The following is a 288,358-nucleotide window of genomic DNA, read 5'->3' on the forward strand; positions in this document are numbered from 1 at the left end:
TAGCTAGATGTCAGGACTGTTTAGAATAGATGTGGATTTTCTTTTCTTTTTTTAAACTGATGTCACATGAATGGAAGTTAAAACAAATACAATGATTTAAAAAAATAAACGATACTCGTGTTAAGTTTGACGCTTTATGAAACCATTGATAAATGATGAATACCTATTGTTAGACAATAATGATTAAAGTTATAGAAACATGGCTGATTTCTCCCATGATGTCACCCCTGGACAACTTCCAAGTCAGCGAAGATGACAAGATGCCTCTTATTAATTCTACTGGATGTAGTCCTAAAAGCGGAAATCCAAGGGATGGGGAGAATGCTCTAGTTCCAAGCATCCAAAGCATTCTCAAGGGTCTGCAGTTAATTTCCCTTGATGACTTCTTGCTATTACGTTTTTTAATCTAAAAGGTCATTTGATGCAAAAATCAAGAATGACTGAAGTAGCATGTCTCGGGAAAACAATATACAGTGGTGACGTTTTCACATACTCTGTGTCAGATATTTGCTGGATCCAGCACTGGAAACTAAATAGTTGGGTATTCCACAGTGGATTTGTTTTGAGGATACAGAACTAATCGATGCTGAGTGATTTTGTATTAACCTATATGTATATCTGAAATATTTTTCTGTCTTCATTGCTCGAGAATGGACGGGATCTAGCTCAGTCGGAATAGTAATCGCACGAGGTTCTTTAGTCATAGGATCACACACTCTCGATGGACCTATCCTTTGAATGGGTTTCCCCCGTCCCAGCCAATACCCCACAACGGATATATTAAAAGCTATGGTATGTGCTGTACTGTCTATGGGGACGTGGATATAAAATATCCTTTGTTACTAATGGGGAAAAAATATAGCAGGCTTCCACTAAGACTATATTTCAAAATTATCAAGGGTTTGACTTCCAATAGCCAATGGTGAATAAATCAGTACGCTCAAATGGTGTCACTAAAAAAACAACTTTATATTTTCGTTTCTTGAAAAATAGCATTAAAGGTTAGAGGACGATAGTCACAATATCTGCAAAACATTGTTGTCTTCTTTAAAAATATATTTCCATTTATTGTTGTCTTCCCTATAACAGATATTTCCATTTTAGTTATTCCAGCCAAGAAGGAGTCACCCTTAAACAATTATCCTTTACTGGTCTTCTTGAAATACTGACTTACATCTGTTTCACCATTTCTTAAAAAGGACCCATTATATGCATTTAAAACGTTAAAAAGTATAAGGACACCAGGGAATGTTTTGTTTTAAAATCGTTTTGATTAGCGACTGTGATCAGTTAAAATCGAGAAGCAACTACTGTGTATTAACATTTTATAATTGTATAATAATCTCTGAAAGTCCCTGGAAATATTGTATTAAAGTAAAAAACAAGTAGTTTGAGATTGCTTTCAATGGGTTTTTTTCAGTGGTTCTGGTGAAATTGTTCGGATAGTGTCACGTGTGTTACTTTCTGTCACGTTTGTTATCACCAATCAGACTCAGATTCCATGGAGACTATGAATAATTATCCTTTATTTTAGGCGGGTACAAGTAGACCATCTTTCCATATATGAACATACTTTGACATCAACTTGTTATCTGTGCACACTTCACAGAGTTTTTGAATGAAATATCATGTCTTACCGAACCTTTGGGGACTTTCCTGCCCAACCCGTCACCAATGTCTAATATGTTGGGGATATTTAACAAGGGTAGCTACTAGCCAATATGTTTTATCATAAAGCATACAAGAACACCTTGATGAATCGCAGTTTCTCAGTAGAGGCCGATAGACATGTCTGAATGTCACGTTTGTTACCGTGGAATTACCAAAATGCACCATCCCGCGGCCTTTGACATACCTGGCATGGTGCACTGGTTGAAAAGAAAAATAGCCGAATGGATCAACCGACGATGCAGCTGACAGCTCACAATTTTAACAATACTCTTTCGACTTTGTCTTGAGAGAAAATACGATTTTGCTCACGATAATGGTTTTGTCGTTCAGATTATGTGCATTTTCCCCAGACAAGACAGCATATACAATGGCCTGTAACATACCAGTCGTGTGGCACTAGTTGTGACGAAAAAATAAAACAGGTCCGCCAAGGGGATTAGTGGTTATAGTAACGGAAAGTAAACACCTTATGATATTGTTTTGCCTCATTTGATTTTGGAGTCATCGTTGTTGCTGCTACTAATGATGGTGATGATGACGGTGATGATTACGGTGATGAGGATGAGAATGATGTTTTACTGATATGTTTAGTATCTCAATAGATGCAATAGTTAATTGGACGTCACAGTGTTAAGCACAATGTTAAGCACGCCTACGTGTTAGTATAATAGAACATTATAACAAGCGTTAGAGTAGCCAAAACAGCGTCCTAGGAAGATTGTATATATTATTTATGATAATGTACAGTCAATACGTCAGTCAATGTATCAATCATGTTTTCTGGGTGTTTTATTTAAAGACATATTTGCTATTTTGATGCACATACTAGCTGTTGTTAATGTTATAAAGAGAAATAACGATTATTACAAACCTTTGCCACACCACCTCATTCCACTCCCAACCACTCATAAACACCAATAGTCTTAACAACTACAAACCTCGCATACAAACTCGGCATCAACCACTCCTAAACGCAAATAGTCTCAACAACTACAAAAATCGCATACAAACTCGGTATCAACCACTCCTAAACGCCAATAGTCTTAACAACTACAAAAATCGCAGACAAACTCGGCACCAAACACTCCTAAACATCAATGGTCTTTGCAACTATGAAATTCCCAAACAAACTCGGCACCAACCACTCCTAAAACCTAATGGTCTGTACAACTATAAAATTATCATACAAACTCGGCACCAATCACTCCTAAAAACCAATAGAAACTCAGCATCAACCACTCCTACCCACCAATAATTCTAACAGCTATATAAATCGAAGCTGGCCGAGTTGGAATCTTGTTACCATGCAAATGATGTTCGTTGTCCCAGGGCGTAACATAAAACACGATGAATCGCAGCGTGCCCGAAACCTGGCACGAGATATGCTGTTCATTTATCCAGCTAGTACAGACAGACAAAGCGTATGATTGCACGTACCCTATCAATAATTACACCATTACGGGTTAACTCCGTCTCACCATGAACCATTTCATCCTCCTGACGTGCATCGGCAGACAGGCTGTCATATCATTTATTTTACCGTTTGATGTATACTAGCTTGTACTCACGACCATGTGTATGATTATTTCCATAGCTGATGACCGTGAAGTACGGCAAGGTATGATTCGACAGCGGAAAGCCATCCATGTTAATGAATCACAGTGTGAAATATATTAAACATCATGCAGAAAACAGGCCCCACCAATTACCGTATCCCGTCATCTAGACGATATAACAGCGTGATCTCCGCTGACTTCGGCAGCTGTTAAAGAGATCCATACTCGAAGATTTGTAGTCTTAGTACATACTGGGTCACCTCCAAATATACACGTAGAACAGTGCCGGAGTACAGTAGGTCAAAACTTCCTGGGTAACTGGATCATTCCAAAGTGGAAGATGAGGAAAACAATTAAGACCAATGGCAAATGATTTGTATCCGATCTGAGAAGGAAAGTAACTGAGATATATTACAGAAACAAACAAAACGAAGAAAAAAGGAAGATTTACAGAGAAAAAAGGAAGATTTACAGAAAAAAAGCAAGATATACAAAAATAAAAAGAAGTATACAAGAATTCTGAGAGTACTGCTAAAGCAATACACGTTCTCTACCGGGTCCGACAAATTTTCATATCTCCTATGTTTAATTATGTCACAAATGGGTAAATCGCCATGAAAGTCAAACTTTATCTGTAACATTATATGATAAAGCTATACACATAATTTAGGCTCACTATTTCTCGGCATTGTGAAAAAAGACATCCGGAAAACTATATGTGGGACAGACGGTCGGACAGACAGACAGATAGAAGGATGGAGATGAAATCTATAGTCCTCTCCGCAGACATAGCCTATACCTTGGCTAGTTTTACTTTCCTGTCATAGGAAAAGAACAGCTCCTTGCCCAATAAAGATACTGTAGTCCTATTGTGGACGTGCACTTGTTGATTATGGTTCCCATTAAATCTGTAACAGGATGGAGACCACAGAACGTATTAGTCGCACACGATGTCCATCGCAGATCTGACGTAGACGACTGTGTTTCCACAAACATTTTATTTGGTCTGCATCAGTCTGCGTCCGTCTGCATCAGTCAGCATCGGTCTGCATCATTCGGCGTCGGTCTGCATCAGTCAGCGTCGGTCTGCATCAGTCAGCGTCGGTCTGCACCAGTCTGCGTTGATCTGCGTCAGTCTGCATCCGTCAGCGTCGGTCTCCATCAGTCAGCGTCGGTCTGCATCAGTCTGCGTCGGCCTGCATCAGTCTGCATCGGGTCTGCATCAGTCTGCGTCGGCCTGCATCAGTTTGTATCGGTCTGCATCAGTCTGCGTCGGTCTGCATCAGTCAGCATCGGTCTGCATCAGTCTGCGTCGATCTGCATCAGTCTGCTTTGATCTGCACCAGTCTGAGTCGGCCTGCATCAGTCTGCATCGGGTCTGCATCAGTCTGCGTCGGCCTGCATCAGTTTGTATCGGTCTGCATCAGTCTGCGTCGGTCTGCATCAGTCAGCATCGGTCTGCATCAGTTTGCGTCGGCCTGCATCAGTTTGTATCGGTCTACATCAGTCTGCATCGGGTCTGCATCAGTCTACGTCGGCCTGCATCAGTCTACGTCGGTTTGCATCCGTTTACGTCGGCCTGCATCAGTCTACGTCGGGTCTGCATGAGTCTACGTCGGTCTGCATTAGTTTACGTCGGCCTGCATCAGTCTACGTCGGGTCTGCATCAGTCTACGTCGGTCTGCATTAGTTTACGTCGGTCTGCATCAGTCTGCGTCGGGTCTGCACCAGTCTACGTCGGCCTGCATCAGTCTACGTCGGTCTGCATCAGTCTACGTCGGGTCTGCATCAGTCTATGTCTGTCTGCATCAGTCTATGTCGGTCTGCATCAGTCTACGTCGGGTCTGCATCAGTCTACGTCGGGTCTGCATCAGTCTGCGTCGGCCTGCATCAGTCTACGTCTGTCTGCATTAGTTTACGTCGGCCTGCATCAGTCTACGTCGGTATGTGTCGATTTGCGTCGGTCTGCATCAGTCTGCATCAGTCTACGTCGGTCGCTGATGTATTACAGCCTTTAGGGAAACCAAGGTTTACTTTGCAGATCATATGGAAATGCGTTTAAAACGATTTTATAATCACATTTCGGTAAAATTAAATATCCAACTTTGAAAGCAATATATTTTTGTTTCAACTTTGATGACAATATCTATGGGAAAAACGGAAAGGAATCTTTGTTTAACGACATGTCGGCACATTTTAAACTACTTGGCTATTTGATGTCTAGAATAAGTTTTTTTCGACTCTTGAGACAGACAGTAAACGAATATCGCTTGTTGACGCATATGTTACATCTATCGAAAAAACACTCATAGATAGAAGAGTGCATAATATATACGGCCTTTGATCTGCCAGTCGTGAGGCACTGGTTGGGATGGGGGGAATACAAGATCGACCATCTATCGCAACCCAGGTTAGCGATCTACCACTGAACTACATCCCTCAGAGAGAGAGAGAGAGAGAGAGAGAGAGAGAGAGAGAGAGAGAGAGAGAGAGAGAGAGAGAGAGAGAGAGAGAGAGAGAGAGAGAGAGGAGAGAGAGGAGAGAGAGAGATCCGGCGAGAGGGGGAGGGAGGGAGGGGAGGGAGGGAGAGAGAGAGAGAGAGAGAGAGAGAGAGAGAGAGAGAGAGAATCTCTCTCTCTCTCTCTCTCTCTCTCTCTCTCTCTCTCTCTGAGGGATGTAGTTCATTCCAAGGCGCGAGTAACTTTATTGACGTTATCAAGACGCTAATTATGAGGCGGCTTTTCCAGATGTGGAATAACACTAACGGAATCCAAAAATTAACATTCTACATAAAATGTCGATAGAGTAGCACTAAAATGCACATTAACTGTAAAAACATGTGGTTTTAGACAAAGAGCACAGAGCGAGCCAAAATTACACTTAAGAAAACTTGGTGATTATATAATGAGGTGAATTAAGTAATGTCAATGTGCCCTTTTTCGAATCTGTGATTGCAATTCATAATTTAGGGTTTTTTTTCTTCTGCTTCTTTATTTTTTTTTTTTAAAGTTTCTGATGGGGATTTTCTTTTTTGGGGGGGAGAAGAATTTGGGTGTTTTTTTCTGTTGTTGGGTTTTTTGTGGGGGGGGTAAATTATTTATTTATTTATTTATTTATTTTGTATCGTTTGTTTGTTGTGGGGGAGGGGTTAGGGTTTTATTCTGGGTGTGTGTTTTGTTGTATTTTTGTTTGCTTTTTAGCTTGCCCTTAATTACTATCCACCTCAGAATTCTGCCATTTTTTACTGAAGACAATCATTTGAAGTAAAGTTTTACCTCTTTTTAATTTTTCGTCCGATCAGCATAAGCTAGTAATCCTCCAGTCGGAAATAGCTTTTTAAACAGTGATTACCGTAACACACGTGCATCTCAGATGGTAGCTCTGTGGAATTCAGTATCATAAACTTTGAGTAATCTGTTGCAGAAGATGGAAGCCTGTGAGGTTTTAAACTTTCATATAAAGCCTTGTTTACATGCAGCATAGTTGCCCATGGGGGGGGGGGGGGGGGGGGGGGGGGGGGGGGGGGGTATTTTGCCCACAGGGGTAAATGTATACCTAGGGGCACAAGGCAACTAATACGCGAATTAACGCAAACTATTAGTTTGGGTGGGACTTTATTAGTAGTAGTGGACGGGACGTAGTTCAGTGGTACAACGCTCTCCTGATGCGCGATCCATCTAGGATCTCGTCGGTGGGCACATTGGGCTATTTCTCGTTCCAGCCAGTGCTCCACAACTGGTGCAACAAAGGCTATGGTATGTATTATCCTATCTGTTTGATGGTGCATATAAAAAGATCCCTTGCTGCTAATCAAAAAGAGTAGCCTGTGAAGAGGCGACAGCGGATTTCCTCACTCAATATTTATATGTTCGACGCCATATAACCGTAAATAAAATGAGTTGAGTGCGTCGTTAAATAAAACAGTGCCTTCATCATTAGTAGATAGAGTATTAGTCTATGGCAGAGGAAATGAAGCAGCGTCCACTGGAATTTACTCGTATCACAAGCGTTTGATGATGCATAATGGAGGAACTCTCGAATATCTAGACCAGAAACTTGACGCATAGTATCAGACAGAATCACGAGTTTGGGATACTTAACAACATGGAATTGGTTTAATAGTATGATTCATGGCTACGATGATAACGTGCTTACTCTGTAAAGTTGCTCACTGAATACTCAACCAAATAGTGTCCATAATTTCAAAAAGGATAAAACTTCTATAAATATATTATTTATATACTTTGGGTTTTATTTTGTCGCATTTTCGAAAAGTAGTTACAGTTAGTCACAGTTTTAATTTTTGTTTTCATTTTTTGGTACATAATAACACATATACATAGTTTGATGGGGTGTTTTTTTAAACAGTACCCAATCCGAATTCAGTAATGTATGTTATAAATGACAAATGAAGTTTATACGGTGTTAATTGAGAACTTGCAATCGAATACTTTTTTCCAAAAAAAGCTGAAATTATTTTGTCATCATCTGCAAATACAAATTTCGAAGGCGTCCCCGACGTTCCTGAGTCGTTTACTTTGAGTTTTTTCGAGCGTTGTCTTCTCCCATTCTTCAAGATGAATGTAGCTGTTATGGCTTGCTATTTCTGTAAACTATTAATCGTCCCAGAGAGAACGATGGCTGTGGCCACAAGTTGACTGAAACCAAAGGTCCACGCTTCACTGATGTTGGTTCTGGCACGATCATCAAGGGTAGCTTGGTGTATATATATATATATATATATATATATATATATATATATTCAGTTACGACGGATGGTACCGAGCGGGTTGTCACGAATTTCTATACATCCACCAAAGAGCAGATTGTGCCTGCCTGAACGTACCGTTTGTGTAGGTCACATCAATGTAACCCAGAAGGTCCCATCCATCCTACCAAATAATGAACATATACAGAATCGTTTTCTTCTGACTCCTTAGGGAAGCATTTGTCCAGTGAGCACGTATCCAGTCACCGATTTTGAGTTCGTACCCATGAATATTGGGAGTTTTAATGGTATACACATATCCTGTGTTAAAAAGTCTATTATTGCACGGGTTTGTCATCTGTCCAATGTAATACTGCATACCAGCGTTTACAAAACATATTTGCCTACGGGGGTAACAAGATTAGGTTCACCTCAAGACTTGGGGAAATTGCCACCCAGGTGCTAATTTTACCCCAGGAGTAATGACCACATTTGCTTCCAAGGGGTACTTTTGCTCCATAAGGTAAAGCTGTCCCAGGGGTAAGAAGGCGCATGTAAACAGGGCTTTAGCAATATATTTTTTTAAATACCTATTTAAGATAATAAAATTGTCTAAGACTGATGACTCAAATACATAGAATAGAATAGATGTTTAACAATATTCCATCATGAAAAATATTTCGGCTATTGGGTGTCAAAATATGGTAAATGCAAACATGAAGTGATCAACAACATCAATATAAAAATTCAACAGTTAAATAAAAACACAGTGCAAAGAACTGTGCAAAAATACAAATATCACAGATAGGTAATATTAAAATTTAGACTAACAGTCAGTGTCACGTAGAAATTGTAATAAACGTTTTGGATGGAATCGAAATTATTCCATCACATTTCTTTGACCAAGTATATATTTTCTGTTTCTTTCAGATGCTTACACTCCACAAAAATGTGGCGTACGGTCAGAGTACACTGACAGTGGATCCCTCTTCAAGATAAATGAATGGGTCAAATATGTATGACCGATGCGAGCACGACACAAGAGTGTTTCATCCTTCTTGTATTGCCTATAGGAGAACTGCCAATCTCCCACCGTGCCAATCATTTTGCTAAGTCGAAAAGATAAACTGGTTGATACTAGGTTTAAACTCAGTATAATGCACACCAACCCTGGCATGAGATAAATCCAAAGCAGACTTGGCAGCAGAATCTGCCTCCTCATTACCTCTGATGCCAACATGGCTGGGCACCCAACAAAATACAATATCTTTATTGGCAATAGAACCACTTTCGTATCGCAATCCCAATTAAGGGATGTTCCAGCTTCATATTTCGTAAAGCTTGTAGACAAGAAAGTGAATCTGTAAAAATAATAAATTTGGATTCAATAGAATCTTTTATTTCTTCCAATGCTTTAATGACTGCCCAAAAGCACTAAAGACTGATGCTGAGTCAGGCTATCTCAAGGAAATAATTTTATCTGATGGAAAAACTGTAGCACAAGCCATAGAATTCCCATCCCGTGATCCGTCTGTATAAACAGCAATGTAATCACGGTGCCTGTCAGATATGGGCTTATTGTTTGAATCAAGCTAAAGTGTGGGTTATACGTATATCTAATTTAGATAAAACTGCTGCTGTATTTGCGCAATCTTTATTAGTCAGTTAGTGAAAAAACAAAACAAAAAACAAATAATAACAGCATTTGATATTGCAAATAAAACATATATGTATACATACATGTATGTGTAGTATGATATATATATATATATATATAACGAATATAATCATTAAAGTGTATACCTTCAACGTGTGAAACCAAAGCTAAACCATATCCGTATTAGGAATCGACAGCTTTACTTCAGTCTCCCAACTGAAATATATGATATTTGTTTTTCTTGTTCGTTGTTCACGCTATTTGTTTGATGACGGCGATGAGGTGGGGTTAAGTTGACAAAGCAAAAGAGAATGAAATAACAACCTCAGAAACGGCAAATATAATGAAAACGTATCTTACAGATAAAAATGAACCTTGATTCTAATCCTACGACACTAAGAAAAAAAGAAAACAAGGAAATAGAAATAATAAACAATCCCGTTATATTTGTTGATATACTGTTGGTACTTATATGTCAATATGTATGGTTATTACAAAGTGTAAAGCTATTCTTTATGGCATATAAAATATACAAGATTAGATCCTTTACTACATTAGTAATATGGCACTAAGTAATCAATTAGTACTTGGTACAGCTTCAAACATATGAATCTCCTTACATACACGTTATCGGTGTCTATGTATATTAGTAAACGATGTGCAGAATTAACACACGGTGTTCTTGCTGACTAGGACACAACACAGCTGTCTGTTTTAGACTGTCCCGACACCAACTTCTCCAGCTCATCTCCTTGGCTGTACGCATTTCTCACTGATGACCTGGCCTTCGTCTCGCGCATGACAACTGCCTCTTGTGGCCCAGCTACAGACCCTTTACCGTCACGTGCAGAGATGTGCGGTGTTGTGTCAGCCCCGGGATTTGTTTTTGTACCATCATCTAAACCGGTTTCTGTTATAGGTTTAGTATCATCCTTTTTGTAGTCGTCTAGAAAACTCACCTTCTGCTGTAAAGATTCTGGACTCACCAAACCAGATTCCTTTGTCTTGCTCTCTTCTGCATTACTTTTCATTGTCGAAGAAATATTGTCATCCACGGAGTGTTCTGACTCTAAACATTCTGCTTCGCTGATGTCGGCATCAGAGTCTTCCTCCTGTGGTTCCTGGTCCGGAACAGCAGGCTTATAAGCATCTTCAGATGTGTCCGAACTCGACCCTTTCCTTGACTCTGCGCTGTCAAATTCTTCTGATGCATCCAAGTCATCACTGGTATTTGTTACTGAAACTGTAGAATTCTCATCGTTATCGATACCAACACTCTTGCTGTCTTTTTCTTCCTCCGTTTGTTTAAAACCACAGTTGTCATTAGTATTATCGGCGTCTGTGTCTGATGACCTCGGGTGACCTCTAAACCATTCTACTGATTCATCGTTGATGATTATCGCATCTCCAAGATTCTCAAACGCACCTTCAATGGGTGAACTGCTTACAGCCTTCGATTCGCTAGTCGTAGTGATCGAGTCATTCTGTCCTCCAACAGACTTAGTGGCGTCTCCGTCTGTTACAGATCCACTGTTAGTTGTCTGGGCAAATGCCGCATCCTCGATATATGAATTAACATCAATATCTTTTAATGCTGAATTCTCAGAAATGGTACAAGTATTTAACTGGGAAAGAGAAACCGAGAGCTTGTCGTCTTCAAGGTTACATGTATTTTGAGTTGCGTGACTTCCAGGTGCTAACACATCAATCTGTTTCTCAAAGCATCCTTCGGTTATTGCATTGTTTTCATAATAATCTGCACCGTCTAAGCATTCACCCGATGAAACAGGTTCATCTTGTCTTATAGTTTCTGCAGATGTATCTAACTGTGTTTCTTCGAACTTGGCCTCCGATTCATCATTCAGTTGAAAGCTGGGATTTCTTAGTTGAGAATGATCAGTTGGGTTGTCGCCAGCTACATTGGTTTTAGAAGTATCCGAATTTGATTTCTTCTCGAAATTACATTGACAAATTGACGTGATGCTATTATAGTTGTGTTCAGTGCCGTTTTCTTCACCTGAAATACAAACACATGATTACTCCTGGGAATGGGCAATTAATTAAAGTTCCTCTGTCAGCCATTATGTTACAGCACCTATTTTAAGGAGAGTTTAGTTGACTTTTACAACGTAATCTGGTTTATGGCTTTTCTCTTAAGTTGGGTAAAGTGAACATATACATTTTTTTGGTATTTATATGTTTTCATTGAGCCAACTATTTAAAGTATGTGATAGTTATGCCAATTACTATTTTAAAATTGAAGCCTGTGCAAGTCTGTTTACGATTCTGATAATATAACTATGCTGATGGAAGAATACGTCGAATTCCGGGTTCATTCACGACTCATTTAAAAAAGCACCTTTAGAAAGCTCACTTGCAATAAACTTCAGTGCAACACTTAACAAACAGACGACGGAAACGTTAGACTGCTATACAAAACAATTACACAGTGGGTTCTGTTTGGTTTGGGATTTTTGTTGTTTTGTTTTCTTACATTTCATTCCAACTTATTTTCGTGCTTAAAGAAATGAGAAGTTGCTGTTAAAATATGTTAAAATATAAATATCCTAGTCCAGTGGAAAAGTGTATTTAAAAGATTCCTTACTGATAAAGCAAAAATGTAGTTGGTTTCCTTTGATAGCTATGCCAGAATCTTTTCATTTCAACTTATTTTCTTGCTTATATCCAATCAAGGTTCAAGCACGCTGTCCTGTGCACACACCTCAATTATCTGGGTTGTCTGCCCAGAACAGTGGGTTAGTTGTTAGTGGTCAGTGAGAAAGAAGAGGGTGTAGTGGTCTTACACCTACCCATTGAGTCCTTAAAACTCGCTCTGGGTGGGAGCCGGTACTGGGCTGCGAACACAGTACCTACCAGTCTTATGTCCGATTGCTTAACCACGACACCACCGAGGCCGGTCACCCATTTGGAACCATACCAATCACATGAATGAGGTGGAGGGGAGCGCGAGTTGGATGGCCTAGTTGGAGGTCAGACGATCAACTCACCGTAAACTCGGCAGGCCCGTACGCACCCCAAACGTTATGTAAACTGGGGTATTATTTTTGCCATTGTTGGTCCCATCACGAGGAATTCGCCCCCCCCCCCCCCCTCCCCCATTATAAAGCCTGCGTACGGGCCTGCTCGGGTAGTTTGTTTATTCAAATAAACATTGAAGTATGCTTGTAAAGGACTACACAAAGGTTAACAATTCTAATTTTAAGTGCAGGTAGTTACGTTGTATCAGGTCAGCAATATCGAGTACTGTGAGGTTTTGATGATATAGGGTCCTTATTCAAATTACTGTATCAAAATAGGGCATTTTATCATTCGTTTTTCTTCTGGTGATGATAATCACACACACACACACACACACACACGCACACACACACACACATCGTTTATCCATCCGTTAAGCTGTATCCTAGCCAGCCGCGAGCGATTATTTGAGAAATCATTGATTTCAATGGCCGTATCCTAACCGCACGCGTACGGCGCCACATATAAATCGCTCGCGGACGGTTAGGGTATAGATTTAGTCATCTCCCAATAAAATGACAGTCGATTCTTTGAATAGCTTCCCTTCGCATGCGATGAAACACCAATTATTCCATACCAATATTTATTTGATATGTTTTATGTACGTCAGTTTTCTTCGTTCAGGTGTGACCATCCCATTAATTGGTCTTGTTTATTACAGACATGTTCAGCATGTTGTACAGCTCTAGTAGGACTGATTGATTTTGTTATTTGACCATATTAATATACAATCATTTAACAATGTATATTACCATAGTGCTGTGTTCATTCCTACACGAGTTATGGCCCGTTTAGAATCAGCTTACATTGCATAGCCAGTAGGCGCCATATTCCCTCCCTCCTCCTCCCATCACACCTTTTTTTTTTTCCCCACCATCTTTTCTATTCGCCTGTTACCCCGTAACACGACTCGTACAGTGTGGGTGCTCCTACCACTCCCCAAAATAAAATTCTGACTATGCATTAAAAACGTCTACTTAAGGCATTTACTACAGTAACTCAATTTTTTTTAATATATTATTAGATGTTTGCGTGCGTGTTTGGGAATAAACAGAATACAGCACTGCGTTACCATATTTAAATGATCCTTTGTTCCTATCGTCAGCTTGAATTATGTGCAACAATTTTGATTACAGAAGCACTATGCCAAACGTTATAAGATATATTATTTAGATCATATGATATATTACTTAGATCATATGATATATTACTTAGAGCATATAATATATTACTTACATCATATGATATATTACTTAGAGATCAGCGTGGAAGCATCTATCTGAAATCGTTCACTTTTATTTTTGTATACAAAAAGTTATAAAGTTTGTAGAGCAAACTCATTTGCGGGTAGAATGATGTAAGTACACGTTAAAAAGGCTTCTGGTTAGCACATTTTGCCCGAATATCTCCTTCGTTTTTGCACAAATTTGAGGATTTGCTACAGCACTAGGGGGGAGGGCAGTTGCCCCCTTCCTGCCCCCGTCTCGTACGCTTATGCACCCCAGACGAGAACGATACAGACTGTGCTAAATTCCATTCCTTTTATACATTAAGGCATGTGTGTCGAACTATAATTCACCACTAGCCAAGTAGACCTATAACTGCTAAGTGGACTATATCGTCTGGAGTTATTTAAATGTTGTTTTCATCAAATAACTCCAGTATTAGGTGACCAACACCGATTAAGCACAGATCAAAGACAAACATATGCTTGCATAATACTAGAGGTGGTGGTTGGCCCACTGAATTTAGACAGATACACTGCAGTAATTACACTTGCTAAAACATAAATGTATTAAGTTTCTTCATCAATGCATTTTCCAGAACAAGTTATCGGATTAAAATCACCACCACCACAATAATTAATCCATTCTGATTAACTTGAATGCTTTATTCTACTCTGTTGCAGTCCTAATAACCAAACACATAGCAAAACTTCATCTATTCATCTATCAATCCATCCAAACAACCATTCACTCATCCATCCATGATACATCCATCCATGCATCCCATTCACACATCCACACATTAAAACATCCTTGTGGTGAAACATGATACATGAACAACAAATATGAAAGTGTTATATATTGTATTCAACATGATAAAACATCATGTACTGATCATTACAATAGACAAATCAATGGTAAAACAAAGCAGGATGTTAGTTTAATGTACAAGGAATATATTAATAAATATAGGTCTATATTTGTACAGGGGGGTTTACACAAACAAAACGGTAGCATGTCAAACTATATCACTTGTTAACAAACTGACAGAGGCTGTAGGCACTATGAGTTGGGAAACTAACACTACTGAAATGGGCTACAGAACTGAAATGTGTTTAGAGACTGGAAAAGGGTGTGGAGGTAAAATTAAAAAAATTAAATCACACATTTGTTAAAACATTTCTTTGACTGCTTTGTACAGCGATACAATCTGAAATATGATTAGTTTTGTCATTTAAATGTGTGTTGAGAAAACCATGTTTTACTCTCCATATTGTTACCAGAAAATGTCTTGTAACCATGCCAACCAATTTTAAAAAATAAACATACTTTTAGAATATTTGAGAGACCCAAAAGATGTACATGTATGTAAGCTTTATTAAACATATAAATCATGTTTAAATATAATTGTTTGATTGTTTGAGGAGCTCATGCATTTCAAGACATTTGAGCACAATTTTACAATTCAAATCTCATAATGGTTAGAAGGAACGATGAAGAACTAGGCTCAATAACCAAATAGCAAACTTGATAACCACTGTAACAAATTATAATCAGTTGGCTGAAATTATTTTATATTATGTACTGGTATCTCCATTTGTTGTTTTGCATCTTCCATGTTATATAAAAAAAAAAAATTCAAGAAAAGGAAATATCTATACAAATTAGTTTATAATAATTTACGATAGTAAGTGGTATATTCAACACATTAACTGTAAAATCGTGCTTCACACTGCAATGTTTAAAATCTCTCACACTCCACAGTCCAGTCTCGTCACAGTTCCAGAGACCCTGCTAAAAACACTACATTTCTACAGCTAAAATACATGTGCGGACACCCATACATAAAAACTTTCCACCATTTCTTCGCAGATTATAAAAGATGCATAATGCATTTGCTAAAAGTCTAATGCATATCAATTTAACGATAATTTCTCAATAAATTCAACCATTTTTCACTGGGATAAATGGATGCATAGATATATAAAAGGTATGGGTTATTAATAATACTAGAAGTGATGGAAAATTCAAATTAATGATGATGATGATAAATGCAAACAGATTTTTATATATAATTATGTACATTCAGTTCATATGAATTCTTTGACAAGGAGAAAACCATTTATTTTCTACTCTATATCCAATAAATTAACCTGTGGAGAATAATGCACTTCATGGGTACACAGACATAATATACGGATACACAGCATACATAACATACTGCTTTGCACAACTCATACTAGTTTTTGTCCTGTGCAAGTTCTGTAAAAAATCTCATACATTTTATTTTTCATAAAATTTTACTGGAAGACTGATGCAGCATATTTAGACTATAATCTGTGCTCATTTTCATATCCCATAAGAACAGTTTAATTGGAATAAGCTTTTTTTTTATATAGTTCCACTTATCATAGCTTGATGACCAATGCCATTTGGCTATTGTCGAAGTTTTATCTATCTAAAATATTAATGTCTCCATATTTCAGAATGAGCTAATGTTATCTTGCAGTTTATATTGAATAATAATAATAATAATAACAATAATAATTTGGGGAAAGTGAAATTCTTCATTGCTCATAAAAAAAGAAGAGACAAATTACTTTCAAGTTGTGCATGAAAGCACTAAATTAGTTATTATTGTACATGTGGGTTAGATCAAAACATGTTGAATCTCTCATTTAAAAAAACTCAAAATGATACCAGGAAGAAAAAACACAGAGAAAATTGAATGCATATTATTTCCCTACAAACAGTACTCATAAAGAACATGCATATCTTACATATCAAAGATATGCACATTTAATCTCATTAAAAGAAGACCCTGTTTAAAATGAGCAAGACACTAAGACAAGCATATAAAAAGAGTTGGATCATGTTTGACTGTGGGATGATAACGTCACTCAAACAAGACTGTAACAAATTGTTTTAAATTCCAATCCTACCAATTTGCTGTAGCCAGGGTATTTTATCAAGGGAATGCAGTAAGTCATATCACAAGGAGGTCGAGTGAACAAGACTTGGTTAAGTTGTTAACTTTTCAGACACAAAGCTCACAAAGATGAAGATGTAAATGAGAAATGATTTGTGTTGGGTACATGTATAATTTGTGTTTGTCCAAAACTGTAGCACACCTTGAATACACTGAACGACTGGCAAGTGTATCAGTAGTTCAGAATGTTTCTAAAATCCTTCTCGACAGATCTACTTTTGCAAACAATGTTCATTACAATCTGTGTACAACAAAGCAGGGCAGTAAACAACAATACAGACAATTAGATCTTATTTGTCAGAACATACTTTCTAAATGTAAATTATAAAAAAAAAAAAAAAAAAATCATAATAATTGGCCTCTAATGCTGAAAGTTTGAATACCACCAAAGGGATTTTACTCATTTTACTAATGCCCATATTAATATTACTTTTACTAACAGAAATGAAAACAAAGTCAAACTTTTTATTCTGCAATTAACTAATTAGTATTTTGTAAGGTATCTGGACCAACAAATTAGAAAACCTATTAAGAGGTATTTATAATATATAGTTTGCAGGTTTTGACATAACTGCTTCTCATGTGGTTTACAAAGGATACACAATCTAAAAATGAGAAGTAACCCTGAGATATCGTGTTTAGGAGACCAGTAGTAATCACCACTAGACCACAGTTACTTTCCATCTGGAGTCAGTGTGGAGTTAAAAAAACCCACCCAAAAACCCATTAGAATTAAATGTCTCATCTACCATAAACTTATTCAATGTCACCAACAGATGCATCCATAGTCTTTTAATTTAATAATTTATAAAGTTATTTTTTTACATGCATTGTAATGAAAATCCATAGGAGCAACTATAAATCAAGTTCCATTGATTTACAACTTTTAGTTTGTGAGAGATGGAGCTAGACACAACACTAGTCTTGATGTTGTAGCCGACAGCACCACTGAAACGTAATACCTGTATCTTGATTAGTTTCTTCATAAAGGCAAGACAAAAAAACACATATCATTGCAATCTGTTCATTTAGCAATTTCTTCCTGAACACAACAGTCACCAACTTGACATGTTCATACCGTATTTGGCAGACAAACAGCTGACAAATGCTTTTAAAACTCAGTTATCACTGCAAACCATGGGACAGTTTAGTTTGACATGTGTATGGCCACCACTGCTACTTCTAACGAGCAAACAACAATCTTTGGCACTTGATCCTAACCAGGAACATCTTCGTAACTAAGAACATCGTAATTATCAACAATGATTCTTTTTCTCATTATGCTTATTTTTATAGCATTTACAAGTTTTGTTTTAGCAGGCAATTTATGCAACTATTTGTACCCATGATGTGAAAGATCAACATGTCTTCCACATGCAAGGACTACAATATAACATAATCCTTAAGCAAAAACAGGATATGAAAAATAAATGTGCTACTGGGCATTTTCAAGACGACAAATTAAAGCCAATTTTTTAAATTTCAAATACCTGTATTTTTGTCACTACTGTATGCAAGTATTTATTACCATTTATATTCCGATCAGATGATCATCAGCTACTTAATGCGAAGTCATTGGTGGCCATTTAACTGATAGTCGCTGACATTTAAAAAAAAAAAAAGTAACTATCCATATATCATTGTCAAGATAAACCCTCCAACTGCTAACTTTCCATGAACTGTTCATGCTCAGTCTTTCTCCAGGGTGCAATGACATTTTTACCCCTAAAAAACCAACACAGACTGCTTCAAGGCAACAGTTCCGCCAGTCTGAAAAGGGTTAACTGAGATTTAAGGAGTCGAGTTACACAAACTGGAATGATGCTTAGAGGCAAGTCAAATGGTTACATCCACGAAGCATGACGTAATGATATCAAGTGACCATCACCAGTCAAACAAGACATGCCGTGCATGAAAACATGGAATGAACAGCGAGATGGAACGGGATTGAGACATCACAGAGAGGCAGGACTTGCTTCAGAACGTTTGTTCATCGTCACACTCGTCAGTCCAGTGTCCAAACACTGCAAGACAGAAACAAAGCAAACCATGGATGCAGGTCAGTTGAATGAGGTTAGCATCAAGTCAAACAGAAACAGTAGGTTAATGTCATCTAGTATTCTGCCATTGTAATCAAAACAAAATTCCTGAAATATTTTAAGGAAACTTCATCACCCTTTTTAAATCATTTACTATTGAGTATCAAGCACGGATGTAATACCCATTTAAACATAACAGCTTAAATAATTTTTTAAAAGCTGAAACCTCTATACTGTATCTAAATAACAGTCATTTTTCAGCATTTCAGATCAAAGTTAAAGTTTACTTTTGCTTAACAATATCACTAGAGCACATTGATTTATTAATCATCGGTTATTGGATGTCAAAACACATGGTAATTTATACACAGTCTTAAAGAAATCCGCTACATTTTTCCATTACAAGCAAGGGATGCATTTCAGATCAAATCCAATCTACTTTCTGAAAAAATATTTTTTTAAAAGATGGGGAGGGAGGGGGAGAGAAGAGAGCTGAAATTAAAATTTAAAAACCCTAAACCACCACTGTCGCACAAACTAGAAATACTGGCAATTAGCAGCAAGAGATCTTTTACATGACTGACACAACACACCGACAGCCTTTGATACATACTAGTAGTGGAACATTGATGGAATGGGGTCCCCATTCTACAACCCACTGCACTCAAGGTTAACACTGTAACCACTGAGCCACCTGCACTAAGTCGATATGAACTTCAATTATGTGCTAACTTCAACATATATTCTTTTACTAAAAAAAGATGATAGAAAGATTACAACCTCTCTACTTTCAAGATTTATGGATGGCAGGATACACTATAGAACTAATACAACAGACCCATCTAGATTATTGTTCTGCTAAAAAGCTCATTTACACTTCTTCTTTTTTAAAAACATAAATAAGAATTGACGACAACACGAGAAGTTAATTTCTTTTGTATATGATTGTGATGGCAGAATAATGAGGTGGCAGTTGAATAAAATGTCTGATAGAATGTTATCCAAAAATATTGAGCCAAATTTACAAAGCCTGTTTATGTCTTATACCTACATTTACAATGCTTAAACACATGTTTATGTCTTACACGTAACTACATACATTTACAATGCTTAAACACATGTTTATGTCTTACACGTGTGTAACTACATACATTTACAATGCTTAAACACCTGCATTTAAGAAAAACAGGCTTCGTATATTCCGCCCTATGTTTTAATTACATGATTATTTAAAACAATTTTTATAGTATCATTTCAGCAAATCAATCCAAAATGTTTGATTAACATCTGTTTTATCAGACAAAGAGTTCAATGGCCATAATCAGAAGATGAAAACATACGATGCAAGGAAAATGACTGCATTCTGAAATGAAACATGTGTACCACATGCACTGTAATGCACAAGGACTTGGGAAATTTCCTTGCATACAAATAAAACTTGAGCCTAAATTCACGAAAAATTATTAATATAAAATATATATGTAATACAAATTCAGGCACCACTGACAAAGTATTATAGGAACAATGCAAGGGTTCCAAGTACAATGACTACATTAATAAATTCACTGAAGATATTAAATGTTGGTTAAACTTTTGTGATCTGGAAATTTAGTTTCTAATACTGATGAACATTAATTATGCAGGCACATTTTATGTGTGTGATTATTTAGTTTTAATGCTGGCTATGCAAGCAAACATGTCTTACTAATACGTGATTATTTATGGATTAGAGACTGAACAGTATATGAACGAACAAATAAATGTATACGTACATCCATGTGTATATGGATATGAATTAATTAATGATTATGTGAATAAATGAATGAAGGAATGAATAAATGAATGAATGAAGAACGAACAAATGAATGAATGAAAAATTAATTATCATGTTTAACATTCCAACACAACAACGTACATTGATATTGTCATTCTAGCTAAGACTTCATTCATTCTCTGATTCACCGACTGGGGAGACTGCAGAAGTTTTACAATAATATTACCTGCTATTTAATTTTGACTGTGTTAGAACATCTACTTAAATTATCTTGGTTACAGTACGAGTCCTCTGGTCACTTTATGTTTCCCTTGCATGATTATGTCAGTATGAATGGAAGAGTGTTTACCGAGTAGAGCGACTTACTTTCACAGATATCACAGTAGGGTCTGATGAATGTGACGGTGTTTACCGAGTAGAGCGACTTACTTTCACAGATATCACAGTAGGGTCTGATCAGTGTGACAGTGTTTACCGAGTACAGCGACTTACTTTCACAGATATCACAGTAGGGTCTGATCAGTGTGACAGTGTTTACTGAGTACAGCGACTTACTTTCACAGATATCACAGTAGGGTCTGATGAATGTGACAGTGTTTACCGAGTACAGCGACTTACTTTCACAGATATCACAGTAGGGTCTGATGAATGTGACAGTGTTTACCGAGTAGAGCGACTTACTTTCACAGATATCACAGTAGGGTCTGATGAATGTGACAGTGTTTACCGAGTACAGCGACTTACTTTCACAGATATCACAGTAGGGTCTGATGAATGTGACAGTGTTTACCGAGTAGAGCGACTTACTTTCACAGATATCACAGTAGGGTCTGATGAATGTGACAGTGTTTACCGAGTAGAGCGACTTACTTTCACAGATATCACAGTAGGGTCTGATGAATGTGAGTGTTTACCGAGTACAGCGACTTACTTTCACAGATATCACAGTAGGGTCTGATCAGTGTGACAGTGTTTACCGAGTAGAGCGACTTACTTTCACAGATATCACAGTAGGGTCTGATGAATGTGAGTGTTTACCGAGTACAGCGACTTACTTTCACAGATATCACAGTAGGGTCTGATGAATGTGACGGTGTTTACCGAGTAGAGCGACTTACTTTCACAGATATCACAGTAGGGTCTGATCAGTGTGACAGTGTTTACCGAGTAGAGCGACTTACTTTCACAGATATCACAGTAGGGTCTGATGAATGTGACGGTGTTTACTGAGTACAGCGACTTACTTTCACAGATATCACAGTAGGGTCTGATGAATGTGACGGTGTTTACCGAGTAGAGCGACTTACTTTCACAGATATCACAGTAGGGTCTGATGAATGTGACGGTGTTTACCGAGTAGAGCGACTTACTTTCACAGATATCACAGTAGGGTCTGATCAGCGTGACAGTGTTTACCAAGTAGAGTGACTTACTTTCACAGATATCACAGTAGGGTCTGATGAATGTGACGGTGTTTACCGAGTACAGCGACTTACTTTCACAGATATCACAGTAGGGTCTGATGAATGTGACGGTGTTTACCGAGTACAGCGACTTACTTTCACAGATATCACAGTAGGGTCTGATGAATGTGACGGTGTTTACCGAGTACAGCGACTTACTTTCACAGATATCACAGTAGGGTCTGATCAGCGTGACAGTGTTTACCGAGTAGAGCGACTTACTTTCACAGATATCACAGTAGGGTCTGATCAGTGTGACAGTGTTTACAGAGTAGAGCGACTTACTTTCACAGATATCACAGTAGGGTCTGATGAATGTGACAGTGTTTACCGAGTACAGCGACTTACTTTCACAGATATCACAGTAGGGTCTGATCAGCGTGACAGTGTTTACCGAGTAGAGCGACTTACTTTCACAGATATCACAGTAGGGTCTGATGAATGTGACGGTGTTTACCGAGTACAGCGACTTACTTTCACAGATATCACAGTAGGGTCTGATGAATGTGACAGTGTTTACCGAGTACAGCGACTTACTTTCACAGATATCACAGTAGGGTCTGATGAATGTGACGGTGTTTACCGAGTACAGTGACTTACTTTCACAGATATCACAGTAGGGTCTGATGAATGTGAGTGTTTACCGAGTAGAGCGACTTACTTTCACAGATATCACAGTAGGGTCTGATGAATGTGAGTGTTTACCGAGTACAGTGACTTACTTTCACAGATATCACAGTAGGGTCTGATCAGTGTGACAGTGTTTACCGAGTAGAGCGACTTACTTTCACAGATATCACAGTAGGGTCTGATGAATGTGAGTGTTTACCGAGTACAGCGACTTACTTTCACAGATATCACAGTAGGGTCTGATGAATGTGACGGTGTTTACCGAGTAGAGCGACTTACTTTCACAGATATCACAGTAGAGTCTGATGAATGTGACGGTGTTTACCGAGTACAGCGACTTACTTTCACAGATATCACAGTAGGGTCTGATGAATGTGACGGTGTTTACCGAGTACAGCGACTTACTTTCACAGATATCACAGTAGGGTCTGATCAGTGTGACAGTGTTTACAGAGTAGAGCGACTTACTTTCACAGATATCACAGTAGGGTCTGATGAATGTGACGGTGTTTACTGAGTACAGCGACTTACTTTCACAGATATCACAGTAGGGTCTGATGAATGTGACGGTGTTTACCGAGTAGAGCGACTTATTTTCACAGATATCACAGTAGGGTCTGATCAGTGTGACAGTGTTTACAGAGTAGAGCGACTTACTTTCACAGATATCACAGTAGGGTCTGATCAGTGTGACAGTGTTTACAGAGTAGAGCGACTTACTTTCACAGATATCACAGTAGGGTCTGATGAATGTGACGGTGTTTACCGAGTACAGCGACTTACTTTCACAGATATCACAGTAGGGTCTGATCAGCGTGACAGTGTTTACCGAGTAGAGCGACTTACTTTCACAGATATCACAGTAGGGTCTGATCAGTGTGACAGTGTTTACAGAGTAGAGCGACTTACTTTCACAGATATCACAGTAGGGTCTGATGAATGTGACAGTGTTTACCGAGTACAGCGACTTACTTTCACAGATATCACAGTAGGGTCTGATCAGCGTGACAGTGTTTACCGAGTAGAGCGACTTACTTTCACAGATATCACAGTAGGGTCTGATGAATGTGACGGTGTTTACCGAGTACAGCGACTTACTTTCACAGATATCACAGTAGGGTCTGATGAATGTGACAGTGTTTACCGAGTACAGCGACTTACTTTCACAGATATCACAGTAGGGTCTGATGAATGTGACGGTGTTTACCGAGTACAGCGACTTACTTTCACAGATATCACAGTAGGGTCTGATGAATGTGAGTGTTTACCGAGTAGAGCGACTTACTTTCACAGATATCACAGTAGGGTCTGATGAATGTGAGTGTTTACCGAGTACAGCGACTTACTTTCACAGATATCACAGTAGGGTCTGATCAGTGTGACAGTGTTTACAGAGTACAGCGACTTACTTTCACAGATATCACAGTAGGGTCTGATCAGTGTGACAGTGTTTACCGAGTACAGCGACTTACTTTCACAGATATCACAGTAGGGTCTGATGAATGTGAGTGTTTACCGAGTACAGCGACTTACTTTCACAGATATCACAGTAGGGTCTGATGAATGTGACAGTGTTTACCGAGTACAGCGACTTACTTTCACAGATATCACAGTAGGGTCTGATGAATGTGAGTGTTTACCGAGTACAGCGACTTACTTTCACAGATATCACAGTAGGGTCTGATCAGTGTGACAGTGTTTACCGAGTAGAGCGACTTACTTTCACAGATATCACAGTAGGGTCTGATGAATGTGAGTGTTTACCGAGTACAGCGACTTACTTTCACAGATATCACAGTAGGGTCTGATGAATGTGACGGTGTTTACCGAGTACAGCGACTTACTTTCACAGATATCACAGTAGGGTCTGATCAGCGTGACAGTGTTTACCGAGTAGAGCGACTTACTTTCACAGATATCACAGTAGGGTCTGATCAGTGTGACGGTGTTTACAGAGTAGAGCGACTTACTTTCACAGATATCACAGTAGGGTCTGATGAATGTGACGGTGTTTACCGAGTACAGCGACTTACTTTCACAGATATCACAGTAGGGTCTGATGAATGTGACGGTGTTTACCGAGTAGAGCGACTTATTTTCACAGATATCACAGTAGGGTCTGATCAGTGTGACAGTGTTTACAGAGTAGAGCGACTTACTTTCACAGATATCACAGTAGGGTCTGATCAGTGTGACAGTGTTTACAGAGTAGAGCGACTTACTTTCACAGATATCACAGTAGGATCTGATGAATGTGACAGTGTTTACTGAGTACAGCGACTTACTTTCACAGATATCACAGTAGGGTCTGATCAGTGTGACAGTGTTTACCGAGTACAGCGACTTACTTTCACAGATATCACAGTAGGGTCTGATGAATGTGAGTGTTTACCGAGTACAGCGACTTACTTTCACAGATATCACAGTAGGGTCTGATGAATGTGAGTGTTTACCGAGTAGAGCGACTTACTTTCACAGATATCACAGTAGGGTCTGATGAATGTGAGTGTTTACCGAGTACAGCAACTTACTTTCACAGATATCACAGTAGGGTCTGATCAGTGTGACAGTGTTTACCGAGTAGAGCGACTTACTTTCACAGATATCACAGTAGGGTCTGATGAATGTGACGGTGTTTACCGAGTACAGCGACTTACTTTCACAGATATCACAGTAGGGTCTGATGAATGTGACGGTGTTTACCGAGTAGAGCGACTTACTTTCACAGATATCACAGTAGGGTCTGATGAATGTGACGGTGTTTACCGAGTAGAGCGACTTACTTTCACAGATATCACAGTAGGGTCTGATGAATGTGACGGTGTTTACCGAGTACAGCGACTTACTTTCACAGATATCACAGTAGGGTCTGATGAATGTGACGGTGTTTACCGAGTACAGCGACTTACTTTCACAGATATCACAGTAGGGTCTGATGAATGTGACGGTGTTTACCGAGTACAGCGACTTACTTTCACAGATATCACAGTAGGGTCTGATCAGCGTGACGGTGTTTACCGAGTAGAGCGACTTACTTTCACAGATATCACAGTAGGGTCTGATCAGCATGACAGTGTTTACCGAGTAGAGCGACTTACTTTCACAGATATCACAGTAGGGTCTGATCAGCGTGACAGTGTTTACCGAGTACAGCGACTTACTTTCACAGATATCACAGTAGGGTCTGATGAATGTGACGGTGTTTACCGAGTAGAGCGACTTACTTTCACAGATATCACAGTAGGGTCTGATCAGTGTGACAGTGTTTACAGAGTAGAGCGACTTACTTTCACAGATATCACAGTAGGGTCTGATCAGTGTGACAGTGTTTACAGAGTAGAGCGACTTACTTTCACAGATATCACAGTAGGGTCTGATGAATGTGACAGTGTTTACCGAGTACAGCGACTTACTTTCACAGATATCACAGTAGAGTCTCATCAGTGTGACAGTGTTTACAGAGTAGAGCGACTTACTTTCACAGATATCACAGTAGGGTCTGATGAATGTGACAGTGTTTACCGAGTACAGCGACTTACTTTCACAGATATCACAGTAGGGTCTGATCAGTGTGACAGTGTTTACAGAGTAGAGCGACTTACTTTCACAGATATCACAGTAGGGTCTGATCAGTGTGACAGTGTTTACAGAGTAGAGCGACTTACTTTCACAGATATCACAGTAGGGTCTGATGAATGTGACGGTGTTTACAGAGTACAGTGACTTACTTTCACAGATATCACAGTAGGGTCTGATGAATGTGACAGTGTTTACCGAGTACAGCGACTTACTTTCACAGATATCACAGTAGAGTCTCATCAGTGTGACAGTGTTTACAGAGTAGAGCGACTTACTTTCACAGATATCACAGTAGGGTCTGATGAATGTGACAGTGTTTACCGAGTACAGCGACTTACTTTCACAGATATCACAGTAGGGTCTGATCAGTGTGACAGTGTTTACAGAGTAGAGCGACTTACTTTCACAGATATCACAGTAGGGTCTGATCAGTGTGACAGTGTTTACAGAGTAGAGCGACTTACTTTCACAGATATCACAGTAGGGTCTGATGAATGTGACGGTGTTTACAGAGTACAGTGACTTACTTTCACAGATATCACAGTAGGGTCTGATGAATGTGACAGTGTTTACCGAGTACAGCGACTTACTTTCACAGATATCACAGTAGAGTCTCATCAGTGTGACAGTGTTTACAGAGTAGAGCGACTTACTTTCACAGATATCACAGTAGGGTCTGATGAATGTGACGGTGTTTACCGAGTACAGCGACTTACTTTCACAGATATCACAGTAGGGTCTGATGAATGTGACGGTGTTTACCGAGTACAGCGACTTACTTTCACAGATATCACAGTAGGGTCTGATGAATGTGACAGTGTTTACCGAGTACAGCGACTTACTTTCACAGATATCACAGTAGGGTCTGATCAGCGTGACAGTGTTTACCGAGTAGAGCGACTTACTTTCACAGATATCACAGTAGGGTCTGATCAGTGTGACAGTGTTTACAGAGTAGAGCGACTTACTTTCACAGATATCACAGTAGGGTCTGATCAGTGTGACAGTGTTTACAGAGTAGAGCGACTTACTTTCACAGATATCACAGTAGGGTCTGATGAATGTGACAGTGTTTACCGAGTACAGCGACTTACTTCACAGATATCACAGTAGAGTCTCATCAGTGTGACAGTGTTTACAGAGTAGAGCGACTTACTTTCACAGATATCACAGTAGGGTCTGATGAATGTGACAGTGTTTACCGAGTACAGCGACTTACTTTCACAGATATCACAGTAGGGTCTGATCAGTGTGACAGTGTTTACAGAGTAGAGCGACTTACTTTCACAGATATCACAGTAGGGTCTGATCAGTGTGACAGTGTTTACAGAGTAGAGCGACTTACTTTCACAGATATCACAGTAGGGTCTGATGAATGTGACGGTGTTTACAGAGTACAGCGACTTACTTTCACAGATATCACAGTAGGGTCTGATGAATGTGACAGTGTTTACCGAGTACAGCGACTTACTTTCACAGATATCACAGTAGAGTCTCATCAGTGTGACAGTGTTTACAGAGTAGAGCGACTTACTTTCACAGATATCACAGTAGGGTCTCATCAGTGTGACAGTGTTTACAGAGTAGAGCGACTTACTTTCACAGGTATCACAGTAGGGTCTGATCTGGTTCTTGTCGCCGTGGTACTGGGTCGGTGGCACATCGTCCGACATGGCCTGTTTGGGACAGTCATCTGTGTCATGAAGATCAAACACGTCACAGATATCACAGAACAACCTTGGTGCTGCTCTCTGTCTCACCGGTCTAAAATAACAATTAAACCAGTAACATGCGTCTCTCTAATTATTTACTGTATACTAACATATGAAACATCCACCACCACCACTTTCACATTCTCCCCTACTTCAAGAGTTCTGATAACAGGATTAAAACATTTTATGTATTCTAATACTTTTAATAACAAGTTTGCATAATTAGATAATTATTAAAAAGTTTCATATTTATTATAACAAATGAGTTGATAAACAAAATATATTCCAAATTAAAATGTGCAGAAAACTAATTATGTCAGGCAGGGTTCACGCAAGGGGACGACGTGGGCGAAATAATTGCCCATTTGTACTAAACTTCGCCTTACTTTTAATCCATGGCAAAGTTCTAAGTCACCTTCTTTTTCAAAAAATAATTATCACAATGGTTTTGGGGGCTTTTTTCCCTTTGAAATATTGGTACATTTTGCCTCCATTTTGTCCAAAGATCATGTGACCACATTTTAAGATCGGCCAGTGGATTTCTATCAAATTATATTTATTAATAATACATTGAGGAATAACAAAATATTTTATTGCTATTCTTCATTTGTTACGTACAGTTTTATAAACACAAGGGACTGAATAAATAAATCGCAAACAAAAATAACTTGTTAAAAATAATGTTACCAATTTTTCAAGATTCGTCGCTTTCAAACGCAAAGGAACCAGTGTAAAGATCATTAATAGGCCTTCTTTGTTTCTCTACAAGCCTCATTTGAATTTTTTAATGACAATAAAGACAAATCTCCTTACGTCATTCAGTTAATGATACAGACTTTGTGCCTATGACAGAGTACTACAGAGATGGCTGCCTATCACTAGCTGGTCACGTGAAAGGAGATTATGTGACCCACTATGAATAGCTGCAAAAAAGACTTGTTTTACTGTTGTGATAAGAGAATGAGAATAAACAGTTCTTGTAAACTTGTACACAAATTAAATTAATTGACATGGACATGGTAAATGATATTTGGCATTTTCAACACATTTGGCTTTTTGTCTCATTTCTCCTTCACCAAAACTTCACTTCTCCCTAAAGTTCCTCACTTCTCCCTAAAGTGTCTTCTAGCTTGAACCCTGGTCAGGTATTAAATATATAATATTTATGTAAAACTACCTTATCCATAGCCTCAATCAAAATTACGTTCTCAGTATGAAAGTAAATTTGTTATGAGACTAGGATGAACAAGTGAAAAGCTATTTATAATTTGCAATATTTTGACCAAATTGTGGTAACTTATTTGAAGGTAATGTAGTAAGAAACAGTCTTAATTAAATTGTGTAAAATATCTGATGGTAATATAGTAAGAAACAGTCTTAATCAAATTGTGTAAAATATCTGATGGTAATATAGTAAGAAACAGTCTTAATTAAATTGTGTAAAATATCTGATGGTAATATAGTAAGAAACAGTCTTAATCAAATTGTGTAAAATATCTGATGTTAATATAGTAAGAAACAGTCTTAATTAAATTGTTATAAATTATTTCAAGATAATGTAGTAAGAAAGACTGTTCGAGTCTAAATCAAATTGTTATAAATTATTTCAAGATGTTACAGAAGAAATACTGAGTCTTACGATGTGTCCATCATGACATCACCGCCACCGTTGACCACACCCGTTTCCATGGCTTCAAGACGAATCTTCATCTCTTCGTGCTTTCTCTGCATGTCTCCTATCACCGAGTTGAGGAAGGCAATCTGGGGCAAACAAACCATATTGACTATATTAGATATTATATCACATGTCGTGACATGTTATATTATATCACATATTATAACATATAAATATTTTAAAGATTTATTTCTTTAAGACAGAAAGGAGAAAGCAGACATTTATGACTATAACAGAACTAGAACCTCACGTGGTGTATCTACATGTATGTCTAAATGCCAAAATAAGTCAACAAGGGAGAACATATATGTACAACAAAAGACTGTAAAATGTTGATATGTTATTTTAACTTTGTTTATTACTTGCCACTATTAAAAGCAGTTATTTCCCTTGACATCTGACTAACAATTTCACTCTTTACTTCATGTTTTAAAAGCTAAAAACACCAAACTTTCACTTCTTGTACCAGAATTAGTTTCCATAACCAGGTATATGATAATTATATGATATTAAATGAGCTTCTATTTCGTATCAAGTTTATGCCCAGAGTGAATTAATTTTCAATTGTCACAAGCATTAGCGAGTGACAATGAAAATTATTTCACAAGGGACATAAACATGATTCGAAATTGTAGCAAGTTTAATATCCTATTTATCACCCATAATCGATCTTAATTTATATCACTGAACTCGTTTGAAAGACATTCCTGTAACTTAGTGTAAGGTTGTAGTGCACCAATTGATGACGTCAACGTGTGACGTCAAAAGTGGGACGTCCCACATTGCATTCTAGTGGGACGTATCACTTTGATATGTACCAAGATATTTTTAACCATATGGGTAATAATGCTTTCTACCTTTAGTAAAAGGATAAAATTCTCAAAAATTCTAAGAAGCAACAGTAACTCACCTGCTGTTCCTTTTCTGACAATGACTTAGATAGGTCCGAATCACCTGAAAGTGTACGAATTATGAAATTACACGTCTTTTGGAAGAAATACATGGAAAATAAAGTGACATGGAAAATGAAGTGACACAAACTTTACCAAAACTGTAATTCAAAATTAGTTTTAGAAAAAAGACAGTTACAAAATACACATGTCTTGATGTGTAAACATTATATAGAGAATACTACATGAGTGGTCCTTGTAAGATAAAAGCAAAAGCGAGTGCAGTATTCTATTTTTTACAAATCTTCAACAGCCAGATTTAAAACAAATTTAAATGTCTTTTCCAGCTAACACTTATTTACAGCACTTACACTTACGTACCACAGAGTAATCAGTTTCAGACTGGTACATCAAAGAGCTATCAATTTCACTCATTCTACTGAGAGACAGCTATGAAGCTAGACGTGTTGATGTGTCCTCAGGACTTATGGCAAGCTTTGGAATGTTGGACACTGCCATGGCCCAGTCGCCGCCTAGATACACTTCCACTCCAGCGCCTCCGGTGAAGCGGTCGACTATACAGACCACTCCTGTTGAGAAGTGCCCTGCTGTTGTTGTTGAGGCGATGGCAGCCGTCAAGAGGAAAGCAACATCTCCTGCAAGCCAGCCTGTCCGACAGACGACACCCCCTGAGGAAGACGTAGATACCTGGCAACTAGCCTTGGGGAAACTTACGGTTCAGTACCAGGACTACGTCCAGGGCGACACGACTGATACGGCGAAGCTGAGAGGCCGGTTTTGCAACCAGCACTGGAGACCGCTGCCAGACGGGAGCCACTTCGAGCTCCACAACCTTCGGCTCCAGAGCTCAGCGACGGGACTCATCGTGACGCACCGGAGCCAGCAGACCAACCGACAAGCGATCCTCCTCTACGAGATGGACAGTTCAACAATCCACAGGAACATCAAGACGATCTGCAGCGCCAGTTACACCGTGGTCATCAGAGATCTGCTCTCTAAGAAGCAACTCATCCCATCACTGACTGCAACTCCGGACATCGGCTCGCCGTAGTGGCCAGCCTCTCCTCTAACGGCCCTAACGAAGCCACTCGTGTGGACATATAGATCGAACTTTAAACTTTTAGACCTTCGTTCAAAATTTTATGTCAAAATTACCTTCTTTTAATATATTAAGTAGTCCGATCCTCTCTTCTTTCTCTTATTTATTTTTGGACTGTCCTTCAAAAATGCTCCAAATTATATAAATATTCGGCCGAGCAGTCAATTCATTTTATTTTTTGCTTGTAAATTATTTTTTTCTAATTTTTTTTTCTAAATTATTTTAATCCTACTAAGTTCTTTTACTAATTGATATTTTGTAAATTCTGTCCATTTACCCCCCCCCCCCTCGTTAAACTAGTTATCTATCTATCAAATTTCTTTTTGACTGCCCAATCTAATCTAGCGACCAAATTTAATGAGTAGATTTGTTTTTAATTAATTATATTAATTAGAGATGTGCATCAAAATTTTAAAGGCCCACTATTTAATTTTTGGATGTAAATTTCAAAATTGTCCCCTTAATTTTTTCTGTCCCGGAGCAAGTCACTGGCTATCCAGAGACAGGCCCCGGGACAGACATGCTTCAAACTCAAGTGGTATATGAGCATGTAAAAATTATTCACACTCGCAACTCAATTTCACTTGTGTCTACTTAATTAGATGGTATGGCTGTGGTGACCAGGTCATCACCTGTGTTATTGTTGTGTATTATCACAACAAATGATGTTCTCACCAACTGGGGTGTAAGAATATAAGACTCCATCATGCAGTCATGTGGGATTGAAAAAGTACAGCCGAAGTGGTGGAAATTTTGACCTGGGATGAGGCTTGTTGTATATGTATAACAACATACCTGATGTATCTATGTTATTGGCATTATTTCTTATTTCAAGTGCCTCGGACTCCAGCTTGTGAATTCTGTCCGTTAATTCGTTCTTCTGACGTTCCTTTGCTTTCTCCAGCTCGGCAAGAGACAGTTTACATCCTGACAGAGATACGTTTTCATTCTCTAGATCATTGACCTGCAACAAAACAGTTAACTGATAACATGGTGGGGCGGCAGAAATGTTTAATATATATATGAACACTCATAAAATAAATTTTTTATTAAACCAAGTACCGGTACATGTATGTATAAAGGGGAAAAAGTGTGACAGACATATATTTGAAGAAAATTGGAATATTTTAGCCATTTCACTGGTTGTTGGTGTGTTCGGACCAGTCTATGTAAAAGGAGAAAAAGGTCAGAGGTCAAGATAATGTATGAAAATAATAATAACTGCTGTAACAGTACAACTCTTTCCCACCCACCCGCATGTGTTCAGTTCTGGAACAGTCTTTAGACATACGATTTCTTTTTGTCAAAAGACAAATGTGAGAAATGGGTTTCCTAAATAAATAAAATATAATATTATATACAGGCTAATGTTTCACAAAATATCATGTTTATGTCCCGAGTGAAATACTTTTCAGTTGTCATGAGCTTTAGCTTGTTTGGTTCATGTTCCTGTACAGTTGTAGTGCACCAATCAATGACGTCACGAAGTGTTATGTCCCACTTGGTGTTCTAGTGGGACGTATCACTTTGATATGTACCAAGATATTTTTAACCATATAGGTAATAAACTACTCTATTCAATGGATTAGCCTCATGGTCTGTGTAACAGAAATATAAAAGAAAATATACTGAAAAAGAAACGCTCATTACAAATATAAAAAATATGTACTTTGGAATGATTTTGAACAATAAACAAAATGTTTTTTTAAATACTGTTTGTTTTAGGGGTGGGTTTGAAAAATAGTTGTATCTTATTTTGTTTTTCTTTTTTTTCTGGAGTGGGTCTGAGATTAGCCAGAGTACTCTGCTGTTCGAGAGCTAGACATGTTTTCGCTATAGCGATATCTCTGGCTGAGAAAGTCATCATAACTGTCCAAATGTCCGTCTAGCTATTGAACAGAAGAGAACTCGGGCTAGTTTGAGATATATATATGTTTTGGCAACTGATATTTTTTATACTACTATCTATACCTTATGTTTGTATTCGGTTAACTGCTGCAGCTGTTGATTGAGCTCATGTTGGAAATTGTCCAGCGACATCTGCATAGATTTCTTGTCACCTTCTAACGACTTCACTTCATTACTGTGACTAAAAACACATAAATACTCAAATCAAAATATCTTCCTATAAAAATCAGCTCTACGTAATAACATTTTAGTAAACCATCACTTAAGTAAATAAAGACAGTTGGACAGTTGGAGGTAGATACATATATATATGTTTACAGTAAATGCTTAATTTCACTCACACTCTCTCTCTTACTCTCCTTCGATCTCTCAAAACTACAACACATGCATACATAACTGAATTTTAAAAAGATTTTGTGTTTAAGATTTCAGAAATGATGTGTGGTGGTTCAGAAACAAGAAACAGAATGGTGATACACTAAAAAGACGCAGATGAGCAAATTGGTCGATGAATGCGTGTTGAAATGGAGACTGGATAGTTAACATAACAATATTAAGTCAAATAGAATGGGCCATAACATGTAAACAGATGACAATGAAAATATAGGCCGTCCTTCGACAACTTAAGATTTGTATACTGTAATAATATACTGTAATAATATTCACAAAACCCATCAGATTTTGAAATAATCAAAGCATCATGCACAGTAAAACAAACTACATGACAAACTACAAATAGAAAAAGAAAAGTATTTAGCATGGCAAATTTGACATTAACACCAAATAATCATTTACTTGTCAGATAACAATTAAAATCATACATTTGTATCTCTACTTAGAAGAGGTTTCTACCGGGATGAAACAGCAACACTTAAGCAGTAATATAAAGAGATATGCAGAAAATGCTAGACTGTCCGACCACAAAGCTGTATCAGGTATTGTAGAGTTCTGGGTATGGCTATGACTATGGGATTTTATTTATTTATTTTGTAAAAAAATACTAATATATTTTTCGTGTGCTTCCCTGAGAAAACTGTTCAAGCAAGCCAGTCAAATATATTTGAAGAAAACAAGCAGAGAGTTCTGTCTCAGACAGATCTAGATTTTTGTTTTAAGCCTGCTTTATAATCCATGCTACAAGCTGCAGTATCTTATCTCAGGAAATACTGAGGTTGTTACACGACCATGCGTGTGCTACAACATTTGAGACACGCTGGAGAAGTGTCATGCATTCCAAGTGAGAGCAAGGACAATTATTCAGTTCATAACACAGTTCTCATAAATCTGTGTTCATCTATCTATCATCAGAATATTAATGTGTGTAAATTGTTTTGCAAAACATTTCATTAAAACTCACTTCGGCGAGTGTATGTATACAGTGATCTCAAAGCTGCTTGTAATTTTTACTTCTCTTTTGGTGTTAGGTGTCGTTTTGTCAATTCGGTCAGTTACAAAATAAACCATAACAATTAAGGAGGGTCAGGGTAAGAAAAAGGCTAAGATAAAGACTTAGGCTTATAAAAAAAAAATTACTAATGATCCCAGTAAAGGGTTTTAAAATGGGACAACTTACTTTAAAGCTACGTTGGATTTCAAAAAGCTAAGATAGTATTCTAAATATGCAGTGACAACATCATGGTGGTAGTCAACATTTCACTGCTCGATAGAAGATTTGTAATATTATTTATTATTCAATTTAAAAACATTCCTGAAATTAGAAATAACCTCTTTGGTAAGACAAATGTATTGTAGAGGCAACAGCTGTACCATAAGCAGATTTGTGTGTAAACAGTGTCAAAGCACACCTTAAATTTATCTCAGTGTCTGTGACAACATTAAGGCCCGATTTCTCATTGGTGATTTAAATAAGAAATGCTAAAACCATGCTCAAATAAATTTGATTTACACTGAACTGTCAATCATGTCAAAAACAATTTTGCTTCAAAAGACTTTGGATTAGAGATCAAAACTGAATTAATAACATGAATTGTGAAATTTGGTTGGTTCTCTCTCAAACCACATTTAACCCGTAAATGAGAAATTGTGTCTTAGTTCTCCAAGGCCTATAAACCCAGACGTTGCCCTCTACAGTGATCTATGATGCGAAGCAGAGTAACGGTTTACTACAGGTTTACATGCACTGTACCAGGTCTTACCATCGAGTTAGAACAGTTTACAAGTGGCAGCAGCACGGCATTCAGAAACAAAAGGGAATTTATTATATATATTTAACAACCCAATCTGGCAAAGGTATTTCAAAAACTGTGAACGTAACATGTACTAGATATAATAAATGAAAATTAATAGTCTTCAAATTACTTCTTGTTTGTCTCTAACTTTCCATACTATACAATTGAATTCCCAATTTTAATTCCCAAGCGTACCATCTGTTGCATTGAGTAGCATGCTTTTTCTTTCAATCCCCACAGCAATATGCAATCAATGTAAGAACTTAACACACCATAGGTGGAGAGCAAATTTTATCTTCATCTGCAGCTCTTTTAAACAAACATCTACAATATTACAGGTTTATAAAAATGCTTCTTTGCAGATGAATGAATGAATGAATGAATGAATGAATGTTTAACGACACCCCAGCACGAAAAATACATCGGCTATTGGGTGTCAAACTATGGTAATGCAAATAAATAAAGTGATGATCAACATCAATATAAAAATTCAAGGTTTAAAAAAGAACAGTGTAAAGAACTGTGCAAAAATACAAATACAAATATCACAGAAATTTACGGACACCGAATTTTACTCTAAACTACAATTTGTGCTGTATTGGCCATTCTCAAAGAGAATGTTACACCCCTGCACCACGGTGTCTTTGCAGATGAGTCACAAAACCGATTTTTTTTTTTGGTAGTTCAAGTAAATTTTACAGGTGTTTACTAAACAACATTGACCAGAAATTTAAATATATATCTATAAGGCTCTCTTCTAACTGGACTATATTTGGATGCTACAGGTAGTCAGGGAAGGTTAACAGTGGTGCTGTGTCCATGGCATATAAAAAAGTCTACCACATTAATTACAGCTTTCATCTTACAGCTTAAAATCTGAATATATTCTGCTAAATTCAAGGATGCACATAAAGACAAACACAAGTGTTTATCATTCTATCAATAAAGGTATGTAAGGCATGTCAATGTAAGCTAGGACGCACCTCTTGCGGAGCTGCTCCATCTGGTCAAGAAGCTTCTTGTTCTGCTCCTCAAACTGAAAGTGAAAGTAGAACAACACATCGGTCAGTATCACTTCATCACACTTGTAAGTTTTAATTTGTTTTAATATTTCTACCAAAATAATTATTTAAATAAAAACTTTGTTCAAAAATATATCAGAACTGAAGTGACATTTCAAACCTATTCAAGAATAATGTATTTATTTATCTATATTTAAATACTGAAATGTGGTGCATGAACCCCACAAAAGAAGCATGCTGTCCAGTATATTATTGTTCAACTCAGCATAGCATAGAACAGTAGAGCATCTTTACGTAAAAATGTAATTCACTTACATTCAACCGAAATTCAACTTAAGTTGTATATTATGGTATTTTTTTTAACACTCGGATGTCATCTGTCATTGTATTATTATAAATAAAAAATGTTTATCTCAGCACTGTGTGACGCCCACCCACCAAGCACTGTGTGACGCCCACCCATCCACCCAGCACTGCGTGACGCCCCCACCCACCTTCTTGCGGTCTTCGAGCACGAGTTTGGAGTACTCGAGTTCCGCCTTCATGGCGGCCCCGTCCGACTGACTCTGAGTGAGAGCCTTCTGTAGCTCAGTCACCATCAGCTTGGCCGCCTCTCTGTGACAAACACAAACAAGACACAATGTATCATAACAGTCATCATGCACCCACCGTTTCTATTCACAGAATATGACGACGGATAAAGCAAAGTCAAATCCGTATAGTAGCAGGATATGACTTTTGACGTCACTGTGACATCACATGCATGGCTACATTACAAAATCACTCGTTTGACCTCTAGGTAATCATACAATATATCTGAAATATCAGAAATAATAGCTTTTTCCCTTAATTTTTATGGTCTACAGGATAAAGATAACAACTAGATAATGACATAGGATATCTGCTTTTTTCTGTTCAGACCGAATGAGAAATTCCGCTCGGTTGAGCCTTGCAGAATTTCCCATTTTTATCTTAACAGGATAAAGCAGATATCCGACGTCATTAACTAGTTATTCTCTATTTATACCACAATGTAAACAACATCTTTGTAGTACTGAAAAGCTAAGCAGTGTAGAGAGGACATAAAAGCTCACAAATGAAGGAAACCATAATGACAAAATCTTTGTATTATTCGTCCTGAGTAACAATTACATGTATATGACAAACACAAAAAACAAAGTGTAAACACAATGTGGGATGAACATAAAGGGGTGCTATCAAAATTGCATGGATATTAATTTCAAACCTAAAGCATAAATAGCCAACCAATAAAAAAAATATTCATTTCTAAATACATTTCTTTACTAGAATAAAAACAATTTTTAAATTGGATTGAAATTTTGGTAGAGCTGAACAAACAGATTACATTAGTGATTTCCCTAGAAATTAGGCAAGGCATGGTAGACCAAACACTTTTGGGGCATTTTCACCATTTTCGGGGCACTTGTTTTTCATTAAAAATACACAAAAATTAATTGAAATAAACATTAATGTAATTTATGCGCTTGCTTTAATAAATGAATGGCAAAAGATATAAAAGGCATATTTTATTAATTAATAATACCTTTTTGGGTGTTTTATAAAGGCAATATTAGAATTAATTAGTGAAAAAGGCTTCTTTAATCTCAGGGCAGCATGGTGCTGATTAAGGCAAGATGGTGCTAGACTATTGAGGCATGGTGCTGCACCATGCTAAAACAAGCTAGGGAAAACACTATACATGTTGTGAACATAATATCTATCCATAATTACTTTTACGGCAAAGAACTGGTTGCTATTTTGACTGACAATTAATTTTAGTAATTCACGTGACTTTATGATGTGTGTTTAACATTTGGACACCATCCATAAACAAATGTTTGGATGATGTAGTGTTACTTAAACATTTGGTGACTATAGTAAATGGCTGGATGATGATGAACTGTTTACACTTCAACCCTTGCAATTGCTGTGGAGATTGCAATTAACTTTGTAATTCTCTATGGCCCTTTTTTTTTGCTGTAGATTGTAGTGATGTTCCAATGATCAATTATAATTGAAAATTGATCGGATTGGCTCTACCGATGTGATGATTGATTATAAAAATCCATAATCGATTGTGTGGGGAAAATGTTAACTGTATCTCTTCCTCCGGTTTAGATGATAAAACTGATGGACATATACAGTGGTTTGGGTTTCTTTTCATTTGTACATAAAGAAAAATTACATTAAATAGTTAATAAAGGTACAGTTAGCAATTTGCACAGTGCACACGACAATAGGTACATCATTCTTATGGTCATGGAATTCTAATCGATTGTGTAATCGAAAGTTGATCGGTTGGTGCCAACCGATTATAACTCATGATCGATGATGAAATCCCAACAGATTTTCATCACTAGTAGATTGTATTCAAAAACATTTTCCACAGCATGTTTTTTGTCCATAGACATTTTCTTAAAGGGACAGACCCTAGTTTCAGCCCATGAAAATACACACTAAGTTTAGTTAACCTACAAACCTGTAACACATTTGGTTAAAGTTACAACTGAGTGAAACATGAGTCTCTGACTTTGAAATGGTGAAATACTCTCTAAAAATAGATTAAAACTCGACTCCATAACAGTAACTTCTCACACACACATGCGTTTTTAAAAATATGACAAATCCATTTTGTGATATTAGAAACACCAGGATGACCAAAAACACTTTGAATGTACGGAAATGGATAATGTAAAGAATAAAATGTAAGTAAAGTATGATTTTAGTTATGAGAAACGGCTCTAATAGTAAAACACATGCCTTAGTGTTTAAACACTAGGGTATGTCCCTTTAAGAGCAGGCTAGCACTTACAGGTCCTTGCTGAGTGTGGAGTTATCCTCTTCCTTGATGGACTTCTTCATCAACACATCTTGTTGTTTGGACGTCTGGGAACGCAGTTTCTCCACCTGAACACGAAAATACAAACACATGCTGGTGTCATTACAGAAACCACCTATCAGTTCTAATGTTCTATCATCCAAAAACGTCAGGACATGGTCTCAGCAACATGATATAGGAATTATTTCATGGACAGACTGGTAGCATCTTATGGCATTGGGTGAATGACATTCCTTTTCCACAAGCTGACTTTGTTGAAGGCCCACGCCTGAATGCTCAGTCTGTGTCAGCTCTGGTTGCTCTATTTAAAGTGAAAACATTCTCAAAGCAAGATTTATGAAAAGTTAAAATATACAGGATGCAGAAAATGAGTATAAATGGATTTGCAATGAGTTATTTATCTTAAGACTTAACTGAACAGGGTGGTAGAGGTTTTGTTGGGTGAAGAGTGTTATTGATCAATCACACCAGGTGAATAAGTTATTTCCAATTCGAACCAGTGCTCCATAACCGATGCATCAAATGTTGTAGTACACACTATTCTATCAGTTGTAAAATGTATCAATAAAAGATCCTTTGTTGATTTTCAGAACAATTATCTAGTGGCAACTGGTTTCTTCTTTATTTTGCTAGATCAAGAATCACAAATACTTCATGTTAGTCTCCTAAAAACTGTCGATGAAACAATACATTAGAATTATTCAACTGATATTCAAGAGACAGAGAAAAAACACGAGTTAAGAAATAGAAGAATCAGCACCTCTTTTTTGAGCTGTTCTATTTGAATGTCTCTTTGCTGCAGCTCGGCCTTGTTAGTGAGCGCCTCCTGCTGCAGGTTGTCTCGCTCCTCTGCCATCTTCTCCTTGTCAGACCTCAACGCCTCGCACTGCTTCACAATCTACAACAGCACACAGATCAATCTCATGAAGTCATCTTACTTAATAACCAATATGTCAAACACATTACTAAAGGCACAGGTATATAATCTGTCTTCAGATTGCCATTCCTTGAAATTCACATGAAGGTCAAGTTATGGTCTATATTGTGGACTGTCAGATTTGAATGTCGAGCTCCCCTTAACCTTCTGGACACTGCTACCAAAATATCCCACCAGATGTCAACTACTCTAAAATTTCATAAAAATGAGAAAAACCCATGAAAATAATACTTGTCTTTTCACTTATGAACATTATTTTATTTCTTTATAAAATTTTAATGTGAAAATAAATGAGTAATAGCAAAAAACATGTTACCCCTAAATGTGCTTTTTGTTTCTTAAATGAGTCCAATAGTCACAAGGTTAAACAGTCAGGTCTGCTTTTACCACTAACCACACTCACCTCCTTGGCTGCGATGGCCTCTGACTCGAGTTTGTCGTGGGCGACGTTCAGTTTTTCCTCCATGGTGTCCCTGTGGATGTTGGCCTGCTGGACGTCGCCCTGCAGCTTGGTGAGATGGACACGCAACTGGATGAGTTCCGTGTTGATCGCGTCCTTCTCCGTCTCCACCCGCTTCAACGCCTTCTCCACCTTCTCCTTCTCAAACTGAAACAAACACAACACGGTCTCAACACCTTCTCTTTCTCAAACTGAAACAAACACAACACGGTCTCAACACCTTCTCTTTCTCAAACTGAAACAAACACAACACGGTCTTAATGCCTTCTCCACCTTCTCTTTCTCAAACTGAAACAAACACAACAAGGCCTTAACGCCTTCTCCTTCTCAAACTGAAACAAACATAACACGGTCTTAATGCCTTCTCCACCTTCTTCTTCTCAAACTGAAACAAACACAATAAGGTCTTAATGCCTTCTCCACCTTCTCCTTCTCAAACTGAAACAAATACAACAAGGCCTTAACACCTTCTCCTTCTCAAACTGAAACAAACACAACAAGGACTTAACGCCTTTTCCACCTTCTCAAACTGAAACAAACACAACAAGGTCTTAACGCCTTCTCCACCTTCTCCTCAAACTGAAACAAACACAACAAGGTCTTAACGCCGTCTCCACTTTCTCCTTCTCAAACTGAAACAAACACAACAAGGTCTTAACACCTTCTCCACCTCAAACTGAAACAAACATAACAAGGTCTTAACACCTTCTCCAGCTCAAACTGAAACAAATACAACAAGGTCTTAACGCCTTCTCCACCTTCTTCTCAAACTGAAACAAACACAACAAGGTCTTAACACCTTTTTCACCTTCTCAAACTGAAACAAACACAACAAGGTCTTAACGCCTTCTCCACCTTCTCCTCAAACTGAAACAAACACAACACGGTCTTAACACCTTCTCCACTTTCTCCTTCTCAAACTGAAACAAACACAACAAGGTCTTAACATCTTCTCCACCTCAAACTGAAACAAACATAACAAGGTCTTAACACCTTCTCAAACTGAAACAAACATAACAAGGTCTTAACACCTTCTCCACCTTCTCCTTCTCAAACTGAAACAAACACAACAAGGTCTTAACACCTTCTCCTTCTCAAACTGAAAGAAACACAACAAGGTCTTAACACCTTCTCCACCTCAAACTGAAACAAACATAACAAGGTCTTAACACCTTCTCCACCTTCTCCTTCTCAAACTGAAACAAATACAACACGGTCTTAACACCTTCTCCACTTTCTCCTTCTCAAACTGAAACAAACACAACAAGGTCTTAACACCTTCTCCACCTCAAACTGAAACAAACATAACAAGGTCTTAACACCTTCTCAAACTGAAACAAACATAACAAGGTCTTAACACCTTCTCCACCTTCTCCTTCTCAAACTGAAACAAACACAACAAGGTCTTAACACCTTCTCCTTCTCAAACTGAAACAAACACAACAAGGTCTTAACACCTTCTCCACCTCAAACTGAAACAAACATAACAAGGTCTTAACACCTTCTCCACCTTCTCCTTCTCAAACTGAAACAAATACAACAAGGTCTTAACACCTTCTCTACTTTCTCCTTCTCAAATTGAAACAAACACAACAAGGTCTTAACACCTTCTCCACCTTCTCCTTCTCAAACTGAAACAAACACAACAAGGTCTTAACACCTTCTCCACTTTCTCCTCTCAAACTGAAACAAACACAACAAGGTCTTAACACCTTCTCCACTTTCTCCTCTCAAACTGAAACAAACACAACAAGGTCTTAACACCTTCTCAACCTTCTCCTTCTCAAACTGAAACAAACACAACAAGGTCTTAACACCTCCACCTTCTTCTTCTCAAACTGAAACAAACACAACAAGGTCTTAACACCTTCTCCTTCTCAAACTGAAACAAACACAACACGGTCTTAACACCTTCTCCACCTTCTTCTTCTCAAACTGAAACAAATACAACAAAGTCTTAACACCTTCTCCACCTTCTTCTTCTCAAACTGAAACAAATACAACAAAGTCTTAACACCTTCTCAACCTTCTCCTTCTCAAACTGAAACAAATACAACAAAGTCTTAACACCTTCTCAACCTTCTCCTTCTCAAACTGAAACAAATACAACAAAGTCTTAACACCTTCTCCACCTTCTCCTTCTCAAACTGAAACAAATACAACAAAGTCTTAACACCTTCTCAACCTTCTCCTTCTCAAACTGAAACAAATACAACAAAGTCTTAACACCTTCTCCACCTTCTCCTTCTCAAACTGAAACAAATACAACAAAGTCTTAACACCTTCTCCACCTTCTCCTTCTCAAACTGAAACAAATACAACAAAGTCTTAACACCTTCTCCACCTTCTCCTTCTCAAACTGAAACAAATACAATAAAGTCTTAACACCTTCTCCACCTTCTTCTTCTCAAACTGAAACAAATACAACAAAGTCTTAACACCTTCTCAACCTTCTCCTTCTCAAACTGAAACAAATACAAGGTCTTAACACCTTCTTCTTAAACTGAACAAACACAACTGTGGTCAAGTCCCTACAAAAGATCCAATTTTGAACGAATTAAAGTCTGAACCAAATTGCTAACAACTACGATAAATTACATTCCTACTTTTAATTACCGTTAAATTTTCTCCACTTTTTGAAGAAACATAAATCATGAAGACACCATTATATTGACATGGATTCCACATATTAGACTGAATCTATATCACCTATATCGACTTTGTTAAGATGTCCTCGGACAAAACACATGCCATTTTTCACTGTGTACCATTTTGCTTTTTTGTGGAATACTCTTCAAGAGGGATGGAAGCCTCCTAAGTATGTGACGTAATTAATCTGACGTCATGATGAGTCTGTTATACTGTAGCGCATGTCATGACATTGTTAGATTACATCATATCGACCCACACCTCTTGAAGAGTATTCTATAAACCAGCAAACTGGCAGATGGCAGAAAACTGCATGTATTTTGCCCTATATGCAATCTAAGCGAAGTCGATATCGGTGACATTGTTACAGTCTCTTATGTGGAATCACTATAATGGATTTTTTTTTCACAATTTGTGTGTGGACAAAATTTGTGGGAAATCTAATGGTAATTAAAGGTAGGAGAGTAATTTATTGTAGTTGTTAACAATTTGGTTCGGATTTTAGCTTATGTTTTGTTTTTTCTTTCACAAATGTGACAAAATTCTAATTTGTTTACACCTAGTTGCCACTGTTTAAACAGCATGCCAAGATGCCATTAAAGAAACATCTCAATCTCTTCCTACTTTAATAACACATGTGAATAATTAGTAATGTCACTATTTTTACCCTAACTAGTAGCACATGATGATGATAGTACCTTGAGGTTCTCCTAGTTCAGAATGATTCGGTCCAGAACTTGTTTGTGTGTGGTTCTTAACATCATTATTTCTGTAATATACACTATGAACACCAACAAGGTGAGAACATACCTTGAGTGCCTCCTTGTCGAGGGTGATTTGGTCTAGAACCTGTTTGTGTGTGTCTTAACATCATTATTTCTGTAATATACACTATGAACACCAACAAGGTGAGAACATACCTTGAGTGCCTCCTTGTCGAGGGTGATTTGGTCTAGAACCTGTTTGTGTGTGTCTTAACATCATTATTTCTGTAATATACACTATGAACACCAACAAGGTGAGAACATACCTTGAGTGCCTCCTTGTCGAGGGTGATTTGGTCTAGAACCTGTTTGTGTGTGTCTTAACATCATTATTTCTGTAATATACACTATGAACACCAACAAGGTGAGAACATACCTTGAGTGCCTCCTTGTCGAGGGTGATTTGGTCTAGAACCTGTTTGTGTGTGTCTTAACATCATTATTTCTGTAATATACACTATGAACACCAACAAGGTGAGAACATACCTTGAGTGCCTCCTTGTCGAGGGTGATTTGGTCTAGAACCTGTTTGTGTGTGTCTTAACATCATTATTTCTGTAATATACACTATGAACACCAACAAGGTGAGAACATACCTTGAGTGCCTCCTTGTCGAGGGTGATTTGGTCTAGAACCTGTTTGTGTGTGTCTTAACATCATTATTTCTGTAATATACACTATGAACACCAACAAGGTGAGAACATACCTTGAGTGCCTCCTTGTCGAGGGTGATTTGGTCTAGAACCTGTTTGTGTGTGTCTTAACATCATTATTTCTGTAATATACACTATGAACACCATCAAGGTGAGAACATACCTTGAGTGCCTCCTTGTCGAGGGTGATTTGGTCTAGAACCTGTTTGTGTGTGTCTTAACATCATTATTTCTGTAATATACACTATGAACACCAACAAGGTGAGAACATACCTTGAGTGCCTCCTTGTCGAGGGTGATTTGGTCTAGAACCTGTTTGTGTGTGTCTTAACATCATTATTTCTGTAATATACACTATGAACACCAACAAGGTGAGAACATACCTTGAGTGCCTCCTTGTCGAGGGTGATTTGGTCTAGAACCTGTTTGTGTGTGTCTTAACATCATTATTTCTGTAATATACACTATGAACACCAACAAGGTGAGAACATACCTTGAGTGCCTCCTTGTCGAGGGTGATTTGGTCTAGAACCTGTTTGTGTGTGTCTTAACATCATTATTTCTGTAATATACACTATGAACACCAACAAGGTGAGAACATACCTTGAGTGCCTCCTTGTCGAGGGTGATTTGGTCTAGAACCTGTTTGTGTGTGTCTTAACATCATTATTTCTGTAATATACACTATGAACACCAACAAGGTGAGAACATACCTTGAGTGCCTCCTTGTCGGGGGTGATTTGGTCTAGAACCTGTTTGTGTGTGTCTTAACATCATTATTTCTGTAATATACACTATGAACACCAACAAGGTGAGAACATACCTTGAGTGCCTCCTTGTCGAGGGTGATTTGGTCTAGAACCTGTTTGTGTGCCTGTGTCTGTAACTCCTGCTTGTTCAACTCGGCCTCCTTGCTTGATAAATGTTTTTTTAACTCCTCTATTTCAGAGTCTTTTCTTTGTACAAAAATAGTTTTCTCCTTGTCAAAGTCTTCAGAAAGTTTAGAAATTTTGGACTTCGTCCGACTAAGTTCTGTTTGCTGCAAAAGAGGATATTATGTTGGTAAAACAACGATTCAACTACAGTGATAGAAACAATTAAGAAATCTTGTAATAATCCACAAAAATTGTAATTCACTACTAATGGAGTAATGTATGTATACTGTAAAAAATGTGATGGGGGACATAATGTCAGTCACCACCAGCCCTCCCCCCTCCCCAAAACTGACATGATCAACTTGCTGATAGCACCAGGAATGTTATGGATGAGGATTCTAGTGACTACATTGATGATAGTCTGCTATTCTTATTATAGATTCAAAAATAATATTTCTGGACTGTGAGTCACAGTTGATATCAGAACACATCCTACAGATCTTCTATTAGGTTGATGATGTCTGGACTTTTAAATCTATGGAAACATGGATACATCCACTGAAACTACTGGTCAAAACATGTTATCATGGTAATGGACCTCCATCGCCAGTTGTACAAGGCTGTTGGTATTTCTTGACAAACACTAAATATGATATGCATATACCTACAAATAGCTTTGAGAATTTATGTCCTATAAATGTGACCATTTGCTGAATATACAACAATAAAATGTTAACATATATGAATGCATGTATAGCCTCAAAGGTGATTCTAACCTTTTGTTACATGAAAACAACAAATAAAAAAGAACAGAAAAGTCCATTTAAGCCAATTCTGGACCTAGATGAAACATCACAATGATATTTAGTTTGAGTTTGTTGATTTGACAATAAACAATGGGTTAATTTAATGCGATAAAAAAGGTGTTAATGTTCTTACCCAAAAAATGTTTTTTAAATGTTCTTACCATATTATCATCTAACTTGATTTGACAAACAATGGCTTAACTTAACATGATAAAAAAGGTGTTAATGTTCTTACCATATTATCATCTAACTTGATTTGACAAACAATGGCTAAACTTAACGTCATAAAAAGGAGAAATGTTCTTACCATATCATCTAATTGTCCTTTGAGAACACTAACTTCACCATTATGTTTATTTACAATCTCCCCCACCTCTCTCTCCTTCTCCTGCTCCAACCTCTCTAGATCATTGTTAAGTTTTGCAATTTTTTGAGTAGAACTGGACAAGTCTTTTTGTAGTTCCTCGACTTTTCTGTAACACACAACAGCAACACGCTTATTGGGCATTAATTCACAAACAAGAAGATACTGGTGAAACCTTCTGAAAACAATGTACATTATGACAAGATAACACAGTAACAATGGGATAAAAAATAATAATTAGAAAAAGATATACATTAGTTATTCAATAAAACACAAAGTATAAACCTTACCATTACAGTTGTAAATTTAATAATAAAAACACAAAATGTATACTGGCAGGCTTCGAACCTAATGCACCAATAGACATGGTATTTAACCACACTGTTTTCTACTGAATAAAACTACATGTACACAAGGCTTTCACAGCTCACAGGATAACAGTAACAATTGGAGAAATGAAGCATGTCAATTATTCCATAAAACACATTTAAACATCCTACACTTAGCTATTCCCTGAGACAAAGTATAAGCATCACAGGCCACTGGCCACAATTTTAATAAATTATTCCATGCTGTTCTCTGCTGGATTACCTTACATGCGAGTTTCACAGCTATGTAACGAACACCTCCATGAAGAACACTGGTACAAATCAAACAATTAGAAAATCAGGAACCAATTTGCCCAAATATGGATTAAGTGTTGATACAGTGGATGCCTCATTTGCCAGTTTGTCCCAGCAGGCTTGCAGCTGCGCTCCCCAGATGCAAAACATTTTGTGACTGTCACTTCCTATTTATTCCAAACCTTTAGGTAATGGCAAGGGCATGCCAGCAAATGCGACGATGAATTTGACAAAAATCAATATGTGGTAATATTGCGGGATTATATCAGTTACCAACAAAAAGCCCAAGTACTGTTTTGAGCCAATACTACACGCACCAGTATTAGGAATTCACAAGCATTGTTTGAAGCCTTGAGCATGTTTTAATCCCTGACAGATGTCTCTTTAAGCAATACTTGGTTCCATTTCAGGTCAATACTTGACAATGTGCTGTTGCAAATTTCAAACACAACAGCTTAAAAACTTAGGAATTTTTTCAAATACTTAATAATAACATCTCTAAACAATACTCAGTTTCTAGAAGCATGTGTCAGATGGACTTGACACTGTACATACAAATATTGTTTTAGGTCAAAATACTGTACCACCACCTTTTATGATCCATTGCAAGAACTATACTGAAACACATACATACAGTTAGGACTTTTATCACTATACACATTTTTGTCAGTGCCTAACAATATAGTTACTAGCATGTACTCTGGCCTATACCACAAATATTGTATAACTACATGTATGTTTAGTCAGACACCAAACTATCGTAACTGTATAACTGTACTATCAGAAACCCAGTGTATATCTACTTCTTTAATATGTATTCAAAACTTTTACAAACTATGTGTATAAATACAAATTTATTTTTGCCAGTTTTCAAACAGATTGAATTGCAGTATTTAATAACAAAACAGACATAAATGGTGACCCTGAGATCGTTAATGTTCACACAACTATAGAAAGAGTTTGGAATATACATTAGTGTTCAAACTTGATGAACGTGGAGCTGAGACCAACGTCTGAAGTATTTTACCACTGACACCAACACAAAGCTCTCCATTGTGGTGTGTTACTTAATTACTTACACGTAACTTTGTAAGTAAGTCGCCGAGTCATTAGTGACACTGCCGGGCAATCAACAGATGTATCTCATCTACAGAGCTCAGCTCTCTCATACGAAGGACAAGATAGAATTCTGAGGTAATCAATGTGAAGATGCACAATCAATATTTCACACATCATAGTGCTTTGAGAGATTCTAAACTAATATGTTTAAAATCTTCTTTTTTTGCCCCCCCCCCCCCCCCCCCCCCTCTTTTTTTTTTTTGTCTTTAAGCATGAACAAACTGACTGGTACCATCACCTTCTATCACATCATATTAACCCCAAACTAGGTGAAAAAACCTGTCTACCAAGCAACTGCGATCACTTGCCCTCCTACACATGCCTCATTGAATACCACACGTCATGAAATAAACATTTTCTTTCTCCCAGTAAAGAAATATTCCTTCTTATATGAAAATGTATCCAATATACCCTACCCAAGTACTTGCAGAGCTAATATATCTTATCAAAATGAATGCATTAATGCATGCTTACCTGTGGAACAGAACAAATTTAACAAAATAAATTAGTCATTCTTCAAATTACATGCATGATTTTTAGGTTTAAATAACAGTAACTATTAATTATTATATGGTGTGCCAGACACAATCCATTATTTATATAGATATGTATATCAAGACACAATCATTTATTTAAGTAGTGCCATTAGTGTGACGAAGATACATAAATCATATATATACATGTATGTATAATCATGCATGTATGTCACCTTTACCAGTCATGGACAGTACTATTTTGGCTTATATTCCAGAAATAATATTACTTCTGCGGTATCCATGGCAACATGGAATGTAATTGAGTATTTGTGAGCTGTGGAGAATGGAAGGATTACTTGGCTCTTTGTTTTCATCACCTTTCCCTTGATGCCGGATCAGCTTAGCTCAGTGGTTACATTTCATGTCTAAGAAGTAGTTCAACTCACTGGGTTATTTCCCATCCCAACAGTAAGTGGTACACATGTATCAATGGCAATGGTATGTGCTGTCTGGTGTATGACAAAGTGCATGTAAAAGAGCCCTTGCTGCTGATTATACTGACAGGAGTAGCCCATACGTCTTTACATGATTATATATACCAGTAAAAAAACGTTAAAGTAAATCTTTTTTCAGAATTACATAATTTGTGTGTGTGTTGTACCGTATTAAAAACCTAAACAGTGTCCAGAAATGTTGTTAAACAACCATTTCTATTCCTTCAGTCCCTTAGCAATTCACTGTTTTTCACTTATTAAACACATAAATGTATACATTATTATATTATTATTTTTTTTTTTTAAATAGTTGAATCACTCTATAAACAAAATATTACTAAAACACTGTGTGCCTGCTACACCATGTTCTCAACTTCACACCATATTCCATAACGCACATGCCTAGAACTGCAAATCGAACTGATGGACATGATAATGCATTGGTCACATGTAGTTAACATGATAATGCATTGGTCACATGTAGTTAACATGATAATGTATTGGTCACATGTAGTTAACATGATAATGTATTGGTCACATGTAGTTAACATGATAATGCATTGGTCACATGTAGTTAACATAACATACTACTCAAATGTAGTTAACATGATAACATACTGCCCAAATGTAGTTAACATGATAACATACTGCCCAAATGTAGTTAACATGATAACATACTGCTCAAATGTAGTTAACATGATAACATACTGCCCAAATGTAGTTAACATTGTAACATACTGCCCAAATGTAGTTAACATGATAACATACTGCTCAAATGTAGTTAACATGATAACATACTGCTCAAATGTAGTTAACATTGTAACATATTGGTTGCCACACATTGAACTTGGGGATTTTTGTTTAGGATTTCCACCTGATGATGTAATACAGTAAAACCTCTCAAGATCTGACCATCTGTAAACTGGAATTCCCTCAAAAGCGGACGTTTTACAGTCCTTTTTAAAAACCAGGACAGAACTTAACCTCTCTAAACCAGATCTCTCTTAAAACTGGACATTTTTCTTGGTCCCAAGGGTGTCCGGTTTAGAGGGGTTTCACTGTATATACCGACATCCAAAAGAAACTTAAAGGCTTGAAATAGAGAATAATACATAAGTGGCCGTTAGATACCATTTATCTCACAACGAATTGTTTTAAAATGTATCTAACAAGCGAAAGCAAGTTTGATACGTTTTAAACAAGTTATGAGATAAATGGTATCTATTGGACAGGAATATATTATTCTATTTCTTACATATCCTAAAAAACCAGGTTTTAAGCAAATATTAACATCTTTTCTGACTAAAGGTGGAAATAAATTACATTGTGAAATTCAACATCTAAACATGACAATGCACTTTGTGATACATACAAAGTGTTTGTACGGTAGTTTCTAAATTGGTTCTTTTCGACTGGCAGCAATATTTATCAAATTATTCAAATTTGATGTATGTAAAATTTCTTTTGGACATCAGTATATATAATTTGGAATTTTGATTCATGATCTTACACTTCTGACCCAATATTTGGGATTCCCAATCTGGCTGCATGAAGTAAACGTGATATTGTATTGGCCTATATTTCATATGCTAAATGAATTTAAAAGAAAAAAAAATTTAAAGAAAAGATTATGGTGACCATTGTGTATTTTGAATTAACCCTGACAGTAATAAAACAACCCGACCACTGCCTGGAACATTAATTTTACAGTGACAATCTATTTAGTAATTATTGAAAATTTAAACAGTTGTCACCGTGGATATTGTTTAACATCAGAAAATGTCTCACAACACCCTTAATGCACCTAGCATAATCATACTGTGTACGAAATCAATATACAATCAAACTTGTCTAAGCCGGACCCTGAACAAACTGGAATCCTGTCAAAACCAGCCAACATTCATGGACATAAATTTTCTAAATTCTAAAACGAAAGCCTCTAAACATTGGATCTGTAACCAAATCAGATATAATTAGGTCCATGGCGTGATCTGGTTTAAGACAGGTTTCACTGTACAGTTAACATGTTTATATAAAAACATTTAGCTTCCATCTCACTTGGAAGTATCTAGTGTATTGCATTGGTTTGTTTGTATCCCTAATAGCACTGTTCGGAAATGATGTCACAGAAATTGAGTCCAGCCTAAACATAAGTTGTGAGTGGGTGCATGGAGGGTATATACCTTTTATTATTATATTATTGTCATATGTCATTTTTTCATCCACTCTTACATATTGTCATGAAGTAAGATAGGAAAGTCCTGTGTGGTGATAATTCTGTGTATAATCTGTGTAGAATTACTGGTATCAAAGGCTAAACCAGATCAGTAGTAACACAATAAGTAGTCGGTGGGAGGCATACACCTTTTATTGTCTTATTGTCAATATTAAGTACGACCATAAGTTTCTGTTTTGCTTTAACTACGTTTGCAGTCATACTTAAAGCTTCCTCCATAGTTTGAACACAATGATGTCCTCACATCTTGGGAATTAATCTATTTTGAGCATGTATTTTGTCCATTTCCGAAGAGTGCTATTAAAATAATATTATATAACATGATTTTCCAGTAATTGCAAGAAATCATTAATGACATAAGAATATCATCAGACAGATAGCTTTCAGTTGAGCATTACAGAGCCTTCACCAGTGTGTGTATTTTATAGTGTACAGCCAATCATCTGTTTTCTGTACTGTATTTACACGTATGACATAACCCACATACCACATTAGTACAATAAGAGATAATGACAGTCTGAGGACTGTTTCAGTGGTGACTTGTATATCTGAAAACATGGACATGAAAACAGCAAACCAAAGAGTGCTACAGTGCAAGAAACTCAATCCCAACACTCAACTCATGAAACAAACTTGACATTCAGTAAAACATTTTGAAACAATCATAATTATAACAAAGCTGCCATAGCAATAGAATGTTGCAATAATTTAAAATAAAAAATGAAATGGAAATTATTGATAAAATGTAACAATGAAGAAATTATCAGTAAATTGTAACTAAGAAATCAGTATTGAAATGTTCAAGAAAATCATTAAAAATATAAGCAAATTAATGATGTACGTACATTTTGCCACAAAGAAAGACTTTTAAATGCAGAAGTTTTTACTTCAAACATACCAACAGTAAACTTGTATTTATAGTTTTAAATATAAAACTACAGTAATGAATGTCATTGATGTTGTATTTTTGTACCATCTTTGACATCCACTCCTATACATGGTGGTGATATATATTTTTGCATACAATGTATTCCATACAAAGTAACTGCCAATAACACCAAGTTAAAAGCAGATGTATTTATTTAACTTTCTTTGGGATTTGTCACAATGACGTTAGAAGACAGTGCAAAGTAACAGGGTTATTTTCCTTTCCTTTCTTTTTTCTTTTTACTTTTTTGACTTTGTTTTTATCTTTGTGGCAAAAATAAAATATTGTTAAATGATTGTTAATGGTGATGAGTGCCATATGCAGAAAAACGAAAGGATGCAGTAATGAAAAGTAGCATGCAATAAAAACTAAAGCAACAAAGAGAAACTGACCTATTTTTTTCGAGAACTTGTTCGTTCATCATGGAAAGCTGATTAGAGCTATCGCCTGAGTTTTTCATCAGGTCGGCCATCTGTCGCTCCTTCGAGGTGAAAAGGAAAACAAATCAAACTTGCAGGAGCCCATGTACCCTTAACACTGACAGGTGACAATGATGAATGCAATGACATGTTCACTTTGATCATAAAGAAATTAATTTCATTAGCGACTGGTGTTACATACATGGGGCTGATATTAGGTAGCCTGATGACCCAATAATGGCCCTTTTAGGTCTATTGGGTTGGCAGGGAATATTTTGTTATCAAAATCTTGATTAGCAATATTTCTAATAATTTGAAAATTTATTAGAAACTACTGTTTAATGTCTTAAAATTGTGTAGCGATCTCTGAAACTTGCATAGCGAATCGCAACGCGATACAGAACAAAATATTCCCTGGTTAGGATGTGCAACTAAATGATGGCCTTTTGAGCCACCATGATCGTAAATAATTTTGATATTAATTTTCAATAACACAATTATATAAAAATCTTCATGTTGTTCCAAAGTTTGAGATGCTGCATTGAGAATGAATGCTGCATTGTCTGGATTTAGTTTTGATTACGAACAAATGATGTTGTCATTATCACAAATGTAAGTACATGTATGTTCTAACTAAATGTTGAGACCAAAAGTATTTTCAATGAGGAAGACTCTTAAATTCCAGGGCTTGAAACGGCCTGTGGCCAGGTTGCCAAATGCGACCAATGTCCTATTTGGGCGACTTAAATATTTTTAAAATAATGGCGTTAGTCGCCCAAATAATATTATCTTCTTTAGAGCTATAACATATGAGCGACTATTAATATTTGTATTCCACATTAAACTCTTGCTCATGGTTCGCTTACCATAATTTGTCAACATGCATTATTATTTTTTGGGTGACCATATTTTTTGGCAAGTTTCGAACCCTGAATTCTGGTCCAAAAGCTTTAACGTCAACCCATGTACGTGTTTGTGAGTACTGAGAGCACAGTTTATAGTATAGGTAATAACATTGTGGCTTGACTACATGTATTTAATGAATTTAAATGTAAAAAATGTCTAATGCATAACATTTGTTAAATGACAAAATTTGCTGAAGTATACAGCAAAGAACCCAACTCTAATGATAAATTGATGACCAATTATTTCACATCACTACCTTCTTAGTTAATAGAAGGTAAAGAAAAATAAATCCTGCAGAAATGTTAAAACTTTAATTCAGGACTGATCTATAATGTATTGTTTAATCAGTGTTCTGGAGGTTTTTTTGGAGGGGGGATTTAAGATTAGCTACTGCGTAATGTATGAAACTGTAATATAGGGATTGATTCTCATGACGAATTTCTACATTATTTTATTGGTTTTGTTTCTAATGGAAATGTTGTTGATGATGAACACATGAAAATTGTTAAATGGGCACATGGGCTCCAAAAAAACAACAAAAACCAAACATTAATCATTAATGGTAAAAAAATAAAAAGACACACAAAGCAGTTGAATTGACCAAGGAGTTACAACATAAACTGAATGTATCTTACAACACCACTTTCACAATAATCAGCCAAACCGACAAAATAACAAACTCAAAGAGGAAGCAGAGACACGTTCGAGACCGATTAGGCAGCACGTAGCCACTATAAGCAAACACTCATAGTTTTAATTACCATATTAATCAGATATTCTGAGAAACAAATATCAATAAACAGTTTAATACTGTGTATATGTGTACATGAAAAAGATATTGCAACAATCTAATATTTTAATCATCAGTTAAAATGTACTTCTAATTACCATTTATTCTGAGAAACAAATATTAATAAATAGCCAAATGTATTGCTAATTAGAAGATATTCCAATATATAAATATTAATATTAAACTATTAGTTTTAGTCTGTACATACTATAATCTGTTCATAACTACCAAGTAGTAATAAACTGTTCAAATCTATTAGCAATATATCAAATTACTGATTAGATATATTTTAAAAATAAATATTTATAAATAATTCAGTTTCTAGCCTGAGCTAAGTCTGAGAAATGAAGACAAATAAACTACATATCTACTAATATCTAGCCAAATAGCTAATAAATTGATGAACTACATAATCTGTAAACTGATCATAAACCTGACCAATGATGATTCAAGTGAAAGGTGGAACTGCCGACTTTTACAACACACTACATGTCTAACATTACAAACATTAACAGTGTCTGGTGAAATGAAACTACAATGTCTTGTGATGGTAACACACATTGATTAAACTAATGCACTGTGGCACAAATGGTCAACTGATATCAAGAAAACTCTACTAACATTTAGACGATTTCTTATAGAGAAAAAAGACGCCTAAATTTAATTTACATTTCTTTCGCCTTTAACAAAATAATTTTTAGTAACTGCATGTTTCACATTCGAAATAAGATGAAATGTTACATCTGCAAACAAACTAATAAATTTAAATGTAACATTTTTGTGCTTTGACCCGGAGACTAGACTTTAGCACCATTATTTTTACTAAAATTGTTCTCAAATCATTAATTCTTCAGTGCTTTAACTGGTCAACTCTTGAAATATGCATTCTCAATTTTACTTTTATTTTAGTGGCAATATACATGCATAATGCATCTTTGTTAACATATATTTGGTGGCCCCGAAAACCCTATTGAAAATATAATTATTTTAAAAGTATGAGGACTGTATATATTTTTATATTTCACACACATTACTCTATGAATATTTGCCACCTTTTGTGAAAATGTTAGGCTCATAGGTCAAATATTGTTAAAATAGCAACAGATTTAAAATTGTAAGTAAAAACAATGCAACACCAGACAGGATGGCAATAAGTATAATAAGTGATGCATTGTTTCCACTTACCATTTGAATCTGTTGCTATTTTAACAATATTTGACCTATTGACCTAAATGTTTCAAGTAACAAACATCCATATAGTAATGGGTGTGAAATACCAAAGTTACAGGCTACATACTTTGTTATACAATTTCAAATTCAATAGAGTCGTAATTTGTTCAGGCCCCTGATATATGTAGTATTTTTATGACATCGTGTAACCCAATAAAAAATATGCAAGTCAGTGACCTTTAGTGTTTGGCCGTTACCACGTAAATTAAATAATTTTGAATTAATTCTTGCAAAGACCTACCGAACCTTGAACACTGCTAACAGCAGATTCAAAAGAACATGTACGTATCAGTATGAAGAACTAAGAACCAATGTCTGGCAAGTTAACAGACTAATCAGCCAATAAATATGGTTGATCAACAACTAATAACCAATGACTGTCGAGTTTACAACAGACTGATTAGCCAATAAATAGTGAGCACACAGAAGTCAGATATATTCTAGAGTACAATGAAGTGGATTAAAGTGATAACGTGAGTGAAAGTGATGTGTGGTGTGGTCAGTAAAAGGTCAGTCTGCCCACTAGAAGCGACACACTCTACGCTGTCTAGAGGAGAAACCAGTACATGATAAGACAGAAGTTTTTAATATACACATACATTTACTGTCATGGGAACGACGATTAACCTGAAAAGAAAGACTTACCAGCTTTTCACGATCATCCGAGAGTTCGCGAACTTTCTGTTTACTTGTGTCCAGTTCATGTTGCAATTCTAAAAAAAGAAAGAAACCAAGCTCTTCAGACCAGATTAACACATATGCATTTATGTATTGGGTAAGAGCTTCACACGGTAAATTCCAACTTTATCAATATGACAATATTTCAAACTAAAACATGCCGACATTTTTGTGTTCACACAATATCATTTTTCAAGGGTCTGTAAAGTCACCCAGACAATTGTTATTTCAGGTACATGTATCGTAACTCCATAACGAGGTTTCATCCTGCAACTGCCCACAGCATTTTTGGAGTTTTTTCAATCTCAGCAGTACTTTTTTTGCTGTGGACTATATTAGATTTTTTTCACAGTATGTTTTTGTCGTGGACATTTTTTTAATTGCAGAGGATGTTGGTTACCAAACAATGAGTTAATTTCGATTACTGAGACAGTCCAGATAGTCACGGTGTGTGCATAGGACAACATGTTTGAATCTTATACGGCTATAAGCATGAAAATAACTAAGAATTGGGTGGAAAGTTTTAAAAACATTTCCACTAATTTAAAAGTAATCATCACCTGGAAATAAAAATCTTTAGTTGGTAGACCATACAAACCTGTTTTATTGGATTTTAGGCTTCTGAGTTCCTCGGCAATTTTATTATGTCCCGACTCATTGAGCTGTAGTTTCTGATTCAGTTCTGAAAGTTAGTTGCACAGCAAATAAAACACAAACACATTCAGCCATGCTTTAAATCCTACTGGTTTACTCAACTCCAGCCACTAGTTTCAACATGGGTCAGTCAGTAAGCATTTGGTTTCACGGTCATAAAATTATAACAAAATTAAAAAAATAATAATAAACACAGAAAAGCGTTTGGAGTCAGGACAAAGTTTATGGGTAGGTCACAATTAAGCATCACAAACAATAATTGTTTTGGGTTTAGGTAAACCCGTTTTCACACAATGCTAGTACATTCTATATCACACAATGTTCAGGTACAAAGGCCAGAGTCAAATGATCTATACTGGATAACACATGCTTTATGGTTGTCAGTTCTGATTTGGTGTCTCCAACAAGTGAGGTTATATCAAGTGGATAGAGATCACAACAGACATGGCTGTAGACTCTATATAAACACTGTATGATAGTTTCTAAGTACTGTAGATCATGAAATTAACACGTCACTAAATCAATGTGAGAAGTAATGCGACATACATGTTGAGTACCTTTTAATTAATGTCTTCAATGAAATTAAGTCGCTAACAACGACAACACATTACGTCCCAGTCAATGGTGATTTTAAAGTGTTAATGTAAGAACAATCCACAGAGTCACATGCAGTTAACATTGCAGCCAATGTAAACAATAAAAATCAACTTAAAAGCAAAGGTCAGTTTCCGGAAAACCATTCATGCATGTGTGGTGGATCGAGTCAGCTTGTGACAGGAGTGACGTAAGTGCTCAAATACTAATTCAATATTTAGACTTTATGACAAACCCTGAATTGTATTTTATAAAATATACTAGTATTTGAATAACCTGATACAGAAGAAAGTTAGAAATAAATGCATTAATTTATTAATGCAAATATCATCGACTCTTATTTTTCGCATATATACTATGATCACATTAATTTCAGGATCTACAGTATTTCTTTCAAATATCACCAAGTTTTACTGGAAGTGGGATGTAGCTCAGTGGCAGGGCACTAGTCCATTGTGCAATACATTGCAGGATTTATCACATTAAAGGGAATAAAGTTCTTCCTATCTCAACCAGTACCTCACGATTGGTACCTCAAACACTATGGTATGTACTGTCCTGTATATGGAAAAATTTACATAAAAGATATCTTCCTGCTTTTCAGAAGGAGAGCCTGTTTGGCAGCAGCAGATTTTACTCTCTCACTCGACAAAATGTTGAAATACCCACAGGCTTCATACAAAATATCTGTTGTTTAAAAATGTGCTGAAATGTGACTAAACATCTAGTCATTTAATGTTAATAGTAATATCAAACAAAAATTCAATGAGCAAAAACATCTCGAAGAAATAAAAAATAAAATTGATCAAGCAAAATCCAAAAGATTGTGTACCAAACACGTACTGAAATTGGCCCAACCTAAAGAGTTCTTTACTGAAAGAGGTAGTCAACATCTGTGGTCAACAAAACTGGAGAAAACTTGAGTGTTTTCTCTTTTATAAATACATCACCTGTCCTCAAAACTAGTGAGTATTTTTAACATGCCCATATACCACTAAGGTTTCAGGCATGATCAAAACTAGTGCATATTCGCTACGGTTAGTAGACTGGGCCGAACATCCCAACAGCTAATGGGATGGCCTGAATTCTTCTACTGCACATCCCTTCCTGTTCAGGTCACGTGACTGTAACTTCCATCTTTTTCCTTCGTGTCTTATGGTTCAGACATACTTTTTTATCTAACCGTAGGGCATATGCACTAGTTTTGAGGACAAGTGATGTTGAAAAGAAATAACATTTTAAACTTTTGCTGGTGTTATCTCTGAGAAATGCACATGCATTTATAGTAATAAACTAAACTAACAGTATTTACTATAAACCACACCAACCCTCAAAATTGTTCTGCAATTTCTGTTTCTTTGTTTCATTGTCTTTCAATTCTTGTTGCTGAAAAACAAAAGTAAACAATAAAAGTATCCCCGTCAGTTATTTAACATTCTGCTAAATATTCTACAATGTAGGACATATCTAGCTAACTTTACAAACATATATCAAATTGGGCCATTTCACACGAGTCTCCTATTGTCCTGTCCATAACATTAATTCAAGCCTGCATATTTTAGTAATTACATCACTTTGTTTCTAAAAGTTGTTCAAATCTTCATATATTTTTTCTTAAAGGTTGTGTTTAAGAAGTAACAAAAGGAGACCCTTATGAAAAAATGACCAATATGTCTCATTAACACAATGGTCCATTTATAACAAGAAAAATTAAATCAACTTTAAGACACTACCCGTTATCTCTGAAATGAGCAGCTTAACCACCATTTTTTTTCTGATTTACTTAAGAGTGAGGGTTGGTAATATTTATATCCGTGGTGTAAGAGTTTTAGCCACATGTTATTAATACTGTTGTCACCTATGGGGATTTTATTTGGTGGTATACACCCTTAAGGCTTGTACGCTTGCCCTGGACAAATAGTTTTGGGTGTCGGAGAAGTAATTGTTCTAACAACATATCCAATGGCACAAATCAACTTAAAGCTGTGATGTTTGACTCTTTCAATTTAGTTGATGTTCAACTACTTATCGAGAGACAACTTAAATACATCTCAACTCTTCCAACAGAATTCTTTGGAAAGTAAAAGTACATTTCACATGGTATAAGGGTCAAATTTCAATTTTTGAGGGGGACGGCAAGTGTTCTCTTTGGTTTAGTAACAAATATTAGGACACCAAGGCAACTTGGAGGGACACCAAGTCAACTTGGAGGGACACCAAGTCAACTTGGAGGGACACCAAGGCAAGTTGGTGGGACACCAAGGCAATTTTTTACTTAAAATGAGGCATGAAGGCAACTTACTTTCTATCAAGTTTTCTCAGACAAACATTTTATCAACCCGCTGCCTTGGGCTCTAGCTTATGCAATTTGTTGGATATGATTTTATCATATTACCCATGATGGTTTTACTATTTCTCACATATACACCATGGAATATGTGGGATGGACACAGTGACAAACCAGGTTGTGCACAACAGCATTTTTCTTGTCATCGACAATGACTGATTTTTGTGGCAACGTAGCAATTAAGGAAGGTAACCACGGCACTTCCCGTCACTGCCGTGTATAATTTGAACCCTGATGGGACTAGCAACAGTTGAGAGGCATTTGTTTTATAACACGAATAGGGCCAACAAAAAATCATTGCCCCACTAGATTGAAAGCAATGGTATAAGAGGAATTCATCAACCTTTGACCTGGATAGTTCATCTACGCAGTTTAGTTACATGCCCTAGCCCCGTCCTTATTAAACTTTTAAAGTCTGGATTCAAGTCTCTAGCAATGTCTTGAGACCGTAACGTCATGGCAACTCATACAAATTGCATGTGTGTGATTTGAGTCTAGTTTCATAAGCATAGGCCCAGGACAACATGCTTGAACCACAGTTGTTATAAGTATGACAATAAATCATTCCCATCATAAATGCATTTTGATAACCTTTTTGTTCACGGATGTTAAATGCTCTTATATCTATTGAATCTCAAATAAAAGTTGGCTGAAAGTGAAAATAACAGTACTCTGTAAAACAGCATCATGAATAATGTAACATTAATATGACAATCGACAACTGTCTTAATGTTAATAAGAGAGAAATGTGAAACACACAGAAATACAGATGAGTAATGTAGTACCTGGCATCATGGAGAAGTCGAAATTTAGTAAATAGTGGAATGTTGATTAGATGCGGCACTGAAAAAACACTTCACATGAAAACAGCATTTCACCAATGAAACAAACAACCAATGAAATCAGTCAAAGCCACTCGATTAAGATGCGTGAAAAAAACCTCCAACTTCATGTAAGCAAGTTTCAAGCAAAATGTGGTTAAATGAAAATATGTACATTTTGACAAATAGTTTTGTTTGATCATAAAATTAATTTCACACATCACTCTTCTTTTTTTTTTAAAGTCTTCTCTTTAATAATTATAGCAATGTTAAAATTTTACTTGAAATGTTAAAATTTTATTTGAAATGTTAAAATTTTACTTGGACAAAAACTCCTGAATGATTATAGAAATGTTAAATTTTACTTGAGACAAATATGATTTGTAACAGAAATTATTCACGATTCTTTCTGCAACATGCTCCAGTGCATGCATAATGAAGCCCTAAAGGAATTTCTAGCTCGTTCTATGAACTTAAACCCATTTAAAAACTGAAATAAATGTGTCCTATTGGAACGAACTTAAATATAGGTAAAAACGATGCAGATGAAACATTCAAATTGACATTATCTGTCTCATGACTAAGTCATGCATATTGTTTTACTAGTAACCAAAAGGAAGCTTATACAGATCAGGCAAAACCAGCATGAACTTACATACCAACAGTGAATTTTTGTTTTAAGGTCAGGTTTGACAAATGTTAACTATTATATCTTCCAAATGACGTACTTGAGAACTGTGTCCAGGGCAATTTGTCAGACATTGACAAAACAATTATCAAATTTGAAATCCTTCAGATAACAAGTACAATAAACAGAAATCTCTTTCTGTCTACAATTTCAACAATCCACTCATTCATATTTTTTCCACTTTTAAATTGGATGAAAAAAATGGCAGAATTTAAAAACACTGCATAGAAAACTTAGTTTGTTACTGGCCTAGCAAAAGATGTTTTTTATAACTTAACCACTGAGTTCACTTTTATATTTAAGTATGTTAAATGTACTAAATTATATTTTCCTCACAAGAATACCATTTTTCTGTTTAAGTTGTCTGCAATCTCCAATTCAGGACAAGGTTCAATATGACACAGAGACTTTCCGAAATGAAATTATACATCCATACTTTTCAACCATAATGCCAGCCATGCAGATTTTACAACAGTTCTGACAGGTAGTCTATTCTTATGACAAGCTAAAGACTTTTTTCTTTCACATTCACACAATCCAACACTAAATGATTCATTCTTGAGATGATGTGCAAAACACAAATGGTCTGATGAACAAATGAGAACTTAAAAACATGAACAGCCATCAAGCAAAAAAATGAACACCAGCGAGTTTAAATAAAAAGTAACCGAGTTGTGGACATAAAACCCAGGGGGAGTATAAAAATTACATTGTCCCCAGACGATGAATAACCATCAAAAAAGGAAGGATGATTGTTCAGTGACACCACCGCACATTCTACATGTATAAGGGCTTTAGGTGTAAAAACATACACAACTGTTGCCTATTCCATCAAAAAAAAGAAAGAAATGACACAAGTAAATGCTGTTTGTATGATCAAGACTTTATTAAGGCCGGGGGACCATGCTTATAAGTCTTTCAAAACGAGTCTCATTCAATCCCTAATGATGTCACATGTATGTAAATTTCTATGGCACTGCCATGGTGTTAAACGTCTAATTGACCGGCCTCGGTGGCGTCGTGGCAGGCCATCGGTCTACAGGCTGGTAGGTACTGGGTTCGGATCCCAGTCGAGGCATGGGATTTTTAATCCAGATACCGACTCCAAACCCTGAGTGAGTGCTCCGCAAGGCTCAATGGGTAGGTGTAAACCACTTGCACCGACCAGTGATCCATAACTGGTTCAACAAAGGCCATGGTTTGTGCTATCCTGCCTGTGGGAAGCGCAAATAAAGTGTAGACTCTGTGTTATAATGACCAGGCCTGGCCGGGTTAGTAAAGCGTGAAGCTGCACACAGCACACAGCCTACTCACCAGCTCGGCCAGCTTGTCCTCCAGCTGTCTCATCTGTGTGGCCTGTTTGGCAGTCAGCTCCTCCAGCTCAGACACTCGCCCCGACTTCTCCTCCAACTCCATGCTCACCTGGCTCGTCTGAAATGAGCAATAATCAGTGAGTTCTTAATGACACACCAGCAAAATATTTTTTACAAAATGAATCAGTTATTAAGTTATGTACATGAATTAACAGATGATTTACATATGCTACTTCCTGAAGTCTCCTTCAAATATCATAAGTTTACTCCCTCCTCAAGTCTGGTCATAACATACATTTGCTCATTTCTTGAGTCGGATCATATCATAATTTTACTCCCTCTTCAAGTCAAGTCATATCATACCTTTATTCCTTACTTGAGTCAAATCATATCCTACCTTTGCTCCCTCCTCGAGTCAAGTCATATCATACCTTTGCTCCCTCCTCGAGTCAAGTCATATCATACCTTTGTGCCTTCCTTCCTTGAATCAAGTCATATCATACCTTTGCTTCCTCCTCGAGTCATGTCATATCATACCTTTGCTCCCTCCTCGAGTCATGTCATATCATACCTTTGCTTCCTCCTCGAGTCATGTCATAGCATACCTTTGCTCCCTCCCCAAGTCAAATCATATCATACCTTCACTCCCTCCTCAAGTCCAGTCATATCATACTTTTGCGCCTTCCTTCCAAGTCATATTATATCCTTTGCTCCCTCCTTGAATCAAGTCATATTATACATTTGCTTCCTCCTCGAGTCATGTCATATCATACCTTTGCTCCCTCCTCGAGTCTGCTCATATCGTAGGTCTTGATCTTGTTCTCAGCGGTTGTCAGCTGGTAGGTGAGTTCTTCAATCTGGTCTAGGTAGCCCGTCTGGTCCTCATTAGATGTCTTCAGTCGCATCTGCAGCTTCTCAACAGTTTTCTAAACAAAACAACAAAACTCACTCTCTTAGCTATAGATATATTATCGATACAGTTATTACAAACAACTATAAGTACCATTTGAATACATGTGTAATACAGCTTTTGCACAGGATTCTAATGTTCAGGAGTTAGGCGGCTTTCATGCACAATGGGAAGTGTTTTTATTTAATGTTTTGTTTTGAGTGCTAGAGTTTGCCAATCACAGGACCATGCGATTTACTGATGGTTTGGCAATTAAAACAAAAATGTTAAACCCATATCCTAATCTCATTGTTCAATAAATAGTTATACATCAAATGAGCTGTACAACATTTATGAGACTTATTTTAGATTGCACATTTGTCATATCTCATACTTGTCTAATATTTCTGTATAAATATTTTATGCATGGTAATGTCAAGAATGATTTTCCCAACAATAATTAATCCATAAGACAGAAAGTTTCACTATATTGTATGTAACTGTTCTCCAACTATCCAGCTATGAACAGTGGACACGATTACAAAGAATAACAATCAGCTGAAGCTGTCTAAGACTGGCCACTAATGTGGAGGTGTGATGCCAGCTTTCTCACCTGCAGTGTTGACACCTCTTCTTCCAGTTTATCTGCTCTCTCCTTCTCTTTCTTCAGACTCCGTTCGAGCTCTCGGATCCGAGCGATGTCATCAGCTGTGCGACTCTAACAGGGTGAACAGAACATGTAACAAACATCATGAGATCTACTACATGGTAGTGGTAGGTTTCTAGTATCGCTTTAAAGTTTCAAAAAGACAAGAATTAATTTTTCTGAGTATGATGTACACATGTTCACAAATGTCTACAGACAAGAATTCATTTTTCTGAGAGTTTTAATCAGTAAACGTTTTTATTCTGTCAAATATTTACAATAACATGCATTCAGCATACTTAATCTACAGGCAAATGACATGCCTATGATGTACACATGTTTTCAACTGTCTACAGACACACACGCACACAAGATTAACATTGTGACATACCGGTTGTTGCTAAAATAAATAATAACACTGACAAAAAAGCACAAAACCAAAACAGCAATCAGTAATTACTTCAAGCAAACATAACAACCATTCATTAAACAGTATACAATGCAATATTCAATGGACTTAATTTTACAAAGATGGTAGATTAAAATTAATTTAAAATGTTAGCATATTCCAAAATCTTACTGTCAAAATAATCTAGTAATATTTCTATATACACTTACTACCAGTCCTTCACGTTTGAAAATATTAGGTGAGTGGTAAATTATTCTCCATATATGTGTAAGCTCCAGGCAAGTGATTAGCATTCAATAGAATATGTTTTTAGTAAAGCATATACATAATACCCAAATAATTAGCAATGAGGTGAACATTTAACCTACTCATTAGGCTATGCATCCACCATGACACAGGTTGCAGGATTTGTAACTGTTTGGGATGTTTACGACACAGATCATAATTGTAAATGATTCAAATCTTTAGTAATAATATATTATAATAAATCAAGGATGTGTCAAATACTGGGGCCGGCTGGAGCAGCTTCTTTTCAAACAACCAGCGAGAGGTGCGCTTTTACCATAGTTTTACATGGACGATAAAAAAAAACCCACTTCGGAGATGAAATGAAGGTGCATATGGGTGCACAAGTACTATCATGCGCTTCAAAGGTGAAGGACCGGAATACCCAATTCAGAAATCTACTCATATTCAGTTGTCTTGTGTGTTAACAGGCTCAAATAGGGCTATTCCCAAAAGCTACAATAGTGATGACAAGCTTATGCCTCTAATGTACACACATTCACCGTATGTGATCCTGTTCAAGCACAAGACAACTAACTATGGAAGTAAATTTCTGAATTTGGTGTTGTCACTTTTGGGGATAACAATGTTCACTCATATTTTATTCTTTTTTTAATCATGTAATGTCTGGTTAATATTAAAGCAGAAAAATGTTTTTAAATACATTTCTCACAGTGGCAATCATTTGTGCAATGGTACAAATACGTCTTCAAGAAAAAGAAAAAAAATTAAATAATGCCATTAGAATGAACTTTTAAAGTTGTATGGTAATGAAATATTTAAAGATAAAGTTATTAGGAATATATGAATCTGTTTATTAATAATATGTATGTGTTTTATGATGAAATAAATACTGTTACACTTATAAAAATAGTAAGTAAAAGACATAAAAGTAAAGTAGAAGATTCTCAGGACATGCCTAACAGAAAGAAAAATATATATATAAACAATGTTCAAACTGAAGGTAACACAACAAAGACAACTGAATAGAAAATTAAGGAGTTGTATCTTCAAGAACATGTGTTGAATAAAAAATAAAAAATAAAAATTAATAAGAACATTCATAGGGTAAATTTGTATTTCCTAAAAATTAACTTTGCATATAAAATATTTTAAAGATCACTTGCTGCATTAGGAAAAATGTAACTATGTTGTTAGAATGATCAAATGTTTGACATCCAATAGCTGATAATTAATTAATGTGCTCTAGTGGTGTCATTAAACAAAATACACTTTCCTGAAAATGTTTTGGAATAAACGAGAGAATGAAGTATAAAAACACAGATCTTTTGCATTCAAAGTATCACCACTGGGCAAAAGGTGGTGGTTATAAAGCCAATGTTCTAAGTTGAACACAATCAGGCTTTCTGCCAGAAAAAAATTGATAAAAACAAAACAGATTATAAGTGCTCCTAATAGGTGGTTATAGGTTTCAAATCTTTTGAAAATGGACACTGTATTTCATGAAACATTGACAAATTTTAAACAGCAGATACTCTGGCAATCTGTCTGGGGTTTTCCCCTAGGACCAATCTATAGGTAAAGAATTTGGTAACAACAACAGCCAAGAATAGCCGCGTACCACCAATTAGTAACTATACGTAGAATGAATGGAACAGGAAAACCAAACACAAATGAACAAAGTCAAGAAGAAATTTAAACTAGACAAGTCTCAAGATCTCTGAAAGCAAGAGCAGAAACAAAAACTTATATTATTTACTTATTCAAGAATTATAGAATTAACCAAAATTTATCTTGCAACCACTGTTTCTATTGACAGATTATGATGACCGATTAAAGTAAAGTCATAAACGTATACTAGCAGATTATGATTTTTGACGTCACTCATATGATGTCATACGCATAGCTAATTACAAAACTGCTCACTTGACCTCTAGGTCATCATACAATGTGGCTGAAATAACAGAAATAATAGCTTTTCCCCTTAATTTTTATGGTCTGCAGGATAAAGATAATAACTAGTTACTGACATCGGATATCTGCTTTATCCTGTTGAGGCAGAGTGAGAAATTCCACTCGGCAGAGCCTCGCAAACTTTTCTATTCTTACCTGCCCAGGATAAAGCAGATATCCGACATCATTAACTAGTTATTCTCTATAAATCAAGAGTCTGAAGATAATAACTAGTTACTGACATCGGATATCTGCTTTATCCTGTTGAGGCAGAGTGAGAAATTCCACTCGGCAGAGCCTCGCAAACTTTTCCATTCTTACCTGCCCAGGATAAAGCAGATATCCGACATCATTAACTAGTTATTCTCTATAAATCAAGAGTCTGAAGATAATAAATATAAAGAGGTTGTTAAATACATGACAGTTTAGCCGTTTGAGGACAGGCAGATCGCCTGAAGCGTCAGTGATGTGAAGTATTATGTGACGAAACTAAATGAATGTCACCATGAATATGATGTTATCTGTATGAGTGTTATCAATATGCAGACAAGCGTTGCGTGGAACAGCATATAAACACAAGCATTTTTACTGTAATTCAAGTCTACTGCTTACAAATGATCATGAAATGAAATGATAGAATACAAAAATATACTGAATAATCTACAGTCTAAGTAAGTGAAAATAACAATAAATCCAACACCTAAAGACTGGAACATTTCCCCTTGAGTGAAGACTTCTATGGTTGTCAACGACAGTCACTTTTCACACCCTTGTTTTGACTTCGGACACAATAATTGTAACATATCTAACAGTAATTTTTTTATACAATATATTTTACAAATGGTACTTTCCTCTTTTTTTCTTCATCTTTTAAAACTTAACTTAATATTTTGTCTAAAATTATGAGAAATAAAACATACCGACATGTAAATTGCATTGTCTGCTCTCGGAACTAGTTTCACAGGAGTCAAGGTAAGTAGACCAGTTTTTATTTTAATGTGGCAAAGCATTGCAATAATATAGTTAATTGTGAATTTGAATGATGTTAATAATTCAATGACATTATATGTTCACAAAAACAATAAATTCGGTGTATCACATTTTTGTTTTCAGAATGCAGGAACAATTCCAATACAATATTGCTACTGAAAAAACTAAAATTTAACATTACTACTGCACCTGATTGAGAAGAAAATCTTGTGGTTAATTTTTTTTACTATTTAGAAACATGGATTTTACATTAAGACATGTTATATTTATTGTGTACGAAGCCAAAACAAGGGTGCAAAAAGTGAATGCCATTGATCTTAAACTAGCTTAACTCAAAGATAGTTGACTTCCTTTACATTAAGCTTTGCTATTTCTATGTGTATGACCAACAAGGGACAATAATGTACTGACTCCTTTACTCAGTCATTACATTCAAGAATTTTTTAATATTTAATACCGAATTAAGATTCAACATATAAATAACAAAATAGCAAAATAAATGTTTATTCAAGTATTTTTTTAAAAATTATAATTACTATTTGATAGTATATTTTGTTTAACGTATTTGTTTCAAACAACTGAATATGTATTAATTTGTTTTAGATTAGAGTAGACAACTGAGAAATGTTCCAGCCCGATATATCATTTGTTGCTTTATTGCCATGCTTCATACCACATGATGATCTCACCGTTTCATGCTTGAAACAAAACAAAACAAGTCATTGGTCACAAATAAACAAAAGGCAATTTGCTGGAGTGCAAAAAAAACTAAATAACATTCTTCAACCTGTACACTTCAGACCCAAGTATGGGAAAATATTCAAATTGAAAAATGATAAGATTTTTAAATTAAAATTCTTAATTCCCTTTAATTCATCTACGAAAAAATATTTTTAAACTCTAGATAAAGTCTGAATCCAAATTAAAAAATTATAGATTTTAAAAATAAAATGCTTGATTCTCTTTAATTCATCTATCAACAATAAATTTAAACTCTTAACTATAGATATAAAGTTTGAATCCAATAAAAATTAATCGGATTAGTATAATGAGCTGCACCTATAAATGTTTATTTCAATTACATCTTAAAATTAAATTTATAAAAGATGTACTATAAAACCAAGTTTCACTGATCTTAACTCGTAGTTTGCGAGAAATGTAGCTAAATGCAAAATTGTAATGTTGAGCTAAATGGAAAAGCTTGTTTTATTGCCATCAGAAAAGTAACACCTCTCTACACAAACTGAACCAGGTGAAACAAAACCACTCTGTTTCCCTATGTTAGAAGAAGCATATTACTTAATGCTAGTCAGTTAGAATCTCAAATTAATATCAGCTGGCTAACATTTCACTTTTAATTGCAGGAGACATTAGAATATGTAAAGACTGTTCAAAGAGAAGATCATTAAAAAGTCAAGTAAGTACACTATGTGAATTTTGTCACTCGTTTAACACAATTAAAACTCAAAAACTGTTGATTAATCAGTGCAAAAAAAATAACAAGCAATTGTTTGATAACATTAATAGCATGTTCAGGAGAGCAAGTGCTTGTGACCATTTTGACTGGTTTCCATTGTATTCTATTCCATTCTGTCATGTTTTTTAACATTCGGCACAAAAACCCATCTAGCTAGCAACTACCAGCACTTCATTCTCCTGAACATGCCTTGTGTCTCGTTCCGCTGCTCCAGACAGCCGACTGGTGCAAAGCTCAACAAGGAAACTGAACGAAGCAAATGTAAGCACCACATGTTATGAACACAGAGTCTAACACGACAGAGTGAAATACCAACCTCCAAATCATCCTTAGTCATCTCCTCCTCCTCAACCTGGAACTGAAGATCTTCAATCTTCCTGGAAGAAAATAACACCCTAAACATTATTCACATGCTAATCTATAGTCCTTCCCACAGTGAACACCTTTTTTCATACTATGGAATTACAATTACTACCAACTTTCAAGAGAAGACCAGGTGATATTGGGACTGAGAACAGGCCACTATAGACTCAACTACCACATGTATACCAAATTCCGAGTGGGAAACAGTGGAACCTGCAATGGGGTACAGCATCCATGACTGTGGAACATTTCCTGCAACATTGTCCCACCTACCAGAACCAGAGAAAAGCAGTCTGGCCTTCAGATGAACTCCTGAAGGAGAAACTCTTTGGCTCCTTGGAGAACCTACGGAATACAGCAGCTTTTGTTCGAGCCATTGGGGTCCGTCTGAGCGTACGACGAAGAAGAATGAAGATACTTTGGAATTTACTTCTGAGCAAATTGTTTTCTAAACGTCACACAAAATGTTTGTTTTTTTGTCATTTCCAAAACACATTTACTTTTTTTCTTACATCATTCTTCTTGCGTCAAACCAAACAAAAATTATTTATATTTTTGTCGGAGGATGGTACGCACTATAACCAGAGAAATTACAGGGATTATCCAGTTGCTGCTATATAAAACATTTCAAGCAAAATTCAAATAAATTTTAAAAATTTAAAAAGTTTTGTTTAAAATATTAATTTCTAGTATACTCAATGTGTTTCTAATGTTTGAACCGGCCTCGGTGGCGTCGTGGCAGGCCATCGGTCTACAGGCTGGTAGGTACTGGGTTCGGATCCCAGTCGAGGCATGGGATTTTTAATCCAGATACCGACTCCAAACCCTGAGTGAGTGCTCCGCAAGGCTCAATGGGTAGGTGTAAACCACTTGCACCGACCAGTGATCCATAACTGGTTCAACAAAGGCCATGGTTTGTGCTATCCTGCCTGTGGGAAGCGCAAATAAAAGATCCCTTGCTGCCTGTCGTAAAGAAGAGTAGCCTATGTGGCGACAGCGGGTTTCCTCTAAAAACAGTGTCAGAATGACCATATGTTTGACGTCCAATAGCCGATGATAAGATTAAAAATCAATGTGCTCTAGTGGCGTCGTTAAATAAAACAAACTTTTTCTAATGTTTGTAGCAGCTTAAACTGCATTTCATTTCCTTAATATATTATTTTCTACTATGTATAAAATTACTGAATGACGTCCAAGTCAGAGATACAATAAACATCAGGATAACCAAAAAGACAACAAATAATCCCAATAGGCACTGCATAAGAATCATAATGTTAGTGACCACAAAGACTCTATTAACCAGAACACGTAACAACAGCCCTGAAGTCAAGATATTCCCTTTAATGAATGTTTAATGACACCATAGCAAGAATAAAAATTAAAAAGTTATTCAGAAGCCAATCTGGCCAATTTTCTGTTGTGCTAAAATATTGCTGATATCACCAAGTGATTAATTACAGTGAAAATTAAAAGCAGGAAAACACTCTTTTTATTTTTACATCACAAAGTTTTTATTTCTGCAATTCCTTCTCCAGGACTTACCCTGTGGATTGCCAAATTAGCCAATTGCTAATTTATGTACAACATTTAGTCTTTGCCTAACAAAAGTTTCCTTAAATTAATCACATTTTAATCATATTCAAGTAACTACTCTACGTATGCGAAAATTGGCTAAACTGATGTGTGTCAGTGTGAGCCCTGCTTCTGCACTCAACGTGCACAAACCTTCTGTGATCTTCGAGCTGCGTCTCCAGCTCCTTCTTGTCTCGCTCCAGGTCATGGATGTACTGCTGTAGCCGGACCAGCTGTTCCTCGGTGTCCGTCCGGTACCGCTCACTGTCGGATCGCGCCATCGCCAGCTGGCTCTCCGCCTGCACAAAGAACAAACTAACAGTCAGAATACGAAACAGAAGAGTCTGTAACTTTCAGAACTGCAGAAAGCGAGTATTGTGAAGTACTTTACTTTTATGGGCAGGGAATATTTTGTTCAGCATCGTGTCGCGATTCACTATGCATGTTCAGAGATCGCTCCAAATTTTAAAACATTAAACAGTAGTTGCTAATCAATTTTTATGTGACCAGAATATTGATAATCAAGATTTTAAAAACAAAAGGTTCCCTTGATGGGCATATTTTTTGTGCTTTGCATAAATGAACATTTTTTGTTGTTGCTGTTTTTATTAGACAGACCCCTTTCCTTTCGTTCTCTCATTCATTATGTGAATTCATTTGCTCTCTATGTGGTGGTTCCTCTTAATCTTTTAGCTTCTTGTTCCCCCCACATCCATCCTTGTCTCTCCAACTGCAACATGTGTTTCTCTTGTAGCATTCCATACCACACACCTACCATTTCCCATCAGCCTTTTCTGGGGGCTTACTCTCCGTCAATAGCTGTTACCCCATCTAAAGGATAACAGAATTATCCCTATATTTTTATTTTGACTACATTTCATTGATTTTTAACTTCAGAACTACTTTTGACCACAATATACACGAAAACCTTGTGAAAATAAAGAATTTCACCATAAAAGAATAATCTGATACTATGTTCTCAAGTTTCTTAAACTGTCAGGATTTATTAAGTGACACGACAGTTGTGGCACAACATACTGCAGACCTCGACATGAAAAACAAATTGAGAGGAGTCATTAACCATTCCCCTAGCTTAATGTTTGGGGAGCCATTTAAGATATTACCACATTGAGCTAAAAATTACTCTCCTCGGAGTTTCTAGAATTTTTATAAAATTCAAGTCATGGGATCAGTGATTTAAAAAATTTACTAGCCACAATTAAATTTCACTAGACCTACTTTACTTTAAGTTAATACAATTTGACTAAATAACAGTAATAATCAGATGTCACTTAAAGAGGGAGATAGAGCTTAAAAACACAAACATTGGGAGGTTGGGGTGGGGGTAGATATTCATATTTACAAAATAGACGTAACTGCAACATTTGACAAAAAAAATTCACTAGCCGTCAGGCATGGCAATAGTAGTTATTTACTAGCCCAACATTGAATATCACTAGCCATGGGAGTGGGGCTACCATAATCTAGAAGCCCTGTATTTATTAGCTCAACATTGAATATCACTAGCCATGGGAGTGGGGCTACCATAATCTAGAAGCCCTGTATTTACTAGCTCAACATTGAATATCACTAGCCATGGGAGTGGGGCTACCATAATCTAGAAGCCCTGCTCCTTTAAGTAGACTCAGGGAAGTGGTAGCTTCCCCTGAACGACGACGTCCGACATTGTAGGTATTAATATGTTTGAGAGATGTTTGCAAAAAAAGACCGTCACCTTGACAAAGCACTTCAATCATAGCAGCTACATCAGTTACATGCTTCACACAGCTCTGCCAAACACACACATGCAGATATTAATATACTGCTAAATATCTAGGTGGTTCTTGTAGTCAGTAGAGAGTCCATTCTAATCTAAATTACGTATATAGCGATATCATTAGATTAATGCACTGGGTTTTTTGGTTTTTACCAATTGAGGGGTACTTTGTAGGCAATATTTACTTTTTGGAATCAGTATTACATATTAAAGTTAAACACATCACAATTTTTTTTACATTTTCTCTTCTTTTGTTTTTGAAATATGGAGTTACTTTCAGTAATTACTTTTAATAAAACTACTACCACCAAAACCTGCTTATTGATTTTTTTTAATGATTACTTATTTAATTTTTTATAAATATAGATATATATGAAGTTACTTTCTGTTACCAGCATTAAATGAAACTTGTACTATTGCAGACTGTATTTTAGTCCTTCCCACAGCCTTTTTTCATACTATGGGATTTACTACAATTGTTTTCTAAATTGCACACAAAAATATAGTTGTTTTTTTTTGTTATTTGGAAAACCCTTTGTTTTGTTGTATGAGGATAGTCACCTCGTCCACCATTGCTGCTGCCCTGGCGACGTCTGCCCGCTCGAGGTCCCGCTCCTGCAGCAGCTGTTCTATGTGTTCCTCCTTTTCCTTGAGGGCTTTCTGTGGAGAGTCACACATTGCAGTCTCAGCTCACCACATCTCAATTAGTACACCACACAGCATTACACAAAGCATGGAGAACATATTTGATAGATCTGAATATTATTTTTAAAAAGCATAGAGAATAGCGAAAATATGTGTTATGCATCAGTATCACTTACTTCAATACAATCCCATATAAATTAACTTTAAATTAATAAAATAAAACTTTAATTTTATTGGATCTCAGCTTAAAGAAATGAAAAATCTATATACATATGATTTCAGTGTAAGTGTACTGCATGTGCTAAAAAAAAAAGTTAAAATCTATGTGTTATTCCTATTCAAAAGAACAATCAGTAAGTGTGCAAAATAAAATTTAAAATGACAGAGAAAAGCATCAAGAAGGACACCACGCCAGTGCTTATTAAAGTATTTACCATACCACCTGTAGAAGGTAGGATCTGTATTGTACATGCAGTGACACTCGTAACTTACCTGTCAACACAGCTTAGTACCAGATCATCAGCTTGTTATCAGGACATTAGCTCATTACCAGTACCTTAACTCATTAATAGGGCATTAGCTCATTACTAGGACCTTAACTTATTAATAGGGCATTAGCTCATTACTAGGACCGTAGCATATTACAAGAACATCATCTTTTGAACAGGACATTAGCTTATCACTACACATTGGCTTATTACTAGGACATTAGCTTATCACTACACATTGGCTTATTACTAGGCTATTAGCTAATTAGCAGGACATTGCTTATTACCATGACAGTACATGTAGTTTATTACCAAAACAATGCTTATCAGATGATCAGCTTGTGAACAAGACATGAGCTTATTACTAGGACATTAGCTATTGGCATATTAACAGGGGTGCTTAATTTTAGGACTTTATCGGGTAGCTTATTACCACAACATTAGCTTATTACTAGGACATTAGCTATTGGCATATTATCATAACAGCTTAATTCTAGAGCTTTATCGGATAGCTTATTACCAAGACATTAGCTTATTACTAGGACATTAACTTGTTATCAAGACATTAGCTTATTATTAGGACATTAACTTGTTATTAGAGTACCAGTTAAATACAGTGAACTTCTTACCAAAACACTAACTCGTTACACAAAATAACTCATTAACACCACATGTAGTCTAGTGCAGGGACACTAGACTAATAGTATTACCTCAATATATACATGTACCTACTGTATCACCAACATACAGGACAATGGGTGTAAAATCAGAAACAACTCTTTTTATTATGGCACACAGCTGGCATTACAAACAAATTACACTTTAAAAATTACACCACACAAAACAAGAGGTATTAAAAAATGCTCACCTTGAAGATTGCTACAGAACAGCTGAAGTTTGAAAACTACACTCTGCATGCTTTAGCCACCGGTAAACATGGATGAGTTCGAACATCATTTAATTACCTCCAGCACACCTCCACCAAAAAACATCATCTCTACATCAATTGAATTAACAAACGCATGCCCAACTGGACAAAAGATTTACCTTAACGATCGTGTTACGTACCTTCAGGTTACACAGAGTTAATGCCCACTCACCTGTATTGCTGAAGCTGTGGCATTCAAGTTATGTGTTACCGTTCTCGGACCAGTTTTCGAAGCCTGCGTGTTAGTGAAGAAAGTAGTCAAAGGGAGTTAGCATATAAAAAAGCTAATATATACAAACTCTAAATCACGAAATATTAGCAAATGATGTTTTATGTGAATCATACATGGTTAGTGGTTAGTGAGAGATAAGTCGGTGCAATGGCTTTTCTCTTACACACCAAGTGGTGTACTCAATCTGGGTTGGGGATTTCACCACCCCAACCAGTGACCAATGACTGGTATATCAAAGGCCTTGGTATGTGCTGCCCTGTCTATGACAAAGTGCATATAAAAGATTTGTTCCTGTGAAAACTCTATGTCAGAATTACCAAATGTTTGATATCCAATTTAGCAGATGATTAATTAATTAGTATGCTCTGGTGGTGTCATTGCACAAAACATACCAACATTCTAGGTTCATTTGAACCCAGTACAGCAGTTCAAAACTGTCACTGCTCAATGCATGTGCCAAGTGGAATTTCAATCTAGAACGTGTAATATGTTGACTGCATGGTATGTCCAATGGAAAGTCATATACCAACATGGACATGTACTGCCGATTTTAATTTCATCTTTCTTCTACAGTAAAATGTGCTAACTACCATTAATCTGCTTATTATTACCTTTTATAATGAGACTGAAAAGGTGGGACAGGTAGATAGGTGACTAGCATTTGTCCTGCAGCAAATGAATTGTTTTCAAAATATTGAACCCCTGAAGCATCCTTAACCCAGATGGCCAGCAACACTGCTCAGTTACAATGGCCAGTGTTCGAACTTGGGATTGTTAAATTCTCAGTTGCTAATATTTCATCATTTACAGTTATAATGCTGTATGTAATTAAAATGTTGGGCTTATATCATTGTGTATATATATATATATGTAGGGTTTGGTACATTTCAAAAATACTGTTTTTAAACTACATGCATACCATTACTTCACTCCTAATGCATATATATTTACAGGTAAAAACTGCTTGGGTGCTTTGGAAATAAATGGATAAAGACAACTGTGGAGTCGAAGTCTTGGTTAATCTACATTGTACAGCGATATTGTGAACAGCCCCAGACAGAGATCTTAGACAGGACAGACGTGAACAGCCCCAGACAGAGATCTTAGACAGGACAGACAGGTGTCTACATTGTACAGCGATATTGTGAACAGCCTCAGAGAGAGATCCTAGACAGGACAGACAGGTGTTTAGCAAGTGCCGGGTGCAGAAAACCATACAAGTACAGCAAGACAATTTATATAACAGTTTCATTCAAGCTCTAGTGCTTATCTCATGCAGTTCACATGTTGATTTTCATAAAGTAAAACTGCTTAGTCGTGAGTTATCTTGGTTGTGTTGTCAAGCCAGTAAGAGGCAGGGGGCTATGTCCCCAAGATGAGGACAAAACTGTACGTTACACCCACCTTCCCCTACACGTTAGATATCATTCACACAAGTCTGGTTATTGGTAAATGGACTGATTTTGTACATAATTATGTTGGGGTTTACCTACATACATGTATACAAAGTATCTATAGTAACATATATACAACATCATAAATGTATACAAGGTGTCTATAGTAATATACATGTATACGTATAACATCTTAAATGAAGGTCTTGTCATATTACAATAACAGCACTTACCGACACAGCACAATATCAAGTTTATGCAAACAGTTGATGAAAATAACAACACAACACAAATCATGCATGGCAGCACAGACACAGACAGCAGAAAGTTGGGAGACATTTTGAAGTTAAATCAAACTCCTTTTTCTTTCTCTACTACTTACTTGAACACACTAATTAATATATGCATACGGTAAACAAGCCAATTAAATGTGAGACATTGTATAATGTAACACATATTGAAAGAAAACTGAACACTACAATTTAAAGGTATGCAAATCTAGTTCATTATATTACAAGACGTTTAAGAGTTATTTCTCTTGACTAGTACTGCATATACTGTACCTCCAGTTTAGAATGTGCCAGTGCCTGTTTACTTTTCAAGACGTTAATGATATCAAATATGTATTATCAAGTTAATTTTCAATGCCAATGATTGACAGTTTAATATAAAAACATATAATTAGTATTAGTAATATTATAGAGAGGTTTTGTAACCATTTCAATATTTTTTTTAAATGATAAAATAGTATCACTTTCATAACATAATACAGTACAGATACACATAAATGAAGGATGAAATGGACTTAACAGTTATTTTGATCTCTCTAGCCACTGGAGGTATGACCATGTACAGCATACTCCCCTTTTGGGGGATTTTTTTTCTTGTATTAAAATAATCTTAAATGTGTGCCACAAGTAACAATATTAATGTTAATGTATATTATCAGTGTTTGATATATTGATAAGTGTCACAATAAATGTTAATTGTATCCACTGAATTTATGCAGACCACATTTGTATGAGAACAATTTACATTCTTTTCTGAATATTTCACCTGATCTCTGACCTTATGGCACTACAGATGGAGAAACTTTTTACACAAGTATAGAGCAGTTTAGTATGTACCCTAGACATTTTATCTGCAACTTTAAACAAACCACATAATGTAAGAATAAAACAAGATGTCATGCCTATCATTTATGTGCTGACTACCTATACATATTCAAGTGATTAGTAATTTCCTTTATCCATGGTAAAAGCATTAAGTTTGGGTGAGCTAGGATAAACAGTTTCTCGGGAACAGAACAATTGCATGGGTTTTTATTTAACATGCTGCAAGTTCGATCCCAGGCGAGATAAAAACACAATGACACAGAGGTTTGATGAATGATATGAATTCTGTCTGCAGACACTGGATTCAGTTTCACACTGTCTGTCACAGATGTTACTTGAATTCCTTACTTTCACAAAATGAGTCAGAGCCAGTCTTTTGTAAAAGTGTCTACTGTAACCCAAGGGACTTAAACTTGTCAAGATATACTTATTTTTTTTAATTTCCTATATTTATTTTATTATCAAGAATCAAATTTCAAAATGGTACATATAGCAATGGCAACCGACAACAAATGGTACATCACCTATAAATAATTTGTTCCTTTTATGATCAACAATGTGTTAAGTAGGTCATGGTGACCTAAATATGTAATTATAATATGCTATATCACACTGTTATCCCACAATATATTGCATTTGATGTTTATGTACCACAATGCATGGGCTGAAAACAAAAATCCATCTGATCCTTAACGATGTATAAAAAGTTGACAGAAACTGTTTTATTTTACATTAAATATAAAAATGGACAAAACCATTTATAAATCTCAGTGAATATCAACAACCCTGACAGACAATGTGTGAAAGTGATGGGTTTATCGGTGCTGGTGAATGTTGCATGCAGCTTACCAATGCGGAAACACTACAGAGTGACTTTAGTCGAACAAAATGTCCGGAAGCTCTAAAACACCCCTGCCACTCTGATCAATTTAACACTTGACATTACAATATCAACACACATATTAGCCAGGTTTCACCGACAGATACCCACAGGTTACAAATATATAAATAATACTGCCATTACAGATACTAGTATCTACAAGCAATACAAATGATAATATCAGCAAACTAAAAACAAATATGCAAATACTCCAAATAACAGGCGTATATTTAGTAAAAATTATAAAACGTTGAGGAGAAAACTAAATATGTTGTGTAATAAAATGTTAATAACAGATAGAAAATAAAGTTTTACAAATTAATGTAAGTAATGATTAAAAAAGAGGATATAAACTAGGCTTAGACATAAGAAAATAAAAAGGCCAACACAATAATATATGCAGTAGACTTCACATGCTGCAGACTACAAGTAAGGAAGACTTCTCAGCACATGACGTCTGGTAGATACAGTAAACATAATAATGACAAAGTATTACACTCAACCAGACCGGAACTGGAAAACAAGTGAGGGGAGTAATTAATTGCTCCCGTAAGTTAGATTATATTAAAAGATTACCATATTGAGCAATGATATTTGAACTTTTTTTACTACTTTATTTTTTAATTCACATGCTAAGGGAGCTAAAATTCCCTCTCCTAAAACTTAGTCTCAGGGGAGTGACGGGGAACCAGTGATAGCTCCCCTTTAATGAGCTCTGAAAAAAACCCAGATACTACTATATAAATCACCCTTCTTGGGGTTTTTTATTAGCGCGTCTTTTATAAACATTTTGCCAGAAACTTGACACTGTATACAGTCAAACCAACTCTAACGTCCACCTCTGTTAAAAGGCCACCTCTGCCCTTAAATTAATTGTATTTTCTTCACTGCACTTGTAACTTGGTGTAACAATACATCACAGTATGTTTGTTAGAAGAATTATGAAAGTACAAACACGTATATTATTATTATTTTTGAGAACAACTTTCCAAAACACAATTCGTGATACAGAAGTGATACACAAAATGTTTTAGTTAACTTACTGGAAAATAAACAGCTTTCCTCAATGGCAAAACTACACATTTTTGAGATGAGGACACTTTTGTTTTCTAAATAAAAACATTTTTACAGTAGTTTTTGGGGTTTAAACAAAATACCAACAAGAATGATGTACTAAAGCAGTGTTTTCGTTAGTAGGTGGCAGGTGGTGATTTGTGGTGGCTATTACTGCCACTACCGGCCCCTATCTTTCATACATACATTTGTAAACATATCACATTTAGTAAACATAGCCATCTGAGTTTCTCAAGCAGCCTCAGATATTCAAAGATAATGACCACCCTGAATTAATGTGCATGTATGTCTCTATAGACTAATTAACTGCACGACATGTGAAGTTTACTGCACAGAGAATATTGACACTATAACTACATGTATATATAAAAAGCAGATTAATTTGGGGGAATAATATAATGGAATTACTATTTGCAGGGTTTTTTTTAATAGCAAATCACTATAAATTGTTATTTCAGAAAAAAAAAGATTGTCAAATTAATCATTGGAACTCAGCTAATATTTTAAAACAGATTTAATTTTTTTTAAATTAACTGAATTTTTTTACCACATTAAGATTCATATAGAAACAAAGACAAGGAAAACAAACGAATTAAAAAAATATTTCACCTGTCCCATAACTTTATATTAACCAGTTTATTATTTTAAAATGCTTAAACAATGAAACTGGATCTTTTAAAAACAAATGTATTTATCATGCAAATAATCTGTTATAATGTTACAACAAAAACAGAAGTATATAAAACAAAACAAAACGAACTTACACATAGCACTCTTTTCAAAAAATATATAAAAATAATAACACAAAGAACTCGTTTCAAAAACAAAATAAAATATAAAATAATACAATCCGCCAAATCCAACTTATATGAGTATTAAACGGTTATAATTATAAAACTGTGTCAACCATCATGCACACAACCCATGATATCACCGGTGACTATGTCTCGGTGAAACCTGGCGAACTGTGTTTTGTCGTCACAATGCTGACACACGTGACTACGTAGCATCAGTAAGACTGCATGTACCTGGTTCGACAGGGACGTGATGCCCAATCTTACCCGGCTCCGCGAAGCCGTGGACGCCGTCGAACTCATAGAGCTGATAGAGTCCTGGCTCCCCGACCGCTCTCGCGACATCCGCAGGCTCGTGTTGCCCAGGTTACGCACCTGTGAGCTGGGTGCTGTACCCGCCAGTCGGGTCACTTTGTGGAGAGGAGCAAAGAGGCCGTAGTGTGCTGGACACTCAAAGTACCTGAATAACAGAACAGCTAATTGTAATGAGAAATGGCCACCAATTTAGTAAGAAGAATTTGGACCTGTGCTTGTGCATGCAATATGAAGTTTAAAAGTTCAAAACAATTCTGAGGTCAAAGTAAAATTCTTAATTAGTTTAACAGCACACATTTTCCATTACTTGTAACTTGGCCAAAACAAACAGTAAACAAATAATGCTGAACACTGTTCATTAAAGTATTTGAAATCACATAAATTGAAACCAGACAAAACACCATGTTACCTACATTATTAAAAAATAATTCTAAAATATATTACTTCCTACCACTAGGTTCTGATGCTATAGAGGACTACAACAATTTATTTTCAGTCTAGAATCCTAAATAAGGAATGCAGTAAAAACGTATATGAATTCACAAAGAATAGTAAACAGATCCGTACCTCTTTCCTGCCACAGCCCCATCGTTCTTTCCCTGAGCATCATCAAGTTCCACCCCTGCCCAGTCGCCCTTGGCAAAGTCTGCTGGTCCAATGAACCTCAACACCCCGGGCTTTGTCCCGCTCACCAAGACTCTGTCCCCAACCTTGAGGCTGTACTTGCTGGGCAGTCCTCCCTTCTGGAGAGTGGCAGGTGAAAGAGACTCCTTCACCAGACTGGAAGCAGACGTGGACTTGGACCTGGTCCCGGCCAGTCCGAGCTTCGGAGTCTGAGACCTGTTGGCTGTGGGCGTGTTCGTCTTCGAGGTTCCGTTGGAGGCACTCATGGGACTGAGGTTGGTTGTTACTGACGAGTTGAGGCTGTCTCCCATAGACGCATCCTCCGATTTGGGTGCGGGACGAGGTATCACGCCCGGAGAGCGAGTCAGTTTGGACAGGCGGGAGAACACACCCTTGTTGGGTTCACACTGAAAGTAGTGGATACCGGCCACACCGCCATCGTTCTTACCCACAGGTTCGTCGAGGGCGACACCAGCCCACTCCCCCGGAGCAAACTGAGTCTCTCCAATGAAGGCAATAACACCTGGTTTGGTGCCCCCCACCCATACCCGGTCTCCAATCTTGTAGTCATCTGTTCCAAGTGGTTCAGGACCTAAAGGTACAAAACAAATTAGAACCATTACAAAATTAGCGTAATTAAGCAGTCATAGTCCAGTCATACGTAACATTTTAACACAAATTTCTACAATGGACACTGTTTTGTGTTAAATAATCTACACAGTGTGTAGAGGGTTAAATGAATTACTACATCCAACGCATACACATACCACAGTGAAATCTCCCTAAACTGAACAACAAAGGGACCACATAAAAAGTGTGGTTTTAAGGAGTATCCAGTTTAGAGAGGTTCTGTTCTGTACTGATATTTAAAAATGAACTATGAAAAACATCCAGTTTTGTGGGAATTCTGGTTTACTGAGGGTCTAGTTTTGAGGGGTGGTAGTCCAGGTTAAATATCTGTGTGCATGTGATTACACTGGCAATTAATCAATGGCTATAGATACATGTACTATATGTAAGCCTGTTGTTTAAATGCATGTACCTTAAAAGATTAATAATTACTACATGCACATAATTAATATCTTTTATTAACATGAAAGACTTACAAACAAGACAGCCATTGAAATAGTAAATATAATTTTCTTTGTAGATAATCATGTCATATTCCATTTGACAATTTCAAATACAGATTGGCTATCTGTGATACTGGGAAATAAATAAGGTAACAAAATAAGAAAGAAATATTTACTTTTTCTAATTAAGGTGGAATGTTTGTCATCATACAGGGAACGAAATGTTCAATACTGAATAATGTTTCACTAGGTAAGTTTGAGAGATTGCTACACAGTTTTAAAAATAAATAATAGCTGGTAAACAATTTTCAATCAATTAATAACTGTTGCTAATGAAAATTTGGAAAACAAAATATTTCCTATCACATGTATATGTTGACACAAATACATCAAAGTGCTATTGTGGGCTGGGGGTCAGCAGTGGGTGGAGACAGTAAGCAAATCTGAAAGGTTATTAAGGAGCATCACTTATGTATCCTAAACCACAGATTTAATATCATTACAAGATGTATTAATCAGATCATGAAGGCTTCAAACAGCATGCAGAAGAAACAAAGTCAGATATTAGTCACATGAGTAAAATCAAAGAAAATTATTGCTTTCTAAAATCTACAAAACAGAAATTTACATCAGAAACTATTAACAGCAGCCAAAGAACTCATTTTAAATTGCCTGAAATGTTTATTGTGATCTGTAGTAAACATGTACCATATAAATCTTTTACCTCCAAAAATAAAACCAAATTACCTGCAATGTTTATTAATTGTCTCAGTTTTTATAACTTTTATTTTCTGTCTTTTTTTTAAATACTTTTTATCAAAATCAAATCACCTGCAATGGTTATTTAGTAAATCTGGGGTAGAAACTAAGAAATATTTCCACTAGCTTGGGGGACTAACAGTTTAGAAAAGTTAGTATACTCGAAGGAAAATCATTAACCCACCCCCCTCCCTCCCTCTTATAGGTTGGAATCATGTAACTGGCATATTTAACATTTGTGTCCTATCCTGTGAAGACAAAACTTAAGACTTTTGTTTTTAATCATATGAATTACATAACTGCTAAAACTTAAAAATCATGAAATGAAATTACACTGTACTTGTCCCCAGAGCTTTCTACTAGTATGGGACAAGGTGGGGTGGGGAACGTTTAGTTTCTACCCCTGATTCCCTGCAGTATTGTTTACCTCGTAAATGTACATGAGGAATAGAGTGTTCGGCAGCATACCGGTCAGCCTGGCCAGTCGTAATTGCATCAGCTCTGCTAGTTTTGCCTAATGCACCTAAACAAACAGCACATACATGCAGTCATGAGGCAAGGGAAGCAACTCTTCACACAAAGCAAAACACACATGCACTACACTCCTAGAGAAATCTATCAGCTTTACATGTAGTTAAATAAACTGATTACCCATTTTGTCAGTTGAAGACATTTTTTAATTGTTGTTTACATGTAGTAAAACGAAGAAATACAGTTATGTTTTAAGATAAGATAAAAATGATATTATGAGGTTTCACAACCTCCCATCCACCCCCAATTATGAATGTTAAAGACTATGAATTGTGTTTCAAAATCACCACATATTCATTCATATTGTTTAATTTTTACAAATTAAAATATATATTTTTAAGGAATCATTTATTTTATTTAAATTTGTTTAAACAAGACAAATATTGTTAAAAATATTCTTAAATACATGCATTTGAAAATGTGTCGACTTCAGTTTCAGTTATTCTTAGCTACATGTAACTAAAATACTACTATATAAACAGACAACATTAAATTATTTTTTGACAAATAATTTATTTTTAGTCATTTGTAACTTTTAAATAAAAAAAAAACTGTCTGTGAACAACTCTCCTTACAACATTCATTGTGTACATAATTGAGAAAAGAAGAAAACAAACTGCTGAGACAAACATGAGAAAGGGAGAAAACAAAGCTGTTAAAATATTTATTCACAAACTGTGGAATACAAATACTGGAGTTACTATGTCAGGGTTTAACCAGTTATTCACCAAATCATCAAATGTAAGTTGATGTCAAATTTGGCAAAAATATTACTAATTCGCCAAAAACATATTTGGTCGTTCGTATATGTACTTTTGCTGTTTTGCTAAATTATACAAAGTCTTGAATTTGGCTGCAGATTTTCTTACCAAGTTCACGAAATTGCTAATACGTTTTGGGGTTCAGCTTAAATCCTGCTACATGTAAAGATATGATATTTCATTCATGACATCAAGGCATACGTTTCTTATTAGACATAAACCTGAACCAATATCACAGTACTATTATTTGTATAGCCATAAACACCACACATTAATATTCAATCTGCTGCATATACACATACATTTCGTCGCTGAACTAAAAAATTTACATAAACTAAATGCTTGCAGACATTCACATATATACATGTATGTATATCTACTCACACTCTCTCTCTCTCTCTCACACACATACACACACACACACACACAGACACACACAGACACACACACACACACACGTGGCTGCCAGCATTTATAAAAGAAAAGAAAGGTTTTATTTAACAATGCACTCAACACATTTTATTTACGGTTATATAGCATCAGAGATATGGTTAAGGACCACACAGATTTTGAGAGGAAACCCCCTGTCACCACTACATGGGCTACTCTTTCCGATTAGCAGCAAGGGATCTTTTATTTGTGCTTCCCACAGGCTGGATAGCACAAACCATGGCCTTTGTTGAACCAGTTATGGATCACTGGTCGGTGCAAGTGGTTTACACCTACCCCTTGAGCCTTGCAGAGCGGTATCTGGATTAAAAATCTCATGTCTCAACTGGGATCTGAACTCAGTACCTACCAGCCTGTAGACCGATGGCCTAACCACTATGCCACCGAGGCCGGTCTCCAGCAGTTATAATGTCCAATTGGTATCAGTGCTTTGTAGATCTATACAAATTTGTTTTAGACATGACCTACTGGCAAGTGGTGGGTCAAAGCCATTTATTTCCCTCATCCCCCAGTGTGTTGCATTTACATACAAAATCATAAATCAAGCCTGATGATAAAACAAGTTCTGCCTTGGTATGTGGAAAAAACTAAATCGATTTCAACACAAAGACATAAATCCATAAATATATATGATGTATCTATTCATGTAGTCAATATTTATGATTTTTTAGATTACCAATAACTGTTCAGTGTTAAGTATTAACATGAGTTAAGTTAAAGATTGGAAATACAGAAAGATCACAACATTTACATGTACATGTATGTATACCTGGCAGCTGAGCCTGGTGTATACGGAAGTTCATTGAAAACGCACCAATCAGATTTGTAGTTATACAGGATACAAGAAAAAATATTAAGACATTTAACACATTTTCTACAATTGACTGTATTCTGGCAGGCAATAAATAACCCAAATTTGAATACAAGGGTTAGAGTTATTGTATGTTTTATAACAACTTCACATACGTGACACATAACAACTGAAATTTATGTGGTGCGTTTTCAATGGAGTTCACTGCATTTTAATGACAGAGAAACACTACACACAGGCACACTTTATGAACTCCGAAGAACAAACATGTTAGCAGTGAGAAATGTTCTAATTTAGTAACAGGAAAAACAATGTGAACTACAGCTCCTGAAAATAACCCACTCATGCTGAGATATCAAGTTCTCCTCTCAAACTAAAAACTCATGTGGACCACACAGAGCTAACTTCCTCCTATTTAAAGCATGACTCGGTACTGGATCAAATTACAGGTACAGACACAACACTATCATGACATTGTGCTTATAAAATACATTTATATTTTTAAAAAAATAATTAAATCACACAAAAAATATTTTTATTAAGTGCATTTTCATGTAGTTATACAAAACATTTTATCTAGCAATCAGTGTATACTTTGGCAAGATATGATGACTAGATAAATCTCTATATTTTCAGTCACTGACCAAAAATATAGTTCACTTGACATAAGCCCGATTCGACTAGAGTATTTCAGAGTAGATTTTCAATAAACATACTCTTTAAATCATTTGTTGAAGTACAGTAAATACAAATAACTTTTAGGTTTGTGTTTACAATACAAAATTGTATATTTATTTATGAATTAGAGTTTAGAAAGGCTTTTTTAACATGACAGAATGTAGTTAGCATTTTATAAATAATAAGCCTACATGTATCTTGTATGATGTCATACGACAAAAGCCTTGCTAGGTTGACCATACTCTATTTGCGTTACAAACTGGAATAAATAATGATGTTTCCAATATTCTGGTAGGATTGTAGGATAAAAGAAATAACTAGTTACTGTCTTAAGAAATCGGCTTTATCCTGCTCAGGTCGAATGGCAAATGCAGCTCGGCAGAGCCTCGCTGCATTCACCTTTCTAACCTTCGCAGGATAAAGCCAATATCTTAAGACAGTATCCAGTTATTCCCTATATATCCACTACTATATGAAGTTAATTTAGAATTTGCCAAACATATGCGCAAGATAGATGAATGTGCATGAACAGTCATAATGTGACAAGACTGGAAACAAAATAATTGGTTTTAACTGTTACTTTAGAATTCGCCAAATGTTACCCGGTAATTTACATTACTTTTTAAACACAGGGCTAGCTCTGGCACTCACCAAATGCACCAATTTTGAAAGCAGTTGGCAAATTTTATTTTAATTTGGCGAAATAATTTTAACTTAATAATTGACATTTTGTTAAAAACTAACTGTTGATTTCTACAATTTTTGGAGTTTAAAAGATAATTTAGAGAAATGTTCTGCTCACCCAGAGCTAGCCCTGGTGTGTGTATTTTACAAAAACACATGAACATGTAATTCTGGCATATTTTTCTTTATATTCTCAAAACATTTAGTCTTATTACATAAAATGTTTATACATGTACATGAATTCATATTATGAGATTTGTTTTTCAATCTGGCATATGTACATATAATGGACAAAAAAAATCAATTAAAATTGATCATTAAAAAAATCAATTTTGTTAAAAAAAAAGTTGTTCTTTTTTTTTAACTCTTTTTTTTTCTTTCACAGGTATTCTTTAAAATTAATGCAGCAACAAAACCCAGTCTGAAAATATATTGAAACAGTGTGCAGTTGTAGACTGTAACCATAGTAACCTAAAAGATGCATAGTAACAGAACAGAAATGTGGTCACAATTTAAGACGGTGACTCAATCCAAGGAGGAAAGTAAGTAACAGACACGCACATCACCATCCATCAGCAGGAGCACAGCTTGGCAATTCTTTTTGTGGCAGATGTTTTACTTGGGGGTTTTCTTCTGAATACCAGCTGTTAAATTCATTATCTGAGTTGGATCAGAACAAGCACTTTTTTAAAACCAAGCTTATTCTAAATATATCTACCCTAACAGTAACCAATAGGTAAACAAAAACAAATCTTCCTGTCATTAAATTTATTTAAAAAAAATTGTAAATCTACATAAATTTACAAATTTATGTAATTTTGAAGACATGGACAGCATGATATACGAGTGGTGGGTCAATAAATGTGACGAAGAAGAAAGAGATACAAGTACATTTAGTAGGTACACCAAGAACATCTAGTTGACACATTCTGATTGGGGTTTTCCCCCGTCCCAACGGTTATGTCAAATGCCATGGTATATATATGCTGTCTTATATGTGAGAAAGTGGAGATCCCCTGCTGTTAATGGAAAAATGTTGCACATTTTCTTTATGACTGAGTAACAAAATACCAAATCTTTGACATCTAATAGCCAATAATATAAAAATCAATGTAACTCTTGTGGTATCGATCATTAAAAAAAGAAAAAAAATTTTAAACAGGGACAAACAATTCTGATGATCCATCTCCTTTCAGTTGAATCACACACACACCCAACATCTCAATTTCTCCATTTCCCCTTCCCCCAAATGTACAAGACACGAATGAATGAATGAATATTTAATGACACCCCAGCACGAAAAATACTTTGGCTATTGCATGTCAAACAAAAGTAAATGCACAAATACGAAGGTATATGTACAATGTATGCAGAATATACAATTCACCAAGTCTAAGACTACTCACTACAGTCACAGTCTCTACTCACTACTTTACCGTCGCGACAACCGTGTACTCACTTGAGGGCCTGCTGTTCCCTGGGGTCGGAATGCCAGACTTGCTGGTTTGCAGGGCGGAGGGGCGCCCGATCTTTGACGGGGCTTTGAGCCCCGAGGGCCGTGGGAGACTCATTCGGTGCTGTCAACAGCTGCACTTATCTGTAAACAAAACAGGGTAAACGTTTTCAAATACATTAGCACCAGTATATTAACCATATATATAGTTACATTTAGCTCTGTCTAACAAGCTTTCTGAGAGTATTGCTAAAGCAATACATGTCCCTTACCAGACACAAAACATTTTCGTATCTCCTAAATTCAAGGGCCATAACTGTGAAAAGTGAATAAATCACCATGAAAGTCAAACTTGATTTGTAACAGTACATGATGAAGCTATACACAAAATGTCAGCTCAATATCTCACGGCATTCTAAAAAAAAAACATCCAGAAAACTATACGAGTGACAGACAGACAGACTGAAGGATGGAGATGAAAGCTATAATTCCCTTCGATTGGACCAATAAGCAATATTTATAACAAAGGCTTTCTTGTGTCCTCAAACTGCATTTTTTTTTATTAATCCATATTATTATTTACAATATTAATTTTATGCTTCATGTATAAACATGTATAAACAATGAATGTACCTATATAGTGTCATGGCAGTGCATGCAGACCTACACATAAGGCTATTTAACAAGTTTAACTGTACTTTATAAACCTCCTATATCAAATTAATTTATGATCTAGTTACCTACATGTAGAAATAGCCTGAGGCAAAAACAAAAGGTTCATCATAATATAAATTGGATCATAAAAAGTGTACTTGCGCTTCAAGCTTTATTTGTCAGTACTAACAGTTACATGTATCTCACACAGTAGATATTTATCACTGATCGGAGATCTCCTCCAAGGCAATGTTAAATAGTTAACTCTTGTTACAATAAGGCTTTATTTTTCAGTACTAACAGTTACATGTATCTCACACAGTAGATATTTATCACTGATCGCAGATCTCCTCCAAGGCAATGTTAAATAGTTAACTCTTGTTACAATAAGGCTTTTCACACCTTCACGGAATACACAAATGTACATGCACGCATTCTTCATTAAAATGTCTTTTGTCATGTAGTACAAAGTAATAAGTATATGTACAAAGTAATGAACCAAAAAATGCAGAACATTCTGTCGATATAATAGACATATTAGTGTAAGTATATCGTTTTCCCCAGCTTGTTTTAGCATGGTGCAGCACCATGCCTCAATAGTATAACACCATCTTGCCTTAATCAGTACCATGCTGCCCTGAGATTAAAGAAGCCTTTTTCAATAATTAATTCTAAAATTACCTTTATAAAACACTCAAAAAGGTATTATTAATTAATAAAATATGCCTTTTATATCTTTTGCCATTCATTTATTAAAGCAAACACATAAATTACATTAATGTTTATTTCAATTAATTTTTGTGTATTTTTAATGAAAAACATGTGCCCCAAAAATGGTGAAAATGCCCCAAAAGTGTTAGGGAAATCATTAAAGTATTGTGCAGAGTGTATACATGAATACACAGGTACATTCTACATGTAAGTGCTACACATATATGCATGGATATATGTAGATGCATAACAGTAAACCACCAAGATTTATTTCTCTTAGCATGCAGCTCACACTAGCATTACGATCACAGATTTATTTTTTCTGACAAACAGTAAAGTGTGGTCATGCTGTTTATAATCCAAACAACATGGCAAGAGCTCCAACATTCCTAGACACGTGTAACATCTGTTGCCAAGAGCGTCAATATTTCTTTTATCATACATGTTAGTATATATATGTAACTATTACACTGAACTATCCGATGAATCGTTTTAGAGGAGCCCATGGCTACAGTACAGACATATTGTGTATAGTGCTTGATCAAGTTAAGACGCTGAGAAAGGAACAGAAAACAAGCTTAATGATACCTCAGTACATTTTTAACTATAAATATTTGGTATCTATCATATTGTTTTTTCAACACGATCTATAGTTAGCAAGAACAACAACACTACTAGGTTACTATTAATTTGCAGCACGGAATTTGCTTTTATATTTCCCCATAGACAGGACAGCAAATATAGATGTACAGGTACCATGGCTACTGACATACCAATCATGGGTCATGGGTACTTGTTAGGATGGGGAGTGGGGTGGGGGGACTTAATAGAGATCTATCAGGGTTTTATTTCTAAAATTTGACTTGACACTCATGACTTTGCATTTGGGAATTTTAACATCGTTTTATAAAAAATTGGGATTTGAAAAACATCTTATTAAGCCAAATTAGAATTAAAAAGTAATGCTATATATAGAGGATATTTCATGTTTTTTGTCAAATATGATTTATATCTTATCGAGTGAAGTTTGCAATCATATCTCACAAGTTGCAATTGCGCGACGAGTGTGGTATCATTGAAAACTTCACTCAATGAGATATAAATCATATTTGACAAAAAACATGAAATTTTCTATTTATTATATAACAGTTGGCAATGTCTTGAATGTACCTTTATTTTTAAAATGCCAGCAGCAAAATACAATATAGTTCCGGCTTTCTTATAGTGAAGATAACACTTTCGTGATGATAACACATTTTAGAGTGAAATTTTCACTCTAAAATGTGTTATCACCAAGTGACTGATAACACTTTTATTTCACTGATATTTTAAGATATTTCACTAAATGTTATATAATAAATATGCATATACATGTACTTGTGTTTATTCAAATAAATATATCTATTGTGCATTACAAAATGTAATTGGGGAGGGAAGCTTTGTCAAGTGAATGAGATTTACATTTAGATTGGGAATTTTGTATTCCAAAATTGGGAGTAAAAAACAACATTGCCTTTGTAGAATAGTAGGGAATGGTGCCCATTACCGGAGTCTAGAAACATAGGTGATAAAACCCTGTCTACTCAGGGCGATTGATCTTATGACGCAAATTCCCATGGAAGTCAAACTTGATCTGAAACTCTATATGATAACGTTACACACAAAATTTCAGCTCAATAATATTTAGAGGATTGTGAAGAAAAAAAAAGTCTAAAAAACTATGTTTGACAACAAACAGAGACAATACTTATAGTCCCTTCCAATTCGATCAGTAGGGGACTAAATAAAATGAAAATCCTTCATATGTTGATTAATAAGAACACCACTAACAACTGTTCCCATGATCTATCACACCTCAGACAGATGCCGTCATGTGTACATCTCATTCCCAATTGATGATCATTATTTACTTTTATGATTATAATATTTAATTATATATATATATATATATATATATATATATATATATATATATATATATATATATATATATAAATTCAAATGAAGCTTGTTATCGGTGTGCCACTAGAGTGCTCTATACTGTTACAGCAGAGCGGTTTACACATATAATAATAACTTGGATATATTATACTTTGACTTCCATGGTTTATTTACATACAATACTGTTTCGTACAGGTCGCGATGTTTGTGCGAACCTGCACTCTTCAGTGCATAGACCAGAATGTCTGGTCTATGCACTGAAGAGTGCAGGTTCGCACAAACATCGCGACCTGTACGAAACAGTATTGTATGTAAATAAACCATGGAAGTCAAAGTATAATATATCCAAGTTATTATTATATGTATATATATATATATATATATATATATATATATATATAACTGAAGTGCTTGGCACCTTTATTTAACTCAGCTACCTGTAGTGTACATGTATATTGGTTCTATTCATGACAGGATGCATTGGCATCATAGGCGTCGATCCGGTTTTAAAAGTGGGGGAGGGGGGGACCGATACATATACATATAATTTTGTTTTTTTTGCAAGGGGGGAGGGGGGTCGAGGTGTCTGGCGAAGCCCGCCACCGCGAGCGTCGCAGGCGCGAAGCCCGTGGCAGGGGGTCTGGGGGCCCTCACCCCGAAAATTTTGGAAAATTGACCCCTTCTAGGGCTGTTCTGAGGTGTTTTCTGCTGGCTAGCCGAGCTGCTTTCTGACAAAATATTTTTCGCCTTAATTATTGTGACTAAACTGAACAAATGGTATATAGATACAATATAACTTTATTGGTCAAATTTCTTAATTCAAGTACAAATAATGAACATGAATAAAAACAATGGTGCCACCGATGGTATTCCAACAAGTCTTTAATGGTCTAAAATTTCCCAAAAACACTACGCCGTGTATCGCTCGATCCATCGACAAATTCAATTGCGATATCTCGTGCAGTGCACTCGGCAAGACGATTTCTGTGCACATGACAGACCATCACATCTGCTGTGCTGCTGCCAAATGTAGATGATGCCTCATTCAGTGCCTCCAGCACGTGTGCGTAGTTGCTAAGGACGGCTCTAATGGCAATCCCACGTGACAGCCAGCGTGTTGGACAAAGCGGCTTCAGGCGTGAAGGGGAAGGGCTATCATCCATAACTTGCAGATCGAGATACAAATTTTTAAATTTGCCTGATGAGTTGTAGAAGCCGCCCAGTTCCTGCACCACGTTAAGAGCATCGCGAAGGAACGGTGCACTCTCGATGGCCTTCGCACAGATGAGGTGCGTGATGTGTGCACCGCAATGCGTGTAGTTTGCCAGTGGTTGTACTTTCTTGATCAGTGCTTGGCAGCCTTGGTATTTGCCCGACATATTGCTGGCTCCGTCATACATTTGCGCTCTCAGATGCGTGATTGGGAGGTTGAGTCTGAGCAACGCGTCTTGCAGCATATTGCTGAGGCTGGCACCAGTCATCTCAGATACGCTGTACAGACCGATAAAGTCCTCGTGAACGTCGTAAGCGTCGTCTATATATCGCACGCATATTGCCTACTGTTCAACGCCTTGGATGTCTTGGGTTCAGTCGACAATGACTGCAAAAAGGCCCACGTTCTTGCAAATATTTCGCAGCACCATGTGTGCCATGATTTTTAACAGTTCGTTTTGCACGGCAACGCTTGTGTATGAAGTTGTGCGTGTCAACCACCTCTGTAACACGACGTCATCGTTGTTCCGCAGCTCTAACAACTTCATGAAGTTACCGTCGCTTGACTCTTTGCCGCGTATTGCCAGTCCCTGCTGCGCTAGATACTGGACGGTCGTCACAATCTTCAGCAGAGCGTTGCGCGCCTTCGTTTGTTCTTCAAGATGGTGCGTACTTAACTGTGCGTCAACGTCGTTGTTGGAAGACCGGAATTTCAGGTTGCTATGAGAAATCATATGTGCAGATGTCTTTTCGTGGATTTTGAATTTCTCAATTGCCTTCTTCCAGTTGCAAAATCCCTTGGAAACAAATGTGTCCTCTGAATACCGCGCCATGCCGGCCAAGTCCATGCATGCTGCTTTAGCACAAGTAAAGCAGAGTACTCCGCTAACGTTAGCGTCAAAGTGGAGCCATGGAAAGCTATCGAACCACGCGCGCTGAAAACATAGCGTTCGTTTAGCGAGCCGTTGCACCGGCATGCAACCGTGTCTGAGAAGTGACTCTTTTCTCTGTTTTTTCTTTAACATCTTCACCAACAACTTCGACATTTGAATCCGGTGTCGTCCCTACTCGCAACAGAGTCTGGGCATGGCGTGGTATGGCAGTGAAGAACTTTTTAATGTCCATGGTAGTTTTTCTACGGTATACTATCTCCGTTAGCGTTTCGTCCTGGACGATGCAGTTTGCCAAATAACCTGCGTGTAATTCATCAAATTCGAATTGTTGTATCAAATAGCATGTCAAAATAACCGGATATAAGCCTATGGGTACAATGATAATTGACGAATACATTGTATGCAAAATATTCGTTATTAGATTCCTGGAGACTGGAGTAGTTGTTTTTCCGACGATATAACCACGGCCGGTCTATAACAACTAAACTAGTGACCATCATCTACCTAGCGCGCATGCGCTATTGGTAGTTTGATCCGATGTCCTTGTTTCAAAATAAAATAAACGCATTTTTTTCAGAATAAATAAAAAATAATAATAATTAAACAATATTATTTACTTGACAAATTAACAAATATCGCTAGTAATTTATATAACTTTCGTTCCGTCTTTCCTTTACGTGTTTTATTTTATTATTAATTTCAAATGTCTTTTATTGGGGTTTTCAAATTATAAAAAAGTAGACGCCAGTACTGAACATTTCTGGTGTTACATTTTTATAGACTTTCTGCCCCAACACTTGGGTATAATTATTTCAAATTACACATCACTACCTAAGTTTATAGATTGATATTTCTATTGATGATGAAAGGAGAGAGAGAGAGAGAGAGAGAGAGAACATATATATTATTATTCAAAATAGCATATACACTTAGTGACATAATGCTAAGAGTAAATCAGCAATACCTGTTATTTATATGAAGTTCGAAACCAATTAGTCAATTTCAGTATAAAAGAAAGAACCATTAAGTTTTAATAGTTATTTTTACTTAACCAATAACGCATATTTAGATACCGTATAACCGGAAACATTTCGAGGTTTTTCATTTTCGAGGTTTGGTAAATTTGAAATGGGCGTGTTTTTATTTTCATGTTTTAGCAAATCTGGTTTGCGAAAATTTTGTTATTGTTGTTAATTAAAAGTTTAACATCGGCTTCGAGTTGCTTAAAATCGCCGGAGCATAACGTGAAACTCAATTGCAAGTGGATAAGGCGGTATCCTATTGGCGAGACAACTGATGACAAGACGTTTATTTAAAGCCAATTACGATTGGTGTGAGAAGTGTTCTAAGTCAGACAGTGTGGTGTTTGATGTTTAATCTGAGCTCGACATGTTCATTCATACTCGTATACAGTAAGCTGGCTCAGTCTACTCTCTTGTAGTTTCCTGTGGTCTGCGGTGCTCTGCGCATGGCAGGAAATATCAGGAAATAAAGTATTTCGGTAAATAGTTATTTTAATAATTTTATTATATAGTGGGCACAATGAATATTTGTGATTTATTTGGGGATATCTTCAACTATTTTCAAGGTTTAAAATAAAAACTACTACAAATAGATTGTAAAATAATTAGTATATTTACTACCAGTCTAGTGTAGGAACATAAGAGCCGGCACTCCAAGGCAAAATGCCAAATGGTGATCAGTTACGCTATATATACTAGAAAATATTTGTTTCGTCTGAAAAAAGTGGGGGGGACATTTCCTATGCTGTCCCCCCCAAGCTGAAAAGTGAGGGGGACGTGTCCCCCCTGTCCCCCACCGATTGACGCCCATGATTGGCATAATGTACATGCATACATGAAACTCAAGAGCAGCAAGTTGCATACGCTATGATCAGCACTCTTATCAAGATCTCGACCAATCCATACACTATTATATATTATATATTACAAGCATTTGTAAGCAGTGACCTCTCATTACAGATTAAAAGATAAGAAACTAACCGTCAAGATCTAGGTTAAAGGGATTGCTGTCCGATCAAAGAGACGGTGGTCACTTGCAAAACAATCTAGTTGCGTGGGCAATTTCACATACTAATGCTATTAAATAAATGCTTGCATGGTTGGGCTAATGTTAGTCATTCACCTAGCACTAGCCTATTTCAGGACAGACAGAAAAAAGTGTAACAGAAAAAATTTATATTTGTACAGACAGAATGGAAAACTGGCAAAATGCCAAGACGTTTTAGTTTTCTTCACCAAAAGACAGCAATGCAGGGTTAAATGTCTTGCTTAATTATCTAAAAGCTATTCTTCAGAAACAATCGACAGACAAATATAACTGCAAGCTTCATTGTAGAGGTTGTAACTTGCATGTGAAACAGTTTTTTAGGATCATACTAAGCTTGAGAAAGGTGCATGCATCAATACATGTTTAACATATTAAGTCAGTAGGTTGATAAATATTTCATGAAGCATGGTGTGGGCTTAATACCAAGCTGCAGGTCACGCTGAACTTAATTGTATTACATTTGTCATCGTTTTAGTGTCCAGTCCATGAACAGACTTTCTTGACAACGTTAATTAGAAAAGTATGCCGTAAATTGGGAGAAAAAGCTTCAAAACACTACAGAAGAACCGAGTAAATATCAACTCTCAGTGGGTATACATATACACACCTATATTTATCTATGCAGGTATACAAGGTGGTAAAGTTTTACCATAGAAACCAATGGAAATTGTATTCATAGGCTATACAACTACTGTAAAATACACACACACATAAGTGCAATTTGTTTTAAGCAGCTCAAAATGGAATTCAGTCTTTGCCATTTATGAGCACAATCAAGATGAACTGAGGATCACTGTCCTGAAATGATGCCAGGTGAACAATCAGATGAAGTTTCAAATGAACTGTGTTACAAATTGTATTGCAAGACGATCAAGTTGTCACTCTCCTAAAACATCACAGGTGAGCGTGGATGGGAGCGGGAGTGAGCACTCACCTCTCTGGTGAAGACTGCTAATTTGTATTTCAATAATTCCATAAGTATGACAAAAATACATAGTAGGAAATAAAAAAAGAAATAAAAAAGGTTTGTTTTCTTTAACGATACCACCAGAGCATATTGATTTATTAATCATCGTCTATTGGATGTCAAACATTTAATAATTTTGACATATAGTCTTAGACAGGAAACCCACTACATTTTTCATTAGTAGCAAGTGATCTTATATATGCACCATCCCAGACAGAATAACACATACCACAGCCTTTGATATAACAGTCATGATGCTATGGCTGGAACGAGAAACAGCACAATGGGCCACAGACGGGGATCAATCCTAGACTGACCGTGCATCAAGAAAGCACTTTACCACCGGGCTACGTCCCACCCCCAATTAGGAAATAACATAAGTTTAACCTAGAAAAGCAATTACAACATGAATAGTCATTCCAAAACTCTATATTAGTCGGCAACATTGTACCAATGGCAACAAACTCAGGATAGTCTCTTTAAGTTCATGGTCTGCTGGACAAAGTCATGTTGTGAGGGGGCACTAGTTGGACGAGGGGATTCAATCTTACGACCCAAGCTATTCATGCAGGCGCTCTAACAACTAGACGTTAGACGTTAATTGTTAGAAAGGAGTGAGGTCGTGTAGTTTCCTTACACACTTTCGACATGTTGGGCTTAGTGTGGGTTGGACTTGAGTTTGTATTTTAATGTGAACCCAGTATCATAGTCCTCATCATTAATTCAAATATGTATTAAGTTCATATATAAGCCATCACACGTGAAAACCTACAACTTGACGTCAGAAAGCGAGTAAACGTGGCTCGAAGTTTGACGCCACATGTAAACGCGGAAGCAAAAGTTGACATGCTGTTTGCGTTTTTTGTTTTCAAGAATTTAGAAGATGACATCTTCTTCTTACATGAAGATCAGTTTGAAGTAAACATATATCTGTATACGTGTACAATAGTGTTTGGTTACTATTTTGTATTTTGTATCTGAGAACATTGGTTGAAATCGTTAGCGATACCATCAGTACTTCGATTCTACACATTTACAAGCATAGGGAGAAGTCCTATATATCGATATGGTATGCAAGTATCACACGTTTTTATAACGTACATGATTATACATAACAAAGTTCAAAAAAATTTCCAGAAGTTATATACAATATTCATAAGTTAGACCAAACATCAAATTAGGATCATATCGGTTTGCATGGGCCTACCACTCGGTTAGGCCTACCTGTTCTGTGGACTACAATCAACACCACTATTTCTACTTCTAATCTAAATACTGAAAACTAAATCATTTCCTACAAAAACAAAAAACTAAATACTAATATATATATACATATATATATATATATATATATATATATATCTGTAACAATACTCTATTTCTAGTTATTTATTTTACCATCATTTGCAAACAAATTTACTGTTGTCTGCACACACACTGTGGTACGGTAACAGAAACGTTTCATTTATATACCTTTATTATACGCCATAATGTCATTGCATAAGCTGGTATAGAGATTAACATGCAGAGGTATAGTAGATCAATTCTCGAAAGGTTGTTTCTCCCAATTTTATTATTATTATTATTGCTATGTGTATGTGCGTGTGATAATTATTAAATTATTACAATATCTGTTCACTTAACTCACTTCACATCATTTGTGAGTTGGTTTTCTTTCCATACAGATTTATATTTTAAGTTTACAAGAGCCTGAAGTAGACCTACTCTTTGAGGCACATTGTGGAATTCAAAATAGAAGACCAAGACTAAGAATAGTGGAAACAGAAGAAACAATATCTGTATTAGATGATGAGCAGGACGTAGTCCTTTGATAAAGTGCCCGCCTGATGTGCGGCAGGTCTGGGATCGATCCCCATCAGTGGAGCCATTGGGCTATTTCTCGTCCCATCCAGTGCACAACCATGGTATGTGTTATCCTGTCTGTGGGATGGTGCATATAAAACATTCATTGCTACTAATAGAAAAATGTAGCGGATTTCCTCTCAAAGACTATAGGTCAATATTACCAAATGTTTGACATCCAATAGCCGATTATTAATAATTCAATGTTCTCTAACTTTAACTGTATTGGATGAATATGATAAATACAGTCGGAGTCCAGTAGATGTTGACAATAATACTTAACATAGAATCAAACACTTATTTGATGATAACACCAGTGAGCAGAATGACACTGAACCTCATCCAATTAGCACAACTTACAGAAAGGATGCAGTGGATTGTCTTTTAGAAAATAATCTGAAAATTACATTTATGACCATATTTTGAAGTTGAAGGAAATGGAAAAAGAGCAGAAGGAAATGTAGGCCTACATAATATTCTTGCTGGGTAAAAATTAAAGGAGGGCGGAAGTGAAAATAGTGTTAAATTGCATTATGGTAACTATCGTAAGGTGCTGAAGTTTTTCCACACGGCGGCTTGTTTTCTTTTATGTCGAGTATGCCGAATGATCGATTTTTTTTTCCAGTGTTTAAAAAAGTGTCCAGTATGAAATAACAGAGCTGGGTTCTGTAAAATATAGTAGGATGTGGGAAAATAAAGAGGGATGGAGAAAAATAAAGGGAGCGGCAAAATGCAATAGCGGGCCAGCCGCCCCACTTAAATGGAGCAGCGAGAACACTTGTCACAAGAGAAACAAAACTAAATATAAAACCATTCGACCTTTTGTCTGCCCCAAGTACCAGGTTACAACATGCCCACTACCAACCGAAGAATGAAATGATATCGTTCGACAGTACGACACCAACAAAATATGAAATTACTCCACAGTGGATACAGGAATCTGAATAAAGTTGGGTGGGGTGCAATATGTAACAGAAAATTGAAAAACATTGGTGCGAAATGTAGTTCACTAAATTTCTATCTCTCACTAATTAGTATTAGGCTACATTCATGTAGGCTTATTTTTAAAAATTAAATCGGAATATATCGCTTCCACATATTCTTAGTAATCTTACGTCATTTGAATATCTAGTAATGGCGGACTGGAATTAAAGTTGCGTGTATAGTTTACAAAAACACGTTGTATTAAGCTTGAGCTTATATGATAAAGAGATTATTACCCTCGTGTATTTCGGTATCGTCAATATCATATATTAGGAATAAAAATAATGTATTATGCTCGCCAGAGGCTCGCATAATACAATTTTTATTCCTAATATATGATATTGACGATACTGAAAAACACTCTGGTAATAACCTCTATATATATATATATATATATATATATATATAGGTAGCATACTATCCACTGTAATCGCAATATGTGATATATTTCACATCACATACTTTCAGAATTCAGTAAATTTGCAAATCAGATGCAAAATAGATGCAAATTAACCAGGTCATGGCACTGTTTATTGACATACATGTGTGTGTGTGCGTGTGTGTATATATATATATAAGCGAACGTACTACAGGGACACTCCATAATTGACATATGCATTAACAGTCTCCAAACAATAACATTTTAATAGCAACTTTACATTGAAAGTTGTCCAGCATTATGAAAACATACTGATGTTGATCATCACTTAATGTTTGACACCCAATAGCTGGGGTGTCGTTAAACATCTACTCTACTCTATTCTATTTAATTGTATCTATCTGTGATATTTGTACGTCATGCACTAGTTTGGTTCTATGTAAGGGTATCCATGCATAATGATGTCATTTCCATTTTTAAAAATCACATTAAACTTGAGATTATATAATACCCAAGTTATTACCCATGTGAGTTTTGGTATTGTCAATATCATATATTAGGAATAAAAATAATGTATTATTTGTATATGTCATACTTTTGGTATATCATTCACAAATTATATACAAGTTTTGGCAATCACTCATTCATTCTTATGTGCATACACGTACACATGCTTACATGTATTGTATATATAATGTGAAATTACAAACATGATATTATGAAATGAAAAACATTTCTTTAAGTAATATTTACCTGTATGTAAATAGAATATAGTTGTATTCTATCAATTGATAGAAATAGCGTGGAACTTACACATGAGCAGGTATTGAATGTAAAACATCCACAAAAGTACCACTACCACTAATATATTAAACATACAAGTAATTACACACAGAAGTAATCACCAGCACAATAGTAAGGAGAGAAAATAATCCTCGACCTTGCTGTACATCATTAGATGGGTTTAGCTACTTGTAGAAAATTATACACATAATGGATTTATGCACCAACAAACTCACAATGGTTCACCATAGCTGAATATTCCAATGGTTCATGATGACTCTGTGAGATACGGGGTTTTACTACAGGAAGAAAAAACTAACACAATGAATCTTGAGCACCAACAAACACACACTAGTTCACAGTTATAACTGAACACACCAGTGGTTCATGACGACTCTGTGAGATATGCCAGTAGCACTACACTGCCAACAACTGTGTGTATCTCCTGGAGCAGGAATGCAGACATGAAAGTGGCAGTACACAACAGTAGATCACTAAGATGAAGCAAATGAATGTGTGTCATCTCCACGTCTGTTCTCTCACGCTCAGCACTGTGTAAGAATCTTCACAGTGCAATAACAACTGTACTGCACATCTTTGTAAGTCTTTACTACTGACAGTTCGCCCATATCAAAAATATATTAATCCCACATCCATGTTACACTCTTCTAAGTACTACTGTAGACACAAACATTAAATATTGATCAGTAAACCGTACCACTTTAAATGACCAGGGCCCATTGGAACAATGATTGGCCTCGGTGGGTGGTCTCAGACATAAGGCTAGTAGGTACAGGGTTCACAGCCCTGAATCGGCTGCCACCCAGACTACATTGTCTTCTCTTTCACTAACCACTAACCAACTAACAACTAACCCACTGTCCTGGACAGACAGCCCAGAAAACTGAGGTGTGTTTGTCCAGGACAGTGTGCTTGAACCTTAACTGGATATAAGCACAAAAATAAGTTGTAATCATACAAAGTAACAATATTTGAAGTGGGGCCACAATATCTAATGAAGGAGTCAGCCTCTAGTGGTGGTGGTGGTGGTGGTGGTGGTGGGGGGGGGGGGGCGCACAAGCCATATTATTATCTTTATATATAGAGCAGGGCATAAAATTTGGCACGAACGATTTTGTCGTTCGTCTGTCGGTTATGCAAAACCAATATCGACACAAACGACGGATCGTTCGTGCAAAAACTATAATCGCTCGTCAGAAAATGATAACTATTTTTGGAATAAAATAATAAGAGAACGGGCCTAGCACTGCAGGTATGACAAAAAAACAATGTATTTTTTAAAGGTATGTAATAAATACAGAACATTTATTGTGAGCAAGAACATACCTCGTGGTAAATATTCTTGTGCACAATAAACTTGTGCAATAAATAGGAAGCGAATTCTGTATATTTATTTACTTTTTGACACCTGTGTGGTTACGTTGAAATATATGCATTAATTCTGAAACATGTATTTAATGAAAACAAGTACAACCATTGCTAAATCAATTTATTAAAATATGACATATACAGCGAAGAAAATAGTACGTTTAATAAGGGACTTTAAAACAACGAAGTGGAAATTAGAACATGATGAAACTGAGTTGCAGCATCGATTGGATCGATCGAGGATTCACAGAACTTCGGGTCTTTCCATTCAGACCCGGAAGCTCAGACTATTGTTTGGCGCCAACAAGTACTCCCCTGTAACAGAACCGATGGGGTAGTGTGCTGAAATGTAAATGGCAGCTTTCAAGTTAGTCCTAGCATACCAAATAATAATAATAATTTAGTATTTATGATAAGAATTTGGAGAAAAGCTACGAAAATTGCCCATCTTAGATATTCATTTGATTACTGTTGCCAGTTAACCTTTTCATTTGTATCTGAACCACTGAAGAAAATCATTCGTGCAAACACTAAAACCAAACGAACGACATATCGTTTGTCTGAAAAAAAATCAAATTTTATGTCCTGTAGAGTATGGGACCAAAAAAAAGCCCCCACCCCCAGTTCCTGCAGGTAATCAAAATAAAATGTTAATTTCTATACTTATTTTAATGTCATACTATTAGCTTGGGCCCCATGACATTTAACACTTTTAAAGTGTACTAAATACAGTGTATGTACCTGTTGGTATTGACTAAAAATTGTTTGAAACATGTATGTAGTGTACATCACACAAGAGTAAAGCTTCAAGTTGAGAATAAAGTTACTAACGATATTCACAAACAAACAAATTTAAACAAACAGAACAAACTTTCTACCAATGATGGCATTTTTGGAATCTTGAAAATCTTGTCAAGTTTGATCAAGTTACATACATTTGTATATATCAGTAGCATTCTTTACATTGTCAAGTCTAAGCAGATAATGATTTCAGATATATGCCTGGTAGCACTACATACACCAGACAGATAAAATAAAATATGCTGGGCAGATATTAAATGAGCCAGCTGATGTCTAACAGTATGTGGGAAGGCAGCCGTCTAAGTTCAGATCAATCAAACCCCCAAGATTAAATGTACACAAAGAACATCAAGACGGATGGAAACCAGCAATGCAGACTGTATAAAAACTGAGGTATATCATATCTGCATGGCCAATATGGCAGTTATCTCGCACGTGTAGACATTGGGGGGGGGGGGGGGGGGGGGGGGGGGGGGGGGGGGGCACTTTGTTAAAGACTTATAAATACAAGTTGTTTTGGATCTCTATCAGTGTGTGACCACCCCCCTGCTCCGGAGTTAGTCACTGGCGAAGTCAGAGGCTAAATCCGTAGTGGGCGTGCCTGAACCTTTTTGGATAGGGGCACGTTAATACAGTTCCCAGTTCCCAGTGTGTGACCAGTATGGGACCTCCACTACAGCGAAAATGACATTAAGCCCAGACAGAAGCAGTGAGGCTAAAGAGCCATTAAGCGGGTCCAGAGAGGCCAACTATCAGAGAAACCAGTGGCTCATACAGACTCTGTATATTTATATCTACAGATTCCTATGCAGCTTGCAGCATTCACATGTCTAAATCTGCTTGTATATATCATCCTGTACAACAGAACAGTTTTATAAACAGCTTACCTTAGCTAAAAATACAGATCACCCTTATCAGATGGCACAATTACACAAGAATAATTTTAAAAGATAAAACTTTTCTCAAAGCTTTATTAGTATGCCAATCCTACATGTTAGTTTTTGATACTCGTATATATATATATATATATATATATATATATATATATATATATATATATATATATATATATATATATACATGTAGATATTCAGAATTCAGATAATTTATTTTACATATGAATTATACAAGAATAACCATCACAATAAAGTATTAAACATGCAACTGGTGACTCACATTTTCTGTATATAAGTACAGGTACAATACACATGAATCACTGGATTAGCTGTATATCTCCGGGGTGTCAAAGGGAACGTACTCAGTATAAGAATTCAGCAGGAATAAATGACTCAACAGTCAACCATAAACAGTTTGGTATACTATTACTTGTAGTTGCACAGATACATGGAGATATTCTACCTTAATTGATGTACATTAAAAGAATTTAAAATTAACTAAATTAAATTATTAAATAATTAATTTTCTTTTTAAAAATTATAATGCATGTTAAAAGGATTTTAAATTAATTAAAGTAAATTATTAAATAATATTTTCTTTTTAAAAGTTATAATAATTTGTAATGTGACATTCATAATTAATCTGGTTATTTTTTATTTAAAAATCCCCACACAAAAAAAAAAACTTAATTTAAATACCGTAATACAGCTGAGTAATTGCCTTTTAATTTTTTTTTAAATGCATTGTAATGCACATGTACACTTAACATGACAACATAAAAACACATAAGTTGATGACATTAAACAAATAATATGGTTCTGTCAAGCAAAAATTTGTCCATGCTCTGATCTAAAAGAATAGAAAGAATTAAAAAAACAAATCTGTTAATATTTTGATTAAATGTAACAAATGAACAAATATTTGTATAAGACCTTAGAAACTAAAGCTCTTTATGTTTTAGTTGTCCATAGATACTGAGGCTCTTAATGTCTAAGATGCTCAGAAACAATTGATTTTGCATAATATTGCAAAGTATTTTACCCCAAAAGTATTACACTTATTGACCCAAACGAGTAAAGAGAGATCACATTTATCAACCTACGATGAACAATAATGTCTGGGATGGTGACAAGGCAGTCGGATGAAGAGAGGAGATCATAGAAAAACAAATTAACACCAGAGACAAAACCGAAGCAGAAATTTAATTTGCATCAGAGATCAGTGTAGGACCTTGGGAAGGACAGAAACGTTTATTAAGACAACAGATGTTGACAAGTATATTGTTTATTAAGACAATAGATGTTTGTATATTGTAATGGTAATGTGCACTCAATACATTTTTCAGAATGGGAATGAAAGCTTGCCCACTATCATTCCCCCAAATTAAATGGTTTTGGAACTTTATAATATGCACGTTCGGACAGCAATGTTTAAATATATAACATTATGCTATGTATATAAAAAGGAAAAATTTCTTTAATAAATTTTTAAACAACAGGGAATATTTTCTTTCAAAATTTTAATTAGCGATATCTCTAGTCAACTGAAACTTGATTAGCAACTACAGTAGTACTGTTTATATTTTTTTATATTGTGTATTGATCTCTGAAACATATGTAGTGAATTGCGATGTGATACTAAAGTAAATGTTCCCTGCACAACATATACTCTTCAAAAAAAGAAACGCAAAAGGGTACAAATGGGTTATAACTCCGATTTTATGTTTCCTACCGGTTCATGCTTTGTGAATATAAGGTCATTGCATGTCCCAAACACATTCCCACGGTTACATTCGATAAAACGCAGCTACTGTACAATAAAGTTCCAAAATGTGAATATTCGCAAAAACGCAGCCACGTGCAAACCATGTCACCACTGCACGTGCGTTGTCTGCACGTGCAGCATGAACACCGACAGTATAAAAGTGCAGGGTGTTCGCTTGCCTGGCCTCTGTATCTGGCCGACAGTTGACAATCCAGGACATGCCACGTCTCAGTGAACCGCAGAGAAACAATGCCATCGGCCGACTAGACGCAGGCGAATCCAGAACGGCCGTTGCCAGGGCATTCCATGTGTCCCCAAGCACCATCTCCAGACTGTGGGACCGTTACCAGCAACATGGATCAACACGTGACCTCCCTAGATCCGGTCGACCACGGGTCACTACCCCCGGGCAGGACCGCTACATACGGGTACGCCACCTTCGGGAACGATTGACTACTGCCACCTCCACAGCCGCAGCAATACCAGGTTTGCGCAGGATATCCGACCAGACCGTACGGAACCGCCTACGTGAGGTTGGAATTCGTGCCAGACGTCCAGTTCGAGGTGTCATCTTAACACCACAACACCGTCGACTCCGACTGCAGTGGTGCCAGATTCATCGACAATGGCCTCAACTACGATGGAGACAGGTGTGGTTCAGTGACGAGTCCCGATTTCTGCTCCGACGTCATGATGGAAGATGTCGCGTGTATAGGCGTCGTGGTGAACGTAAAGCAGCAAACTGCGTGCAGGAAGTGGACAGATTCGGCGGGGGTAGTGTCATGGTGTGGGCAGCCATCTCACACACTGGCAGAACTGACCTGGTCCACGTGCAGGGCAACCTGAATGCACAGGGCTACATTGACCAGATCCTCCGGCCACACATCGTTCCAGTTATGGCCAACGCCAACGCAGTGTTCCAACATGACAACGCCAGGCCTCACACAGCACGTCTCACAACGGCTTTCCTACAGAACAACAACATTAATGTCCTTCCTTGGCCATCGATATCACCGGATTTGATCCCAATTGAGCATCTATGGGACGAGTTGGACCGACGCCTCCGACAGCGACAACCACAGCCCCAGACCCTGCCCGAGCTGGCAGCAGCCTTGCAGGCCGAGTGGGCCACCATCCCCCGGGACGTCATCCGTACTCTGGTTGCTTCAATGGTCAGGCGGTGCCAGGCAGTTGTCAACACACGCGGAGGCCACACCCGGTATTGACTCCAGATGACCTTGACCTTGGTGGTGTGTCCTATCACTTACTCACAATGGACTAGAGTGAATTGTGAACAATCCTGCAACATTTGGTAATTATCAGACTCACCATTCAATAATTAAATCAATTCTCCAAATGTTACGACAATGTGGTTTTGCGTTTCTTCTTTTGAAGAGTATATATACATTTATTACCCATATGGGCTCAAATATACGGGGTAATATTTTTTCAATCTCTGCACAGTGTGCAGACTGCTTCTATAGCCACTGACTGGCTGGCTTAAAAATCACGATGTTTGGTTGGTTGCTTGTCATGGCCGGAACTTCACTTTCATTCATATAATGTTTCCATTCATGAGTCAGATTACACATACGTTATACGATATACAAAGATTTACAAAAACAAATGGACTCACTTGTTTCGTAAACATGAAATGGTATATTTTCATAAGTAGCGGCTTTAGTAATATATAAAAATAATTATTTTCAAATGCAAATACAGTCGTATTATTTTGTACTGTAAACATTTGGCTGTAAAAAGAACGCCGTTATGCTATGACGTCACTTACATTACGTCATGTAATGTGCGTAAGATTATATGACGTAATGGCTGATGGCTTTGTTGTAGACTGCAGAGGAATTTTTACATTAAAAATCAGTTAAAATTGACAATGGGTAATAAAGAGAATAACCAACTCGTTACGAGGAGTTACGAATTATCTGTCCCTCGTGAATGAATCGGGACAGATAATTCGTAATTCCTCGTAGCTCGTTAGTTATTCTCTAAATACTTTTAACAACAATATAAGGCTTATTTATACAGGACATACCCATTAATGGTATGGGCCGTTTTTTTAAACAGTTGAAGGGGCAGGAACTACATGTAGCTCAGTTTGTAGAGCGCTTGCCTGGGGTTCTTGCATTGTAAGATCGAATCACCTCAGTGGACCATTCTCCGATTGGGGGTTTTCCCCCCCCCCGTCCTTGCCAGTGCCTCATGACTGGTATATGCTGTCCTTTCTTTATAGGAACGTCAATATAAAAGATCCCAAGCTGTTAATTGAAAAATGTAGTGGGATTCCTCTGAAGACTACATATATCAGAATTACCAAATGGTTTCGATAAAGAAAACAAACTCTTTTTTTTTCTTTTTAACTGAAGTTAACCATAACTGAATACTGTTTACACTGGCCCTGATTCAGCAAGATACCCAGCTACCTGTACATACCGGTATGAATACATACATGTAGCAGAGAAAAGAAGTGGAACAAGTTTGTCAAAGTGTCAGCGATTCCATCTGTGTCACTTGACATACATGACCCACATGTTCAAGTATTTGTATAACTCAGTGCCACTTACACACACCAGTAACCCCAAACTGCTAGCTCATTCATCACACTTGCCGTTCTATACCAACAAATACAAAAGTCTAAACACTAAAGAACACCCTAAAATGTTATGTATGTATTCAGAGTACAATTATAAATGTAGCTCACCAAATAAATAGCTGTATACATGTACAAAGTACAAGTTAGCTGAAATTTGTTTAATTAATAGAGGACAAAAAATATATATATCGATAAAAAAAATCAAAATTGAGGTATTCTGCAAGTTTTTAATGAACAATCAAGAACAGGAACAGTTTTCTGGCATAACTGAAATCTGAAATTGTGAAAAACAATCTGACATCCTCTAGAGGTTTTTCATAACTGTTACATACATCGTACATGAAATATCTAAAATGTAACTTTTTACTGTTAAGATTAATGTACTATTATATTACAAACTATGAAATTTGTATCGTTTTAAAAAGTTAATGACAAAACAAGACCACATTGATGAATTATAATCATCTGCTATTGGATGTAAAATATTTGGTCATTTTTTACTCTCAGTCTTAGTGGAAACCTGTGGATTTTCCATCAGCAGCAAGGGATCTTTTATATATGCACTTTCCCACATACTGAACAGCACATACCACAGCCTTTCATATACCAGTCGTGGGACACTAATTCAGACAAAATAATTATAAAATATAATTTGAATTAATTCTAGAATTAAAGTTGCTTCACAAACCATACTGGTCAGTATCTCAATACCATTCTTGACCTGTCCAGACAGATCAAGACTCAAACACATATCTAGTACCTGAACTAAATACATGTATACATGTACATTTCTTAAACATAGTTTTAACCCTGCAGAGCAAAATCCCAGTAGTTACTGCAATACACATACAACTCCATCACCTCAATACACTGTCTGGAGTGAGGCTACGGAGTGGAGGAATTGGCTGCTGGTCAAGACAAGATAATTTGACATGTGTGAATTCTATTCATCGGAGTGGCTCAATCGCAGTGTGGTGAGGAGATGTCCGACAGACACGTCACACCTGTTTGTCTGCTTGCTAGATAAATTAAAGCAGTGACACAAGAAAATGTCAAACAATCCACACAGATTCTGTACAGGAGAGCCACAGGCTACCTTTCATATAAAACAACTTAATTCGGACTCTATGGAATCTGCAGCCATGCACCAATTACTTGTTACAAGAAAACAGAATCTTTATAAAACCATACTTTTTAATCATACATTCACACAACTAGAACTTGCTTCTTTTTTTAGTTACAAAGTTGTATGACAAACATCAGCATAGTTCTAGCAGGGGTTTTTTAAAACTGATTTGAGAGCAGCTAAATCCCCTTTTTAAAAATGTGTTTCATTTCAAAATGCATCTAACCAAATTAGATTTTCCTTTGTCAAATAAAACACAATAAGGCTGAAATAGGTTGTTTTTTTCTTCTCAAGAGTCAAATTAGCTCTTAGCCTAGGTGAACTCATTACATTCTTAATACATTGCTCAAACAATTTGCTTTTATCTGCTGACCTGAGCATGTCAAATGTTGTCAATAATATTAAGTCTTAGATAAGTACTATTATTCCGAGAGTATGTACCTCTACCTATGTGCTAGATGCCGTACCTGTACCAGTGTGACAAGGTTGATTAGAGGAAACAACTGGGAACAGATGTCTAACCATGAAACTTGATCATCAGCTCTCTTCGCCATCTGGTGATCGCAGAGTTAAAAGAAATCACCAAACAGTTTCATCCCAGATCATGGAAACACATAATACTGTCATATAGTATTAATAAAGTAGCAGAAATTATAGGATTTCCACGTCCCATTCACTTCATTAAATATAAATTATTTAAAAGTATAATTTGAACATCCAATCAAACATCAGAAAGTCCAGATTTACAACTCATTGGAACATATATATATATCTGATTATAATATACAGGGCTTCACCTTAGCAGTAACCCTGGGTGCTTTAGCTACCAATTTTTCACTCGGGCTACCAGATGTCTAAACCTGGTAGTCCGCCAGGCTACTAGATTTTTTTTGCACCTCCTGTTACTCTGCAATCAACAAGATCTTAAACACTTAAAACAACGTTTAAATAAAAATAAATTATTTTACTTTTTTCTCTCCTTTTTTAAGTTTATTAAAATTATGGGCTATCAGTTTTACTGAGGGCTACCAGATTTCATAGCCTGGGCTACCACCGAAAAAAGTTAAGATCAAGGCCTGATATATATCAAATATGAACAACTTACATGTAGTTATATACCTTCACTGGTAATATTAACATAAATTAAATATTTGCTGTGTACATCAATGGTAGTGGTAACAAATATACATGTACATGTACATGTATGTATATTATACATCCATTGTATACATGACATGTACAGTGAAATCCTTAAAAACCAAACACCCAGTAAGCTGGAAATTGCAGGACCTGGATGAAAACTATTTTTATACCTGCTTTTTTGTATGACTTCCTTAATAATAATAATGTGTTTCTGCCAGTTTACCCCTGTTGAAAATATCAATCACTGAATGTTCTTTTTACAAACTTTACACATGGCACTGTCTTTATTTCCAACCCATTCCAGCCATTCTTTAATTTAAAACAACCTATCATTAAACATACACTTTTGCAGTTTTACAGTCTTCTATTTTTAAAAAGAGTTCACCTATATTTGGCATATTGATTTGGCATTATCAACTAGATACCGCATTAAGCATGCAGAACCCGAAACTGCTAGTCTATTTCAAATCTGGAAATATGTGGTCGGTCACAGACAGTGTCCGGTACAAATTTGTCATTTGTTAAGCTTTAATAGCCACAAACATTAGCAGTATTCACTTAATGTGGGCCATGCACTACTGTTGAAGCAGTTTGATGCAATACATTTTAAAATGAATATTTAAAAAAAAAAATATTTACCATATTATGCAGCATGTTTATTTTGCCTGAAACTGGTGTTTTCCATTTATATTTATGAATAATTTAGTGCCCTTGTGTTTATTTAATGTAAGTTGTACCTCTGAAACTGCACGGTCCCATTGGTAGCGGTCATTATTTACAATTTACAATATAAACAGGTAGTGTGTTGTGTGCATGCTCCGGGTTAGCTGTCAGTCTATATAAATTTATTAACAGTATCTTAGCCCGACTTGTGGTTCTTATAAATGTCAATTAAGCAATAAAAATTAAATGGAAACATATAATATTTGTTACAAAATTTAACCTAATGTACACATTGTTCAATACGTTTATTAGGTACTTTGTTATTATAAAGTTATTTTCGATTCGAACGCGACTGGAATTTGTTGACATTTTGTTGACCTCATCACAGTCATGAAAAAAAAATTTGTGTGGTAATTTTTAAACTTATATTTAACCGAATGAATTTTTCAACTTGGTCTTCATGGAAACATATCAACTGTATTTCATTTCCAAATGAAATTGAAGCATGTCAGAAAAGTCCAACGAAACATCAACTTGTTTTCAATATATTCAATAGTGAATAGAATACAACACAAACTTTTACCTCAATTCAAACTCATGTAAGCTGAATACCCATCCACATAAGACTTTTTTTTTCTTCTGGTTTTTGCATATATGGCTCAATTTGGCCCATAGGTGTAATGTTTATAGTCCATCATATACTTCTACAATTTCAGAACGACCGCGTTAAAAGTAGTAGTAACAGGAATTCAATTCTAACTTTCATTTTGTTGTGGTAACCTATAGGTTACCAGGCTATATTTTGTGGTAACCTGTAAATGGGTTACCAGACACAATGCTTATTTCGATGCCTGCAAAACTGTTTTTAATAGGCCTAGTGCATCGACCTAAAATGCAACCCCGCCTTTAAAGGGACACACCCTAGTTACGTTTATTTGTTAACCATTACGGCGTTGTTTTTTGCTATTAAACCCCATTTTTCACAAATAAAATTGCACTTTACTTACATTTTATTATTTAGAATACACATTTCCATTCACCTGAAGTGCTTTTTGGTAATCCTGATGTTTGTAAAACCACAAAATGCATTTTTTCACAAGACGTGTTGTCGAGAAAAAAACGTTAAGCAAGCGAGGTCCAATCTATTTTTAGAGGGGATATTTCCATTTCAATGTCACAGACCGTTATCATTTTGGTTCGGTTTGTTTTCTCGTGCACAGTTCGTGCAATCAACATCCGATTTGTTGTTGTTCATTTGTGAGATTTTTCTTCACAGTTCGTGAACATTTTCAGTAACAATAAAGTTCAGACAAGTAAGTGTCTCAATACAAAACGTTACAAACCCTTAAAACCAATAATTTTGCTAAGTCTTACGATATCTGGAGAGGGGATACAACCAGGACATAACAGTTGAACATGTCCAGGAGAGGTGAAACGAACGCACCCCAAGTCTGTGAAATTTGTCGTGACGTAGGCATTGTTGTGCTTCGAGCAACATCTACCAGTGATATCAGAATACTATCTTTCAAAATTATTTCAAGCAACTGGGACAGAAAAATATCCGCCCGGTCCCCCCTTCCCCTAACCCTAACCTTAACTCCAACCCTAACCCCAACCCTAGCCCTAACCCCAACCCTCAAACCTCAACCCTAACTAAAAATAAAATAATAATGGAGGGGACCGGGCGGATATTATACCCTAAGTGTGTTACAGGTTTGTAGATTAACCAAATTATAATTTATTTTCGCTGGATGGAACTACTATTATTTCACTACTTAAAAGCAGTACAATTCGTAATTCTGACATTGTTGGGAAATATGCATATTTTACCGGCAAAGATCGGCAATTTCCGTGATGACGTCAGAGACGCTGTCCAACCGTGAACCGCTATTCAGTAGCCTATTGTTTGCCATTACAAAAGCGTGCTTTCTTCGAACAACACTGAGTTAAATTACGGAATTATCCTTTATAATATGGTTTATTGTGTGGCATGGGGATGTCAAAACCAATCAAAAAAGGGATCAGGAATCAGCTTTTTTAGGTTTCCGCCGGAAGGTGATTCTAGAAGGAACATTTGGATCCATCGGTGTCAGAGAGGTGAGAAGGGATGGACACCAAAATGTACAAGTCGGTTGTGTTCGGCACATTTCGAAAAGGATGCTTTTGCTCGGGACCCGGTTGAAATGGCTAAGATGGGATACAGCAATGCAAGAATCTCGTTAAAAGGCACTGCTGTCCCGACTGTATTTACCAACGGAGTTTGTTGAAAATTCGGTAGAGATGCCGATTCGCCGCCCTAGGTCCGCTTTTCAGAAAAGACGCAATGCCGAGGTAAAACATTCATTAGGCCCTAGCCAAATGACTTCCACCAAATAGTTTTACAACCAGCAAACGTATTTATAATATATATATATATATATATATATATATATATATGGGTACTTGTTTTTTGGCTAAAAACCCTCCCCTAAAATAAAACAAATAAAATCCCCATGTCCAAATAGCACGATCCTGTACCGTAAAACATATCGCCATACATTGTATTTTCGCAAAATGCATTCTAAGCGAAAATTTCTGACATCCCATTACAAGATTGTGGAAAAACGGTACATTTCTTTTTTTTATAGAAATACGATAATTTACTGCAACAAAATATACATGACCTTGTAGAAATAAGTAGTTAAAAAAAAATTAATAATAATTTCTACCAGTTTATGTTTCCAACACGGTTTTCCATACCGTCGTTGGTTTCGTGCTCGCTATCACTTTCATCTTCGCTCTCAACAGCTCGTTCGTGGGCCAAAGGCTCGAACTGGTACGGCTGTATGTCCAGGTAAAAGTTTTCTTCCCACCGTTTTGCCATTCAGAAATAATCGCGGAAATTAAAGTGAAACTAACACACGCGTACGAACTGGCTTCTCACTTCCTCTGGCTGGCAGTAGCGTCTCTGACGTCAGCAGACCACGTGACAGACCAGCTCATTAAAAGTCGGGAAGGATTTGGTACTGCCTTATTATTTTGTTGTTTTAAGCTATTTACACTAAATTAAGAGTTAAAAAAAAAAAAAAAATGTTTTTAGACTTATAGTATGGCAATGCAGAACAAAATGACAACGTTTTGTGGTCTGTTCACAAATCCTTTAAATACTACTTAAAATCTATACTACTAAACTGGCCTTCAACACAATGAAACCAATGGTGTGAAGGTGGATTTGACAAAGTTATTTCACAAGATTATAATTACCAAATGATCAGTTTATTGCTGACACTCAGTCATTGACACTGACAGTAACTTACTCGTGAGTAACAGTCTGACAGATCAATGTTAAAAAAACCCTTCCAACCTCGACATCCAAACACGATCAACAGCTGTCAATCAAATCTGTTAAAATGAAATAACCATGGAAATATGGTATTGTAAACGTAAAGCATACACTCACCGAGATCAAGATGCAACTAAATCCATAACCAGCGTAAAAAGTTTGATAAACTCTTTTCCAAAATTACGATGCCAAGTTGTCTTGGATCAGTAAGATTCATGAGTCAGATCACTTTTGAACTGCGCATGCGGAATCCCTTTTCTTTTTTCCCTTCGTTGGTGTATTTTCCACCACTATTGTCAAAACACCGACTACTCAGACCAGTTTTAAAGCACCATTGATAGCACCAAAACACAATGGTTATTAATTTTTTTTTTTTAAAGAACATGAAGATATGATAAATTGTCTTTAAAATATTGTGGATATGATATAGACAAAATGTTTGCTTATTTTAATTCATAAAAAAAGTTTTAATGTAAATTAGATCCTAAATAAAATGCTAATGTGCATAATCATCAATGGCATTATTATTGTCATCATCATCATCATCATCATCATCATCATCCACCAATAATACAATACTACGCCTGTATGATAAAAATGCATATCACCCGACGCTGTCTGATACGAGCATGTTAAATAGGTCATATTTAACTGATAAACAAATTTAGGATTTCGGGTGGATATATATTTGCACAAGCGTATATAAAACTTTCAAATGTGAGAATATTGTCGACAAACAGAAGAAACTTTAGTGTATTTATTTGTTTGTCTGAGTATATATATATTAAAACAAAATTAAAGTGTAACATTCGAAATCAAGCCTTGCCTTATCTTAATCACAGTCATCGTCTCTTATCCGGACCCCCCCCCCCCCCCTCCCCTCCCACATACACTGTAAATACACCAAGGCCGGACCTGGGTAACGTTATCAAACTACAGATGTGGCAAACTGAACTGGTGGCAGTTTAACATTCTCATAATGAAAGTGGTATTTGTGATCTGTTCTTTACTTCTTAGTCATGTGAAGGGGATGCAGTACAAGAAGAATGTGCTGCTTATTTTCGGTAGGTACCATTGCGATGTGCCTAGACTTGCCAGTAGGATTTGCTTTCAGCTAAGTCGTGGGACACACATGGGAGTGTAGCATACCTAGCGTTGACATGCCTGAACCTTAATTGCATATGGGTATGTTAAAAGAATATGCAGATCCAGACTTATGTTTATGCCAATCCAGGGACTCATTTTAAAGTGCTTAAGCGCATTTTTCTTCTATTTGTTCTCATCCCCCCCCCCCCCCCACACACACACACACACACACACACCCGTGCCTGTTATGACAGTGTTTTGCCACTTTATTCAGAACCGTAACTGGTGGTGTCTGGAGGGCTGTCACACCTGCGATTGGAAACTTTATCCATAACCGTAACTGATGGCGTTTTGAGGGCTGTCAAACCTTTGACTGGAATCATAGATGCCATTTTAAAGTAAAACACATAATATCTTAACGTACCTAAACATATAGGCCTATGGGGGGAGGGGGCTTTTGAAAAAAAAAAAATCAGGCACAGTAATTTAGGCTCTTCTAAAGCTAGACAAAAAGTGACATTTTAAACTAAAAGGACATTTATTTATTTTTGTATGAAAACTGCCCTTCTGTCACCCCATAGAACGGCCCTGCGACTAGTATGTATACATGTTGTTCGTTTACATCTATTACACGCCAAAAACTACATCATTACCGAAAGTAGAGCATTGTAAGGTAGAAAGAAAAGAAAATATGAACACTTGTATTGTTAGTGTGTAATACAAAATATACTTTAGTCGTAGATGTACGTTTACGTGCAAAATTAAGTGTACGATGCTTTGTAAACTTGGTGTCTGGACAAGTGGGATTCGGAAGGGGAGATATGTATAAAATGAATAATTCTGAAATTATATTACAAATACAGACAATTGCATAAGCGTACAAGATGGGTGGGTCGGGGAAGCGGTGTGTGTGTCAACAAATCTACGAATTTAGGCAAAACTGATGGGAAACATTTTAGCAAATTTGAGCTGTCTTGAAATCTTTTCACCATTTCTATAATTGTACGCGCATTATTAGTTGTAATCCATGTCAAAATGTGTAGTGATTCGTTTTCAACCCTATATAGCTGTTTGTTAGTTACGTTATTCAGATTAGGGCATTTTCGTTTAATTCTTGCAAAAAAAATCATCCTACCCGCTACGAAATGTTTTGGGAGTGTATACGCCTATGGGCAATCGTTTAAGACTGGATTATGTTAACGTTGAAGGCGATGACGCCGGGATCCAGATGGGCGCCTACAACAACTCGGCCTGCAAGACTCCCAACTTCGACAAGCTGGCGGCGCGGAGTGTCTTGTTCAAACACGGCTACACCTCCGTCAGTAGCTGCTCACCCAGCAGGTAGGTCGAAATCTCATCGCAATGTCCTCCCTGTCTTGGAGGTCTCCAAAGGTAAAGTTAGTTTTGCTTAAAGACATCATTAGAAAGAATTGATGTCAAACATTTGGTAATTCTGACGAAACCCGCTACATTGTTTTTCATTAGTAGAAAGGGATCTTATATATTCACTTTCCCAAAGACAGGACAACACATACCGTGGCCTTTGATATACCAGTAGTAGTGACGGGAGAAAAACAATCAAAGAGTGGGTGTAGTGAGGTGATTCGACATTACATCACAGTCAGAGAAAGAGGTGTGTGTGATGGCACTCACTCATGAATCACCATCAAAACAGCGATACAGTGATATCAGAAAGTTGATTCCCGAAAGTTGAGCATTCCTGTCCCACTGGTAGCACCTGTGTCATGAGCCAACAGCCTTCGACGTCGTCAGTGAATCCATCTTAATGCTCAAAGAGTTTCGCAAAAAGATGAAAAAGTTCAAAACATGGAACAGCATCAACCATCATAAACCACGGTTAATAGTGTTCGACTAAAACCACGTCGGTTAAAAGAAAGGATATTTTGTAATATTATGTATTTTCCCAATTAGGAAATCTACATGGCAGAATGTGAAGAATGGTTTGACGAGGACTGGCATTTCCAAGACTGGTATGACAAATGTCCACATATTCAAGACAAAGCTCAGTGGAAATCTGAATAACAAAAGTAACATTTTCATAATAGCATCTACGCACGAGAATGTGTAAAGAGGGTGTTGACAAGATTGTGACTTAAAATAGCATGACACTGTAGATCTTTACCACTTTTCATTACGATATTAAAACTGGCGACTAGAAATATTGTTCTTGTTGTCTGTTAATCCGTATCCATTGATCTAATATTTGCAGGTCAGTGTTGCTGACCGGTCTTCCTCAGCACCAGAATGGCATGTACGGGCTAGCGCATGGCGTCCACCATTTCTCATCCTTTGATAAAGTGCGGAGCCTTCCCCTCATCCTGAAGCAGGCTGGGATCCGAACAGGTAGGTGTCAATGACAACGTCTTTTAGTCTGAAGAGAACACAACAGAAAATAGACACAGAATGCGATTTTATTTTTATTTAAAAAAAACAACAAAAAAACCAAACAAAAATCTAAACACACAACAGAAGACGACACATGCACATGCATATGTACTTTAATTCAACATTTTGTCACCAATGCTTTAAAATAGCTAGATAATGTATATTTAACCACATGTATAAATTTATTGAATTTTAAGTTCCAAAATAAATAGTAAATAATCATGCAATTTTAAATTCCCAGTAGCTTGCATTAATAATGCAGCATCCCATTGCGACATAGTTATTTTACCATAGCCTACATGGAATCTGTCATAATACTATGGCCGTATGAAGATTGAAATCAGTGGAATATATGATCATTTAAATTCAACAGGTTGCAGTCAATATATGGGTCATATATCCAACTACAAACCTTGGTTGTAAAACAGAAAAAAAACGAGAAAATTTTGCACACAAAAATATACTTAAACTTGGTTTGTTTACTACAGGCATCATTGGTAAGAAGCACGTATCACCTGACACAGTGTACAAGTTTGACTACGAGCAGACTGAAGAAAACAACGACCTCAACCAAGTGGGCAGAAATATTACGTTCATGAAGTCCTACGTTAGGGAATTTCTTCAGAACGTCACAAGGTATAATTTCTATTCATTATTCTAAACCATATTTCGGGTTTGTGTTAACGACAGTGACAATATCAAGAAGATTTAATTTTAAAGAGTCAAAGAAGCATTAACGTCCACAATCTCCAGTAATAAAGACACATAGGTATCCAGTAAATAACAAGCCTAACGCATGCGTCATATTGGCATTATTTTCATATTGTACTAGATTACGTCATTTTGATAATCAAAATTGTTTCTCTGAACAACATACACATGTATACCCAAGTGCAACAAAGAGTATTCTTCCGTTGGGCTAATCCGAGTGATAATTTGACAAGGTAATAAAAACAGTATTTACGGTTAATGCAGCATTAAATAATATAAATATTTGCTGAAATACATCAAAATATCCAATATTATATGAAACGAATGCTTTATCTATGGAAAAAAAAGAAGAGTATTATCTCCCTCTTGGTTGGTCTCTCCTTCCCTCCCTCTAGGTTTGATTTAGAAAAGTAGTGAGTGGCAGTCCTCTGTGAATATGCAATAGGTGATGAAATCGTTACGGATTTTCTCGGGAGTGGCTGTTCTATAAACAATGCACTGGATAGATTCACGGAATCATCCACTATTTTGCCAAATTCCCATTCGACTCTGCAGTGTGAGGCCCTGATCATGTCTTAACGGTTTTGTCGTTCAGATTTCTGTCATTGTTTTTCAGTCCATTTTTCCTGTACATTGCATTTCACGATCCACACCGATGCGGAGACGTGGAGAAGCTGGGTCAATTCTGTGAGAGGTTTGGCAATGGGGTTGGCCACATCCCCGACTGGACCCCCGTGACGTACCGACAGGAGGACGTCGTGGTGCCGTACTACCTGCCGGACACGTTGACCACCAGGAGAGACCTCGCAAACATGTACACCACGTACAGCAGGATGGACCAAGGTGAAGACGGGGATATCACCATATGTAATATCCAGGGCCAAGTTGTTCAAAGCATGGTCAAACTTAGTTACTAGCATTGGGTTACCTTGATAATTTTCCTTTAAAAATGTTTGTAGAAATACCAAAGAAAAGGTTTCTATTTAATTATGAGTGGATACCTTATAGTCAAATCTTGTTTCAACATATCGTTTCAACTGTTATTTGTTGTCATTTAATATACGATTTTGATAATTTCTCTTCACCACTGGTTAAGCTATCTAACTTTTGAACAACTGGCCCCAGGATCGTAGGAACCAGGGGAAGGGGTTGCAGGATATACAATACGATTCAATGGATATGAATATATGAATTTGGGATTATAGGCCCGATTTAAAGGGGGTGGGAAACTAACCTAAGATAACAAAATTGCTTTAAAACAGAGCTATGCTAGTCTTTCCAAGATTTATGATAGAATCCCCTCAGACAAATCATGAAGGGGATTATGTCCAGAGGGGATTCTGTCCAGTTACCCAAATATTTTATTGTTTTAACATAATGCATTAATGGCTGCTGCATGCTATCAGATAGCTCTATCATGTTTTGTTTGTATTTGCTTAACACTCAAAGATTATTAAGACTTTGATATCTGTATTGTTATTTGTGCAAGACTAAAGGACATTTTGCTGGTATATTTTCTAATACTTGTTAATTCTAGGTATTGGTTTGTTCCTGAACGAGTTAAAGGCAGCAGGACACGATGAAGACACAATGATCTTGTATACATCAGACAATGGTATTCCCTTCCCTGGTGCAAAAACAAATCTCTACGATCCTGGTATGGGAGAACCCATGATGATCTCCTCTCCACTCCACAAAGAACATTGGGGAAAGGCAAGTCATCAGTCTATGTAACATTGGTTCTGCAATAATCTAAATGTACCACACACACAAAAAAAGGTTTCCAGCAAAACAAATGTAATACAAGAATAATGGTCAATCACTTCATGACCAATAATAATTAGTTGGAAAAATATATATTTTAATCATATTATAACGGACACTTCAAGATATAACTTGAAAATGGAATAGTAAACGTTTTTCAATTATATTTTAGTCAATGTCTTCTCCATCAGTTATCAAAAACTGGAACATAAACTTATTACTATTGAAATAACCTACCTTTTATTGTGAAGCTACTAGTTGGTTTTGATCCATATGTTTAAACAAACTGTCAGTTGCAGATAAAGAATGTGTCTAATAAACATCTTTATTTAAACCATTTCAGATGGACTTGGCAGCACAACGGACATTACAGTTCAGTTACAGATTACGATTGTGTCCAACAACATTGATCTTTATTTTAATCTCTTTCAGACAAGATGAACCTGGCAACAAAACGGACTTTGTTCTGTTATTTGCAGATTAAGAATGAGTCTAATTAAATTTATCTTTATTTTAATCTATTTCAGGTAACAGATGGACTTGGCAGCACAATGGACTTTGTTCCAACAATCCTCGATTGGTTCGACATCCAGTTCCAGCCCTATAAGATCATGAACAATAGTCCAAATGTAACTCTCACTGGCAAGTCTCTCCTGCCAATCCTGGCCAACCCTCACGCTCCAGGCTTTGATCAAGTCTTCTCCAGCCACAACCTGCATGAAGTCACCATGTATTACCCCATGAGAGTCCTCAGAACGGACCAGTTCAAGATCATCCACAACCTCAACCACAGGCGCCCATACCCCATTGCTACTGACATCTACCAATCACCATCATTTCTGGAAATCTTAAACAAGACAGAGAGTGGACAGCCCACCCAGTGGCTGAAATCGCTGAAGAAGTACTACTACAGAGACCAATGGGAGCTTTATGATCTCATTAGAGATCCGTTTGAGCTGAACAACTTGGCGTTTGATCCTCTGCATGGTCCTATTCTGAAGAGCATGCGGAACAAGTTGCTAGCTTGGCAGAGCGGTACAGATGATCCATGGCGGTGTGCTCCCAGTGGAAATCTCATGACGTCTGCCTCTGTACACTGTTTGCCACTACACAATGGTGAACAAATGTTTCCAAACAGCTTTCCTTAAAAGGACTAATGTTTGATATTGAAGACTTACAAGATAACACAAAAACCAGCAATATATTGCAAAAATAGTTACCAAAATTGTGCAAATCATTATAGCAATTACATAAATTATTGCTTATATTAATTAATAAAACAATATCTCTATGCAGAATGTAAATCAATTCTGAATATGAATAAACCACATAACTACCTCACATGTAATAAATGTTATTTGACTCTTTCTGTCATCAATTGTCATGTACATTTCTGGTATTCTTACAGAAATGTCTTTGGGAAAACAAAATTGTGCGTGGAGTTTGAAGCAATTGTATAGCAATGTCATGTAATTTTGTATTTGTTCATAATGAATTCACTACATAAATAAAAGTAAAAACACAAGAACACTAAATGTTCAACAGTTTTAATAATACTCAACATTTTAATAAATAAAATTTTGAAATTCAATGCATAAACTACAAGTATATGAACATAACAATATCTGCATGATTATTACAATTTCTGAATTAAAAACAAATGTTAAAACCATTGGCATTAAGGCTGGCAGATACTGGGTTCTCATCCCGGTACCGTCTCCATGCATAGATCCAAATGGTGTGCATTCCACCCACAACCCCCAGACACTATCCTGAACAGACAATATGTTTTACATGCCTATGATAATGGGCTTGATCTTTATTTGGTTATACACCCAAAACATAGTGAAAATGAAGATTCATGATTTTAATTACAGTAAGCTGTCACAGAAGTGTTCTTCCTATACAAAATACCTACCACCACCATCAAATTTTATATAACAAATTAAAAAAAAAAGAAAAGAAAACATATTCCAAACTTATGCCTGATTTCCATATAATTTATTGTATAAGAATTGTTTGTCATTTTGTTTGCAAATTTATTGATGTATAACTAACAAATTTGATAAAATTGTGTAGCATAGCAAAGCGATTTTATACTAAATTTGTGACTGTTATACATAGATAAATTTGCAAAAAATTATGAACAATTCTTATAATTACAAACTGCACAACTTATTTAGTTAAAACTATACATAATTCATAAATCAGTTTCTAACGTTCTTCCCATGATCTGCTTTAAGTAATGTCATCCCAATTGACATAATGACATCATTTTCTGAGGTGTTTAGTTTAAAATCCTTCACTACGCTTTGTGACAGTTATACATCACTAAATTCCTTAAAACAAGAGTACCGGTTAAGTACATGATACACCCATCAGGAGTTTGATGGAAAACCATATCTATATTAATGAATATGTTACGGATATGATTAAATTGTAATTATGTGAAATTGCAACGGGATGGATGAACAGTTTGTTTTGGACAAACCACCATCATCTTGCATGTGAGGTTTGATGGTCCTGTATGCATCTGTATGCAAGATATGATCTGGACAAGGATTTACTGTTATGTGCAGTAGACCATGAAAAGTAGGTCACAGTGACCTAGTAATAGTACGCGACACACCACCATCCCAAGTTATTCCTACAGGTTTGATGGTCCTGTGTGCATCTGTATGCAAGATATGGTCCGGACATGGAAAAGTTAACAGATGGACATACGGATGGACAGACAACGCCATACCATAATACATAGATGGGCGTATAAAAATGACAAACAGATTTTATATGATTACAAAGACAGAAGCTTGTGCAGAGGGTGGGTTATGGCAGTCAAAACCTCCCCTTGATAAAGCAAATTTTCTCTTTTTTTCAATACTTTTCCATGTAAGCATATCTTAACCATTCATAAATTTCACTAGCCACAGTTTAGCCCCTCACCCTCTTCTAAAATGTATGCACAAGCACCTGGACACACCATATTTAATTAAAATACAAATAAATCAGCTTTTAGCATCCTTTCCTGTTTTACACAATGACGTCCCAGCTAGTGTAATGATGTCATTTTCTGAGGTTTATCGAAGGATAACATTAAGTTTTCTTCGACGTCATCCAATCAGAATTGAGGAAATCGTATAAACACGGAAAGTTTGTAATTATACCATTACTCTCCTAGAACTAGTAACAAGTTTTAGTAAGATTCAAGTTCTTATTACTAAATTAAAAATACTGACAAAGAATATGAAAATTAAAATGTGCAGTACTGAAAACAACTAATCATTAAAACAAATTTAAAGGAAGGGACAATCAAGGCATTTGACCTGGTAGGCGTATTCAACGATATATAATGCACATTATTGCTTAATATCAACAAGTATAATTGTATAATTAATTAATAAAACGGTTAAATGTGACGGCTATTATATATAACGGGCACAGCCATTTTGTACCATCCCAGTGAATACGCCCTCTGGTGAGCTGGTGGTTACGTAATACCTAATGTGTCACGTCAGGAATTAGTCTTCGAACTGAAGAAACAAAACATACCTGATTTTTGCGGATGCATTGCAATATTCTGTAATAATAGTCATCCCAGTAAGCCAGCAACAATTATATATTATATTTAATACAAAATAAACCACCATTATGGTTTGTATATAAATTAACCCACATACTGAAATAATAATCGGAGTGTTTTTTTAGTTAATTGGTCTTTTCTTTCCGTGGCCTGTACCTGTGGTTCCTGATTAGTAGGTGTATATTTAGATGGTCCCCAGACACTGTGTCTAGACACGCTAAAAAAAGACATGCCTTTCATTAAGAACACAAGGTTTTGTGTGTTATCCGCACGGATACCCCTCTAATTGTAATCGATCAGCCGTCTTGCTTTATTACTGTAAGTAATTCTGTAAAACCCTTGATTAAGTAGACTTTCACATCTAAAATCACAAAAATGACCAATTACGTAGTCCCAAAGAAAAGAAAATTATCACGAGAGTGGTCCTTTTTACTCGAACGTAGCATACCAATAGGCTTAATAATATGCATTTTTTTCTTTGGATTTAAAAAAAAGAAAAAATACTATAACTCCATTTCGTTCTATTGATGCAAATTGAAATATATTTAGTTAAATAGTTTATTATACTATCAAGTCATTTATGTTATTTTACAAGTCAGGTTGATGAAAGCGAAGCGCCTTGTCGTAAATTAGACATTTGTTTACACTGTGCATAAAGCAGATGGACGGAGCTGACGTCACTTTGCCCCAAGCTATACCACCGGACGTCACAAAAACGAAACATAATGGCTGCCCCCAGTTAGCAGGAATAATCATGTTTTTTTTATCAACTCTAAAATTACGCATTTTTTATTTGTTAAAGTGTCAGTATGTGTTGGTGGCCCGGGTATGCAGCTTTCCAACACATAAATCTCTTGTTTGAGTTTACTCTACCTTTAAGAATTTAAATATTTGCTACAAATATGAAGAGACATTCTTAAAATAAAAAGCCAGTGATCCAAAACTAGTTGATTTTTGCAAAAATATAAAATAACAAAATAATGAAATAATTAATAACAAAAATGTACAGGCGAAGAATTATGATCCATTGTCTTTAACTATATATCAATAAAAAATTTAACTCATGATTTTAAAAATGTTTTGAACATGTCATATATAACGACAGACAATTAAATATATGAGACTTAAAAGCGAATAATTGGTACATTATTCAAGAGTTGGGGTAAACTGATTGGCTTATACAGATTTTGCTGTTTAAGGGGAGCTATCACTCTGCTCCCTAACATTCCCCTAAGACTAGTTCTTGGAGAGTAATTCTTAGCTCCCATTAGCATGTAAATTTATATGAACTTCCCTAGAAACTTGGGCATTTTGCATACTCCGTCAGTCTGCCCGAAAACCCCACCCAACTCCTCTAATGTTTATTTGCAATCACCATGACTGGTCATACAACTATGAGAAATGGAGTTAAATAACACTTACCATATATCGCTGTGTATTGGTAGACTGTTGATAAGCCGACCCCTTAGTTTGCCCCTCAATATCTGGTACAAAATGGTTGGTGTGATGTATAACTTTTACTTTGTTGAAACGGGCAAAAATATCAATATATCCAATTGAGATATGTCGGTCTCGTGCAACAGTCAATCACGGGAATTTGTGTTGGTGAACCGATCAAAATACAAAAACTATTTTAATAAAGATGTTAAGATAGCTAAAAAAAGAATAAAGGTTTATAAAAATCACCTAATGTTGGAAAATGTTGTTCTGTTCTTTTATTTCTCGAATGAATTACAGTGGTGTAAACATTATAATATTTAACACCCACGATGGATAATTGCAATGATGAACAATATCTCTTCCATTCTTTTTATAAGTAGTGAAATCTCTAATAAAACATAGTTTCTAATAATTTATTAGGAATTGTTGAATCAACAATGACGGTAAGTAAAAATCATTAGTTCTGACCAATTAAATCTGCAATTGGGGACAAAATATCAGCGTTCACGAAAAGACTTAATGACCATTCTAATCATGTGACACATTTGGCACCAAATACTGGTACTACTTGTTAGTGGCTTTCACCGGAAATTGTCGACACAATAAAAATAAAATAATCAAATGGACATTGGTATAGAGGCTGTTAAAAATACTGGTTAAATAATGCAATGGTAAGGTTTTCAAGCCTAGATTGACTGACGAGTTTTAGTCAGTATCGTCTTTCTGTACACGCCAATATTTTGTTTTATTTTCATACACATTTTTGGTGACTCCGTGTATTGGCCGATCCCTCTTCTCTTGGTGGTATTTAGAGGCTTAAAAACTTGGCTAATACACAGTGATATACGGATATATATTATATTTTGACCTAGTACAGGTTGCACATTGCAGGGAACATTTTGTTCAATATTGCATCGTGATTCACTATAGAAGTTTCAGAGAACACTACACAATTTTAAAACGTTAAAGAGTAGTGACCGGCCTCGGTGGTGAAGTGGTTAAAACATCAGACTACAGGCTGGTAGGTACAGGGTTTGCAGCCCAGTACCAGCTACAACCCAGAGCGAGTTCTTAAGGACTCAATGGGTGGGTGTAAGGCTACTGCACCCTCTTCTCTCTCACTAACCAACTAACAACTAACCCACTGTCCTGGACAGACAGCCCAGATAGTTGAGGTGTGTGGATATAAGCACGAAAATAAGTTGAAATGAATGAATGAAATAAACAGTAATTGCTAATAACTGACTTGAAATATCGCTAATCAAGATTTTTTAAACAAAATGTTCCCTGCAGTGGATGCTAGGACAAACAAATATAAATATGGAAAAATAACATTACAAAACCGTTCTGGAACCCTGTGCATAGTCTTAAAAATAGTAAGGTGTACTGCAACCTTTTCACAAAAATCAAAAACATGAACAGTTTTCTGATAGCACTAAAATATGGAATTCTGGAAGTTATTCCTATCTACAAAGTGACAAACAAAGGATCCATCATTGGATCATCATATCTGCAAAGTGACAAACAAAGGATCCATCATTGGATCATCATATCTGCAAAGTGACAAACAAAGGATCCATCATTGGATCATCGAAATCTTTAACGTGTTGGGAATAATAATCACCTCCAGCAGTCTACACTTGCCCACATGTCTTTAGACATCTTCACTTTGGCGAAGTCAGATGACCAGAAGCTTGGAGTCAGTTCGGGACAGTGGACGATCTCAGCATCATCGATCAGCTTCACCTTGCACTTGTCAAGGGTCTGTAACAGAGCGGTCATCACATTGTCCACACGGTTTGAGGGTGAGGGTACGTCAGACTGGTTTTCTTTTGATGAACTAGTCTTCACTGGCCTGAAATGAAAATAATAGTTTTTGTCTTTTGTCTCTTGTCGATGATAGAACATTGTGGAACCATCGATTTGCCTTCTTTCACACATTTAATCATAATTTGTAAGTTACATTTGGTACTCTATTTAGTTACATCTTTTTAAAAATTGACCTTATCATTTTCTTTACATATATAAGAAATAAAAATGTCAATTTCTCAGTGTGGAACTGACAGCTATTGTGATTGGAGTGAACACACCTTCAGGACTAACATAACATTGGTATTTGTACAGATACACACACAAATAACCATTTATTTCTAACTTTATTTAAGAGACAACATTTTTACTATTATTCAATACACATGTTTGCTTTGTGTGGTTTGGTATAAACAGAAAATGAGTACCAACCTGTCAGTAGCACACTGAGTTGATTTGGCTATCGGTGATGTAGAGTCCACCATTGTCTTCTTAGTCACAGCCAGCTCTGTAAATATATAACACTGTATTAACCCATGTAAAACTTCATACCTAACAACTTTTATCTCCTTTTGCAAGGGTGGGATGTAGCCCAGTGGTAAAGTGCTCGTTTGATGCGCGGTCGGTTTGAGATCGATCCCCATCGGTGGGCCCATTGGGCTATTTTTCGCTCCATCTAGTGCACCACGACTGGTATATCAAAGGTCATGGTATGTGCTATCCTGTCTATGGGATGGTGCATATAAAATATCTCTTGCTGCTAATCGAAAAGAGTAGCCTCTGAAGTGGCGACAGCGGGTTTCCTCTCTCAATATCTGTGTGGTCCTTAACCATATGTCCGACAACATATAACCATAAATAAAATGTGTTGAGTGCAGCGTTAAATAAAACATTTCCTTCCTTCCTCCTTTACCGGCCTTGGTGGCGTCGTGGTTAGGCCATCGGTCTACAGGCTGGTAGGTACTGGGTTCGGATCCCAGTCGAGGCATGGGATTTTTAATCCAGATACCGACTCCAAACCCTGAGTGAGTTCTGCGCAAGGCTCAATGAGCAGGTGTAAACCACTTACACTGACCAGTGATCCATAACTGGTTCAACAAAGGCCATGGCTTGTGCTATCCTGCCTGTGGGAAGCGCAAATAAAAGATCCCTTGCTGCTAATCGGAAAGAGTAGCCTATGTAGTGGCGACAGAGGGTTTCCTCTCAAAATCTTTGTGGTCCTTAACTATATGTCTGACGCCATATAACCGTAAATAAAATGTGTTGAGTGCGTCGTTAAATAAAACATTTCTTTCTTTCTTTCCTTCCTCCTTTTGCAAGCTTGGGGTGGTACAGGAGTTGATGAAATGGTGGTTACATGTTCAGCATTTTGTGAAAGCGGGAAGGGTCAGGATACTGTAAATCAGAAAATATTAGCGATCTTAAAATCAACGAAATCCAAATAAGTGACATATTAGCGACATAGAATTTTAGCGAGATTGACATATCCGAAACTGAAAAAAGAATAAGCATAAGTTGTAGGAGCAGCTGAAATAATGTTTTTGACGAATCTTGACGTTAAGCAGCATACAGACAAGTTAAATGTAGTAGAAAATTGCAGTAATGTGGATGCTAACTAAACTATTATTGTTGGGTATCCTTGTGGTCTAATCAATAATGTGTAACCATTGTTGTGAGTTCAGTTAATCACAGACAAAATAATCACACAAACGTTTTTCAGAACAGTCTGTTGTACGTCTCTTTAAATTTAGCGTTATGAAATATAACCGTCTTGTATGACCTCACTAACTTCGCTAACATTTTATGCTCGCTAACATTTCCTAATTTACAGTATGTGTCAAATATAATATTGGTATTAAAGATGTACAAGGGAAAATGTTGGTAATGTGCAGTTCGCTGCCAACAGGGTCATCATGCTGGTTTGGAGATATCTATTTACATACATTATTTAGATAAAACAAATGAGCGGGTCAGGGAAATGGTATCATACCATTAGTAACAGCTATTGTAAACCAGAGCTGGTTAATGTTAGGACGGTTGAAGCAATGACCATGTTATGCACTACAATCTTATATTAATATATTTCTGCCTGATGGTTCTCCAATTTTTTCTATAATATGCAAATTAAGTCGAATTAAATAATTTTATGAATGTGGGTGGTGGGTACTAAAAACAAAAATGAAAATGACATTTCACCCAAAATCTGGAAAATGTAGCAGGATACTGCAATGTAGAGGATTTTTATCTTTGTAGAATCCGATTGCCTTCCATCCCTTTGGTCGTAGGATCGAAGCCTGTTGGTGGACCCATCCTCTGATTGAGGTTTCTCCAAACCATGGTATATGTTACCCTGCCTATGGGAAAGTAAATCTAAAAGATCCATTGCTACTAATGATAAATGTCGAAGGTTTCCTCTTAAGTATGTCAGAATTACCATATGTTTGACATCTGATAACCAATGATTAATTATTCAAAAAGTTATAAAAATGTATTTACTATTCGTATTCTCTGGTAGAAACCTTGTTATAACTTATTGTTGTGTTATTAAGTAAATGATTATCTTCATTAAAGGAGACCGGACACCAAACCATATATACTGCGTAATGAATTTGTTTGCTGTCATAAACCACAACACGCAACTACCGTGCTCCCCTTATTGACCAAGTTGAGAATGCCAGTCTTGGTTGGGTTTTTTTTTCGCTGATCTCCAATGTTTGCCGGAAACTGTCGACAATTGATGAGCTAGACCCGTGACATCATCGATGAGAGGAAAACTGAAGAAACTACCAAGCAGCATGGACAAGCTTGGCGATTCGAGTGATGAAGAATTGTGTTCAGCTTGTGCTAATGGCATCAAACCGTATCAATTTGAACCACTTATCAGAGACTTTGTCCCTAATCCTGGAAATGTTGTCTTAGACGAAAATTCGGTTGAATCAACTGCCGACGAAGACGAGGAAGCCACACGGTCATAGACTAGCATACAAGCATTTTTTTAAACATAATTTTTTATGACATTTTTAATGTAAACTGAAGCAAATGGACCTAATTAGAAGCAAAGCACACAAAATGTAATAATATTTCATCATAAATCTTGTTCAACATAGATGTAAATATGACACGTCAGTGGATATTCCATAGGCCGATTTCCTCACCAAAGCAAGATAAAATAATGTAACAAAAAACTAAAATGAGCACACTTTTCTTTGTTCTCTTAACTAGTTATCCTCCAAGTTTTAATGTGTTTGATTAAACCGTTTATTTTTAATTATTAAGAAAATGTGTTGCCAGTCTGCCGAAACTGTCCACAGCCTGGTACAGAAAGACAGAAATGTTGGAAAATATTATACTGTTGCCACATACTGACAATCACTTTACAACTAATATGTTTTATCGACAATATTATTATGTAGTCTTTGCATTTATTAATATAAAATACAACAGGCCTGTAGGAACTGGGGAGGGGCGGGCCTAGGGACTTGTTCTCCATCACACACTCTAGGATGAAAATATGTTTTAAATTTTCACTACTCTGCGTAAATAAAGATGATATAAAGATAAAAATCTAGTTTGTATCCCTCAGTAGAGACTGTATCCCCCCCCCCCCCCCCCCACACACTTCAAATATCGTTCCTACAGGCCTGTACAAATGTAGATAATATGTAGAGGGTGAGGTTAGGAACCAGTTCCTTTTATCTTTAGGATTTTGTAATCATGATTTCAAACCAACTGTTTCAGGTAATTTGCTCTACATACTGACGTAAAACACATTTGTTATATATTGGAATAAAATACAAATAATTACAATATATCCAGTGTTATTTTCTTTAATCATTCATGGAGGAAGAAGGAAAGAAAGAAGTGTTTTATTTAACGACGCACTCAACACATTTTATTTACGGTTATATGGCGTCAGACATATGGTTAAGGACCACACAGATTTTGAGAGGAAACCCGCTGTCACCACTACATGGGCTACTCTTCCGATTGGCAGCAAGGGATCTTTTATTTGCGCTTCCCACAGGCAGGATAGCACAAACCATGGCCTTTGTTGAACCAGTTATGGATCACTGGTCGGTGCAAGTGGTTTACACCTACCCATTGAGCCTTGCGGAGCACTCACTCAGGGTTTGGAGTCGGTATCTGGATTAAAAATCCCATGCCTCGACTGGGATCCGAACCCAGTACCTACCAGCCTGTAGACCGATGGCCTGCCACGACGCCACCAAGGCCGGTAGGAGGAAGAAGGAAGTCCTGATGAAAATATACTACAGGTAAAATATATTACAGGTAAAACAAAATAATATATGATGCTTATTCCATGTGGTAACTATTGTTAATTTTGCTTTAAATTGCTAGATGCCAAAAGTGATTAATTATATTATTTTATGGTAACAGTCGAAAATTAGATGACCAATTGTTTCAACCTCTGCCAAAGGTACCAGGTTTTCTGCCAGAAAATAGAAAATAAGTTGAGGGTACGTAATAAAACAAGCCCATAGGAACAGGGAGGTGCCCCCCCCCCCCCCCCCCCCCCCCCCCCCCCCCCCCCCCCCCCCCACACGCACACACTCTTGTGAGCTTTTTTTTATCACATTAAATTTTGTCATTGTAACCAAATTCTGATGTAGAGTTCATACCCGGTCCGTCAGTGCCCCACTTCCCAAAGTCGTTCCTACAGGCCTGTAAAAACTAAATATATTCAAAGGAGTATATTGGGTGGTTATAGGTTTGAAATGGGTTTTTTTTTATTGAACATTTTATTTCACGCACTTTTACAAATTTTAAACAGCAATTATGTTACTATAATCTATCGAAAAAATTAAACATTATATATATATTCATTAATTTCTGAGATTTTTTAGTACATACATGTAAGTTTACCCTCCACACCCTCTGGCAGAAACCCAGGGTAGGTATTAAAACAATTATTTGGTGTAGAGTATTTTTAATATGACATACAGAAAGCATTGAAAAGTACAATTTTATTATGCTTTAATAATCGACATTAGCTTTAAAACTAATTAACCATCATTCCTTCTGGCCAGAGTACATTATGCTGTTCTTGCCAAAGTGTTAGCATTTTAATTTTAATGACAATATACTGAACTGACGATAAACATTGTTAACTAACGTAATAATTCACATTTTGAAGGTGTTTTGTTATGAGGTTAACAAACCAACTAGACAAGAGACGTTAGTATGGAGTCGTTATGGGCTGTCAGTAAAAATTAATTTGGTAATTATAGGTAAATAAATGTGAAGTTTAAATATGTGTATGTGAACAAATTGCAATACCTTTATTTAATGTATATCTTAAGTACATACTTGTTTTAATTTTCACATTGTAAATGTACCATAACCTGCTGTATTTAGCTGGTGTAAAGCTCATTCGACGACAATAATGCGTCCATGTTTTAAAACAACTTTCATTTTTTTTGAAATCGAAACCATGATGTTGGCAGTTTCTTGGGATGCATTCCTGTTACTGTTGCAGTTAACACTGCGCAGTTAACCATCATATAATTACATCGACAGTATATAATAACACTAATTATCTTGTAAATTAAATTTCCGATAAACCTGGAGACAAAAAAAAAGAAAAAAAATAAAACACGACTAAAAGGCACAACCAAAGAATCAACACATGTACCGGTATTGCTTGGTAACTCTCACCGATGACGTATTGCCTCGCTTTCGTTCAGATCTATGCATAATCCCGCCCACTTATGTTTTTACCCCAAACCTAAGACGCACAACTGACAGGTGCCTCGCAGCGAGCTGGGCGTTAGAGTAATGCGGTCTTTGATGCTAACTTAATCCATTACACACTACATGTCTTTTGGTGTCCGGTCTCCTTTAATAAAACTATAACTCACCTCTTATCAACTCAGATAAGGATTTATTCAAATAATGAATCTGAAATAACAAAACATATTAAAAAAACAAGACTACCATTGAAGTACATGATACATGTATGCCCATCAGGAGTTTGATGGAAAACTATAGATATTAATGGCAGACCTGTCAACCCTCCCGGATTCCGCGGGAGTCTCCCGGTATTAGATCAAATCTCCTTTCTCCTGTGCGGGAGACAGTTTCTCCTGTTATATGACATTTTTGTAAGCATAAAAAAAATCGATCCTCTTTTGTCAAAATAACAGAAGGGAAGTAACTCTGCCTTTTTTTCTCATTCGGAAAATGTCGACTACTTTCGGTTTCCGAGAATGTAACAGGCCGAATTGTCCCGACTGCTTAACCTTTGCCGAAGTGAGAATTGTGGGATAGCCTATTTATATTGTTAAAAAAGCACATGGAGTTTATAAAATGATGTGTTATTATAATGTTTGTTGTCATCGTAATGGCTATGAAGCGTATTGCCGCTAATTAAACAGGCTGTGTATTGACATTCAGTGTTGCCATATAAAAAAAAAAACTATCCAATTTAGTTCTAATAACACCTCTGAATTGTAAAATGTCTTCCCACTGGATTACATAATGCAACTATGACAAATCTGAACTGCCAGACTCCCGAGTTGACAGCGATACACACGATGCATGTTAAAATCACATGTCACAGCAAGACAACGAAAAGACCAATTAGCTGTATAAACATACTTGTGTCAGTTAATTTTGTATGTTTGTGCGGTAAAATGTTGGTTATAAGGGTACACTTCAAGAAATTATTTTTGTACAATTAAAAAATGTTGTGTTTGACATTGACATAAAGTTACTCACGGAAATGGGTATAATTCCGGTATATTTCACACGATGTCCGTAATGAGGTTTTACTTATGATTAATGAAAATACAATGTTTATTGCATCATTATAATGATTTTAAATCAGTACCACGCCACCGTTCCTCATTATAGTAAAAACTGAATATTAATTTATAAGATTTATATAAATTTGTCTTTGGTACTTAGGTACACTAACCACAAATGATAATGTAACGCAACCTGTAAGGCTGTAAGTGTAATACCGTAAATGTACTAATTAAATTTTTTATTTCTTGTTCATGTTCTTAACATTTTTGGATAAAATATTTTATTTTTTTTAAATATGTATTAAATCATAATAATATTTAAACTTAAAAAAAAAAAAATAATAATAATAATAATATTTTTTTTTTTTTTTTTTTAATGCCAAGATCTAAAGTTAAGAAGTATATATGACATTATAAAGTATTCATATAACTTATTGTAATAATGTTTTTTTAAAATCTTGCGATTTTGGGTTAAATTGTGTGAATTTAAAAAATCTCCTGCTTTTTGACCAAATCTCCTGCTTTTTCAACACACACCTCCTGCTTTCTCTTGACTAAAGGTTGACAGGTCTGATTAATGGATATGTTACGGGTATGATTCAATTCTAATTATATAAAATGTTTGCAATGGGATGGATAAACAGTTTGTTTTGGACCAACTACTGATGATACTGTATCCATTGGAGAAGGTACTTTCTGATTAATGAAGTTATTGTTCTTTATTAGAAACGTAAATTTTGGTTAGCATGGGTACTCTGGTGGCACAATTATATTGGCAGAGAAACAGTTTATGTATGTAATGTTAACAATTCAGAACCTCCAAGAAATTAGCATATGTACTAAACAAAATTTTCCTATGATGTTCAGAATATAGACAAATTATTTGATTTATTTGTATCACAGTGACCTTGAAATTGTATGTGACACATCACCATTTCGAATTGTTCCTACATGTGAGGTTTGATGGTCCTGTATGCAAGATATGATCAGGACAAGGATTTACTGTTATGTGCAGTAGACCATGAAAAGTAGATCATAATGACCTAGTAATAGTATGTGTCACACTGTCATCACAAGTTGTTCCTACATGTGAGGTTTCATGGTTCTCTATGCATCTGTATGCAAGATATGGTCCGGACAAGAACAACTTAACAGACGGACATATGGATGGACGGGCAACACCATACCGTAATACTACCCATCAGAGACGTGCATATAAAAACAATCACCATTCTTCAAATGAGAATGTTGATTAAGTGTTCAATAAGTGTCCAAGGTTTGCCTTATCGATTAAATACATCATGGAATAAATACTAGATTTTCTATCCATTTTTTTTTTTTAATGTTGGCTGGGGAAAAAAAACAAAAAAACATTTAACCCCTCAGGATCTGACAGTGTTATACAGAGAAATATGTTAGGAATAACTTTAGCTCTTAAATACTACTAGTTATACAATGAAATGTTTTATGGATATCTTTAGTTCTTCAATATTTATACAAAGAAGAATACTTTTAGAAAACACCAGATAATTAAGATTAACCTGTTGGTAAACTGGAGCTTTTTTCTTCACCACACAGCCTGTGATGGCCGACATCCACGCACACGGAGTTCGGAAGATCTTTCCTTCTCGTCCACGTATCAGGCCACCATTTGTGGCATCAGCCCAGATTTTCCCTTCCTGAAAATAAATTGGTCAAATGTGATCATCTCAAACTTAGCAAAATATAAAAGTACACTATAAAAAGTATCTAGTAAGTTATAATTTTTAAATTAAAAAAGAAATTTGAAATAAAGATTATATTTTTTATACCTCTCTCTTATGTATGATCAGACATCAAGATTGACAGAAGAAATCAGTGTACCTAGTAACTAAACCTGCAAGTACAGATGAGTATAATATGTTTTGTCTTTTACTGTATCTTTTGTATTGGAGGACACAGGAATCCCATGAACCCCTCCCCAAACCATTGGAGGTGCTCCGTTTAAAAAATTTATCATCCACAATATACAAATTTAAATTACCCTGAAAACGTAACTGAGCATCTTTATTGCAAAATCTTCCGGAACTCATGTCCTCAAACCATTCTACAAATCTCACCCCCTTTGGGAGCTTGGCTTATTTGCCTGCAACAAACTCAAATGTGCCCTTTTTTAATTTTGTGACCCTCTCCCTCCACACCTCCTTTACAAATTTCTTGATATTTATTTTATCACTTCTAACAACTGTCAGTAGTTTCAATAGCGTTACCTTTGTGTTGACATGGAGCACGTGGCGACCCGGTTTCACTAAACCAGCACAAACAAGATCTTTCAAACATGGAGACTTGGCCGAAAAGTTCACTGGATCAGGTGGCATTAACGACTACAAAAATTACAATGATTATACAATGGAAATTTATTATGTTTCTAATATTTTATAAATAACCATCTAGGCTGTGCTTGTAAAGGTTAATCTTTAATGACGTCACATGCATGCAATTTTGTATAGCATCTTCATAACATTATAGTCTCAGACTTTTAGAGACTCGAGTTTAGACTCTAAATATTTTACAAGCAAAAAGCTTGATCACAATTATGTTCCAATAACTCTTTCTATTTAAATAAGCTGCTTACTTAAAGCTGTTTTGTATAAAATGCATTAGTAAATACTATAAATACCATAATGACCTGAAAAAAAATGGATTTGCCAAAACTGATAATTTAAGCAAGAAGTTGAAAATATTTATACTGTCAGTGTCTCAAATGATGACTTATGATAATAAACATGGAAGACCAAGCAAGAGCTTAATTAACAGTCTCCTATTTTTTATCTGCGACAATTTATATAATATTATATGTTAAGTGGTAGCTGTACAAACTAACAACCTTTTCAGCTGGGGCAATGTGACTAGCCTTCAGAGTGCTTCTGTTTTGTGTCAGACATGGGGCGCGGCTTTGGTTTGTGGCTCTTGCTTTCATCCTCCGAGCAAGTTCTGTGCACGTCACAGGAAAAACGTCGCTGCTAACTGCCGTAGAACATGGGGAGACGGTCGTGGAGGCTTCAGAAGTCGGAACTATCTGCTCGGGAGATTTGAATACTGATGGTTTGTGACAAACAGGGGAGATAACCAGACTTGGGGAACAGTTTGATTGAGTGTTATTCTTAGAATACTGGTTTTGTTCTGCATCATGGCCGACAGTTTTATTGGAACTGATGTTCACAGAGTTTTTCAGTTTCACTTCAGAAAGTATACCATCTGTTGAGATTTCAGTTGTCTCCCTTGCATCAAAATCTGCTGCCTTTGTTTCCACATTTTCATTCTGTGACTTTGAAATATCAGGTTTAGCTTGCATCTCTACAGTTGTTGTGTTGCATGTACTGCTGCTCCGAGGATCCTGGATAACAAAGACATCCAGAATTGTCCCATTTTTGTCCTCTATTTTGGTTCTTTTCAGCTGAACAGAAATACTGGGCTGTTCAATCTGTCGTTTGCATGTCTGCTCAAGCTGCTCCGACACATCAACAATTACTTGATTCTGTGTTTTCGGCACACCCTGAGACTTGTTATTACTTGGTTCTGACTGGACATCTTTACAAGTCTGCTCAGCAGCTGCAACAAAATATTCAGCATTACAATCTGTACCAGCATTAACTTGCCTTGCCTGGGTCATGCTAGTTAGCTTGTTGACAATATTAACTTGGGTTCCAGGTTTTTCATTACAATCTGCTTTCACATTAACTTGCCTTCCATAGGTCATACTACTTAGTTTGTTGCCAGTATTGACTTCAGTTCCAGAACATGTTCCATTTAGTCTCTGCCCAGCTATAACCTGACTCCCAGCAAAGTTATCTTCCAGTTTGCTGCTCACTTTCACTTCAGTATTATCATGATGATGTGGTTCAGTTCTATTTGTAAAGAAAATGTCATCAAGAAGTTTCTGGCTGTTTTCATTCAAAGATACCTTAGAGGGCAATTCTTCTTGTTCTTTTACAGATTGTTTTGCAGCCATTTTTGACTGCAATTTCTCAGCATGGTCCTCAGGACTGCTTGTTTTCAGCGACTCTTCCACAAGCTTCTCCAATCCATCGCTGTTTGCAGTGGAATAAGTAAATGTCCTAGACACACAATCATCATGAACAGAAGAGGGAACAGAAGTGTGTGGTAGTTTGTTCAAAGTCGAAGACCATACAGCATCATCAATTAAATCAACAACATTCTTTCTAGGTGTTGTTGATTTCTTGGTAGCATTAGAATATGCCCTCAAGCTGCCAGTAGATGTAGAGTCATTCTTTTGTGCTGTTACTTCCAAAGTGTCTGTCTTTGAACTGTAGTCCACTTGTTTAAGATGTCTCATTAACTTCTCATCACTAGATGGTAAGTTGGTTTCACCAACCATTACTCCTACATCAGAAGTTCTCGTATTTTTATCTCCAGAAATATTCTTCACTTTAATCTGATCTTGAAGAATGCTGCTTTTGCTTGCCTGGCTAGATGTAGGTACTTGGTCTGATGAAAGAGTACTTCTTTTCTCCTGAGAAAAACTAGTGGAAGGTCCAGAGAGAGCTTCAACTGAGAGAGATTTCAGTTTGGTGTTTATGTCTTTGTGGTTTTTAACAATCTCAATGAGGTGTTTTTGACGTTCAGCGAGGTCCTGCATGACAGATTTTAGTTGAAGCTTTTCAAACTTTGACATAACACCTTTCTGAATTTTCACCATCATGTCTGCCCGTTCATGTTTATGACACTCACTAAGTTTTAAGATTTTCACTTGCAGTCCTTTAATTCTTTGTGTTATAGATTCTGAAAACATATTCAAGAATTAACTGTTATTTAGGGAACATTTAAAAACCATGTAACATTAACAGTTTTGAACTATTTTTCTATAAACATGTATTTATATCAGTAATTTTCTCTTCTGGTGTACTGTGTCACAAGATCCTCTTAAGTGTGCTGTAATATCAACCAATAGCAGTATTTTGTTTAAAAGAACTGTCCTGTATTTGTAGCCATTTTAAAAGGTTTTGGCAATAAAATATATTTTATTCTATTAAAATTACAATTTACTTACGTTTTCTTGCTTAAGTTTGAGCCCTGAAATACAATATTACTATTTACCGAATATTTTTTTGTCTGGGTTTCTGTTCTCCAACTGTTCAGCCATCTCGGTGTACTGAGCCGTCATCTCACTCAACAGTTTCTTTTCACTTTGATCAGGTAAAACAACGGATTTGTCACTGGTCATCCTGTTTAACTTAATACAAAACAAATATTACAATTATCATTAAAACAAAATCTCAACATGTTTACAGTAAAAAAACTAAACACACAAAAACCTCAAACCATATCAATATATTCCACCGATATGTCAAATAAACAAACATGTTCTAAAAATCTCAACATGTTCTAATGATGTACTTGACATGTTCTATTGATGGTCTGTACTAATCTCAAAGGTTCTATTGATGGTTGTACTAATCTCAACATGTTCTATTGATGGTCTGTACAAATCTCAACATGTTCTATACTAATCTCAACATGTTCTATTGATGGTTGTACTAATCTCAACATGTTCTATTGATGGTCTGTACACTCAACATGTTCTATTGATGGTCTGTACTAATCTCAACATGTTCTATTGATGGTCTACTAATCTCAACATGTTTTAATAATGTACTTATGATCTGTAAAATCTCGACATGTTCTATTGATGGTCTACAAATCTCAACATGTTCTATTGATGGTTGTACTAATCTCAACATGTTCTATTGATGGTCTGTACCAATCTCAACATGTTCTATTGATGGTTGTACTAATCTCAACATGTTCTAGTGGTGGTCTGTACAAATCTCAACATGTTCTATTGATGGTATGTATTAATCTCCACATGTTCTATTGCTAGTCTGTTCAAATCTCAACATGTTCTATTGATGATCATAAATATACACACATTATGTTGTAACGATTTCTAGCCATTAACTAGGTGTTTTTTACTAACCTTTTGTGACTGACATCTTGATTTATCACAAGCTTTATCTTCAGACTCAGCCTCTGCATAATATTTGTCCGTACCCTGTTCTGGTGGTCCACGTGCAGTTGTAAAACTGCTCATACACTTCTCTTCAGAAGCTCCTCTTTCATCAAGAGTGTGTATATTTTTCCTTCCATTAGATTTTTTCTTGGATTCTGTAACACTAGTCAAAGATCTCTTTGATTGTGGTGACTTGGTAATGGATGAACTGCTGCTAAAACATGTTTGAGATTGATCACCAATCCGTTCATGGGTAAGAAGAGTCTTCTTGATGCTAGTGCTACAAAATGGCTTCTCGGTTACAGATGATATACAGTTATTTTCATTGAAATCAAATGGTGATTCTGTAGTTGGCTCCATGAGATGTGAGACTTCTGCAGACAAGTTGCCTTGTGAACGAATGAGCAATGAAAATGGAACTTCACTTCTACCTTCAATACTACCTTTGAAGTTGGAGTCTTTTGTAGTAAATGGTGATCCCTTTAGCTTTGTACTCTTCACATCTATTGTTGGTTTGATATCAGGTCTAGCTCTATTGTAAAAGGTATCTATTGAGGACGAAGAATCACTGCATTTCTTTAATTTTTGTGGATCACTGACATCACTTGATTCTCCACTTGTATTCTTATTGTCACTGAAAGGTTGAGACATCTGGCCTAAATCAGTATTATCTGAAACAGAAACCATACAACCCTTCAGCTCATCGTTCTCCAGTTGTTCTGGTTTTCCATTCACAGCAGAACTTTGTGAAATGTCTGTGTATTTGTCTTTGGCCATTGTCTCATGTACTGACCAACACATCCGGTCATTACGGTCACCAAGCTCTAAATCACCTCTTTCAGAGGTCAGTGCTTTACCAGCATCAGTCACATGATCACACGGTTTGCTCGATTCAGATTCGGATGGTACACTGCTGCTAAAGAGAGATTTGGAAGACATGGTCGAAACTTGTGAATCATTTATATTGCTCAACATGGACGTCATCACTTGACTCACTTTATTCAAGTCATTATCAAATGTCTGACAGTTACTGCTGGGTTGGAAAGCAGTGGAATAGTCATTGTCCGATGGGACATTTTTATTTACGTCATCAGTGTTTAAACTTGAATTATTCCACATTCTGTGCTGCTGTTCTGGTAATTTCTGAGGGCAATCATTACTGACTTTCATGTCCTGTATCTTTTGGTTCGTAGATCGGCACATTTTCTTAAAGGGAGGAACAAATGACTTTGATGTAAATGATGAATCTCTGGCAATACATGTTTTTCTACAGTCAGCCGTCCTGTTGTTGATACTGTTATGTTCATCAAGCCCACTATGTAACTTATCCTGGTTACCTGATTTTCTCTTGGCATCGTCCTTAAATTGTTGATTTAACTCAAATTCAGGAAATGTAAATGTCATGGCAGACATCTGTGAGAAGCCTACATCTTGTGTATCATTACATTGAGCACTATGAGGAAAGTCTTCTCCTGCATGTCTGGTTGTTCCAGGAACGTAATTAACCTGTGTTCCGAACTCAGCATCTGGCCTACATGATTTACCGTTTGGACTAGGAGAAACTTCAAGATCAGTTTCCAGTCGAGTTGCGTCAGAATCTGTTAAACTGTCTTCAACCTCTCTGACAGACAAAGCAGACTTACAAACAGCAACCATATCAGTTTGATCACGAAGCAAAGGTAACAGACTGTGTGATGACAGGATTTCTCTTTCTGTTCTTTGATTGAAACCTGCTTGCTGGGGGTTTTCCTGAGATATTTGGCATCTCAGTTCTTTGGTTTCACTGCGTATCACTCGAGTCTGATTACTGTGGTTTGTTGTGTCTGTGATGAAAAGCGACTGCGAGCAGGTTGATTCCTCATCTGTGAGATCAGAGAATAGTGGCTCTGTCAACTGAAAATAGAAGTGAACATAATTAAGTACATACTGAAAATATATTATCCATCCATTTTCTATGCATGTGTGTGTGCATGTATGTATGTATGTATATATATACGAGTGTCGTGTGTGTGTCATGTGTCTGTGTGTGCACGCGCATGTATGTGTGTGTGTGTATATATATATATATATATATATATATATATATATATATATATATGTATTTGTGTTCATGTGTGTATGAGTGGTGTGTGCGTGTGTGTGTGCGTGCGTGTGTGCGTGCGTGTGTGTGTGTGTGCATGTGTGTATGAACAGAACAGATGTATGTAATGCATATTATATCAGCAAGCATTGAATTTGGATGGCTTTTTAGGATTCCACGGGAACTGTAAAATGATGTAGTATAGATATTTTGGGGATTCTATCTCACAATCTTATACTCGTAACTCCCAATTCACGATATAGAATTTCCTGAAACACTGAATTGTGTTTCACAGCCTGGTCACTAAACTGGTGACACCACTCATTATTATTTAAAACCCCAAATGATCAGTGAGAAAGGACACAAACTGAAATTTGTGTTTTAACATACCTGACTGGTAAGAATAGGAGCTGTAACAATTTGGCTGGGTATCACCGGAGAACAAGCTGAAACATACAAAACAATGATGCATTAACAAGCATTTACTTTGTGTGAATAACATTATTGTAAACATGTTTTATTGTTCAATAATTGTTTTCAATAGTGTTCTCTAAAAGAATCCAAGAATCCAATTTTACAAAAGGTGCACTTTGTGCATTTACTTTTTATTATGCTTTAAACAGACAAAATAAGACCTTTATGATTGTTGCTAGACATCTGCATTTATTAAACAAAAATTGTTGTTTGGAGAAGTTACATGTGACCACGTAACTTTAGAGGTCCTCTGATCAGGTGATTGACCGTCTCACACAGTACAACACCACAAAAATGTTCATGCAAAAAGTGTGCATGGTTCTTTTGATTCATATTTTTAAATTGGAAAAATACTTGCGGTCAATTCTTATAATTAATGTTAGCAGCATAATTTAACAAAATATGTATTTTAATAATTTTATTTAGCCTTGAATGTTTATATTGTTTCTGTAAACTTAATTGATGTGTCGTAGAAATTCAAAGTTTCATTGATAAATAGCTAAATGAAGTGACATCATTTTTCTGGTCTTCAATCTATGCATTTTCATGTTTCATATGGGAACTCATTTAGTATTCTCTATATACATAATAGGGGCGCATGTTTCACATGGGAACTCATTTAGTATTCTCTATATACATAATAGGGGCGCATGTTTCACATGGGAACTCATTTAGTATTCTCTATATACATAATAGGGGCGGGACGTAGCCCAGCAGTAAAGTGCTCGCTTGATGCACGGTCGGGGTTAGGATCGATCCTGTCGGTGGCCCAATGGGCTATTTCTTGTTCCAGCCAGTGCTCCACAACTGGTATAACAAAGGCCGTGGCATGTACTATCCTATCTGTGGGATGGTGCATATAAAGGATCCCTTGCTGCTAATTGAAAAGAAAGAAAGAAATGTTTAATTTAAAGACGCACTCAAAACATTTTATTTACGATTATATGGCGTCAGACATATGGTTAAGGACCACAGAGATATTGAGAGAGGAAACCCGCTGTCGCCACTTCATGGGCTACTCTTTCCGAGTGCGTCATTAAATAAAACATTTCCTTCTTCTTCCTTCTATATACATAATAGTTACAGTACTGTTAACTGGAAGTACGTACATCTTCCATCGGATATAAGGTTCTCCATCTCTTGAGTGTTAACACGCAGCCTGGAAGTCAAGAAGAAATCTCACATATATAAGATATCTTTTGGAGAATATTTTGTTATATTTCTTTTAGAAGTAAAAAGTACAAGGATGAAAATGACATTGAAAAAGAGAACCATGGAACTCTTGTTGGGCCTTCAAAAGTAAGGAAACACTGTTAAAGATAGCTCTTTCACACATACATAAGTTGGGTTTTATTAGATATGTTGGTGAAGAGGTCCTACATCTGGATCCTCACTGAACTGTTAAAATTTAAAATATTTAAGAGCTGTAATGATACAGGTCGCTATACGATATGTATCCCGACAGTTGGGTCGCGATATGATACTGAACTTTTCATATCAATCATCGATAATTATATAATTAAACTGCTTAGTTCAAGTGTATGAAACATGATAACCTAATGCTTGGGAATTACAGCAACTGAACGTCAGAATTAGTTTCATTGCTCTACTGTGCATGTACGTAAAATTCTGCTTCAACATTTTTACAAAAAATTGTTAAAACATGAATGTATCGAATTGTATCGCGATACATCTGTCCTGAATCGATGTATCGTATCCTGCGTATTGTGGTACAGCTGTCCTGAATCGATGTATCGTATCGTGGTCCTCGTATCGCGACACAGCTGTCCTGAATCCATGTATTGAATCGTGGCCCTCTTATCGCGATACAATACTGTATTGCCGTATTGTTACAGCTCTACATTTCTCGTGACTATTATCCATTTTTATAAACAATCATCTCATTTGTAGAACACAAACAGTCAATATTTAAATATAATCGATAACTGGAATATTACTAAGCTTGTAAACTTTGTAGTATAAAATATTTTTTTTAATTAAAAGCAAATACTGGCTTCTGCAGTAAATGACTGCATTCTTACATGTTTAATCCCTTGAAGAGTTGTCGTGGAGAGCAGCCAGCAGAATCGACAGTAGTGTTTGTGACCACCGACTCGTCATCACTTGAACGGTCATCCATCTTTCAAATAGATTTAACTGTGTGTCTTACATCCCACATCCGACTTCATTCATATTGTTGAACTAGACTTAAAAATATACTTTGTAACATATAGATACTCCCCAAGTGTCTTGTGTTATCATAATTTATCAGCACGAGTTATATACGAGTTTTAAACATTTATCAACGAGTGCTGATAAATTATGATATCACAAGACATGAGGAGGGTATACTTTTTATTATCCATTATCATTCTTTTCATTTGCGACAATTGTAAACAATGTCAGTAATGTGGGTTGAATGTCCTTTAAAGGCTTTTGTAGGAGATCTCGCTGGCACTATAATTTGCGATATCTTCTTATAATCTTGATTGGTCAAATTTTAATCACAGGACAATGTTTTGTTACGTCACTGATAAATTATGTTATCACAACTCTCAGGGAGTATCCTCTATATATTTGGCAGCGGTAGACTTGTTAACTAGCAGAACCACAGTGGCGTAACGTCAGTAATGATAGCTTTAGCGCTGAGACATACACAATGACGTAACAGAAGAAGCGATATCTCCTAGGATAATATCACAAATTATAGTGCCCACGATATATCCTACAAAAGTCTTTAATGGATGATAAAAATACATATAAGTTCACATCTACAAATGTAACATTGTCTATTAATGGATGCAGTTATGTTTCTCAATGCACACCTATTCTTTGTTTTATTTTTAAAGGAATCAGAACAGGCTAGCTGATCACTTCTGAATCTATAAACATAACTTTCAATGAAAATCAATGAATTATTAGAACACAAGAATTTCATGGAATTAAAGGTCTTGCTTACCATAAAAAGTAGTTGGTGCAGTGTTCTACATCATACACATAGGTGCAACTATAAACCAACTTTCACTGACCGTGGACTTATAGTTTGTGAGAAAGTTGATACCACATTGGATAAATAATTTTTCCAATATTACATTTTACGTCAAAGGGACATACCCTAGTTTTAACCCGTGAAAATTAATACTAAGTTTAGTTAATCTACAAACCTTTAACACATTTGGAATAAGTTACAATTGAGTGAAACATGAGTCTGTGACTTTGAAGGGTGTATACTACCAAATCAAATCCCATAGACGACAATAGTAACAGATGTGGCTAAAACTCCTACCTGCAACGTATCAACCAACATAAACGCCACAGATATAAATACTACCACCCCTTACACTAAAAGTGAATCAGAAAAAAATGGGGGTCAAGCTGCTCGTTTCTGAGATAACGGGTAGCATCTATGACTACCCTAGTTTCGCACAAAATTCGAGTACTTTTTTTTACAGGTACCCCATACATGTTTCAAGCACAAGGCTACTTGACACATTGGTACTAGAAGAAATAAAATTGCAATTTTTTTTTACCCAGATGAAACTATTATTTTTTACAACCAACACACTGACATTTATAACCAATCACAGGACTTGTGGTGTTCACTTCTCTATCAAAAGTGCACCTCGAACTTTGACCCAGCCGGAAGTTATTTGGTTTAGTACTACCTGAAATGGTGAAATACCCTCTAAAAATAGACTAAAGCTGGACTCCATAACTGTTACTTCTTAGATGCACGTGTTTTAAAAAGTATGAGAAATTCATTTTGTGATATTAAAAACACCAAGATGACCAAAAACACTTCAAATGTACAGAAATTGATAATCTAAACAATAAAATCTGAGTAAAGTATGATTTAAGTTATCATAAACGTTTATTAGTAAAAAATATATGTCAGTGTTTAAAAACTAGGGTATGTCCCTTTAATGGTATAGGGATGAAAGAAAGAAATGTTTTATTTCATGACGCACTCAACACATTTTATTTACGGTTATATGGTGTCAGACATGTGGTTAAGGACCACACAGATTTTGAGAGGAAACCCGCTGTCGCCACTTCATGGGCTACTCTATGAGCCTTGCGGAGCATTCACTCAGGGTTTGGAGTCGGTATCTGGATTAAAATTCCAATGCCTCGACTGGGATCCGAACCATGTACCTACCAGCCTGTTGACCAATGGCCTAACCACGACGCCAGTGGTACAGGGATGAATGCATGTTTCACATTTTAAGAAAGGACATGATAAACAGTTTAATGACAAACCAGCACCAATTATATGTTAAACTATATTACAGTAAAACCCCTCTAAAGGGTAAAAAGTCTGGTTTTAAAGGGTACTTGGTTTTCAGAAGCTGTTCTTTAGTAATATTTAAAAAGGGACTGTGATAAACATCCAGCTTTGAGTGAATTCCAGTTTGCACAGGTTTTGAGGGGTTTCACTGTAGTTAGCATCAAGCAGGGTTTCTGCCCGAGGGTAAAACGGGTATGGTGCCATACCCACATTTTGGGCAGATTTTTTTTTTTTTTAAGCTTTTGACAAAATTAATTAATTCCTATTATTACTGTATGCTTTTCTTAACCATAACCCTAAACATTACCCATTTTCATTCCGAGAGGCCCTCCATACCCATTGTTGACTGGTTGTATTCAATTTCATCACCATACCCAAAATGTTCTTTCTGGCAGAAACACTGTCATGGGGTGGGTTTTTTTTTATATAAACACTATTTCAGTCAGTTATGGGGTACTGTGTCTGTGGTTTGTAAAATAGGAAAACAGAGCACTTGTGAACAATTTGTATTGTATCGTATCAAATTAGTTTATGGTTAGGCAACTGTGCAGACTCAGCCTCCAGAACATGCCACTGGTTGGACTGAGAAAAGCACCACTGGTTCAGTCCACTAAGGGGTGGCACAGTGCAAAAAATAGTGGTACGGCTCGAGGTTGCCATTCTCCTTTCAAATTCACCTGTGAAGAACATTTTGACAGATACAACTAATATAAACAAAAAAATGATACAGCCGTGCCGTACCTCTTTAAAAAGTGGTATGGTCATAGCCGTACCGTCTGCGCCGCCCTTGCCACTAATAGAGATTGATTGCATGGTCAACAAAAGCTTTATATATCACTTAAGTAGGTTCCTCTTTCTGACATCAAATAACTTCAGATGTCTGACAAAGTACAAATGATACTGCTTTCCATGATAAACTTATATTGATTCATTTATTTTTAGATGGCCTTTGCAGGGTTTCTGCCAGAAAATAATTTGAGGGTACCAGTATGTAATAAAAACCAAACAGATCATAACTTCCCTTACTACTACTAGTCTGTCCCATCCTGTTTGTTGTAAATAATTTCAGTCTGGTTCGACGTAATAAGAAAGTAAAAGTGTTTTGGAAATAACAAAAAATACTATTTTTATATGCAATTTAGACAACAGTAGGCTCAGAAATAAATAACTTCTGGTAAATTTCATAGTATTAAAAAGGCATTCCCTGTGGGAAGGAAGTACAGGTGGTTGTGGGTTTATAATATTTTTAAACTGGACACTGTATTTTATGTACTTTGACAAATTATAAACATAAAAATATATTGATTAATTTCTAATGTGTTAGGGTAGTTAAGTTTTCCCTTCGTACCCTCTCACAGAAATCCTGACAGGGGCAGGATCTAGTTCAGTCGGTAGAGGGCTCGGCTGACTTGCTTGAGTCATACCCTCTCTGTGGACCTCTTCCCTGATTGTGTTTTTCTGTCCCAACCAGAGCCCCACAAATGGTGTATAAAAGGCTATGGTATGTGGTATGTGCTATGGGGGGGGGGAGAGAAATTGTATACAAAAGATCCTCTGCTGCTAATAAAAAAAAATATATCCGGTTTCCTCCAAGACCAAGACATCTAGTAACCTATGATTAACAAATAAGTGTACTCTAGTAGTGTCATTAAACAAACAAGATTTAGGTCTACAATTAGTTGGTCTATTTATGAATTACAAAATAATTTATTAAATATGCAAATATTCTAAGTAGATCAGGTCATTCATGGGCCTTTCCCAGGATGTAGATGTGTACTGTTCACAAGTGGTAAATTCTGAACCAAGCCTTTGATAACCACTGGTGTGAAAATTAGGTCACAGTGACCTAAATGTTGCAAACTATGGCAGTTCTGCAAAAAAATTATTATCATGACCATGTCTGATTTTTTTCTATCAAGTGGTTCCCAACACTAATCTTCTTAAATCTAAATAGTAAAACTATTAAAGGGACATACCCTAGTTTCAATACGTAAAAAAACAACACTAAGTTTATTTAATCTACAAACCTGTATCACATGTGGATAAAGTTACAACTGAGTGAAACACGAGTCTGTGACATTGAAATACCCTCTAAAAATAGACTAAAACTCGACTCCATAACTGTTACTTCTCAGACGCATGCGTGTTTTTAAAAATATGAGAAATGCAATTTGTAATATTAAAAAAACCCGGATGACCAAAAACACTTCGAATGTACGGAAACTGATAATCTAAACCATAAAATCTAAGTAAAGTACGATTTCAGTTATCAAAAACGGCATAATAGTAAAACAAATATGCCTTAGTGTTTAAAACTAGGGTACATCCCTTTAATAGATCTTTGTAATAGAAAAATCAACTTCCACTGAGGGGATTTGAACCATGGACTCTCGTGGAAATTTCCACTAGCTACTGCCAACACTACTACATACTCCCCCCTCAAGTGAAGCTACATCCCGGAGCTGTGGGCCACGGGCAGTTGACTGCTACGGGTTGTAACTGGGTTATAATTGTATTCTTGTGTTAAGAAAACACCCAGTCCCTACATCGGCTCCAAATGTAACAGAAAAATCAACTTCCACTGAGGGGATTCAAACCACAGACTCTCAGTACGAGTTCAGCACTCTACCAACTGAGCTAATGGGGAAATTCCCACTAGCTACTGCCAGTAGGAGCACTTTATACCAACACTACTACATCTTGATTTCCATTCATTTCAACTTATTTTCATGCTTATATCCATTTAAGGTTCAATCACGCTGTCCTGGGCACATACCTCAGGGCTGTCTGTGCAGGACAGTGAGTTAGTTGTGAGTGGTTAGTGAGAAAGAGGGTGTAGTGGTCTTAGGTTTGCCCATAAGTGTCGTTAAACCTCGCTCTGGCTGGAAGCCGGTACCGGGCTGTGATCCCAGTACCTACCAGCCTTATGTCCGATGGTTTTACCACAACACCGAAACCTGTATAGATGTTGAAGTTTAAGAACGGAAGTTTACAGAATCTGATGACAGCGCCATAGATTACCATTGATACCTTAACAACTATATCATAGCCAAATCGTTTATAAGACGATTGTTATATATATGCAAATGCACAACCGTTTGCAGATAATTTGTGAAACTCGCTTCATATATCACAATGTTAAGTATTTTGGGGGAACTAAAATTACATTCACATTTTCCCGCTTGTTTTTTTTTCTGAAAAGGTGGAAAGATAACTCTATTTGGGAGAGCTGGGTGCCTGGATGCACGATGCACCGTATGTAGGACAAAATGTCAACTACCAAAGTGGTGCCCATGTCAAAATGTCAACTTTCAGATTATAAATAATTTGTAAAAAAACAAAACCCCAAACAAACCCAGAAAACTTACTATTATATAACCTTTCATTTGACTAATCAAAACACTGTTTGCATACATTTGACAGTACTAAACGTGTATTATATTCTCAACAGAACATGGGTGATGGAATTTTTTTTTTAAAGCGGCATTATCCGGAATATTTTTATTATTTAAGCATATAGAACAGAAAATCCAATTACGTTTGGTGCATATATGACGCCACACTCCGCATTGGTTTCACTACGCTGGCTTATCCAGGTCAAAAACAAAGCCAGTATTTTGAAAGTGGGACACTTTTGACGGGCTCGTACCGATCTCGGTTTTCATTGGCTTATCACAAGTATAGAATTCATCAACAAGAGATCACGTGCGATTTAGCAATTTTAGAACAAATTTAACTGTCTTGACTGAGGGGTCGTCTCATATCTCCAAAACATATTTATATCCATAGAGGTATGGTACAACGCCTTTCCAGGGGTTGGTGGGTGGGGGATTTGCCTTGAAATTTTGACAGTGGCCAGTTGTTGGCATACGCGTTACATGTAAGGGGTGTTACTAATTACGTAACGCTCTAGGGGTAGAGGAAGAGGGTACTGTGTTCGATTTACGTAAGATTTTTTAAGACTATGTTATTTTTATTCATTACTTAGACCTAAAAGGGTGTTTTTTGGAAATGCGCGGTCAGTCTAGGATCGATCCCCATCGGCGGGTATATAAAAGACCATGGTATGTGATATCCTGTCTGTGGGATGGTACATATAAACAATCCCTTGCTAAAACAAAACCCCATGTAGCGGGTTTCCAAGGCGCGTGTGCAGGGTTATAGACTGTGTTGAGCGAAGTTTATATGGGGCCATGCTCCCCCCAAAAAATACATTTAATTTTTTTTTAAGCTTGGGCAAGTAAGGGTTTCGACCTCCGATAGACCACATGCACCCGATTCCTCTCTAAGATTATATGTCAAAATTACCAAATGTTAGACATCCAACAGCAGATGGAAGGAAGGATGGGATATGTTTTATTTAAGGATGCACTCAACACATATTATTTACGGTTGTATGGGGTCGGATGATTATTAAATCAATATGCTCTATCTTTGATGTCGTTAAACACACCCACCCCCTAACTTTACCCTTTCCAAACGAAATAATATTTATTTGAATTTGTCGATTTTAACACGTAAAATTAAGTGAAAACTTCATTGTCTACTTTAGTATATTTAATTTTTAAAATATATACAATATTAAATGATTAATGTGTTACTAGTATACAAACTAAACTTTGAAAGTTCTACTAACACTTTATAAAATATCAATTCTGAAATAGGAAGGTACAGCTGTCGATAATACGTTGTCAAGATCAAATCGGTTTTAACTACAGCTCAAGATTTCTCTTTTAATTTTTTGAGACGAACCCTACAATTTGAAATCGGCAAACGCACGTGTTAACTGAAACTGACAACAGGCTGTTGTTTGTGCTTTGCCGAGCTATTGCGGCACAGGCGACGAATCAAGCGTATACGTTTGACGATATCCGTTCATAGCGAACACACACGACTTTTTTAAAAGTGCATTTGAGCTTGTATTTCACATTTGTACATGATGTTATAATATGGTAACCAGATAATGTAACTTTAAATACCACTAACTCGATTATTTATCAAACAACAATGAAACATCCTCTAATTATTCAAAATTTTAAAATGAGCAAAGAACTCGATTTTCTCAACCTAACCCAATCTAATTAAAATTAGCTCCACTATTACATGTGGATCTAACAGCAACCCGTTGGAGCTCATGTCCAGTTGACCTTTCATTCGACCAATCAAAACCTTACTTGCAAAATCATGCCAGTGATTTGAAAAGAATTTGAGCGGATACGAAATGATTCGGGTGAATTACGAAGTATGCCGGAAACTAATTTCACTATAAAATTTTATATAAAATTTGTTTCAAGACGAAAAAAAAAAAAAACCGTGATGGTATAGCCATAAAATCTGTTTATGCTAGTATACAATCCAGAGTTTATTACTGCACTCCCCCCCCCCCCCCCCCCCGTTTTTTCAATGTTGAAATAGACCAACAAGTTCGCCTATTGCATAAATAGTCTCGACTGATATTTTTAGAGTTTGTACGCTCCCAAATAAAGTTATAAAAGGCGAAGTGTAATTGGTTGATATTTAAATTGTTATTTATAGATGAAATGTCACCTGGACAACCCTAATACATATCTCTCTGTCTCTCTCTCTCTCTCTCTCTCTCTCTCTCTCAAAATAAACCTCAAGAGGTTAATAGCCGATATGACATTGACAAATAAATATGCTTTAGATCGACACTAATATTTTGGTCAGTTGGTGAATATTACCGGTTTTATTGATAATTTTGGAATTTGGGTGGTCATGATTGGTGTTTAATTTACTCATCCATTAGGCTAATCGAGAACTAGTGGAGAACACTTGCTGGCTTCCCAACTGTGAAGATAATATACACAGCCATGGGTACGTCTTGGGTACCCCTCTCCCCCTAACTTGGTTATTTTTTTTAATACAATTTCAGGATGTTTTTATCTTATACACCCATTTAGATCAGTATCGTCTGCAACATATGTTGATCACTTTTGAAACGCGTTTTGGTTGCTCCACAGTGAGCCAGTAATGTAAGATCGAAAATGATTGTCCCGTGATTAGCTCAAGTACTCTGCCATTCATGAGCTGGATGTTAGACCATCCAAATGTCTGCAAGTTTGGTTTGACATAAGAAAACAAGTGTACTGGTGAGGTACATGATACGCCTGTCAGGAATTTGTTGGAAAACCATAGATATAAATGAATATGTTACAGGTATGATTCAATTCTAACTATGTGAATATAGACATATTATTTTATTTATTTGTATCACAGTGAACTCATAATTGTATGCGACACACCACCATCCCATCGGGACAAGGATTTACTGTTATATGCAGTATACCATGAAAGGTAGGTCACAGTGACCTAGTAATAGTATGCAACATGACTTGTGGTAAATTCCATAGTACATAAAAGGCGTTCCCTGTGGGATGGACTATAGCTCTCGAACTTACTCAAGAGTCTAACAGATAATGACTTTGTTCACATACCCATCACACACAAACCATATTTAAATCAAATATTCATGGAAAAACATGGACATTAACTCACCATGCATAAATGAATTATTACTATACATGTACTTCCTCTGCCGCTACTCCCACTCCCCCCCCCCCCCCCCCACACACACACACACCTGCCAGTGTGATAAATTCTGGAAATGTCCTTAAAACAAAAGTGAGGCACTGCCAAATGAATACTGGAATGTAAACAAGAACTCGTGTAATCTATGTTAATTTGTTTTTATTTTTTAAAACTCATAAACAAACAAAAACAACACAGAACTACAAATTTTACAGTTTATGTAAATATGATTAAATACTGAATTATAATGGCTAATAATACATTCTAGTGAAATATTGCAACAAAACAATACAAATCAAAATTTCCCGAAACAAAAATTATATTTGACATTAAAAATATGTATTCCTACTGAAATAAATCTAAATTAGTCGCAGGGAAGAGGTTGATACCATTAAATGGTTTGGCTACAATTTTAAAAATTAAAAATACCAATAATAACTAAAACTGGTTCAATACTTGTAACTATAACATAATAAATATCTGTTCAAATCGTATAATTCTGGAAATAACTATAAAATAACCACAACAAATATATAACTACTAGTATATATATATAACTACTAGTATATATATATATATAACTACTAGTATATATATATATATAACTACTAGTATATATATATATAACTACTAGTATATATATATAACTACTAGTATATATATATAACTACTAGTATATATATATATATTATGTATAAAACTAACACTGTTTTTGTTTTAACCATACATTTATATAAAAATATATATTGGAGAGTTATTTAAACATCACAGCATATAGTCTTATATATATATAAACAAATATACTAGGTATAAAAATATGTCATAAGCTATATGTGTATAGTTCTGCATGCTCTGCTTATTAAAGCATTCTTATGTACATGTGTATGTTCTTGCTGTGTTGTCATGAGCTCTAAATAGTTAACGGTAGACTAAACTAAAACATGAGCCGTATGTGATGGAAAGATGCATACCCGGACCACCAACACATACTGACACTTTAACAAATGAAAAATGCGTAATTTTAGTGTTGATAAAAAAAACATGATTATTCCTGCTAACTGGGGGCAGCCATTTTCTATTCTTTCCGTTCAAAATTGCGCTCAAATTCCTCAATCAAAACTGCGCACCTTTTCTCTTTGGCATAATTCTTGCTCCATTCAAAATTCCATAGCACCATTACCCCCCCCCCCATACCCCACCCCCTCCACCTGCTACTGACCACAGGCGGGCTGCTGGTCCCTCCCCCCCCCCCCACCTTTCCTGTCCTGGAACAAGGCCGGCTCTTGTGCCCAGGACAGGCGTGCGCTACAACAGCTTGTTCTGAATGTGCACGTAAAACCCTATAACCTGACCTGACCTGTAGGACTGACGAAATGTGCAGGTATACCATACTTGATCAGACAGATTTCACTGGATGGAACTTTGTTATTGCACTGGTTTACACACAAATCAGGATTATGTAGATACAGGGTTCACTCTACAAGCTTTATTTATCATTTTAAAAATAAATATTAGCACTAATAATGGTGAAGGCATCCTGTCTTTTGAGTTCTGGAAGTGGATAATTGTACATTGTTAACCAACTTACAGTAGTGACTGCCAGATGGTAATTGCATTAAAACAAATATCAAAGAATGTCAATTCATGGGAAGGAAATTAATGTAATGCTTCTAAAATTTATTAACTAATAAAAACATAATAAGGTAATAAAGGTAATACATCTTAAACAACATATGTCTTGGTATGCTTTTGTTCACTAGAAATCTTTAACTTTTTGTCATGTCTTTGGTGCCGATAGGCCTACTCAATGTTGTACAAATTATTTTAACAACTAATACCAAAACTCCTGAGAGTAAAACAACTAACTAATGTTCAACAACAAAATGTTACCAGTAATTAAAAACAATTCTCGAGTTAAAAAAAACAAAAACAAAAAAAGACATAAAAAGGTTTTTTTTAAATTGATATATGTGCAAAATGCAAAATGCTAAAATATTTTCATAGATGTAACATCTTTCTATATTGCTGCTGAGTATTTAATTGAGTATTTTCAATACTGTAGTGTAGAGAAAGAAAGAAATGTTTTATTTAACAATGCACTCAACACATTTTATTTACGGTTATATGGCGTCAGACATATGGTTAAGGACCACACAGATTTTGAGAGGAAACCCGCTGTCACCACTACATGGGCTACTCTTCCGATTAGCAGCAAGGGATCTTTTATTTGCACTTCCCGCAGGCAGGACAGCACAAACCATGGCCTTTGTTGAACCAGTTATGGATCTCTGGTCGGTGCAAGTGGTTTACACCTACCCATTGAGCCTTGCGGAGCATTCACTCAGGGTTTGGACCGATGGCCTGCCAAGATGCCACCGAGGCCGGTGTAGTGTAGAGATTCAAGAGACTGATGAAATGCACTGGTAATCCACGAATGCTCGTTTTTGACTATTTCACCCAAGCTACTGTCACTGAGATTGTGCTAGGGTCTCCACGAGTACTCGAGTACTCGAGCATGGGTCGAGTCTAGCAAGAGTCAAGTCCGTTCACAGGACTCTAGTACCCGTACAAGGTGGAATACAATGATCAACTATAATACAATAGTAGATAAACAACGATATAAGTTACACAATAATTATAAGAGCATATGCTATTTTCTCTTTTAATTTAGCCGTCTGTCAGAAAACTGAACATATCCACTGGTTTCTGAATGCAACACAATGGCATGATTTGGCATTCATGTTCAGCACTGGAATTAGGATGCATAATGCTATTTTACTTTATTCCTATGTCTCATTATTATCTAGTGTAAATGTCGGGTACTTGGGTCCGGGTTGAGTTTGACCCTCGAGTATGTGAGTCCAATATTTTGGACTCATGGAGACCCTAGATTGTGCTACTTTAAACAGAAATGGATTACACAGATGCCTATATGGACAGAGTCCACTGTATATACTTTAATACTATAAGTCACTAACAGACCATAAAGTAAGATTTTTTTTACACGGTCATATATTTCATATTTTACAATTGGCACATCAAAAAAGTGATTTATTAGAGAAAAATAATGTCTGTGTTGGTTTCTGTCGACAAGATATGAAACATTTTCATGCCATATTTTTGTTTCAGTTATATCGCAGTCCACACTATGAGTCCGTATACACTGTACACGGCTATGCTGGATTTAACAATGTAGCAGACGCAGCAAATGCTATGGGCCCTGCAGATCGACTTGTATCTTTTTTTTTGTCACTCTGTAAGCCAATAGCAGGCCCCAGCCCACCCACCCTTGAGAACATAAATGTACGTTGTTTTCTCCTACTCTAAAACAAATAAAGATAAAAATATGGCTTACCAAGTAGAAGCTGTGGACCCTCCACAAGAGATTGTGCCCGCACCCCACTCCAGTTATTCATCCTATGGGCCTGAATGGTAGGATGGGAGGGTGCATCTTAATATGGTAACATCTGCCTATGGGCTCTGCAGCTGTTCAATCTGGCAGACTGTGTACCAAAATGTGCTATTTCATGAAAACTGACAGTTATGACAGGTCAGCACTCCAAAAACACAATTTTCGCCAATTACAAGCCACATACATTGTACATGATGGCAAATGTAAATTAAATCTTAGTGTTCTTTAACGATTCTAGGTTCCTATCCACCAGGATTACCCACTATTAAAGTGATATTGGTGATTATTTACTGTCGGATCCCAGACATTAACAAGTTTTCTGCGGAAATAAAAATTATTAATAAAAACCACAAAAAAACCCACCACTATTTAATATAAGCCCACCTACCTATATTGTCCAAAGTTTAGAAAGATTTTAATATTAGCTAATCTGGAGTTCCTCATTTACCAAAAACTAACCATCTTGTGACTCAATCTTTCATTTGACAACATGTTTTTCAGTGCCAGACAGCCCATGAAAACTTGAGTCATTGGTGTGACTTTCTTCTTCTCTTTTTTTTTTTTTTTAGGGGGGGGGGGGGGGGGATACAATGTGAGATCAAATCATGATTTCATGATTTTCATTTCAATTTTACCTCTGAAAATATTTCCCTTCAAGATTTTAAACAATGTATAATAGAAGACATGATATGGTTTAGACATCTTTCAATGTACAGGTGAGCCATAGTATAACTTAGTACATAATTATAATAATAATAATCTTTATTTAAAGGCGACACACCGGCCTCGGTGGCGTCGTGGCAGGCCATCGGTCTACAGGCTGGTAGGTACTGGGTTCGGATCCCAGTCGAGGCATGGGATTTTTAATCCAGATACCGACTCCAAACCCTGAGTGAGTGCTCCGCAAGGCTCAATGGGTAGGTGTAAACCACTTGCACCGACCATTGATCCATAACTGGTTCAACAAAGGCCATGGTTTGTGCTATCCTGCCTGTGGGAAGCGCAAATAAAAGATCCCTTGCTGCCTGTCGTAAAAAGAGTAGCCTATGTGGCGACAGCGGGTTTCCTCTTAAAAAAACAGTGTCAGAATGACCATATGTTTGACGTCCAATAGCCGATGATAAGATAAAAAATCAATGTGCTCTAGCGGCGTCGTTAAATAAAACAAACTTTTAAAGGCGACACATTCAGAATAAAAATATATTAGTCTCCCATATGGCCTTCTCTAAGCTATAAAAAAAAATATATATTCATAACAAAATTCCTCCAAACCCAAACAACATACATAAAAGTTCTGAGTTATAACAGAACTGGTACCAAAATGTTACATTTAGGCTTCAAACTAACCTTGTAACTCTTATAGCTGGGCGGTATACCATATATACCATTTGGTATTGGTATCATGTCAATAATGATTTACCGTACTGAGCAAACCTCAAAATACTGAAATTTCGGAACTGAAAAATGTTTTACGCCATTTAGTAAAGCACTAACAATATATCTGACAAACATAAAATAGCTAAAAAGAAGAGAGAGATGAGGGCCTTGTGTATGGAATTTTATTTTATTCAGAAGGAATTAGCGAGGGAGACTTAACTTGGGCTTGCATTTAAAGCCGAGTATACCCAGGGCTCGAACATAAGAATTTGTCTCCCACAGCAATTTTAAAAAGAATTGCCATGGATGAAAGGGGCCACCGATTGCAATTTTGAGCCTGCATTAATATTTTATCGCAAATATATGTGACAGACTTCTTTAAATTTCATCAGTATTATTCAATATATTGATTTATTTTACAGTAATATCAGGGCTTTAGATCTCACTAATATGGGGACTTTTCTTGTGTGTTCTAAGCGCATGCAAGAACGTTTTAGTGCAGTAATTGTATTAGAAGCTATGGAAGGGTTGTAGATATTCAAAACTCCATTTAAAAGCTTAACATTTCAGTAGTTTTGAGGTGAAATCTTTTGAAGTCAGCATGTTTGTACTTAATTTGGGCATGATTATATGGAAATTTTGTACTTTCTGCACATTTAATGTCTTGTATTTGGTACAATCTAAAGCCCTGCACAGTTAATCTGATTTTTGGTGCATATTACTCAGTTTTTATTTTACTGAAAAAATACATGAACAATCTTAATTTTCATCAGTAATTTTTAGAAACTTAAATTATTTATTCTACAAATCATAGTTAATTTGATTATTTATGCATCTCTTACTTAAGTTACAATTTTATCACAAAAAAATACATGTATGTGACTGTCTTTAATATTTTGTCATGATTCTTCTACTGTTGATTTATTTTAGAAATAAAAGATCTCTTACAGGTACTTAGTTATTATTTTATGATAAAATACTTGACCATCTTATTTACTTTTCATTCATATTTTCAGTCATTAATGAATTATTCTAGGAATAATAGTTTATTGTGTTATTTCTTTATTTTTTAAATTTATTTAGAATGTCTTTGAGAGAGAGAAAGTACCCTTTTAACATGCCCCTATACCACTACGGTTTCGGGCATGTCCATCCCACGCCCGGCTTCTTGATAGCCAGTGGTCTGGTCTGGGACAGAAGTATCTTTGAAAGTTAAGTTACCAATAAAATGCTCAAGTCGCAAACAACTGCAGGAGGCACCAGGGCCAGCAGTTCAATTGAATGAACAGACATTGGATGAATCCAACCATAGGAACATTGATAATGCACGGCATATTCAGTCTTGGCGAGAATGACTGAAACAAGACCCAGTGAAATGGGCAGAATTTAGAAGTGCTGAAGCTGCTCGTGCAAAAGAGTACAGGAAAAATCGGACTGATTTAGGAAAAGTACTTGAGAGAGAGAAAAATCAGGAACGACCAAGAAGATTTCAAGCTAAAAACAAATTACTAGAGACTGAAGTGGATCTTCCTCATGATCATGTGCCACAACCGAAGAAAAATATTAAGATGTTAACAAGAAATGAAAGATCATCGAAATTCGCAGAAGCAGTTGTTGGCACAGCCATGTGTTACACCAGAACCTCCACGTAATGTCGAGCAGGCCATTTCTAGAATGTGGTCTAAAATTCCAAAGGATGCTGAAAAGTTTGCAGATATTGTTGTACATTTTGTACATGTGCATGTAAAACACCTAGGAAGCAGGCTGCACTTAAGACCCGAGGTTTGACATGACGAAAGGCACTAAATTTTGGGGATCCAATGCAATAAAAAATATGCCATCTAAAAATGAAGTGTGATTCTACATCATTGCTGCATAGACAACTAAGTTAGTAGTTTATTAGTGTCGAAAAAATAGAGGATGCAGAGCCTGCTAGTGCTAGCCAAAAGATTAGATCTCTGGCCAGGATTCAACGAAGTAGCCACTTTCTAGCAAAAGAAAGCACAGCGTTGATGCCACATGCATAGATGTCGTGAACAACATAGAGAGGTTTTTTAAAGATCTAAAAGTTTCTCAGGAGCTGCCATACATGCGAACAGTAGTAAAGAAGCAGCAATAGCAGAGATTTGTAATGGAAATCTCTATGCAGCAGGCATGCAGTATGTGGCAAACAGAGAATCTAGATAATAATGTTGTTTCCTTTGTTGTATTTGCAAAGCTCCGACCATCATATGTCCTTCTGCAACACAAAACCAAATTGAGTCAGTGTCTTTGTGAATATTGCACAGATATTCTTCTGAAGTGACCCTGCAAGCTTGTAATCGAAAAGATGTAAAAATCAAAGACAAGTATGAATTGGTAAGCATGACAATATGTGACAAAGGGGAGGACAAATACCACCAACCCAAATGTATTGATAGGACATGCACCAAATGTATTGATAGGATGTGCACCAAATGTATTGATAGGACGTGAACCAAATGTATTGATAGGATGTGCACGAAATGTGGGATTTGTATTCTGGAGAAGAAATCTGACATTTTTGGACTAGAACCAATAAATAATGGTCACTTGGCAGAAGTGGGAAAGCCAGACATACATACATGATGAAAAGCAGAAAAATAAGAAAGTTTAGGCTACGAGAAGAAGGACCTTCGCCTGCATGATTAGAGAATTCTTAGAAGAAACAGAACCATTGGCTAAGCACTTCTTTAATGCCTATTGGCAGCAAGACCAGTTTTCTCTGATTTGAAACAAACTACCAAGTAATTGGACTTTGTTCGTCTTGGACTTCACTGAAAATTATGCATATGCTTCTCTAGATGAGATCCAGTCAGCCCACTGGGCAATATAACAGGTTACAGTCCATCCACTGGTCTATTACTGTAACTGCAAGCACCAAGATTCTTCCCATGTGGTGCAGGAGGCTTTAGTTTTTCTGTTTCATGACAACTCACAATTGCCCTTCTGTACATCATTTTGAGACACTTGCATTGAGGCATTTGCGAGAGAGAAAAAAATAAACGACTGAATCTTAGCCATGTTGTTGAGTTCACTGATGGTTGTACTGGCCAGTACAAATCACAATCCCCATTTGCCGACATCAGTTTCTCAAAGTTGACTCATGGAATATCTTTTGAGCGAAGTTCTTCGGTTCAAGACATGGAAAGGGGCCAAGTCAGCAGTATGACATGCATGTGGAAAGGAGACATTGTAACTTTAAATGTTTTTTTATTTCTGCAATTTTATTTCCAGCTTCTTTTGTCAGTGCCGATAAATAATTTTTCATATACATGTACATGTTTTATTACAGCATTGCCGACACTGAAATTGAAAATGGTGAAGTGACAACTCTGTTAGAACTTTTAGAAGGTAAAACATATTCAGTTTTCTACTGATCTAAAAGCAGTCATATTATTTTTAATTTTAAAAAAAGGCTTAGACTTCAAAAATCTTTCCTTCAAAGTATTAATACTCGCTTGTAGTGTTATTGGATTACGGTTAAACATGAATATTTCATGAATCATGAATCATTTATCATCATAAAACATTCATTATGAAATAGTCACAACAGCCATATTATTTCTTATTGCAGTGCCTCCCACTGACTGTGACCAGATGACTGGAACTGGAAACCAGCAGTCATCCTATGAAGTTCAGCCTTAAGGTCAGCCTAAAATTAAGAAGAACCATGCTGTTTTCTATACCCATCCACCTAAATTGTACATTGGACAAGTGTTGGAGGTTACCAGTGATGGAGTCCAAATGAACTTCGTCAGACCGAAAGGTAGCAGCAACTCATTCTCATGGCTGAAGCCCACTGATATTGAGTGCATTGATCCAGGATTCATATTCCATGGACCTATCGAGTTGTTTGGACAACATGCATTCTCTTTGGTCACTTAGGAACTTAAACTGCTGAAAGACAAACACCACCAGTTGAAAAAAAATAAAGTCCACTAAGTGCTGATGTATTTGCTCCGTGTTTGACAACTATATACATGTCTTTAATGTCAACTGACTGAATGGAACTATAATTATTGTTTTTAGGTTATTTTTTCATTTTAATTCAATTAGCACTAACATTAGGTTATATCTTTATTTTGATGGCAAGTTATACTGTATAAATATGTATTCATGTGCTTTTATGCTCATTTGTCAAGAGTTATTGTACTAGTCAAGATATAAAAATGTTAGATGTGATTCACTGCAAGGACAAGTCCAGAGGGACATTTTCCCACTGCTCCAAAAACTGTTAATTTCTTGCTTTTTATAACACTTTTTATTATCTTTTAAAGATAGATGTTGAATCATTGTTAATAAACCACTTTCTAGGAAGGGTAAAAGGTAAAACATATAATTATTTTGTCTGTCAGATGTAATATGCGTAAGTGGAGTGAAAACCTCATCTGTGTGACAAAATGGCAGTCTAACTATGTTTTTTAGTCTTAATCTACTTTTCCATGAAAGTAACCTTCTATAATATCTTTGTTTAGTACAGAAATAAAGAGTTTCATAATAGGACATCTGTGTTACGTGTACGACATTAGCTCATGACTCATGTATATCCTTTGTTCTGTAGTTGTTCTTAGTCATGGTTTGTTTCAATAGGACAGCTCTATACACGTTTTCTAAAATTTGACCTTAGATGTTTTTATTTTGTAGTGTATTATTGGTTCTTTGACTTATGTAACTATACACCGACTGTCATTATAAGCTCTCATTAGTGTATTGTAAAACAAAACAAAAAGTTATGATAAAATTTAAATAAAATAATACACAATGAACAACTTGGTTTTAGACATTCATTCAACACCACAGCTTCATGCACTGTTTTGACAAAATGTTTGTACTGACATTTGTTGGTTCATTTACCTTTATTGGACAACCATTGGTCTATTTCTAGTTCTAGATAGTGCAACACAATTGGTATATCTAAGGCCATGGTATGTGCTATTCTGTCTGTGAGATGGTGCATATAAAAGATCCTTTGTTACTATTAATGGAAAAATGTAGTGGGTTTTCTCTCAAAAACTATATGTCAAAATTACCAAATGTTTGACATCCAATAGACAATGATTAATAAATGTGCTCTAGTATAATTGTTGAAAAAAATAACTTTACTTTATTGTAACCAAACTGACAATTTCCCTTTGTGCATGAATAAATGAATGAATGTTTAATGACAATGTTCATGCATTCATTCATTTTGCTTATTCATGTGTATTTTCCATCTAAGACATACCATACAAATACACACGCAGACTCTGGAATAACTATGAGGGTTTTTCTATGACTATCATTTCATCCACTGTCGAAGTTTGGTGCCTGTGTTTCTTCTTCAAGTAATACCAGATGTATGCTGGGTGGATAAAGGTTATCATCATCAGGATAATAAATAAAATATTTACCTGCAATAAAAGATCATAAACTAAGCTTATAATATAATGTCTTATGCTAACAAACAAACCTAAATAACAAGCCTAAAATAATTAATGGGCTGGGGTGGGGGGCAGGCAGTAAAAATTAATCAGGACAAATTATTATAGGGTCTTCTCCAGATGAACCAAAACAGCACTTTTAAAATCAAAATATATGTGTTCATTACACGTAACACTTAATTAAGCATCTTCTGATTTAAAAAGAACTCTGTAGAGGTGAAGGGAGTAAAAAAACTGAAAGACAGGAGAAACTGTCTGGGAAGGAAGAAACAAATGATATGAAATTTAAAGAATACAAACAAAAGGGAATAGTTCAAACCCTGAACATTTTTATAAAAAGATATTATAGCTAACTTTATACTAGAGATCCTGAAATTAATGCAATCATAATATTAATGTGAAAAGTGCAAGCCAATGTTATTCCTTTAATAAATTGACACATTTATTTCTAGGCCTAATGTTTTTCTGTATCAGGTTATTCAAATCCTAGTATTTTTATAAAATACAATTCATTGTATGTAATAATAAAGTATAATTATTGATCAGCCCAGAAGAGCTGCAACTACATGTGATGGTTTGAGTGTCATTCGCCACTTTTGTCATAAGCCATTTTGATCCACCATACATGCATGAATTGTTTTAAGTTCACTAATCCGATGGCCGACTGTTGCTTCATTTTTATTGCATAGATTGGCTGGTGTGAATGTAATATTTCTAAGGAGGCCACTCACATTAATTTCATGTAACATTTCAGTATGACTATCATCACTTGCATTAATTTCATGTCACATTTCAGTATAATTACTCACGGGCGCGTGAAGGTGCCAAAAGGTGGGGGAGGCACACACAGATATATAAATACATGTATAAATATATAAAAACTATCGCTACTGCTACAAAGCGCCCCCCACACACACACCGCTTCCTACACCAGTGCTACTGTCACTCGCATTAATTTTATGTCACATTTTACCATAATTTAGGCATATGTTAATTTTCATAGGAAGTGCTAATTATCATACAATCCAATCAAGCTAACCTATTTGATATTTAAAAAATACAGGATATTCATACATGTGAATGTACAGCTGTTATAACTGAGTGTTAGACCGTGACTCCTCATTATGTCAGCAAAACAAAGTTTGCTGTTAAAATTAATTCAGTATTATCAAATGTGTTGAAGTATTTATGAACCTGACTTACAACTAGTGGATCATTGTTCAGTGGTCCCTGAATAAGAAGGAACAAAGGATATTGCAACATCCCAAAACTGGCGGAAACAGTCAGTGAAATTCCGAACAGCTTGCCAAAATGCTCAGCTGGAAATCTGAAAAACAAAAGCCACCACAAAAACCTAATTGTATGTTACTGTTAGTGCTTCAACGATAAACCGGTATACCGGGATAATTGATCAGCTTGATACGAACCGCGGTACAGTTTTGCGTATCGCTATTTTTTGTCCTTGTATCTTATTTGACTTGAAATAGGTAAACAAACAAACAAACAAAAACCACATCATTTTATCAATTGGTGATGACAGGAAATGTAACAATCACGTCAAGCGTAGTTGGCTTACTTGTTGGCATACGAAGTGATAGGTCTGTTATACTTGGTTCTAACTTCTAAACAAAACGTGTTAAAAGTCCAATGAAAATAACCAGTTAACGATAATTACAAATAAATGTTTTGTTACTTACACATTATCAATCATTGTTCATTTACGTTGGAATACGGCTACGGCTATCATCTTCAAAGAAATAAACCAACAAATGAGAATCACACTTCGCTGTTTTTCACTGAACTCGGAATACTTCGGCCGATCGTTCAAAATACCTTGGCTAATAACCTCAGCTCTGGTTCGGCCGATCTGCCGAAACATTGCGACTCAATACGTACATTTCTGTGTCAAGCGAGCAGCAATGGAAAAGCCCGATAGTAAGGATTTCCGAATGTGACAATCTACAAATAGTTTAACACAGTGTGATTATGTTAAAAAATAAAAATATGGCCTAAAACATTTAGCCTGACAGCTGAAACTAATAAAGATCATTAAAAAATTATGCCATAAATATTAAATTTAAATAATATCAACTATATTGCAATACATATTGCAATACAGTTTCTTATATCGCAATATATCGCAATACGGTTTTGACCGTATCGTTGCACCCCAAGTTACTGTGTGATGACCATGCAAACACACATTTGTCAATCTGATAAAGGAATGTATATTTAACAACAGCCATGCACATTTTAAACTAGCTGATACAGGAATATATATTTAACAACAGCAAGGTTTGTCAGAGGGTAAAACAGGTATGGCACCATACCCAAAATGTTTTGCAGATTTTTTTCTTTAAGTTAATCTTTTGACAAAATTAATTACTCTTATTACTGTATGATTTTCTTAACCCTAAACTTAAGCCATTTTCTTTCTGGGGTAGGCCCCCCATACCCCCTGTTGACTGTCGTTGCATTCAATTCCATAGCGCCATACCCCAAAATATCTTTCTGGCAGAAAGACTGAATAGCCATGGACATTTTAAACTACAGTTATTAAGCGTCTGACATACAGTAATACTTGAGAGTGAGATAAAAATGACATATTGCCAGCACATGAAAATGGCACATGTACACCATAGCGTTTGACAGGTAGTCACTTAGTTTGGAACAGGAGGAATTCCCAATGAATACATCTACTGAAGTCGATCAATGCAACAACCCATCACAATTCAAATGAGACGCCCAACTAATTTTACCAGAAAGCCAAGATTTCTAAAACCATAACCTCATCAACCTACAGTACAGTGAAACCTTCAAGACCGGACCCTCTCTATACCAGAATTCTCTTAAAACCAGACATTTTCCATGGTCCTGTGATTTACTTATCTTTTAACACTAAAGTTTACCTCTCTAAATCGGAAACCTCTCTGAGCTGAACAATAGGTGAATAATTCAGTCCCAAACTCTTTGTTTAGAAACGTACATATTTAGGAAAATAAAGAGTAGCAAAAGTAGTCTAATTTTGGCTTTGCGGTGTCAAAAAGATGGCAGTAATATTTCATTACTATATCTATTTTCAACATGGAACATCCAGCTAAATGTCGTCTTATTGAACTATCACTCAATGATAAACTTATAATCATTAAAAGTATAAAAGCAAAAGTTAAAATATCTTAAATCAAAGTTTCTTTATTGGAACATTTCAATAAGGCCGCATATAATAGGACACCAACGGAAACAAACAACAGAATACAACAAAAGCTTTTATATCAACACAAACCCCTGAACAGCAGACAACTCTGAACACTAGACAAAAAAACGTGGTCTTGTGGATGTCCAGTTTAATTTTAGGTTCAATTCTTCCTGCCATCAAAATAGTTTATGGTGTTACAAAAACTAAATTTACATCTCTGTCGGTTAAGTCTGTAATCATATCACAAAATTCGCGCTGACATGACAAATGTGGTATGAAATTGCAGACTTCACTACACAAGTTGTTTTATAAATCACAATTAACATTTTACATAACTTTCATCATTTTACCTATATTATTTTATATTACACAATTTCCGCTGTTGTACTCTATTCTGATTGGGGCGAGATTTTGCTCAGTCGGCTGAGTGCTCGGCTGAGGTGCTTGCGTCACAGGATTGAACCACCTCGATAGATCCACTGATTGTTGTTTTTTTTCATTCCAACCAGTGCATAACAACTAGACAAAGGCCATGGTATGTGCTTTCCTGTCTATGGAAAAGTGCATATAAAAGATCCCTTGCTGCATTAGGAAAAATGTAGCAAGTTTTCTCTGATGACTATAACTAGTATAAGTCAGAATTACCAAATGTTTGACATCCAATAGTCGATGATTAATTAATCAAAGTGCTCTAGTGGTGTCATTAAACAAAACAAACTTTAACTATTCTGATTGGATGACATCGAAAAAAACCTGAATGTCATCCTTCGATAAACGTAGCCCAGTGGTAAAGCGCTCGCTTGATGCGCGGTCAGTTTGGGATCGATCCCCATTGGTGGGCTCATTGGGCTATTTCTCGCTCCAGCCAGTGCACCACGAATGGTACATCAAAGGCCGTGGTATGTGGTATTCTGTCTATGGGATGGTGTATATAAAACATCCCTTGCTGCTAATCGAAAAGAGTAGCCTATGAAGTGGCGACAGCTGGTTTCCTCCTTCAATATGTCCGATGCCATATAACCGTAAATAAAATGTGTTGAGTGTGTCATTAAATAAAACATTCCTTCCTTCCTTCGATAAACCTCAGAAAATGACGTCATTAGGCCAGCTGAAAATGTGTATTTTAACTAAATATAGTGTGTTCAGATGTTTGTGCATAAATTTTAGTAGAGGTAGGGGTCTAAACTGTGGGCAGTGCAATTTATGAGGGTTAAGACATGCTTCCTCGAAAAAAGTATTGAAGAGAGAGAAAAAAAGAAACCCACCCTCTGCACACACTCCTCTGTAACTATATAAGAACTGTTTGTCATTTAAAAATTATATTATCTATGTACAACTGTCACAAACTGCATAAAATTGCATAGCGTAGTGAAGGATTTTAAACTAAAAACCTCAGAAAATGACATCATTACGTCAAACGGGGACGTCATTATGTAAAACAGATCATGGGTAGAATATTAGAAAATGATTTATGAATTATGTGTAGTTTTAACAAAATAAGTTATGCTGTTTGTAATTATAAGAATTGTTTGTCATTTTGTAGCGAATTTATCGATGTATAACAGTCACAGATTCAGTATGAAATCGCTTCGCTATGCTACAGTATTTTATACAATTTGTGATTGTTATAGATTGATAAATTCACAACACAAAGACAAACAATTCTTATAAAACAGACAATTTACTGAGTAAAAAGTTAAAAAAGTTAGTTTTATTTAACGACACCACTAGAGCACATTGATTTTTTCTTATCATCGGCTATTGAACATGAAACATATGGTCATTCTGACACTGTTTTTTAAAGGAAATCCGCTGTCGCCACATAGGCTACTCTTTTACGACAGGCAGCAAAGGATCTTTTATTTGCACTTCCCACAGGCAGGATAGCACAAACCATGGCTTTTGTTGAACCAGTTATGGATCACTGGTCGGTGCAAGTGGTTTACACCTACCCATTGAGCCTTGCAGAGCACTCACTCAGGGTTTGGAGTCGGTATCTGGATTAAAAATCCCATACCTCGACTGGGATCCGAACCCAGTACCTACCAGCCTGTAGACCGATGGCCTAACCACGACACCACCGAGGCCAGTTTCACTGAGTAAGCAACATAACTGACCTATCATGTCATTATTGTACGAGTAACGTACACATTTTACAATGGGGAATAAAAACCTCCACTGAGGGGATTCGTACCAAGGACTCTCAGTACTAATTGTGAAATTCCCACTAGCTACTGCCAGCAGGAGCACTTTATACCCACACTACTGCATGTTTACAGTTGGAAAAACACTTTACAGTTGGAACTACACTTTTTCCAGTGGAAATAACTCTATAAATTACAATGGGATTAACACTTTTTACAATTGAATAACACTTTTTAAGAGGGAATTCTCACTTTTTACAATAGAAAAACACTTTTTACAATGGGAATAAAAAACTTTACACTGGGAATAAAATAAATTACAGTTTGAAAAACACATCTTACAGTAGGAATAAAACCAATTTCAGTGGGATTACATTAGAGCTCACCAATGACTGATAGCAGTCATTATTATTTCACTGATATTTGCAAACACTTCACTAAATGTTATATATATACACAGAACTTCACATACGTTATTTTCGCTTCCTGTTTATTGCACGAGTTTATTTTGCGCAAGAATATATACCACAAGACCGCAAAATAAACTTGTGCAATAAACAGGAAGCGAAAACAACGTATGTGAAGTTCTGTATTTATTACATACTTTCTTTTATGTTTTACAAAAACAGTTTTTAATTTAACGTCATAACAACACTTTGTTAAATCTCCTTTCATGAATTTGCTTAACGTTAAGAATGATACTCTGCGGCAGTCTTGTGTAATGTTTCAAATACGAGGTGACATGATTTGTAAATCATATATGACGTCAGTAAATAAAAGACTGCAGTAAAAATAAAAAGAGAATTCCCCCATTTAAAAGGTCTAGTCCAGATTGCACATACATGTATGTGTAATACAAAATAAATATATTACACGGTTTGAAAATGTCTTTATCACTATAGTAAGATTGAATAGGTATGTAATAAATAAATGTATCATCTTACGCGTTTGCCAGGAATGCGGAGTTTGGCCCATACAGGAATGACCTGTGAAGTGAGTGCAGGATACACGTCAGGTACTGGACCTCGATCACGGGAATCATCATGGTGATAGCTAAGAGCACCGACACCGTTATGTTCAGCAGAAACGAAGCTATTGATGCATGAAGCTTCTCTGAAAGTTTGCAGAAAAAACATTTCATAATTACACACACATATAAATTAGATTCTTTTAATCCCGCTATCACTGTATACATTGGTAAGATATGATGACTAGATAAATCTCTATATTTTTGGTCTGTGACCAAAAATATAAGTCACATGACACAAGCCCGACTCGACTCGAGAGTTTCAGACTAGATTTTCAATAAACACTGTCTTTAAATAATTTGTTTAAGTACCGGTACAGTAAATACAAATAACTTTTAGTTTTGCGATAACAATACAAAACTTGTATATTTATTATGAATTAGAATTTAAGTACGCTTTTTGAATGTGACAGAATGTAGCTAGCATCTTACAAAAAATTACATTATGTATCTTGTATGATGTCATACGACAAAAGCCTTGCTTGGTTGATGATTTTGCTTACACAAAAAATGGAATAAATAATGATTTTCCGATTATTCCCGTAGTATTGCAGGATAAAAGAAATAACTGGTTACTGTCTTAAGATATCGGCTTTATCCTGTGATAAACATTCGCCATTCTAACCTTCGCAGGATAAAGCCGATATCTTAAGACAGTAACCAGTTATTCCCTACACACACACACACACACACACACACACACACACACACACAGACATAGATAGGTGCAACTATACACCAAGTTTTATTGACAAAGGGCTTACAGTTTGTGAGAAACTATTTAAACACATATTAATCTCACTAATACAAGAAACTGAGGGACATCGCATAGTCAGGTAACTACAATTTTTAAAACGTGACATCAGACCCTATTATAAGTACAAAAATAACAGAGATCCTTGAGGTGTTTTAATTAATCATAAGTAACAGGTCATTATAATTTATCAATGAACCGGTGCACAATTGGGGAGAAAGTGTTAGTCATGGAGAGACTGCCATTTTAGAATTGTCGCTCATTTTGATTTCTTGGTTTGTTTAGCTTCAGTATTAGCCTAGGTATGACAGAATAAATGTATTAAAAAGTTTATGACCGAGAGAAGCTGAACCCGTAACATGTCTTCTATACAAAGTGCATGTAGAGCAGTGTTAGTAGAAATCTTTTAAAATTCATTACAATACACAACAATATTCTTAAGAAGTACTCATATGATATCGATTTTAAAATTATATATAACTATTATAAGTTTCTTAAACACCATTTTCAGGGAATTTAAGACAGAGTGTCTTAAGTTTGTTTGCCCCGTTTTGGCAGCTAGTAACTGGTAAATCCATGTAATACTATGCAAATAGGAGGTTTTTTCTTCTCAGTGTTTTGTTTTTTAAAATAAATTTCAAACCTGCGTACCACTGTAACCTCTCCTCACATACATGCATTGATCTTATGACTGAATACCCAAACCTACTGCTGGTCTACACAAACAGACTAATGTCTGCTGAGTTGGATAGATAGATAGATAACAATTTAACGTGTCCATATACCACTAGGGTTTCAAACACGCCCATCCAGAGTACGATCTCTGATAAGATCGGTGGCCTGACTCAGGAAGGGGGGGGGGGGGGTGTTTGAGTTGGGGTTGTGTGAAGTGAGGGAAAAAAAAGTATATATATATATATATATATATCATACATTAATAACCAACTAAACATTATTCATAAGATTTAATTACCATATTTAGGATTTGAATATTTATGAACAGACTTGATTTTTCGATCCATCAGTCTTCCACTCATTGGCGCAGTGAAAATTCCCAAAAACTGAACAACTGCAAAAAATGAGGTGTAGTGACTCACTGAAAAAGATAGAAGAAAAACCTGAAATTAACAACAACAAAACCATTTTATACTTCAGACTATTATATACAGGTTTAAATATATATTCAGATTTGTTTTCTTGTGAGTAGCACATGAATATCAAAATAGAGCTGGGATGGGATGTAGCTTAAACTAAGATCACGTTATATGATGCAACTATAGTGGACGGTCATGTCTTATCATGTTTAATTATGTCAAATGCAGTTGGGCCGACTGAAAATCAGTTGTGGATGACTACTACTACACTTACCCACTCACTCTGGGTGGGAGCCAGTACCAGGAGGCGAACCCAGTACCTACCAGTCCATTGGCTGAACCACTACACCACCAAGACCAGTGTAGTCCTGTCTATGGGAAAGTATTTATAAAAGATCCCTCACTCTTTTATCATTAGAAATAGCGAGTTTCCTTTCTTTCTCTTTATCAACCAAATGTTGAAATAACCAAATGTCAGACATCAAATAGCCATAGTTTAAAATGTGCAGAGATGCAGTTAAAGAAATATTCCTTTCCTTTCCTCTCAGTATCTAGAAATATCTATCTTAAAACACCAAACAGCCATTGTTTAAAATGTGCTGAGGTGTTGTTAGACAAATGTGCCTTTTCAACATTGGACTTACCCACAGACTTATCACCACATGCCAACCGAGTGATCCACGGGTTGAAGAATCCAACAAAAAACCAGTTTATTAGTCGCTGAATGCAAATCCACATGAGGTCGAAGAGGAACAAGGGAGATAAGGCAATCTTACTGAAGTCTTTCACCGGAGTTGTGTCCCCTGTCCGTAGGAAAGTTTCCTCTATCTTCTGGTCCTCCTCTACTTCTGTGTGAGTGGTGGACTTTTCTTTGTCTTTTTTTACCTCTCCCTTTGTGACGGGCAGGTCGACTGCCACAGATCCAGTCGGTTTATCCTTTGAACTGAGATTCACCATACTTCCATTGACATTCAATGTCCAGGTTTTGTCATCTGGTCCGTTTTCTTGCCTCGCATTTTTTTTCTGTCTGCAGCACGTGTTTAGCTCTAAGACATAGTCGGGAGGTATCGGCCATGGAAGGTGATGTTTCTTGTGGAGTAGAAATGTGCTGCTGATGATGATGAGACAGAAGAGGAGTCCTTGAATGACAAAGCTGAAGTTCACCCGGAGACCGTTTTCAAAAAGAACCTTTGAAACAAACAATAAGCATTGACAAACACAGGGCTCAAAATAGTGGTGTGTGAAAAGCGAAACCAGCTCATTTCTTAAACCTAGCAAGGGAACATTTTGTTCAGTATTACATCATGATCTGTCACCCAAGTTTTACAATTTAAACAGCAGTTTTCAATTGACTAGATATCGCTCATCAAGAGTTTGAAAACAAAATGTTCCCTGCTAGCAGGTGAAATAGAAATTCACCTGTTACAATCACCAAAACATTGCACGTCATTTTATCAAGAGAGATGTATGTACGATTATCTCATCTAAACATTGCACGTCATTTTATCAAGACAGATGTATGTACGATTATCTCATCTAAACATTGCACGTCATTTTATCAAGACAGATGTATGTACGATTATCTCATCTAAACATTGCACGTCATTTTATCAAGACAGATCTATGTACGATTATCTCATCTAAACATTTCACGTCATTTTATCAAGACAGATCTATGTACGATTATCTCATCTAAACATTGCACGTCACTTTATCAAGACAGATGTATGTACGATTATCTCATCTAAACATTGCACGTCAATTTATCAAGACAGATGTATGTACGATTATCTCATCTAAACATTGCACGTCATTTTATCAAGACAGATGTATGTACGATTATCTCATCTAAACATTGCACGTCATTTTATCAAGACAGATGTATGTACGATTATCTCATCTAAACATTGCACGTCATTTTATCAAGACAGATGTATGTACGATAATTTCATCTAAACATTGCACGTTTAATCCACTCCTATTTTTAGATAACGTACAGATATCGAAAGTTGAATCTCATAAGCATCTGGGCCTGACATTTCAACGATCAGGAGACTGGCATTATCACATAAACAGTCTTATCGATGAAACAACTAAAATGATAAACTGCCTCTGGTCTTTTAAATATCGGCTTTCTAATTCACCAACTGGGCAGGGATATCTCAGCTACCCAAAGCTTTTCTTGTTAATTGCCACTCAATAACACAAAGAACATTTACTGGGGACCATCAGTGGTCAACCGTGTGATATTTTCACCAATCACCAAATTAATTACAGCACCATGATTGATTTCTGATCACACTGTTGGTAGTATTATCGAGGGGATTATGACTAAAATGGATGGCAGATGGCGAGGGTGGCAGTAAATCGAGGGAATTAAACAGATACAAACGGTACTTAAAAAGAAGTTGGCAGTAGGCGGAGTCGGCGTTAAGTCCTGAACAATAAACAGTGTCTCACGGCCAAACTGGCAGTGCCTTATTTTGCATCATACTCGAACATGACTCCTGAAAAATGTTTTATTGCAAAAAACATTAAGCTGTGTCAGAGGTACCTATGCACTTTGTCTTTACTGACAAATTATCCGCAAGGTCATGTGGTTCTGTAAACCTGCATGGTCACGTGGATTTGATCAAAGTGACACACAGTTTGGTGTAAGTCTGTTGTTACGTAATCTCAGTTTGTTTGTTTTCTTTGTAACCTTGAATGGAAGTTTGTGGATAATAACAATAAATAAGTTACTTTTTCTGATATTTGCATTTTTAAATTTTCTGTATCTCATGTGCGTGTTCCACTGATAACATGTCTTATCAGATATACATGCAACATTGACGTCTCGCTGACAGCATGGTGAACATGTCCAAGTGTGTGTGTGTGAAATCGTCATTGCAAAGAGTTTAGCAAATGAAATATGGGTAATTTTGATTTTATTATTGCGGAAATGTAAAATGAAAGCCCGATCGCAAATTATTTTAGCCGCGAAAATATATGCATATAAGGTAGTCAACATTTTGACATATTACATCTGGCAATAACTTGTTTTGTGTGTACATGTTCACCGCACATTTAATAAACAATGAGTGAGTAAATACAAGGGAAACAAATGTTGTCAAGTGATTTACCACCCATCAGTGTTACCTTGAAGAGAAGAAACATGCCGGCGCTGATGTCGTAGGATCCAGAATACAGCGCCATCAGCATGGAGCGCAGGTGAGGTATCAGACCCGCCAGCTGCAGGTTTGTTATCAGAATCAGGTAACCACCATATGTCGTCAAGATAAACCCCGGAAACAGCAAGCTAGGTCGGTCTGCAATTACAGGCAGCTTTATGGTTAAACAAATCTGTGGTCACCCAACACACAGTAATATTTGTACAATGCCTAAGCGGGATCGCAGAAGAAGAAGAAGTACAATGCCTAAGACATTGTTTAATTGGCTGCTACCGTATTTAGGTACTAAACATTAAAAAAAAAGGTCAAATATGGTGATTCTGAAACTTGGTCTACAGTTGGAGCAGTTTACATGAGGGGGAGAGGCAAATATTTTAATATACAGTGGACTATGTCTAAACCGGATTCTGTGTAATCCGGATCTCTGCGTAAACCGCTCCATTTCTAAAGCCCCATCCAGCTACCATTTATTTCTTAGGTATAAATCTCTGCCTAATCCGTATTCTGTCTACTCTGGACTCCGGATCAAAAATCAAGAACAAAAGAACCGTTAATGCATTAATTACCTCTGTCTACATCGGATTCGGCTTTGACTGAACAACAGGCTGCTTAATTAGTTGAACAATGATCGTCAATTGCCAAGTAATCAGGACGCCGACGCAAGATCAAATACAAAATGTAATCGCACTCGTGTGAAGTTTACTCTTATTGCAGTAGGCCGTTAGATCAATCGGATTGATATTAGTGTGTGTGTTGATACCTGATTTCACTCTTATGAATTCGGTGAGTTATACGTGTCTCTGTTAGTCGATAACATCTTAAAAATTGCAGCAAACTCAGGAATGTCCCTTTAAGTATATTTTTTATGTGTGTGAAATAATCGATTGCAAGTCTGGCTTGTATGACTGTTTCCCAACCATCCATGGGTTCAAATGTCATTGTTGATCGTGAGTTGTCGATCATTCAAGAACCATAACTCTGGATGAACTCTGTCTAAACTGGTCCTCTACATAAACCAGACTATTTCGACGGTACGAAGTGAGTGCGGTTTAGACAGAGTCCACTGTACTCACATCCCATGAAATAAAATTATATTTAAACCAGTTATATCTAGTTATATATAGAGATATATACATACAGATGTGGCAAAACCACCAGACATAAAATAACAATTAGTGCCTCCACCCCCACCCCTAAGATAAACACTGGAACAGCCCCTCAGTTTGTGAATTTAAGGCAAGCTGACTGACATAAAAAATCAATGTTTGTTTTGTTTAATGACACCACTAGAGCACATTGATTTATTAATCACCGGCTATTGGATGTTAAACATTTGGCAATTTTTACATACAGTCTTAAGAGAGGAAGCCTGATACATTTTTCCATTAGTAGTAAGGGATCTTTTATATGCACCATCCCACACACAGGACATACTACGGCTTTTGATATACATGTTGTGATGCCCTGGTTGGAACAAAAAAGTTAGCCACAGACAGGGATCGATCCTAGAACTGCACATTTTAGTGATGAATTATATATTATGTATTTGAAAAAATAATCAATAATTGTTCTTTCCAACCACAAATTAAACGCTTATACAATTGCTCCAGCCTTATTAAAAAGAGCATACACACCACACCCTGAGTAAAAATGTTCTATTTGTAAAAATGTTCTATTTGTATGTGCTATTACCTGCAGAAGCTGCAATGTTGAATGAGAGTCCACTTAAGTAACACAGTCTGCAAGAGAAAGAGTTTGTGTACAATCAGCTGTAAAAGTTCAGTCATGCCTTAAACTCTAACACCAGTTGCAGATCCTTTACACCCATTGAGCTATTTCTTGTTCCAGCCAGTGCACCACGACTGGTGTATCAAAGGCTGTGGTATGTTCTATCCTGTCTTTGGGATGGTGCATATAAAATATCCACTGCTACTAATGGAAAAACATAGTAATTTCCTCTCTAAGACTATATGTCTAAAGTACCAAATGTTTGACATCCAATAGCCGATGATTAATAAATCAATGTGCTCTAGTGGTGTCGTTAAACACATTACGATGTCTTAAGTTCACAATTGTTATGTTTTGCTTGGGTGTATTATGGTAGCGGTGATTATTTACATTGGCTGATTAGACAGCTTGTGCGATATGCGCATGCTCCCAGTTGGCTGTCTACATTTATCCACAGTACCTTAGCTAATGTTGCGGTTCTTACGAAAGTCAATTAAGCAATCAAAATTAAATGGAAACATATAATGTTTGTTTTAAAATAACTAAAGTACACATTATTAAATACGTTTATTACATGCTTCTGGTCTCCAGGGGTGCAGAAATGGAAAATATTTTACTAGCCCTCCGGACCAGAACTAACTAAAATGTACTAGCCTGCCAGAATTTCTACTAGTCCACCAGCCCATAGATCAAAATTGAATTTATGACGCCATTTACATGGTCATGACAGGTTATGTAAAAACAAAATGGATAAGATGAATTTGTTTTTGTGTAACCCATAAATGGTTTAGGCCAATTTTCAATTCACAGAGGCCTGTGCTTTGTTATTATAAAGTTATTTCAGTTTTTTCAGTTTTTGAATAGGAATTCGTTGACACATTTGTTGGTTTCATCGCAGGGACTGGGCAGTTGGACTGTTGTAATTTTTTTTAACGTATATATTTAACTAAATTAATTGTTCAACTTGGCTTCATGAAAAAATATCAACTGTATTTCATTTCCAAATCAAACTGTAGCATGTCAGAAAGTCCAACGGAACATCAACTTGTTTGACTATGAACAAAACGCCCCACCCCCAATCCAAGTGCTTATAAATTGCAATATTTTATCACTGTCAGGCTGCTGGTGCTCTCTTCCACCTGCCAGTGCGGGCAGTCCCCTCTCCCACCCACCCCAACCCCATTCCTGTCCTGACAGGCGCGAGCTACAGCTTGCTGTGAATGTGAACGTAAAACCCTATGACCTGACCTGGTCCACAGTTGATTGTTGTCGTTATTTGCCAGTTTTCTGATCAAAATTATACTTTTTATATTGGGCTCAATTTGGCGCATGGCTGTAATATTTAGATAGGTTTTGCAAAATCATGAAAAGTAGTTCTATGAATATATAAGTATAGTACATGATTACTAAAACACAACAGTAAACATTATTGCAATATTTGATTGACGGGCACATTTTCATTTTTGACAGGCTCAAATTGACTGACACAGATCATTTTGACAGGCAAGGAACATTTTTGTTTACAAAATCTTGATTAGTGATATTTCTAGTCAGTTCAAAATTGATTAGCAACTACTGTTTAATGTTTCAAAATTGAGTAGTGATCTTTGAAACTTGTGTAGCAAATCGCGACGTAATACTAAACAAAATGTTCCCTGACAGGCAGCACAAATTATTTCCAGTGCAATGCTGGTTAGCTTTGTTCTTCTGTAGTTTGAGCTGCTATAAACATTATGACAACTAGTCACATATTGGCAGTGTTTCTGCCAGGAAGACAATTTTGGGTTTTGCACTATGGAATTGAATGCCACCACTGTGAACAGGGGGTATGGGGAGCCTCCCCCAGAAAAAATATGGGTTAAGTTTAGGATTAGCATTAAGAAAATCATACAGTAATAATAAGAGTAATTAATTTTGTCAAAAAGTTATCATAAAAAAAAAATCTGCAAACAAATTTGGGTGCACCATACCCATTTTACCCTCTGGCAGAAACCCCGATTGGATACACAAACACTGATACATTAATGTTATCTATTAGTCAGTAACATATTGCATACCAACTGTAAACTATAGACCTGATGTGACTAAAACATATAACAAATCAATACTGGGCCCTGTTCCACAAAGCGATCTTAGCCCTAAGATCACCTTAAGTGCATTATGAACTAAGGTGATCTTAGTGCTAAGATCGCTTCATGGAACGTGGCCCAGGACAATGTGTTCACTGAATATTACTAATTAAATTAGCATAACATACACATATATCTCAAGGTGGAATTTCATTTATGTAATTCTATCAGGGCTTTATCAAGGATTTTTCACAAAGGTCCCATGTTTCATGAGAGTGAGAACTTCAGCTCGATTTAGTCATAATTGGAATATTTTTTCAGGCCACTGACAATACTGACAAGGCATAAATAGATGTATTGCATACCTATTCAACCTTACTATAGTGATAATGACATTTTCAAACTGTGTGATAAATTAATCTTGTATCACACATGTGGAATCTGGACCGGAACTTGTAAATGGGGAATCCCCTTTTTATTTTTACTGGCGTTGGCACCTTTTTGTTACTGACGTCATGTCTGATTTACAAATTATGTCACATTGTATTTCAAACATGACACAAGATTGCCACAGAGTATGATTCTTAATGTTAAGAAAATCCATGAAAGGAGGATTGATTAATACATTTAAGAACTTAAGTTATTTTCATTTCTTATTTATTTGACTTATTTATTTTGTGCATGAACATACCACTTGATCGCTAAGCGATCTCGTGGTATATATTCTTGCATACAATAAACTTGTGCAATAAATAGGAAGTGAAAACAATGTCAACATATTTGAAGTTCTGTATTTATTACATACCTTCTTTTATTTTTTACACAAAAAGTTTTTAATAGACCTCTTTCACATTCCCCATTGCGGGGAATTTGAGGACGCAAACCGCGAACTCACGCGAGATCTCGCAAAAATAGACCTGTGGACAAGTTGGAGGGCATAGACAATGGGAAGCCATGCAATAGGAATGTGAATATCTCCATGACCATCGGTTCGGATTCGTACGCAATAAATATCGGATATAGGCTGAAATAATATTAATGTGTGCGCGTGTGTATGTATGCAGATATTTATTGTATGTAACATGATTTAAATATTTATAAAGCATTATACAGATAAATACATTCAGGATTCTTGTCGGGATTTCTTTTCACCAAGTTATTTAAAATTTTGTTCGGTATTTGGAATAAAATTAAATGATACATATGAAATTTGAGCTATGGTATATAAAAAATTAGAACAATATCTGGAGTTGGGGAGGGGGCACAATCTGTAGTGGAGGGACACACGTCTAGTTGGTGTCTTGCATATGTATTGCATTATATATATATACAGCTATTTAAATTCGAAGCAAGATTATTTAACCTAAGAAGATATAAGTTTTATTTAGCCTATAACATATTAGACTAGCCGACAGCTTGATAATATAGCTACAAACTCAGGATGGTCTCTTTATTATAAACTCATGGGGGTTTATTATGCGCAGTCATAAGGTACCAGTCATAAGATACTTCGTTTGAATGTTTGAAGCAAACATATTAAGTACCATGTCATGCCAAGTATCATTTATTATAAATACATTGGTACGACTGAAAACAAATGGTTTCTTGTCGTGGCTCTGTAACCAGGCCATTTTACATGCATACCACAACTTAATGTAACTTGTTAACGTATATTTCGCAACAAAAGTTTGTGTATTATTCTCGAGTGTAACCGGTGTCATCTCATTGTTTGGCAAGGGGTTTTATATATATATATATAGATATATAGATATATAAATCTGGGGAAACCCCCTTTCCCCCTTTCATCGTGTTTGATGAGTTCCGTTTACATAAAATTTCAATCCCCCCACCCCCTAATCATGCTGGCTACGGGCCTGAAGTTATATACAATATTCATAAGTTAGACCAAACATCAAATTAGGATCGTATCGGGTTGCATGGGTCTATCACTTTGGAAAAGTTGCTGAACTTTATGTTATGTATAATCATGTACGTTATTAAAACGACCGGTGGCGTCATGGCAGGCCATCGGTCTACAGGCTGGTAGGTACTGGGTTCGGATCCCAGTCGAGGCATGGGATTTTTAATCCAGATACCGACTCCAAACCCTGAGTGAGTGCTCTGCAAGGCTCAATGGGTAGGTGCAAACCACTTGCACCGACCAGTGATCCATAACTGGTTCAACAAAGGCCATGGTTGTGCTATCCTGCCTGTGGGAAGCGCAAATAAAAGATCCCTTGCTGCCAATCGGAAGAGTAACCCATGTAGTGGCGACAACGGGTTTCCTCTCAAAATCTGTGTGGTCCTTAACCATATGTCTGACGCCATATAACCGTAAATAAAATGTGTTGAATGCATAGTTAAATAAAACACTTCTTTCTTTTATTAAAACATGTAATACTTGCATACCATATCGATATATAGGACTTCTCCCTATGCTTGTAAATGTGTATCAAAGTACTGATGGTATCGCTAACGATCTCGACCAATGTTCACAGGTACAAAATACAAAATTGTAACCAAATACTGTTGTACATACAGATATATATGTTTACTGCAAACTGATCTTCATGTAATGAAGAAGATGTCATCTTCTAAATTCTTCAAAACAAACAACGCAAACAGCCGCGTTTACTCGGTTTTTGACGTCATGCTAATTTGTAGGTTTTCGCGTGTGACAGCTCATATATGTTTTAAAATTCGTAAATATCAGATATTATTTCAAGTGAAGTTGTATGTATCTGATATAAATGTCCATAACATGAAAGGTGGGGGGGGGGGGGGGGGACCGCCTGCACTGGCAGGTGCAAGGGAGCACCAGCAGCCCGATTGAATCGGTAGCAGGCGGGTGGGGGTGGTGGTTGTGCTATGGAATTTGAATGGAGCCGTTAATGCCAAAGAGAAAGTGGTGCACAATTTTGATGAGGAAAATTTTGAGCAATTTTGAACAGTCGGTCGAAAGGTAAATGGTTGAGCTAGTATAGGTTTTTGAATCGAGAGTAGCACGTTAGTGCATCGAGAGTAGCTCGTTAATTATAGACCTTCATGATGCTGGTTGTCTCCCTAGGTTGCCCATTGGGTCCTTATAAGGACCTGACCTCTTCTGGTCGTGGCATGACAACCCAGGGGGACAACTGTCGATCATGCCCCCCAATTTGTACATGTATATAGCCTCAATACGGTCCAATTCGGCAAGGGACGGTACTATTCGCGCACATGTGCAATGGGAATGTGAAAGAGCTTTATTGAACATCATAACTACACTTTTTTAAATCTATTAATCAATTCTCTTTTCATGGATTTACTTAACCGTAAGAATCATACTCGTACATTGGGAATTTTTGCATAAAAATTGGGACTTTTCCATGCCACTTTCTTTTGGGAAACGGCCTATGTTTTCGGATCCACATAATCCCGGTCTATATTATGGTTTTCACTAATGTGAAAAAAGATATTAACTTGAAGGATATGCAGTGTTCGAGGTTTGGGTGTCTGGGGTGTTACGACTAAAAGTTTCTGTCAGGCACGTATATAGGAGGGGAGTTGAGGGTCGAATACACCATTGCTCCATGTAATTCTTTTTTTTTTTTAAATATATTTTCCTGAGACGTATGACCTGAAATCCCATCCCTAGAAACTTTGCTCCCCAGGGTTCTGTGAATAATATTTTTAAAAATTGAATAAAAAACTGGTTTACGCTAACAGAGTCCCAAAGCTGGTAAGTGAGCTACTTTAATTCTTAGCCAGCAAACTGGATCCATACCATATGTCAAAAACATTGTCTTACAATGTTTTCACTAAAATTATTGTCCTACGAATTTTTGATTTTATTATTAACATGGGTGGACCACTTTCGGTGAGCATAAGCATTTGGTTCTAAAGCATATCAATATTTATAAACAAACAGTTATTATTCAAATACCTACCTTTTTATTAGTATTTCTACACTTCACATGAGCACTAAACTGGCCGCTAAGTAGCTAAGTTTACTACCCATGCGTCAAAAACTGTAGCATGCATCAGCAGTAAATATTGTTAACTATGTAACCTGTTTCGGTGGGCGATACGGTTAGTGATATATTTTAAAGCAAAAACTTTCAGTGTCTTATCAAAACAGGTATGTTGTTCAACAAAACATGCACTTATAATAACTTATAGAAAATATTTTAAGGCAAATTACAAAATGGAGCCCTTGAGAAACAACGTTAACAGACAACATTTTAGGAAAACAAGTATGATGTCATGCAATCGTGTTGTAAGTTGAGCAAATGAATGGTTATAATGGTAAAATTTGTTGGTTAAAAAATATAAGCTGCATTCTGAGTTTTAATAAATATATAAACAGATATCCAGAAAGATATTTATATTAAAACATATAAGGACCATATATTTTGGCAAGTATCTGTAAAGAGAGTTTTACCAGCAGACACTGTGACAATCATATGACTTCAATAACCAGATACCAGTACAGCTGAGAACAGACAGAAATAGTTTTTAAAATTAAGTTTTCTTTCAAATTACAGTCTTTGAAAATCATAGAAAAAAGCTATTAAGAAATGTGCAGTGTTTATGAGTGAGTAAAGTTCAATCTTGCTTTCTTTGCTCATTTAAAATTTATTTTTACAAACATTTCTTTGAATATGACAGACATTTGTTTACTTTCCCAATGCAAAACTCAAATTCGTAAAAAATATTCAAATGTACGTCCTGTTGCGCACAAACGACGCAACCACTAAAACAGGAACTGCACCAAAACAGGGCAACGGACTATACTATTTTTAATCCTAAGCTGTCTAATGACAGCTCCAATTCAAAAACTTGGTCATGAACATGTTCATGTTTTTAATTACCAATCACACAACAGTAAAGGAGGTGGGAGGGAGAAAAATATGAATGGATGGATGGACTGACTGACTGACTGACTGACAAAAAAACTTGGGAGATATAATTATGTTGCCAAGTCCCAGAAACATATACTTAACACACTTACATCAAAATGATGCGACAGAATCTGGTCCCAAACCGGTCATAGAGGTAACCGTTGACGACCGACAGAAGTCCATTGACGGCTGTGGCCAGCGTGAAGATGAGGTTGAACTTGTTGTCTGCTCAGAGCAGATGGTCTGTGAACTGTTCTGCTGTTTGCGACTCCTTTCTTCACAGCTTTCTTCAACAGAAACGGCAGCTGAAACAATTTTCTTTGTAAGTAAAACGGCCAGATTGTCCACCCTAGTGTCGGGAATCACACGGAATTTCATCAATGGCTATTGGTCACAATCAGTTTGCACCAACCAATCAACATTCAATTATACAGTCAAATTCTTCCTAAGTTCATATATTTTTTAAACCAAAGTTCTGTATTATCAAAAGTTGGTCAATTTGCATAAACTGATTTTAACTGATCATCAGTGATGGAATTCCAATTGATTACCAGTGCTGAATGTATATTTTGTAACATGCAAGGAGATGAATATTCATAGATGTAACTATAAACCAAGTTTCAATGATGTAGGACTTGTCGTTTGTGAGCTAAATGTAAAACTTTGAAGTTCAGCTAATGTAAAGGTTGACATCTTTGCTGTCTCCGCCGCTAAGGGGAGCTAAACATTACTCTCCCTGAACTAGTCTTCGGAGAGTGATGGAAAGCCGAGTGACAGCTCCCTTTAAACAGCAAAGTTTTATTAATTGGAAATACTGGTATCTTAGCAATGGTAGAAAACACTGGACAATCTCTTTAACAGTCTGGCCTCAGATTACAGTTATCTTCCCATTTGGTTGTCCAAAATCCAGAAGTTTCACCGCGCAAGTAGTCTGCTGTTTGACTGCGATTATTTCATGGCAGACAGCTATGAAGTGGCAACTGTTTGACTGAAGTGACAGGGGATAGCATGTAGTTTGTAAACATGTGTAACTTGCTGACATTGAAGACTTGTTTGTGGTAATTCCGGCCCATGCAAAAGTAGTGCTTTTTGTGTAAAATGGGTGTACTCCGGTCTGGTTTAGAGGGTGTGTCTGTTTAAACCAATATGCTGGGAGAAAGAGCTGGACAACAGGGGTTGTCCTTTTCAGGGTATGTGTCCCCCATGCAGGCAAAGGTACTTACAAAACCTCACGGGCCTGCTGATATTAATAAAAATGTTATAGCCACTAAGGCTATATAGAAACATATAGCGAAATTAATTGTGGTCTGAGGCCAGTCGGTGGCCAGGTGCATGTACAGAGGATGGTTAGGGTCAAAACCCACCCACTGTGATCCAAGCAAATTTGCTTTGTTCAAAAATAATTTCCAAGAAACATGACCATAAACTTTGCTCACCTGTGTCTAGACCCCTCCCTGCACAACTCACAACACAAACGTTTGATAACTGTATAATTGACATACCTGTTGTATACATGTAGGATGCATTTGTCTGCAGCTGCCCTGACAGAAGAGTGACATTTGAAGAAGAATGTGACAACTTAGGCTGCGTTTCATTTTGTCCAGCACAGGTATAAAAATACCCCTCCTCCTTGTAGATATAGACAATGGAATGCCAGCCAAATATAACACCTGAAACAATGAAAAATCTCTTACAAAATGTACATTATTTCTGGATGGAAGTTCATGGCTCGAAATTACATTCAACAATCCGAGGAAGACTCACTGTGCACCTAATAAAAAACAATTAGGCACTAAATATTTATTTTAGAAATACACTTTGATTAATAAAAATGCCTAACAGGTACAACAAAGGCTTTGGTACTATCCTGTTTATAGATGGCAAAGTGTGTATAAAAGATCCCTTGCCGTGTTATCAGTACTTCTGTCCTGGACGGAGGAATTGGCCAAGGCCGGCACCTGTGCCCAGGACAGGTGTGTGCTACAACAGCTTGCTCTGAATGTGCATGTTAAAACACTCTGACCAGGGGCCTATTTCACAAAGCTCTCTTTGGCTCTGCTAGACAACAAAGTATCCTCTTTGCAAGGCTTTTAGCATTGCACTGCGAGATCACAAAGTTGTGAGAGTTTAGTGAATTATAGGCCCTTGACCTGTTATCGGTATAGATGTAGAAGTGGGTTTCTTCTCTTTCTCTCTGTCAACCAAAAGTCGAAATTAGCAGACAATAGCCATAGATTAAAATGTCAAACAAATAGTCCTTTCCTTTCCTTTCCTTTCCTGGATTATATAAACTTTGCATTTCTCAGATTTTATTTATCCAACACGTACAAAATGGATCTCCAACCGTTTAGTGCGTTAATTTTTTAATTGGTGGGAGGCACTTTATTTTTAGGTGTGTGGGGGGGGGGGGGGGGGGGGGGCCTTTTATTTTTAGATGAATGTGTTTCAACATTGTAAAAAAGGTTTTTATAAAACTATGTGGGACAGACGGACACACAGGAAGACAAACATACAGCCAGGACATAGACGAAACCTATAGTCCCCTCCATTAACTATTGTTCCAGCCGGTGCACCACTACTCGGTTGTATATCAAAGGCTTTGGTATGTGCTATCCTGTCTGTGGGATGGTGCACATAAAAGATCTCTTCCCAGATAGTACAACTACATTGGCCCAACATCGCCATGGCCTATCACCTTCGCCGGCCTAACGTTGCCACGACTTTGGCAAATGGTTGATTGGGACCGATCTTGCCCCACCTTGCGACAGTGTGAGGAAAACTCTGACCTTCACCTTCAGCTGCCTACATTTACAATAAATAAAACATATCCAACTGTAATTGTTTGTTATGATATATTTGTCAAAAGGTACTTTTTATTTCTTTCATCTTTTAAAACTTAAAATGAATATTTTGTCCAGAATTATGAAAAAACCCCACCTGTAAACAGCCTTGTCTGCTTGTTATAGAAATTTGATAGGGGGTCATGGTTAGTAGACCAGTTTTTATTTTAATGTGGCGAACCATTGTAATAATATAGCTAATCTTAAATTTGAATGACGTCAGTATTCCAATGACGTCACTTTGAATACCCTTACAATAACCATACACTGGCATGGGTGTACACAGGATTTTGAAAAGGGGAGTTCCAATACATAGGATTTTGAAAACGGGGGTTCCAAAATAGATTGCAGAGATATTGGGCATATATTTCTATGTTGAGTAAATATAATAATGTCAGATATCAATGTCAGATATATTAAATTATAAAAAAAGCGATTTCAGGGGGGGTTCAGTCAAACCCATCGAACCCCCCCCCCCCCCCCCCCCCCCCCCCCCCCCCCCCCCCCCCCATGACTGGGTACATGACGTTTCCGTTTTAAGATTGATGGAGAATACCGGTATTGAAATTTTTTGTTTGAACATTACTATAATGCAGCACCTGAATGGGTTTGAAGAAAATCTTGTTTTTAAAAAAATGTACCTTTTTCGAAATATGGATTTCAAGTGAAATTACGGTAAGATATGCTATAGGCCTAGGCCTATTTATTGTGAACGAAGCCAAAACAAATTTGCGAAAAGTGACTGTCGTCGACTTTATCGAAAAAATGTATCAGGTTTCCTCTTTAAGACATCAAAATTACCAAATGTTTGACATCCAATAGCTGATAATTAATAAATTAATGTGCACTAGTGGTGTCGTTAAACAAAACAAACCTTAACTTTAATATTGATGAACTAAGATAACCACTACCGTGGTACAACTGTTCCGAGTCTTCGGCGCACACCTTTAAAAGTTCTATTTTAAACGTTCGCATCTACCAGTGACCTTACCGGCCTCGGTGACGGCGTGGTTAAGCCATCGGTCTACAGGCTGGTAGGTACTGGGTTCGGATCCCAGTCGAGGCATGGGATTTTTAATCCAGATACCGACTCCAAACCCTGAGTGAGTGCTCCGCAAGGCTCAATGGGTAGGTGTAAACCACTTGCACCAACCAGTGATCCATAACTGGTTCAATAAAGGCCATGGTTTGTGCTATCCTGCCTGTGGGAAGCACAAATAAAAGATCCCTTGCTGCTAATTGGAAAGAGTAGCCCATGTAGTGGCGACAGCGGGTTTCCTCTCAAGATCTCTGTGGTCCTTAACCATATGTCTGACGCCATATAACCGTAAATAAAATGTGTTGAGTGCGTCGTTAAATAAAATATTTCTTTCTTTTTTCTACCAGTGACCTTGTACATTGGTAGATGCGAACAAAAATCCCACAAAAAAGCCCTCACTTAAATATTTGATGGAACGGGGTATATTTGTTACGGGTCCGTGGGTAACTAACAATCTCACCTGCAAATAGCACGATCTCTAACGATCCAAGAATAACGGCAAACAAATGTAGGGGTCTCACGGCCATGTTACCATTATATAGCAGTACACTAACCACCTCGAGCTAATACTTCTAGTCACTGGCTCCAAATAACTGTGTCATTGATGCGCATTTGCAAACCATCGTAATCGACACTCTCACTGGTCGACGATTGAACATGTTCTAGGTGGTGTGTTCACGAACTGTGACGCCATCTGCGTTCACCGACTAACGTGAGCGCTCCGTAGTGCATTCTCGTCCGAAACGGTCCAATGTGATAATACTAGGCCTATAACAAATAAAATCCGACAATGTTAACGTAGAATGTGATTGAAAATTACATGTCGCGTACAAGCTCCAATTTTTGAAGGGAGAAAGCTGATTTTTGTCTAAATTTTAAAAAAATGCCCGAATACAACATTTATTCATATTAGTATAATGCCAATACACGGTGAAAAGGTTTCAGGCCATTTTGCTCGAATAGATCTAAACTTATCTTCATCGTTTTTGCTCGAATTTGAGGATTTTCTCCAGCACAGCCCCCCCCCCCCCCCCCGCCACACACACACACTTCCATCATATCATACGCTTTAATTATGTACTAGGCTGCATGGGCGTACATAGGATTTTGAAAAGGGGGGGGAGGGGGTTCCAATACATAGGATTTTGAAAAGGGGGGTTCCAAAATAGATTGCAGAGATATTGGGCATAGATTTCTATGTTGAGTAAATATAATAATGTCAAATATCAATGTCAGATATATTAAATTATAAAAAAAGCGATTTCAGGGGGGTTCGGTCGAACCCATCGAAACCCCCCCCCCCCCCCCTATGTACGCCCATGGGCTGTATGAAATATACCGAACTCCATTGCAAACGGACCACTCATGTTTTAGTTGTTATTGCTATAAAACACACAATATCCCTATAATGTTTATTGTCTACCAGAATACGTTCAGTTAAATGTATTGTTGTTTTTTCTACTAATATTCACTTTACCACCATAAATCTGACAGGTTCGTTTTAACTGGAGTCCAGTATACAGGGGCGTACGCAGAAGATTTTGCAGGGGGGTCGAGGTGTCTGGCGAAATTTTTGAAAAACTGACCCCTTCTAGGGCTATTCTGAGGTGTTTTCTGCTGGCTAGCCGAGCTGCTTTCACGGGAATGTAAAAAAATCGGGATATGAAAAAAAACAAATCGCCTTTAGCGGGGGGTTCGACCCCAACCCCCCCCCCCTGCGCACGCGCTTGGTATATATCAACCAAACTATGACCCATAAATATGAAAACTACAACTCCTACCCCATATTCCCCATATAATATTTACAAACACAAGCATCTTATCCACCCGGCTAAAGTGGTTTCTACAACAACAACAAAAAGAATTAACAACTTAACCAGTAGTTAAGAATATGTGCTGTCAAACACTCGGTACAAACATTTTGTGTGTGGTTTGTTTGCTTTGGTGGGTGGGTGGGGTTTTTTTGTGGTTTTTTTTGTTTTGTTATTTGTTTTTTGTTTTTTGAGGGGGTGTTGTTCTTTTACAACTAACACTGTCACATTCTCACCAATGGCAGAACTAATGGTATTAATTGCCTGTGCTAAAACTAGCAAAACGTCACTGCGAACTTTGACCCAGCCGGATGTTATTTGGTTTAGTGCTACCTATTATTTTGAACGCAACTCCGTTAAGGTTGCATAGTACCAAAGAAGAGAGTACCGTGTCAAAGTTCGACGTGCACCTTCAAATATTTACGGAGTAAAAGCAGCTGTGGGTGTGATTGGTAGTAATATGTGACATTGATTATTTGTGTAAATACTATTATCCATTGATAATAAATAAATACACTTTTATTTGTTATACAGTTGTTATGCAGTATATACCAGAGGTTGAAACTAATGCGGGGTACCCCAAAAATGGAACTGCAATTTTCAGCAAAAATGGCGGTTGCTATTAAAAACATAAATTAAATCTCTTAAATGATACGTGATACCCCCCCCCCCCCCCCCCCCCCCCCCCATTTTCTTGCAGCTAGATTAGATGTGAGGTGCCACACTTCCTGGGTGTGTTGAAACGCTGCTTATATCAGTTTTATTAGTAAACGTTAACATTGTCGGCAATAGGAATTGATTTGATCTAATGGAACATTAAAGCAAGCGCTGCATTCGGTTTACCTATCGTTCAGTTAAATTATGAGTCCGTTCAGCCAAATGGGATATTATTAGGTTAAACTACATATATATTTATCACAGACATAAATATACAATAATAAACAATAAACGCTCACATAACGTCACATGTAGTTATATTATTGGTCCGGTATGTACGGAAGCGTATTAAAGTTGATTTTTCCAAGATTAAAGTTGACTTTTCCAATATTATATGTAGGCAAATAGAATTATTTTATTGCGTTTGGTGGCACTAATACGCTTCCGTAGGTATGTATAGCCCGAATGCGTTAAAATTTTAACAAAGAAGGAAAGTAAAGTTTGTTTTATTTAACGATGTCACTAGAGCACATTGATTTTTTATCTTATCATGGCTATTGGACGTCAAACATATGGTTATTCTGACACTGTTTTTTTTTTTAGAGGAAACCCGCTGTCGCCACATAGACTACTCTTTTACAACAGGCAGCAAGGGATCTTTTATTTGCGCTTCCCACAGGCAGGATAGCACAGCCTATGGCCTTTGTTGAATCAGTTATGGATCACTGGTCGGTGCAAGCCTTGCGGAGCACTCGCTTAGGTTTTGGAGTCGGTATCTGGATTAAAAATCCCATGCCTCGACAGTGATCCGAACCCAGTACTTACCAGCCTGTAGACCGATGGCCTAACCACGACGCCACCGAAGCCGGTATAATAAGGAAGGAAGGAAAATGTTTTATTTAATGACGCGCTCAACACATTTTATTTACGGTTATATGGTTAAGGACCACAGAGATACTGAGGGAGGAAATCCGCTGTTGTCACTTCATGGGCTACTCTTTTCGATTAGCAGCAAAATATCTTTGATATGCACCATCCCATAGACAGGATAGCACATATCATGGCCTTTGATGTACCAGTCGTGGTGCACTGGCTTGAGCGAGAAATAGCGCAATGGGTAAAAAAATTAACAAAGGCTTCTAAAAAATAAAAAAAAATAAAAAAATACATGACATAATTGAAGTTTATTGTTTAAAACCAGAAATATACGAATCACTTCAGTGTACCAAAGCGTATTTAATGTCAGGCCCTACCTTTATTTTATTGTAACATCAATGAACAGTCGAATCTTGGAGATTAGGGTTTCCGATTGACAACGAACATGAACAAGGGTACCGGTGAAGTAGATGATACACCCATGAAAAGTAGGTATAGTACGCAATACACTACCATCCCAAGATGTACTTACTTGCATGCAATGTTTGATGATCCTATATAAATTAAGAAGGAAGATAAGGCCGGGACAACGATTTCCTGTAATGTGCAGTAATCTGTGAAGAGTATATCATGGTACACAACACACCACCAACCATTAAAATTGTTCTTGCATATAAGGTTTTATGATCCTGTACGAATTGAGAAAAAGATTATGCTTCGGAAACAAAAAGTTTACGGACGGACAAAATGTCATATAAAATTACTACCTGGGGGTCGCTTTTGACAGGAGACAGACCTGGAAACCACAAGTGAAGAAAGCTGAGGCCAAAGCTCGAAGAAAACTTGTCATAATGAAAAAACTAGCTGGCACCAAGTGGGGTGCTGTTCATAACATACTGAAAAGAGTCTACCAAGGAGCAATCTGACCACATCTTGAGTACGGATCCAGTGAATGGTCAACAGCAGCAAAGTCACATCAACAACAACTAGACAGGGTTCAAAACCAAGCACTCGGGATAATGACTGGAGCAATGAGGTCAACCCCCATTAAGAAAATGGAACAGCTCACTGGCATCGTACCCCTCAGCAAACGCCGGGACTCCAAGCTCATGATACAAGCCACTAAGTTCGTCTTTGTCACAACACCCAATGAACAAGATAATGAATGACTATCCCTGCAACACTCAAAAGACCTAGCTTTTATAAAGAGAGCAAATCACTCCTGAGGCACCATAAGGGACAACTCTCGGATAAAATCCATGAAGTTAGTACTGCCAGTTGCATCCCACCATAGGAACCACAACTGAACAATGTAAAGACCTACACAGTGGTTCAACACATCGCCTCTGGAGAGGAACAAAGTGAACTATACAAACGAGCCCTGACACTGGCCATGATTGATGAACAGTACCCAGAGAGATCATGACATCATGGACACGGATATATACTGATGGATCTGCAACAAGTGCACTGGAAAACGGAGGGGCTGGAATATACACTATGGACCCTTGTGGCTCTCATTCATGCTGCCCACATCATCAACACCAGAAAGGAGAACTGTTTTCACGTCTTCCTGACAGATGCCCTCTCTACCCTCCAGGCTCTTGAAACCAACAAGTTTGACACTTTCAGAAGCCCTACATCCTATCAGCAGTGTCAACAAAGTCGTGTTAAAATGGATCCCTGCTCCCCGTGGCATACCAGGAAATGAAAATGCAGACATACTGGCAAAAGTAGGTGCAGCTAAAGAACAGGAGGATAACTGGATGGCATACGAAGAGATGAAATCCCATATTAAATCTCTTTATAGAGCTCCCAAACAAACCAATGATTATTACCTGCGGTCCCATCAGGGACAGGTCATCATTTTCCGAATGAGGACAGGACACAACAGGCTGAACCAATATATGCATAAGAGGTTCTGGCTGGTACCTTCTTCCATGTGCTTCTGTGGAGAAGCAGAACAGACGACCGAACATATCATCCAAGACTGCATAAACCTACATCAGCTGATGGAGACCACTACAAGAACTCTCCAGAAGAAGCTGTGCGGTACAAGACGTGATCTACAGAGAACAGTATCGTTCAGTCACTGCTGGCCTCGACGTGTAGTCAACAAGCGAACGAAATGACGACTTTAAATTACGGAGTTTCGGTAAAAGTAGGACGTACATCGTATTATTTTACGCTTTCAATCATATTCCTTCCGAGAACTCTACACCCTCCCACCAATCTCGCCACTAGTGTCTCCAAGAGTACTCGGGCACGGGTCGAGTCTAACGTGACTCGAGTAAGTCCTATCCGTGCAAGGAAGACAACTTTCATTTAAACGTTTACGCCACTTTGCTATGTTTGCCGCCGGTTATAGCATAGAGCTATGAGACATGGAGAGAAAACAGAAGTCGAATGTGGAATGCAATGCAATGGCATTATTTGGCGTCCATGTTCAGCGCTGGAAAAGCTATTTTACTTTATTCCTCAGTCTCACTGTCATCTAGTGATGGGTACACGGGTCAGGGTCGAGTTTGATTCTCAAGTGCCAGAGTTGTCAGTTAAACTTAAGGAAATATTGTAACAAATAACAAAAACGTACAAAAACAAAACAATATATTTTATTTTTGCTACAATTTCATTCAAAATCTGTGAGTTAATGGTTTGCAAGTACAAGTAGTTCAGCTTTCTGATAAGACGGTTGTTTAAATACACGCATAACACTTATTTACATGATACTTAGAAAGGATGGTTTTGTTCAGGCTCACATTGTAGGTGAAGCATAATTTATCAGAAGTATTTACAACCATACACTTGTTTACAGGCCATATACAGATGCATTATATAACAAACTATTTGATGTCTGCCTTATTTCCTTCAAGATCAAGTGAGCAAGGTTATTTTCAAAAAACCCCACTAATATTTACCATCTTTGGTTTTTACTGAAACAGTTAAACAATATAAAGGGAACTTCTTAAACCTAACACTGAACAAGAATATATGACAATGTGTACAGCAATTCGGGACCAGAAATCAAACCGATTTACTCATTAACAAATGAGAATCCACAACTAAAAATGTTGGTGAAAGCAAATATTCTCTTCCTGTACTTTGGTGGAATTACAAAACTGATACTAAAATGTACTAAATGGAATTCACATTTGAAACAGTCAAAACTTGACTAATAAATATCAGACTTTTCGTTTTTGACGCGTGCGAATGCAATCGTCAATTCAATGTGAGGGATGCTAAACACTGTCTCTAGTTTGGACAAACCATACTTTCCGTTCCAACTCTGAATATTTTGAGGAGTATAATCATGTTCCTCCTCAACGTTTTCAAAAAACGAAAATCTTTGTTACAATCTTAACCGATATTCACCCCCCCCCCCCCCACACACAAAAAAAAAAACCCCCCAAAAAACCCCAACTGCTACTATAGCAGATGAAATATGCAGAAAAACAGGGTGAAAAAACCTAGAATAATAAAGCTGCAATATGTCTAATCGTTTTATTAAATGGGTAGGCAGCTTCAGGCTTATCTAGAACACCATTTCCAAGAATATTCTGTAATGCACCATAACCTCACTACCTGTAAAGCAGTTTACACAATTACAGCCACTAAACGGTATTTTTCACATTGTATCAAATGTCTACCTTTCTATATTAATCTGGACAGGATGGGGTTCTGGTACGGGAAACAGCAAAAAGATCTGACCTAAAAACTGATCATATCAAATACACTGAACCAAAATATAAACTTCACATTCACATAGAGGCTACCACATTAGTGTCCGTTACATACTACTGATTTTAAGTCATTTTAAAACCAACGATCGAAAGCGAGTTGAGATATGTTTTTAAACTACGAGTTGGAAGATGAATTGTATCAAACAAACATGAATATAGTATTCTATTTGTTACTAATCTTCAAAACCAGTTTTTAAAACATTTAAACGCCTCTCAGAGTCGTTAAAACTCGCTGTGGGTGGGATAAGGTACCAGACTGCGAATCCAGTACCTACCAGTCTTATGTCCTACGTCTTAACCACGACACCACACGTGTTATTATTATGTTTTATTATGGATAACGAAAGGTGTTCTCACCAACGGGCGAGTAAGAAAATAATATAAATTACAGGTATAGATCTGTATATTTGAATATTGTAATGACCATGTTTAAATTGCAACACACACCCTTTACCAATTAGAATGTATCAGTGAGTCGCAAGTTCAATGCTCAAAAGTTGTCTGGAATGTGCCATGGGTTACGCGAACAAATTTTTTTGCACACACAACGCGAACACGCTATTGGTACGCTACATGGAGGGTGTTCGTGATGGTTGCTGCATGGGTAAAGGCAATTAAAGACCTTAGGACACGTGTTCAGAGAACTGGTGCGACATCTGATTGTGCTCAGCCAAGTAGACCACGTCACATACTAGAGTTGTCAAATCCCCTTACGTTATCTACAATATGCTATCACTTCATGACGGCAAATTCACTGGCAATTAACTTTTTATAGGTTGGATATATTCCCCGAATCATTAGAAACTGCCTGCATGCTTGTCATATTCTTGCATGCAGGCCTTCACTCCGTCAGCCGTCTCATTTAGCTCACATATATCCAACTTTTTATATTGCTTGCTTTTATTGCAGTAAGCCCTACATGTCTAAACAAACAAAAATAAAAAACACCTTGTAAATAAAAAATTGACATAATCATTCGTTGTTTTTATACTTTACATTATTCATATGTGAAGTATTTACTTTGATTCAATATATAAAAACCATTCATCAAAAATATTCAGTCAAAAACAATTAGTTAACCAAATTCTCTATGACCTTGAACTTACACTGGGGTCACATTCGTTGGGGAAATTAAAGTCATCGACAGGAAGATGTATGAGCTTACGGCAAATAAAAAAAACTTTAACCAAACATGTAGCACACTAAGTTTAACGTTTCAATCTCATTTTCCCTTCATATATTTAACATTGATAAACTTGTATGTTTTGGCTTTTAATGGATATTAAAATAACACTACTTTCAAATGCATCATGAAATATAACATGCAGCATGTTTTTAAACATAGGAACAAGTACAAATGTTATAATAGGTTGATGTGGTTATTTTACGGTCATGTATTATGTGATTCATGTGAGCGAAAATGGACATTGTTTTTCATTCCTCTCCCCATTAACACTTTTAAACATTTATTCAGAAACAACTTTTCAAAAAGGTCATTTCTTTTAAAAACTAAATATTACTAAAAGTTTTTGTTTAACGACACCACTAGAGCAATTGATTAATTAGCCTAATCATCGGCTATTGGATGTAGTCATCATACGAAACCTGCTACATTTTTTCCTAATGCAGCAAGGGATCTTTTATATGCACTTCCCACAGACAGGAAAGTACATACCATGGCCTTTGTCCAGTTGTGATGAACTATTACTAAAAGGACATGTTACCAGAATACACCTGCCATAAGCAAATAATAAAAGCCACTTTCATTGTTTGCACATCTATGTAAACAGTACTGACTTTGTTTTACTTAAAGACACCACTAGAGCGCATTCACTTATTAATCATCGACTATTGGATGTCAAACATTTAGTAATTCTGACATATAATCTTAGAGGCAACCTGTTACATTTTTTTCATTAGTAACAAGGGATCTTTAATAAGCACCATATCACAAACAGGTTAGCACATAAAACGGCCTTTGATAGACATGTGGTGCGATGTCTGTAACGAGAAATAGCCCAACAGGCCAACAACAGGGATCAATCCTATACAGATTGCTGTAAGTCACTTGCAGCTATTGCAGTTGCAGTATCACTTGATGCCAAAGGAGAAAACTGCCATATTTACAATTATGTTCTAAATTGTGCTTTCCCAGACTAATAATAGCTAAGGGTTTTGTGTGTATTCTAGGAATACCTTGCTGTTACTGATTTGTGGCACATAGCTACTGTTACTATATGGATTTGTATCTGTCAAATAAAGGATCTTCTTTTTCATGGTTCCGTCTTGTGAAGTTTTAAGTAGCCCATCAAACAACAAAACTTAAAATATTGTGTAAAGTTACGAAGTTATAAACCAAATTTTTTTACTTCAACAATATTAGGCTCAGTTAATGATGTCTTGCTTCAAAATATTTTTATCGTCAAAACAGCAATAAAAGTATTTGTAAACATTCTGTGATATTTATGTAATGAAATCTAATATTTGAAGAAAATGAGTAATGACTAGGCTCTGTCAGTTTGTGACAGATAATCACAGGAATAACAGAGATTAAAATAAATATCTTCAAACATGAATCTAACAGAATGGTACCATATACAGCCAATGCATCATATATTTAGTAGCAAAACCAACCATATAAATATCAATCTAGAACAAAGTACTAACACTAAATATGGGACTAACAAATGAAAAAGAAAATAATGAAATATATTCCATTTAATGTCATGCACTTTCATAATATAAAATTGAATATTTCATAGTATCATTCTAGAGGAATCAACTGTTTGTATGAATTTCATTTACAGATTTCCAAAGAACTGTTTACATTGTGGCAACATAATATTTTAGCTTCAAGCAATATATTGAAATAATTCATACACAATGTAGTTAACAAATGGTGGATTTAACACAGGTTGTTTGTTTTCTAAAACAAAAACAAATGTCCTCTTTCATCATCCACTTCAGTGTTCGAAACAAGTTTACTTGCAAAAATGCATATTCATATTCCAAAACACAGGCACTGGTACTTCTTTTCATCAAACCACATTGTGGTAGTAAAATCTGGGGTAATCAAATGAACAAAACAATTTGTGGACAGTGGATAGTCCAGAGCCATTTCTGGAATAAGAGTGGAGTGACCAGAGACCATATTCATTTTGTGTCCAAGCTAAATTACATAATGATCATTTTGTACAGCAGAAATCTGTCCTAAAATAACATTTACAATTTATTTAACATTAGTGAATATTTCATCAAATTAAATACTACTGAGAGAAAAAAACCCCTACATGAGTGGCCGTTAAATACCATGGATCTAATCTAAAGAAAAATAGCAAGCTGGATTAATTTTTAAACAAAGTTTGTTTTATTTAACGACGCCGCTAGAGCACATTGATTTTTTTATCTTATCATCGGCTATTGGACGTCAAACATATGGTCATTCTGACACTTTTTAGAGGAAACCCGCTGTCGCCACATAGGCTACTCTTTTTACGACAGGCAGCAAGGGATCTTTTATTTGCGCTTCCCACAGGCAGGATAGCACAAACCATGGCCTTTGCTGAACCAGTTATGGATCACTGGTCGGTGCAAGTGGTTTACACCTGCCCATTGAGCCTTGCGGAGCACTCACTCAGGGTTTGGAGTCGGTATCTCGATTAAAAATCCCATGCCTCGACTGGGATCCGAACCCAGTACCTACCAGCCTGTAGACCGATGGCCTGCCACGACGCCACCGAGGCCGGTTAATTTTTAAACAAGATGCAAGATAAATAGTATCTAATGGACACACATGTAGTATTCTATTTTCACATGCTTCTTTCCAACTAAAACTTATGTCACAGAGTAATCAGTTTCAGGTCAACTTTATTGTCACAATTAATTCTGTTTGTTTCATTGGATGGTATGACAATTGTTACCAGGTCAACATCTAATAGCAGCCAATCATATGTCTTTAAATCAACAGCAGTGTGTTATTGCTGAGAGATCACAAAAAACCCACATGGTGTTCTTACCAACGGGTGTGTAACAAAGGTTATTCTTTATGTCACTTGCTGTGTGTGCTACTAATCACATTTATTTGATGACCCCAAGCAACTTCCACATTTGGTTTCAATGATAAGACTGCAGGTTGTCTTGTAGGTAGTTGAAATTAGTAGGTGCAGATTTTGCAAGTAGTTTCAAAACATTATTTCGAACACTGCATCTACAAAGGTCAGAACTTGATCAAATACATTTATAAATGCTAAAAGCCTTACATTATACTCTGGATCAATTTCATAACTCCCATGTTTATTGTTTCCTACTCAACTATTAGGTCAAATCATACAAACAAGGACTAACATGATAGTGTTAAAAACTTAATACTGAATACTTAGCCTGACATCTTAACTTAAAAAAGCTGCCACCAAATAGGCTACCCAATAAGCTGCATGGAAATGTTCAAGCAGCACATGCCACAGCCTTTGATATACAAGTCATTGATATACAAGTCATGGATTACTGGTTGGTACAGATCTATCTTCACCATGGGCAAAATCAAGGTGAGCTGAAGATCACTCTCCTGAAATGGCACCAGGCGAGTAATCACATGTGTTTCAAATAAAATGTATTAAAAAATTTAACTGCAAGGCATATCTTCATCTGGACCAATGGGATGACTTTATCTTGTTATGAATGTAATGGAAATTTAATTGTCCTTTTAAATCTACACTTTTCTCGTTTACATTACACCAATTTTGTGTTGCTGATGCTAGAAAATGTTATATGCTGACATACCTTTTCAAAAATTCCCTTGGAGAGATCCACTGATCTCTTGTCCATGCTCCTCACATTGGGCTACACATCAGCAATGCTTTTATGTCATCCTGTTCAGCCATTGCCCGAACACATACATAAATAAATATATCAGACAACGCTAAAATCCATAGGATAATTAATGGCAATAGATTATATTAAAATATTGTGAAATAAAAATAGGATCAGACCAAAAATATGTTCAAAGTAACAAAATTACAAAATTGATGTTTTAAATGATGACAGGAAGGACATCTGACATGACAAAATATTGTCGAAGCCAAGCTGCAAATGGACTTATTTGTAACATGTTCAAGATTACCGGCACAAACTGAAAATATATGGTCAATGCAGATTTATTACATGAAGATAATGCAACTAAATATACCAAATTTCATTGATCATTTCACCCAGGCATTTTACACGTATTATAATTTATTACCATCAGGTACTAAAAAATCATTATGCAGCTGACCCTAGCTTTCAGGCTGTGTAAAATATGATCGGCATTTACAGCTTTTTTACCATTAGTTTACACAATACTTAAAACACTGCTTTTATTATCAACTCTAGCAATAGAAGTTTCTAGTTGTTTTGGTGTTGCTCAAAATACATTTTATACAAACCAGAAAAGGTATCTACCTCTGAAACTAGGGTCAACAGTTTTAAAACAATGCCTAAACTGATTTCACACATTCACAAAATATGAATAATTAATTATGTTGTTAGGAAACACAAATTCAATATAATGAGTATGACATGGTGATACTGAAGCGGATACATCTTTCAAGCTGAAATTGCTGCCAGTTAAATAAGTTACAAAATATAATAACAAGCCGTATATATTTTCATCAATAAATCTGCACATATTTTAGGTAGGCCAATTAAAATGTTCTTGTTATAAAGAAAAAATGGACAATTCCACCAAAAACAAACATGTTGTTGATGCTAATATATGCAACGATAAATGCTGCCATTTGGTTACAATGGTGAAAGAATGCAGGGATTTATATAAATGACTACAGTTCACTACATGCACAGCGCTATTAACTTCATGCTCCATATTAAGTACAATGTCAATTCCGATACAGATAATCAAACCATTTTAGTAGCATATTTGTGATGTTTAACAAAATATTAACTGGTATAGTAAATAATTTATTACTTACATATTGATTAGTGAAGAAACCAAACCACAAACCAATCCAGGTAACTATTTTAAATATACATTGTTCAACACTTTTGTACAGTTAATGCAACAAACAAATATTTTAAAATAAAATATTTCAGATATGTGACAGCCATGTCAAAAAGTAGTAGACAAAATGGTAACCAATTCCAGAAACATATCTTTATCTCATAAATGCCATAGATCTGAATTTCAAATACAAAAAGCTTAAAATGATCAACTGATTGGGATGAATTAATGTGCAACCTTGATTAAGGGTTTACAATTTGCTGAATTTGCCAAGCATACATATGATTAAGTTCTTTCAAGGAATTTTTTTCTTAATTTGAAAGATTAAAAATCATTCCACCCCTGTAATATCTTCAAACCTTTTGGTCTCAACAGTAAAATAAGTTCACTGGGCACTGGAAATGTAACAGCCATTGTGTGGTTCAAAAACGTATTGCACAAAAAACCTCACTAATTACAGGCTACTGACCAAATTCTTCTCCCATTAATAATTTGTTAAATAAGCAATGTATTGGCCTTAAAAAACATTGAAGTCATTTTACAACTTCAATAGAGTAGGATGTATATCAGGGAACTTCACTTGAAATGATGTGTATTATAGAATTTATTACCCACCTTGTTAATGTCTGGGTGTGTCGTACAAATTTCATATGCACCACAACTTGCTTATTAGTTGCAAAATATCCTTAATTTGGTAAGCAACGTCATCTTCCCTGTTCTTAACTGTGTGCATTCCCATGTCTTGATGGGATATGTTGGAAGTAACCGTCAGAATTTATATTATTTAAAAGTGGGTTATAAATAAAATACAACGCTTGTTTGTTGCTAGATACCATTTTTATGAAACCTGTTAACTTCCCATGGTATCAGACTTCACTTTTGTATGGTCAGATACCATGGAAAGTTCCTGAGTTCCGTATATCTAGTGTAGCATTCTCAATTTCTCTCCATCAGTGGACCTACTGCAAAGTTATTAAACTTTCGGCATGACCACTATACTAGTATCAAAGTATAGGGCAAATGCTGTTCTGTGCAACAGATATAACAGACTTCATGCTGCTAGCTGAAAGGAGTAGCCTTTTGATAGAGCATGATTTCACATTTGAAACCTTCTACCAATAGATTCTATTCTTTTCTATTTTAAATTAAAAGGTTATTAAAGTTCTGCAAAATGTTGCATAAGACTGCCACGAGGTTTGCATATTGTAGTAAATGACAGAATATCAATATAGGAACAGTACTCGAAAAAAAAATTACCGTACAAAATGTAGACTAGTTCTGGTCTTTTATTCAATATACATGGAATTCAAGGGAAATTATTGAATGGGTAAAAAATGTCTTTAGATATATTGTAATAAAATGTTAAATGCCTTCACAGCCGCATTTTGGGATCAAACTCCCTCCCCACCTTCACAAGCAAAATTTCTAACTTTTCAATACATTTCCAGGAGAGCATGTCTAGGAACCCCCCTCCCCCCCCACACCCCCCCTGTACACGCACCTGATTCCAATAGTGTGAAGTTATTATATTCTTACAAGGCTCAATGAGTACATACCTATGAACAGACTGCAATAAAACAGAATTCAACAAATTTACAAACAAGTTAGTCAATCAATATATCACAGTCAAACTACAATCACAACATATTACTTCATTAGTTTAGTTCTAGATAATACCATTTTCTGTCATTTTAGTAATCAACTGGTGAACTCAAAACCACAACATTTCCAATCCAATATTAACAACAAATCAAACAATGAAAGTCTGTATGCATGCAGACACAGAAACATCAGAAATGTTTGGTCCCAGGTTTTTTTATTTAACACAACCACATTGTAGGTATGTTTAAACAAGACTTGACTGATCACCATTTAGTAGGACCACAACAGAAATATGTTGCAGTTTACTTTAGTGGCCTATGTGGAAAATACCCTATTTCTTTGACAAACATTTTCTCGGTGCTACATGCGTTTACTTCACGTATTTACAGTGGCATACCTAGAGTATGGTAGGTATGGCACGTGCCCTGGGCACTTGAAAGAGGCGCCACTGAGCAGTTTCTATTAAAGTCAGACGTTATCTAAAAGATGGGTGTCAGATGTTTGGATAGGGGCATAATTTCAGTGCTTGCCATAAGCACTATTTTCCGTAAATATGCCACTGTGTATTTATGTAAGATTTCAAAGTCTGACTGATGATATATATATATATAAATATATATCAAGCCAGTGGGAAAAACCCCCCACAACTGACAAATTGTGTTGATTTGATTAAAAATGGACAGACTGCCATAAAAAAAAAAACAATGAAAGTTTTGTAATTCAAAGTCAACAATATATTGGACAAAATTCCCAAAAATACAAGGCGAAAACATTAAGAAATTTTCGCATGATTTGTTAACTTTTTATGAATGATGCATTTGTAAAAAAAAAGGATTCAAATAATATGTAACACTGCATTTATGCTTATACTTATAAGTAGACTAATAGTTTACTTAACTAGAGACAATATATCCGCTAAAGTAACCTTAATTTCCATTCCTTGCTCCCCAAAGACAGTACACTACTTTCTAACAATAAATAGCATGAAATAAACTACATTGGCAAGGAGCATCACATAAAACCCCACAGTAAAACAAATTGCAACTGGTGGAGGAGGTGTGGCATTAAAATCTGCTGATAAAAAAATAACCAGGAACAAAAATATTTTCCTGAGTTTGATTATAATGACAGCAGTAGCAACATATTTTGTTCCGTTTATACTCGACTGTAGTACTAACCTGAATATAAAACATCACATGCATGACTACACCAATCAAATGACTCACAGATTCCAAATCAAGTTCCGCATTTTTTAAATACCAAACATCAGCTACATGAAAACCAAATGAGACATCACAGTGATTTCAACAGACAATGTGTACCACACTAACTGTGCCAATCGACAAGGTGATGCACAAATCTCACACAGACACCTCGTACGATGAATCATATATACTCTGGCTATTTTCGTTTCTCTGTTGCCGAGACTCTGCCAATCTCTGATTTTGAGCCCGTTTGTGTTGGTCGACAGTCTGACTAACTTCCAGAGCACGAACGAACGACAACGGCCGCCTTGGGGCGGAATAGTCCTCATCCTGTTTGATAGCACCAATTATGGAATTTGGCATTGGCTGGCTGGGGCCAGACATAGGTGGCCCAGCCTGTTCAGTCCTTGTTCTATGCTGGTACAACTGTGGACTGTTTTTTTCTACTCTCGACCGAGGATACTGACTTTCTGGATCTGGGTACTTGTGTTGGCCCTCGGACTCCCTCCTTGCCGGAGGGTGGTGAGAATTCAACTCTTCCCTTGAGCGGCTCTGCTGAGAGTAAACAGGACTAAACTCTTTTGGAGATTGATTTGAGAGACTGTTTTTGTACCCAAGTCTAGAGTCTGAAGGAGGGTAATTGTTTTCATTGTAATGCGCAACAGGCACAGAATCTCTAGAAGTTCTGGAATGATTATATGTGGGTGCATGTTTCATGGCTACATTCCGGCGGTCTATGTATTTCTGATATCCTTTTGGAATCCCTCGTTGTAAAACAGGACTGTTGATCTCACCGTAGCTTGGAATCACTGGCGTCATAGGGGTGACTGGTGAAGGCTTGCCGGAAAGATTTGAATCCTCAATTGTTGCTATAGGTGCCTGGTCAGGTTGAAGACTACTCTTGTGCTTGGGTGACCAATGTAAAGGTCTTTCGTACAAACTGCGATTTTTGGGACGTGGAGACTCGTGTGACACATGATTTGCTTGACTTGCATTAAATGTAGCACCCACTGCCATTGGCTGAGGCTGTGTATTATCAAAGAGATTAGTGTAGGAATCGCTCTGCTTTCTTGTCGGTGGAGAAGGTTCGCAATCCAGCGACTGGCTGCCCTTGTAGTCCTCTTCCCAGTCAACAGTGTAACGGTTCTGAAACAAACAATACAGTTTGTAAGCTGGCTCAAATATCAAACACTAACTTGAACATACAACACACTCACACACACACTGGCATGAAAACATTTATTGCTGTTACTAATGCACATCATGTACCCAGGCATATTGTTTGCGCATGTCTACATTTCAGTAACCCGTTTTTCATTCGTCCATCACCTGGATTTATATGATTGGATTATAATTGTGTGAAATTTGTGCAATGGGATCGATTAAGTTTCTTTTGGACAAACTAGATACTGTACCCAATTCAGAAGGCACTGTCAGATTAAGGAATTTATTGTTCTTTATTATAAAGAAAACCATTTTGTATTATGGGTACTATGGCAACCGAGTGGCATTGGCAGAGAAACAGTTTATGTACGTAATGTGACTTTCTTATGATATTAAGAATCTACACAAATAATATATTTAAACATATACAACAAAGTAAATAATTTTTACATAACCAACTCGCACCCAAATACTAACAGAATCACTAGAAAACATAGACAACTAGATGTGATCACAAAACTCGGTGAAAAAAACACAAAAAAACAAACAGAGAAAAGGAACTAGCATGGCAAACAAAAATAGGTTGCATGTTATGTATGGGCCCTAAACAAAACAAATTATAATTAAATATTGAAGATACTGAACTGAAAATGTTATTCTACTTAGCTTAGTAAATGGTTTAACATGTCCATATACCACTTGGGTTTTAAACACACATATCCTGAGTCCCGCCTCCGATAGGATCGGGGGTCTGACTTGGGATTTGGATAACCTAACAAATACGGTCAATTTTTAAATTTTGAATATTAACACCAAAAGTATAAAAAAGGGGAAAATTGGGGTTAATAAATTTTGGCTGCGCCCTTAAAGAAAAATATTAACATTCCTAACCTATATAAATTATTAATGTAATATAATTTCGGTGCAAATTTAGATGGGCTAGTCTAAAATTAATAATTATTATTGAACAGTATTCATTAAGCCCAAATTATGCATTGTGTGCAAGTCAAGAGTGGCTGGATTTCTACTATTCTTACCTACTCCACATGTTCAAGTAAAAATGGCACCAGTATGTTTTAATGCTGTGTTATAAACTCTATATAAAAGTTGGTACTCACTGCACTGCTTTTGCTGCCACTTCTCTGAATACCATTAGAGTTTGTCTCTCGATACAACTTCACGTCTTTATCCGCGGCCACGTACGTGACCTTTGATGAATCGATCTGTATTGTTCTCGTTTTTGGAATGTATGAAACTAACCTGTAATGGTCAAATAGAACATTATACACTGAAATGAAAACAAGAAGTGAAAACGGTTAGTCTACTTTCATTACAGGTATTTCGCCCTCAAACTAATCTGAGCAATAGTTCTGTAAAATGCTTTAAAGGTTTCTTACTTGAGCTATTATTATTATTCTATGTACATCTATGTGCACGTCCCATTTGCTTATTGAGTATGTAATAAGCTATGACGTTTAAAGTGCCTGTACTTGTGTGCGTATAAAGTGGCAGTCCGAGAGAGTTGGAACAACACATGGTCAAGATCAATTCTCCTTTGTTAAAAGTTTGTTTTATTAAGTATCGGCTATTGGATGTCAAACATTTGGTAATTGTGACATATAGTCTTAGAGGAAACCCACTACATTTTTCCATCAATAGCAAGGGATCTTTTATATACACCATCCCACAGACAGGATAGCACATACCATGACCTTTGATATACCATAATTCTTCTTTGTAGACAAAGCATCTAACACTGAATCTTGACTGCACATGATTTCTCTATCCTTTTATGTTAGCAAAAAAATATTTTGTTTTGTATAACATCACCATTAAAGCACATTTATTTATAAATCACTGGCTATTGGATGTCAAACCACATTTATTTATAAATCACTGGCTATTGGATGTCAAACCACATTCATTTATAAATCACTGGCTATTGGATGTCAAACCACATTTGGTAATTTTTTTAAACAAAGTCCTAGAAGAAACGCACTATTTTTTTCATAAGCAAAATGTTATCTTTTATATGCATAGTATATACCAGTTGTAGGGCACTGGTTGAGAAGGAATGATTGTTTTATTTAATAATGCACTCAACACATTTTAAATAAGGTAATATGGTGTTGGACAATATATGATAAAGGATCAAACCTGCTGTTACCATGCAATCAGCTAATTTTTCACACAAGAAAATAAAGATTGAACAACTTCACAGCAGTATTACAATAATCTAGATCAGACATAACAAAATGTATAGTTAAAAACTCTAATAACTTATGATGAAAATGAGACTAAACTCACTTTGGCCACTGAGGTCCACAGAGTGCATATGCACAGTTTGACTTGCACCCACGAGAAAACGGATTGTGACCACCTTTAAACTTCCCTGTGACCTGAAACAGAACTCTTCGAGTTAACAAGTTGTATAAACCATTCATTTTTGCCCAATGTTACAAACTAAAAACACTTTAAATGTGGCAAATAAAATTTGTAACACAATAAAACCCCTCTAAACTGAACATCCACAGGACCAAGTAAAAGTTTGGTTTTTAGGCCTATCAGGCTTGAGGTTTTTAATTCTGATTCATGGAACATTTTGTTCAGTATTGCTACACAGATTTAAAACTTTAAACAGTAGTTGCTAATCAATTTTCAATTGACTAGAACTATCACCAATCAAGATTTTGAAAACAAAATGTTCCCTGCTGATTAATACAATTCTGTTGTGTATTGATATTTTTAAAAAGTGACATAAGTTTCAGAAATGAAACCAATTGAATGTAGATAAAATAGAACATTCAAAATATTTTAACAGTGACTTTTGAAAATGGAAATGGAAATCAACATTAAATAAACTATTAAGTGGCAGTGCAAACAATGAACACAGTAAATGAAATATTGCTTGTCAGTCACCATCGTAAATGCTATGTGGGACTGCAAAACTCCACCTAATTCGACTTACATTAAAGCTCCAATACACAGTGCAATTATTTACTATAGTTAATTAAACATCAAAGCTACTTGTCAACAACTAGCTACCTGTAATAATGATCACGTTACACTGACAGCTACATTGTAATTATCTGACGACTCCTAATCAATGATATTTGGAGCAATTAGTGGTGCCATTATGATTTATATTAATCCAGTTGTCATGTTTTCATTTCATTTTAACTTATTTTCGTGTTGGAGCCGGTACCGGGCTGCGAACCCTGTACCTACCAGCCTGAAGTCCGATGGCTTAACCACTGCGCCACCAAAGCAGTTTTTCTGGGGCACAATTTACATTAAATAAACACACTGAGACTAGATTATGCATCTGGGGTTCAATTTAGAGAAGTAAGATGGACCATGAAAACTGCCATTTTGAAGACAATCCAATTTACCCAGGGTCGAGTTTTGAGGGGTTTCTCTGTACATTAACCAAAATGTAAATTTCGACAATTGGCATCTTTTAACAAGCTTTTATTCTGAACATATCTTGCTAGGTAAAGATAAAGTAGAGCACGTGGCAAAAACACCCAACCCAAAACAATCACTATATATATTATAAAATAATCAAAGTATCTTTGCATTCAAATGTGTTTCTCTCTCAAAAATCATTCATCAATGGGGTTTTCTTGTTAGCATTTTTAAAAAATAATTTAACTTATGATAATACAAAATCTAAAAAGGAGAATCAAGGTGTAGTAATTATATTTAAAACATTCAAAAGACCTGTTCATTTGTAGTCCTTCCTCTGGAGACGAGCACCACATGGAATCCCGAGAGACCGGCCACAGGTATCAACAACAGACCTATTATACACATGAGAACAATACTGCTGTTGTCAAGGAGATTTACAGTTGAGTTACCTACACACTGATACACTCAATTTACTGTCAACATTTGCATTCACATATTTTAGTTATTTTTAGTATTTCTACATCAAGTTTTGTTGGATTGATATCTGCTCTGCAAAACAAATAATAATACATTTTCATGAAAGATATTTTTCTATTGTCACTTATGGAAAACCAAACTTACTTATATATTACTGTGATATTCAAATATGAGGGGGTAAAAATGTAGAGAAAGCATGTCTGGAATGGGCTATTAATGCAGTACTTACCTAAAAGGAAATGTCAATAAAATACTGATAGCACAGTGTTATGTATTGCTATGATGGACAGTAATGTGAAGAATGGCCATTGCTAAGCACTGCTATGCCTAAATAATAAGCAAAATATTTCATGATACTACAACATCAGAGTATTTTTGTAAACAATATACTAAAAACTATTGGAGCAGACAGTGAAAGTCTGTTTTATTTAACGACACCACTAAAACATATTTATTAATCATCGGCTACTGGCGTCAAAAATATGATAATTCTAACATGTAGTCTTTGAAGAAACCCACTAAATGTGTTTCATTCTCATATCATATAAATTGTGATAAGATATTGATATATTGAAAAACATTTTATAATATTATTATTAATAATCCAAATACAAACTAAGAAAGAGACAAATATAAACATTTAAAAGATTGAAACCTATAATTGTGGGCAGTATAATTTTTTTTCCAATATATATTTTTTTTTGTTAAAACACTCACCCTGTACACTGTTAAATTAGCCCATTGCTTTAATTTGACTAATAAGTTTTTCTTTAAATTAACCACATTTAATAATTTTCAAGGAAATATTCCACATCTCTAAACTGGCGGAAACAAAATCTGTTCATGAAGGTTAGACAGAATCCTCTTACAGAACACACAAAATATTGTTTAATAATACAAAGGATACGAAACTGTGGTGCCGACATCTCCAATCATTTCTTTGTGGTCCAGCATATAGAGGACGCAGTGAGAAAATATACTAAGTTTATGCACTAACAGAGTACATAAAAAGAGAAAAAAGTAACGGTAGTTCCTCTTTCCTATGCAGTTGTTGAGCCAAGGACAATGATGATCAAATGTCTGTAGATAAAGAAAACCAGTACATGGTCAAATGTCTGTAGATAAAGAAAACCAGTACATGGTCAAATGTCTGTAGATAAAGAAAACCAGTACATGGTCAAATGTCTGTAGATAAAGAAAACCAGTACATGGTCAAATGTCTGTAGATAAAGAAAAGCAGTATATGGTCAAATGTCTGTAAATGTATGGTCTCACTACACAGATCACTTCCTGGTTGAGAGTTCATTCATCACGGTCCACTATAGTTCCTAACTGTGACACAAGTTATGGTTCACATATTCACTTCTAGGAAATGGTGAAGACTTAAAACAATATGTATGTTTAATGGTTAGCCTTCTGGCTGTATTTTGCCCATGCTAATTTGTAATATTGTGCATTGACCTTTTGGGACAGGGATGTATAGCGCAAGAGACAGCTGAAGTGAATCGGTTAATGAACCACCTGTTCGGACCGGTACTACAGCCAGATGAGGTCATATAGCAAAAAACTGAGACAGAAATGTTCTCAATTTTGGAGTGAAAATAAACGCTTATATAATATATGTTTGCAATGGTGTATGTTGTTAGTGCCAACGAGAACCCGTTCTATTGGCAATCTTCATTTAAAGTTGGGTAATTTAACATGGGTTTCAATGGCAGATGACATCTGTGTAGTGAAACCTAAGAAAAGCAGTATATGGTCAAATGTCTGTAGGTCAAGAAAAGCAGTATATAATCTAAAATATGAAAGTAATCAAACATTCAGTGGAATCTTATGCTAGGTTCAGACTGTCAACTGACATGACGAAGTTGGCCAACTTGACAGTTGTGTTGTAATTTTCTCAACTGCCAACTTACGATGGGTGTGCTCAGATTAACAACTAATAATCAGTCGTATAAGTCGTGTACAACAAAAATCGAGTTGCTTAGACTAGCATCTGGAGTCGTAGAAGTCTTGAAAGCAGAAAGTTGACCAACTGTGTGGTGGCAGTTGGTAGTCTGAACCTTGCATAAGATTATATACATAACCGATGTAATATTAAAACTGCATTGTGTAAGATTAAATGAAGCAAATGGTGTCAAACATACTGAGGTTACATTTTGGGGGGGGGGGGGGGGGGGGGGTTAATTGATCATCAGTTTGCAGCAACTAAATAAATAAACCAATAAAAGTCTTTGAATAAAGTGTAAACAAACTGAAGTAAAAACAAAATTAATCAACCTCAGACCACAGGACAAAATGCTAATGTTTCAATTTTACATGCACACAATCATAAAACCTGAACATAATTATTAGCAATGCATAAAACAGGTCCACTAAACCAATTAATCAAAACATTACCACTTCCAACATACGCAACAAACAAGTTTAGTTTTTTACCCTAAAGAGTGATAACTGCCCATTTGTATCAAATGGCCAGGTATTTAAAGCACTGGCTGGGAAATAAGTATCTTGATGTAGCATATCATTTAGTCTGTCCTATCCTCCTACAGAAGAGTTTTTTTGTAAATAATTTCAGTTTGGTTTGTCACCAGAAAAAAAAGAGTCAGTGGTTTAGAAATTATATTTCTATGTGCAATTTAGAAAACAATCAGCTCATAAATAAATAACTTCTAGTAAATTTCATAGTATGAAAAATGGTGTTCCCTGTGAGAGGACTTTATATGCTAGGGTTTAAAAAAAGAAAAATTAAACAAGAAACAGCATTATGTACCTCAATACAAGTATTACAGACACTGCAATGTGAACACCGTGGCGGTCTGTAGAACTGACAAGTGGTACACCATTTCATCCGCACAGTGATGCCTTTTATCTCAACATTTTTGTACAGTGGTGCTCGAAAATCATCATCTTTTGATTCATCTTCATGAGCTGAAAAAACCAGCATATTGTTACTAATATGTCATATATCGAAGACATAAAACTAATGTAAAAACAGCTTATTCTTTACAATGACTGTAAAAACTACCTGTAAATGTAGATGGACACAAAGCACAATAAGATCTTGATACAATGACTGTCATTACTACAACTAAACATTGTCGCAAACTAACGTACCTGTAAATGTAGATTGACGCAAAGCACAATAAGATCTTGATACAATGACTGTCATTACTACAACCAAACATTGTCGCAAACTAACGTACCTGTAAATGTAGATTGTCACAAAGCACAATAAGATCTTGATACAATGACTGTCATTACTAGTTACAACCAAACATTGTCGCAAACTAACGTACCTGTAAATGTAGATTGTCACAAAGCACAATAAGATCTTGATACAACGACTGTCATTACTAGTTACAACCAAACATTGTCGCAAACTAACGTACCTGTAAATGTAGATTGTCACAAAGCACAATAAGATCTTGATACAACGACTGTCATTACTAGTTACAACCAAACATTGTCGCAAACTAACGTACCTGTAAATGTAGATTGTCACAAAGCACAATAAGATCTTGATACAACGACTGTCATTACTAGTTACAACCAAACATTGTCGCAAACTAACGTACCTGTAAATGTAGATTGTCACAAAGCACAATAAGATCTTGATACAATGACTGTCATTACTACAAGTTCAACCAAACATTGTCGCAAACTAACGTACCTGTAAATGTAGATTGACACAAAGCACAATAAGATCTTGATACAATGACTGTCCTTACTACAACCAAACATTGTCGCAAACTAACGTACCTGTACAACAGCGTGAAACAAAGAGTATGTAATGCTGAAACAGGGAAATATCCTTTAAAATGACTAAAACTCGACTCTTATAACAGTTACTTCTCAGACGCACGTGCGTCTTTAAAAATATTTTTTAAAAGCATTTTGTGGTACTAGAAACACCACGATAAACAGAAACACTTAGAGTGTACGGAAATGGATAATCTAAACAATAAAATATAAGGAATGTTTGATTCCAGTGATCATAAATGGTTCTAATAGTTAAAAATATGCCTTAGTGTAAAAAAATATAGGACATGTCCCTTTAATGTTATTCTGCCCATTACACGAGAATTCACATCTTCAGACAAGAAGGGAGATAACTTTTGACAAAATTCACTACAATGTCAAAGTGACCCAAGGACGAATGTGGTTGTTGTACTTTGAATGTATTGCCTATCCGGAATGTGCTATGAGTCACAATCAGCTGCCAATGCGTTCTTAATGTATCAGTGTTCACTAGTAATAGGAATGTGATACACTTGTGTAAAAATAAAAGATGAAATGACACTTAAAAAATTGTAAACTTTATACCACACTAAAAGAAAGGTTATTTTTCAGCTTTTCAGATGAAATCCAGTGTCTTCATTTTAAAGTCAATCATTTTACACTAAAAAACCCTGAAATATGGATCATAGCACTACGATCACCGTATGTTATGCATCTAAATATGGATCATAGCACTACGATCACCGTATGTTATGCATCTAAATATGGATCATAGCACTACGATCACCGTATGTTATGCATCTAAATATGGATCATAGCACTACGATCACCGTATGTTATGCATCTAAATATGGATCATAGCACTACGATCACCGTATGTTATGCATCTAAGTTTAAAGTTTGTTTTTGTTAAATAACACCACTGGAACACATTCATTTATTAATCATCGGATATTGGATGTCAAATATTTGGTAATTCTGACAAAGTTTTAAGAGAGGAAACACGCTACATTTTTTCATTAGTAGTAAGGGAATTTTTATATGCAATATCCCACAGACAGGATAACACATACCACAGCCTTTGATATACCAGTCTTGGTACACTGGCTAGAAGGAGAAATAGTCCAATGGGCCGACTGCAGATCAGACAAGCTCTGAATTTATGGTGATCTTACATCACTCTTTGTGGAATAGGTCCCAGATTAAAAAAGCAGAAAAATTACATCCCTGAAGTAGGCCAGTGGCAACGTTGCTTACTGCTGCTGCCAAAGTAAACAACTTTATATGCTTAAAATCATATATATACAGAGATCACTTGATATATTACATCTATTCCTCTAAAACATAGAAAACTTGGGATAGTTTTATCAATTTGTGAATACTTAGTCTGACCACTGACCAACTGACCCCTGTTAACTTAGACTGGTCCAAACATAACAAGAGTCAATCAGTGGTTGAGGATTGTTATATCGTAACTTTCAACAATCAGGAAGAAAAAACATTTTCTATTTCTGAAAATGTCTTCATTTATAAACGTATGAGACTGTGGGCACCTGGAGAAAATCCTCAAATTCGTGCAAGAAAGATAAAGAGATATTTGGGCAAACAAAGCTTGCCTGAAACGTTTTCACCATGTATTTCCATCATTCTAATCACATTATGGAACATTTTGTTTTCAAAATCTTGGTTAGTAATATTTCTAATCATAGCAATCTCTGAAACTTGTGTAGCGAGTTGTAATCCAGGGTTCGATCTTAACGGTAGTCCGGTAGTCTGAGACTACCTGAAAATTAACAGGACTACCTGAAGCTGCAAACACGTAGTCCGTCCGACCACCTGGAAATTTTAAAATTTATTTGCCACAAATGAAACATTTTGTGGATCTATGCTAACCTATTTCAAAAAGCAGAAACAGAGGCTTGTTCAGAAAACAGTTGTATCGCAATTAACTTCACTAGTTCCCCATCACATCACATTCATTTACAGTATGCGATGCGGTTTTGTTTTTAAATGTTACCGCATCCGGACTAAACTGAACATGCGCGAGTTACACATTTTGTAGTTTATGCAGTCTTCTGCCAAAATACAATCATCTTGAATTTGGAAAATAACGTGATACCTCACACATTTTCATAGAATAGTAGTTTAATTGAAAATTTTAGGATATGGCCAGTCCTAAGTTATATAACATTAAAGAATGTTTTGATTGAACCAATTATAATTGGTCTACACATAATTACACTATATTTCAGCCATAGTACTGTCAGTGTATCAATAACAGATCACAATGAATAACAGATCGTTCGAGTTAAAACAAAAAGTTTCAAATATTTCTTTATAATAATAGTTAAGAACTATTTTATTATAGTATTATTGTAAAGAAATATTTTAAATTATAATTTTGTCTGTTATCTGTTATTCACTGTGTTGCAATATTCATAACCCAACTGGAGTAGGTAGTTGAATGTTTCAGTTTCGCATGACATAACAGTAAGCAATTTGCAGAGCCTGTGGGGGATGGGGGGCGTGTAAAGATTTTATATCAAATATATATACAGGCTCAGATCTAGGTGTCATGATCGGGGGAGAAGAAACGTCCCATATAATACCAAAGCCACTGAGCAATGCAGTAGTGTACTAATAATTTTAGTTCATATTTAACAGGTCAAGCAACATAATTTGATACAATACACTTGAAACTTCAAAGGACTATCTGAAATGAAAGCCAAGTAGTCCTGAAAAAATTACCGGCCTCGGTGGTGTCGTGGTTAGGCCATCGGTCTATAGACTGATAGGTACTGGGTTCGGATCCCAGTTGAGGCATGGCATTTTTAATCCAGATACCGACTCCTAACCCTGAGTGAGTGCTCCGCAAGGCTCAATGGGTAGGTGTAAAACCACTTGCACCGACTAGTGATCCATAACTGGTTCAACAAAGGCCATGGTTTGTGCTATCCTGCCTGTGGGAAGTGCAAATAAAAGATCCCTTGCTGCTAATCGGAAAGAGTAGCCCATATAGTGGCGACAGCAGGTTTCCTCTCAAAATCTGTGTGGTCCTTAACCATATGTCTGACGCCATATAACCGTAAATAAAATGTGTTGAGTGCGTCGTTAAATAAAACATTTCTTTCTTTCTTTCCTGAAAAAATGGTGAAGATCTAACCCTGTAATCCATGTCAATGTGCATTGATTCATCTGCAATCCTATATAGTTGTTTAGCAGTAATGCTAATATGAATAAACGTTATCCAGATTCAAGCATTTCCATGTAATTTGGGCAATAATCAGGTGATCCCCCACCCCAAATGGAAGTCTGTACGCCTATGATGGTATATTATGGTTCTAACCTACATCACCTAATATTAATATGACCTACAATATAATTTAAATTGCTCGAACCTTTAGGATATATCCCTGGATCCATGAAAGTATATTTTGGTTACATCACCTAATACTAATATGACCTACAATAGACTTAAAATGCTCAAACCTTTAGGATATATCCCTGGATCCATGAACGTTGCCAGAAACAGGTTGGCCAACATAAATATGGTGATAACTCCCTGGTAGACAGGAATTGCAATACTGTATGCAAGCAGCAGATACCTCGATCTGTGAAAATAAAACAAGGCTAAATTATACTGGGACAAATGTCCATGTGACATGAAAATAAATGCATGCAGACTATGAAGGGTCGAAATGCTATTCTATGAGTAGTGATTTTTCAGTGTAGTAATTTAAAACAAGTATTCCAGTTATGAACAGTTACAATATAACACTAACAAACATCTACATGTACAACACCGACTAGGGTTTTTTTCTGCGAAATTCAAGATGTACCTTTTCTGGGATTCTCAGATGAAATAGCGCATTTTAGTCCTAGTTCATGCAGTGCTAACTTTGGGTGATCAAAACTTTCCACCAAATTATTTTAAAAAAATGCAAAACATATACTATAATATAGTTAACACAATACTAACATTAAACAATTTTATTCACCAAATTGAAATAAAATTCATCAACTATTCTTAAAATTTGCAATTGGTAGAGCTAGCCATGTGGTGTGAAAACAACGAACACACATACCAGCCATTTTCTGTCAGCAGTACACTGTATGATGAACAAGGAGATGTGGTGTTCAAAAGTTAAATAATTAAACATTTTATATAACACAGTCAATCAACAAATTTTAATTACAGTTGTATGATGTCAGACATTTAATTAACTTAAGGAACACACTTAGGTCTAGGATTACATTAGAGGGTGATCGCAGGCATTGAAATAAGCATTGTCTAGTAACCCATATACAGGTTACCATAAAATATAGCCTGGTAACTTATAGGTTACCACAACTATAAGTTAACCCTACTAAAATGCGGACGTTCTGAAATTGTATCAGTGCACGAGAACATCGGTACGAAAAACGAAATCCGGAAGTAAATTTATTTAGTGGGTGCTGCTTAAACGCGGAATGACTATAACAGGCCGTCAAGTGAGGTGGTGGGTAAAAAAAATAAGAAAATAGGAATTTTTGTTGCCTGAAAATAGGGTTAAAATAGGAATTTTGTCCACAAAATAGGAAGAAAATAGGAATTTTGTATAAAAGTAAATGTCCCAAAATAGAGAATATTGCAAGGGCCAAGTGAGTGAGCCATCTCAAAAAACTAAATATGGAAATAGAAAACCATTGAAAACATAATAATACAGGAAAATAAGACAATGTGTATATCCTAGGAATAAATTAGGCACTTATTTTGTTTTAAGATGACCTCCCAACACCCCTTTATAGCCATCCCGATCAACCACTTTTTATTCAGACAATGCAGTGGTTGGATTTGGTTCTTTGGAGTAAGACTTTTAAAAAGCAACACAATGCAGTACACATTCCTTTTATGCTATTGAATAATAAAAGTTACAAGGTCAAATTTTAACTCTGAAATGACAGGGGTGTCGACTGAAAACCCCCCCACAAGGCATTGCTGATCCAGTGACACCATCAAAAACAGCAGCAATGGCAGTGTGTTTCTGTATGTGATTGAATGTGGGTATGGACACTATTTTTTATATTAGTTTTCTCTTGGTAGATCAACTGGATAATATAGCTGGATTTAGTAGCTGTGTGCTAACTGAATACTGAATTTTTAGAAATATGTCAAATAATTATGATACTGCAGGTGTGCACATTTAATAGAATACTTGTTACGGAAAGCAAAGCACAACCTGCAAATGAGCACTGAAGTCCTACTTCCTTAAGACACTATGCACCAGTATATCAGAGGTAATCCTAACAGCTTCAGCCTGACTTCGTACAATATAGATGTGATGAGCATTCAACAAGATCAGATATTACCAAAAAACAGAAACATATCCATAAATTCAGAAATTATAAATAAGATGACTTTATATTGCATTGTGAAAATTAATAACTGGAAGCCTGTAACCATGCATTTCATCTGCATATTCAGATTTCAATGACTATGCCACAGATGTCACAATATGCCTCATAGCAAGTCATCTGGAGCAAATGGTGTGAAGAGTAAAAAAACTGGTCAAAAGTGCCAAAAATGGGGGGGAAATTGGAATTTCATCAAAAAGAGGGATAAATAGGGGCTCATAAAAAAAAAAAAAGGGAATAAATAGGAAAAAGTAGGATACTTAACGGCCTGCTATAATTGCTTGCATTTGCAGAAATGCGTGCAAACATCGATGCAATTCCTCACAAGAAAATGAAACGTGGAACCCTGGAATGCACTGCCTGGTTTACGTTTGGAAACTACCATTCGTTCAATTATTTTTCAAAATATATAATGTCACATCCTGGCTGATTGGACTTAAAAATTTGTTATATTTAAAAAACTATTTTTCAGAAATAAAAATCCTTTTTAATTCTCCTTCTTCTCAATGTTCCAAGTATAAATAAAAGGTATAATGATGACTGGTTGTATTAAATGATTAAAATAACCACCTCGAACTTGAGCCAGGACATGACATTCAAAATGGCAGGTTAAATTGAGTAAAGATTAAAAGTATATTAAATCTCTCTATATAGAGCCAGGGCTAGCTCTGGGTAAGCATTCAATTTCGACACATTATCTATCAAACTTTAAAAATAGCATAAACTGAGTTATATTTTAACGAAATATCAATTATTACATGTAATTTTTTCGCCAAATTATAATAAAATTCGCCAATTGTTTTTATAATTCGCAAAACTGATTAGATAATGCACATGTAGGCCTACCTAAACTAAATTACTTTTATTTTCAATATTTTTGCCCTCACCATCAAGAATCAGAAACCGCGATACTGGATGTCTGGGGAAGCATGTTCGAATATTTAACATGGATTTATGTACAAACAAAAATACTATTATCAATTAATTCTATCAATAATAAACCAATTTAAAGAATATTGTATTTATACCAAATATTCCATTCTTTCTGTGGTGCGTGTATTAGTGATTAATATGTGATTTTTTAAATCATGTAACTTGAAAATGATCGATGTAAAGGTATTTGACGTCGAACAGCATTGAAAATATTTTTTAAATACATACTTTTTAGCTCAAACAAAGTTAAAACAAAATACAAATGAAAATATTTTACAAAAAAGAACTGAATATCAGCCCCAGTACTGAAAAAAATACAGGGGCGTAGCCAAAAAGTTTTTTAGCATTACGCACATCAAAGGCGTGCCTGGGCGGGGAGATTCAGGGGGACAACCTATAAAACACTCTTTGAAAGAATGTTTTAATTTAAAAATAATGCTTTGAAAGTTCACTTGGAAGGTAACCAGTCAATTCGTACCATAGTCATTTGGTACCCAATTTTACCATTTCGTACCCTGGTCATTTTGTCAATTCGTACCATGTCTGTTTGGTCATTTCGTACCTTAGTCATCTCATACCTTGGTCATTTCATACCTCAATCATTTATTGTGCAGCTTAGTTGACTGATAGTAAAATATCGAATTACTGATTTTAAAAATAAACATTAGGCTAATGCAGCTATATTGAATCCCCACCCTTAAGAAAGAAACAAACAAACAAATAACAAGAAAAAGATGATATATTACTTTTATCTTCAAACGTTTCCGCCCATCATTATATTAATTACCAACTTGCACCTTGTGTTCGAATAACATATCAAGATCTTCTAAGACAAGCTGATCTCAGAAAAATCTTAATTACCCACGAAAAGGAAGGGTGCCAGAATCACACAAAAGGTGCTCTTCGAAAATTGGGCACTTTATAGTGATGGGAAAATCAGCGTCGGCCGCCTGCTGAAAATCTGTTCCAGATTGGTGCATGTCACTGATGACTGACACCGCAACGCTAGTGATTTCAAAAGTGTTTTAACTGTAGCTTGAGTATAGTGCTGTGTTTTGTTATGAAATAAAGTTACAATGATTTCAAGATAGTATATATTTTGCTATACTTAATCATAGACTAGACCACACAGTGATATTCTACATCGATACTGACATGACTGTTGATTATAACGATTGTTTATCCAACAGCAATAAGGCAAGCATAGGCAGAGAATCTGTCGACAGTGGGTTAAGGACGTAAGCCTATATAACGGGGGGGGGGGGGGGGCAAGTCTCGAATCATATGAAATGATCATCAGTGGCAACAGTGGTTCATTTCAACCGGTGCTCACTTTACAAGGTATATTTACCATGACAAAAATAAGATACCGAGTACGAAACCACCATGGTACGAAATGGCCAAACTTTATGGTACGAGATGGTAAAAAGTAGGTGTGAAATGACCAAAACACTATGGTACGAAATGGCCATAAACTATGGTATGAAATGACTAGTAACCGTTTACATGTCAACGTTTATTCGTCAACTATAAAAATAAGATACAGAGTATGAAACCACTATGGTACGAAATGACGAAACATTATGGTACGAAATGACTATGGTACGAAATGACCATAAACTATGGTACGAAATGACTAGTAACCACTTGGAAATCGAGTACTAATTAAAATGTCATTCACTAATACTCTCTCAATATCCCCACAACTTCTTTATACTTATCTACTGCTGTTGCACCCTCTCTCTCTTTCCATCTTATAAATATCATAGAAAGCATTAACATATTTAAATAGCATATTTTGTTTAGATACTATTGTTTAAATATGTACTTTGTAAGGCAGTGACCATGGCTCCCCAACCTGTTCACTGCCTATGTTCTGGGGGCAATAAATCTTGAGAATTTTTTTTTTATGTCTACATATATTCCTTTAGAGATAAAATAGCAGCAGATAATTTAGCCTTCCCCAGCGGTCTGAGCACATTTCTTTAAAACTTTTGGCTCGACTCTATACTGAACATTTACAGAGTATGACAAATATTTTGAAAAGTCACTAGCCACAGGGCTAGTGGGTTTGTGAAAACCACTAGCCCACCAAGATAAAGCACTAGCCCAAATTCCTGATCAATTATAATTGGATTTTTATACAATTTTTTCTAACATTACACATTTACGAGTATAACAGTAAAATAAAACAAACACTTAAATCATGTTGTAACTTTCAGTTTTTTGTCGTGTTGTACGTTTCTTTTTTTTGTCAAGTGTGATCCATCGTCATTCGCGTTTTCGCTCCCCCAGGGGAAAAATAACTGAGCAAACTCATGGTTGATATCTAAACCCACTATCAAAATAATTAAATTTATTTGAGGGTAGGACAGTGTGACACACGGTAATAGATGGTTCAGTGTATTCGGTAGTGGGTTATACATTTAGGGCCCTACTATTTATGTCGCCAGGAACGGTGATGCCAATTGCTCAAATACAGGGCATTATCCCGTGTCAGACCGATATCAAAAGAATTTAACGGCGACATCTAATCCGTTGTTAATTGATGAACAAAAAAGGTATCATCTTGTATCGGCAGCTGTGACGCATTATCCAGACCGATACACAAATAGGTCAAGCAGAGTCATTGCATGTGCGTTACCATTAAAGTAAATTGTTTTCCTGATTGCCGATAACCACATGTCAGCGAAGTGTAAAATTAGAAAACAACAGGTAAATAAAACAAACACTGAAATTCAAAGCATGACCGGGCTTTACTTGATTGATATTAACCTGTCGTCGCAATTGGTGATTTCCAAGTTCTTAAGTGCGAGATTAACTACCACGTGACGTGTCCAACCAATCAAAACACGCATGTCATTAACTTGAAAGGGAAAAGCAAACAATGCATGCTGTAACTGTGGCGATGTAGAGATAGCATGTTACTGCAGTTTGCAGACCTAGTTCAAGTGGATTATCATTATATACTGATTGCGTTGTTGATATTATTCGATGACAAACGTCACAATCAAATTTATTAAACGAAATTTCAGCCGAGAGAAAAACAAAAAAACCCACCATCGAGCGATAAGGAGGGGGGTGGAAACCACTAGCCCTGCGGGCTAGTGGTTTTGCGGTTCTCACTAGCCCAAACTTAAAAACCACTAGCCACGGGTGTCGGGCTAGCAGATTTGTCGAACTCTGATTTACTTTTCTAATCTAGACTGGTTGCAAATTTAATACAAATGTTGCAATATAATGTTGTTTACTCATTTGCTGTGCATCAAGTATCTAAAATTCAGCCTAAAACATTTGTCGAAATACTAGTAGTATGTCTGCGTGAGTTTGCAAGTTTTAATTTCTGAACGTTTACAGGTCATGACGTAAACCAGTTTGCGTAAATTTAACTTTGCTTAACCAACACGCGAACAGAACGGCGGTTCGCGTGAAATATTGTTCCCTGTATTATTATAAAACGTTTATAGAAAAAATGTATGCATTTTTAAATAGAAAGGTAGGCTAGGTAGAAATGGTAGACTCAAAGAGTTCTGAATTTCCACCAGGTTTAACTTTAATCATAATCCTGAGCGTGTACCTAATTCTAACCCTAATCCTGATACATGTTGTATAGAACTGGGGAAAAGTCATAACACTTATTGAAAATGAAGCAGGGTTGCAAAACATGAAAGAGGGGTGCAGCTACCCCCCTAAAATTATTTTAAAAGCACTAGCCAGAACACTACATTCACAAGCTGGATTAAGCTACATACAGAATGCAAAATGCAATGTGCACATCATTAAATTAGGTATACACCATAAAATCACAAACAACAGATAATCACGTTCGGGTTTCACCTAAATTCCTACACTACAGAATCGTCATGCTCAAAGACTAAAAAGTAGACAGTAGTCGGGAGTAGACCGATTTAAATTTTCTTACAAAACTGCAATGGCAAACTTACATAAACACGAAGTACAATGAGGTACAGATAATTATTAGACCCCAAGCACACGTGGCGGGTATAATGCGGGTTGAACACTCGCACCGAGACATAACTAATACATATAATTAAATCATAATATACAAATCAACCCCAAAAACAAGGAAAGATGGCATTTCTTCTCCCCTAAGTTCCGACGAATAACTCCATTGTATACAATTAATGCGCGCCGACATATATTCCATTTAAACACTAACTGTTATTTCAATGAATATTAAAATTCATCCCATAAAAGTATAGAACTAGTAATAAATATTTTAAAACTACTTTATGAATAGGGTAAAAGTACGCAAAGCAGACTAGTATATAGGTGTATATATAATTAGGATGTGCGCAAGAATACAAACAGGTACCCTCAATGAATTTTGGGATAGAGTTGCTATCTAAATAACGTATTGTAAGTAACGATTTAGAACCTTCTGCTGCTACCTCCACATTGAACCAAAATACAAACTTCATATTCTTAAAGTTTAATAATATAAATTATTGATGTACCACTCGTATCCAGGATTTTGAATGGTTGTAGTTCAAAATTTATTAAAAGGGCAACTTTGAATTTGCCAAAGGCAAAGGAAAACGACAAGAGCGAGATATCATGGGGGTACCTTGATCAGTTGATGCCTACATGCGTGTTTTCAAGGCAATATAGTGTTGTTTTCCTACTGTTCTGTTTGAAACATTTTGTGTGATAATTTGATAATTTAAACGCAATAAGTTAGAAAACACACTTTAATTGGTTCTGACACCGCCACTGGGGTTGCCAGGGATGGGATTGGGGACGGTGTGGTCATATTTGCAGTTATAAACAAGAAAAATAAAATGCAACCCTAACCTGATTGCAGTTATAAAACATAAACGGGTGGCTGGAACGAGAAATAGCCCACTAATGGTCAGGCGAGCGCTTTACCACTGAGCTACGTTCCGCCCCAATAAAATCAACACAGTAGGTGTGGGACAGATTATATAAAAGTTTCTTCACAACTGAAGAAAGAAATAACTAGGTTTAGCCAACACTGGAATGAAATGATAATAATGACTATATAGTATGTTATCGTCATGCTAAATGATAATGTTAGGTAATTAATATTACATTGTTACTATACAAGATAACTAACACTATAAAATTTCTGATTATTTATTTCAATATTTACAAATTTCATCTTAATTTGGTGACAGGTACATTTTCAGCCCAGACAGACACAAACAGGTACGACGGTAGTCAGAGTACCCTTGACTGTAAGAGAGCTAGACGGACATTTGGAAGATTGTAAGAACGTATAACCTTCCAAATGTCCGTCTAGCTCTCTTACAATCAGAATACTCGGGCTAGCACGACGGAAGCAAGTAGACATTGGGGTTGTCTAACTGAGATCGAGGGCGCAAAGCAAAGTTTCTAGAGTTTCTAGAGCCCACAGCTAGCCCACCCCCACCCCCCACCCCCCACCCACCCCTGCTTCGGCGTGCCTGACGAAGTTTGACCAGCATGGCCCACATAATTATTTCCGGGCTTATACTACGTACAAGATACGATTTTGTATTGTATTCCATATGTATACAAGTTTATGTTGGCTATTGTTTAGAACGAAACGTGTTTATTTTTTTCCCACACACTCGTTGGTGAAAACATCATTTGTTATTTTTGATAACACATATAGTTTTAACACACATACATGCGATAACATTTTAAAGACATACGACTGGCTGCTCCTAGGTGATAACCAGGTCACCAATGCCTTGCCATCCAATGAAAACACCAAAAAATCACGAATCGATCACTCACTAGGGCCGTACATAGGTTTTAGCTGGAAAATGCATTTAAATTTATTTTAAAACTGTTTTCTGAAGATACGTAAAAACAGAATACTACATTCGGGTCCATTAGTTACCATTTATCTTACAACTCGTTGTTTAAAAACGTATTCAACGAGCGAAAGCAAGGTTCACGCTCCGATCCACGTGTACCCCACCCATCCCGATTTAGAGCTATAGTCATGAACACATTATATACGTTCTACCACTAATTTACGTTAAAACGTCTTCAGACCTTTCATATGCCGAGTGGCGCCAAGTTTTCGTGCAAGAAAATTAAATGTAAATACACTGCTGATCAGTTCAATGAGAATGGTAACCTTATCATCAATGGCAATTGATTTGGTGTGAGGCAACCAAATATAAATAGTTTTGTTGGCCAAGGGAAGTAACTCTACAATTCCAGCTTAGAAAAATAACTCCTGACAATAACAAAGAATTAGCAAAATGACAAAACCTAGAGATATCACGTTTTTTCAAACTTTATATAAATGTTATGCTCAACCGTTAACTAAAAAATATAATCGAACATTATGCACAATAGCCGGAGCTACTGACAGTGAAACTACTGATTATAGTGTGGCAAAACCATTTTCTGAGATTCCTGGGCCAAAGGGTTTACCCTATTTTGGCACTTTATTCCAATATAGATTAGGTCGGTAGTACAAAAATGTTCTCATCATCTTTAAAATATTACAGTAGTCTGTATTTTATTCTACCGACAAGGGTTGGAATAAAGCCCAGTTGATAGAGGTCTTGCCTGAGGTGCCGGGACCATAGGATCGAACCTCCTCGACGGATCCATTCTCTGAGTTGACTTTACTACCCCCCCACCCATCTTAACCAGTATATCAAAGGCCATCGTATGTGCTGTCCTGTCTGGGAAAGTGCATGTAAAAAACCGCTTGCTGCTAGCATTTTTCCCCAACACTCTCATTGTCTATCATAACTTATTTTCAGATTATTCCTCACCCCCCCAAAAAAAAGTAAAAGTGTAATGTCCAATTCACAATACTAAACCTTTTTTTTAATTCTTTTTTTTCCCACCAAAAATTACTTTATTTAGATTTTTCCCCCAAATATTTGAAGCCCTTTAATTCTGCTTTCATTTTTGTATTATTAACAAGTTACCCAGTACACTGCGTATAAGACACTGCATACAAATATTTCATAATTTGGTACCTTAGATTTAAGTTAAGACATACTAATTTCTTAATGCCCTCCAAAATCACACATATAACCTAATTTCAGTGGGGTTTTTCGTCGCCCCAACCAGTATAATCCTAATGTTCAATTGACAAGAAAAAAACTTCCGCTTCAAAACTGATTCTAAAGTCATTCCTCATTCCTAACAACATAGTGCAAATATAGCACATAATTATGTTGAGGTTTTTGGCAATGCTGAATTCGAAATTGCGTTTTTGGATAATGTAAAATATTGTTAGATAACAGCTAGGAGACCATTAGATTGCTGCTAGCTGCTTTAATTATTATTATTATTATTATATATCTAATATAACCATTATATGTACTTATTACATTGTCTGTTGTCTAATGTAGGTCACTTTGTATGATTCATAGAAGAAATAAATGATTTGAACTTCATACAAATTGGAATTTTGTTTCAGGTCGATACAGAAATATTGATAGACTCCAGGATGCGTTGATGGAACAGCACAGAACATATGGTAAAATAATGAAAGAAACTCTACTTGGGGAAACAAGTATTCATCTGTTTGATCCAGACTACATCAAATTGGTGTACCAGAATGAGGGGAAGAATCCGTACCTGAAGCCGCTGCTAGAGACGGCGCAGATCTACCGCAAGATGAGACACATGTCTCCTGGCTTGGGAAATATGTCAGTATTAATCACAGAATATTTTAAAGTTAAGATTTTAACAAAATCATAATTATATACGGGCCATTCCACAATAATGTAATGCTTTGGGGAGGGGTCATGGGATGTGTTATGGAATGTTATATGGGTGGGAGGAGTTTGTTTTTCCAGGAGTTAATTTTTTTTTCACATACAATCTCTACATCGACTCCAAATGTAACAGAAAAATCAACCTCCACTAACGGGATTAGAACCAAAGACTAAGTATGAAAGTCCAGCGCTGTACCAAATGAGTTAATAGGGAAATTCCCACCAGCTACTGCCAGTAGGAGTACTTTATTCCAACACTACAACAGAATTACAAAACATTAAATTGGGGAGAGGATGTCAAAAAAATATTACATTCTTCAATGGTCCCTTACTGGTATTTTTGTTTGCCTGTTCATGTGGAGCAATATTCATCTCTCCCTCCTTCCCTCCCTCCCTCCCTCCCTCCCTCCCTCCCTCCCTCCCTCTCTCTCTCTCTCTCAACACCTCCTCTCTCTCTCCTCTCTCGCTCCCTCCCTCCCTCCCCCTCTCCTCTCTCTCTCCTTCCTCTCTCCTCTCTCTCTCTCTCTCTCTCTCTCTCTCTCTCTCTCTCTCTCTCTCTCTCTCTCTCTCTCTCTCTCTGTGTGTCTCTGTCTCTGTCTCTGTCTCTCTCTCTCTCTCTCTCTCTCTCTCTCTCTCTCTCTCTCTCTCTCTCTCTCTCTCTCTCTCTCTCTCTCTCTCTCTCTCTCTCTCTCTCTCTCGCTGTCATTCCCCTGACCCACCCTCCTCTTCCCATCCTTCTCTGTCTCTCTAGCTGTAATTTTTCAGCCTATCCTTCCCTCCCTCCCTTCCTCCAAAACCCACCGACCCATATCCTGACTCACTCATTGTCTGTCTGTCTCTCTCTCTCTCTCTCTCTCTCTCTCTCTCTCTCTCTCTCTCTCTCTCTCTCTCTCTCTCTCTCTCTCTCTCTCTCTCTCTCTTACTCTTACTCTCTCTGTGTCATACTCACTCACTCTCTCTCTGTATTTTTGCCTCGCATGTTTTAATTTTGTTGCCCACAGGAATGGAGAAGAATGGTATCGGCTTAGGAGTGCTGTTCAGAAGATGATGTTACGACCAAAGGAGGTCACAGTTTATCTCCCATTGGTTTTGGAAGTTGCTGATGATTTTCTTGCCAGGATAAAGAGTCTACGTGATGAAAATGGAGAAGTCAAAGAGTTTGCAAATGAAGCAGCCAAATGGTCATTGGAATGTAAATAATCATTCAAGATTTTTACCTTAAGATATTACTAAGACAGTGTACATGTGAGCCATTTTTATACAAAAATTAAATATCAGTTCTACATTTAAAAAAAGAAAAAAAACCTTTCATTTCCATTTCAATTTACTATTTACTATATTTTTAAAGATATTGTATATTTCAGTGTTGTTTTTCTTTTAACAAAAAATGCCAATCTTGTTCAAATGGACAAAATTAATTGCCAAGCTCAGAATTCCATGACTTTCCAAGATTTGTATGAACTCGATAATGTATCTCAGCATATTATGATAAAATATTTTCAGCGTCTGCCATGACATGTTTTGAGAAGCGTCTTGGCTATTTACATGGAAGGGAAGACAACTCTGACGAAGGTCAGAAGATGGTGGATTCCAACACAACTCTTTTCTGTCAGTCAGCCAAACTCAAATACTCGCTACCATTGTACAGGATTTTTCCAACACCTAAGTGGAAAAAGCTTACAGAGGCTGAAGACTATTTCTTTGGGCAAGTAAACTGACCCAGGGATTAGAAATAGGTCGGTGGCTGCCCTTGGAAGTTTATTGTTTATGGCCATAATGGTAAAGAGATTGGTTTGCATTATATACATATCCCAGTGTGAGGTACATCCCATGTGTGGACAGCTCACTACACCAATATCTCTATAAATATCTCTGTAACTTAATAGACTGGCCTCAGTGGTGTCATGGTTAAGCCATCGGACCAATCTCTCTCAATGTTGTCTTTTTCTTCCATCCCAACCAGATGTTGTTAAATAAATATTGTTACAGGAAAGGTAAAAGGGGTGGGTATCTAGGGTACTAGGGTATCGACGAGTATTCAGGCATGGGCTGAGTCTGGGAAAACTCGGGCCCGTTTACAGGACTTGAGTACCCATTAGAGGGAGGTTTTTTTTTTCTCTCTTTCTTTATTGACCAAGTATTGAATTAACCATATATTAGACACCAAATAAGCTGCAGTTTTTACTAGGGTTCTGCAAAAAAGGTCGGATGATAGGTCTCTCTTTTGTCTTTCTTAATTAATTAAGAACTGAAATAACCATATGTTAGACCAGTTAAGCTGTAGTTTGTGCCGCTTAATAAATATGCCTTTCCTTGCTACAGGAGAGGCCAGAGGTTAATCAGTGAGTGTGTGTCTGAGATAAAGACTCTGTCAGACAAAGGGCAACTGGAGGACGGCCAGTACAAGTTCATGTCCTACTTGATGTCCAGGCCGGAACTCGATCTCAAGGATGTCAGCATCATCTGCCTGTCTTTATTTGCTGATGGTCTCAGAACGGTGAGTTTACAAAATCTAGTAAATAATTCTCTTTTCTTTTACAATGCACTGATCTCTAACATTTTAAGGAGAGCATGTTTTGCTGCCCTGCTAACATGTTTTGCTACCCTACAGCCTTGCTGCCTTGCTATCTTCATTGAAATCCCTGGAATTTCCTAAAATTTTATGATGTTTTTAATAGTCCCTTTTAAATATCAGTAAAGAACAGAAACTCTCTAAATCAGATATCCCTTAAAACCAGACTTTTTATTTGATCACATGGGTGTCCAATTTATGAGGGTGGTTTAACTGTATTTGGAAATTTGCATGCATTGAAAGTAATATTTAAAAAGTTACAGGCTTTAACATTGTCAACAGTGTATGCAAATTAACTGATATTGTCTAAATCAAATTCCACACCAGTGTAATTGTCCTCCAGCATACAGATCAGAATGGTTGTATCATCCTGGGCAATGACAGTTACTATAGACAAAACACATAACTGTTTTGTCAAAACATCCCTTTCACTCTGTGTACTGCAGAGATATGAGTTTTGATTGTGGTAATTGTTTTGTTGTTAGATATATTTCCAATACATCAATAAATAAAAAATAAAATAAAATATTTGCACAATGAAATTTTACTTTGTCTTTAAAAACAAATAAATTTCATCTGCAAAATGTTTTAAGTCTACAAGTGAGTTAAGGTTGCTTGGGTTACCATAAAACACACTATTATGTCTTTTTGATCTTCTTTGATTTGCAGACTGTTCCAGCCCTGCTGTTTAATTTGTATACTCTAGCCACTAACCCAGAGGTTCAGGAGAAGGTTTTGGAGGAAATCAGAACTGTGCTACCAGTCGATGGAGTCATGATTACCCCTGAGATCATCAATCAGATGACTTATCTCAAGGCCTGTGTCAAGGAAACATTCAGGTTACCATTGTTTTAATGCATACCATGCAACAAAATAAAGTTTGTTTAACAACACCACTTTTGCACATTGATTAATCATCGGCTATAGGATGTCACATTTAGATACATTTGACACATAGTCTTCCTGAAACACCAGTGACATTTTTCTATGAGCATTGAGGTATCTTTTATATGCACCTTCTTAAGGACAGGACAAGACAGCACATACCAACTATCTTGATATAACAAACGTGGGGAACTGGTCAGGAAAGGTAAAACAACCAGTGGATACACTGAAGGAGTTCAGTCCTATGACCCAGCATGCAGATAGAGACACTAGTGAAAGGGAAAGCCCATACCAATATTATTGGTTTGTATGTTTTTTTATGTGTGTCAGCTGCTTAGATGACATGCAGTTCTATCCAGAGATGCAAGTTCACCATTACAAGACCAAAGACGGCCAAAGCTTTCATTGATTCATTTATTCATTCCAACTAATTTTCGTGCTTATATCCAATTAAGGTTCAATCATGCTATCCTGGGCACATACCACAGCTATCTGGGCTGTCTGCCCAGGACAGTGTTAGTTGTTTGTGGTTAGTGAGAGAGAAGAGGATGTAGTGGTCTGAACCTACTCATTGAGTCGTTAAAACTCGATCTGGGTAGGGGCCGGTACCAGGCAAACCCAGTACCTACCAGCATTATGTCCGATGTCTTAACCATGATACCATTGAGACCAGTGGCCAAAGCTGATGTGGTTTATTTAATATATTTTTTGCAGGTTATTCCCAGTTGGGTTAGATGTGTCCAGAATCCTACAGAAAAACATTGTGATTGGTGGTTACCAGCTGCCTACTGGAGTAAGTGTGTTATTCATTTTGCATAGTTATATTATAAACACATGTAGTATCATGTTTATGACCCATCACATTTAAAAACCTACACTTGACATAATGTCGGAAACCAACCAATGCAGCAGTATGATTAACATCATGTAAACCTAGTAGTAAACGTTAACAGGTGAGATTTGTTTTTATCAAACTAATATTACAATTACAGGGCACATTATTATTATTATTGTTTTTTTATGGAAAGTCCCCAGTACTGTTTTTATTTGATTTGCCCTAAATAAAATGTATCATTAACAAAATAATTATATTATTATATATCAGAGTACAAGCTAGACTGACAAAATTGGGAGAAGTTACTTTTCCATTCAAATAATTTAGGAAGAAGTGATGAGATTTAGGTAGAAGTGGTGTTGGAATGTCCATTTAATTAAAAACATTTTATATAGGAACAATACATAATTTTATGTAATTAAATATATCATTATTTTATTTTTTACAATTAATTTAATGCATGTACAAATTATTATTATTAATTCAAATTATTCATGTTTATTTGACACCAATTGTAAAAGTCTATATCGATTTGAAAATATATGTAATTATCCACCAATTTGTTTTTCCAGACACAAGTGGTACTGAACAATTTTGTGCTGTTCAAGAACCCCAAGCATTTTGTTGACCCTGAAGACTTCCATCCAGAAAGGTGGCTGCGTGACGGATCAGCGTGCAATGTCCATCCGTACATTCTTACTCCATTCGGCCATGGTGTGAGAATGTGTGCAGGTCAGTTCACGTTACTGTTGAGGGCTTTTATAGGTAGTACTAAACTAAGCAGGCTTAAAGTTTGAGGTGCCACAAACTTTTGATAGACAAGTTAACACCACAAGTCCTGTGATTGTTGATAAATCTGAGTGTTGGTCGTAAAAAATAATAGTTTCATATGGGCAAAAAATGTATGCAATTTTATTTCATCTAGTACCACTGTGTCAAGTAGCCTTGTGCTTGAAACATGTATACCTGTAAAAAAAAGTACTCAAATTTTGTGCAAAACTAGGGGTGTTGTAAAAACATCTGATTATACCGAAAATGAGCCGTAAAAGGTACCATTTTTTCAGTTAATACTTTGAGGTAGGGGTTGTAGTACTGATATTTATGGGTCATAGTTTGGTTGATATATTTAAACACAAATGTTAACATGGTCGCCTGTGGGATTTCATTTGGAATAGTACAACCTATAGTTCATAGCAATCAGTATTAAATAGCTAAATGTATTTATTTTTCTTCTTTTTAAATCTTATTGTCCAAGTACATTGTTTTCTGATTTATAAATATGTAGTTGTATTTTGGTTACATACAAAAATATTAGGCTCATATAAATTGGTGGAGACCGGAGGGAGGGAGACAAAAATGTAAAGTTTTTTTTGGTCCTCTATATAATTTAATAGATAAAAATAGGCTTGTGTACCACCCCCACCCCCACTAGAGGGCTGTGCCCTCTCTTCCCACTTTAGAAATCATTCCTGAATATTGATAGTAAGTGTGATTTGATGACCAAATAACTGGTTGAATAAAATACACTTTAAACGACAAATTAAATGTAAATAATTTTAGGCAGTATTTAGTCATTACAATAAATTAACTGATGTATAACATTGACTTTAATACATTTTCCGGGCTTATACTTGTAGCATTCTTTGTTATTTAAGAACTGAAAATTATAATTTTTTACTTTCATGGAAGTATGATCTACAGAATCCAGTGACACACTATGATTAGGGTAGCACATTTGTATAGCACAAAGCAGTTATGAACTTCTGTTTTTAAAGTTATATGATGTCATTTGCATAATCCAAGCATTTATAACAAAAGACCACCTTAGGCCCAAAACACTCTTGGTCTGGGTCTGGCAAGTGTGGCAAAGATGCCATGTCTGGTGTATTTTGACATCTAGGTCTGTAACTGTTATGTGTTTTCAATATAATATGTTCATATCTTTCAATAAATTTACTTCTATAAACATAACAATAAGTATGAGAAAGCCACATTGATTAATATACACCTTTCCTGTTGGTTATTAACAAAAATTAATGAGCTAAGATCAAACATTGTGTAAAAATACAGCGCATGTTCTTTGACGTCTGTTGCAAGATCTGTAGTTGATGTCATCATATTTGTAGTTGATGTCATCATATTCGATTCAAAGCTTTTCATTTTGAACTGGCACCATACTCACCAGATCCAGATCCAGACCTGGTGTATGTTGGGCCTTAGTCATGCAGATTGGAATTATTGTACTTCATTCTCTTTCAGGTCGGCGATTTGCAGAACAAGAACTCTATGTTTTATTGACAAAGATTTTACTGAAGTACCAGATTCAGTGGCATCATGGGAAGATGGGCCAGAAATACGAAATTCTCATGGTTCCGGACTGTCCTGCTCAGTTTTCGTTTGTGAAACGATAATCACATTTATCTTACTCAAATGACTGCCAGATTTCTTGCATTATGTTATCAAACTTTGAAAGCTTTGAACATGCAAATTCTCACAAATAATCATGACTCATTTATTCTAATGCAGGGCTTCAAGTCCCAAAACAAGACTCACAGACATGTTATATAGCACTATAAATAGCAATTTGCAATATACATTTAATAAAAAAGTATATAGGTTGCTTTACACAACGTTACGAATGTTCATATTTTCGTCTGTGTTACATTTGTTTTTCTTTGTTTTTGAAACTCTCTAATCTGCTTCTATTTTATCTTATTTTATCTTCTATTTTCTCATTGCCTCATATTTTGAATAATTATATTGGATTAGGTTTTATGTTATTGTTACCGGTACATTTATCTAGTAATCAAGTTCTTTTCTTTGTTGCTAATTTGCTTCTCTTGAATTTTATTTGATCTTTCTTTTATTTTTTTCTCATTGCCTCAGTTATTATAAAATTATGTGGAATTACATTTTATATCAGTCACTTACTGAAATAGAATTTTTTTTTTTTGTGGAATTCACTGGAAATCATTCATTGCATTAAACTCATACTTTTACCATAGAAACAGGTAGAAACTTCTATACTTACATACAGTTACGGTTCAGATATTTTGTTGTGGGTACAAACTCTAACAGCCAGAGTTTGTACCCAAAATTTGAAGAGAGGGAAGGGGCATTAATGGTGTAATATGGATAATTTGAAATAACACATGAAAAAGCCTGAATAAAGTGTTAATACCTAGGTCAAAAAGAAAAAGAAAAAAAGAATTGACTGCTTGGCCAAAAAGTTATACAATATGGAGCGTTTTAGAAGGATTCTATTATAGAACGTGACCACCATGCAAAGAGAATGCATATAGGATTACCTTTGAGGTCACCTTTTCGAGTACACAGATTTAATCCATTGAAAATTGCATTCGTGAGTGGCTGAGAATCTCTTCTTGTCACACCACTATGTGAGGTAGTGTGGTGTTGAGAATGGGAACATGTTAACTAACAGGTTCTCGTGTCTTTGAAACGTTTAGGAACATGTTCCCTGCACCACATCTGAGTTTTAAATACATACTGATTAAGACCCTGATATGTATATATCAGAGTGAACTCTTTCGGAAATGACTATTTTTCAAAAGTATGTCTCTAAACATTTTCATTTAACTGGATGAGGACAGGTATAATGTTCCTAAAAGATGTTTGTAAAGGAAAGGAATGTTTGTTTTACAACACCTTGACACATTTTACACTCTGGCTGTTTTGTGTCTAACATGATTATTTTGACACTTGAGAGATCAGAGAGGAAGGGGGGGGGGGGGGGGAGATTGATTGATATACTTGTACATACATAGTAATTTTTCACCAGTGCGATAGGGGTTGAAGTCAGACTACAAGTAAAAGGTCAGACTATAAATGTCCATAATGACATGGAAACTTTCCTACGTTCTTATTTTTCTTCTTTTTAAAAAAATATATTTTATTGCCCCAGAAACCATTCGATAATACTTATAGCTCTTCTTGTATAACCCAGTTGAAGACTAACATTTTTTACGCTTTTATTCAATATACAATGTAGGACGTAATACCCAGTTTCCATTAGTAATTATTGCCATACTATATTATTTTGGTGATCCAAATGTTAGTGTTGACGAAAATTTAAATCTGTTGAAAACTTCTTTATAAATAGCAAGCGTTTCAAGAATAATTAACGATTCATTATCTAAACTGTTTGCTCCTCGTTCATTACTTCATTCTTTCTGTTCTTCATCTTTACTTTTCTATCGTTCTGTCTAGCCTTCTAGATAAGCATAGTGGTGGAAATATTTTTATATCTTGATGTACTAAATGTGTATGTATTAAATGTAGGGAATTAACTGTTCGTCAATCCAAACCCTGCATTTGTTTGAGGAATAAATATTATTTAAACTAAACAGCCTGTTGCAATCTGTTTTTGTCTATCACAGTGTCAGTATGAAACCTTTCACATTTTGGACTTCTTCTCCATAACTACTTGACCAATTCCAACCAAATTTTGAGGGAAGCTTCTTGGGCTATTCCCCCCCAAATAAAATTAATCCAATTTTAAATAAAACCTCTATTTTCAATTTGTTTTAATAACCGAATAGTCTTCATATATTGAACAGTCAATAGATGGTTTATCTAATTTGCTTCTTATGTCATTAATGTTGGATCTCCCATTATATCCTGAGGAATGTGTGATGTTTACTATAGTTAATTAAAAATACATTTAAATTGTTATTTCTTTTACGACTTCTTCAAAACTTAGTTGCATTTTATGGAAAGCTTCCTTGGTACATCAAGAAGAAAAAATTTGAATTTGGTCATTCTGACGTCTTAGGGACCCAAGGAGCTTTATACTCAAAAAAGGAAAATCAAGCCAAATAACTCAAACGCTTGACCATTTTCAATCAAATTCTGTTGGAAGCTTCCTTGGCACATTGTTCTTTGCGGGTGGTGCCCAAATGGGGACAATTAAACCAGTTTTGAAAAGTCTTCTTGTCTGCTTCCAGAAATGCTAATACAAATAGACTTGATATATATGAAGGTTGATAGATGGTTTATCTGTAAATTACATTAATGTTAGTCTTCCCCCCATTGATCCCTCAGGAAGGGGATGATGTTTACTATAGTTATATAGAGAAATGTGTTTAAATTGTAATGTCTTCAAATTTGGTGGAAAGCTTCGTTAACCCATGAAGAAACAAAATTATGAAATTAGTGATTTTGACCCACCCCAGAACCCAGAGGCCTTACTAAGCCAATTTTAAAAACTCCTCTCTTCTATAAATGCCAAATTAAGTCTTAGCACATGGAGAAATAAATTTGTAAATTTGATCATTCTGAAGGAAATGTTTTATTTCATGCAGCACTCAACACATTTTATTTACGGTTATATAGCGTCAGACATGTGGTTAAGGACCACACAGATATTGAGAGAGAAAATCTGCTATCGCCACTTAATGGGCTACTCTTTTTGATTAGCAGCAAAGGATCTTTTATATGCACCAACCCACAGACAGGATAGTACATATCACGGCCTTTGTTAAACCCCATGAGACCAAAAAGGAGAAAATTTAGCCATTAAAAAAAAAACCTTCTCTACTTGTGTTCATATACAATGTAAAGGCCATTAGATCATTTATCAAAGTTGTGAATTTCATAATGTTATGTCCCCTGTTTCTACCTATGGAAGGTTGAATTTAAGGTTGAGTTGTATAATTAAAGTGAAAGTTTATTTAGTTTAACGACACCACTGGAGCCCATTGATTTATTAATCATCGCCTATTGGATGTCAAACATTTCATAATTTTGACATATAGTCTTAGCGAGGAAATCTGCTACATTTTTCCATTAGTAGCAAGACATTTTTATATGCACCATCACACAACATACAAATTACCACAGCCTTTGATATACCAGTCTTGGTAAGAGTTGTATAAAGAAATAAATTTGGACTGTAATTTCTTCACAAGTTCTTCTAGACCATTTCCAGCAAAATTTGGTGAGAAGCTTCCTTACCCAAGGACAGAATCATGAATTTGGTCATTCTTACCCCCAGGAAAAATCTGGCAGTCAACAATTTACTTAGGCCCCATGACCTCTTTTTTATTAATTAAAACTAAATTATTTAGAACAAACAGGATATGAAATGTGTATGCATATAAAAGATCCTTGCTACTAATGGAAAAATTAAGCAGGTTTCCTCTGTAAGACTATATGTCAGAATTACCAAATGTTTGATACCCGGTATCTAATAACCAATGATTAATAAATCAATGTGCTTTAGTGATGTCATTAAACAAAACAAACGTTAATATAACCAGGGTAAAATTGTGTTTCCTAAAATGTTGGCAATAAATGGATATATTGAACAGTAGTTTTTAGACAGATCCTATAGTAGGTGAACTGCTGTTCAAATTGTTTCGAGTGTTTGAAATACATATTCCAATTCCAAAACATTTCAAACCCAGATCACCTAGCAAGGACACTTTTGGTCTGTTTTATTTTTATTATGTACCCTCAAATTATTTTCATGCAGATAGCCTGATTACAGTTCTATTTTTACTTGGAATAGCTCAGAAACAAATGTAAGTATCACAAATGACATTTTATAATAATATATAAGATAAAGTAAAGTTTGTTTTATTTAACGACGTCACTAGAGCACATTGATTTTTTATCTTATCATCGGCTATTGGACGTCAAACATATGGTCATTCTGACACTATTTTCAGAGGAAACCTGCTGTCGCCACATAGGCTACTCTTTTTACGACAGGCAGCAAGGGATCTTTTATTTGCGCTTCCCACAGGCAGGATAGCACAAACCATGGCCTTTGTTGAACCAGTTATGGATCACTGGTCGGTGCAAGTGTTTTACACCTACCCATTGAGCCTTGCGGAGCACTCACTCAGGGTTTGGAGTCGGTATCTGGATTAAAAATCCCATGCCTCGACTGGGATCCGAACCCAGTACCTACCAGCCTGTAGACCGACGGCCTGCCACGACGCCACCGAGGCCGGTCAATATATAAGATAAAGGCCTACTTTCAAATATAATTGATACAAAATAAATCTAAATTGTAATTACAATTGATTGTGTATTTTATTTTATTTTATTTTATTTTATTTGAAAACTGTATTCATTGTTCAATAATATCATCTGATGTTGAATTTTTCATTTGAAAAGAATCTCTAATCAGTGGATGCACTTACTAATGGAAGCTAGTTACTTAGAAAGTAATATTCTATATAAACTCTAAGTAAATATTTTACTTCCGGTTTATGATCAGATTGGTCACAGAAGTGAACATGGTGAACTGTAATCGAGGCAAATGACAAAGTTAAGATTAAATTAAAGCTTTTACCTTATAGATAGTGAGAAATGAACGATTTTTTCAAATTTGCCGACTTATAAATACCGTGGTTTCATAAAATGGGAAACCAACACGGCAGTTCTACTGGAAATGGCAATTCGGACCAGAGAAGGAGCAGTGCGTTCGATAAGTCGAAACAAAGTTCCATGTCATCGAAAGCTTACACTGGCTCTTTGATAAAACTTTTTGAGGTAAGCTTTGGTTTACATATTAAACTAACATCTAAGTTGTCGGCGCAATTTCGACGAACATATCGCGACATCATATCAAATGAAATCTCCTGAATAAAATATTTCACCGTTTTAAATTTTAATTAAAAAAATCAAATCAAATCTATCACTCGTGACAGGCCTGGGACAATGGGACTTTATTTATCATCTGTTACCATTGTGATAATTTTTTTTTAAATTTTTTTATTTAAATGAAAAGCACAGTGAATGAGAGTAAGAATGGAACATATGTGTTATGGTAATCAAATGGAACTGAAATTAACTATAATCTAAATCATAAATTAAAGTGATCATACATAGTAACATACACAAATAAAAATTAGGCAAAATTGGTAACATTAGATAACAAGAATGACAACAACACCAACAAATAAACAAACACAAACAAACAAACTGTACAAAACAAAAAACAAATAGCAACAACAAAAAATACCACCCACAAAATAGATAAAAGAAAACTAAATTTTTATTGTAATAATTTATCATTAATATTTATATAAGATGCCTTAGTCATTATAATTTGTTACCTATGTCTATAGCAATTTTGAAAGTTTTTTGCCATAGGCATGGTCACGTATAGTAGTTTTGAGCCTGCTTATAGAACTTTTAAACCATTATCTTTTGCAACAAAATTAAAAACCAAAAAATATTTTTTTTAACTGATGGCAGTAATTTTCATCTAATGGCAAAACAAATTGCCATTGGTATTTGTAAAGTTCCTGACCTAGGGCAATTTGTTTAGAGCCATACATCAGTGTTAAGTTTGAGCCCTGTATAACACTTTTTTTCTTCTTTTTTTAATAGTGTTTATTAAATGTAAATTTTATGAAAGTTAAAATAATACTATAGGGCTGAAAATAGGAAGTAAATTATGTCCTGCTCAGTGTTTCTGCCAGAAAGAAATATTTTGGTTAAGGCACTGGAATTTAATGCAACCATAGTCTCATATAATAATACGACAAGTGCCAGACAGTCACCAAAAAAAGTTTGTTTTGTGTAACAACACAACTAGAGCACATTGATTCATTAATCATCGGCTATTGGATGTCAAATATTTGGTAATTTTATCATAGTGTTAGAGAGGAAACCCGCAACATTTTATCATTAGTAGCAAGTGATCTTTTATAGGCCTATGCACTATCCCACAGACAGGATAGCACATACCACGGCCTGTATTATTTACAGATTGATCTGCAAAATGTAATGTTTATAAGGCATTACCTTTTTTCATGAATACATAATATACATTATACCCTATGATAAAAATAGTTAAATCAATTTTGTGTTAATTTATCTTAAATTTATTTGATGAAGGATAAAGTCGAGTCATGTAATTGAGTGTTCTGTTTTCAACTTGCAAGATCCATGCGTTTACCAATAATCTTTATTTTATAACAGCCGGTTTTTCTAAGCATGGCTGAAAACCTATAGATCTGCAAGAAAAGGTCGCAACTTTCGCTGGAGCATGTGAATATTATGATTTTTTAAAAAGAACAAGAAGCTCTACCTTTAACTTGAAAGGAAACTTTATTTTCAGATAAAAAATAAAAGTGACAATTTTACTTGTATTCTTATCTTGTGCATGTATTAGATACCTTGAGTAACAATACGCTTCATTGGTGTCAATAAGGAAACAAACTTACATATTTTTAACCTTGAGTAAAAAAAGGTTTAAAATGTTGTCAACCGATTATAACCGATGATTGGTTGTTCAACTAACCAATCATCAAACATGAAAATCCAACCAATTCCTACCACTTAGTGTCAGGGTATAGTTATAGAGTAGAGTATAGTACAGAAACTGTTGGCTTGTTGATTTTTGCCTGCTTCTTCTCACCCCCCACCCCCCACCCACCCCGTCCCCTTATATCTACATTATCCTGTTTGGTTATTGAGAGAATGCATTATTATGATTATAGGAAGTAGGCTGTTGATGTTCAGTTGAACTTAATGACATCGTTGTTCACCACGTGTGGACTCTCGGTGTTTGCTGTGTACTAAAGTGTTACTTCCGGGGATAAGTAAATAAACAACTTCACATCAGCTCCTCAGGCAGCCCCCTGTGTTAGCTGGACTCAACATAGATGATTACAAATTACTCTCATTTACACTGGTGTGCATGGTGGCCATTTACAGTGGTGTGCCTGGTGGCCGTTTACAGTGGTGTGCATGGTGGCCGTTTACAGTGGTGTGCATGGTGACCGTTTACAGTGGTGTGCCTGGTGGCCGTTTACAGTGGTGTGCATGGTGGCCAATTGTAAACAGTGGTGTGCGTGGTGGCCATTTACAGTAGTGTGCATGGTGTCCACATGCTTGTCATGTTTATAGATCATGTGTACACAATACATGCATACTTGTACTAGCAGCAGCAGGGTGTGTATGAGAGAAAGGTTCCTGTGCATGTATAAGGTATATATGTATATATGTTTATTATCCACTTAGTTCAAGATATTCAGGGAAATATAACCAGTATGACACATGTTTCATAATGATTTTACATGCACACCGAATGATGTCATAACTTAATGCGGCTTCCCCAGTTTTAGCTCGGTGTAATTGGTTACGAATACCAAAATGATGTTATTTTGTCATTTCCTTCTGGTTACGTTCAAAACGTTTTGGCATGGTCTTTTTTATTCATTAAAAAAAATTATTATATATAATGTGGATAATAAAGAAATTATTACACTCAATCATACTGATTTTATAAAACTTGTGTCAGGATTCATGTAAAATGTTACAAGAATCCTGACACTCATTTCATAAACTCAGTATGGCACACAAGCTCACAAGTGTAATAATCTTTATATACACTATGAATTATGATATTGCAATATATATTTTATGATACTGAAGGAAAAAATCTAATTGTTTAAAAAAAAATTAATTTCTTCATTAGTCATTCATTTATGAGACAATAAAATTGTACGTGTAATAAAGTTGTAGGCCTATCCCAAATAAGTGAAACATTTCAGCTTTACAGATGGTTTGCAAACAAGTTTTTTTGGTGCACACGGATTTTTTTCTACCAGTACATATACAAACATACATCATTTACATACATGTATCTGAATAGCCATATTGTACTCTGTTTCCATTTAAATAATGTAGTCAAAATAAATGTTGCTTCAAGATACATGCACTTGTGTGTACATAACCTGTCAAATTGTCTAGACAAATAATTTGGTTATATAATTAATTACTTATACATGTGTGTACAGGTACTTTATTATAAGGCCAATGATTCATTGCTTGCTAAATATATATGTAGATGTATGCAGTTACAAGGTCATGCAGTGCAAATTACAACTGCAGACCGTTTCTTGTATATATTGTTTTATATGATAAGTTCAGATGACAGATATACTACATAATTTACATTGTACAGGTATGGACGGGACATAGCCCAATGGTAAAGCACTCACTTGATGTGCGGTCCGTTTTGAAGCAATCTGTCGGTGGGCCCACTGGGCTATTTCTCGTTCTGGTCAATGCATCATGACTGGTATATCAAAGGCTGTGGTATGTACTATCCTGTCTGGGATGGTACATATAAAAGATTGTTTACTACTAATGAAAAAATGTACCAGAATTTTTTCTCTCAAAGACTATATCAGTATATTTAAAAATTACTAAATGTTTGACATCCAGTAGCCAATGATTAATAAATCAATGTGCTCTAGTGGTGTTTTTAAACAAAACGAACTTTAACTTATGTAGGTTACATTGTACAGAATGTTAGTACCGGTATGTACCAGTTCTCCTTTACAGTCAAGATGAATGGACTTGACAAAAATAAAGACAGAGTAATCTTTTACTTAACCATGACTACATATAGATGAGTGGCATATAAAAAAGGATAATTATGTAAATAGTGTGTACATGTAGTTTGTCACATTTTTACAATGTTTATGAACTTGTATTTAAATTAATAACATTAAAACTCATATAAAAACATATTATGCAGTTTTAAACCTATATTATATAATTATATTTTACACTTATATTCAGGGTTTCTAGAATATGGTAGCCCGACACCCGTGGTGAGTGTTTTGCATGTTAGGTCTATAAAAATATTTTTCCAACTTCCCGCAGCGAGTGAAAAAGAAAAAATAACGAAAGAAAGAAAAGAAAAAAACACGGTCAAAAGAAAAATAAATATCCCCAATCCCCTAGTAGTTTTGGTATAAATTTACAGAACATACAGAAATAGGGCTAGTAGATTTTTAACCATGGCTATCTCACTGATCGTGTGGCTAGTGTATTTTAAGAAAATTCTTGAAGCCGAACTATAATATACTTATAGGTACGACATTTTTGCAAACGATATTAATGAAAACAAAATATTTTCATTAATTACATCAGGTGCATAATATTATCCTAATGTAAATATTTTTCAAGTTATTAATCAGTAAGAAGGGGCCAAACAATATATATTTAGATTATAAACAAGTTACCTGGTATTGTCAAGTTTAAATCCTGAGTTGAATAAAAATTTCACTTGTCATTATAAGCTTAAGTGATACATCTATCTAAGTAAATTATTTCTTGAGGGATGTACATTTATGTGCAGGGTTTTAGATTGCATCAAAGTTGAGGCGATAAACATTGTACCCAAAAATTGGCAAAATATGTATGCCCAAAATAATCCAGCCCAAATTAATTACAAACATGCTGACCTCAAAATATTTCATCTCAAAGCCACTGACAAGTTAAGTTTAATTAAAATAACTTAAAATGCATATCTGAATATTGACATTATACTCTTCAGCAGCTGTTAATGACTACTCAACTAAAACGACTTTCCTGCAATCAGAAAAGACTAATGTCTCCGCTGTGCTCAAATTAGTCAATATTGGTACCAAGTTTTATTAAATTTCATTCATTACCCAGCTATTTTTGTCTCTAAAAATAAAATTGTTTTATTCATGGTATACATAGAGAATCTTTATTAGAGATATTTGTGAATAGAGACAGTTATGTAAAGTGGGATCATACTACTGTTATTATAAATGTATTAGTAGTATTACTTTGTCTAAATATTTTACTCACTTTCACAAATATTGTTTGAAAACAAAAGTTCTGTTCTGTTGAATTAAAAAAACAAATTATGAAATATATTCAAAACAGCTTTCATTACAAATTTAACAATGGAAGTAGATGTAACCAACATCTTGTTTAAATTAAGTACTGTATAAGACATCATTTGTATGTTTACCAAATTATAATGATGTTAAATTTAGTACGGACACTAAATAACTCAATAATACAATATGGTAGTAAGGACTGCAATAAGTGATCTTTTTTTCAGTGAGAAAATATGCAAGATATTTTCAGGGCTCTACGTTAACTTTTCCATCTAGGAGCCGGATGCTGGATGGCGTCTACTTGTATTTTTATATAGATAGTATGAAATGTTTTAGTCGCCAAATGAAATGTTTTTTATTGAGCTGTATTTTCCTAAATATTAGGAGTGACCACTGGGGTAATAAGTTTGCCTATAACTTAGTAGATACTTGCTATAATAGTTTTGAATTTGTATTTCAGAAAATTGAGATTACTTCAGATGCAGGAAATTCGCACCCTGGAGAGATTTCACAAAGCACGTTTGAGGTATGTACATGTAGTACATATATGTAGATATGAAATTCGTGAAATAAATGCATATATACCGCAGGGGTGATGAAAAGACCAGTCTGATCTACTCTGAACAGTAAAAAATTAAGCATTAAATATAAAATATGATAAAAAATCCAAGCCAGTGGTGCACTTTTATTTTCCATGCCATGTCTTTATTCAACTGGTCGGTCTTGGATCGATTCCCGTTGGTGGGCCTATTGGGCTATTTCTCGTTCTAGCCAGTGCACCACGACTGGTACATCAAAGGCTGTGGTGTGTGCTATCCTGTCTATGGAGTGGTGCATATTAAAGATCCCTTGCTTCTAATCGAAGAGAGTAGCCCATGAAGAGGCGACAGCGGGTTTACTCCCTCAATATCTGTGTGGTCCTTAACCATATGTCCGACGACATATAACTGTAAATAAAATGTGTTGAGTGCATCGTTACATAAACCATTTCCTTCCTATTCAGCTGTTGAACATCAAGTGACAGAGCGTGACTACATGTAGTAAATATTCTGGTGAAATAATAGGGCTAAATTTATGATGCCTGTTTTTCTTAAAGCTTGTTTTGTTTAAAGACACTACTAGAGCATATTGATACATTAATCATCATCTATTGGATATCAAACATTTTGGTAATTTTGGCTTAGTCTCAGAGAGAAAACCCGCTACATTGTTCCATTAACTAAACTAGTAGCAAGGGATCTTTTATATATGCCATCCCATAGACAGGATACCACAGCTTTTGATATACTGGTCATGGTGCTCTGGCTGGAGAGAGAAATAGCCCAATGAGTCCACCATCAATCCCAGACTAACCGCTCATCAAGCAAACACTTTACCACTGGACTGCGTCCATCCCCTGTTTTTCTTAAATGCAGCTGTTTAATTAAATTGTAACATGCATTAACACAAAAACAGACTGTAAATTTCAGCTAATTATTTTAAAATCATAAATACAAGTACAGTCGAACTTAGTCAGCCACCTCTATATAATGGCCACCTGCCCATAACGGCCACCCTGAAATTCCCCCCAACACATTTCTTTCTTTATTTGACCTCTATAGAACGGCCACCTGTCCAACGCGGCCAGCGGCCACTATTTGTTAGCAAAAATAAGGTCAGAACCTGCATTAGCGGCCAAAATATTATTTAAAAAAAAATCTAATTCTTCCCACATTTAATCGTACAGCAATTTAGTTCCCAGTAAATCCCATTGTTTTCTGCAATGCCACCATTGTTGTGTCATGTGACCGGAAAGTTTACCGATTTGATTGACTCGACAAAAAAACTACTTATTGTGATGTTATCATTTGATGTTATTGTCGTAAACAAATATACGTTTACTAATACTAAGCATTATTTTAATCCTTTTGTTAATTTGGTAAATGTCAACAGCTATTCTGTTCCAGCAGTTGTTTAATTTGCATTCGATAGTTCAGCTCGAATCGTTACTCAATAACAAGGCGCCTATGAAAGCAGAATGTATTATGGTATCTGATTGTTGCGGTATTATCAAAGGCAATTATAACCCAGGTGCCTGAGTAGGCCCCACTGTCAATCATCATGATTGTTGTTCACAAGCAGTTTGCACCAAGCAGCAAACATTAATGAATATAGCGAAGCCAGTATCATGGTATGCTTGGGTAAATCGCGACCTTTGTTTACCAAAATTGTTTTATTTGCAGTTCGCAACGTAGTCCCAATGCAAGTACCATACCAATAGATTAGCGGCAACATAAAACAAATAATGAATTAAACATGTCACCTGAGTAATAAATCCCAATTAAACAAATGTAAATTTCAGTTTTGTGTTATTTATTTACTGTCAAACAAAATGCCACTGACAAATTGTAGAGTAGAAGTTATCAGGAAGTCAAAGAAAGATCGTTTAGGTGCTAGAAAGTATTGGGGTATTGGAATTAACAAAGGAAATCAAACTGTTAAAACAGTTAATAATGAGATTTTATAGTGAAATATGTTAGGGTCTTGATTGAATATTTTGGGATCTCTATATAAAGGCCACCTGTCCATAATGGCCACTTTCTTTTGGTCCCTGTAAGTGGTTGTTATATACAAGTACGACTGTACATAGTCTGTGTGAAATATTAAGATATTATTATACAATATTGAATTTTATTGTACGAGTTCATGTGTGAAATCTCTGAATGAAAGAAAGAAATGTTTTATTTAACGACACACTCAACACATTTTATTTACGGTTATATGGCGTCAGACATATGGTTATGGACCACACAGATTTTGAGAGGAAACCCGCTGTCGCCACTACATGGACTACTCTTCCGATTAGCAGCAAGGGATCTTTTATTTGCACTTCCCACAGGCAGGATAGCACAAACCATGGCCTTTGTTGAACCAGTTATGGATCACTGGTCGGTGCAAGTGGTTTACACCTACCCATTGAGCCTTGTGGAGCACTCACTCAGGGTTTGGAGTCGGTATCTGGATTAAAAATCCCATGCCTCGACTGGCCGGTATCTCTGAATGAGTAGAAATCTCAAGTAATGTTTTGCACAGCTGATAGACGAATAGTAAATAAAAAAATAGTGACACAGCAATTGACAAAATATATAGGTTGATAATAGCACGGGGCTTCTAGAAATTTTTATAAAATCCACTAGCCATGGGATCAATAATTTAAAACATTTACTTACGAATACAATTTTACTAATTTAGTAATAATTGGATATGTTACCTAAAGAAGAAGATGGAGCTTAAAAACATTAAGGTTGGGAGTGGGGAAGGATATTCATATTTACAAAATATACTTAAATGGGGGGGGGGGGGGATTTGTTTTTCAATAACTGTTGGGCATGGTATGTGTATAGCGATGTTCTTAAATATGTACATGTATCTAATGTATTTCGAGTTTTTGTTATATATACATTGTTCTAAATGTTATAAATAATATTGTATATGTATATATTCCTCCTATACCGGTGTGCAATGGCCCGAGTGTAAATAAATTCTTATCTTCTTCTTGTCTTGTAATAGTAGTTACATTGTATTTACTAGCCCAACATTGAATATCACTAATCACAGGAGTGGGGCTACTATAATCTAAGCTTTGTTAAAGCTGTATGTATACAAAATTATGTAATTTTATGTTGAACTTTGTTATTTGCATATGAGACCAAAAAAATACATTAATTAATGATGGAGAGCCAAGAATGTGGCTTTAACTTGTGTTGTGAAAACCTTTCTTTAGATGTTTGTGCTGCCATGCAAAGAGAATATGTATTTTATAGTAAACAGTACTGTAGATTAACTAGAAGAGGACCGTGATGGTATTATGGATGTTTCTGTGTTGACTTCTATGTAGATAACACTTTTAACAGTTCAGGGATTTAGATCTTAACTAATTTGGTCACAGTGGGCGAGACGTAGCCCAGTGGTAAAGCGACTGCTCGATGCACTGTCGGCCTGGGATCGATCCCTGTCGGTGAGCCCATTGGGCTGTTTCTCGTTTCAGCCAGTGCACCACCAAAGGCCGTGGTATTTACTACCCTGTCTGTGGAATGGTACATATAAAAGATCCCTTGCTGCTAATCGAAAAGGGTAGCCCAAGAAGTGGCGACAGCGGGTTTCCTCTCTCAATATCTGTGTGGTCCTTAACCATATGTCTGATGCCATATAACTGTAAATACAATGTGTTGAGTGCATCTTTAAATAAAATACTTCCTTCTTCTAATTTGGACACAAGTAGGACTTTCTAAGTGCAGGAATGTTGTTTTAGTTCAGTACTGTCATTAACAGCTGCTGGAGAGTTGTTAATATTCACAAACATATTTCAAGTTATTTAACATTTCAGTGGTTTTGAGGTGAAATAATTTGAGATCAGCATATTTGGGCATGATTATTTTGGGCATATATATATGTATTTTGGGCACAACGTTTATCTAATGCCTTTCAATTAACACCCAAAGATGCAGAGACACTTCTGACATATATATGTCTATCTATTAAACTCAGAAATGAAAATAATTTCTATGTAAACCAGCATGATCTCAAGTGCTGTCCAGTGACATTAGATTGGGTAAAATCAGTCTAAACCAGCATAATCAATATCAGAGCCTTGTCCAGTGATGATAGCTTGGGGAAAATCTGTCTAATCTGGAACTCTGTGCATACCAACACCTGATCAGTGATTGTATTTTATCTAAATATTACTGTATACTGAGAAAGAGAATGAAGAAATTGTGGCTAAGAAAAGTATGTCATGATAGGTGCTATGAGCTGATCCCATAGGGAACACATTACGTGGTTTTACAGTTGACCCGATTTCATTTTGGCACACATGACATTACGTATTATGTATACCGGTTGCTCCAGTTTAACATTTGAACAGACAATGACTTGTAAGTCATGCTGCGATTGAAGATTGCTTAATGACATACACTATTTAAAGAGTGCATGTGTGTAAATATCTCAACCCACTTTGTTAATAATAAAAGGTATTAGGTATACTAATTATAGAAAGAGATGAGGGAACACATGAATAGTAACAGTATCAAGGTGTTAACCGCTTTACTGACACACATCTCTATATTTTATACAGACATTTCACTACCGGTATTCTAGTAAATGGATTAAATTTGGTATTTTTGTTTTTTCTTTTTGCCTGTAATATAATTCTTAGTTTATTTTAAAAGTAGATGATATCAGTGTACATACATGTACATGTAGCTATGTACTTTGACAAATAAGTTTTAATTATATACTCGTGAATATCATTTGTTATTCTTATTAAAAAAACTTTTTTAAAACCTTTCATACTTATATTCAATTATGGTCCAAGCATGCTGTGCTGGGCAGACACCTAAGTTGCATGTATCTGGGGTATTTGTCCAGAATAGGGATTAATGGTTAGCTCATGTGAGTTAGTGAGAAAAAGGCTTGTGTAGTGTCTAGCTGAGCCATTAAAACATACTCTATCAGGGTTTCTGCCATATAGTATGGACGGTAAAATTACTTACACTAAAATATTGGAAATTAACTGACAATTTTTTAATAATATTTATATATATTATAGTACATGTAATAGAACTGCTGTTTAAATATTGTTAATGAATACAGTGTCCATTTGACAGTGTCCAACTCATAACCACCTAATAGGTGAACTTAAGTGTTTTATTTTTAATACGGATCCTCCAGTATGGACCGTCCAGTTATTTTTTGGTAGAATTAGGTCTGTGTGTATATAGAAGCCAGTATTGGGGATGCAAACCCAGTACTTGAGGTGGATGGTTTATCTGAGGTTGGTAGCTTGGTGCACAGAAGTATTTTCTTTAAAGCTGTGTAGTTTCACAAGTGCAGGTGTTTAAATCAGTATCTTTGGCAACAAAAGAAATATAAAAATGATCCCCTCAACTGATGGCTATAATATTTACACAGCAGAAAAACTGCCATCAGTTTAGTCTTCAACCTTCAGCGATTCATATCGCAGCTGCAGCATTGCCACCTATTTATGGGAAAGTGCATATAAAAGATCCCTTGTTGCATTAGGAAAAATGTAACAGGTTTCTCTGATGACTACGTGCCAGAATTACCAAATGTTTGACATCCAATAGCCGATGATTAATTAATCAATGTGCTCTAGTGGTGGAGTTAAACAAAACACTTTTTTTTTCCTTCTCCAAAAAATCTTGGAGCATTCTACCGGTACATTATGATATACACATACATGTATCAGGCTTCCTTGCTGAAAACAATGTAATAATGTACTTATCTTAATAATAACAAAACAGGTCACAAGTGCCTCTACTATAGTCCGTCCATCCTCCTACAAAAAACGTTTTGTAAATAATTTCAGTTTTGTTTGATGTAAGAAAAAAAGTATGAGTTTTTTTGAATAACAAAGTTTTTACTATTTTTGTGTGCAATTTAGAAAACAATCTGCTCAGAAATAAATAACTTGTAGTAAATTCCATATAGTATGAAAAAAGTCATTCCCTGTGGGACACGCTATAGGTTTTTATTGGTTTAAAACTGAACACTGCACATTTCATTTACTTTGACAAATTTTAAACAGCAGTTCTCTTATTATAATATTATTTTTTATATAAAAATGCATAGAGCTATTAATATTCAAGATTCTAGAGTATGTAATTTTACCCTCTGGTAGAAAATGTGCATGTACACGTATCAGTATAACAAGAACAGTGAATCTGATGTGAATAAATAACATTATCGGTATGTTTGTGAAGGCTTTTTATAGTAAATAAAGGTAACTGTAATCTTGGTGTGTCGTAACGGCAGTAACCTGTGCATGTAGGTTATCAAGTGTGTATTTTGTGGTGTAGCCTCTACAGTACATGGGTTACGTGACACCGCATGCTTATTTCAATGTTTATTTTATATTAAATCTGGTCTCCAGGTATACAATGTATTGTGGTATTGTCACACTGAATGTTTACGAAGCCTGCAATATTAACAACATTGATTTTCTTGCATTACGTATATTATGACTAATATAACGTGTAAAGTCATGAAGTTGATTACATCTATTGATGTATGTAGAACATGTTACAGTGTGTTCGTGATTCAGCATACATATTAATATTATTTTTGCAGTGGGTCACATCAGTAATGTCAGTCAGGGCAGCTCTTTCTTGCTAACTCGGTTTTATTATTTACCTGGGAAGTTAGCAGTCTGGTGAACATGTGCATTTTTGCTACAGGCAGTGGTGCATACCACCCAATCATATTTCATAGATAACACAGTAACAGAAGGTTGTCAATCAGTTAGGTATACAGGTGCGATAAATGTTGTGCCTAAAATATGTATTACTAAAAATAATCATGCCCAAATCAAGGACAAACATCAGCGTTCATAATATGTATTACTAAAAATAATCATGCCCAAATCAAGGACAAACATCAGCGTTCAAAATATGTATTACTAAAAATAATCATGCCCAAATCAAGGACAAACATCAGCGTTCAAAATATGTATTACTAAAAATAATCATGCCCAAATCAAGGACAAACATCAGCATTCAAAATATGTATTACTAAAAATAATCATGCCCAAATCAAGGACAAACATCAGCATTCAAAATATGTATTACTAAAAATAATCAAATAAAAATGTTCAGTGCACTTTCATTTTGAGCAATCAAGAATATTATCCTTGCACTTGAATAAAACAAAATCATTTATTTGGACAAATAAAATTATAGGTGGACAAGTAGATTTCTAGATGTATTTGTCCAGTGGACATGTGGAATTTTCTGCTTATTTCCATCACTGAACATACAAATCTGAAAACAATTGACATCAAAACCAGTGAAATGTAAGGCTTTAATTATATTAAAATAACTTGAAATGCATTTCTGAGTATACACAACTCTTCAGCAGCTGTTAAGAACATCACTGCACTAAAAAGACATTGCTGTGCTCAGATGAGACAAAGAAAACAGAAACCTGTCGTGCCCAAATTAGTGAGATCTAGAGTCCTGCTAGGCAAATATTAAAGCCTCTTAAGTTAATTAATCTCAAAACTGGTAGTTTCAAATAAAACAGGTAATTGTTTTTATATTTCTTAATTTGACAGTGCATTACATTTAGTGTAACATTTTGCAACTAGTAGAAGTGGGGATTAAAATTAAACATAAATAATGAATGTATTTTGATGTTATACATACTACTGGGTTGTGTTCAGCCAGACCGAGCAGAAAAACATCCGCTAGACTGGTTTAGTTGCCTTACGTTAAACCAAATCCCACGTCGGGAACCAATCAAATAGTTTGCGAAGGTTAGCGAAACATTTGCTGGCTGAACTTAGGGCAGGTGCCACAAATTCTGTTAGAGCATTGACAAAAGTGCCAATATGATATGTACAAAAAGAATATTCTACATGAAATCATATATATTGCAAACAGTTCACGTCAAAAGAAATTGTTACCTCATCAAGTAAATAATAAATTGTCTTACACTTACATGTAAACCTCCTATAGCACATACTGGTACTGTAGGGTAAGTATTTTTTGGCACAGTTTAACATTTCCAAATTTTAATGTCACTAAATTAAAACACTGTGTTTCTGACATATGTACAGTAGACATAAAGCAATGACATTTGAATTAACAACAGTAATTTCACCACTTTATTTATCATGACCACAAACAACACTTGATGACAATACAGATCTGTACAGTAGGTGCAAGTAAAAACTGTAAAATATCAGTTTTATAATTAACTACCTCATAAAAATTATTTAGAATTCTTCTATATTAGAGGCATAAAAATGCATCATATTTTAGGCTGCAAAACAAATATAACTGAAGAAAAAATCCTACATCAGGAGTGTGAAAAAGATAAAAATTTAATAGATTTGGCCTTAATGATCTGTCATGTACAAGGTCATTTGAAATGCATTGAACATCCTCCTTTTTAAAGGTATTCACATGATAATTGCATTTTTAAAGATGATTAAACAAGAAGGAGCGAGTGACATTAAGGTTTTTAAAGTACTTGTTTGATTGATGAAAATACTTTTAAAAAAATTGTGAAGAAAAATCTTACAAATTTATTAATGACAAGCAGACAACAACAAATCCGATGTTGATTGTGCTAAAAGTGCATGAGAAATCAAGCATCATGGAGTTTCAAGCATAACATAATTATATGTACATGCATGTAAGGACACTGACGATACTGATGAGTTACATGGGTGTAACAGTTGCAGGGCTTCGAGAATTTTTTATAACATTCACTAGTCATGGGATCAGACTCAGTGATTTATAAAATTAACTAGCCACAATTACATTTCACTAGCTCTACTTTACTTTAAGTTAATACAATTTTACTAAATAATAGTAATAATCAGACATGTCACCTAAAGAGGGAGATAGAGCTTAAAAACACTAACATTAGTGGGTTGGGGTGCAGGAAGAATATTCATATTTATAAAATATCGGGCATGGCAATAGTAATTATTTACTAGCCCAACATTGAATATTACTAGCCATGGGAGTGAGGCTACCATAATCTAGAAGCCCTGAGTTGTGGTTAAAATGAGAAAATGTCACACTTAAAGAATTATTTAAAAAAAAAAAATATATATATGACCACGGATTTGTCGAGGTGTTCTGTGGGTTTGAACATAGATCCCTTCCCTGATTGGTAGTAGTATGTGACTGTTTATTAGTCTTCCACCAGTCCAGGGGCGGGACGTAGCCCAGTGGTAAAGCGTTCGCTTGATGCGCGGTCAGTCTGGGATCGATTTCCGTCGGTGGGCCCATTGGACTATTTCTCATTCAAGCCAGTGCACCATGACTGGTATATCAAAGGCCGTGGTATGTACTACCCTGTCTGTGGGATGGTACATATAAAAGATCCCTTGCTGCTAATCGAAAAGAGTAGCCCATGAAGTGATGACAGCAGGTTTCCTCTCTATGTGTGTGGTCCTTAACCATATGTCTGACGCCATATAACCATAAATAAAAAGTATTGTGTGCGTCGTTAAATAAAACATTTCTTTATTCTTTTTTTTTCCACCGGTCCAACTGGAGGGGACTAGGTTTCATCTCTGTCCTTCTGTCTGTCTGTCTGTCCATCACTCTGTGCTATGTACAGTTTTATGGATTTTTTTGTTTTTTTAAACGATACCTTGAGATATTGAGCTGAAATTGTTTAGCTTTTCCCTGTACTATTATAGATCAAGTTTGACTTTCATGTCAATGTACCCATATTTGACAGTTTTGGCCCTTGAACTTAGGAGATACAATTTTTTTTTTTATACCTGGTACTCTTAAAGGGACATGCCCTAGTTACGGCTAGTTGTTAACCATTACGGCGTTGTTTTTCGCTATTAAACCCATTTTTTCACAAATAAAATTGCACTTTACTTACATTTTATTATTTAGAATATACATGTCCATTCACCTGAAGTGCTTTTTGGTAATCCTGGTAATCCTGATGTTTGTAAAACCACTAAATGCATTTTTGTGTATTTCTTAAAAAGCCGCATGCACTCGAGAAAAAACCGTTAAGCAAGCGAGGTCCAATCTATTTTTAGAGGGAATCTTCCTGTGTAAACGTCACAGACGTTGGTATAGACAGAAAATCGTTTTCACCCTCAGCAGTTCGTGAGTGGAAAAGTATTGATGAAAATATAAGACAAATAGAATTTTTAAAACAATTTAAAAAATGTATATTCCCGCAGATAAATGGGTTAAATAAGACATTTTTAGAATTCGGATCACGCTTAAATCAAATAATTCATTGTAGACTTTGTTTAGAATGCATTTTTTGTATTTCTTAAAAAGCCGCGCGCGCTCGAGAAAAACCCGTTAAGCAAGCGAGGTCCAATCTATTTTTAGAGGGAATCTTCCTGTGTAAACGTCACAGACGTTGGTATACGACGTGACCGTTATCATTTTGGTTCGGTTTGTTTTCTTGTGCACGGTTCGCGCAATTAACATCCGATTTGTTGTTGTTTGCTGGTTGTTCATTTGTGAGATTTTTCTTCACAGTTCGGGAACATTTTCAGTAACAATAAAGTTCAGACAAGTAAGTGTCTCAATACAAAACGTTACAAACCCTTAAAACCAATAATTTTGCAGTCTTACGATATCTGGAGAGGGGATACAACCAGGACAGAACAGTTGGAACATGTCCAGGAGAGGTAACAGTGGAAGTTGGATAGGTGTATCGAAACCTTTCAGTTACAGGATTTAAAATTTTATGTAAAATACTTTCTTCCATGTCTTGTGATCATTGGAATCTATTGTTTTAAGTAACTAATGGTAGATTATGTAGTACATAATAATGGGTAATGGACTTTGGGTTATGTAATTTTGCCACTGATTGTTTCCATGAAATCTGGAGGCTGGAGAACTATTTTCAAGGTTTAAACTGAATCCAAAATCATATTTAGTAGTTTGGAAATTTTTGTCAGAAATATTTTTTGCCAGATTCAAATTTCAGTTAGTTTTGAAACAAAATAAAACAAATTAACTTTTTAATTAGCTTCTTGGTATTTAAATAAAGTATATTACTACTAATATTAGCTAATAGCCTATTAAAGTATAGCCTACAATTGCTACATTCAGCATAATTCTCGTATTACCATGGTATTAGGACCATTACATGTATACATCAATCAGGATGAAGTTAAGGCGTGATTAAATCATGGCAGGCCTATTATATGTATACACTAATCAAATTTATCACAATGAAATATCACTGATATGAAGTTAATCTGATACCTTGACATTTGACCGTAACAGATTAATACCAGAAAGCATAAACCTGTAAACAAGACATACTGCCCTTGTATACATTACAAACTAATGCTCACTGTAGTAGTATTAGAACAGTGAAACTACTCAAAACCGGACCTCTGTAAACCAGAATTCCCTGAAAACTGATATTAAAAATATTGGTACAGAAAATAACCAAGGGCTATAAACTGGATTCATCTTAAAATCAGACTTTTTAATGGTCCTGTGGGTGTCTTGTTCAAAGGGATTTCTCGCTCCAGCCAGTGCACCACGACTGGTACATCAAAGGCCGTGGTATGTGCTATCCTATGGGATGGTGCATATAAAAGATCCATTTCTGCTAATCGAAAAGAATAGCCCATGAAGTGGCGACAGCAAGTTTCCTCCCTCAATATCTGTGTGGTCCTTAACCATATGTCTGACGCCATATAACCATAAATAAAATGTGTTGAGTGCATTGTTAAATAAAACATTTTCTTCTTCTTGTTCAGAGGAGTTTCACTGTACAAACTTCATCATACCTTGGTAACGAATTCTGTATGGCTTTAAATTTTAAAGGGGCAGGGGTAAAATTGCCCACAAACCCCGCACCCCCAACTACAGAAATGATAGTTGTTTGTTTTTCTTTTGTTTTGTTCTCTTTTTTTTTTTCCTTAAATTTTGAAGAGCCCGTTTTGTCTAGCTGTAGAAAACTGTCATTATTATGACTGTGACCTGATCATTTTTGTTTTAGGTTAGATGTGCTCCAGTTCTGGTATAACATGAATATCAATTTGACTTTACCAAGAATAACAGTTACGGTTCAATTTTACAACTTACTTTATGCTTTGAATTCTACAGAATGTCTTTCATGGACCTCTGCATAAGTTCGGCAAACTGATGTATCGACAGATGCTCAATGGCCATTCAAATCGGGATCGCATTACTAAGGAACAGTTTGTGAAAGCAGGGAAAGAAATCCTCAAAACGTTTAACGAAAGTGATCAGCAGAAATACTACTTCAAACTATTTGCCGCAGGAAAAGATGTATTAACACAAGAAGGTAACATCAGTAACTGTACATACTTACGATAATTAAATTTAACACTATTAATATATGTATTATATATGTTTGATAGTGAGAAATAAAACTTCTGTTCCTTTTTAATTGCTTTTTTGGGAGGGGATAAATGGCTCACAGATGCATTTACAGGGCTGCACAATTGAAAGTTTGTGTAATTCATTTTCAAATAATATAAAATACTACATAATTTATTGATGTAAATTTTCATATAATGAAAAAAACTTGTGCATGTTTAAATTATTACTATTATTAATTTAGTTGTTTTCCAGTCTGCTTTTTAATTACCATCAGTAAACTACTGTTTATCATTGTATAAATTTTGTGTGAATGGCAAATAGGTTACACTATCACAGTTCCACATGACTCGCATTCACAATTAATCTGTGCGGCCTTGATTCGATAAGATGATAATCAAATGTCGAGAACAGCCACTTTTGTTTAATTTTTTACTAGTTGAACTACAGTTACCTTGAGCTCTGGTTCAGGTCCGTTCAACATCAAAATAATGACTGCACATGTATGTCATACATGTATGTGTATCTAAATTAGATGCATGTTCAGAGAGCCTGTAATGTAGTCTACACATGTATATTGTATGTCTATACCATATAGTACATTGTGTATATGTAGACGTCATTAAAAGTGATTTTTATCAGTAATGTCAGTTTTGCTTCACAGAAAATGAAAAAAGAAAACACTTGTAAATAACTTTTTTCTTCTTTTCATGTGCACTTTGTAAAAATATTTTTCAAAAGATAAATAAACAGTTTTTTTAATCACACATACAAACTGGATCTCCATGTACTAAAGTCAGATTAACAAAAGAGGTAATCATTTAAATATAAAGTTCAGTATTTTAAAACAATCATTAAAATATACTTTCAACGTCCATTGGGCAAGCGTTATTCTACAGTATCGGAAAGTATTGCTGTTTTGTTTACAATGTCTTTACAAATTGCACATAAAGATAAAAAAAAGAGTATATTTCTAAAACATCTTTTCTTTTTGTGCCAAACCTAAATGAAATTATTGACCAAAAACCCACTTTTAGTGGAGTCTGGTACTGGATACAGCAGGACTCATCCTGTTCAGTGGATACAACATTTAGTCTTTGGCTACTAAAAATTTCTTTAAGTTAGCCACTTTTGGATAATTTTCAAGGAAATACTCTACATATCTGAAAATCGTCTCAAACGAAATGTGTCCCAGTGTGAGTGCTGATACAATTGCATGATTGGTTTGTTTTGTTTCAGATGCACTGCTGATGATTCAGATGTGTCCCAGTGTGAGCGCTGATACAATTGCATGATTGGTTTGTTTTGTTTCAGATGCACTGCTGATGATTCAGATGTGTCCCAGTGTGAGCGCTGATACAATTGCATGATTGGTTTGTTTTGTTTCAGATGCACTGCTGATGATTCAGATGTGTCCCAGTGTGAGCGCTGATACAATTGCATGATTGGTTTGTTTTGTTTCAGATGCACTGCTGATGATTCAGATGTGTCCCAGTGTGAGCGCTGATACAATTGCATGATTGTTTTTGTTTTTTTCAGATGCACTGCTGATGATTCAGATGTGTCCCAGTGTGAGCTCTGATACAATTGCATGATTGGTTTGTTTTGTTTCAGATGCACTGCTGATGATTCAGGTATCCTATGCCCTGACTCTGTCTGCATCCAAGTTCCCGTACACAAAATCAGACCGAGATGATCGAGTGTTTACGGCCATGGTCACAAGCATGGTATGTTTTTTAGAGGATAAATAGACAAGTTATCAATTATTAGCAAATTTATATCTCTGGTGAAATTGTTTTTACTTGTGACGAGCTTTAGCAGAATCAGAATATGGAAAAGTGTTTTACCAGGGCCCTTGCAAATAACATTTTGTCCTGCAAGTCCTTACCCTATACCTCACAATGATATGTGGGTTTAAGTTTTTTTTAACAGACTTTGTGATTTGTAAACTAATGTAAACCTGTTTATTTTTTACTCATTTGTAAACACTTTCTCTGCAAGCTCCTTTAATCACACACAAATATATAGCCCATATTCTGTAGTGAATTTTTTTGTTAAACTTTTAAAATATAAACTTGAATAGGTTTATTTGCTAATATATTGGAAAAACAACGATTCAACATGAAATGTCAACTTGACAAATAACTAATTCATTAAAATTCTGAAAAACATGAGTTATGACGTCAGTTGTCTGAAAACATGAGTTAGGTCGTTAGTCACCCATACCTGCCGTATTTAGAAGCAGTCTAGCCTGAGGGCCCAGTGAGTGATTTACTGGCTCAGTGGGGAGGTGTAACAGACCAAGACAGCTATACAGACTTCTCTAACTAACCACTATCAACTACTGGTGACCAGTAACTCACTGTCCCAGACAGACATCCCATATAACAGCTACACAGACTTCTCTGACTAACCACTATCAACTACTGGTGACCAGTAACTCACTGTCCCAGACAGACATCCCATATAACAGCTACACAGACTTCTCTAACCACTATCAACTACTGGTGACCAGTAACTCACTGTCCCAGGCAGACATCCCATATAACAGCTACACAGACTTCTCTAACCACTATCAACTACTGGTGACAAGTAACTCACTGTCACAGGCAGACATCCCATATAACAGCTACACAGACTTCTCTGACTAACCACTATCAACTACTGGTGACCAGTAACTCACTGTCCCAGACAGACATCCCATATAACAGCTACACAGACTTCTCTGACTAACCACTATCAACTACTGGTGACCAGTAACTCACTGTCCCAGACAGACATCCCATATAACAGCTACACAGACTTCTCTAACCACTATCAACTACTGGTGACCAGTAACTCACTGTCCCAGGCAGACATCCCATATAACAGCTACACAGACTTCTCTAACTAACCACTATCAACTACTGGTGACCAGTAACTCGCTGTCCCAGACAGACATCCCATATAACAGCTACACAGACTTCTCTAACTAACCACTATCAACTACAGGTGACCAGTAACTCGCTGTCCCAGACAGACATCCCATATAACAGCTACACAGACTTCTCTAACTAACCACTATCAACTACCGGTGACCAGTAACTCGCTGTCCCAGACAGACATCCCATATAACAGCTACACAGACTTCTCTGACTAACCACTATCAACTACCGGTGACCAGTAACTCACTGTCCCAGACAGACATCCCATATAACAGCTACACAGACTTCTCTGACTAACCACTATCAACTACCGGTGACCAGTAACTCACTGTCCCAGACAGACATCCCATATAACAGCTACACAGACTTCTCTGACTAACCACTATCAACTACTGGTGACCAGTAACTCACTGTCCCAGACAGACATCCCATATAACAGCTACACAGACTTCTCTGACTAACCACTATCAACTACTGGTGACCAGTAACTCACTGTCCCAGACAGACATCCCATATAACAGCTACACAGACTTCTCTAACCACTATCAACTACCGGTGACCAGTAACTCACTGTCCCAGGCAGCCATCCCATATAACAGCTACACAGACTTCTCTAACCACTATCAACTACTGGTGACAAGTAACTCACTGTCACAGGCAGACATCCCATATAACAGCTACACAGACTTCTCTGACTAACCACTATCAACTACTGGTGACCAGTAACTCGCTGTCCCAGACAGACATCCCATATAACAGCTACACAGACTTCTCTCACTAACCACTATCAACTACTGGTGACCAGTAACTCGCTGTCCCAGACAGACATCCCATATAACAGCTACACAGACTTCTCTAACTAACCACTATCAACTACTGGTGACCAGTAACTCACTGTCCCAGACAGACATCCCATATAACAGCTACACAGACTTCTCTAACTAACCACTATCAACTACTGGTGACCAGTAACTCACTGTCCCAGACAGACATCCCATATAACAGCTACACAGACTTCTCTGACTAACCACTATCAACTACTGGTGACCAGTAACTCACTGTCCCAGACAGACATCCCATATAACAGCTACACAGACTTCTCTAACCACTATCAACTACTGGTGACAAGTAACTCACTGTCACAGGCAGACATCCCATATAACAGCTACACAGACTTCTCTGACTAACCACTATCAACTACTGGTGACCAGTAACTCACTGTCCCAGACAGACATCCCATATAACAGCTACACAGACTTCTCTAACCACTATCAACTACTGGTGACAAGTAACTCACTGTCACAGGCAGACATCCCATATAACAGCTACACAGACTTCTCTAACTAACCACTATCGACTACCGGTAACCAGTAACTAGCTGTCCCAGGCAGACATCCCATATAACAGCTACACAGACTTCTCTGACTAACCACTATCGACTACCAGTAACCAGTAACTAGCTGTCCCAGGCAGACATCCCATAATTATAACAGCTACACAGACCTCTCTGACTAACCACTAGCAATTAACCAGTAACTCAAGTTAAACTCACTGCTACTATTTTGCCAATCATCTATTTTACATGAATGTGTTCTAAATTTGTGGGGAAAGGTCCTAATATAGGCTTATACATGTTGACCAATCTCTACTGCCATGTAAATATTGTTTAAAACACCTGACTGTCTCAGCTCTTGATATAGTTGGCTATACATGCCATGAAAATGCAGTTGAAATAAGTGAATGTTGGTGGTTTTTCAGTTTGGGATTGCGGAGGAGTTGAACTATGAGAGTTTCGTGTCGTGGCTCAAGTGGAACTGTCCTCACATGTTCTGTGGTGTTCACAACTGGGTCTACCTGATCCTCACCGGGTCAACGCTGCCTTCTGAACTTGTAAGATCGGCTTCATTTTGCTAGTAAAATGTTTATTATATTGACCTCTATATTTGATCACTTGTGTATTTGTGTTTATGTGCATGTACGGGGCAGGGGGGGGATGTAGTTTGTTTTTGTATATTCACAACCCACAAAACAAAATGCATAGAGAAACATTTGCAGATCCACCAGGCATAAAATAGTTTTTATTTTCCAAGGTACAGTAAAACCCCTCTTAACCGAAACCAGAATTCCCTTTGTAAACTGGAATTCCCTCTAAAACGAACCCTCTGTAAACCAGAATGACAAATTACAGTAAAACCCTCTTAACTGGACCCTGTGTAAACCAGAATTCCCTTGTTAAACAGGAATTCCCTCTAAACCAGATCTCTGTAAACCAGAATTCCCTGGAAACTGGAATTCCCTTTAAACCAGACCCGTCTGGTAACTGGAATTTCTTCAAAACTGAGCATTTTTCGAGGTCCCCTTTTTAAATATATCAATGTAGAAAATAACCTTTCTAAACCCCTTACAACCAGACTTTTTACTTGGTGCCTTGGGTGTCCGGTTTAGAGGTGTTTCACTGTATACTGTAGATCCTGAAATTAACACGTCCCTAAATTAATGCGAGTGACGATGGGCAGACTAAAATGTGACATGAAATTAATGCAAGTGGCCTCCCTTTCAAATATTACTTTCCTAGCAACAGACGTCTGTGTACTTTTTCGTTAAATCTGAGTTACAGTTGTCTTCAATTAACAGTTGTCTTCAGTTCACTTAACCTACAGGTTTATTCCATGTGTGTTTGGTGATATCAACTCAAAGCATATTTTTGCAGCATTCAATTACGTAACGTGTATAGTTACATAAATCTGGTTAAACATTGCAAATTGCATACACCTTTAAATTTGCATACAATTATTACACAGGTTAATATACTAAATTATCACAAGGATTTATGACATGGATATCATGAGCAAGTTATAGGATAAATAATTTTATGAAACCTTTAAAACACTGATGAAAATACTGATTGGAGAAGAAACACTGTATTACAATGTCATATTACTTTTTCTTCAGGAAACAGCTCCTGTTCCTCAACTAGAAGGCTTCGTTGATGGCCGATATTGCCTTTCTATGGGCATGTTGTGGGCAATGTCGGCTACACTGCCAGCGGCGTACACACACGGCCAGACTTCAGAAACACCCGCCAATAACCCACTCATCACCTCCTACCACTTGATCATGAAACTGGTACATACATGTTTATATGTAGTGATTTTCTTATACATACAAAGGCAAACTACAGAAACTCTCCAATAACCTCATCAGCTCCCTCCAATAATCTCATTAACACCCACCAATAACCCACTCATCAACTCCAACCACCTGATCATGAAACTGGTACATACATTTTTATATGTAGTGATTTTCTTATACATACACAGGCAAACTACAGAAACTGTCTCCAATAACCTCCTCATCACCTCCAATAACCTCCTCATTAACACCCACCAATAACCACCTCATCAACTCCAACCACCTGATCATGAAACTGGTACATACATGTTTATATGTAGTGATTTTCTTATACATACACAGGCAAACTACAGAAACTCTCTCCAATAACCTCATCAACTCCAATAACCTCATTAACACCCACCAATAACCCACTCATCAACTCCAACCACCTGATCATGAAACTGGTACATACATGTTTATATGTAGTGATTTTCTTATACATACACAGGCAAACTACAGAAACTCTCTCCAATAACCTCATCAACTCCAATAACCTCATTAACACCCACCAATAACCCACTCATCAACTCCAACCACCTGATCATGAAACTGGTACATACATGTTTATATGTAGTGATTTTCTTATACATACACAGGCAAACTACAGAAACTCTCTCCAATAACCTCCTCATCAACTTCCTCCAATAACCTCCTCATTAACACCCACCAATAACCCACTCATCAACTCCAACCACCTGATCATGAAACTGGTACATGTTTATATGTAGTGATTTTCTTATACATACACAGGCAAACTACAGAAACTCTCCAATAACCTCATCAACTCCCTCCAATAACCTGATTAACACCCACCAATAACCCACTCATCAACTCCAACCACCTGATCATGAAACTGGTACATACATGTTTATATGTAGTGATTTTCTTATACATACACAGGCAAACTACAGAAACTGTCTCCAATAACCTCCTCATCACCTCCAATAACCTCCTCATTAACACCCACCAATAACCACCTCATCAACTCCCTCCAATAAACTCCTCATTAACACCCACCAATAACCCACTCATCAACTCCAACCACCTGATCATGAAACTGGTACATACATGTTTATACGTAGTGATTTTCTTATACATACACAGGCAAACTGTTAAATTCTCTCCAATAACCTCCTCATCACCTCCAACCACTTGATCTTGAAACTGTGATTATCACCCCCTCCCCCACCTACATTCACACTATGGAATATGTCGTCCCACTTCACCAGTCCTAGAATTTATATCATCTTTGTAACTGCAATTTAGTACAAAGTAAATAGCCCGTAATGATAAAAATGCCATTGTAAATCAGTTATGCAGTATATTTTTGCAATAGCACTGCTGATAGGTGTACCAAATTTCAAGGGCTATTTCACATTCCATTCCTACATATCTGAATAGCAGATTAATTACGAATTGAAGGTAATCAGATTGTGGCACTACATTCGAAACATTTGCTTTTTGTAATCATGTAAATTGTAAAACTATTTTTTCTTCATTTTTTTTGCAATCCAGCTAAATTGTAAAAACTTTGGCAATCTTGTTTTCCTGCTATGATCTTTTGCTTTTCGTTTTGAGTACAACACAGTCTTTTTTCTTTTGAAAATACAGGCCAGGTTATCTCGGTGTCAGAGCTGGACCATGTTGTACAATAGCAGTGATCATGGATTATCTATGAACAGGTAGAGTTTACGGGGTTTTTAATCCACTGGTAACAGGTACATCAAATGCCATGGTATGTACTGTCCTGTCTAAGAGAAAGTGTATATAAAAGATCCCTTGCTGCTTTATTGATAGTAGTAGCCTGTTTGATGGTAGCATATTCGATCTCTCTTTCTCTTCACAAAGGGCTGAAATAACCATATGTTAGACACACAATGGTTATAATTTAAAATGTGCTGTTATCAAATACATGCCTTTCTTTTGCTCTGCTAATGGTGTAAGGAATATTTCAGTCAGTTTCTATGTGATAAAAATTTGATTCAATGCGTAATTTTGATTTTATTCTTTGTTTGTTTCAGGTTTACCCACCATGTCACTTCATACCATGGCCCGTCCATTATGCTGGTTTCGTTTGAAGGCAGAAACCTTTATTGTGTGGCTAATGATACAGGTTGGAGGTGTGTACTACTCGTTAAAGATCAGAATATGTTTTTTTGCTTGTGTATTTCTTTTTAAGTCATTGAAAAAGGTGGAAAAAATCATAGACCAGTATTACAAACATCTGTTAGAAAATGTGTAAACCATTGTTAATGAAATTGAAATAAACTGTAGACAAAGAATAGATGACATTTGTCATCTGCTGATAAGTTGTACAGTGAAAACTTTCTAAACCGAGCTACACTGGAGACCTAAAATTTATCAATTTAGACAGGATCCTGTGTTTAGAGGGTCCCATTTTTTTAATTTACAAGATTTGGGACCTTGAAACTTGAGTGGTTTTGACAGGATTCCGGTTTTCTTCAGGGTCTGGTTCAGACTGGTTTCACTGTATCTGTAATGTAATTTTATATCATTTGTGACTGTAAAAGATCAATCAATTATTCATTAAAAAAAATTAAAAATTGTAATATTAAGTATTAACGGCATAGGGCAAGATGTTTGTGTACAAAATGTGTGCTAAAATACTTTGCAGGGACGGGCCAGATAAATACGGTGGAGAGGAGTGTATGCTTCTACAGATCTCTCCAGTATACAGGGTAATTCAGTGTAGGTATAATTAGAATAGAATAATATAATTTCTTTTCAACATTACCTGTCCTTAACAAGTTCACCTCTTCCCCCCCCCTACGCAAGTGGTGTGGTCCGAACATCCCAACAGCCAATGTGATGGCCTAAAATTCTTTTACTGTATGCTCCCTGTAGTTCCGGTCATTTGACTATAACATCCTTCATGTTGTACAGATATCGCCTGTATACAGGGTAATTCAGTGTAGGTATAATTAGAATAATATCACTTTTTAACCCTTCATGTTAGAGGGGACACATGAGACATTCTTTAACCACGGTTGTAGTACATTTGCCTTGTATGTGATCCCACAATAAAGTGGGAACATCCACATTTCTTACCAATCGGTCAAAATGAAGATGTATTGTCCCAGTGTTCTTTTTTTCTGAAAATCTTCATCAGTCCCCAATTTTTTTTTCTTAAAATTATTTCTCCGAGAATAATCTTTGTCATCCTTTCCACATTTTAATTATACTTTTAGATGGTTAACAATATTATCAAACAGGCTTTTTTTGTGTACTGGAGTGTCATTAATCATTTATTCATTTGTTCGTTCATTCGTCTGACCATAGCATTTATTTTTGTCTTTTTGAAGATTTTACTTTTCTGGTATATAATGTTAATATACTTCATTGTCTTTTTCAGAAAAATGTGACTCTTTCATTGATGTCTACACTACGTTTGTTAGTAATTGTAGAATTTTACATTGGTGTGGATCACCATACAACTTAGTTTGACATCCAATAGCCGATTTTTGAAAAAAACATTGCTGGGGTGTCGTTAAACATTTATTCATCCTTAATTAACTCATTCTTTCAGCTGGCGAAAAGATGATGCTTTGGAATGTGCACACTCGAGGTCTACCAATGGGCATTCAGATTGGCAAAATGTCTTCGTCCATTGTTTTGTCGATTCCCCATGAGTTTGACTCAGTGTCTCACTACGGCGTAGCGTGTACACTGAATAAAGTCGAGGTACTTTATTACTTCATACACATCACAAAACTTGCATTCACAAGGGGGGTGGTGTATATCAACGGCAGTGGTATGTGCTATCCTGTCTGTGGGATGGTGCATATAAAAGATCCCTTGCTACTAATATAAAAGAGTAGCCCATGAAGTGGAAACAGCAGGTTTCCCCTCTCAATATGTTGAGTGTGTTGTTAAATAAAACATTTCCTTCCTTCCTTCCACTACAGTGGTATGAAGTAATAAAGTGTTATAGTGTCTGTGAAGGGATTTTATAGTAATAAAGAAAAATATAAATGTGGTGTAACCTATGGGTTACCAGGTCTGTATTTTGTGGTTGCTCGTACATGGGTTACCAGACACATTTAATATTAATATATTAATACAGACCTCGCTGTGTAAGGGAAGCTATCGCTGTAAACTCCTAATCACTCTTCCCGAGACTGGTTCAACAACATTAATTTTTCGCCTTGGTTTGTAAATTTACGTGATATCAACAGCTGAGGTCTGGGGCCTGATTCACAAAGCTCTTTTAGGCTCTGCTAGACAACAAAGCATCCTCTTTGCAAGTCTTTTAGCATTGCACTGCGAGATCGCAAAGTTGTGAGAGTTTAGTGAATTAGACCCCTGTTTACAACAGATAATGTATAGCACACGATGGTATTTGTCCATTTTCTCATTGTTTTTTTTCTATCCCACTAATACCCCACAACTGCTATATCAATGGCTGTGGTATGTGCTGTCCCATCTGTACATATAAAAAATTTCTTACTGCTAATGGAAAAATGTAGTTGGTTTCCTCTGAAAAATGTGTGTCCAAATTACCAAATATTTCACATCCAATAGCAGATGATTAATACATACATGTGATGTGTTCTAGTGGAGTGGTTAAACAAAACCCAACTTAAACGATGTTATTAGTGGTAAATATGCCTGTTTTCAGGTGTGGGGTTGTGGTGGTTCAAGTGCTAAAGATGCCCAGACCAAACAGAAACAGTGGGAAGCCAAGGACGTGCAGCGGTGTGCACAGAGAAAGGCAAGCGATCTTGTTGATTAAAAAAATTGTATACTAAAATGGAGAAGAATAAATTGTTTATGTGACACAGATAGTGAGTACAGCCAAACATTACTAAACCACAGTGTTGGACAGTAAGAAAAGTAATGTTGATGGTCTAAACTTAATATTGATTACATAATATTGATCCAAAATGAACTATAGGGTATGTAAAATATCAACTTTGAAGTGTTGCCGACTACAGCATTGAACTATATTTTGATGTGTTTTAGTATATTAATAACAAAGTTTTATTGGTTACAGCAACATGAGCTGTATTTTGTTACATTACAGTCAATTAATCATGTAACATATCAACTTGAAGTTTTATTGGTTACAGCAACATGAGCTGTATTTTGTTATATTACAGTCAATTAATCATGTAACATATCAACTTGAAGTTTTATTGGCTACATCTGTATGAGTTATATTTTGATGTGTGTTTCTCTTCCAGCTTAATCTGGAGTCAAAAGACTGGAATGAAAACCCTGACAAACAGATCCTCGACTGGGCGGGCATCAAGGGAGGCCACTCCTACCAAAGAGAATAGCCCTCAGTCTTCAAAGTGCATTTGTTGTATATAGTTGGTATTTGAGACTTCAGCTGCAAAGTGTTTTCCATGATTTGGAACATTGTTTTATTTCTGGATAGTGAAACAAGTGAAGAAGTTCTAGATACATTAATTAGTATTTACTTATTTTGATAGCAACAAAATATACTAAAGATGTCATTAGCTTTAGATTCATAAAGCTGCTTATACATCATAATATTTTAGTAATGGTAAAATTACTAGGTGGCTTTTCTTGTATTTTGTTCAGTAAGACATAGGCAGGTTATATACAAAATACATTATTACATGGTGCAGTGAAATCCCTCTAAAGCAGGCACCTACAAGACCAAGTAAAAGTCTGTTTTTAAGGGGTTTCTTGTGTAGAGAGGTGCTCTTATGATATTTAAAAAGGGACCTTGAAAAACTTCAGTTTGTGAAAGAATTTCAGTTTACAAAAGGTCCAGTTTTGGGGTTTCACTGTATTAAAAATAATGTGTGACCATCCATGATTCACTCATTTTATGATGTACAATCATAATGTACAGAGTTCATTTGTGATATATATGTAGCCATATGTCTTAATGTGGCATCTGAATCCATGCCATTGAACTGGTAAAACCTTAACTTGAATATTTCTAAATTCACAGAATATCATAACTGGTGTGCTATCATCTTGCCGTCAACGTTGGTGCAGGGTACAATATTTAACACAAACCGTTGTTCTGTTTATGTGTCACTTACGCAAATTTATACTCACATGAACTGCCAGTCGGTTAGGATTGCTGGAACTTGTATTCTAAAAATTCCTATTCTACTGTATTACTGTTAAAGGGACTACCCCAGTTTTGTAGCCACTACACCAGACAGTTGATTAATAAAAGTAATAAATCTGAGTAATAAAAATAAATACATCCCTTTGACCCAGTTACGTAAAAGTTTGTTTGGCGGTTAAGTAAAATAATATGTACAAAATGATTGAGCTATTACACACATTATGATGACCAAAGTTTGTTTTGTTTAACGACACTACTAGAGCACATTGATATATTAATCGTCAGCTATTGGATGTGAAACAGTTGGTAATTTGACATATAGTCTTAGAAAGGAAACCCTCCACATTTTTCCATCAGTAGCAAGGGATCTTTTATATGCACCATCCCACAGACAAAATGGCACTTACCACGGCCTTTGATATACCAGTCGTGGTGCACCGGCTGGAATGAGAAATAACTCTGTGGGCCCTCTGACTGGGATCGATCCTAAACGAACTGTGCATCAAGTGAGTGCTTTACCACTGGGCTACATCCAGCCCTTTCAGATTCTAGGCAAAGAAATATGAGTGTGTTGCAGAACTCGCCATTTAACGTGAGCTATCACTCTCACTCCATATCACTCCCCTGAGACTAGTTCAAAGAGAGTAATTTTTAGCTCCCCTTAGAATGTGAATGTATATGGTATCAGTATGGTAATATCTTAAATGTCTCCCCATAATTTAACTTGCAGGAGCAATTAATAATCTCTCCCATCAATAGTTTTTTATGGCGAGGACAGATGTTGTATTTTTGATAATGATAAAGACCTACATTGGCTACCAACTGGTTAGTCCTTTTAAAAACAACAGTACAAATGGGCCAGGTTTCATATAATTTTTTACACACCTATTTACACTATTACAGCATAATAAACATGTAATTACCAAAGTGTTCCATGACAAAGCAAAGTGTAAAAACATCAGCATATCTGATTTTTGTATTCGGCTTTCATTTTTGTTAGAGGTGCAATGATACGGTCAAAACCGTATTGCGATATATTGCGATATAAGAAACCGTATTGCAATATGTATTGCAATATAGTTGATATTATTTAAATGTAATATTTATGGGTTGTTTTTTTAATGAAAGCAGAAGGCATAAACTTTTTAATGATCTTTAGTTTCAGCTGTTAGGCTAAATGTTTTAGGCCATATGGGTTTTTTCAAGAAAATCAGCATATCTACTACTTCGGGATTGAGTGCTGTTACAATGTCCCCAGCTGTCTGTGCTGTTAAATGTACTCAGCTGTACTGAATACACGTTCTGATGGTACCGATGTTGCTGGAATACACAAGCGTTTCCTTGCTAACTGGGAGATAATGGGAGACTGCCACTGGTGTCCTTTCCACCATACCAATGGGTCTTCTGACATTGGTATTAGAGCCTCTCCCTTGAACACATCAATTTCAAATATAGCCTGTTCCATATTTGACTTCTGGGGTAACATCTCCTCCTTTACAAAAGCAATATCACCCAAAATGGAGGCTATCGGGCTTTTCCGTTGCTGCTCGCTTGACACGGAAATATACGTATTGAGTCGCAATGTTTCGGCAGATCGACTGAACCGGATATTATTGGGCGAGGTGTTTTGAACGATCAGCCGTAGTATTCCGAGTTCAGGGAAAAACAGCGAAGTGTGATTCTCACTTGTTGGTTTATTTCTTTAAAGATTATAGCCATAGCTGTATTCCAATGTAAATGAACAATGACTAATAATGTGTAAGTAACAAAACATTTATTTGTAATTACCGTTAACTAACTGGGGCTTTTTTTTTCTGACTTTTAACACGTTTTGTTTAGAAGTTAGAACCAAGTATAATCGACGTATCATTTCGTATCATACGTATACAAACAAGTAACCCGACTACGCTTGACGTGATTGTTACATTTCCTGTCATCACCAATTAATAAAATGATGGGGGTTTTGTTTGTTTGTTTGTTTGCCTATTTCAAGTCAAATAAGATACAAGTAAAAAAATAGCTTGTAAAAATTGCGATACGCAAAACTGTACCGCGGTTCGTATCAAGCTGATCAGTTATCGCGGTATACCGGTATACCGGTTTATTGTTGCAGCACTAATTTTTGTGTGTATAAAAATGTCCATTTTCTTGAAACAAAACAAAGAAGAAATTTTGCATGAGTGGCCTATGTTTGTTTTATTATCAAAGTGTTTCTAATATTTTTTGCACTATATGTTTGCTCTTTTTAAGAGGTCACATTGCAAAATATTTTTATTGTCTCGCTTTTACAAAAAGTGAAAATGCGAGATCTGATTATTACTTTTTTGACAATGGTGGCGACAGTTTGAACTTTGGCATTTAGGTTTCACATTTAGATCAGTTTCTCACAAACTACACATCCTAGATCAATGAAACTTGGTTTGTAGCTGCAACTGTGAATGTTCATCACAGTGCACTGCAAAGTAAAAGATTTTGGTAGGCAAGACCTTTAATTCCACAGAATTCTTTTTGTTCTGGTTAACATGTAAGATGTATCAGTCTGTGCTAGATAATGGCTCAGCACCTATAGATAAAATAATATTTCATTAATGTCAAATAGAATATGTCAAACCACTGGATAGCCAGGTTTTATGTAGTAGTGTTGGTATAAAGTGCTCCTACTGGCAGTAGCTAGTGGGAATTTTCCTATTAGCTCAGTTGGTAGAGTGCTGGACTCTAGTCCTGAGAGTCTGTGGTTCAAATCCCCTCAATGGAGGTTGATTTTTCTGTTACATTTGGAGCCGATGTAGGGACTGGGTGTGTTCTTAACACAAGAATACAATTATAACCCAGTCAGGACCCGTAACAGTTCAACTGCCTGTGGCCCACAGCTCCGGGATGTAGCTTCACTTGAGGGGGGAGTATGTAGTAGTGTTGGTATAAAGTGCTCCTACTGGCAGTAGCTAGTGGGAATTTCCCTATTAGCTCAGTTGGTAGAGTGCTGGACTCTAGTCCTAAGAGTCTGTGGTTCGAATCCCCTCAGTGGAGATTGATTTTTCGGTTACATTTATTGTAGACGGGAGTAAGTCATGTTAGGATTTAAAACGGGCCAGTATAATAAGGTATAGGGAGAAAAATATTTGATGTGGTGGGGTGGAATCCCTTCTGGCTATACCAATGTGTTCATCTTGGAACTACACTGTCACATTTACCATTGCTAGCTTGACTTAATGCTGAAACACTGACATATTTGGAAATCTGAAAATAGACGCATTTATTGCTTCACAAGTACTTTACTAAATTTGTTATTGTTTTTAATCATGCTCCCATTCTCATACATGGGGTAAAAAAGATGGGAGCTAGTAGTTTTTATAAAATTCAGATTTGTTACATTCATCTTTACAATAAAAGGGCCATGACTGATTTTTGTTTTCCTTCTGAATCTCTAGTGTAGAATAATTGTGTCTAGCTTTACATACCTTCATTCTTTTATTATAGTTTGTCCAACTAGCTTGCCTTGTGGTAGTGGTAAACAGCAGGAGTTTGTTTGTTTTTGCTTTTGTTTCATTTGGGTTGGGGTTTTTGTGTGTAATTATTTGTTTCCTATATCTAAATTGTATCATATTTTTGTTCACATTTGAAAAAAAAATTCATTCTTTGATTTCTGTAAATAATGTCATTGTGATAGTTACCTAGATTGAGCTCAAAGTTGATATATATTATATTTGTATATGACTATGTTTGGAGTAGACAAGCCCCCCCCCCCCCCCCCCAGCCCTATTGCTGATAGGCCCTTTATGCCTATGCCTTGTAGAGCCAGTTTTATTATGTAGCCTGATGTGTATATTGGTTTTGTTTCAGTACAAATGTTGAATACAAAGTGCCAGTACCACAGTTTTGTTTTCCTAACTGCGTACACCAGGGTAAGCTTGTCCAGTACACTGGGTCAAACGGTGAAGTGATACAAGAACATAAACCATTTTTGATTATTGATGTTGTCACATTTAGGTTTATTTTAGATGTATATTGAACAAGTTCTTTCATAATTTAAGGTTACAATTAAGCATTCCATTTTGACTGAATTTACATTAGTAACTGTCATTCTCTTTCAAAATGACTATGCACAATGGATCACAAATCATGTTTTCTTTATGACTTTTTTCCTTTCTGGTGATGTGTGTATATATATATATATTTTTGTAATTAAAAAAAAAAAATGTAATTCATCAGTGAAGTTAAATATTTAATTTTTATTATTCTTTATTTTGTTTTATTATTATATTTTTTATGCATAATGTGTATACTACTGAAAACAGTTTAAGGAACATACATTATATGTATAATCCCAAAGCATACATTATATGTGTAATCCCAAAGCATACATTATATGTGTAATTTGAAAGCATATCTTCACACTGTATATATGATCATTGTGTACACACAAACATTAAAATGCAAAATTCTGTTTGTTTAAAATTTACTTATAATAGGGTGTTCCATGGGTTGTTTTCAGTTATATACTTGCAGCAAACATTTTTGTTCCCCAAACTGGGAAGTCAGCTGCTGTGATTTATTGTAATATATGCGACTGTTATTTACATCTGTTAAATAATGTTCTTCTGTGCTACACTGTCATATAAGAAGTAAAACAATACTTAGTATGTGTATTAAAACTTGGTAACTTTATGATAGTTTGTGTTGTTTTTATTGTCCTACCGGTCCAAAGAAATATTTTATGGCTTTACAGATCAAGTTTAACTTTCCAGGTGATTTATCCATTTTTCACAGAGTTATGGCCCTGTAATTTGGATGCAAAGTTATTTTTTGAGACTGGCCTAGATGGTGTCGTGGTTAAGCCATCAGACATAAGGCTGGTAGGTACAGAGTTCGCAGCCTGGTACCAGCTCCCACCCAGAACAAGTTTTAACAACTCATTGGGTAGGTGTAAGACCACTACACCCTCCTCTGTCACACTAACAACTAACTCACTGTCCTGGACAGATAGCTGAGGTGTGTGCCCAGTACAGTGTGCTTGAACCTTAATCGGATATAAGCACAAAAATAAGTTGAAATTAAATATTTTCTGAATTATTTTTTTGGGAAAGCCTCAAGTTATTGAGCTGAAATTTTGTGTATAGCTTTATGTTCTGTTACAAATCAAGCTTGACTTTCATGGCAATTTATAAACTTTTCAGACTTATGGCCGTTTAACTATGAAAATTTCTTTTCCGGACTTTATTTTGCAATGCTTGAAGATAGTGATATGAAATAGTGTATCTTGGGCGTACATAGGGGTGGTGGGGTGGGTGGGGTGGGGTTTGATGGGTTCGACCGAAACCCCCCCTGAAATAGCTTTTTTCATAATTTAATATATCGGACATTATTATATTTACTCAACAGAAATATATGCCCAATATCTCTGCAATCTATTTTGGAACCCCCCTTTTCAAAAGTCAACAGAGAAATATATGCCCAATATCTCTGCAATCTATTTTGGAACCTCCCTTTTCAAAATCCTATGTACGCCCATGTGTATATAGCTCTATCATGTACTTTTATAGATAAAGTTTAACTTTCATAGCAATTTACCCATTTTTGACAGTCATGGCCCTTGAATTTAGGGGATAAGAAAGTTTGTTGGTCATGGTAGAGGACGTATTGCTTTAGCAGTACTCCGAATGCTTGTATTATTTCCCAACTTTGTAATACATGTAGGTCCTTTTATATATGAATACACAGGCCTGTAAAAACTGGGGAGGGGTGTGTATGTTTTTTGTTATCGGGACCAAAATATATGGGATTTTTCCCCCGTCTCTATATAAATAAAAGTTATAATCATACATACATACCGTCATACATACCTGATACATTATATCCATGACTTGGCTTACTCCGAGTTTGTAAGAAAGCTAGATGGACATTTGGATGGATATAACGCTCTAATCACATTTGAGCTAAATGAGGCGCTGCTTTCGTAAGCATACGGGCTCCCATTTCTGTAGGGGGAGGGGAGTGACCGAATCTGGATTACAACGATTATTCATATAATTAGCATTACTGCCAAACCGCTATATAGAATCGCCACGCATTTTTACATGGATGAAAACTAATATTGTGGGTAGAATAAGAAAATACACGGTGAAACGTTTTAGGCCAGCTCATTTTACTCAAATTTCTGTATGGTTTTAGCCCGAATTTGTGGATTTTCTCCAGGACTGGTTGTGTGTGTGTGTGTGTGTGTGTGTGTGTGTGTGTGTATCTCGTACGCTTATGGATATTTTTGGTTAAAAAAATTCCATCCAGAACTTATATTACAATTTCAACGTGATACTGACTTTTATTCTAAATTTTAATATTATCTATCTGTGATATTTGTAATTTTCGCACAGTTCTTTACACTGTATTTTAATTTATTATTGAATTTTTATATTGATGTTGATCATCAATTAAGTGTTGCATTTACCACAGTTTGACACCCAATAGCCGATGTATTTTTTTTTGGCTGGGGTGTCGTTAAACATTCATTCATTCTTACGCTTATAGCTGCTTTTGCAAAGTGTTTGTGGTCATCCTATGTTGATTTTTTGCAAGTTGTATGTCAAAGAAGAGTAGGCTAGTCCCTAAAACTAGCAGCTGACAAACAGTATTGAATTGCGTGGGGTAATTACTGGGGGAGGGTGCGGGTAGCATTTTAGAATATTTAAATCCCCACGGTTGGTAGAATACCGTAGAATTGCACCCTTTGCGTTATCAATTTAGATTATTCGGAAACAGGGGCTCATTTCATTATAGGCCTACATCGTAACTTTAGGCCTACGTCTGCTACTAGCAGTTATACCGGTCGTACGTTTACACGTGTTTAACATCAATTTCACGCATAAAATTGCATCAGTACGCAAGCTGGAGTATTTTAAAGACAAAAGAAAATGAAATATGTGTTCTTCAAACTATATTTGTTGAACTATAATAGTAATAAGAATTGTGGTTTAGTTGTAGATTTACGTTTACGTGCAAAACCTAGGCGTACGATGTTTTGTAAAATTGGGCCCAGTTGAAAACAACTTTATTGCAGTACAAAATGCTTGGTTCACCAATAAAAAAGGTGTTTGACAACCAGACTAGGCCTAGGCCTACATACGCAACACTATTTTGCGTTGAACCGTAAATATTATTCGTAACTGGGTTTAACTCTTCAAAGATATGACATTACGGGATTTTCGATTTAATGTTCACGTCTTCATGAATGCGTTTAAAACACATTCATATACATATATTACCATAGCCCGAGTAGGCCTACTCTGACAATAAGATAGCTAGGCAGACATTTCGGCGGTTGTGAATCTCTTGTAACGAGAGCGTCATATGTGACCACGTCCATCTATAGCTCTCTTACAGTATTATAGGCCCTACCATTATCAAAAGTCACAGAACTATGCATCTACTAGTATTTGCTATGTTGGTGATGGATATTGCTTTGATTTCAACAGTAGTTCAGTTATCCAATTATCCAATGTTACATTTTTTAATAAGTCTGCGCATCAGTAAAGAATTTATAACTGACTAAATGTACAGTGTATGCCCTACTTTAGTGAACTTAAATATGTTTGTTATTTCATAGCATATAGTATAATACAATGGCGTAGCCAGCATGAGGCAGACGAGGCGCTTGCCTCGTCTGGAATTTCCCCAGATTTATTTTATTTTCCCCATGACACTGATATTTATTTTACAGGTCTGGATTAGCCTCGGCGTTTTTTCCTATCTGGCTACGCCCCAGATATATACATTTAAGGTGGGTTTGGGTGTCTGATATAAGAGTACAAATATTTGTCCTTTACTTAAGTTAAATAAAAATCCATGGCTAATAAAAAAAAAAAAATAATAATAAAAAATAATAATAATAATAATAAATAAATAAAAGTAAATAGAAATAAACAGACAAATATAACAAATAAAATAACTTCAGGATAGAATATGGGAGATACATCTCCACACACCCAAAATAAACAAAATATTCCTAAAAATAAGGGCCTTAGCGTTCTCCAATGGAACGCTAAAGGCCTCCACTCAATGGGACATGGTGCCGAACTCATACAACTCATTATCACCAATAACAACAAGCCAGATAGCATATGCCTACAAGAAACTTGGCTAGGAAACGGCATCAGTAAAAATAAAATAAAAAATCTAAAACTTTCAAAATCCCAGGCTACACAACCTATTATAAACATAGAGAAAATAGCACCAGAGGTGGACTAGTCACACTTATTAAAAGCACTATACTACATAGCGAAATCAAATACAAGTCCATAAATGCCAATCTAGAAGTCCTAGGACTTACTATACTAAACGATAAAATGCCTATAGACGTTATTGCAGGGGTGTAGCCCACCAGGAGAATGGCCCATACAGCAAAATAACTTTGAGAGTAATGATTAAAATTCTGTAAACTTATAAAACCAAACCATTACTTAATACTAGTAGGAGACTTTTAACAGATGTTGATCAACCCACTGTGGGGATTCAGCACCATAGTTTGACACACAGGGAGACGTACTGGGTGTCGTTAAACAATTCATTCAACATACATAAAATGCCTAGTATGTCCCACAACAGATAAGCAGTACTATAATACCTTTATAAAACCAAACCATACTTAATCAATCAACAGCCAACCCACTGTGGGGAGGTCAGCACTCCATCGACTACTCATCACATATAACATCTCAACGATGGCAATAACCTTAGCCAAGCTCTTCTGCCATCGACGCCTAACGCCCAATGGGAAGTACTCAATGCCCTCAACAGCGACCACCTCCCCATCTTAATCAACTATAAAAGTAATGTAGAATACGCAGAAATAGAAACATTCATACCTAAATTCAAATTTAGTAAAGCCAACTGGGCAGGCTTTACAAGCGAATGTAGCAAAATTAAACTAGAAGACAACATAAATATCGACGATGCTACTAACAAACTCACCAACGAAATAATTAAAATAGCAGAGAAAAATATACCTAAAACTAAACAACCTAGTAAAAATAAACCTGTTAGTTGGTGGACGGACGAAATTAAAACAAAATGCGGCTTCAGAAACAGGATGCGGAAACTCTTCAAAAAACCCCCAGGTAAACAGGAATACCACTCTAAATATAAAATAGCAAAAAATGAAATAGGTAAATTAATTATTGAAGCTAAACAGGCCATCTGGCAAACATTCTGCGGTGAAATAAATAATAGAACATCTATTAGAGAAATGTAGAAGAAAGTTCAAGCTATACAAGGACAACGCGCGACCACCACAGTCCTTCAAAAACATAAAACAGCAACCACTAATAAACAAAAAGCTGACCTTCTCAGTAAAACCTTTAGTAAAAACAGTAGTGACGAAAATTTCCCTAAACAATTCTTTGATAAATCTACCAGGCCAGATATCCTCGCAGCTATCCATAATAAACTTCAAGAAATAAACCAGCTTAATCTAACAATAGTATTCGAATGGATCCCAGCCCACGTAGGTATAATTGGCAATGAAATAGCTGACTATGGAGCCAAAACTGCACTTTCAATCACTAGTACAATTACAGCACTACCTTTAGGAATATCAGAACGAATGTCAAAAGCAAGAAAACACTACATTAATCAATGGCAGGCAAACTGGGACCTATCAACCAATACATGACATTATAACATCAAGCCACTGATCAACTCTATCCGACCTAAACACCCAAACACTTATGTGGATAAACTAATCACTAAACTACGCATAGGTAAATCTTCACAGCTCAACAGCTGCTCTTTCACCAAACTAAATCCTGACTGCGAATGTGGCACCCGGGAGGATATGAAACACTATCTCCTGGATTGCACGCTACACAACAGCCAGAGAAAACTAATGATAGAATCAATAACCGAAGCCAACCAAAATAAAACAATTACTCCTAATTTTTTACTTAACCCTGATAAATTCCTCAAACTCAAAACCTTCAAAGCAGTATACCAATTCGTCCTGTCCACCAAACCAAAATTATAAAAGCCACGTGCCACTCACCGTGCCAGCGTTCGATCGGCGCGAACCACAATCTCGACCGATCGCAGACAGGATGGGAAGCCGTAGCGCACCCACTGGGCTCCGGGCAAGTCATTTAGTCAAAAGCTAAAAAATTAGAAAAAGATCGCAACCACCCGCCTGTACGTCTCCTGGAGGGAAGAGCGACCTTCTACACTCAACCGACACGCACTCCAATCTGGGAGACCAACGGATGGAAGGTGGCGATCTATAACTAAGATAAGTAATTAGTATACTACTTAACTCGTGACACCTGTGACTCCCTGGAAGGAACATCCACCCTACGCACTCGAACAGACTAGGCATTCCAACCCGGGGAGAGAACGGTGAAACGACAAAAGTACAACCATATGCCTAAACTAGTTAGCTGATATAAATGCAGCTATAAATTAACAATTGCTCAAAACCTCCTGCCTGTACATCTCTTGGATGGAAGAGCGACCTTAAGCACTCGACCAACAAGCACTCCAACCAGAGAGATCAACGGCTTGACGGTAGCGAGTGATTAATAACTACTAGATATGACAATACTTAAATCGTGACACCTGTGACCCCTTGGCGGAACATCCACCCTTCGCACTCGACCAGACTATGTATTCCAATCCGAGGGGAGAACGGTGAAACGACACAAGTAAAAGCATATACTTAAACTAGATAGCTGGCATAAAATAAAATTATTAATCAACAATTATTCAAAACCACCCGCCTGTACAACTCCGGGAGGGAACAGCGACCGTAAGCACACGACCGACAAGCACTCCAAACCCGGGGTTCAACGGCGTTAACCATTGTTAACCTTACTGTAAATATTTATTTAGGTTCTGAAACTCGTGTGTTGCAATTGGTGTATACCATTCCCAAATGTTTTTGTGGCCCTTAAAACAAACAAGATAGGATACCACTATTTACCACTTTCTCTTGCAGCATTCTCACTGGTCCAATCCAGCCAATCGCGAACAAGGAACCTCACATGTAAATAAACTGCACAATTGTGTTTTGCACTCGCACCATGTCTTTATTACTGATGCATGAAACCATGATTGACAAAGGTAAGTCAAATAGGTCAACTGAGGAAATCGCTAAGCATACTAAATTATTCTACATTACTAACAGTTACCAACATATAGATACCGTTCATTTCGCCTCAATCATTTCATTTCTTTATAAAATAATTATTCAGGGGGCGGGAATCAAAAAAGTCTTAATTACTTAGCTGTCAACTATACAACTGCTACTAGATACTTTAACCCTATTTTTCTTTCTTTTTCTTTCTTTCTTTCTTTCATTGATTGGTAATAAAGTTAAGTATGTCAAGCATTGGGCTTTTTAAACCAATACCTACACTATAAGGGTTACACCCTACAAATTAGATAGCCAAATTAGTCTAACTCCCCCTCCATCATTGTGTTCAATGCTATACAAAGAAGGGGGGGGGGGGAATGGGTGGTCATGATGACCGTTAAATTCACTAGAGTAGGGACGTAAGACAATAAGTACAACCTTAACACCAAACTAGGATTTACATACAGACTACACGCTCACTGCAACAGTACACAGGATGCATTGACTAATGATAACAATGCATCCGCCCCCCATTTAATGGCCCAGCACGTGCTCTAATAAGGAACCGGACAAAAGAATACCGTTCCGAGTACACAATTGCAATGCACCCGGGGGAAGCTGAACAAAAGAATATCGGCCTCCCCCCCCCCCCCCCCCCAACCCCCCAATACTTGCTGCTGTTAATAACTTGGTACTTGGTGATGCCTCGACCAGAAGCGGTCAGGCCCTTTATAAGGGCCCGATGGGCAACCTAGGTAGATTCGGTCGGGCTGCTGGTGCCCCCTTGCACCTGCCAGTGCAGGCGGTCCCTCCTCTCCCCTCCCCAAACCTTTCCTGTCATGGACGGAGGAGCCGGCCAAGGCCGGCTCTTGTGCCCACGACAGGCGTGCGCTACAACAGCTTGTTCTGAATGTGCACGTAAAACCCTATGACATGACATGACAACCTAGGGAGACACCACAGCATCGTAAAGGTCTAAAATTAACGAGCTACTCTCGATTCACTAATATCAAAACCTATATTAGCTCGGCCATTTACCTTTCGACCGACCGTTCAAAATAGCGCCAAAATTTCCTCAACAAAATTGCGCACCACTTTCTCTTTGGCATTAACGGCTCCATTCAAATTCCATAGCACCACCACCACCCACACCCGCCTGCTACCGATTCAATCGGGCTGCTAGTGCTCCCTTGCACCTGCCAGTGCAGGCAGTCCCTCCTTCCCCTCCCCCCACCTTTCCTGTCATGGACAGAAGAGCCGACCAAGGCCGGCAATTGCGCCCACGACAGGTGTGCGCTACAACAGCTTGCTCTGAATGTGCACGTAAAACCCTATATAATAACAAAGATCGAGGAGCAACTCCTTCGAAAAATGCGGCTTTTAAGTTAAAAGTGTCCTTTTTGTGTAGGTTACAGATAGCTGGTCCTGGTTTTGTATTCCTGCCCCGTACGGGCTCCCATTTGGTTTGTTATTTTTTTTTGGGGGGGGGGGGGGGGGGCGTCCAGGCTGTTTTTTGCACGAATTTAAACGAAAATGCCCAAATCTAGATAACGACATTTATTCATATTAGCATTACTGCCATACAGTCATATGGTGTTGTAAAAAAAAAATTTGGGGGGGGGGGGGGGGGGGGGGGGGTACTGCAGTTTTTTGTCCAGACTGTTTTTTGCACGAATTTAAACGAAAATGCCCAAATCTAGATAACGACATTTATTCATATTAGCATTACTGCCATACAGTCATATGGTGTTGTAAATGAGCACACTAAGCATTTTTACATGGATTACAACTAATTTTGCAAGTAGAATGATGGTAATACATGGCAAAATGTTTCAGGTTAGCACATTTTCTCGAAATAACTATAATTTTTGACCGAATTTGAGGATTATGCTCCAGCACTGGGGGCGAGGGAACTGCCCCCTGTCTCGTACGCTTATGTGCCAGACTAGACTAAGTACGATCATGAAACTGTACCATTGTGTTGACAAGTATGATAACGCTATATTTAGCAGCGGGAAGCTGCATTTCAAAACTAAGCAATTACTACCGAAAATCGATTTTTAAATATCATAAATCATATTAATTTCTTTAGATAATAGTATATAGAATAAATTGTCTGTACGCATGCCAAACCGGAAGCTCTATGAGTTTCAATGAAACATGGCCGATTACGATTCACGAGGGTACGGTAAACATTTGTAGTTTTGTAAGCGACAACAGCAGTTAAATCGACATGCGTTATAATTTGTTAGAGGGTGTAAATTTTATTCTTTGTTACTGTATGCTAAATTGGTGCCTTTGTTGTACTGAAGTAATTAGTAAACACGTGGGGTGCTGCGGCACGTCAGATTTATTTTGATCAAAACTGTTTCACGATGGTTCTGCGTGTTTGTTTGACGGAAAGGATATCATATCATTTTTTAAAACACTATTTTACTCAAATTATATCATTGTTTTTCATGACTTGTGGTTTTGATGGAGTATTAAGAAAACTTGAAATGTAGGTCATTTCGATTGGTTTTGATCAAAACTGTTTCACATTGATTTTGCGTCTTTGTAAATTTGACAGAAATTAACATCATTACCCCCCAAAACCCCCCAACAACAATGTTTTTAAATTGCAGCATTATTTTTCACAGCTTTTTCAATTTAAAAAATGTAACATATAGATAATTTTATCCCAATTCCAGTTGGTCCTAGAAACTCGATGAGGTATAATATCCGCCCGGTCCCCTCCATTATTATTTTTAGTTAGGGTTGAGGGTTAGGGTAGGTTGAGGGGTTAGGGTTGGGGTTGGAGTTAAGGTTAGGGTTAAGGTTAGGGTTAGGGGAAGGGGGGGACCGGGTGGATATTTTTCCGTCCAGCGTTCAGAAAACAAAAAATGTTATGCATAACTTTATTTTGATGTAAGGACATCCAAAATGACGTCATTCGAGTTTGATGTCATTTCCATTCAAAAATACACCGCGCCACATATTCTTACATCATTTGAATATCTAGTAATGGCGGACTGGAATTAAAGTTGCGTGTACAGTTTACAAAAACACGTATTAAGCTTGAGCTTCTATGATAAAGAGATTATTACCCTTGTCATATATCCCTCTTTAAAAGAATTAAAGAGGGATATATGACTTTTAAAGGAGGCTTCTGACTTTTTCTTTATGTAAAATATATTATCTCAAGCCCCCTTGCTACTTTAGAGGAGAGGTGCCAGCAACATATATATATATATATATATATATATATATATATTATAACGGGTAACTGGACATAACCCCACTCATTTGACAGCCCATTTGGATAAAACCCTACTTCACTCACATTAAACAAAACAATAAGCTTTCTTCTTTTTATTCATTTAACACAAATATAACAATACAACCGTCTACTTCCATCGCACACAGTGTCCAATGCCCCTCAGTGTTTCAGGAACTGATTTGTGTATTAGCTTAAAACCACCCTTGTGGTTAGTAATGATCTACATGTTGTAGGTATATTGTTTATTATTGTAATTACTATTCCAGTTTTCTGTTGCCTTGATATGCAGATTGTGGTGTAACTAGCAATTAAGGGAAGCCATCTACTACTGATCATACATTTGCAGTGTGTCATCAGTGCATTCACTAGCAATCAACACAACCAAGATGTCAATTAAAAACCATTCTTTTGAAGTGCAACTAGAAATATTTCAGTGTTTTTTGTGTGTGCAGAATTCTGATTTTATATGCGGATCGATTGTGATGTAACTAGCAATTAAGGGAACTTACTGCTGAACATACCTTTACAACGTGTCATTAGAAGATTCTTTAGGAATAAACAAAACCAAAATTTCTATTAAAAACCATTCCTTTGAAGTGCATTTAAAAATATACTCAACAGCAAAAGAAACGCAAGTTTAGTTTTCATTTCATTTTGTTCGCATTTATGGTTGAAGCATGTCATCAAAACATACCATAGGAAAATGTCATGGGATTGTCAAGTAAGAGATCCTCGTGAAAATAAAAAAGCATGCTTTGTTCATGAAATTATAGGGTATAAAAATACCCAATTTAAAAAAATTTATTCACCAATATTTATGTCATACAAATATGCCAAGACTTAAAACAGCGGGAACAAGCAATCGGACTCCCTACAGGCAGGTGACAGCGTTAGTAATGTTGCCAATGCTTTTAATGTTCACATCACAACCATTTATCGTCTGCAAGATTGTTTTGTCACCACCAGCAGTACGAAGTGGCCGTCCTTGTGTCACCACCCAATGACAGGACAGAGATATTCATCGCTTGCATCTTCACGATCCATTCCTGACAGCCAGTGTCCACAACCGACCCATCAGTGGTGACACAGTTAGACGTAGACTCCGTATAAACACACTCAGTTGTCGTCATCCCAGTTTGACCCAGCAGCACCGACAGAATCGTTTACAGTGGGTCACATTTCACCGGAATTGGCGTTATCAGCAGTGGAGACATGTGATCTTTACAGATGAAAGTTGGGTTTGCATATCCCATGCTGATGGAAGAGTTTGAATATGGTGCAGATGTGGACATCGTTATGATGATCAGTGTGTGATGGAAAGAGATCCATGGGGTGGTCCAAGTTTTATGATATGGGCTGCAATTGGCCTGAATCAAAGACTTGGCCCAGTTGTCTTCCAGAATATTGGTCCGGGAAGGGGTAATGGTATTACAGCTCAGCGTTACATTGATCATGCCCTCAGACCCCATGTAGTGCCTTTTTTGCTCGTCATCCGCAATACACGTTCCAGCGTGATAACGCCAGACTACACACAGCTCGGGCTACGGTTCACTTCTTACAGCAGCATAACATCAGAATTTTGCCTTGGCCAGCCCGTAGTGCCGACTTAAATCCAATTGAACATTTATAGGACGAGCTGAAAAGAAGAATTGATCAAGTTCGTCCAAGACAAAGAAATGCAGCTCAGCTTCAGGCAATCATACTTCAGACCTTTCCACTTATCCCCATGGCCTTTATCAAACGTCTGATCTGTTCCATGTACAGAAGGTGTGTCGCAGTTGTGAATGCAAATGGTGGACATATTGATTATTGATTACTCTGTCTGAGTTGCCTGCCCTTGTTATCATTTATGACTGATGCCTATTAACATTCCTTGAAGTTAAAAAACTTTTGGCTTCAATAATTTTTTTCATTAGTTTACATCAGTTTTGTACAATATCTAAAAATAAATACCATTCGTATTCTTATTGTAACTTGCGTTTCTTTTGCTGTTCAGTATATTTCAGACTGGGGTTTGTCCAAAATTCTGATTAATGAGTGGGCTTTTGTCAACTAGGGTTTTGTCCTAGATTCATATAACGGAAGAAGAGGGTAGGCTGAATAGCACTGAAGTTACTGAACTCATAATGTTGAAATACCACCCAAATTTCCACACGTTTTTAATATTAATTAGGTAAAACATGAAAGTGAACATAATTTCAACTAGATATCATTTAAGTAAATTCATGAACACTACACTTTGATTTTAGAATGACAAATACAAATTCAGTAGTACTGGTGATGTAACCAGTATATTCAATATTTTAATGATTGAGATGTGTAAACAATTATGAATTTTACAGCTGATTATCACATTGGTAAAGTCCAATCATTTGTACTAGATATATTATTGATAGTATTTGTTTTGAAAATTTCAAATAATATAAATGGAAGTAAGAAACATATTGTTCAGTTTTGTGTCGCGATTAGCTGCACAAATTTCAGAAATCGCTAATCAATACTAAATTTCACCAACTGTTGCTCATAATGTTTTTTAAAAACAATGTTCTTTCAGTCAGGGCTAGCTCTGGTACTTGCCAAATGTGCCAAATTTGCCAATTGCAAGTTTTTAAAGTAGTTTGCTATGCGAGGAGTGGTGTGTGTTTTTTATTTGAATACATATGTATATAAATGATAATTTTTATTACAGAGATGATGGCTATAACCAGCGAGGTGGCGGGGGATATGACCGAGGCTACGACCGCGGGGACAGGGGACAGGGCAGTTACAATAGAGGTGGTGGAGGGAGGGGCCAGAAACAATTGCCATCTGAGCCACCATACACGATATACATTGGTAACCTGCCACACGGGGTTGTACAAGGAGATTTGGAAATGATTTTCAAAGATTTAAAAGTAAGTTTTATGTGTCTTCCTCTCCCCTCCCATATTTTGGGTTATGTGCCAAGGGCATTGTTAATATGACTGGTGTGTACAATAAACCAGTACATTACTGTACACATTAAAAATTTGCATAACCCATTAATGTTTAGTATCTGCCAGTGCTCGTATATCAGAGGCCGTTGTATGTGCTGTCCTGTTTGTGGGGTTTGTATTATTTATTTTTATAAGCACATAAAATATTTTTTATTGTTGTATATACTCTTCTGTATACATGCTATTTTCAAGTCAAAAGTTCGTCGAGTCACAGTACTTACAAACACGCTCGAACGTAATGTAATGTCGGTGAGTTCGGTTCTAGCACCGTCAATGGGATAGTACATTCTCAGACAGAATAGTGCTTTCTAAAATGTACTATTCCTTTGGGATAGTGACCAGTAAACATTTTTAATTTTGACCCCAGGTAATCCATTTTAAAAAAAACAACTTCATTTATTTATTAATGTAAAATTTCACATAATGAAGTAAAATTATATTATTTTTGAAAAAATATTTAAAGCGGCAGTATCCGGAATATTTTTATTATTTAGGCATATAGAACAGAAAATCCAATTACGTTTGGTGCATATATGACGCTGCACTCCGCATTGGTTTCACTACGCTGGCTTATCCAGGTCAAAAACAAAGCCAGTATTTTGAAAGTGGGACACTTTTGACGGGCTCGTACTGATCTCAGTTTTTATTGGCTTATCACAAGTATAGAATTCCCCAACAAGAGATCACATGAGATTTCGCAATTTTTTAACAAATTTAATTGTCTTGATTGAGGGGTCGTCTCATATCTCCAAAACATATTTATATCCATAGAGGTATGGTACAACGCCTTTCCAGAGGTCGGTGGGTGGGGGATTTGCCTTGAAATTTTGACAGTGGCCAGCTGTTGGCATACACGTTACATGTAAGGGGTACTGTATTCGATTTACGTAACATTTTTCAAGACTATATGTTATTTTTATTCATTACTTAGACCTAAAAAGGTGTTTTTTGGAAATGCGCGGTCAGTCTAGGATCGATCCCCATCGGCGGGTATATAAAAGACCATGGTATGTGATATCCTGAACGAGCTACTCTCGATTCACTAATATCAAAACCTACATTAGCTCGGCCATTTACCTTTCGACCGACCGTTCAAAATTGCGCCAAATTCCCTCAATCAAAATTGCACACCCTTTTCTCTTTGGCATTTAACTGCTCCATTTAAATTCCATAGCACCACCCCCACCCGCCTGCTGCCGATTTGATCGGGCTGCTGGTGCTCCCTTGCACCTGCCAGTGCAGGCGGTCCCTCCTTCCCCTCCCCCCACCTTTCCTGTCATGGACGGAAGAGCCGGCCAAGGTCGGCTCTTGCGCCCACGGCAGCCGTGCGCTACAACAGCTTGTTCTGAATGTGCACGTAAAACCCTATGACATGACATGATATCCTGTCTGTGGGATGGTACATATAAACGATCCCTTGACTGTGTTGAGTGAAGTTTATATGGGGCCCTCCCCCCCCCCCCCCCCCAA

The 288,358-nt window shown here is 36.3% G+C and overlaps 9 protein-coding genes and 1 long non-coding RNA gene across 18 annotated transcripts in view; 5 read left to right on the top strand and 5 right to left on the bottom strand.

The window, feature by feature from the left end:
• Window positions 1–9,431: 9,431 nt before the first annotated feature.
• On the bottom strand, window positions 9,432–115,959 carry LOC121367500 (CAP-Gly domain-containing linker protein 1-like). 9 transcript variants are annotated; one of them, XM_041491712.1, is made up of 30 exons: window positions 115,830–115,959; window positions 89,549–89,686; window positions 84,602–84,697; window positions 82,286–82,934; window positions 81,638–81,863; window positions 76,087–76,149; window positions 74,415–74,513; window positions 72,230–72,375; window positions 70,458–70,518; window positions 69,354–69,362; window positions 65,034–65,138; window positions 64,305–64,457; window positions 63,533–63,649; window positions 59,691–59,748; window positions 57,713–57,796; window positions 57,082–57,149; window positions 53,484–53,572; window positions 47,159–47,324; window positions 45,994–46,209; window positions 41,048–41,251; window positions 40,468–40,605; window positions 39,681–39,775; window positions 37,342–37,462; window positions 36,809–36,861; window positions 33,700–33,811; window positions 32,524–32,692; window positions 30,629–30,672; window positions 29,683–29,804; window positions 27,929–28,095; window positions 9,432–11,609 (listed from the first exon to the last, which is right to left on the bottom strand). In XM_041491712.1, the coding sequence occupies exons 2-30, from the start codon at window positions 89,658–89,660 to the stop codon at window positions 10,282–10,284; spliced, it is 5,070 nt and encodes a 1,689-aa protein (XP_041347646.1). In that variant the 5' UTR covers window positions 89,661–89,686; window positions 115,830–115,959; the 3' UTR covers window positions 9,432–10,281. The 9 variants fall into 9 exon arrangements, with proteins under 9 accessions (XP_041347646.1, XP_041347652.1, XP_041347649.1 ...); XM_041491714.1 differs by having other exon boundaries at window positions 9,479–11,609; window positions 33,700–33,817; window positions 81,671–81,863; XM_041491711.1 differs by having other exon boundaries at window positions 9,479–11,609; window positions 33,700–33,817.
• On the top strand, window positions 58,525–77,460 carry LOC121367502. Its single transcript, XR_005957388.1, has 5 exons — window positions 58,525–58,552; window positions 65,091–65,194; window positions 70,029–70,081; window positions 72,280–72,458; window positions 77,100–77,460. It is a non-coding gene; the product is annotated as an uncharacterized LOC121367502 (long non-coding RNA).
• LOC121368467 (zinc finger MYM-type protein 1-like) lies at window positions 94,435–95,106 on the bottom strand. The gene has a single exon (XM_041493200.1). The coding sequence runs from the start codon at window positions 95,104–95,106 to the stop codon at window positions 94,435–94,437; it is 672 nt and encodes a 223-aa protein (XP_041349134.1).
• Window positions 115,960–116,691: 732 nt separating the features above from the next.
• On the top strand, window positions 116,692–122,993 carry LOC121368468 (N-sulphoglucosamine sulphohydrolase-like). The gene is made up of 7 exons (XM_041493201.1): window positions 116,692–116,776; window positions 118,007–118,139; window positions 119,029–119,162; window positions 119,693–119,840; window positions 120,532–120,758; window positions 121,453–121,628; window positions 122,207–122,993. The coding sequence occupies exons 1-7, from the start codon at window positions 116,692–116,694 to the stop codon at window positions 122,825–122,827; spliced, it is 1,524 nt and encodes a 507-aa protein (XP_041349135.1). The 3' UTR covers window positions 122,828–122,993.
• A 4,907-nt stretch (window positions 122,994–127,900) lies between these two features.
• Window positions 127,901–145,979, bottom strand: LOC121368469. The gene is made up of 11 exons (XM_041493202.1): window positions 145,882–145,979; window positions 144,949–144,998; window positions 143,756–143,811; window positions 141,253–143,178; window positions 140,373–140,508; window positions 138,142–140,057; window positions 137,525–137,638; window positions 136,817–136,954; window positions 134,388–134,427; window positions 128,941–129,016; window positions 127,901–128,554 (listed from the first exon to the last, which is right to left on the bottom strand). Exons 1-11 carry the CDS (start codon window positions 145,977–145,979, stop codon window positions 128,320–128,322), a joined length of 4,785 nt encoding a protein of 1,594 aa, XP_041349136.1. The 3' UTR covers window positions 127,901–128,319.
• A 13,198-nt stretch (window positions 145,980–159,177) lies between these two features.
• LOC121368471 (solute carrier family 43 member 3-like) lies at window positions 159,178–189,374 on the bottom strand. Its single transcript, XM_041493203.1, has 10 exons — window positions 189,308–189,374; window positions 186,471–186,638; window positions 185,079–185,196; window positions 177,984–178,030; window positions 176,260–176,429; window positions 173,766–174,309; window positions 173,001–173,123; window positions 171,191–171,359; window positions 166,110–166,233; window positions 159,178–164,876 (listed from the first exon to the last, which is right to left on the bottom strand). Exons 1-10 carry the CDS (start codon window positions 189,372–189,374, stop codon window positions 164,742–164,744), a joined length of 1,665 nt encoding a protein of 554 aa, XP_041349137.1. The 3' UTR covers window positions 159,178–164,741.
• A 10,242-nt stretch (window positions 189,375–199,616) lies between these two features.
• LOC121367503 (palmitoyltransferase ZDHHC5-A-like) lies at window positions 199,617–223,952 on the bottom strand. Its single transcript, XM_041491721.1, has 8 exons — window positions 223,798–223,952; window positions 217,016–217,137; window positions 212,559–212,716; window positions 210,693–210,865; window positions 209,621–209,723; window positions 208,205–208,296; window positions 207,016–207,157; window positions 199,617–205,879 (listed from the first exon to the last, which is right to left on the bottom strand). The coding sequence occupies exons 1-8, from the start codon at window positions 223,887–223,889 to the stop codon at window positions 204,890–204,892; spliced, it is 1,872 nt and encodes a 623-aa protein (XP_041347655.1). The 5' UTR covers window positions 223,890–223,952; the 3' UTR covers window positions 199,617–204,889.
• Window positions 223,953–226,043: 2,091 nt separating this feature from the next.
• LOC121367504 (probable cytochrome P450 CYP44) lies at window positions 226,044–236,230 on the top strand. Its single transcript, XM_041491722.1, has 9 exons — window positions 226,044–226,300; window positions 227,274–227,505; window positions 228,576–228,766; window positions 229,078–229,279; window positions 229,897–230,071; window positions 230,816–230,985; window positions 231,746–231,824; window positions 232,439–232,598; window positions 234,126–236,230. Exons 1-9 carry the CDS (start codon window positions 226,093–226,095, stop codon window positions 234,275–234,277), a joined length of 1,569 nt encoding a protein of 522 aa, XP_041347656.1. The 5' UTR covers window positions 226,044–226,092; the 3' UTR covers window positions 234,278–236,230.
• Window positions 236,231–239,117: 2,887 nt separating this feature from the next.
• LOC121367505 lies at window positions 239,118–269,897 on the top strand. Its single transcript, XM_041491723.1, has 12 exons — window positions 239,118–239,387; window positions 244,974–245,039; window positions 257,137–257,338; window positions 258,988–259,100; window positions 262,056–262,187; window positions 263,250–263,423; window positions 265,083–265,153; window positions 265,493–265,591; window positions 266,107–266,180; window positions 267,019–267,173; window positions 268,111–268,203; window positions 268,676–269,897. Exons 1-12 carry the CDS (start codon window positions 239,256–239,258, stop codon window positions 268,769–268,771), a joined length of 1,407 nt encoding a protein of 468 aa, XP_041347657.1. The 5' UTR covers window positions 239,118–239,255; the 3' UTR covers window positions 268,772–269,897.
• A 12,904-nt stretch (window positions 269,898–282,801) lies between these two features.
• LOC121367506 (eukaryotic translation initiation factor 4H-like) overlaps window positions 282,802–288,358 on the top strand; it is a 19,891-nt gene continuing 14,334 nt past the window's right edge. Inside the window, 2 exon segments of the mRNA XM_041491724.1 lie at window positions 282,802–282,837; window positions 286,603–286,807. Coding sequence (XP_041347658.1) covers window positions 282,815–282,837; window positions 286,603–286,807 — 228 coding nt within the window. The 5' untranslated portion in view covers window positions 282,802–282,814.

This window comes from Gigantopelta aegis, chromosome 3, assembly GCF_016097555.1.
Source record: "Gigantopelta aegis isolate Gae_Host chromosome 3, Gae_host_genome, whole genome shotgun sequence".
Classification (NCBI taxonomy): Eukaryota; Metazoa; Mollusca; class Gastropoda; order Neomphalida; family Peltospiridae; genus Gigantopelta; species Gigantopelta aegis.

What these genes read in the sequence shown, in the direction of transcription:
- LOC121368471 (XM_041493203.1), bottom strand. Translation starts at nt 189,374, where the DNA reads ATGGCCGTGAGACCCCTACATTTGTTTGCCGTTATTCTTGGATCGTTA. An exon ending in GCATGTTTCTTCTCTTCAAG is followed by an intron (nt 174,310 to 176,259) that starts GTAACACTGATG and finishes TTTGTTTCAAAG; the next exon opens with GTTCTTTTTGAAAACGGTCT. An exon ending in TCCGCATTCCTGGCAAACGC is followed by an intron (nt 166,234 to 171,190) that starts GTAAGATGATAC and finishes TTTGTTTTTCAG; the next exon opens with ATTTCCAGCTGAGCATTTTG.
- LOC121367503 (XM_041491721.1), bottom strand. Translation starts at nt 223,889, where the DNA reads ATGTCTCGGTGCGAGTGTTCAACCCGCATTATACCCGCCACGTGTGCT. An exon ending in TCCAGGGATATATCCTAAAG is followed by an intron (nt 212,717 to 217,015) that starts GTTTGAGCATTT and finishes TGGTTTTTTCAG; the next exon opens with CTCATGAAGATGAATCAAAA. An exon ending in GAAGGACTACAAATGAACAG is followed by an intron (nt 208,297 to 209,620) that starts GTCTTTTGAATG and finishes GTTCTGTTTCAG; the next exon opens with GTCACAGGGAAGTTTAAAGG.
- LOC121368467 (XM_041493200.1), bottom strand. Translation starts at nt 95,106, where the DNA reads ATGTCGAAGTTGTTGGTGAAGATGTTAAAGAAAAAACAGAGAAAAGAG.
- LOC121367500 (XM_041491711.1), bottom strand. Translation starts at nt 89,660, where the DNA reads ATGAGTCTCCCACGGCCCTCGGGGCTCAAAGCCCCGTCAAAGATCGGG. An exon ending in TCACGTCCCTGTCGAACCAG is followed by an intron (nt 76,150 to 81,637) that starts GTACATGCAGTC and finishes ACTAACACGCAG; the next exon opens with GCTTCGAAAACTGGTCCGAG. An exon ending in AGGCCATCGCAGCCAAGGAG is followed by an intron (nt 40,606 to 41,047) that starts GTGAGTGTGGTT and finishes GTGCTGTTGTAG; the next exon opens with ATTGTGAAGCAGTGCGAGGC.
- LOC121367505 (XM_041491723.1), top strand. Translation starts at nt 239,256, where the DNA reads ATGGGAAACCAACACGGCAGTTCTACTGGAAATGGCAATTCGGACCAG. An exon ending in CTTTGATAAAACTTTTTGAG is followed by an intron (nt 239,388 to 244,973) that starts GTAAGCTTTGGT and finishes TTTGTATTTCAG; the next exon opens with AAAATTGAGATTACTTCAGA. An exon ending in CATGGATTATCTATGAACAG is followed by an intron (nt 265,154 to 265,492) that starts GTAGAGTTTACG and finishes TGTTTGTTTCAG; the next exon opens with GTTTACCCACCATGTCACTT.
- LOC121368469 (XM_041493202.1), bottom strand. Translation starts at nt 145,979, where the DNA reads ATGGATGACCGTTCAAGTGATGACGAGTCGGTGGTCACAAACACTACT. An exon ending in CCTTATATCCGATGGAAGAT is followed by an intron (nt 143,812 to 144,948) that starts GTACGTACTTCC and finishes TGTATGTTTCAG; the next exon opens with CTTGTTCTCCGGTGATACCC. An exon ending in TGCTCCATGTCAACACAAAG is followed by an intron (nt 136,955 to 137,524) that starts GTAACGCTATTG and finishes ATTTATTTTCAG; the next exon opens with GAAGGGAAAATCTGGGCTGA.
- LOC121368468 (XM_041493201.1), top strand. Translation starts at nt 116,692, where the DNA reads ATGAAAGTGGTATTTGTGATCTGTTCTTTACTTCTTAGTCATGTGAAG. An exon ending in GCAGGCTGGGATCCGAACAG is followed by an intron (nt 119,163 to 119,692) that starts GTAGGTGTCAAT and finishes TGTTTACTACAG; the next exon opens with GCATCATTGGTAAGAAGCAC. An exon ending in ACAAAGAACATTGGGGAAAG is followed by an intron (nt 121,629 to 122,206) that starts GCAAGTCATCAG and finishes AATCTATTTCAG; the next exon opens with GTAACAGATGGACTTGGCAG.
- LOC121367504 (XM_041491722.1), top strand. Translation starts at nt 226,093, where the DNA reads ATGACAAAACCTAGAGATATCACGTTTTTTCAAACTTTATATAAATGT. An exon ending in TCTCCTGGCTTGGGAAATAT is followed by an intron (nt 227,506 to 228,575) that starts GTCAGTATTAAT and finishes TGTTGCCCACAG; the next exon opens with GAATGGAGAAGAATGGTATC. An exon ending in TGTGTCAAGGAAACATTCAG is followed by an intron (nt 230,986 to 231,745) that starts GTTACCATTGTT and finishes TATTTTTTGCAG; the next exon opens with GTTATTCCCAGTTGGGTTAG.